Genomic DNA, 288,358 nt, shown 5'->3' with positions numbered 1-288,358 from the left:
ATTTCCATCCACCACATGAATGCTAGTTCTACTTGCACTTACAATTCTTATTCCTAGCTATCAATGCTATGTGGGGCATAGTAACCTTCAATGACTTATGCAAGTATTCATAAAAAAATGGTTTTGTATTGGCCTCCTTGTTCCTAGCACAATAATTGAAATATTGATAGTTGTGATTTAGTGTGAAGATGGAACATGCATGCGTTATCCTTGGTGTATGCATTTGCACCTAGTGACAAAAATGACTTGTATTATGATTATGAGAATGACTTGATGAAGTTTTGGATTGATATTGCATGATAGATGACAAACTTGTTGGCATGATAATAAATGAAGTCAATACTTGATATGAGCTCTACCTGTCACCTGGTTGAAATAATTGATATTGTGATTTTGATGACTTTGATAATAGTTTTGATCTGACTTCTAAACTTTGATGAGCTGACTTTGTTGATACAACATTAATTTATTTAAGGATGATTATTATGGTTTAGTAAAAACATTATGCTTGCAAAGAGCATTGCATGAAGCAAACTCCCCGATCTAGATATGTCCAAGGCATGGCCTTGATTTTGATTATGGTTCTGGTTTTACATACTGATGGTCTATTCTTGAAAGGTGATGAGCCTCTGATGAACTAAGTAAGAGGGAGTTCGTTTTTGAAGCGAAAAATGATGTATCATGACATGATGAATCGATTTCTAAAATTTTGGAAAGAAACTCTATATTGAAAGGCTGGTGAAAAATGTTTTTGAATAATGGAAATGCAAATCCTTGGACACTTCGATTTGAAGTTCAAAATGTTGTTGAAACTTGACATGCATTTTATAGTTTATTGAAGCATTAATGTTCCCTTTTTGAACATCCATATATATATATATATATATATATATATATATATATATATGTATGTATATGTATATAATATATATATATATATATATATATATCTACATACATATATATATATATTATACTATACATACATAATATATATATATATATATATATATATATATATAACATATACATACATATATATATATATAATATATATATATATATATATATCTATATATATATATATATATATATATATATATGTATGTATATTATATATATATATATATATATATAATATATATATATCTATATATAATATATATATATATATTATATATGTATGTATTGATATATATATATATATATATATATATATACATATACATACATATATATATATATATATATATATATATATATATATATATACTTGATGTGCATAGAACCTGAATAAATTAACAATTGAGCCGCTTCATTCACATATAGTGGCCACTAATCATCCTTTGAAGTGTTTGCATGAGATGTTCCCTTTTTGGGGATGAGATATTTCTCCTAGATCTGACTGCATGGATGTATTTTTGTTAATAAATATTATTGTTGATGAGCACATATGAGTTTTGCCTTAATATGAGATATGCCATGATCTTATTGATGACATGTCCATAGCTTTACACTTTATCAAGATCGAATATGATGTTGCTAGCATGGCTAGCTGTGAGGTAGGATGTAAAATCTCCTTAGGGATCCGTTTGATCAGAATCTGAATATGACATGGATACATAGTGATGACAGAGAGTCCCATATATATAGTTGGGACTGAGATACTTACATATGTTGAGATGATATAAATGTTCGAGACAAGCTTAGGCTTGTGATTGGCACCTCTTGACAAGGAGGATGACTATGGTATCCTTTTGTGATTTATATGGTTATTTATGATCTAACATGATTTTATGTCCTATATGAATAGGAAAAAAAATGCTATTGAGATAAGAAGATACCAAATTTGAGTATGATGAGAGCAGCTCTGATTGAGGACACTGAGCTAACTTTTCCTCCTTGTTTGAGCTCCCAGGGTGAGGAATTGAGATAGAGGGCTCCTGGGGTTGAGGGAACTTTGGACAATAGCGTATGACCCCTAATGGTGCTCCCCTGTCTGGTCTTTGCAGAGTATACCCCAATTGTTATCATACCCAAAAGCAAGGTTTGTTGAGAATGTCGCTCCTTGTTTGGCCAACGAGTTGAGAGTGTACTTTGGGTGTAGAACTCAAGTCAATTACGATGCAAGTGTTCTACCACATGACTATTTAGGGTCATCAATGGGAATATCACTAGGAAATAGGATGGGTTGAGATAACCTTATGCAGTTCCAAGTTGAGATTAAGATCCCTGATGAGATCCCAGGTTTGAGACATGCTCCCCTATGTGTTTGGATATCCTATTGTTCATTATGGGGTTGTATATGTATAGCTCCCCCATGAGACTTCGGGTCGAGATGTGCTCCCCAATATGGCTACATGTTGAGATGTGTCCTTGATGATATGTTCTCTGATGATGATATTCTGGGTAGCAGCCCGCTGGCAGAGATTTTGGTTAGTAGCCTGATGGATGGAGGGTAGTAGCTAAAGCTCCCCTCTAGTAACAAATTATTCTTCTTCTAGATTCAAGAATGTTCAACATACAAGCAGAAAAAATCAAGAGATAAGCATGAATAATAAAGGGATAGATCGAGATGTACATTAATGATTTGTGATGATGAGACACTTAAGATGGTCATGGCATGATGACTACATGACATAGATTATTAGTGATGATACGTGAAGATACCAGAATGGCATATTGATCGATGGACAAATATTGGTAGGTAGAATTCTCCTTAGTTGAGAGGGAGTGTTAAAATTATGGAACTACGATCAAATTCCACTTTGGACAACTCATATGATGAAGATAATAATTTCGATATATTTCTCTTTTTGAGAGGACTAAAATCGACCTAAATATCACCTTATTTGGACAAGAAGAATTTGGTTTTTGTATTTATTTATTTACTCATGTATATTGGATTAGGTTGGCCCTAAGCACATGTACAATTAGACGGGTCGAGCTCAACATCAAGTGGACCCTCATGAAAGCCTATAAATAGAAGATACTTGAAGCTCATTTGGACACAATCATCAAGAACTCTCTTCTCTCTTTTGTTATTTGGTTTGCACAGGTCTGACAGAGGAAAGATCATGCAAAGGCTTCAAAACTATAGGGTCGAAGCTCACACATGTCTAGGGTTTCTGAGCCATAGACGCTCACACATCACTTAGGATTTTCATCTCTAGACGTTGTCACAGTATGGTCCTGTGAGCATCTAGAAAGTCTAGGATGCTTACACATGGTGTCTAAGGGAGTGTATGGAAGGCTAGGGCTTCCACAGTCTAGATATGTCTCAGACACACTCATCTAGTACTGTATAGAGCATCCAGATCTGGCTTAGATACTCGCACACAATATCTTTGCATGCGTCTGGGACCAAAATATGAGTTATCATTGTTAAACAATATTCATCACAAAAAAAATCACTAACCAACAATTAACTACAGTCTGTGGCAGTGCATTACAGTCCTCAAAATCAGGATCTTTGAGTATAAGTGTGTTTAAGGTCATGTTATGGATGTTCTAGTTATTTTGTCGCATAGATAAGGATATGGATGATTATACTCTCTTTTGCTAAATAATTTGACGATGATCTAAGAAGAAGAATAATTTCCAAGGGTTTTCCCTTGGTCTCCGACCAATCTTGGTGTCTCTATATATGCATGCTTTTCTTCTATTGTTCCTTTATGTTCCACTGGATTGATGATGATGATGATGCTGTTATTTCTACATGATTTCATATGCCAATGAATACTATTATAGATATGAATACTTTAATAATGATATGGGGTGAACTTAATGTGTTAATCAAGAAATGAAATTATTTAAGCAAAGAACAATGAAGCCCTGTGAAAAATTAACACTTTGTATATGATAAACAAACACAATGGGTCAAGTGGTTACCTCTTGCTAAATGGTGGTATAACACTTCCTTCCATACTGCAACAAAAATGACCCCATTTATGGCACTTTATGGATATCATCCACCATCCATCACATAATATTTAAGAGAAAATTATAAGGTTTAAGCAGTGGAAGATCACATCGAGAATCAACAACAAGTTCTCCAACTCTTAAAGGATAACCTCACTCTGGCGTAGAATCAAATGAAATAATAGGCAGATCAACATCATAGTGAAAGATGTTTTGATGTAGGTGACTGGGTATTTTTACGGCTACAACCATACAAATAAAAGTCTCTCAAGCAAGCTTAGAAGGATAATAAATTATCACCCAAGTACTATGGTCCTTACAAGGTGTTGTAAAAGATTGGTACTATGGCATAGAGATTGGAGTTGCCCACATCTTCTCGAGTACACCGAGTTTTCCATGTTTCATGCTTAAATAAGGTTATCAGTGATAAGATTTTAGTTCAAACATAGTTTCCAAAACTTGATGAAGAAGGAAAAATTATATTTGAGCCTGAAGTAGTCACGGAAACAAGAACCCGAGGGGGATGTTAGGTCTCTATAATACTAGTGTATCCCCCTTATTATTATTGTTGTGCCCATGTAGCCCCCATATTGTTATTGTTGTGCCCCATAGATGCCCACTATTGCTATGGTTGTTCCCTTACATTATTATTATTATGTAGGCTTTGATTATATTGTGACCCCTTAGACTCCTATATATACAAAGGAGGTCTTGTCATTTGTATCTATCAAGAATTGTTCATTTAGGTAATATAAAGGAGGTTTGCCCCTCGAAGAGGATACTTTTTAAGTCATTGATCTATCTATTTGTGAGGTGGTTGTATAATAATGCAGGGAAAAAATACTACGAGAGAAATGCCAAAGAAGTAAATTCCATACTAGGAAGACTTGTAGAATCTGAGTTTGTAAAAGTGATGCAACTAGACACCGTGAAGGCAATGTGAAACAAGCTAGTCAACAACTGCAAAGGTGATACAATGGTAAATAGTTCTAAGTTACAACCTTATAGAATGCAATATGAATCTCTCAAAATGTATGAAGATGAAAGTATTGTAAAATTTTCCTTAGAGTAGAGGAAGTTGTAAATACTATGAAGGGTCTTGGTGATAAGATTGAAGATGATACGATTGTTGAAAAGATATTGAGCTTGCTAACTCCTAAGTTCAATGCAAAATTTTCATCTATTGAAGAAATGCAGGATTTGAAACAACTATATTTAGAAAAGCTCCATGGAATCCTGAAAACATATGAAATGAGAACAAAAGGGGATACATCAGAAATGAGAGAAGCTTCCTTCAAAGCTACATGCAAAGGAAAACAAAAGGATGAGCCTAAAGATGCCAGTTACATATCAAATGAAGAAGAGATGTAGGGAAGGGATCCCCTATTGCAGTCTATTGAACTTAATGCATATTTTGAACAAGGACTACAAAAGTAATGTGAGGTGCATAGCCTCATAGAAAGCATATGATAACAGTAGAGAAACTTGATGAGAATTAGGTCCACAGGATCAGTGGTGCATTCTCAGGGGAAGATATGCATGTGTGATATTTCATTGGTTCAACAAAGATGATTTCATATGTTATTTTGGTGATTATTTTTGCTGCTAATGCCACATTTGCTAAAGTTAGTGTGTTCAGGAGAGATATGACCTGTTCAGGGGGGGCCATGGATATTTAATTATGAGAAAAAGTTTGTGTTTTACATTATATACATGTTTCTTATGAAGGAAAATCCTGTATGTACATAATTATTGAATTATATAGTTGCGTATCATTTTCTATGGTGATGAAGGAGCCGCACAAATTCAGGGGAATCTTCTCATATGCTTCTAACAATTCATGGTTGACATTATCATTCTGACATTGGTTTGTTACAAGAAATTTTTAGTCCATTGAGTGTATTTCTCCATGATCTAGGTGGATGTTGGTGGCCACCCACCCATCCCACTTGGACCCCCACAACTATCTCTTTCAGTTTTTCAGTTTCCTTAATTGTAGCACAATTTACTATTTTTAGTAGTTTTTCGGGTCCTAAACTTTCGGAGCTGTTTTGAGGCCCTAAACGATGTTTTTCGGGAAAACTAGGAGCAACATGCATCCTACACCAATGTTTCTCTTCCCAAAGTTATAGTCCTCGGATAGATCTTTCTAACGAGTTATTGTACGCATCAAACAAAGATTAGATGCCAAAGTTATGACCCAGGAAGTTGATGTACCAATTTACCCAAACGAGGCCCACAGTTTGGTGTTTCATCTTCTAGGGTTAGGTTTTTGGATGTTTAGGGTTTTCCATTGTTTCTCAACAATAAATAGGCCTTCGAGCCTCATTGTAACATAGTTGAGAGGCATGTAGCTGCCACATATCTTCTCAGAGATAAGCTACCATCACCCTAGTTGGTTTATTTCCATTTCTGTTTGTAAGCATATTTCAGTATTTTACAGTAATGAAATGAAGTATTATTTCCACTGAATATCTATATTTATGGTTATGTCTGTAATTTGTTGTGTTCTTGTTTAAATCTAGATCAGTGGTATCAGAGCGGTATGCTTTTTCTCTGTTTTTCTTTGCATTTCCTCAACGAGGTCAAGATATAAGGAGTTAAGGCTTGAATTGGTCGAACCTTTGCAAGACCAGCGTTGCAAATCCTAACGACCTCCCATGGAGGATGAAAAGAAAGACGAGGGGGCTGAAGATCCTATCAAAATCTTGCTCAAAGAAGCCCTCGAGCGACAAAGGAACGTGATGATGGACAAATTTTCCTAGATCCTTCAGCAGCTACCCAGAGGCGATGCATCGGCTTCCAACAGCTATTCTGGAAATGCCACACCCTTTAAGGTACAAGTTAATTTTTAAATCCCCATATTTGAGGGTCAAATAGATGCAGATGTCGTAGGTAAATGGTTAAATATGCTAGAAGGGTATTTTTTTGTTCATGATTTTTCCAGTTGGGAAAAGATTATTTTCACTCTTCTCAAAGCAACCCCCCACGTCAAGGACTGGTGGGAAACCTACTGCGAGCAGAAGGATGAAAGTACAGGCTCACTATTTTTAGACGCAATCACTTGGAATTCATTCCGGGATGCCATCAAGGAGTAGTACTACCATGTCAAGAGCTATGAGGACAAATACATAAAATGGACCACGTTGCGGCAGGGAAGAGACCAAGATGTGTTAGAGTTCATAAACATTTTTCATACCCTTCGCACACAGTTAGGTATCAAGGATTCTGAGCTACATTTGGTACTCAAATACCACGGTTTCCTACACAGATACATCCAGGACGAGATGGAGTTCCTGAACATCTCCTCACTCAGCACAACGTACTGATATGCTTTCAAAATCGAGCAGAAGTTTAAACAAAAGAAGCGAGACTTTGGATTTGCAAGTCCGAAGACCAAAGGACAAAGCCAAGGCAGGGTGACCCAAGACAACCTATTGAAGCTGCAAGAAAAGAACAAAACCACGAAGTCGAATAAGGACACTGAAAAGTGATGTGAGTTCCATAAGAGCCCCACTCACAACACAAGTGAGTGTCGAACCGAGCAGTCGCTAGTGGCCAAGTTGAAGGCTTCTGAATTAGATGCATGTTCCAACCCTGAGTCAGAACCCGACAAGAGGAATGGTAAAGGGAAGTAGATCATTGACGTGGAGCCCAACGCCACTGTTATCATTGCCAAGATCTAAAAGAATGAGCTCGAAGATCCAGAGGAGGGGGAGCGTCTTTTCCACTCACAGATGTGGGTGAAGGGTCCGCCGCTACAATTCATTGTCGACAGTGGAAGCCAAAAGAACCTCATTTCAGTAGAGGTCGTGAAGCGGTTGGGCCTACTGACTACACCACACCTGCAACCCTACAGTATCGGGTGGCTTCATGAAGGACGAGATCTCCAAGTTGGCCAGCAATGCCGCCTTCCCTACATCATCAAGCCCTTCACAGATGAGGTATTGTGTGATGTTTCACGTATTGATGTTTGTGATGTCTTATTAGGGCAACCATACTTATTGAGGTGACATGCTGTGTATGAGTCAAGGCCTCGTGCTATTATTATTTCTTTTGGTAATTCATTATACAGGATATCGGAGGTAGCCCCACCTACCACCACCTCTTTAAGCACTGCTAAGAAAGTGTAGCAAAGTCATCTCCCAGACTAGGAAATTCATTTTCTGTCTGGTTCACTCCCAAAGTAAGGGGAATATCGTCGCCACATCCATGACCCTTGCGAAGGGTTCCTCCATGTAGCAACAACATCAGAGGGATATAGTCATGACAACATAGGAACAACTTCTCCTCACTCACAGGGGCACCACACAAGTTTCAAGTGGGCGACAAATTTTGGTTGCATCTGCAGAAAGAACGCCTTACAAGATCCCATAAGAAGCTCAGACCACTCTAACATGGTCCTTACACCATTACCAAGGCCGTGGGAAACAATTCTTTGGAGCACAACATTTCCCCATTCCTTCGCTTGCACCAAGTGTTCAATGTGGACCACCCTTGACCATGCTTCCCACCATTATTGGACACATCAGAGGTTGCAGAACAACTCACCAGGGACCCAACTCAGTAGAAGTTTCCTCATCTCAGGGAGGAACTCAATGCAATGGGGAACATTACTTCCTAAGGGGGGTGGAATGATCTAGGTGGATTTTGGTGGCCACCCACCTATCCCACTTTGACACCCACAACTGTCTCTTTCAGTTTTTCAGTTTCCTTAATTGTAGCACAATTTACTATTTTTAGCAGTTTTTCGGATCCTGAACTTACGGAGCCATTTTGAGGCCCTAAACAACTTTTTTTGGGAAAACCTAGAGAAACATGGGTCGTAGACCAATGTTTCTCTTCCCAAAGTTATAGTCCTCAGATAAATCTTTCTAACAAGCTATTGTACGCGTCAAGCTATTAGGTCCCTATACTACTAGTGTAACCCCTTATTGTTATTAGTACAACCCCCTTATCATATTTTTGTGCTCATGTAGTCCCCATATTGTTATTATTGTGCTCCATAGAAGCCCACTATTGTTATTATTGTGCCCTTACATTATTATTGTTATGTCGGCTTTGATTATATTATGACCCCTTAGACTCCTATATATAGAAAGGAGCTCTTGTCATTTGTATCATCCAAGAATTATTCATTTGTGTAATGTAGAGGAGGTTGCCCCCTTGAAGAGGCTGAATTATCAGGCATTGATCTATCTTTTCTATTTTTTTGTGAGTTGGTTTCATAACATTTTGTATCAGAGCTTTGGATTCTAGGGTTTTGCTGCTCCAAACAGGTCATCATGGTATTTTTGGTATAAATTGTTTTTTGTGACGTTTCAGAAGCTACACAAAAAATCCATTTGAGAAGAAATCTTGCTGAACCAAGCGCAAAAATTTCAGATCCTGTATCACTATATTTGTGGAGATATGATCTGAGGAAGTTAGGGTTCTTGAAAGCTCTAGAATTTCATCTAAAACAGGTCATCGTGGTATTTTCGCTATAACCTTTTCGCTACAAAGTTTTAGAAGCTAAAGAAAAAAATTCATTTGAGAAGACATCATTCTGAATCTCGGGTCTGAATTTCAGATCTTGTCTCGCTACATTTTTGGATATATGATTTGAGGAAGTTATGGTTTTTGCAAACTCCCAAATTACATCCTAAACAGGTGACCTTGGGAAAATCGTCATAACTTTCTCTCTGAGCAACAAATTGAAATTTCATAAGAAGTTACAGAAAGAGGACGGACTGTAGTTTTCTATGCATAGTTTTTAGATCTGAAGGTTGAAACAGTGACACGTGGCACATCATACAAGTTTGCTCTACTGAAACATTATATAATTAGGTCATCTTAGGAGATTGGGCATAACTTTTTCATGGAGAATCAAATTATGATCAGACTTACGGGGTTAGAAAGAGGACTCAAAGGGCTACTGCAGGAGACAATTTTAGAACTTTGAGATCTGAAAGTACAGAGTTATAGTCATTTCAAGATCGAGCTCCTGAAATCAAGAAAAGGCGATATGAGGAAGTTTGATGGAAAGGATCCAGTAAATTGGATACTATAGATGGAGCAATATTTTGATCTACATGGTGTACCACTGTTAAAAAAGCTATGTATTGCATCTTCATATTTAGAACTGGATCAATTTTTATGGTATAAAGGGCTTTGTTCTCATAAACAACTTGTTACGTGGTCAATTTTCACGGAGGAAATGATAGCACATTATGAGGATACAAAGAGCAACACCTTCTTTAGAGCAACACCACAACAATTGGAAGAAAAAAGAGAAAAAGGGATTTGTTACAAAGTGGAAAGCAAAATTATGGAAACAAGGAAGTCTACCCCTCATAACTATAAGGATGGAAGTGTTGTTTCTCCTAGCCTTCCACAACCTACAAGGGTTACACCACAACAATTGGAAGAAAAAAGAGAAAAAGGGCTTTGTTAAAATTGCGATAACAAATACATTAAAGGTCATAAGTTAGTTGAGAAGAAATTATTTTACATTAATTATGGAGAGGAGGAAGAAAAGGATCAAGAAACGTCAAAAGAAGAGTATATACACCAGGAACCAACCCTAGAGAAAGAAGAAATGAATCCGACCATATCTTGTAAAGCATTGGAAAGAATTACCACTCCTAAATCTTTCAAGATAGAAGGACATATCAAGAAGAAAAAGGTTCAAGAAGTGAAAGATCACATCGAGAAAGAAGAAATGAATATGACCATATCTTGTAATGCATTGGACAATATTACCACTCCTCAAACTATCAATATAGAAGGACATATCAAGAAGAAAAATGTTCAAGAATTGAAAGATCACATCGAGTCTCAAGAAATCAATCCGACCATATCTTGTAATGCATTGGAAGAAATTACCACTCCGCAAACTATCAATATAGAAGGACATATCAAGAAGAAAAAGGTAAGAGTGTTGATTGATTCGAGCAGTACCTATAATTTTATTGATTGTAAGATAGCCAAGGAATTGAATTGCTTCATATATCCAGCACCGGAGTGTCAAGTGATGGTTGCAAGTGGAGGAACCATAAATTGCTCTGGAAAGTGCCATAATATCAAGCTATCCATGGGATAATATGTATTGAATAGCCCAATTCTTTCCATTCCAATGGGTGGTGCTGATGTTTTACTAGGAGTCCAATGGCTACAATCTTTGGGTACGATAACTTATAATTTTCAAGAACTTTTCTTGATTTTTTTTGGGAAGGAAAGGAAGTTGAATTGAGGGGTATTGAAGGAAAGCCTGGAAAGATAATCAACTCTAACAACATGAAAAAGCTTCTAAATAAAGAACAATGAGGTGTAATTTCAAAATTATGTTCACTATGGGATCCCACATCGAAATCATGTATTTCTCCAGATCTCCAAAACGTTTTGGGCAATCATTCTAAGGTATTTGAGACTCCCAAAGGCCTCCCACCTATTCGTGATCATGATCATGCTATTCATTTGATTCCATGAAGTGTTCCTCCAAACATCAGGCCTTACATATATCCATATTACCAAAGGAGTGGGAACTCATTCAAAAGTTGCAGAAGATCCCAATTCAAACAATATTGTGAGAACTTGACAAGGAAGGAAAAATCATATTGGAACCTGAAGCAGTCACAGAATTGAGAAATTGAAAGCTAAGAAATAGATCAATTTCAAATTATCTCATCAAGTGGAAGAACTTACCTGCTGCAGATTCCACATGGGAGGACAAAAATTTATAGAGAAGCATCAATAACTACTTAAGCATTGAGGACAACACTTTTTGAAAGAGAGGGGCATGTTCGGTCCCTATACTACTACTGTAACCCCTTATTGTTATTAGTACAACCCCCTTATTATATTGTTGTGCCCATGTAGTCCCCATATTGTTATTATTGTGCCCCATAGAAGCCCACTATTATTATTATTGTGCCCTTACATTATTATTGTTATGTTAGCTCTGATTATATTATGACGCCTTAGACTTCTATATATAGAAAGGAGGTCTTGTCATTTGTATCATTCAAGAATTGTTCAGTTGTGTAATGTAAAGGAGGTTTCCCCCTCGAAGAGGCTGAATTATAAGGCATTGATCTATCTTTTATATCTTTTTGTGAGCTGGTTTCATAACACAAATGGAGATCGGATGCCAAATTTATGACCCCAGGAAGTTGATGTACCAATTTACCCAAACTTGCTCACAGTTTGGCGTTTCATCTTCTAAGGTTAGGTTTTTGGATGTTTAGGGTTTTCCATTGTTTCTCAACAATAAATAGGCCTTCAAGCCTCATTGTAACATAGTTGAGAGGCATGTAGCCGCCACATCTCTTCTCAGAGATAAGCTACCATCGCCCTAGCTAGTTATTTACATTTTTGTTTGTAAGCATATTTCAATATTTTACAGTAATGAAATGAAGCATTATTTCCACTACATATCTTTATTTATGTTTATGTCTGTAATTTGTTGCGTTCCTGTTTAAATCCAGATCACTCCATGATGAGTTTATGAGTCATTGATCTATTTCCTTGATGTATTGCTTGCTGGCATCTTCATTAATGAGGAAGATATACATATTATACTAATGTTTCATTTGGAAAATCTAATGAGATTAGGATTGATGATGAAGATTTGATACATATTCAGGGGGAACATCTTCTATGCTTCATTGTTGGCATTATGGTTTTTGATGAGTTCATGGTTATTACTATTATGATCAGTCTTCTTACATTTTATGTTGAAAGATGTATATGATGATGTCACTGTGTCATGATGATATTCAATATGCTACTTAATAACTTGTGATGATGAAGGTCTTGAATGTTGTTCATACATAAAGGAGAACACGTGCATAACTATGTATCATCATATTTTTGGTTTAATGGCCATGAAGAGACACATGTTGTAGACATTGCCAAATTCAACCATGTAGGTGATATTGATCAAAGCCATTGCTTTTGATGATTGATGTAAACTGGGGTTGATAGAGTCATTGGTTGATGGTAGTCATGCTTAAAAATAGGTCTATACCAGTGATATGTACTTATGTACAACCATGCATTTGCTTCATAAAGACTTTTTGTTATATTACATATCTAGAAGGTCCATTATATGCTCATGAGGAGCATGGTCAGTATGAGAGGTTATGTGTTGAATAGAGTCTTACAACATAGCCTCTTGTTTCACATCAATAGATCAGATTTATAGTGTTGAGAATTGTAGGGGGAGTACTTCTCTCAACTCGGTTTTCCCTTTTCCCTTGATTTTAAAGCTGGATAGAAGGACTTGGTGCTTTGTAGGAGGTTGACATCAAATCCAAAGGAGGATATTGTTGAAATTATGGCTAATTTGTTGTCCTTGATGTAAATCTGGGTGTCAACTTGTCACAAAATGATGTTTTTAATGGTTGCAGGTAATAAGTAAGTAGATTGGCAGCTTAGTCACATGCTTCATTTGAAGATGATTAAAGAAGGTGAAGTTTGTGAACCATACGCTACTCTCGTGAAAAAAATTCACGTACATACATAAGTTTCATGAAAAAGAGTCACGTACATGACCCTACTCATGGAAAATAAAAACCATGAGAATTTTACATGGTAATCTCCCACGGTTTTGTGTTGCTAATGTCTAATTCACCTTGTCAACAATTACCAACAACAAATCCAAAGGATTTTCCTGTGGTATTGGCAAGGAAAAAGGCTATTAAAGGATAAGGATATTGAGTAGTTAGAGTGTGAATTTGATGGGTTATTAATTTGGGATCTAATCTAAAATGGGTTTCCAACAAAGCGCAATGAGGAGGCTCATATCTGAGAGAGATCTGAAGATGTGTTGAAAGCTAATTAATATGCTTTTTTGATTTTCTTGTTGCAAGTGTATTGGAGGAAAAATGAATTGGCTTATTAATGTTTTATATACATGATTCATTGGTAGTGTTGTAGCTCCTAAAGACAACCTCTGGGTTGAGAAGAAGGTCAGTGCCTAGGATATCTTAGTGTCTCTTGAAGATAGATCAGTGCTGCTCAATAGTTAAATGTAAAACTATTTTAAATTTGGTCCAATTATCTTACTAGAGGCAAATCACATTTTATACATTGACAATATTTCATTCCAAAGACTTAGTGTTCAGTTATGGTGGCCTAGACATAAAGAGTGAAGTTTATTTAACTGTAAAAAGAATACAAGATAGAAATTCAGTACAAAGGGCTAGTGTTAGAATCATGTACACTAAATTCCAGTAGAATTATGAAAAGGAAAAGGGAACGATTTCATAAACCATGGAGCACATTTTAAGGCCTTTAATCTCACATATTATAGGTACCATTTTTCATAACATAACATAGGTAAATCTGACATATAAGGCTGAGTTCCAACAACTACAATTACATGATTTCTAAGAGGAAAGAAACACATATGAAAATGATAAACAAAGATAGAATCACATACTCAACATATCGGTGCTTGGAATATTCAAAACATCTTAATTAATATTTAATGACAACATACATCTCATAAGCTTCAAAACTTGCAAACCTTGCAGAAAATTACAACCTATGGAATGGAAATTCGAGCCCTTACTATTGATTTCCTCTTCCCTTTTATAGGGAGAGTCTAAAAAAAAATAATTACAAAAAATATCTTGAAGTGATACAACGGTCTAAGATACTCAACTGTGTGAGCGTGAAAATGGCCTAGCTATACTAATGATTACATAATAGACTTTATCCCTTCTTGAAAATAAAATATTTACAAAATTGCAAAATGACAGTTGTATGTCATGATTTTGGCTCGCTTGATCTCTTGAGGTGGAGCCATGCTCCATTGTTTAGATTCCTGGTGGGTTAAGAAACTAATCACATTTATGAAAAAGCACTTGATCTAGTGTAGGATCATGAAATAAAGTGTCATGTGCTATCTTCATATTTGTGAGCTCAGTGTAGTTGGGCTTGGTTGTGAACAAAGTCTTCACCAGCCAGAGTAGTTGGAAATCCCTTTGCAGATAATTCACTAAAGTCCTTCCCTTGAGAGTGGAAATATTCTCATGAAAGGAATCCACTTTACTCTTGGCTTCTGCCAACATCTTCTCTTACTGATCCCATGGGAGCAGGTTCCCTTGGCGGTCCCAATAGCTAGAAAACCCTACCCGGGTCCTCTTATCACAATTTGAACTGAATGCATCGACCAATTGTGCTAGATAATGCAAGCACACCTCAACTTTGGCTCTTGATGCTTCTTTCTAGATTACTTAGGTAATTTCCATAACCACCACTCTCCTGTCATTGATGTCCATCGCTCTAAGTTCACTGACTGATTTCTCATTGAGATATTTGATAAAATTCTCTGCAATTTTTGCATTTTTAATATCTTCATTCTTTGGTGACAGGATGAAGAATTAAAAACTACTAACTGTAACCTTTTGCTCAACAACTAGGTTCATGTGCTCCCATATTTTGTTCATTTCAAAAATAATTTTATCCGATATTTTCTTCCTAGATTCCACGAGGGACATGTTGTCCTTCAACCTATTCTTTAGTCCTTTGATCTCATCTTGTGCCACCTGATACTTATTGTTAATTTGTTCCACACTTTCTTGGGTGGACTTGAGTTGTTTCTCCTTATTTTCCAGCATGTACTTGGTGTTGTCCAAGTCAATCTGAATCTTCTTAAGCTCGCTCTCTGATAATTTCATATCTGTGAGAGCCTTGGTTAACTGCTCAGTGGGGTTTTGTGGGTTGTCTAGCACAACCACGACACAAATGTGAGAATCAATATTTTATTGCAGCTCTGACACCTTCAGTTTTATACCACCTAGTTATTTCTCTATATCAATTCCTTAGCTAGGATTTCCTTCTCATTTTCCACTTGAGCCAACTCTTTGGTTTTCACATGTTCTATAACAAACATTTTAAGTTGCTGCCTTAATGACTGTATTTTTGACTGTGAGCCTTTGATGATAGCATCTACGGAAACCTTATCACTTGGATCCACCCCTAGTTTGATAATTAGCTCCTTGTAGCCTTCATTTTGGAGATGGAGGGCTCTTGAGTTGGACTTCTCCTACTTCATTTTAATAGATTCATTTTCCAACAACTTCTCGACCTTACTGATGGTCAAGGAAACTTTGCGTAACTCACTATAAATCATCTCCCCTGCCTACCCGTGTAAATTGATTTTATCCTACAAGGGGACACTAGTCATGTCCAGAGACAAGTCCATGGTTTTGAACTGTGGCCTAGAGGGGAGGGACTGAACTAAAGGGTGATATAATGAAAATTTCATCTGATTTCTTTCCAGGTCCATGTTAACCAAGAGTCTAGTTTGGTATGGAACTGAATGGGAGGCCAACTGTGACAACATATCCATTAGGGGAATTTTGAGGTCTAAAATGGGCCTTCTAAGAAAAATGTACAACCAAAAATTTATAAGAACCAATATGACTCAAGATGATGATGTCAACCATGGGGGATGATTCACCATTTTTTTGGGTAAAAAAATAAAAATAGTAAAAAAATAAAAAATAATAAAACTACTTTTTCAACTTATATTTTCAACTTATCTCCCTAACGTTTTACTCAAATTTCAAGCGGGAGTTCTCGTTGGATGAAAATTTTAATTCATCATCCAAGGAGTACCCATTTTTCATACTTTCAATGGACCCTACTACATGAAAAATGAGAAATACATGAAAAAATATGATCGAAATTATGTTTTTCATGTACTTATCATTTTTCGTGTAGTAGGGTACATCAAAAGTATGCAACATGGGTACTCCTTGGATGAGGAATCAAATTATGTATCCAACAAGTGTTCCCACTCGAAATTTGAGTAAACCCATAAGGAGATAAGTTGAAAATATGAGTTGAAAAAAATAGTTTTTTCTTTTTTCCCTATAAAATTTGATGATGTAATATAATCTTATTTTATTATTTCCACTATTATTTTATAATTTCCTTGGGAGACCCATGTTAGACCTCAAATTCCCCTAATGATCCCTAATTTCTTGTTCCTCTCCTTTGTTAGCTTCCCTTCCTCCCATTTAGGACATGTTGTTGATGTGTTTCCAATTGAACCTAAGATTGCTACCTCAATTGAACTAGAGGTGAAAAATTGTTGGGGATCTTCTAATTGCACCTAGAATATTGGTTGGTCTAGGTTCTTCTTGGTCCATATTTAGGCTCTTTCTGATGAACTCCAAAGCAAAATTTCTCACGGGCATAAATATAGAGGCAATTCAAACCCATATACCTTGATTTTAATGTAGTCTTCAAACAAGTACCATTCACCCACCCTAACATCCTTGTTGAGTTGAAGAATCCATCTCTATTGGGGTAAGATTCTAGGAGGAGAGGATTTGTTGATAATTTTATAAGCAATCTCCAAGAAGTAGAGAAAAGGTGTGAAAAACCCTCATTGTTGGGTTTCTTCTTCAGGAAACTGTCCCAGTAAACCACACAATTTATTTGATTACGGGAGTCTACAATGCTGAGGTGTAGATAATCAAATTCCTCCACATGAGTGTAAAGGAACAGATAAATAAATATGGAGTAATATTTGAAGTAAGAGGCTACGTAATATTGGTTACACTGGAACTTGATAGCCTCATCCAGAAAAGAGGGAATGCCAAGGATGATATCTTATTTCATCACCTTGTGTAAGAGTCCTAAGTGTTGGAAACACTGAGAGGGGGGATGAATCAATATTTATTTTCAATCATTATTTTTATCACTTAAAAACATTTATATTTGGAACACAGAAATAGATAACAAGAATAGATGCTTTTATTAATGTCATCTTTGCCATAAATCATGTACAATATATATATATATATATATATATATATATATATATATATATATATATATATATATATATATATATATATATATATATATATATATATATATGTATATATATATATATGTATGTATATATATATATGTATGTATATATATATATATATATATGTATATATATATATATACATATATATATATATATATATATATATATACATATATATATATATATATATACATACATATATATATACATACGTATACATATATACATATATATATATATATATATATATATATATATACATACATATATATATACATACGTATACATATATACATATATATATATATATATATACATATATATATACATATATACATATATATATACATATATACATATATATATATACGTATATATATATACATATATATATATATACATATATATATATATATATACATATATATATACATATATATATATATATATATATATATATACATATATATATACATACATATATATATATATATATATATATAGATATATATATATATATATATATATAAGCACCAAATTGGACTCTTTGTGAGGCTCCAACCTCCAGAGCACCAACTCTATCTTGTCAAGGCACCAACGTTGAATTTAGGAGCACCAACTCCCAGGACACCAATCCTTTCAGTTATGAGGCACCAACCTCAAGGGCTCCAACCCTTTGCTGTAACTGTCTGGATTTGATTGGTTGTAATTCTCTGCTCCCAACCCTGCTAGACCTATGACTTACTTTTGTCCTCCTGTTCCTTCCACTTCTGCCAGAACTTCAGCTTCCTTTGTTTCTTACAGTTCGCCAGCAACATTAAACTTTCCTTGTTCTTTGTTTTATATGCCTGATACACTTGACCTTTGGCTTGCTCCTTGCTCGCTTGAGCTTCGGCTTTCTCAATTCTCACTTCATTTTTTAGCTTCCTCTGTGCTCACTCTTCAGCTTCCTTTGTCTCTTCGAATTCATCAATACTCATAGGACATGTTAATTAGGAAGAGAGGCCATCTTTATTATTATTCAAACAATAGACTTATTCTTTACGACAATCACAACATTCATGAACAATCAGAGTTATTCCTTTAAACCCACAATCACAATCGCAACATTCTGGAGGTCTTTATAAGTCGTGCCCATAGTACAGCTGATGGTCGATAGCCGATTCCCCTGCTAGATGCGATATGATTATAAACTGTTTTTAATGAATCCATCAGGTCCACAGTAATATCACAATCACAGTTTATAGTGTGCCATCCCTTTATAACTTGCGATACATATCTTCCGACGCGGCGGACATGATATTACAATAGGGCATATTACAATGGAGCAGCGGGTCCGCGGTATTATCACAATCAGAGTTTTAACGTGACAAGGCCTTAAACACTGTGATACATAACTCCTGATACGGCAGACACGATATAACATTAGGGCGCGATATAATAGGAGTCCTCGTTCTGCACCGTCGATTTCTTCTGTATTTGACTCGAAGATCAACACTCGATCTGATCAACACAATCCATCGGAAGCTTGCTGCGTTGTAGATCTCTTCTCTCCAGATCTAACGGTCCCGACTTAACCCAATCAACCCAAAACCGTTTGTTGATCCTTCGTCGTCGATCAATCCTTGCTAGATCCAATGACCTACATGCATTTCAGATGGACTACTTGCACAAGAGTTACCCGCCTGAAATGAGCGGTTTTTCTCTCTCCTCTAGTTGCTATGTGTCAACCATTGAATGGAATCGGGTGCTCTCCTCTAAATACCACTTACCATTTTGCATCTACTCAAAAACCACTGCCACTATTACAAACCCACTTTTTAGAATATAACCACGTGCATTAATCAATCACTTAAATAAAGCACTTAATCGTTTAACCACGAGATTAATTGTTAACTCCTTCGTTATGGCTCTTACTCTTGACATATGTGATACTTTCGATAGTTTTTCCTTTGGCTTCTGATAGCTCTACTCCTCTGGATTCCTTTTCCACTCGAATGAAAACTCATCTCTGCCATTCATCTCTTAACGTCATCCAATATGACTCCACAACCCTCCTCCATACCTCGGCTCCAATATAACGCTCATGGTCTGACAACTTCCAATATTCCTTGCTCTGATATGTTCCTCTTTGCTTCTTTTGATGAATTCTTCCTCTCGGTTCTTCTTGGGCATACATTACACGCGATACTCCCGATATGGCTCCTCCTCAATCTTCCACTCTTACACTTACTTCTCTTCTCTGCTTTGATAGCTTTGCTCTGATAGTTCCTTAGCTTCATATTGCCATTAATGAAAATCTAGATCAACAATCTCCCCCTTTATCATTGATGGTAATATTCTTCTTCTCTCCCCCTTTGACATCAGTGGCAAAGGAGTGCACAAGGACTTCCCCTGTCAAACTACTCCCCCTGTCCTACTACATCTTTATGAATCAACTTAATTGATGCTAAAGAGATAACCCCCATATTTTGATGAAGATGATCAAATGTTTCTCGAGGAAGAGGTTTTGTGAAAATATCAACTATCTGCTCCTTAGTATTGATATATTCCAATATGATGTTTTGTTTAGCTACTTGTTCACGAAGGAAATGATACTTGATTGGTATATGTTTGGTCTTTGAGTGCATCACTGGATTTTTGCTGAGGCTGATCGCACTTGTGTTATCACAATAGATGGTAATTGGTTGATTTGTACCTATGTTGACATCTTTTATAGCTTCCTTCATCCATAATATTTGAGTCCAACAATCCGCGGTAGCTATATACTCGGCTTTAGCTGTAGATAGTGATATGGATGTCTGTTTTTTGTTGAGCCAAGATACTAAACAGTCTCCTAGAAAGAATGGATTTCCACTAGTACTTTTTCGATCATCGACACTTTTGACCCATCAGCATCGGTGTATGTAGTCACAGTAAGAGTTGAGCTCTTAGGGTACCAAAGGCCGAAATCAGGAGTTCCTTTCAAGTATCTGAGAATTCTTTTTACAGCCATCAAATGGGTTTGTTTAGGGGCTGATTGAAATCTTCCCACCATTCCTACTTCCTACATAATGTCTGGTCTCGTAGCAGTTAAGTATAGAAGGGCTCCAATTTTTGATCTGTAATGAGTTGCATCTACCGGAGGGGAGTCATCATTTTTGCTCAATTTGCAACTTGTGGTCATAGGTTTGCTCATGGGTGCAAAGTCTTCCATTCCATATCTTTTAAGCATGTATTTAAGATATTTGGCTTGAGATATAAACATGCCTGCCATGGTTTGAGATACTTATAGTCCAAGGAAGTGAGATAAATCTCCTATCATTGACATCTCAAACTATTTTGACATATTTTGAGAAAACTCATGGCTCTTCTCATCATTATTACTAGCAAAAATCAGATCATCAACATAAACAAGTGTGACTAGTAACTTATCCTCATTCGTCTTTATGTAGAGATTACTTCCTGCCACCCCCTTCTTGAAGCCTTGTTGTTGTATATAGTGATCCAATCTTACGTACCAAGCTCTAGGACCTTGTTTCAAACCATATAATGCATTTTTCAACTTACAAACAAAGTCTTTTCCTTTTGTTAGATTAAACCTTTCTGGTTGCTCCATGTAGAATTCTTCCTTGAGTTCCCCATTCAGAAATGATGATTTTATGTCCATTTGATAGATTTTGAATCCTTTTGAGCAAGTAAATGCCAAGAACATCCTAATAGCTTCCACATGAGCTACTGGTGCAAATGTTTCTTCAAAGTCAATTTGTTCAATTTGTGAATAGCCTTTACAAACAAGCCTTGCATTGTTTTTGATGAATTGTCCATCTTCATTCATTTTGTTTTTAAACACCCACTTGGTTCCTATTATGTTTTTGTCCTTTGGATGAGGTACCAGCTCCCATGTCTCATTCTTCTTGATTTGAGACATTTCTTCTTCCATGGCTTTTACCCAATGAGGATCCTTGCTTGAGTAAATGTTTCTGGTTCTATCATGGATAGAAGAGCAATATCATTTTTCTTTAGTGCATTTGTCATCCTTCTTCGGGTTTGCATCCCTTCATCTATATTGCCAATAATATGCTCTTCCAGGTGATATTTTTGGAGAGGTTTCATCTTTGAAGGAGTTTGAGATGGTTCTTTTTCCTTGGGTATTTCTTGATTTTTTTCTTCTTCTTCAGGTTCTTCTTCTTCCATGAGAGGATCAACTTCATGTTCTTCAATTTATTTCTCTAGAAGTTCTTCATCAATCTTCACATCAATGCTTTCCACTATTTTCCGTAGTCGGTTATTGTAGCACTTGTAAGCTTTGCTCCATGTAGAATATCCAAGGAAGATCCCTTTGTCAACCCGAGATTCAAACTTTCCTGGCGAGCCATCATTGATTTTTATGAAGCACTTGCTTCCAAAAATCTTGAAGTATTTTACTGAAGCAGGTCTTCCTTTCCATAATTCATAAGGAGTATTTTCATTATTTGGTCTTAATTGAGTTTGATTCAAGGTATACACAACTGTCCCGACTGCTTCTCTCCAGAATTTTGGTTGCAAGTCAACTGCTATTAACATTGGTCTTGCCATTTCTTGAACTGTTCTGTTTCTTCTTTCAACTACCCCATTTTGCTTGGGTGCTCTATCAGTAGAGAGTTCTCTTTTAATTCCATGTATTTTACAGAATTCATTAAATTCTTTTGATGTGAATTCTCCCCCTCTATCTGTTCTGAGGCACTTAATCTTTGAGTCCTTTTCATTTTCTACAAGAGCTTTAAGATTCTTAAAACACTCAAATGCTTCGGATTTATATTTTATAAAATATATCCACATCATTCTAGTATAGTCATCAACAAATAAAGCAAAGTACCTTTCTCCTTAGAGTTCCAAAGTTCTAGTTGGTCCACATAAATTAGCATGGATGATATCCAAAGGCTTTGATGTAGAAAACTCCTTGGTCTTGTGGTTGGTTCTAGTTTTCTTTCCATGTTGACATGGACCACATATTCCTTGATTTGGTTTGAATAACTTTGGAATGTCTCGTATTGCTTTAATATTTTTGATATTGATCAAGTTATCAAAGCTTGTGTGTCCAAGTCGCTTGTGCCACAACCAAATTTCATATGTTTGACTTAAGTAGCATTTATCTTCTTGAATCTTGTTCAGAATATAGATGTTGTCTGGTGTTCTAACCCCTTTCGCCACAAGTTCCTCTGAGGAAGAGTTCCTTATTTCATAGTCATTGGTGCTAAAGACAACATTGTGTCCTTGATCATAGATTTGGCTAACAATTAGGAGGTTGTGTTTGAACCCATTTACTAGCAAAGCGTTTTGAGCTTTTCCTTTTCCATTAATAAGAGTAACGGTTCCTTTCCAACAATTTTTGTAGATCCACTTCCAAAGGATACATTTCCTTCCTTTTTGTTCATTGAGACAACTTCCCTTTATCCACTGTCATGTGTCTGGAGCACCACTGTCCACAAACCAATGATTTTCATTATTTTGAGCACACAGAGCTAGGCCACATTTATCCGTGTTGGGATTCTCACTTCTTGCTTTTCCTCTTTTGAGTGGGCAATTTTGTTCATTGTGTCCATTATTATTACATAATGAGCAAATCAGATCAAATTTGGCCAAGGGATCAAAAGAATTGTAGGTCTTGATTTGTCCTTGCCCTTTGGGGCCATATGGTTTGTTTATTTGATCCTTCAATTTTGGTGTGTCATTCTTACAAGCCATGCAATGTCTAGCTTGATGACCACATTTTTTACAATGGAAACAATGCCAAAAAAAAGGTAGTTTTGTACCTGTTGTAATAGCCATGATTTGAATCAACATTATTCCTTGGAGTTACTCTCTCTTCATTCTTTGGATCTGGGATGAGCCTTTGATGAAATAATATTTCTTCTTTTGGGTTGCTGGAAAGTATGTCGACATAGCTTTTCGCATTATTCTTAGTACTTGATGATTCTCCTTTAAAACCTATTCCAGATTTGTCATGTTGAGGTTTTTGATTACTTAGGATAGTGTCAAGTATTTGAGAGCTTTTCCAACCCTCTTTAACTTGCTCCAATTCATTCCTCAGAGATAGTATTTTGGCTTCACGTTCTTCGCAAGCTTCTTCTTTTTCTTTTAGCTTATTTTTCAAGAGATCTTCCCTCTTTTTGTTTCCTCATTTCTACCTTGAGAGAAATGATTTTGTTCCGTAATTTCTCATTTTCTTCAATGGAACTTATTAACAATTCATATACATTTCCATCTAGCCCTGAGCCATCATCATTTGTGAATGCCATGAATAATACTTCTTGGCTTTCGGCATGGTAATTTTCTTCATCTGATTCTTCATTACCTCCTTTGCAGTGAGGGAACTGGTTAGTTGATTTCTTTTTGATGAATACAAATTCATCTTCATCAGACTCATCTTGCTTAGAGAGGAAATTCTTCTTATTATACCCTTTCTTTTTGTATACCATCCTCTTAGAATTTTCTTCATCATCACTATCATGCTTATGAGGACATTTTGCAGCATAATGACCTATTTTTCCACATTTGAAACAAATAAGAGGGTATTTACCTTTATCTTATATCCTTTCTTCAGCCTTCATACAAATTGCGCCAATGTAGATTCAACAACGGAGTCATCACTACTGACATTCATTTCTTTCCCTTTTTTTGATTTTGAGGCCTTGAATGCTGCATCTTTGGAACTTGGGAAACCTTTTCTCATCTCATAGGCAATGCGTATTCCATGGAGTTCATCCATCTTGAGAGTATCTATATCCTTCATTTCTTCTATGGCACTTACTTTGGAGTAAAATTTGTCTGGGAGAGATCTTAAGACCTTTTGAACAATGGTGCTTTCTTCAATGTTTTCTTCCAATCCTTTAAGAGAGTTGACCACTTCAACTACTCGGAGAAATTATGATGCCATATCTTATTCATCATCCATTTTCAGACTTTCAAATTTCCTTCTATGAGTTTGAAGCTTTGCTTTCTTGACTTTGGACCCCTCGTCATATAAGCCAATTAGCTTGTCCCATAATTCTTTGGCAGAGTTACAATTCATGACTTTTGTAAATTCAGAATAAGTGATTCCACTAGTGATGGAGTTTAAGGCTTTTGCATTTGCAATGTAGACTTTCCTCTCATCTTGATCTATTCGAAGAGTGGAAGGAACTATGTACTCATTTAAGGCCGAATGCCAAACATAAGGTCCAAGGGACATTAAATAGTAGGACATTCTCTTTTTCCAGAAACCAAAATTTGTGCCATCGAACAGAGGAGGTCTTCCTGACACTTCTTGATTTCTAATCATGACTAAGAATCCTTCTTCAAGATGTTAGGCTAATACGAAGAAGCCCGCTTTGATACCAATTGTTGGAAATAATGAGAGGCGGGGTGAACCAATATTTATTTTCAATTATTATTTTTATCAGCTAAAAACATTTATATTTGGAACACAAAAATAGATAACAGGAATATATTATTTTATTAATGTGATCTTTGCAATAAATCAAGTACAATATATATATATATATATATATATATATATATATATATATAGTTTCAATCAGTTTCCAAGCACCAACTTGGACTCTTTGTGAGGCTCCAAACTCTAGAGCACCAACTCTATCTTGTCAAGGCACCAACCTTGAATTTAGGAGCACCAACTCCCAGGACACCAATCCTTTCAGTTCTGAGGCACCAACCTCAAGGGCTCCAACCCTCTGCTGTAACTGTCTAGATCTATTTGGTTGTAATTCTCTGCTCCCCACCCTGCTGGACGTATGACTTACTTTTGTCCTCTTGTTCCTTCCACTTCTGCCAGAACTTCGGCTTCCTTTGTTTCTTATAGTTCGCCAACAACATTAAACTTTCCTTGTTCTCTATTTTATATGCCTGATACGCCTAACCTTTGGCTTCCTCCTTGCTCTCTTGATCTTTGGCTTTCTCAACACTCGCTTGATCTTTTAGCTTCCTCTGCGCTCACTCTTCGACTTCCTCTATCTCTTCGAATTCATCAATACTCACAAGACACGTTAATTAGGAAGAGAGGCCATATTTATTATTATTCAAACAATATACTTATTCTTTACGCAATCACAACATTCATGAACAATCAGAGTTATTCCTTTAAACCCACAATCGCAATCACAACATTTTGGAGGTCTTTATAAGTCATGCCCATAGTGTAGCCGATGGCCGATAGCCGATTTCCCTGCTGGATGAGATATGATTATAAACTGTTTTTAATGAATCCATCGGGTCCACAATAATATCGTAATCGTAGTTTATAGTGTGCCATCCCTTTATAACTTGCGATACACATCTTCCGTCGTGGCGGATGTGATATTACAATAGGGCGTATTACAATGGAGCAGTGGGTTTGCGGTATTATTGCAATTGGAGTTTTAACGTGACAAGGCCTTAAACACTCTGATACATAACTCCCGATATGGTGGACGTGATAGACCATTAAGGCATGATATAATAGGAGTCCTCATTCTGCACCATCGGTTTCTTTTGTATTAGATCCAATGATCAACACTCGGTTTGATCAACACAATCCATCGAAAGCTTGCTGCGCCATAAATCTCTTCTCTCCAGATCTAACGATCTTGATTTAACTCGATCAACCCAAAATTATCCATTGATCCTTCGCCGTTGATCAACTTGCGCTAGATCCAAAGGCCTACATGCATTTCGGGTGGACTACTTGCACAAGAGTTACCCGCCTGAAATGAGCGGTTTTTCTCTCTCCTCTAGTTGCTATGTGTCAACCATTGAGTGGAATCTGGCGCTCTCCTCTAAATACCACTTACCATTTTGCATCTGCCTGAAAATCACTGGCACTGTTACAAACCTACTTTTTGGAATATAACCACGTGCATTAATGTTGTGGGGAAAAGTATCCGATGCGGATGACACTAACCCTTTCTAAAGGTGACAGACTTTAGCAACAATTGAATGACAAAGTTTTCATGTTCATCTTTATGAAAGCACAGAGAGAATAGAAAGAGGATCAACCAACCTGGTGTCTTGCGCTTAGTCGATCCTTGTCCTTCTCGCTTTGTATCCCGTTCCCAGCTCTTCACTCTCCAAGCCGATCCAGCTACACACAGAATCTGCACAACAAAAGGGAGCAAACTACGAGATACAAGCAATCATAATTGAAGCATGGATTAGGTTGCATCAAATATACATGTAAACACAAAAGCATCTATGTAAAACAAGTATATAGAAGAACATGCAAACTTTATTGATAGAAAGTAACAGGGTTCCAGAGGAAGTTACAACCAATGATGTTGGCCCCAATCCAGCAGCACCTCCTCGGCAGCAAGAACTCTCTTCTTCACCTCTAGTAAAACAATCACCCAATAATCCTGGCAGTATACCAACAACACCTCCTTGCTTATACAAAATTCCAGCCTCCCTAGACCTCATAGAAGAGCTCTATATATAGGAGGGAAGAGGAAAGGATGAGTCAGCTGGAGGCTGGCATATAGCTGACTAGTGTCCTCTCCATCTTCAGTTAATCTTCAGTTCGTGTGTCCACTTGGAGATCCTTGCTTACACATGGTGATCAAGTACCTCTTACTCATCACAGGGCGAATCTCATGAACCAAGTGTCATTTTGGAAGCTTCCTGGGCAATTGACACCTTGCAGGATGACTGTGCCACTTGGCCAATCTCGCCCAGCGCAGGTAGCCTTCATTGTTTTTGACTTCCAGCGCAGGTACAGAGTGGGACAGTTGCAATACAGCGCAGATGCTCAGTTAAGCAGCTGACATGATCCAAAATAAGCCTGTTTTGAAGTGTTTTCAGGTGGAGAACTGATTGGAAGTGCTGTTGTTTGATGACCTTGTTCTTTTAGGGGTAAGAACAACATATTTAGGGACTGAGGATCCCTGTAATTATTGACATTCCATGCTCCTTGACGCGAGGCACAAAAATGTCTATAACAGTTGCCCCCTAAAGTATGAGGCCGTTTATCGGGTGAAATGCTTTAGCTAGAGGATCCGAAGTTCGTTCCAGTGCTGAGGAGAGTGCCCTGTAATACAATACAATACAATACATTATTTTTCATTCATCATTATTCTCATGATCTAGCTGAGGCGGGCATTCCCATGCTCAGCTTTCTATAAATACATTTTGGTACATATGACAGATGATCGTCTGAAGATAGACTGATAATTTTCTGCTGAAACTATCATCCTTTGAATAGGATGATCATCTGCTGCAATGATGTACATGGCAAATGTTTTTATATTTCCTGAATATATATCGCAGCCCGGATGGATGAAACTAGATCCGGGGTCTTCAAACTCGTTCGATCTTCACTCTAAGTACAAGTCGATCCATGTGAGAATTGCGCTGAAGTCGAACATGGAAAGACATCGCTTGATTACCGGTCAATAATGAAAACCGTTAACAAGCGCGAGAGGGATCACCAATAATGACGATGACCCTCAAGGTACTGCAGTACAATTCACATGGCGTGAAAAAGGACTTGGCGTCGAACGCCACGCAAAATCTTCTGGTCGAAGGTCATTGATGTATACCTGTCGCCGGAAGTGAGAAACTTGCCATTGAGGCATGCAAGCTTCAAAGTACTGATGGGGGTGTTCCTAGATCAACTTCTTGGATAATGAGCTGAAGTCGACAAGAAGCGATCCGTCAAAGGAGGGCCTTAATGAATCCCACATCAATGACACGGAACGGAGCTAATGACTTTAGTGGAGGTGAAAACAAACTGTGAAATATGATTCAGGGTGGCGATCATGAATGGATGAAGGATAATGTATGGTAGTGGATGGGACACGGTTGACACTTCCAGAATGACCCCTCTTGAACATATAACGACACTGATGCAATGGATCAGTAGCATTACCCCAAATGTGGATGGTGTGGCGAGGACCATGGTGATGAGACCGGTGAATGAAACAACCCAACCCGATAAGGTACGGAGGAAAAGTGTCATGTCCAAGAGTGACTTGCTACCTTTAAACTTTGATGTTCTCCCAATTTTTCGCCAGTCATTTCTGACCAGTACCTCTTTATTTTTGTCAAGCTTGAGGAGGATAACATATGCTTGTTCTATAACCTGCCCTTCGGGTAAGCCCATCGCTAAGATTTAACGAGCCTAGCGATAGGGAAACTCGTTCTCGTCTAAAGACAAGTTTGTCGCTATTTAATTATTTTAACGAGTCTAACGACAAGGAAAACTCGGTCCTTTTCATTTTTAGAGAGTCTAAAAAGGTACAGAAAGTCAACTCCATAATTCCTTTTTCGTCAGCTAATCCCTTAAGTCCGAAAAAGTATAAAACAATACAGAAGGGATGGCTGTTCGGTATTTTTAACGAGCTGAACCAGGCAAGCGCTCGATCCTTTTGTGCAATAATCCCTCAAGTCCAAAAAGATTAAAATTTAGAGGAGGGATAGCGTTCCGGTCATTTTAACGAGCTGGAAGGCCAAAACTCGGCAAACTTTTCATATTTTACGAGTCAGTGAAAAGAGCTGAAAGAAGACTCGTCTTTTGAGGAACGAGTGATAAACAGGGATAGCTACAGATTCCAGGTACAGGTTGGAATTTCCAATCACGGCAGTGTCACAAGGATGGCTAGGTGAAATCACTCTTCGCAGTTGTTCCTCAAAATGGGTAAACACACAAATGGAAGTGAATGATCGGCCCAATGAAAAGTGGAGGTGACGGTGCACAAACACGACCAAGGCCTTTATGGCTGATGAATTTACGATCTCAAAAGGTTATTTACCGGTACTGGGTTCATTTTTTAAAGAGCTTGAATGCGCCAAAACACTGCTCAAAAGCTTATGTTTATTTTTTAACGAGCATGAACTATGACGCTAAAACTGCTCGGATCTTTGCATGCCCCCAGCATCATAATGACGCATGTCAAAGGAGGGTGCCCCCCAAGCTTCATTGCAATCAACTCGGTGATTGGAATGAAGGTTTACCTTTGAATTTTGAAAAGGGGATTTGTTTCATTTTTTAATGAGGTTGACATAATAGAAGAACTATCCTCATGACTCCTTGTTTCATTTTTTAACGAGGTTGACACGAGATAAGAACCGTCCTCAGGGCCCACTGTATTTACAGTATTTCCATTAGGGCGACGATCCATGCTGACAAAATATTTAGGAATCTTCTGAATCCGTTGGATATGGAAGATTTTATATTGTAGGTTTCCACTGTGGCTACTTCCGCCAGATTACCTGCCGGCGGTAGGGCAAAAGTACCCATTAAGGTTGGGTCTTTTAGGAGACCTACTCCAATATTTTGGAGCGATTGATTACTCTCATGGATCATTGTGCTGCTTCCCGTAACTTGAGAACTGTTGGGGAGAAATGTTTGTTGGTCGACGATTGTAATTTTTCCTTGAAAAGGAAATACAATCCTCCTGAAGTAGGTCGACACAACTGCGGCCATGGCATATATCCAGGGCCTTCCTAGTAGGATGTTGTAATCGAGGTTTCCATCAATTACTTCAACATCAATTCCTACTGTTTTGCCCCCTAGTTCAACTTGCAAGTTACTTAAAATCCCGTATGGAGTGTATGATCGTCCATCAAATGCTTTTAACGTCGTTGACGATTTCGACAAGGGTGGTGAGCCTAAATCTTTCCAGCAACTCATCGACATAAGACATGTAGATGCCCCCTCATCAATAATTGTTCGATGAACAGTTTTGTTGAGGGCGTTCACTTTAACAAGGAAAGCTTGTTGAGCTGGTAACTTAGGGTCATATCCTTTATGATCAAAGGCCACAAAATTGGAATCCATTGGGCCAATCTCACCTATGGCTGATAATAAAGCTTGCTCTTGGGAGGTGCAATTTTGCACTACCTCAGGTGTCGACATAGCGGACGATGATTGAGCCAGGTCCTCTATTATATTATAATCCTGTGTTACTTTTGCACGAGGATTAAATGTCGATTTGTGTACTACTCCCTTTGGCGAGTTTATTATTGGCTTAGGAACGATGGGCGGCACAACTTCGTTCAAAGTTGTTGTCGAACTACTAGGTTGTTTATCAGCCTTGTTATTCGACCGCTGTGGATTCCGGTAACCTTTATCCCTTGTCAAAGCATTATTCTGCTGCTTTGAGGTGGACAACATAAGCACTTGGGATCGGGAAGCATTTTGATTGGCAACCAGATTTTGACCAGGATTAGGAAACGGATCATTCAACACAGCTGATGTTTTCGGACTCTTAAAGAATCTTTTAAGCTCAGCTTTGCATGGACAATCTGCTGTCCAATGATCCTCATCGCATATATGACACCCCGAAGGGGGTTTCCCTTTCTTTTTCTTCTTGCCCCCTGGTTGCTTCAGTTGTTTGCCCTTGTCGTCCGACACGGCACTTACTTCCGAGGCAAGAAGTTCTTCATTTGCATTTTGATTCGAAGTCTTACGGGTTTTCTTAGACGAATCCCGTGTTGACTTTGCGTTTGCAGTGCCAATCACACCATTGCTGGCATGAGAGTCACTATTTGATCCAGGAGGGGGAGGAATTGAAAATTCCGGTCTAGGGGCGTCAGGTATCTTGTCATAGAGCGTGCCAGACTGAGTATATACTAAGTCCAAATATTGAGCACGAGCAATAACTTGCTCCTCTGTTACGACGCCTCCCTTGGCCACATCTTCTGTTATTTCCGGCAGAAGCGACTTTATAAACCACTCAGCTAATAGCTGATCTGGAACATAGGTTTTTACCATTCTGCGACGACGACGCCACTCATGTATATGATCAGATATATGTGTGGCCGTTGTCTGCTTGAAATTGGTCAAGATCTCAGTTCCAGTTTCGTACCTTATAGGTAACTGAAAGTGTGTTAAGAAAGTCGTGGCTAGGGAACTAAAATTGTCGAACGAGGCTCTAGGTAATTCAATATACCATTTAGCCGCCGGACCGGTCAATGTCCTCTGGAAAAGGCGAAGCCTTATTGAATCATCATTCAAGGTATTCGACGAACACCACAGATGGAATGTCATCACATGATTCGACGGGTCTTCACCCGGATTTCCATTGAATTTAGGAATGTCCGAAGGAAGTTTGTGAGGAATCGCTGGCCACCAATGGGCATAGGCGATTGGATCGTTCGTCAATCGATGTAAATCTGGTAATTCTAAGGTCGCCACGAATGGCAACTGCTGATTCAGGTTTGGCGAGGCGTACCCAGGATACGATGGAATCGCCTGAGCAGTAGGTCTTTGCACACCAGCATAATGCAACTGATGTTGATATGACTGATATGGTTGGTGGGCTTGGCCACTGTAAAGTGGTTGGTTTAACCCGTTCTGAATATAGGGTTGCCCACTATTCGTAAAGATCTGTTGCTCAGATCCCTGGTATACCTGTTGAAACTGAGGTTGTTGGTATTGCACCATCCATGGTTGTGAAGCCATGTTTTGTTGTGCAACACTAACCGACGGCCCAAGATGCGGGGTTATGGTCCCCATTTGTATCTGTGTCGTCCCGGCAGTCGGCGATTGTGGTTGTGTTGCAGGGTCAATTGGCTGTTGCATTACAACTTGGGGTTGACATACAACAGGCATCGATTGAACTTGCGACACGGTTACAATTGCTGGCGTCGTCGGGATATGAGACATAGGTACACTTTGTTGCATAGAATATACAACTCTTGGTTGTTGGGGTAACATAGGTACCCAACCACTCGTCGTTACTTCAGTCAAACCTGAATGTGGTTGAAAACTGCCATATGGGTATCCTCCCGAAAGAGGAAGTGAAAGGGCATATTGCCCCCCATACGGTAACAATCCGGAGCTCAAGGGTATAGATGGCCTTTGAGGACTGGATGGCCCAAAATGATTCCCAAAGGGATCAATTTGTCTAGTTTCAACATAAGAATTACCAGGTATTATACCGGAAGAGCAAACTGGAACAGACCAAGTTGTCCTAATAGTCCCTGGGTGGACTCCTTCTAGTTGATGAGAACTAGTTGGGACAGATGGTATGCCGGCAAACATCGTTGGAATGGCAGCAGGAGCTTCTGCTGTCGCCGTGTCGTTTGGCACAGTTCTAGATGTCGACGGTTGTTCAGACATTTTAAGTCTATCCAATAAACTTCCTAACGATTCTTCAGGAACTTCTTGTGGCGATAGACAAACTTCTGATGCAGAAGGAAAAAGAGTGGAACCTACTCCAAAATGAATTGGAGTATTTGCTTGCTGGTCCTCTACGATTTCTTCTATTGCGATCAGACCAGGAGGAAGAGGCAGACCGTCAGGTCCGTAATAGATTTCTGGTGCCGAAGAAGGGGTTGTTTCGACAGCGACAGTTGTTTGAACAACAAGACTCTGTGGACCGGTTTCAAATGGAACTGGTTCAGTTAAACAAGTACTTGTTTTCAGACTAGGATCAATACAATTGTCCTTCTGTTGCCGTTGAACTTCTTCAATAGAGGCAGGGATTCCAGAAATATTGGGAGTGACCAGAATCTCAGATGTTGTTGGAACTTCCGTTCTAACTTTAAAAGGAGATTTTGACCTGGTCCAGCGAGATCGCTTTGCTCGTACTACTTTCGGTTCCGGAGACAAAGATGGTCGACCTGCAAGCCTCCCTGAACGACGGGGTTTTAATTGACTTTCCTCCACGATTGCGGATTACTTGATCAACTAAAATACAAAAAGGGGAATTATGTTTCCGTATTGAATGAATTTTATTAGACGCTTTTAGACACAACTTTGCTTTTTCATGTTTTAAGAGTCGAGAAAAAGCTAAAGATGACTCTAGTCGCCTTCGATGTATTAACGAGCCCGAAGTGACAAATGCTCGGTTGGACCTTTTCAATTATAGAGTTTGAAAAGAGCCAAAAGAAACTGCTCTGGAGATCTAGGCAGAGGGTGTGCCAAACCTTTCGCGAAACCACAGAATACGTTTTACGGTACGGGTGGTCGATCTTCGTGAATGCTGTGTTCACTGCATCGCGATCAGTAGGGCGGTCGACACGGCTTCCTAAGGATAAAGGATAATTGCCTATAGGGGTCTCCCAATATACGCGACGGTACGCGGGAGCTCAAATCCGTATTAGTGCTATCGTCCCTCAGGAGGAATCACCCACCTTCGTAGAGATCGACAGTCACTACGTTTAACGACGCCGGAACACGTCTCTACCTAGACCTCTATTGTGAGCGTTATGTTACAATGCGTTTTTAGATTCATTCAATATATTTTAAGTTGATCTTGTTTATCAGTTTGTCTTTCAGGATCACCACGAGATGTATTGGTACAAATTCCTAAATGCAGCTAAAATGATAAGCAAGCTTTCACAATCCTTTTAGCTTTGAAAATCCTAACTACTGAGGGGAGAGAAAAACAATATCTTTCCACACAGAGCACAAAGCACAAACTAATGCACTTTCTCCTAGATCAGACACCCAAACTTATCAAAAATGCAAATGCAAGATGCATGTATTTCTTTTCTTTTCCTTTAATGTTGATGCTTAACAAAAGGAAAACTGTTGTATGACTTTCGAATTCAATTTGAAGCGTAAACAAACAAGTATTGTCTAAATGAAAAGACGCTTTACAGGTACTTGTTTTACACCAAAAATATATGAATTCAAACCATAAAGTGAAAACAAACCAACTTAAACAGCTATGAACAGTAATAACACTAACTCATAAGATCGCAATCTAAGAGGCCACAGCTACTAGGTTCGTTTTTCACAATGGGAAATTGTAACTGAAACAAGAAATACTGAAAGAACGTTTACAATTTCATCACACAACTGAGGCGGAATAATGTCAAGGAGAAGTGGTCTACAGCAAATACAATAACCAGCAAGCAATCAGCCAAAAACAAGTGCAAACAGGGCCAAGACACAAAGGAAGAGCTGAGCTAGACTAAGGCCAACTGGACCAGCGCAGGCACTGGTCTGCCAGTTTCACTCTCAGCGCAGTTCCCGAAGGGAGCACCTGCGCTGTAATGCAAACTGCCTGTGGACAGCCTGCACTGACTTACGAGAGTTACGTCTGCTAAGAATTCCGGGTCATAAAAAGCTCAAAAATGTACTGTTTTGACTGAAATAAAATGCTATGGGTTAAGTACAGGCTAAGGGATGATCAAGAGGATAAAGATCTATCACAAAGAGTAAGGATTCATCTGTAGATTAGCTCTTTAAATCTTGAATTTGCTCAGCAAAGGAGCAAGAGTAGCAAAACCCTCTACTTCGCTTTTGATAGAGTCAAAAGCTTTTCGATTCGGTACTCCTTTCTTCAAGAAATGAATAGCAAAATTCTACAACAACAAGATACTAGGATCTCCCCAGCGGAGTCACCAGTTTGTTGTGGGGAAAAGTATCCGATGCGGATGACACTAACCCTTTCTAAAGGTGACAGACTTTAGCAACAACTGAATGACAAAGTTTTCATGTTCATCTTTATGAAAGCACAGAGAGAATAGAAAGAGGATCAACCAACCTGGTGTCTTGCGCTTAGTCGATCCTTGTCCTTCTCGCTTTGTATCCCGTTCCCAGCTCTTCACTCTCCAAGCCGATCCATCTACACACAGAATCTGCACAACAAAAGGGAGCAAACTACGAGATACAAGCAATCATAATTGAAGCATGGATTAGGTTGCATCAAATATACATGTAAACACAAAAGCATCTATGTAAAACAAGTATATAGAAGAACATGCAAACTTTATTGATAGAAAGTAACAGGGTTCCAGAGGAAGTTACAACCAATGATGTTGGCCCCAATCCAGCAGCACCTCCTCGGCAGCAAGAACTCTCTTCTTCACCTCTAGTAAAACAATCACCCAATAATCCTGGCAGTATACCAACAGCACCTCCTTGCTTATACAAAATTCCAGCCTCCCTAGACCTCATAGAAGAGCTCTATATATAGGAGGGAAGAGGAAAGGATGAGTCAGCTGGAGGCTGGCATATAGCTGACTAGTGTCCTCTCCATCTTCAGTTAATCTTCAGTTCGTGTGTCCACTTGGAGATCCTTGCTTACACATGGTGATCAAGTACCTCTTACTCATCACAGGGCGAATCTCATGAACCAAGTGTCATTTTGGAAGCTTCCTGGGCAATTGACACCTTGCAGGATGACTGTGCCACTTGGCCAATCTCGCCCAGCGCAGGTAGCCTTCATTGTTTTTGACTTCCAGCGCAGGTACAGAGTGGGACAGTTGCAATACAGCGCAGATGCTCAGTTAAGCAGCTGACATGATCCAAAATAAGCCTGTTTTGAAGTGTTTTCAGGTGGAGAACTGATTGGAAGTGCTGTTGTTTGATGACCTTGTTCTTTTAGGGGTAAGAACAACATATTTAGGGACTGAGGATCCCTGTAATTATTGACATTCCATGCTCCTTGACGCGAGGCACAAAAATGTCTATAACAATTAATCAATCACTTAAATAAAGTGCTTAATCGTTTAACCACGAGATTAACTATTAACTCCTCCGTTATGGCTCTGACCCTTAGCATATGCGATACTTTTGATAGTTTTTCCTTTGGCTTCCGATAGCTTTTCTCCTCTAGATTCCTTTTCCGCTAGAATAAAAACTCATCTCCACCGTTCATCTCTTAACACCATCCAATATGACTCCACAACCCTCCTCCATACCTCGGCTCCAATATAACGCTCCTGGTCTGACAACTTCCAATATTCTCTACTCTGATATGTTCCTCTTTGCTTCTTTTGATGAATTCTTCCTCTTGGTTCTTCTTGGGCATACATTACATGCGATACTCCCGATATGGCTCCCCCAATGTGGCTCCTCCTCAATCTTCTGCTCTTACACTTGCTTCTCTTCTCTGCTTTGATAGCTCTGCTCTGATAGCTCCTTGGCTTCATATTTCCATTAATGACAATGTGGATCAACACTAAGGATTCCTTTGAGATATTTTCTGTCTCATCCTCACCAAACAACAATAGTATAACAGACAAAATGGGCTGCACAAACTCTGAAAACAAGGATATGGGAAAGGTTTATGAGCTGGCGAGTAATTGTGCATTTGGGTCCAGAATTAGTTGGAGAAAGACCTGATTCTCTTTAGATCAGAGCCCATTATAGTCATAGAAGAGAGTCGTCTCTATAAATTTGTCCAAATTTGGGGATTTAGGATAAATGAAGGAATTATGTATCAATTTTGGGGTGACCTCTAGAATTTTTTCCCCAGTGGAGGAAATACAACATTTTTTTATCTTTGACAAAGGTGGGCATAAGATAAGATATGAAATCTGGGAAGGGGTACACCGTGGGGGTAACTAGGTGGCACAATCCCAACTCAACAACTTGAAAGGGGTCTTCCTTGTTAAGGTAGTGGCCATAGAAGTCAAATCGAAGGTATGACAGGTTCAGGGGGCAGAAAGAGTCATGAATTTCTCCCTCTGTGTCCTGAATGGTTCGGTGTGGCCCAAGGGTTTTGAGCGATTCTTTCTTCAATTTAAGCATAATGAAAATTTGTATAAGGACAAAGGATGTATAGATTACCTGGTAACCAGAGGGGATTAGATGGTATGGGAGCATGAAGGTCCTACTCACGCTGATATTCAAGTGAAATAATTTGTGAATAGGCTAAGCAGTATGAAACAAAATAATTTGAAATATACAAATTTGAATTCTAATAGTTGATTTATGGGGGGTTTATAGGAAGGGAAAGGAAGAGGGGACATGGAGGAGACGCATGGCATAGACATATTGGATGGAGAGAAATGGGATATGGTTGTGTATTCAATGGATTCACACTCGCTTGACGATGGTCTTGACTGTTGATGTGGTCACCACGCTAGCCAAACAGGTGGAGAACCCATCTTCCTCCGACAAGGTGCTTGGGCGAGCTTGGAGACAATGTTTGACATGTCTGGAATCCCTCGTAGCCATTGATCTACAAAACACGCTTTGTTGACTCTAATTTTCTGGGGGAAAGCACTAGCTTAACTGTTGCACTCGTTATCTCGTTGAAGCTTGTCCAAGGTGAGGCCACTCCGGAATGGATGGGGATTCGCCTGGTATGTAACCCTTGTTTAACCCCTTAAACTTTAAAACTAGGGGGGAAGCCCACATTCCATCACCTCTTGTGCTTTGCCTTATTTTTCTTTCTCCTTTGTTTTCTCTTTATCCAATGCTTCAAATACAACAGTCCTTACCTGAACAAAAAATTCTCATTAACCAAAAATTCTCATTCTTGAGCTCATGAACCAAAATCCATTTGCAATACAACAATTTTAGGAAGAATAAAGGGGGTACAACAAGTAGATTGATTGCAAATCAATATGAATGTGTATTAATATTTGTGCTAGTTGAGGGTTTATGCGAAGGTTAATGATCCTTATGAATTATCATATTGTTGAGAAGAGAGTATGTTGTTGGGATATATTTTACAATGTATGCAAAGATCAGAGTGTTGATTTGATAATATATTCAGGAATTTGTGAAATAGAGTAGTATGAAGAATGTGATAATATATGTGGGAATTTGTGAAATAGAGTAGTATGTATAATGTTTTGTTGGGCATGGGTTGTGTTTTCAGAGAGGATTTAATGAAAAACATGTCTTTGAGACATGTACATAGGTTGTATTCTTGAATAACATGTCCATACATGAATTCTCCATAGAACAATTGCACAGACTATTTGATTTAACATGGTTTGATTAATATTTCTACTTGTTTTTGGTTCTGGTTGATTGTTGTTACTATGATGCATGAGACTCTTTAGATGACAATTGCTTTATTGTTGATTAATGAGTATATTGATGATTGTTGAGAATTTGTTGGCTTGACATTTGGCATCTTGATAAAGTTGTTGAAGAGAAGGTTTGAATGACTTTAGAATCTTCATGAAGTTGTTGCAGAGAGTATTATATATATAGGATATGTTAGTTACAGAGATAGCTTGGAAAAGAGTATAATTTGGCTAATAATTCCTTGAGATTTGTACACTAGTGTTATGCATGATAACCACATATATACATAGATCCCCTTAATTACAATTACGTATATTCTAATTATCTGCTTTAGAAGGTGTTGATGCTTTGATAAACATGAGATTTATTTGGTTTGGTCTTGAGCAAAGAGTTTGATCTAGTATTTGATAATTTGGGATATTGATGAGCAAAGAGTTTGACTTGGTTAGTGTTGTTGAGATTTGGCTTGGTATATCAGTGATTTGGTCGTAGATAGGTGATTGGTATCTTGGTATTCAATTATATAATTTGAGAATATTTGTTTGATCAATGTTTGGTTTCAGAGAGGTTATTGGTATTTAGTGATTGAGCTTAATGGTTGGCGTGGGTCTAGTTTGAAAATTGGATGAAAAATGGTCTACAGGTTTTCATGGTTGATTGAGACAGGTGGATCCAATATAAAATTTTTGAAATGTTTCCCACAAAGGTGTTGAGGGTTTTAACCTTCAGTGAGGGAGTAGGAGCTTCCTTTTGTTAGGCACCAATAAACTAGATCAAGTACTAGTAGCTTCCTTCTAGCCGGAGCTAGAGAATTTATGGAGTTTGTAGCCTCCTTCTAGCCTCCTGCAAGTAGGAGCCCACATATGGGTAAGAGTCTACACCAATACAAGATATAAAATATTTTCTTAATAATAAGAAAGAATACAAAGACAACATCACCTATGGTTTTCTCCCACATTGGGTTTCCACCTAAAATTGTGGTATCCCTATATGCTGATGTGTTAATGTGTTTTTCATTCTTATGGTTTACATGCTTCTATACTTAATGCTACTCATGGTTTACTGAATAAGCTATGATTTATAACACAGTGTCCTACTAATGAAATAATGGTTCAAATGAAAGCATAGATTAAGTAAATTTTAATTGAGAATGAAATAGTAATTCACCCCCCCTCAGTATTTCTAACATGCCACACAAATGCAGTATAGAAAAAGCTCTGTAACACAAATCAATGCTAATCAAATTTAATCTATTAATAAAGGTTTAATATTTATGATTAAATAAGGAAAAGCGTATTAACGATTTGATGAAGACATATAATATATAAACAATAATTTCCATAGACCCGTTCCACTAGATCAATTATTTCCATACCTATATTATAGGAACAATGATTTACAAAGCACAAACAAGAAATGTTGTTACATGTGAACAAAGAACTAATAGTTCTTGATACAATTTATATAGTGGTAGAAAAACATATCCAATCAAACAATGAAATTTCCACCATATATTCTAATCAAATATAATAGTTAATAGTGCCGATGCAATATATAAAATATAGCGAAAAAATAGGAAAAATGAAGATGAAATTTGGATAGATTTTACAAATAGTTAACATTAATTTTGTTGAAGAAAGTGTAACTAGGTTCGGTTTTCATAAATGTAATTTTTATCTTTGTCCTTGTAAAAGAAAAGAATTATTATTTTTGCCATTATCAAGAATGCATTTCTTTCCCATTTGATAGGTCAAGCACATGTTTAAGTGCTTCTAGGAAAGTTAAAGAGTCAATGTAATTATTGAAGACCCATGTGGGCATGTTACACTATGTAACCTATGTAATTATATCAAAGATATGTGTCAAAAATTATCCTCCAAAGCACAAGGACAAGTCTCCTCTTCAAGTCAGCTTAAAGAAATAATTTTGGTGCACTTGAAGTCAAGTCGGCCTCACTAGCTCAAGTCAACCCAAACAGGAGGGACAATCTCCTATATATAGGGTAGTTTGACCTCACAAAAGCATCATTACTCATCTCTAAAATCAGCAAGCAAGGAAAGACAAAAAATAGGTGCGAAAAAGGGGCATTGAAGTGATTCTAGGGAAGAAAAGAAGAGGAAAGAGAAATCAAGTTTGGGAGGACTATTTTGGGCCTAATTTTATCACATGTGTGAAGAAAGGAGGGCAGTTCTGCAGTCACATCAGATCCACGAGGGAAAAGATATAATAGATTTTGATTGGGCCAATAAGTGACTCCAAATAAGCCTCCATCTCAAACGAAGGAGGTCCCACATCTAGCAAAGGAAGGGAGCAAGTAAAAAGGGCTATCTCAAGCCGTAGATCTACCACACATGCAAAGAAATCAGATCGGTATTAGGGTTAAGAGGATCAACCTCTAAACTTAGAGATAAACCAGAAGAAGAGGCTCATTATCTATTTGAAATATCAAGAATAAGAAAGATTTCCTAGCGAAGGAAAGGAAGGCACCAAAGAGATCTCAAAGGAGACTTAGGGTTCCTGCAGTTTCCAGAAAAATGGCTATTAGTTGTCAGAAGAAGTCCAAAGGAAGAAATCAATGTGAAAAGCAGAGGAAGGCATTGATTAAAGGACAAAAGGAATACTGTGTCTTGTGCTTGGAGGATCTATTGGTTAGGGGTCTAGGGTTTGGAATTTACCAATTGAAGCTTCAATAAGAGAAGTTTGCAGAAGGGTTTTCCTCTCTAGGAGAGAGAGGTTTTGCCTGGGCTCAGAGCCAACATCTTGTGTTCTTGTCTCTCTTTTTTTATAACTATTTGATGAAGTAAGAGAACACACTCTAATAATAATAAGAGAAGATTGTGCTAATAAGAAAAAGTAAAAAGTGCCTCACAAATAGTTATCATCGTCAGAATAATCTCACAATAATCTAGATTCCCTAAATTCTTCAACATTGTATCAGAGCTAAGGTGACACATCAAGGAAGGGCATCTCAAGAGCACATATAAGATTGAAGCATTAAGATCAAGAAGCAAGGGTACACAAAATTTGAAGCATCAGATCTATAAGCAAGGGTTCCAAATCCATCAAAGACAAGGAGGATTACCATCTCCTCTCCTAGATCCATCAAGAAGGACTACCATCCTAGGAACAAAGAAAGAAGAAATCCTTCCACATAAAGGAATCCACAAGAAGGCTCATCCAAGAAGGGTTTACATCAAAGACTCATCATATTCAAAGGAAGGTACTCAAATATAGGCCCATCATTAAAACATCTCCATATCTACATAGTGATAAGTTATCATCACCAAGCAAGTCTCTCATAAGGCACCTTGAAGGAAGCATCTTGAAGAACTCCAAGATCTAAGAATTCAAGTCATCAAATCTTCAAGGAAGAAGCTATATATCTTAATCACCAACACTCTCAAGTAAGTATTTTTATGTCCTCTTCTGAAAATATCAAAATATCTTTTTGCAAGGAAAGTAAGAAATTGATTGGGACTGCTAATTTCCTTGCATAGAAAAAGAGGTCTGATCTATGTCTCAAAGAAAATGAACTTATGGGCTACATCAAAGGGAGTATCACTGTTCCTACTAAGGAAGAAAATAAATCCCTAACAAAGTTTAATATGGATGAAACAAGGGCTCAAAGGATTCTGATAGAATCCATCAAGGACCCTCTCATTCCTTATGTTTCCAAACTTGAAACATCTAAATAAATCTATGATAAGTTGGTGGAGATATTCTCAGTTAGTACAACTAGAGAAGTGATATCGTTTCATAATGAACTATATAAAATGAAGATATTGAAGGAAGAAGGAATAGCTCCCTAATTCATGAAGGTCTCTGAGATGAGAGACCAACTACAAGAACTAGGAGAAGTTATGTCAGAGAGAGATGAAAAATGTGGTACTTAGTGCATTACCTGAGGAATGGGGCAACTTCATGTCAAGTATATATGCCAAGAAGGAAGCCACCCCGTTAAATGAACTTTGGTCTCTATGCAAAATTGAGGAAACTAGACTCAAAGCCAAAGATGATGTGGTATTGAAGGAGCATACATTTACTGCTATGGCTAAGAGAAAAGGGAAATTTGGCAAGTTTGGTCCACAGAGAAAGGGTAAAAGAGATATTTCCAAAATCTAATGCTTTGGTTGTCAAGAATATGGACACTATAAGAGGGATTGTCCTAAGTTCAAGAAGGACAACAATAAGAGGAAATGAGAATAATCCCACATTAATCAAGAAGTGAAAGAGGAATATAATAAGCAGAAGAAGGAGGACCCTCTGGATCTTTACTATGATTGAGATCAACCTATTAACATTAGTCTTCTTTAAAGTTTTGGGTGACATAGGAACATGTAGTAGTAGGATATAATGCATGATTTATGAGATTGAAATCTTCAGGAATATAGGACCATTATGTAGAGATAGCTCAGATAGCGATATTCATGTAGGAAGGATGTAGCCATTGAATAACCTCATCAATGTATAAAGGAATGATCATGATCAAGAATAATCGTCTTAGAAGGCCACTATCATCAACAAAAAGGAGCATTTGCATAATGAGGACTATATAGATCCTCCGGTGGAATCTTCGATAGAAGGTTCATGAATTTCAAAAAAAGCAGATGTCTTGATAGGAATTCCACTTATGGGGATTCAAGAAAGGATTATATGTAGGCAAGGAATGATGTAGCAAAATAAAGGATATTGAGGTAATCTCAATCTAGGAAGATGTCAAGGGAAGCTGAGATGATCAAGGAAAGAACTAAGATGAAGTATGTATGCATCTATGTTTTCAGTTAAAGACATGTCATCATTTGTATCAATGAGCATGGAAAATTGTTCTAGTAGCATGGTCAAGGACAAGGAAAATCTCTTTCATTGAAGAAAATTCTCGAAGGAATGGTTCACTCACTGATAAAGATTAACATCAGAAGTGTCCTCATATGGAGTATGAGGTGGTTGATAAAGAAAAATCTATAAATATACATATGAGATAAAGAGATCAGGGGTAAAAGGACAACATGGACACTATGAATCAACATTCGATGGATTTGTTGAAATCATCTCCCGAAAGAAGGCACGATAATTATGACAAAGGAAGAAAAAGATCAAAGGACTCTTGACACCTGGAAAGGCCTTGGAGATGTGAAAATGCCTAATAATGATGATTCAAGCCAACAATATGTCATGATGGAAATCCATCTCATAAGGTACTATTTGATTTAATGTTATGCTTTGATTTCTTGAATAACATTTGGATAGGTTCATGCAGGGTTACTGAAACAAGAGTTGTAAGTGCAAGTACAACTAGAATTCATGTGATGAATGGAAATTCTTGAAAGAAACATGATGAGGAAGTAGCCATATGACAGAGGTTCCAGATATGTATCAAGAAACCTACTTTCCATGGATAAAGGAATGACATGATGAACTAAGAAGGAAAGTGATTGATGGCTAATTCCCTACAAAGAAGAAGCTCGACTGAATTTCATGACATCAAAGGAAAGAAATTGATCAAGTAGATGAAGGACCCACAAGAAGAAGTTGTTGATGTATGATGCAACCATAGGGATGCCACAATCAAAATACCTTACCAGGACTCTTAACCCTCATAATACTTTTATTACTTTGGCTATACCCAGACTTAACCCACAATTCCATATTATCGCGCTTTTCTATTATAAAATTGGACTACACAACTTTACTGAAATTACACAGAAACCATAGAAAACCATGCTCTGAATTCTTTATTCGGATGTCAAATATTATACACTCGCATCTATAAACTTCATCAGGTCCGCCCTTATTACTTTTCCATAGTGTGGCACTTCGATCTCCGAAACCTTCGATCATCGATCAAACCTTGACAGTTGATCTAGTTTCTGACCCGACAGCTGTACTTCTTCCCGATCAACAGACTTGCTCGATAGTCCTCCACCGTAGATCTGCACTTAACGGATCTGACGGTCTACAACGATTCCTGGTGGATAAGTAGCATGGAGAATACCCGCCTGATAAGGTGTTTTTCTTTCTCCTTCTGAATGCTACGTGTTGCTCGGTTAGTGGAATCAAGTGCTCACCCCAAATTACCACTTACCACTTCTACCTCGCCCGAAATACCACCTTTGTGTATAAATCCACCTTTCTTTATCAATGTTCGTCGATGCAACGGTTATATTTTGCTCCACGTCGATTCCATCCAGACTATTGATCTTCCAGATCTAACGGTTACTGTGTATTACTCTATTGGTTCTCCCATTGACTTGGTTTCATTTGCCTTTTAATGTATTTCGCGTTAAAACATGTTCCCCTGCCATACTCAGTTAAACACACACACTCCATATACATAACAATCATACATTTACTCAATGGATCACCATCGATCCTACAGTGATTGATGGTCGATCAACATGCCTACAGATGGAATTTTAGTCATCTACGCAAATAAATATAACAGAACTCGAAAATGAACAATACACAGTTCCACACTCAGAATCAACTCTCTGTATATAAACATACAAACACGTAATTACATCTTGAGGCTCTCCATCCCTCTCTGGCCTGATTCTTCTAGTTAGAGCCTCTATTTCTAATCTACCTGTGGGCTTACAATTCCATCATGAATCCCCTAGAATCCTCTCTCTCTCTTTCCACAGAAAAGAAAGTGAAATACATATGTCCTATCTAACAATCTCCTTCACATTTGAAGGGATAAACTACATATTTAGAAATCAAATCCTATCATAATCTAAACAATTCTAACTTCTTGGCTTGATCTCCATGCAGGGAAGATCAACTTGCCACCTATTCTCTCTTTTCCTTAGTATTTGGCAACAATATAACTACTTACATACTTTGCAATTTATAGAAATTAAGTAACCAATTCTTCTTCCAAACTCTCGTTAGCCACAACATATGAGCACACTATCACATTGTTGGCTAGGCCTAGATCCTCCTGCATCAATATATAGGGGAGTCCCTTATTAAGAGGGAGCTCTAACAAGTCCCTAATTGAGAGGGAGCTTGGGCAAGTCCCTGGTCAAAGGGAGCTTGGGTACATTCCTTCACAAGGATGAGAATATCTTCCCAAGTTGAGAGGGAGAGATAAACACAACATTCTTGTCTTCACTTGGGAAGAAATAATGGAGGATTGGGTAATCATCTAGCATCCGATGCTCTTTGAGGATGTGTAGGGCATCCAATATAAGTGTAGGCAAAAGGACCGATATTCATTGAGGGCTGGGAACCCAAGATAAGAATAGTCCTAGAAGGTCATACTCAGTGAACACCTAGGTGGGTATGTACCTTGAGAGACAATGATGTAGGTGTCTATAATCATTGGTATTTCCAACATTGTGCTCTGATCTAATGAGAGATAGAGCTGTCAGTCAAGGCCTTGTTGTGGAAATAATGTTGGTTACTATGATGCTATAATAGATGGATTGCCAATCTGATTTCTCTTATGTGAATTTCTTTAGATTGAAAATATCCAAACACCTTATAATGATTTATGAATACCTCCCTAGTTAAGAGGTAGTGTTGAAGAAAGTGTAACTAGGTTCGGTCTTCATAAATGTAATTTTTATCTTTGTACTTGTAGAAGAAAATAATTATTATTTTTGTCATTATCAAGAATGGGTTTGTTTCCCATTTGATAAGTCAAGCACATGTTTAAGTGCGTCTAGGAAATTCAAAGAGTCAATGTAATTATTGAAGACTCATGTGGGCATGTTACACTATGTAACCTATGTAATTATGTCAAAGATATGTGTCAAAAATGATCCTCCAAAGCAGAAGGACAAGTCTCCTCTTCAAGTTGGTTCAAAGAATGAATTTTGGTGCACTTGAAATCAAATCAGCCTCACTAGCTCAAGTCGGCCCAAATAGGAGGGAATTTCCTATATATAGGGAAGTTCGACCTCACAAAAGCATCAATACTCATCTCTGAAATCAGCGAGCAAGGAAGGATGAAAACAAGGTGCGAAAAAGGAGCATTGAAGTGATTCTAGGGCAACGAAGAAGAGGAAAGAGAAACTGAGTTTGGGAGGACTGTTTTGGGCCTAATTTTGTCACACATGTGAAGAAAGGAGGGAAGATCTACAATCACATCAGATCCACAAGGGAAACAACACAATAGAGTTCCATTGGGCCAAGAATTTACTCCGAATAAACCTCCATCTCAAACAAAGGAGGTCCCACATCTAGCGAAGGAAGGGAGCAAGTAAAAAGGGTTATCTCAAGCCCTATATCTGCCACACATGTGAAGAAATCATATCTGTACTAGGGTTAAGAGGATCAACCTCTAAACTGAAAGATACACCAGAAGAAGAGGCTCATTATCTAGTTGAAATATCAATAAGAATAAAGATTGCCTAGCGAAGGAAAGAAAGGCACCAAAGAGGTCTCTAAGGAGACCTAGGGTTTTTACAGTTGCCGAAAAAAGGGCTATCAGTTGCTGGAAGAAGTGTGAAGGAAAAAATCAAGGTGAAAAGTAGAGGAAGGCATTGATTAAAGGATAAAAGGAAAACTGTGTATTGTGCTTGGAGGACCTACTGGTCAAGAGTCTAGGGTTTGGCATTTTCAATTGAAGCTTTAGTAAGAGAAATTTGCAGAAGGGTTGTCTTCTCTAGGAGAGAGAGGTTTTGCCTTGGTTGAGAGTCACCATCTTGTGTTTTTGTCACTTTTATTTTGGTAACTGTTTGATGAAGTAAGTGAACACACTCTAATAATAATAAGAGAAGATTGTGCTAATAATAAAAAGTAAAAAGTACCTCACAAATAATTATCATCGTCAAAATAATCTCACTATAACCCATATGCCCTAGATTCTTCAACAAATTTTCCATCCATTGCAAATTTGTCACATAATGCAGATTTGTTTCCAGTTAGGCACAATTAGTGCTATAGCTAGTTTAATAACACAAACAAGGATGCAACACATGCTAGAAATCAAAGATGGCAACACTAGTGAGGGCAAAGAAATAGTAAACTCATTTTTATTTGCATGCTTCAATAATAGTAACTTATTCTTCACTTCTTATATGATTCACATATATATTGTTTTACAAATATTGCATTGCTAACAATTTTAGGTGCATAACAAACTTTCCCCATTCATCTTTCAATTTAGAAAGAATTTCAACAAAATGCATTTCCGCTCATATTGCTAAAAAATATAGTTAAAGAATAAGAAAGAATTTTTGTGACTTCACATTTAACATTCATATTTTGACTAAAAGCAAAGAAGAAAACATAAAGTATCATATATGCATGGTAAACTCTAATATATATATATATATATATATATATATATATATATATATATATGATTTTAGAGGCTTGTTTTCGATATAAATTTTGCAACATTTAAAATGACTAATGACACCAATAAGTGCATATACAAACTCCTTTGAACCTACATGTGAAAAATTCAACAATCCAATCACATCTCCCTAAACAATGAATGAAAGTATACTTTATTGTAGCAATTGCATGCAAAATTGTCCACAAAATGTCTAGTTTCTTATCCACATTTTAAGCTTAAGACTTGACTACTATAGGGATGTAAAGTACAATGTATGAGTGCTTTAAGAATTCATATGCATAAGGAAAGAGACAACAATTACCTGATAAAGATACTATGCATTTTATACCTATGTTTGAAATGAGTTTGTCTGCAAATTCCTTATTCTGGCACCTAGCACACAACTAATATAAAATTCTACACTGCTTTGGCTTAGAGAAACACTGCGAATGAACCACATAATACGCCACTGAAAAAATTTGAGAAGAAATTGTTCACGTGATACAACTAGTAGATTGAACACTACAAAACATGGAGAAGAAATCATTAACATAATGCAACTAGCAGAAATATGACCCATGACAACACTATGAACAAAATATTTTTGTAGCAGGCCCCCTGAAATGTAATCGAATATGCGTTGGCAACATGGATGCAAAAATGTGCATGACAAACACCTGATCAATGCACATGTGGACATAATAAACATAAATCGTAGTTACAATTGTCACATTACTTTTAAAATTATGATAGTTTATCTATATGTTAATTATTCTATATATTAGAGACTAATTAACCATGTATAACACCCACAATTACAATTTTGTGCTGGTATTAAAAGTCACACATCTTCTAGATTTCGTCGAGTCCAAAATTAAAAATATATCACTGGAAGGTATATGTATTTCAAACAAAACACACAACAAAATCATACAACATCATGTATCAACATAATTCTAACCCGCAACAGATCATTCAAAAATCATAGGTCAAATTTTCAACCAATGTGGTTCCGATAGAATTAAATCAAGTAATATGTTTGAAAGAAAAATCATTAATCATAATTTCATTTAATAAAATTACATTGTAATCATGAACAAGATCCTACTCAAACATAAACTTCACCTACAAAAAATATGAATTCCTCTAACTTAAATCGAGGTCTTCATAAACAAATTCCCAAAAACTTTCCTTTAATTAAAAAACTACATTACATACTCTCAAAAATATTAATTACTTGTGACATATATTTTTATCCTTTTAATATAGTTTAGAAACTTTGGTTTTTCCTCTCACTAAAGTGTCTGCCGTCAAACCTTTGTTAGCTTGAATGTTTTTTAGGCTTACACCGTTGGAAAACTGCAAACGATTCCTCTTCTTCTACCTCTACAGCGTCCCCAATTATTGACTGCAAAGGTTGGACTGATTCAATACCTTGTATAACTAGAGGAAGACTAACATGCTGAGTAAAATATATTCTCAACTTCATAAATTCGTGCCATTCAATTAGCGTGACCATTGTTGTTTCTTGATTTTTAAATAAGATACACCAAGCTCAAACTAAAGTTGATAAGGAAAATTGGCAATTGTTGAATCATTTTATCTAAAAGAGCCAATACATTGAAATCCATGAAAAGATAATTTACTAGTAATTGCTCAAAAACTTCTTCTTCACTATTCTTCACTACAAATTAAAGTGTAGGCTTGGTCTTCTTGGACCTCTTTGAAATTGTTTATCTAATGTAATCCAACCTAAATCATTCCAAAAGAATGGCATACCAAACCTTTGAATATATCCCCATTTTGCGTTGAATTATGTTAGATTTAAGGATTTGAACATTCATGTTATCCATTTCCCTCTTCCTTTCTTTGATTGATAAAACTAATCGAATACAATAAACTCTGATAGGAAAGTCGAACAATTGAATAACTTATTTGTAAACCAAATTTAAACAATTGGTAATTACCTCAACCTCCTTTAGTCTTTCATCCACTGCATGAATCATGTTCTTCATATCTATCCGAGCATTAGCAATGATAACTATTTCAAAGTCAACCAAAACATTCACATAAGGTCTAATCCTAGTGATTCTTTCATTTCTCATTTCCTAGATTTTATTCCTTACATCAATTAGCGTGGCTCTTCCCAACATAGTATTTTGTATATATGTTTGTAAGGAATACATTTATTTTTTGGTTTACTTTAATACTAATGCACTCCTTCAATGGTCTCATCTTCATGTTTGAATTCATTCATCCAACTTTGCACAAGCTTGTCCTTCTCCCGTTCTTTATTTTTGATTTGTTCTTCCAGTTTAGAAACCTTGATTTCAAATAATTTGATTTTATATGGATCAATAATTACCACTATTCCTTGTTGAAGAACAAGATCAACATTCACTTTATATTCATCTATTTTATTTTGATATAATTTCTCCTTTTCCTCAAATTCTTTAGTTCGATTAGCAATTTGTTTATCATAATATCTAAGTTGTGCTTCTTTTATATTGAGCATTATTTGCAATCCTTGCACTTGATTTTCTTCATATTCTTACATTGATATGTTCCAACTCATTCCGAGAGCTCAAAACCAGAAATATTTAAAGCTGCTTTCAAATCTCTAATTTCTTTATCCTTTGATTCCAATAATTATTTCGTAATAGTTACATCCTCAGGGAACCCTGATAAGCTAACTATATTATTTTCCAATTATTTAATATTATTTTATTTTCTTTTGAAAACTACTTTAGCATTATTCAATTGTACTTCAACCTTGGTTAACAGATTGTGCAACCTTTTGTTACTAGGAGTAGATTCTATTAGCCTTTTAGCAACCACTTTTCTTATTTTCTTATGCCATTCCACCATATCTGTATCTGACACTTAGCCTAAATCTACATTATTTGAAGTAGTTCTAAAACCAATGAATTATGTTCTCGACTTGATCTCTGGATGCATAATAGTTAAATTAAATGTATTATGATCAAAATTAGTGGATGGCAGGAACCTGGAACCTGCACTAGAATTCATTGCTTCACCAACTGATTCTTCTGCAACCTCTATTCTTATCGAAATTTTCATCACTTCCTTATCCTTTTACCTTGTAAAATTTTCAATATTTACATTCGTGGCAATGAGCACAATTGGACCTATACCTGCAAACTTCTTTATTTACCATTGTGTTTAGGTCATGTATCAATATTGGACAACTTTTCAACCTTAGGATCAAACATATGGATATAAGCAGACAAGCCTTGTTTTCTTCACAAGTCAGAAATAATATGCAATGAATCATATTTCCAAGCACAAGCCTTTTCCAAACCATATGAAATTAATTCCTTTTTGATGATTTCTGAATCATACCTATTTCTAATCATTAAATATACAATTTCAAATGGCATTGCAATAATTGAGGTTTTAATTTTGGACACAAAGTGAACATCGTTGACATATAGCTTCCATCTAGCCAATTCTAAAACAAAAAGACGTGGTGTAACCATTTTTTGTAGATAGTAGGGTTGAACTTCAAACCCATAGATTCTTATGATAGTGTAGTTCTAAAAATGATACTAGTCCCCTATATTGGTTTCCTTGTTAAGTATAAAATCTTACTGAAATCCTATGGCATAATTTCGTGGGCTTAATCCAACAAATTTGCTTGAATTTGAAACAAGAAAAATTATACAAATTTAACATAACCTTCTTGTATCCTCTCTGGGTATAATACTTTAGTCCACTTGTCAACTTCCTTCACTCTTTCCTACACATCTTTAATTCTTGAGAATAGTAGTTTATTGATGAAATATTTTGAATAAAAAAAATGACTAGATGCATGAGATATGTAACATGTATGAATAACTCAAAATATTACATATCACTGAGGTGAAAATGTATACTTTAAGCTAGATAACCTATAAAATTAATCCCAATTTCCTTGGGGTTTACCATTATTCTACTTAAGCACATAAGGACAACTTCATTTATAACCAAGTCATTCCGATATCCTAAAATAACACTCAACAAAAAGACCATCACCTTAAACTATGGCTTCAGTTCCTTACTAGTGACTTATAATTCAATTTTCACTACTTCACTAGGGTTTTCAACTAGTCTTTGCAAAACGTTCAATTTTTCATCTTCAACCCAAGTTATAAATTCCTCGTTCAATTATTTATCACCAATATTATTTCCTTGCACAGGTAACCTCAACGTTTTCTCCATAGTTCCTCTGACACTTCTAAGAGACTACATCCATCTGTAGGATGAACAATATGTCATGTTGATAGATCATAATAACTAGCTAAAAGAGAAATTATATCAGGGTCAGAATGAAAACCTGATAATGAAACTTTGAGTAAACCAGTATTTAATAGATTGTTGTTTGAGTTATTTGATTTTTCATTCATCTCTAATTGATCTCTAATGACATGCATGTCAGTGTTATGTATGTCAGTGTCACGGATCTATGGTAGCCTACTAATGAAAAAGACATTCTCATGTTCAATAACCATTCTAAATCTGTAAATTTTTAGAGCTACTATTAGTGTAATACAATAAGGCTTTGGAAATCTTACCTATTTCCTAGAGATTAGAATGGTAGGCTTCTACATTCACTCTGATCTCAAACCAGGGATCGAAAGCTAATTCCACCATGAAATATCAGAAATTTGATTTTCTGAACTATAGATTCCACCGTGAATTGTTTGTAATTTGAATTTCTCAACTGACGCAGATTAGCCAAATGGACCCTCCTGCCCATAATACTCACACTTATTTATTTTTGAAAAATCCACTCTCATTTAAGTTAAGCAAAGTTCCACCTCAACTCTTCGTCTTTTGCAACTAAATCCCTTTGTATGCAGAAATCTGACAAAGTCAGCTCAAATGACTTGGACACATTGAGACACCCAACTTTCCACCCTAGTTTTCCATGACCATACCAAATAAAATTCCTCAATGATTTTTTTATTATTATCTTAATTGCATAGTTCCTTTGACACAGACTTGTTCACTCTTCGTTTTGTATAAATTGTATTTGTTTCAAACTTCAATTTGTGATACTGATATGGACTGAATTAAATCTGGGCGTAGCCTCAATCTTTTATTATTTCAATCTGTGACTTGAATATATATACCATCATTGATGATGACTCTAGGATCTTATTTTAGGTTGTATTTTTGTTTTTTCCCAAAGTAGATGTTAGTTGTTATTCACATTGAACCTCATATTTTTTAAATAGTGTTGATAATTTAATGCTATAGTTACATAGAATAAAATAATTATAAATTATAAAATTTAACAAAAAATAACCGATAAACGTGTTTATGCTTCCAATGATTAAGGTTTTGCTCACAAGGAGGCAACGAAAACTCCGCTCGAGGAAAATTAAAGTGATAATTTATTTATTTATTTATTATTTATTATTATTATTATTTAAATTAAAGTTAATTAATTATATCAGACCCTTCGCAAAGTGATTTTGGTGTAGCTTCTTTGGAACCTGATATCAAATAGGGTGAGCCCACATCAACATAGTGGTGGAGGCAAACCCACCCATTGAGATGCTTCATGCAGTTAATTTCTCCCCTTTTTTCGAAACCGAATAGATTTTCCACTGTTGATTTAGACAATTGACCACATGTGGAGCCTTTCATGCAAGATGTTGAAACCAAGACTGTGGACACCCTTCCCCGGCGCCCCCCCCCAAAAAAATCATGGCTGTGTCCACTGCAAATCAATCGTGAAAATCATGATAGGCAATGCCAAAGCCTCTACAACAACCAATCATGTAGTTCTTTTTTTCCTATTTTAATTTTTTTTCCAATGTCTGACAAATACTAGAATTAAATCACCCTCCACGAAGGGAATTATGTCACAATAATAATTAGTCAACCAATGAAATTTAGAAATAAAATTTTCAAAAACTAGAAATATATTTTTTTATTTTACGAAAAAATAGAAATAATTAACATTTTGCGGAAACTTTGGTTAAAATTATAAAAAAATCCCAAAATAATGCACGACCAAAGGGATTTGACCATGAGGGGAAATCTATAGTCATTGGTGGAGGCAAGGACTAATAAATTGTCTTATATGGATTGATTATTACCTAGTTGGAATATTTGGTGAATTATACCAAGGTGTTATGAGTGGTTTTTATTTATTATGAAATGGGGTTACGTTCTTCAACTATTTGATTTATTGTGACTTAGCGGAAATGTTATCATTGTTGATCCATATGATGTTAAGTTTGTTAACCTATATGTACATATAGACGTGGTGTTGAATTAAATATTTGAGAGGTGATTTATTGTCAAATTTAAGATGCATGGAGTCATTTTTCTCTTAAGAATCAAAATTACAATGGGCCAATTAAGGTAGTGTGTAATCCATGTTATGAACGTGGAGCCATCATTATTTGGGTCGATTTCTATGAAGGACTGTATGAACCTTAAGAAGGAAACGAATGAGTTTTGTAGCCTTCGTCATTTGGCGAGAGGCAACCATGATCGATGAGTTTTATTTATGAGGTGCATGGATCTTGCTTTAATTAGGTTATGTATTAATACCATGGAGTAAAATTGGTTCATATAGTGTTTTATTTCATATATTTGAAGTGGGTCAATAGATTAATGGGAAATATTGAAGAGTTATATATTTCTAACATCTTTTAAAATAAAATAGATATTATTTTTATGTACAATATTACAATACAATATGTATATCTTGCAACATAGATAAACCACCAATTTCTTTAGCATGTATTAAAATATAATTATAGTTCCTTAACTAAAACTACAAAACCATGGGAAAAACAACCATGTGCCACAAAAATTCTAAAGGCGAAAACTATTTGCTAAAAGTCGTCAAAAAGGACATAAAAACCACCCAAATATTTTTCAGGGTTTCTTCCCCTGAACCCTTATGCAAGGGGAATTCTGCCCCCCTCTAAACCCCCTAAGCAAGGGGGGCTTTTCCCCTTGTAAGTCCCACAAGAAGTGTGAGATTTTCCCTCCCTTGTTACCCCCCATTGTTCTTGGTGTGACATACAATGAGACCTAAGATGGATGCATGTTAAAGTTGGTGGGAGACCAAAAATGGACACATATCAAAGTTAGGGGGAGACCCAATTTGGATACATTTCGAAGTTGGGGGAGATCAATATTGAGGAAGAATTGATCTATAGGAAGAATGAATTCAAGTGATTGGGGATATTTGACAAGTTGGATCCTTGATAAAGCACACAATATCTATAAATAATGAAAAAGTTGAGCACAATTGAAGGTGTGTGCATCTAGTGGTGTGATTTGGGGTAAGCAAGAAGAGGAGAAGAAAATAAATATATGTGGTTGTAAGATTAAGAGTAAAGGTGAAGAAGAAGTATGGGTATTGAAGAGGCAATGGTGAGGAAATATGAGGTGGAGAAAAACGAGGTGATTTCTGTAAAGGAATACAATCTATCGAGATTAAACCATACCAATGGAAAGGAGAAGAAAGGTAATCTGTTGAATTTATTGAAAAAAACCAAATTTCATTATAACATGAAACAATTTTCAAATCACATGGTTTTAGTCCACCTCTATCAGTTAACAAAAAGATAAATTGTTGTAAATTGTCAATCTGTTTATCAGAACCCCCAACATATCAAGACCTTTTATAAGGTATGTTCTTTAATTTATCTGGTATTCCAATATAGTATCTCTTGGGCACAAACCTAGTCACAAGGGTGCTAAGGTCTAGCACCTAAGGGATAAGAACCCTCGACATAGTGACCATATTGACGTTTTATCAAAAGGCACAAGTTCATGGATTTTTTTACATCTCGGTGCTCGGTAAGACTCAAGTCAAAACCCATTGTCATGAGTTTGCTAAGGAGTAGCACCTAATGGATTAATCCCCCTCGACATATCACCATATTGATGGTTTATTATAGAGGTAGATTTCAGTATAAGACAATATCCTAATTCATTAGTGCCACTAGTTAATAGGATTTGGGAGATAGAAATATTGCCATCAATTTTTGTTTAGTAAAATGGAGCCTTGGCATACCAAATATCTTTGCAACAACCCTTTTTAGTTCCCTTAATGTTTTAGCACTCTATATTTGTCAGCAGACATGCCTGATGGAAATAAACTATTGCCGACAACTAACAAAAGGATATGCTATATAAGTGACTAAAAGGTCTTGGTTTTACAAGGATTGTTTGTGTTAAATGATTTCTAGAATTTCCCGATATCCCGAGGAAAGTGATATTTGGTGCTCATAACCATAGTGCCCCTGGTCTCGAAATTTGATAGTGAAATTGACAACATGATTAAATCTATCACTTTGGACATATCCATAATGGGAAATTAATAAGTACAACACTCATTAGAAAGCTAGAAAAGTTCTTGTTTTTCAAGCATTTCCCTTGTTAAATATTTTTGGGGTTTTTCATTGATATGCTAATCTAAATTGAAAAGTGGAATTTGAGGTCGCCAATGTTTTGAGGAGTTGTTAAAAACCTAGACACATCGTAAGGGTGTTTGATATAACACCAAGGCTATGTGATCATAGAGTTTGAAATTTTAAGGTGCTACATAGGAAAATCATAATGTTTGTAGTTTAGGTTGAAGGAAGTGCATGTTATGAAGGTGCTGCGATGGAAGAGTGTAGTATTTTTAGTTTGGGTTGAATGAAGCACTTGTTATGAAGGTGATACATTAGTAGAGCATAGTTTTTGTAGTTTGGGCTAAAGGAAGAATGGGAAAATTTGGTAAATTGTAGTTGTGAATGTTTGAGTAGAATGAAGCACATGGTTGAAAGTAAAATAGTATAAAGTAACTGCACAAAGTTAAAAATAAAGAAAAATTCAAAGAAGTAGAGTGGACCATTATACATTACAGATCATAAGATGATTAGTGTCTCTTGAAGGTTGGTGCTTACAAAGCAACAAAAGGGACTAGTGCCTTCTATAGGTTGGTGCTTACAAAGCAATAAAAGGGACTAGTGTCTTCCATAGGTTGGTGCCTACAAAGTAATAGATGGGATTGGTGTCTCCTGTAGGTTGACGCCTTAAAAGAAGATGATGGGAATGTTGTCTCCTATGAGTTGGTTCCTACAAAGTAGTTGAGGGGATTGGTTTATATTATAGGTTGGTGCCTACAATGCAATAGAGGGGATTGGTTTCTCTCATAGGTTGGCGCCTACAAATTTTATATAAGTAGGTTGGTTCCTACAAATAGTTGTATAATTCTTTTTGTAGTTTTCTCTTGAAAGAGTTTATATGCATATCTTGTGTTTGATGTTCTGCTTAGACTTTTTATGGTGCTTGAATGTTTAAATAAGTAAGAAATTGCATTATATTGATTCAACCCCCGCCTCTTGGTATAAGTATGAATTTGATACATATCTATGTAAATTGGAAATTATCTTCCCCACAAAAAGATTTCTTGTAACCTTGGATGTGTGAGCCTCTTTGATTATGTACAATCATTAATGTTTATGAACACAAAGCTTTTATAGCCTATAGAGTAACCCATTCTAGAGATGAGAGTTAATTGTGTTATCATCATATTTTTCATGAATTTAACACTATAGATGTTGAAATGCCTCATTGATGTCCTCAACCTCTGTATATGATTCTTTTTATGCATCATGGGTGAAATGCTACATGTGCATCAAAGTTCCCAAAGATGCAAATTTTGATGTGGGGTGGCCTTGAAAGCATGCCAACTGACTTGTTTATGCTTCCCTTTTTGTACTTGATGACTAAATGAAATTGGTGTAAGAAACCCATTCAATTTTAGTTTCTTGTTTGTTGTAGTTTTCTCTAGGCTTGCAAGTGTTGTAGTGGTTGGTGATCTGTGTGGATGATGGTCTCCTTTCCTATCAAATAGTGTTTACACTTTTTGTTAGCTTGTACTATAACATAGAGATCCTTGTTCTAGGTAGGTTAGTTGAGGGATAACCCATGAAATGCTTTGAAATGTTAGCATGGAACCCTTCCTCCCTACATCAACACTGCTTCCATGGCATACTCACATTTATATACACTTCGAAGGGTTACTGTAAGCTTAGTAACATGAAAACTGGTGCATGGATAATTTTCTTTTTCAACTCTTCAAAGGCCTTCTATTGACCCTTCCCCTATGGAAAATATTTCCACTTTCTATTATGGTGTGGACCAGTGCAACTATTACTAAAAATGAATCTAAGAATTTCCTTAGGTACTATTTGGTGGGCTCCAGTATTGTAGCAATAATGCTACAACTCCTGGAGCTCCCTATCTCTAATTTTATCAACCCGGTAGTTCGTACAAACTTGGAAGCGACGGTGCTGTATGCACAAGTACTAGCTCTTGTCGCAGCTGTCACTTGGTCAGCTGGCACAAGTCCGCTAGGGCTCAAGCCAACTTCTATATGCTCTCAGAAGAAGCTTTATGAGTGATGGATGAAAGCTAACTCAAAGGAAGCTAATCTACTTGCGGAAAGAAACTGAAAGCCAAAAAGAAATGCAAACCCTAGCAAACCCTAGCAAACCCTAATTCTACCAACTAGTCCTACTGATGCAAAAATGAGAATGCAAACTATGAGAAGAGATGCCATTACTTCTAGGAAGGTAAAATGCATGTGTCTAAGTTATCACTATCTGAAGAAAACATCTTTTTGTATTTTTGATTAAGTTGTTGAAATTATCATGCATGTGCTTCTAACTAGTTTTCCACTGTGCAGGGATGGATCAAGGGATGAAATGCTTTGGGAAAGGTTGGGATGGTACAGAGAGAGTCTAAGGGATCCCCAGTATCCTTTCTGAGAGCTTCACAAAGTCTGGATGACATGCAACCGTGTTCATGAACTTCTACAGGAAGTCTGCAGGGGCTTCTACAGGAAGTTTCTACAGGATGTTCTGTAATTTTTCTACAGGATGTTTACGAATTGGATTTTTGAGGATGGATGGTTGAGGGAAGATGCATGGATGGTTATGGAGGTAGGATGGGGGTCTGAAGTGACCCAGGAACTGATGGATGGAGTGGTGAGATGATGTGGAAACCTGACTTGGCTTGAAGGTAGTTGAGACAACAATGGGGAAGAAGGTAAGGTTACTTGGCAAAAGAGAAGATGGGAGATGAGGGAACAGACTTGGTGATGGAGGAACTGATCTGAACGAGGCTCAAATGAACGAGGAGGTGATGAAGATGCCCTGCATAGTGGTTGCTTGATCAAACCAACTACATCTTGCATGCAATCGAAATATCATGTGATCTATCTAACAAGTTAGTGAAATCGGTGGACAACAACCTTATTCATGAAAAGAATCACGTACAACCTGTGAACAAGACATTATCAAAGAGATATAAACGCATGAATAACTCCTACCAATCTATCTTAAACATAAGAAACTACTTTAACCATCGAAAGCAACCTAAGTAACACAACATGAATTAAATCTAAAGAGCAGATTTTTTCTCAAGAACGCAGCAAACACACATAAAGAGAAACAAGGGAGGTACTGGGCGCTTGAGATGGGCCCAACCCCAAGAGCTACAGCCTCCCATGAAAGATTTAGAGCTGGTGCCAAGCTGGATCCATCTTTATTAATCAAGAAATGAAAAGTACATCAAAACTGTCCACAAGGAGAACTTGAACATGAGCTGAAAGCAAAGCCAATCTATTGCATAAAAATCGAACTACAAACTAGCTAACTAATGGCTAAAACAAAATGACTAACTAGCTACAAAATGACTAACCACTAGCTAACCCAAATGAGGCCCTAAGCCTTCTTATTTATACAATTTGAGGACCCAACAGTCCTCCTAAAATTTAGGGACTTGGCTGCCCAAGACTTGCAGTTAACAGCAGTCCAACTTGACTTGCTTGGCTGCCCTTGAGCTGATTGATTCGGTGGCCTTTGAACTCCGAGCTGATGGTGGAGAATTCGAGGTAAGGGTCCATAAATGAGGGGGACACCTTCCTACAAATCCTCTAGCTTGTTCTCCCACGAATTTGGCTGCCAAGTGCTCATTAAGACCTTCAATTTTGTCTCCAAGTTGACCAAAAAGGCTACACAAAGCACCCATTAGACTTGTTGGCATAATGACTAACCAAATTCACTCTATTAACATAAAAATAATCAAAAACATGCAATAAACAAATGAGAATGGTGGACTAAGCCAAATTAGGAGGTTGAATGAGCCCAAATAATTGTACATTTTTGGGGCTCATCATCACCCCCCTACTGAAAGTGTTGCTCATCCTCTGAGCAACCAAATCTCTCCCCTTGTCTTTGATGGCCTTGGTGACTTCCTTGGCTAGCATCTCAGCCGATTTCTCCTTTGGCTTCCCTCTTTTCAAACTTTCCTGTAGAAACTGTTCGCTGGCTTCCTGTAGAAACAGTCCTCTGTCTTCCTGTAGAAACAGTCTCTGTCTTCCTGTAGAAACAGTCTTCACTGTTTGGGTCTGCGCGGCTGAGGGTGCCTTCTTCTTGAACTGTGCTGCTAGGCATGGTGAGAATACCCAGGTGACAGTGTCACATTTTCCATCATCACTCATCACTGCTTCATTGAGATCTTGATCTTGCCATGAATGTAGTTATGCCCATACTTCCAGCGCTGAGACTGAGGTTGTCCTCATTATTGCACCATTATTACATCATCATTGAGATCCTCACTGTTGCTTCTTTATCATATGAAGTCTTCCTGAAGGGTAGATCTCCATGTGTGTCTAAACTGTGATTGCAACCGTGGAATTCAAATACCCATTGAGAGATATCAATTTACCTTTTCAGATCTGCAGCTAGGATATCTGTTGCCTGTTCAAACAACATTATAATACACATCTGATAAGTGGAAACATTAAGTTCACACACAGCCCAGATTTCTGTGGGCGGGTTACAACATGCACCTAGCTGTGTTGGCCATGAATCTGTTGTGAGAACTTGCACGGCCAAAGTAGGTTCTTCACGGATTTCATTGGATCCTTCCGACGGTTATCATCAACAAACAAAGAAATATATTCTGGTGACATTGTATTCAAATTCATAAAGAATTCAAATGATGAATTCAAAGCATTTTGGAAAGTTTTATCATTGCTAAATGCCATGCTAATAATGTTGTCATACTTATCAAGAAGGTGTTGCACAAAGCCAACTGAATCTTTCAGCGTTTTCCTTCTGCAGAGCTGTTCTCTGCCTTTCCTGTAGACGACATCCTGTAGAAACAATTTTCTCTGATTTTGCCTGCGGTATTGTCTCAACTTGTTCTGTTTTAGTGGCTTGCTGAAGGCTTACATTCACAGGTACACTGATAGTTTCACCAGATGGATTGGACTCAGACACTGCATCATTCAAATATGAAACTGCTTTTTCCTCTTCTCTGGAACTTTCACCATCAACTTTTTGTTCAGTTGATAATGTCAAAGATCCATCTACTTGCTCTGCAATGCTTGGTTAAGTTGCATATTCATACCTGCAACATCTTCCTGCACGAAACAATCTTCTTTTTCCCTCTTGTTGGCTTATCCAACAGGCACCCAACTTGAGAGGCATTAACTGATGATGAGAAGAAACATACAACTCTGCCTCTATTGTTTGACCTGGACCAAGACAACGAATCTCTTGCATAAGATCACAGGCCGATCATGTATTCTGTTGTTTGTGCTCCAGATTCAACAGGAGACTCGATTGACTCATCAACTTTGACAACAATGTTAAAAATTGCATCTGCTGAACATTATAGAAAAAAGGAACACAGACCATCATTGGTGAATAACATGACTGTTCATTAGAGAATGCATACATGACATCCATACCGTCCCCATTTGTAATGAGCCTTCACTCAACCTGTGATTGATCAATTTCTTGGTCAGATCCACTTTCAGGGCCCTGCAAACTTCCTTCAGTTGTTAGAAGGACTGATATCTTTGGCCAAAACTCTGATATTGTCATCCCGAGACATGTTTTGGAAATAGCTGGAGATCACTGTTGTAAACTGCTCCCTAACTCGCTGTGTATATCTCCCTTGAAAATCAGTGTTCATCCAACTGTTTGTGCATATTCTTTATGGATGCCAAGTGCATGTGTATAACTAACGTAAATGGGAGACAAACTCCCACCCAAATCTTCAACTAAAACCTGTGATTTGACACGTCTGCAACCAAATGCCAATGCTGCCAATCAAATCTGTGTATAGCAGCCAGCGTAGAGGTTGATCTGCTGTGCGTGTTTCTCTTGAAGATTAACGTGCCATATTTTTACTGCCAGGTGTGAGTATGAGTGGAGATAAGGAGGAGTTTAACTCCCATCAATTTGTTGTCGTAAACTGCCACCAAACCAAAGTTTTGATTGCTATGATAAATCCTCATTTAAATGACCACTGCGTATTGTCTCTTGCTTGTCTGCGTTGACTGCTGTAAGAGTGAGGTGGCAAAGACGTGCTGGCCCATGCAATTGCTGTGTTATCATGTGTTGCTAACTATTCGTTCTCTGCTTGTATTCAATTACATTAGTTGCACTAGAGTTTAGAATATCCCCAACTGACTGTGTTTTGTTTTTGAACTTCACGTGAATGGCTGATCCATGTATGCGTGATTTTTGCCTTGCTGAGTGCAATTGAACGTGGCTCCCTTCTGGGCTGAATCCACTCATCTCATTCATTCATGCATTGCTTTAGATTAGATCTATGCAAACAGATGAACAAGGTTAAGTCACGTACCTGAAATCAAACGGCTACTTGCAAAGCTTCTTGCTGCTGCATGCTTTGATTCTGCTGCTGCATGCTTGGATCCTTTGATTGCATGAGGCTTGGCTAATGATTTTGATTGCTTTTCCTTGTGTAGGTGTCCTCTGGCCAGATCTGAGCTGCATGCAACCGTTTCCACGTTCAACTCTGCCCGTTCAAGCTGCTGCTGCTGCATGGTCACAAAACCAGAACTTCTTTTTGCCATTTCTCCCAAACGGTAGATCGGATTGATCTGAAACTCGGTGAGCATGTTCACACCATCATTATGCATCTCCCATAGCAAATTCGTGATCAATGGATGCACGGATTTCGAGAAAAATGGAAAATGGCTAAAGATTTCAGAGCTCGATTTCTCGGAAACCGTGCATCGGAATTGGCTGAAACTGCTTGGGTAGGCTACTATCACCCATGTGCATCTCCCCATGAAACAGGTTTTGAAACGGATGTATGGTTATGGAGAAAATGCAAAAATGGCTGATGGTGATGGAGACTGATTTCTTGGAAACCGTGCACCGGAATTGCATGAAACTGCTCAGGCATGTTGTCATCAACCTTGTACAATTCCCCATAAAATGGTTTGTCAAATGGATGCATGGTTTTCAAGTTATGGCATAAACAAATTCTGCTCTATGGATTTTTGCCTCAAGGCTTTTTGCATGTGCATGCATGGGATGACAAAATGAATTTTGGCTGTGATGCAGGTATGGAGCTGATGGAGGAGGAGTTGGAAGATTGCATGAGGGCTTCTGGACCCTTGAGGAAGCTACCATGCTTGCCAAACCACTTTTTGAAATGCATGCGTAGTTTCCCACAATTTCTACAGGAAGTTCCTGTAGAAGCACAACGAGAAGCACAAGGAGGTGAAAAAATGATGGAGAAAGGCAAGGGATGGACACACAAGTGCTTGTAGGCCTAATCAACAGATTCCCACCATTAGATTCACTTTTGAAATTGTATTTGGCTCGTCCAAAGGTTCTACAGGATGTTTCCTGTAGAAATACAGAGCTTCCTGTAGAAGACACAGTTTTGAGGAAAGAAGCATAATGACATGAAAAAAATGATGGAAAAGGGGTGAGGAATGGAAACATGGATGTGGGTAGGCCTCATGGACATATTCCAAGCCTTCAGGTCCTCCTCGGAGATCAATTTGGCTTTTTTGTAAGCTTCCTGTAGAAGATACGAAACTTCCTGTAGAAGGCACAAAAACTCCTTTGTCTTTGTTTTGAGTGATCCACCTGATCTACAATGTCCTTCTTGCAACCTGCAATGTCACTGCTGCAACATGAAATTATTCAATGGAGATTAGCTTTTTATTTTTTATTTTTTTCTTTTTTTTTTTGAAAAACAACTAGGGCGCCTCATGGAGGTTTTCACCCTAATTGCCTGCCCTGGGCGCCTCCAAGGGAGGTTTTCACCCAGAGATCTTATTCTCTTTTCTCTATTTTTTTCCCAACCCATTGACCGCCTCATGGAGGTTTTCAATCAATGAGCCAATCTAAGGCGCCTCCGAGGAGGTTTTCACCTTAGATTTTTGTTTTTTCTCTTTTTTTCATTTTTTTCATTTCTTTACTTTTTTTTTTCTTTTTTCATTTTTTTTTCTACCCTACCCTACTTGAAAAACAAAATCATTTTCAAGTATAAGAATACTTCCAATGGAGCCATGTGCACATCGAGATTAGAGACAAGATGATGTAAAGGCTCGGAATGCATGCTTTGACAACTATCCAACTTTCAGAGACAACATGATCTGACTTTGAAAGTACAAAACCTAGCTGAGGAGGAGAGTACTGCTGCAACTTAGTGACCTTCTGAAACCATATCTCAATATAGCTTTGATATCCTTGGTCATCTTGCTGATTTGGATCATTCTTCATGTCACCTTCTATCATGACCTTCTGATCTTCCTCTTTTTGTTGATCTTTCTCTTGAGTACATGGAGGATTTGATGATAACCATGAGGGAACTCTCTCGATCTCTGATTTAGATCTCTTCTCTTCATCAAGTGCAGCCCATGGTTCCTTGATCTCCTCTTTGGAATCTTCTTTTGCTTTTGGTCCTTCAATGTTGTCAATATAATCTCTGCTTTGCAACACTCTTCCTGAGCTTTGGTGAAGATCATTGGGCTCAAGAGGAGTCATTTGCACATGTTGTGCCTCAGCTTTGCAATTGGGTTGAGCTACTCCATTGCATGGCTTTGGAAATGGTACGGGTAGCTCAGTGGAGGGGTGAGATTGAGATGGAGATGGATGGAATTGTGATTGGGTAGGCATTTGAGGTTGCCTTGGTGGAGGAGGAGGCGATGGTTGTGGATGAGCAGGTGGTGGAGGAAAATGAGCGGGATGAGAGTTGTACTGGGGCCTCCACTCCTGATAAGGTGCATTCCACTAAGGCTGTGGCTGAGCATAAGAGTGAAATGAATGAGCAACTGGTTGGGCATAATATGGATCTGTGAAGGAACAAGGAGAATATGACCAAGGAGGAGGTGTAGACCAGGAAGGATGAGCAGGGGGACCCCAAGAAGGCATGAAAGTGGCTTGATAGGGGTCATAATAGGTCTCGGGTGTCCCTTGCAGTTCTTGTTGGTAAGATCTAGGTCCATATGGCCTCCTTTGGTTCATATAGTAGAGTGATTCAGTGGCTCCTTTGGCTCTTTGATATGCAGCTTTGATTCTGGGTAAGGAAGGGCACTGATCTGTAGGATGGTATTCTTCACAGACAAAACACACTTCTATGGAGTACAATGGACATTTGTTCCTAGGATGCCTTCTAGTGCACCTAGGACAAAAAATGACCAAAGCCCTCTTGGCTTCTTCTTGCTTCTTTTGGATCCGCAAGGTATCCAGTTGCATGGCAAGAAACTGCCTCATATCACTCTTGAAATCTTTGATCTGATTTTCAAATTCATCTTTGGACAAGATGTTGCTCCCAACATTTCTGCTTGTAGCCATTCGCTTAGAGGAATGTTTTCTTCTTCTTCTCCCCTAGAGGTTCTTTAGATATGTCTTGATGTCCACCCAGGGGTTCTTTCATCACAACCATCGAAGAAGAACGTTGGCTGTGTGAAGCAGTGGGGGTGTTGTGCAATCATTTTTCTAACTTATCTCTACTCCTACAAAGCATGAAATGAAATCTTTTTGGTTGATTTTTTTTCTACTTCTACATGCAAAACGGAAATAGATTGAACTGCAACTAACTATCTTGCTAAAATGGAAATGCGGAATTGAAACGAAAGCAGGAAAGGACTAATCTATTTTGCTCAAATGAAATTGCAGGAAGGAAATGCTAATCTATGCTTGCGAAATCGAAATGCTAATCTACGCTTGCAGAAATGAAATCGCGGAATTGAAATGCTAATCTACTTTTGCATAAATGAAATTGCATAATGGAAATGAAATAAACTACTTAGCAGAAGGTTGTAGTAGAAAATAGAAGAATAGCAACAATCACCAATACTCTGCCGCTTCCCCGGCAACGGCGCCAAAAAGATGGTGGGCTCCAGTATTGTAGCAATAATGCTACAACTCCTGGAGCTCCCTATCTCTAATTTTATCAACCCGGTAGTTCGTACAAACTTGGAAGCGATGGTGCTGTATGCACAAGTACTAGCTCTTGTCGCAGCTGTCACTTGGTCAGCTGGCACAAGTCCGCTAGGGCTCAAGCCAACTTCTATATGCTCTCAGAAGAAGCTTTATGAGTGATGGACGAAAGCTAACTCAAAGGAAGCTAATCTACTTGCGGAAAGAAACTGAAAGCCAAAAAGAAATGCAAACCCTAGCAAACCCTAGCAAACCCTAATACTACCAACTAGTCCTACTGATGCAAAAATGAGAATGCAAACTATGAGAAGAGATGCCATTACTTCTAGGAAGGTAAAATGCATGTGTCTAAGTTATCACTATCTGAAGAAAACATATTTTTGTATTTTTGATTAAGTTGTTGAAATTATCATGCATGTGCTTCTAACTAGTTTTCCACTGTGCAGGGATGGATCAAGGGATGAAATGCTTTGGGAAAGGTTGGGATGGTACAGAGAGAGTCTAAGGGATCCCCAGTATCCTTTCTGAGAGCTTCACAAAGTCTGGATGACATGCAACCGTGTTCATGAACTTCTACAGGAAGTCTGCAGGGGCTTCTACAGGAAGTTTCTACAGGATGTTCTGTAATTCTTCTACAGGATGTTTACGAATTGGATTTTTGAGGATGGATGGTTGAGGGAAGATGCATGGATGGTTATGGAGGTAGGATGGGGGTCTGAAGTGACCCAGGAACTGATGGATGGAGTGGTGAGATGATGTGGAAAGCTGACTTGGCTTGAAGGTAGTTGAGACAACAATGGGGAAGAAGGTAAGGTTACTTGGCAAAATAGAAGATGGGAGATGAGGGAACAGACTTGGTGATGGAGGAGCTGATCTGAACGAGGCTCAAATGAACGAGGAGGTGATGAAGATGCCCTGCATAGTGGTTGCTTGATCAAACCAACTACATCTTGCATGCAATCGAAATATCATGTGATCTATCTAACAAGTTAGTGAAATCGGTGGACAACAACCTTATTCATGAAAAGAATCACGTACAACCTGTGAACAAGACATTATCAAAGAGATATAAATGCATGAATAACTCCTACCAATCTATCTTAAACATAAGAAACTACTTTAACCATCGAAAGCAACCTAAGTAACACAACATGAATTAAATCTAAAGAGCAGATTTTTTCTCAAGAACGCAGCAAACACACATAAAGAGAAACAAGGGAGGTACTGGGCGCTTGAGATGGGCCCAACCCCAAGAGCTACAGCCTCCCATGAAAGATTTAGAGCTGGTGCCAAGCTGGATCCATCTTTATTAATCAAGAAATGAAAAGTACATCAAAACTGTCCACAAGGAGAACTTGAACATGAGCTGAAAGCAAAGCTAATCTATTGCATAAAAATCGAACTACAAGTAGCTAACTAATGGCTAAAACAAAATGACTAACTAGCTACAAAATGACTAACCACTAGCTAACCCAAATGAGGCCCTAAGCCTTCTTATTTATACAATTTGAGGACCCAACAATCCTCCTAAAATTTAGGGACTTGGCTGCCCAAGACTTGTAGTTAACAGCAGTCCAACTTGACTTGCTTGGCTGCCCTTGAGCTGATTGATTCGGTGGCCTTTGAACTCCGAGCTGATGGTGGAGAATTCGAGGTAAGGGCCCATAAATGAGGGGGACACCTTCCTACAAATCCTCTAGCTTGTTCTCCCACGAATTTGGCTGCCAAGTGCTCATTAAGACCTTCAATTTTGTCTCCAAGTTGACCAAAAAGGCTACACAAAGCACCCATTAGACTTGTTGGCATAATGACTAACCAAATTCACTCTATTAACATAAAAATAATCAAAAACATGCAATAAACAAATGAGAATGGTGGACTAAGCCAAATTAGGAGGTTGAATGAGCCCAAATAATTGTACATTTTTGGGGATCATCACTATTCTACCCCAATGAAACTCCCAATTTTATAGATATTTGTAGGCACCTAACACTTAATTATGGACACCATCTTTGTAGTATACATTTTGTTCTCCCCTCCATCAAACACATAGCCTAAATACATCGAAGACTGTTGTGCAAAATCACATTTCTTGATAATTTCTAATAGTTGGTGCTTCTTCAAAGTATTTAGCACTTGCATCAATTGTGAGATTTATCTTCTATGGTAGCACCGTAAACCAATATGTCATCCAAATAATAATAAAAGATGTGTCTAGATAACAACATATATATCATTGATTAATCTCATGAATGTAGTTGGTGCATTACATGGACCAAATGGGATGACTAATCTCTCATACAAAATATGTTTGTTTTTGAAGGTAGTATTCTAGATGTCTTCTTCCTTTACTCTAACTTAGCGATACCCTAATTTTAAATTTGGCTTATTGAAGTATTTCATTTGTTACAACTAATCCAACAAATTATCAATCTTGGGAATGGGTACCTATTCTTGAGCATAATCTTGTTTCACATTTTGTAATTGATGCACATTTGTAATGTCCCATTCTTCTTTGGCACAATTTTGATGAGTAAGATAAAAGGTAAAGTTATTTGTCTAAATACACTCTAATCTAGCAGCTACTACAATTGCTTCTTCACTTCGCTTGCTTCCAATATTTACTATATGTATATCCCAATATTTGGCAACGAAGAGCCTAGAAATAATTGGGTTTCATATCGCACTTACATATTGGGTGATAGCCCTTTAGGATCTTGGAACAGTCCCATGTATGCCTATAACAACCCTTCTAGTTTCTATTTCTATTCTTTAGTACACCCCTCTAGAGGTGCATTTCCCTTATTAACTTCTCACTAGATTGATTTTTTCTTACAAATAATAAAACATATTTCTTTCTAGAATTGATCCATTTCTTGGCTTGGTTGGCACTTATTAGTGAAATCTTCAACTTACCTTTGTGCATATTGATAATGAATGATTATATTTCCTTGGTGAGGTGGTATTGGTTGTATCTCCACATGAAGATTGAAATTCATATATGCATGTAGGGACTCTCAAACATGACTCCACATACATTAAGTGGTACTACATCCAATTCCACTTCATTAGTAAAATAACATTGATAACAAATTTTATTCTACATTATTTTGTTACCTTGATTTTTTTCATCCTTATTTTCCCATATCAATGGATATGGGCTAGGATGATATCAAACCTCCAATCCAAGTTTGTTGAATAGATACAAAAAAATGAGATTTTCCTATGAACCCGAGTAAAAAATGGCATCAAACTTGAGTTGAACATGATGTCAATATAGTAATGTGGAAGAGATTGGACATTTACTTCTCTTCCTAATGTCAATGAATGCTACTCATATTCACCTAATTTTGCATTGAGTTGGAGATAATTTTTTCATTCACATCAAAAGTAATTTCCACCTAATTGCTTTAATCTATGGTGAGAAGATTATTTTTCTTCTCACCCTTCTTCTATTTATTTGGGTTCAACTTTGGATGCAATTTCCAATACATTTGATCAATGTGACAATCAATTTTATAATGGTTGAAATTATTTATAGGATCAAACATTGATGTGCAGTGGCTATTGTATTTTTATCCTTCACCCCTTTCCACTTTTTCTTCCCTCCTTTGGAAGCTTCCTAGTGCTCCTTCTATTTTGAACCAATTGAATTCCCTTTCTTTTAGCCTATGTTTTATAATTATTGTGCCTATACACAAGCCTCATCCACTATGTTTGGTTTGATATACATCACTTGGTTTTATAGATGGCTATGTAAATCCCCGAAATACTTGAGTACATATAGGCTCTTGGGAGAGATACCCAATATGACAACCATATTTCTGAATTTAGTGGTGTACTCCTATACTCTCTAACCCTATCTCTACGTGAAGTAGTTCCATCATATCTATTGGTACTATACATAGCTAATAGAGTAGGTTTTAAAGTACTCCCACTTAGTTATTGGTGGAGAACACTCCAACATAATTGTATCCATATGGCTTTCCCACTAGGTTAGGGAATGGCCCTCTAACTTCAATCTAGCAAATGATATTTACTACTCCTCATATACATGGTGAAAGCTAAAGTATACTTGCAATTTTTGCAACCATTGATTCGATTTTTAAGACATCAATGTAACCTTAATATGAATTTATGTCAACCTTCATTTCAAGCTAAAACAATGGCTGTGAATGGGTAATGACACTCAAAGTCAACTACTCTTTTTCAAATTCTTTCCTTGAATCCTTTTTTGGGTTTTCATGACCCCCATATTTTCCCTCTTATCTAACCTCTAAGTTGGAACCTCCATCTTCTTTTTTTTGAACTTGTTTTCTAAAGCTTCCATAATGAAATTGATATTGCGATTGATATCCACAAGCTTAGATCCATCTAACAATAGATCTATCATGTGCCGAGAGGGATCAAATCCCTTGAGGCTCAACCTTCTTTTTGGTGTGTATAACTTGAGTAAAGGTTTGTACCTTGAGGGATTTGATCCCTCTCAGTGCATGATAATATGGTGTTAGATGGATCTAAGTTGGTTCCAGTTGAGGGCAACAGTGTCACATTTTTAGATTATCATTATTATGTATATGTTTCAGATAAAATTAAATTCCCATTAGGTTTTCTTTTCTTGGCATGACCATATCATTCTCTTCTTTAATTTAGTCTATGTTTCTTTCCTTGAATGGTTTGTACGTCTATGTTTGGATGCATTGAGTGGTTTGTGTGTTTATGTGTTTGGATTTGGATGGTAATGTTTGTGAACATTATAGTTTTTGTGTTATATTTTTATGTGTTTGTAATTGTTTATTATTAATTAGTTGGTGATGAAAAAGGGATACAATCTTGTCAATAATTTGCACGAGGATTGATACTACACATATATTTCATTTAATTTTAGGTATCACAACTTTTGACAACTAATTAATTCTAAATAGTGTTCCTCCAAGTATTACAAAATATATCTTGAAGAGTATTTTTAATAATTTACTATGTCAATATTACTCTTGAAATAATTTGTTTCTTTGTTAATGTTTGAAATAATTGTCATGCCCCATAATTTTTGTATCTAATGCATCTTTTTGCCCATTTGATGCCTCACTTATTCCATTGTATGAACCTTTATATTTCACTTATATATTCTATTGATGCAATAGTGAATATTTACATTTGGTTTTCATTTTATACATTCATATGCATTTATTACGATTGATGTTCATTAATGTTGTTAATGCAGGTCCTACACTCCACAAAGATCCTACACCAAAAAATGGAAGTATATGGGGACCACTCGATCATTTGAGCTTTCCATGGAGGAAAATGATAGATGAAATCTGTTCAAAACTATTTTGGACCCTTTTTGACAGTCAGAGGTGCACTTATCTCTCATTGATCTATTCCTGCACTAAAGAGAAACATTCGTGCACTAGAGAGCAACCAATTTGGGGATTTCATACATAGGCACATTTTCAGGAAAATACGGGAAACTTTTTTTGTTTAAAATTATGTTTGAAAATCTCCACATGAGTTAGAATTCACTCAGGTCGCACATGTGGGTTTCTAGAAGCAAATCAACAAGTCTAATCAAAATTCACACAATTTTCAATCTACGAACTTTGACCTTGATTTGCGTGCATATGGAGGATAATATAAAATATATAAGAATATGGGGTTTTTTACCAGTATAGAAAATTATCTAAAACCAAAACTGTTTCCAAAAATTCATTATGGTTAAGAAGATATACGAGGTTCTTTGAGACAATTTTCTAAAAAAATATACTATTTTTCCAGAATTCTAGGATCTTGCCCATATTTGTAAAAAAATGGAAATTTCATATTAGATTCATGTCTCCTTTATTATATATTGGTTTTAATAAAAATCCTTTGGATAGGGAAGCTGTTATGATCCCCTCTCATTCAATTTGTGCTTGGTTTGGCTTTTTCAAAGCCTATCATGTACTTGTAAATTATATAAAAGCCAAATCATGGCTCTGTAGAGGAGGACAACAAACCATCCCCTGTACTCTCATGTTGTTGGATTGAATTCTAGGGTGTTATTCCCCATTCCCTCTGATCAACTAGATGCTACAATGATCAAGATGTACTAAGGATTGAGATTTTCTTAATAAAATGACAAATGCAAGATTTTGTTTTTATCATTGTTACATTTTGTTAATAATTTTCTCTACTTTGTAATTTAACTTCTTTTTAAGGAGGGTGCAATCTAGTTACTTTGGGCCCAACCAGTCCATCCTGTCACACATTTTTTAGATTGTAGTGTCTAATTTGCTTTTGAAATAGATCACTGTGGTGTGCATGTTTATTGGTTGAATATTATATTCTTGTGTAACTTGCTCAATATTCTTTCATTTATTTTCAAATACTCTGTTCTCACTTGAAATATATGAATTCCATGATTGATGGATGCTTACAACGTATATATGAGCATTTAAAATATTTTCAAACACCATTACAAAAGCTCAGTTTTTTGAGTTGTATTGATTTAGATTTGGAGTTTATATGTGTGCTTTGCAGACCTTGCAATGAAAGAGTATGCAGTGGATTTTCATTAGCTCAAATCTGAGCAATTACATTTGTATATTGAAGAATTGCAACCCTATTATGTTTAGATCTTCCTTTAAAGGTTAACGATAACATAGATTTGAATATTTTTCGATTCCATATCATTCTATGATGACACTGTTAAGAGTTAAAAGCATATGAAGGTTTAAATTTACTGTCAAGTGGGTTCATTGAGTTAAGGTTATGATTTAAGCTTGTATGTTGCATAGACACTAGAGTGAGTTTCTTTCACGATACTATGTCTTTTGATTAACTTATTTCCATGTATCTATGATGAGCCTTGAGATTTAATTGGTCTTTGGTAAGGATGGCCCTTCAAAACCTCACCATTGTTGGGGATAGATAAAAAAATATTTTTCTGGTCTTATTCGAAATATATTCATGCTTTGAAATAATTTTAACTGTGAAGACCTGAATTTGTGGATTCTCAGTGTAGGAATGTAACAATGGAGTGCAGGAACACAACAATGAAGTGTAGAAACATAGTCTCCTACATACTCCTTTTCTGTTGGATATCCCAAATAGCTTGGTGATTCTTTTTTATTTCAAAACCACAAATATTCAGTATAGAACGTGTTGTGCACTAAGACTTTGTTATGGTTACTCTCTTTTCTCATTATGAATCAAAATAAAAGGATACATAGTGTTTTTACGCTTAAATCATTTGGTTTGTGCCTAAGTTAGGATAAATCATTTCTGATGCCTTGTGTGCAATTGTGAGAAGCCTTGAAGTTTGCAGTAGTTACCTTCATAGCACAAGATTCGATTAATTGTTAAGACTTGCCAATTTCTGTCATAGACTTTCTTTAAGATTAATTTAAAAGGGCTTGAATGATTTATTTGCTTGGTTTTGGATTGAGCAAGGTTATTTTTACTTTCATGTTTCCTGAATGATTTGAAGCGCATTAGAACAATTATATTTTCATCCTATAGAGATTAGAAAGTGAGGTAAAGTAGACCAAAATATAAAGTGTGTTCATAATAGGAACAAGGTTGATTGGGAAGTGAATATTTATCCACTGCAGGAATGATTAGAGATTTGTTTGATTAATTTGAAGCACTCTTTTGAACTGAATGGATTGAGACTCACGTTCCTTTGATACTTTTGATTATTTATCTAGTATGAAGTAGCTAGTGTCTAGATTGATCAAGTTAATTTTCTTTTAATGAAATTATCAAATCTAGTGTAGGCATTGAATTGAGAATTTATGCACTATTTTTTGAAACTTAGATGGTTGTTAATGGTTTTGCAAGATTAGTGTTTAAAGGTTTCACTTTTAATGAATACTTTTGATTGCAGGATTGGAGTGGATAAAGGATAAATTATGGTTTTGTTTTGTAGGTCACTGAAGTCCTTCTCTGGCATTTCCAGTGCTACGACTCGAAGTTCACGAACTCCTAGATTAAAAATTAAATGTTGTTCCACTAATATGCCATATATTGTACCCAACAATAATTTATTTCCTTCAAGAATGTTTTGATGTTTTTTTTAATCTATAGTCTATTTTGCAAAGTCAAGAAATAATGTATTTTTTTTTAATGGGTGGCCAAATTTATAAAATCTTTACATTATTTGTTTCTCCAAACAATTATCACATCTCCTTCAAGGATATTTTGATTTGTTTTCATGTCTATAAATATATATTTTCCTCGTATAAATATTTTGAATACATTGTTGTATGCAATTATTTATTAGTAATTTTGAATATATGTAATTGTTTATTAGTAATTAGTTAGTGATGAAGAAGGGACACAATCTTGTCAAGGATTAATTTTCACTTTGCGGGAGGATTGATTTTGCACATCTTTTTCATTTTAATTCTAGGCATCACAACTTTTGACAACTAATTATTTCTTAATAGTGTCCCTCTACGTATTACTAAATATATCTTGATTTTTTTTTGAATAATCTACAATCTCAAGATTAAAAACATCTAGTGCATCTAATGCAAAGAATCAAATATAATTAGAAAATTCTACACTAAAATCAATGCATCTAATGTGAGAAATAAAATGAGATTATAAATCAACATCTACACTGAAATGAATACATTTAGTGCAAGCCATAAAAAAAGATTAGAAATCCACATCTACACTGAAATCCATGCATCTAGTGCAAGAAATCAAATAGGATTAGAAATCCACATCTACAATTAAATCAATGCATCTAGTGAAAGCAATCAAATATAATTAGAAATAAACATCTACATTGAAATTAATGCATATAGTGCAAACAATCAAATAGGATTAGAACCAATGCATACAATGCGAGAAATATTCTTCCCTCTGTCCCCCTCCATCTAATCTTGAAAAATATTTTTAATAATTTATAGTCTCAAGATTAACAACATCTAATCCCTATAATTCAAGCAATCAAATATGATTAGAAAGCAACATCTACACTGAAATCAATGCACATAATGCAAGCAATCAAATAAGATTAGAAACCAACATCTTCACTGAAATCAACGCATCTAGTGCAAGCAATAAAATATAATTAGAAATCAACATCTACACTAAAATCAATGCATCTAGTGCAAGTAATCAAATAGGATTAGAAATCACCATCTATGTTGAAATCAATGCATTTAGAGCAAGAAATCAAATAGGATTAGAAATGAACATCTAAACTGAAATCAGTGCATCTAGTGCAAGTAATAAAATATAATTAGAAATCAACGTCTACACTGAAATCAATGCATCTAGTGCAAGCAATCAAATAGGATAAATCATCATCTACACTAAATAAATGCATATAGTGTAAGAAATATTCTTCCCTCTTCCCCCTCCATCTATATATCCCCCCATCTCTCCTTTGTCTCTCTATCTCACCCCCCACCAAATACACACGCACTCTCTCTCCATATATATCTATATCTCCCTACCTCTCTCTATCTCTCTCTTCACCTATGATATATATCTCTATCTCCCTTTGAATCTCCTTTGTCTCTCTATATCAACCCCAGAACATACACACTCTTTCTCCATATCTATATATCTCTCTCCCTCCCTCTTTCTTTCCCCCTCTCTCCCCCTTCTATCTCTCTTTCCTCTTTCTCTCCTCCCTCTCTCTAACTCCCTTATCACTCCCTTTATATCTCTCTCTCTCCACCTTTCTCTCTCTATGTCTTTCTTCTTACTTCCTCGTCTCTTTTCATCGAAATCAATCTCTCTCTCCATCCCTCTCTCCTCCCTCTCCCTTCCTCTCTCACCTCCCTTTGTCTCCCCCACCTCTCTCTCTTCACCCTCCAACTCTGTCACTATCTCCCTCCCTCTCTCATTCTCTCTCCTTCTCTTCCCCATTCCTTCCATCTCTCCTTATTTGTCTCTTTATCTCACCCCAAAACATACACACTCTTCCTCCATCTCTACCTTGTCACTCCCTCTCTCTCTCTCCACTTTTCTCTCTCCATGTATTTTTTTTCACTCCCTCTCTTCCCCTCCAACTCCATCTCTCTATCCCTCCCTCTCCGTCTTTACCTCCCCCCACCCCCAAGTACTCTATATGGTCCTTCCCCTCTCTCATTTTCTATCCTACATCTATCTCTCTTCCCCCATCTCTCTCTTGCTCTCTCTCTACCCTCCAATGTTGTCCCTCTCTCCCTCCTCCATATTTGTGTCTCCCTCTCTCTCTCTCTTACCCTTCTCTCTCTCTCTCTCTCCTCCCTCCTTCATTTTATCTCCATATCTCCCTTGTCACTCCCTCTCCCTCTCCACCTCTATCACTTTATGTCTTTGTTATTCCCTCCATATATATGTAGAGTTAATATGTATCATGATATATTAATATATGTTATAATATACAAAATTGAATATCATATTAAATTTAGTATTGTATTAATCCAAATTTATTAGATTTAATAATATTAATATTGTATTTAATGATGTTTTTTACATGGAATGATAACAAAATTTATAATAAAACTACATTAGATTAATATTTTCAAATATTAAAATTTTGATGTGGAAATATTTATGTCTTTAAATATTTTAATATATCCACAGGATATGGTTTTTCCCTTTAAAGATTCATTTTACAAATATTTAATTAAAAGAAATATTGAAAGATTTTGGAGAAGGATTTTTGATTCTTTGTTTTGAATTAACCTTTTTCCTTTGATTTAAGAGATGGTATTGGCTTTAGTGAAGAGTATAGATGTTTAAAATTTTACCTAATTGTTGGCTTAGGGGGTCCTGACCTAGGTTTAGAGTTAGTTTCGCCAAACAAATCCCTACATTACTAGCCCTTTTTGCATTAATCCACATAGCGCATATTGAAGTCTCACCCGAAGCAGTGTGGGGGGATGTTGGAACCAAATTTCTGCATCTAGAGATCAGTGTGATGTCTTTTATACCTAGATCTACGTTTGCGAAGATCTCTAAGACCTTAGGGATTAGCACTGTATCTTCCCTCAATCAGCCTCCAGACTTCCACGAATGTCTACGACTGGTTTTGGCAGACCCTAAATAGGTAATTAGCTACTTACGTGCACCATAGACTACCCTTAAGTCAATATTTACTTAGATCTACCTAAGTGTTCGATAACTTTAATAGAAAGTGTTATGATCTTTGCGTAATCAATCAACATTAATTTCATTCAGATAATAAGATGGATCAAGTACATCAATACATCATTATTTTATAAATACATAATTTCATCATAGAATATATCATAATCATACATAACAGAAGTAAAGAGATAAAACACACGAATTTCTGCAACAATCTTCTTTATTGATCTTCAGTGTAGGTTTATAGACTCAATACTTCCATGTGCACTCAATTTCAGGGGTCTGCACACTTAGCTGCAGACACTACTCTAGGCCTCTCCGCACTCAGTTGCAGAGCCTTTTTCCCGTCTAAGACTTACTTCAATGTGCTAGACTTCTTCATTCGTAGCCATAGACAAAACCCATAAATATGCCTTATACTCTCTAAGATACGCTTATTTATACAATCCCATGGTTTGCAGATCATGTGTATATCTCAAAAACTGACTCAAATTTACATGAACGAGGGTAAAAACCCTTTTTGATTCCTACCTAACTGCACACTCTGCATTCACAATTTGCGGAGACTTTACATATTTTTACTTCAAAATTTGCGCTTTTGCCCAAAAACTGACCCAAGGGACCCCATCCCAACGGGCCCCCAACACAAAGGTCGTGAATCGCCCTTGAGTCACTCCACTGCCCTGTGATCTTTCTGCGAAGATCCCCCATCTCCACCTACACAACTTCTACTTCATCCGCGCTCTGCATGGCTACCTGCTTCACCTGTTCGACTAGCTGCTCTATAGCTGGTCCTTCATCGGCTTGCTTGATCTTCTACTATGTGAGCTACAATTTCATCAAATTTTCCTGGATGTTGGCCAAGACTTGGTAAGCTTCGTCCAAGAAAGGACCCAACTGTGCCTTAAGAATTGCCTCTTTTTTTGTGCCGCTTCCACTTGTGGAAGGAGCTGCTTTGCCTCATGCAACTTGGCAAGGTGCTGCGCTATAGCAATCGAGTGCATTGTCGCACTTACTTCATCTTACTGCTGGTGGAGCTCGCGGATCTCTGTATTCAATATTTGCATGGTGGGATCTTCCTGCACAGCCTTCACCACTTCCATGGCCTGTTCAAATAAAGCTGTGCAATTAACAACCGCGACATCCACAATAGCTATCCCTTTGTTGACAGAAGCGCTGCATTGTTCCCTGACTTCGGGTGGTGTTGAAGGCTATGACTTAAGCTCCAGTTTCGTGATTTTCATGTTGAGTTCAAATTGAACTCTTGCCACCTCTACCTTCACCTCGTGGATGCCTGCAACTACTTCTGGATCTTGGCCTTGAGCGTGCCTCCTCAAGTATGTGCAACTCCGAAACTGTCCTGCATGCCTCTGTGACTGCGGCCACCAGCAAGGCGCTCTGCACCTGGATTATATCCCTCTCCTTCAAGGCCTTCATATTCTTGGTGAAAATTTGTTCAATTTTCACCTTTTACTCGCCGATTAAACTAAGAGCGTGTTTCTCCCGTGCCCACAATTCCGCTATCACACATGTTTGCAGCGTGTGAAGGTATTCATTGGGGAGCGCTGCAATGTTGAGGTCGATGTTCCTTAAGGTGTTGTTCTTTAAGGTAAGGGACCCTTCTGGTAGCGCAACTATCCTGAGATCCATTGCCCTGACCAACTCTGCAGCCTGAGTTGTCCCTGGTGCCAGGCTTGTCTTTGCAGTGCTGACTTGTCCTCCACCCACTTGAATTCTGCTAGTCTAGATCTGTAGTTTGTGTAGATCCTTCTGAATATTGCCTAAGGACTGCAAGTGATGTTGCTCAAATTACTACATCAGTTCGAGTGTAGTGTCACACACTTTGTCCCCGATCTCATCGAGATCACCCTCTGTCAGCATAATGGGATCTAGTAGTGGCTTAGTTTCCTTTGTCTTATTTTGGGACACCTCCTTCTGCTGTTCTCTGTACCTCTTTACTTGGAATGGAGTGCTCTGTCCTTCATCACCTCCACCGCCTTGCATCAAATGTTCTTCCTCTTCGGTTTTGGGTGAAGGGGATTACTGCTTCGCTCAGAGTTGTGCTATACCTATTTAGCATGCTATTTTACAGTGCACTCCTTTTCCATTTGGGCCTTCTCCTCGACCTCCTTTCTTCACTGTGTGACCAACTTCTGGGCCACCTGCTTCGCTGCATCCTTCCTCTTTTTCTCTGTTTAACTCTCCGCACCTTTGCTTGTACGCATGGCCAAGTCAAATGGAGAATGATATTCTACTGGCCAACACTTAATTACTTCCTGAATCTCATCATCCATGGTGAGATATGGCAGATCAAACCACCTCTTCTGCGGATCCTTCCGCACCTGGATATAAACATGATGGAAGTCTGCCTTGAATTTCACATATTTTGATAAATTTTCATACACGGTAGGGGAAAACGATGGGCGCTGTTTGATGGCCATGTGAATGTTCACTTCCATCAAAACCTAGAAAATCTTTGTTTCTATGACCCGCGTGGGGTCCTTCGTGGCCCAAAGGGAGGCAAACTATGCAGCCTTTGGCTAACCTACATCCAATGGAGGAAATTGACTGTCCTCTGGCAGCTCCCAAGCAACCAGTACAATGGAGAGCAACAACCACATGTAGTGGAAGGTCTTGCTCTCATCTTAAGCCTTGCGATAATTCACAAGGAAATCACTACATAAATAGCACGACTAGTTGAACTTCACGTCCTCTGCGCATTGTGCATCTAACGAGATCACGGTCGTCGAAACCTTATCCACGTGACGCTTCCTCATGACCTTGTCGTCTAGTATCTAGGTGGAAATTTTCACCGTGGGATTGTTGATGGATGTTATGGAGTACCCACGTGGCTTCTTGAGAAGCTCAAATTTCTTCTTCATCTTCTCTGCCAAGTCTCGCTCACTTGTCTTTCTGCCAAACTCCTTGGTCGGATTCAAGCCTTCATGTAGTAGGAGCATGATCCTATGGACAAGCATGTCCATGATGGGGATAGGCGTGCCAAGCCATAAGCACCCATCATGCACCAGAGTCAGTAGCTGCTGTATATAGGTGGTATTTATGTTAGATCAGTGGCAATGGGGCACCCAAAATAGGTTCAATAACCCGGACTGCTCTACTCCACAGTTCGATTGAACTGTCTCCAACATAATGACTGTTATAGCTCCAAACCTCACTCTTGATGTTTGTGATGCTACACTCATGGCCTAGGGCAACCCCTCCTTCCAGACCTGGTCCAAATATTCAAAAAACAGTGTTTTACTCCCTATACGCGAAATTTCCCTGAGCTAAACGCGTGTGTACACAGGTCTGTGTATACCCAACCCGCCTATATGTCTTAAAACACTTAAAAAAAAAAATCCTTAATTTCAGGTGGAGATCACGGGTTTTACCTGCTGATTACCTGTTAGTGCCTTTGTCCCAATTATTCCCAACGAATTCCCAACTAAAAAAATACTTTGGGAGAAGTATAAAAAGGCTTCAATGGGAAGGCCTAAGGGAGGAGAGAGTAGAGAGAAAGATCACTTTGCTGAGATTTTCCCTGACCAGGTCTGAAGATCCTTGTGCTTCCAGCACTTCCCCCATTTGCAGGAAACCGTTGTTTCCTTGTGTGATGATGTCTTTCTATTTTAGAGATCGTGGAGTAAGTCATCGAAGGAGTTTGTTAAAGGATTGAGACTGGATGAATCCGGAGGATGATTCCGCTTGGAGCCTGTGAAAGGACGAATCATGTGAAATTATTACTTTCTGTACTTTATTTGTCTATAATAAAAGAAACACTTGTCTTTGTTCCTAATACAAATCTTCTTCATGTTTATGATATCCATGTTATGATTCATATATGAATGGTTGTTTAATTGCATAACTAACTACCTTTTAATATATTATGAAGATGATTTCTTTATGATGTTTAGTCCATATACTGTTGTACTTACTTGAATTGATTGTTTTGCAGGTTGAAGGAGCAAAAGGAACTCCAAGAGGGTTTGGACCCTGGTAGGATCTTCTCAAACGAAGGATCCCTAGGTACACCCCTTATCGTATAGTTTTCTTATATTAGCATTATGGCTGTATGGAATGTGTGTTTCTCTATATAGACAACCTTTGATCTGTTAGGGTATCAACCTAAGACCCTAGGGGAATTTATCCCTTAACAGAATTGGCAACTCCATTGGGGACAACAGTATTGTTGTTCCTAGTTTGGGTTTATTCAATCCAATCAGGGCTCAACTGTCTGTTTGCTTGCTGTTACTGTGTAGTCTGTTCCTGTAGGAACTTGAATCGTAAGTTTGATCAGTTTCTTCAGACTGTTTCTTGTTTTTTCTTGAAATCTTTTATTTACACTATTTTTCCTGTTTACAAAGGCATATATACGCATGTTTCCTTAAGTTAACCTGCGTATATGCAGGTTTCCTTAGGCTTAGTCGTGTATACACGCAACTGTACATCAATACAATCGCGTATATCTTGTAATTTTCAAGATTTTTCAAATATTTTGTTTCTAAAGGTCTATCTGCTGGTCTGGTTCAGTCCTGAACAATTACCTTCTGTGTCAGTGTTTAGTTTTACAGCAAGTATCTAATTTCAAATTCTCTCTGATTGTGAAAAGTGTTGGTCTTATTTGTTTTTCTTGCAAACGTCATCATTTTTGCTTAAGCACACAAGATTTCTTGCTAGGAATCTTGGCTGCTCTGTGTTTTCAGGGTAGAAAGATTGATTTCAATCTTTGTGTCAAGTTTTGTTTTGGTGACTTTTTGGTTTGCATGTCAAAACTGTATCTTTATGACCATCTGCTTTTCTTGCTTTCCGAAAGTTGTTGGTTCACACTTTCTTGAAAGTTGTCTTTTCAATCTTTTGGTCTTTATTGCCAAGCTCTTGTTGCTACTTTTTGATTGTTAAGAGCATTTTGAAACACATTTTTGTTGAGTTCTCACTTGTTTTGTGTTGCAAACTCACAAAGTGTTTCATTGCCTATTCTTCGATCATAAAGTTTCAGTCTTGTTTAGAGCACTTTTGAAAAGTCATTTTTGTTTTGCTTTTGAAGAAAACTTCTTGAAACTTGGTCTTGCTTTCTTGAACTTGGTTTTGATTTAGTTTCCCTCTTATGAGTGAAAGTGCGTTTTTGTTTGTCTTGAAACTTGCTTTTAGTGTTTGGACGAAATGAGCATCAACAACTTATATTCTATCTAAACATTTTAAGTGGCAAATTAAAAATTGATAAACAAGTAACTTTCATTTCTTCATTTAAGAGTAGTTTTGAGTTTTGCATCAGCATTTACTTGTTGAATTAGGATAAATTTGTGCATCTTTTTAGGCATCCATAGTTTTGTTAATTTTTGAGTCTGGAGCGTGAGTAAAAGAAAAGAAAAGAATAATTTGTTGCTTTCTTTGAAGTTCCTCTAAACCTAGTAGAAATTTCTTTCATCGAAAAATGAAAACAAGTGCATTTGCATGTAGTTTGGTTTTTATTAATTTCTTTTGCGTAAAAACACCACTAGTTTCATTTCCGCTTATCCCTTGACTTAAGAACAACCCATTTAAAAACAAGCGCTAATTAAAATATACTAGAACTTTTTATAATTGTCAAGTTAGACACACCAACAAGTTTTAGGATATTTTAGGGCCTTGGATTAGGCGAGTGGAGAGATAACTCTCCAAGGCCATTTAAATTGTCAAACATAGGAGTCTGAATAGTGAGTGAAAATCCAATAGCGTTAGGGAGACCAGGAAAGCTCCGGATCTGGGAGTTAAGCACGAGGGTTTTTGAAGACAAGGAAGAGAGATACCCCCTCTCCTACTTGTCGGATCTTACCTCAAGGCTATTCCGCCTGGCTTCTGACACGAGTCGATAACCTTAGTTGCTACTCCTAGGGATCTACATAGGTGGCTGTGGAGGGAATCTCGTGGCACCTGAGGTTGATGTTGTATCACTCTCAACGATACTACTGGAGGGCACCCTTGCGAAGCTTGGGGGCTTGCACCGGCGCAGGATATTGTTAGGAGGTCAGCGTAACTTCCTCTGTTACATTCACTGGTAGGACTGGGCCGGCATTATCCTAGAATATCTTTGGAAGGCCCCTTACTTCAATTTCTTGTATTTTGGTGTCTAGTCCTAATCACCCAGAGCGGAAATACTTGGAAGTTGTTTCACTGGTTGACTTATTTTAGGGACTTTTTAGTGAGTGCTCTTTGCTCTTTGTATATAGTTGGCTTTAGGTATTTTTTTCTAATCACTTTTTGGACTTTGTATCTTGAGTGTCTGACTTGCCACTCCACCAATATTGAAAGGCTTTTGGTCGTTCTTTCAGAAGTTGTGGAGTTTCCTCCTCAAGGGCAAAGGTTTTGATTGCCTATCCATATTCCTTGAAAAGTTATTTCTACATTCCCATAAGGGAAGGCTTTGCGGATTAGTTTGATATGGCCAATATTCCGGTAGAAACCAACCAAGGTACCCTTCTAAAAGGGGATCCTTGTGCTTTTCCTTTCTTTGGAAACGTTGGTACTCCCTTGATGGCCACTTTGAATATTCATGGGTTGAATGTTGGACTACCCATTTGGTTGTGGTCCACTCCGAATATTCCAAATGCTCTTAAAGCTTCTCAGTTGAATCATTTATTTCAAGGGAATCACATGGGTGCTAATTGTTCATCTTCTTTCAAAGATAAATCTGGGATTCTTTTTTCTTCTCCTTCTTGTAATAAGAAATCTAAAAAGAGGAGAAAGAGGAAGTCAAAGAAGAAGAATAATTCTATCCCATCATCTTCAACCTCTGCCAGTCATGTTGAAGATGAGCCTTCAGCCACTGCAAGTCATGCTGGGGGCATGAGTCTAGTCATTGCAAGTCATACTAGCATTTCATCATCAACCTCTGCGAGTCATGTTGAAGATGAGCCTTCAGCCGCTGCTAGTCATGCTAGGGGCACAAGTCTAGTCACTGCAAGTCATACTAGCACTTCATCTTCAACCTCTGCTAGTCATGTTGGAGATGAGCCTTTAGCCACTGCTAGTCATGCTGGGGGCACAAGTCTAGTCACTGCAAGTCATACTAGCACTTCATCTTCAACCTCTGCTATTCATGTTGGAGATGAGCCTTCAGACGCTGCTAGTCATGTTGGGGGCACAAGTCTAGTCACTACAAGTCATACTAGCAAAGATTCAGGATCATCCGTAAGTCATGTTCAGGACTCTCTGCAAACCACTGCTAGTCATGTTGGCAGAATGGATGTTGATAAGAAACCTGGACGTAGAAGTTTGAAACCTAAGTTCCCTTATAAGATATGCAAGGGAGACCATCTTACTCATTTATGCCCTGGTATTCCAGAGGTTCAAAGGATATGGTCTGAGTCTGAAAATACTTCTACTCCTAGATCTGATATGGTTTCTCATCAATCCCATCAACCATTGGTTGATAATGTGTTTGAGCTAGTGCAATCGCTGGCTGATTACACTCCTCTTTTGGGGGGTGAAGTGCCTAACAAAAGAGTTTGTTTGATCTCTAGTACAGAGTCTTCTGGTATAGGGGGCATTTCAGTCTCTTTGAATGTTCCCCCTCCAAGTTCTAGGAATGTTTCCTTTGATTGGGATAGTCTTGTGGAGCCTTGTCTTCCTTCCGCTGCACCTTTCCAAATAAAGGTCAAAGTTAATTCCAAAAATGTCTATTGATGTATGGTGGATGAAGGATCCTCTGCAAGTATTATATCCTCTTTGACTTGGAAAGCTTTGGGTTCCCCAAAGTTGTTGACAGCTTAGAGTTAGTTTTTGGCCTATGACAGAAGGCGTGGTGAATCTGTGGGTGTTCTTCCTCAATTTCCTATCACTTTAGGTGGGAAGACTGTCTTAATCGATATGATGGTGGTTGATAGCCCTTTAGACTTTAATATGCTACTTGGGCATGATTATGTCTATGCTATGAATGCTATGGTGTCTTCACTCTTTCGAGTAATGTGCTTTCCTCATAATGGGAATATTGTCACTATTGATTAGCTTGCATCTGATAATTACCACCCTAATTTGACTTTACTGCAGAATACCCCTTGGTTTGTTCCAAGTGTTCAAGCAGACTCTACCCCACCATGGGTCAATTATGTGGCATTGAATCCTCAATGTTCAAATGCTTCTAAGAAGGACCCTTTGACTTATTATTCTCCTTCTTGGGACTTGGTCTCGGTAGTTGACCGAGAGATTCTTCCTAAAGGGACATGGGACCCCTTAATTCTCTCTTTTGATCCTTGTAGTTCTCATGATTTCTCAAAACTTTTTTTTCCTTCACAGGAGGAACTCTTTGAAGCCATGAGTTTTGACTACCAAAGGAGTCCTTGGCCTGAGCCCTGCAAGGGGTTTGCTTAGTAGAACTATTATACATAAGCCGCAAGGCTGCGTGGTTCCTTGTACCATATTGTATATATAAGGTACACATTTTCAAGTTTTGTATTATATAACACAAGATTTTATATGAAGTTTATATGTGGGATGTATTAACTTCTTGTCTAGTGTTCCTATTTATGTATACATAACTTGGAAGATTTCTCCTTTGGAAATTTTTATGGTTGGTCCGTTCTGATAGGTATTGGTTCTCAAAACTGGCATATAGTTTAGGTTTTTTCGCCTGCATTGTGCACTTATCAGTTTCCTTTCCCATTTTGCCTTAGGATCGACCCCACCAAGTTATGGTGCGGAACATTCTCATTGCTTAGAAGTATCATGACTTGTGTGGTAGAGCCTACCTTATCATGGGTGCCCTAGTTAGCACCTTGTTTTCACTTGGCACTCATGCTGATTTTTTTTTGTCCCTAGGCTCGGGAGTCCTTTGTAGTCCCACCATGACTTATGCGATGAAGACTCATTCCTTTTTGCTTCTTCGATTCATTCTAGCCTTATACCCTAGAGGCTCCTTTGTGTTGAGTTGTACTACTACATTGCATTTTGACCATTTGCACCTTTTTGCCTTGAGCTGTCTTCACTTGGACTTGTGTTTAAGCCAACTTTTGACCATGACGACTGCAAAATCAAACTTGCATACCTTTAACTTCTACAACTTGACACACCTTGACCCATGGAAGGAACACACCTTTGAGTGTCTTTGACCAATTTTCGTCTCCCTGCATTGAGCATAGGAATGTTCCAATCCCAGGAACTAGATCATCTGCTTCACCGACACTCGTTCTTTCCACTATACTATAACATTCTTTTATTCTTTTTCCAGCTTAACAGAAAAAGACAAAAAAATTATATATTCCAAAAAGAGCGGGAACGAGACAATATTTTCATTTATTGTTGGCAGCTAAAGTCAGTCGTGTCGCCCTTGAACAAAGCACTCAAAAACAAAGTCTCCTCCATTTGGGTGGGATTTAGTTTGACTTAGGTATGCCTTAACCTTGTTATTGAGTCAGTTCTCCCCCAATTGGTTATCTCTTCCAATCATATGGAGGGTTCGTTCATGCCTCCTACATGACGAACTTATACAGAGTCATAATATGCTACCACATAGTCACATTGAGTCGTGCTTTTGTTCAAGGGAAGTTAGCCTGAGTCGGCCTCTCTACGATGTCTCTTGACTCATTTTTCAGTCGGTCATCCCTGGTTGTCAATATTATGTCTATCATCACATCAGCTATATTGGTCCTTTGCTCGTGCCAGTTTGAGAAAGTCTCCATTGAATTCTTGCTGGCGGGTCTTGTCCTTATTGACGATGACATCTTGCTCTGAGGACAGGCCTAGAGCTGCACCCTAGCCCTATTTTCATTATTGATAGGTCACCTTGTGCTCAGCATCGATTAGTATCATGGGTCTTTGACTGAGTGGTTTCCCTTGTGTTCGACATCAGCTTACATTATCACACATTGGGATTCGTGCAGTACCTTGGTTTCCATTTGACCCTATTGGTGGATACCTCACCTCTGTGTCAGCTTTCATTATTGGTTGGTTCAGATGGTTTCTGTCATGCGCTAGCCACATCCTGTGTACACCGGAAACGTACTTCGGTCAGGTTACTACATCTTTTTCGTCCGATTCCTTTCACATTATTGGCCTACTGGTTACACTCGCGCTAGATTGATGAAGGATGCCTTAATGCCTTCCTTCTAGCGGATCTTTCCCTATCGACTTTGACTCATTGCTCTGGGGCAAAGATCTAAAGTCCATTTGGCACTACCTTGGGGTTTTCAGTCATTAGTGGCAGATCCTTCACTATCGACAGTGGGAAACCATCATTGTCTCCTGATTGATAGATTCTTATAGGTGTTTGACTTCAGCTCATCCATTCACACTTGTTAGATTGTACTGGGTACCTTGACGCTCATTATCATTATCGATGAGTAGTCTCGCATTTGTTAATGGTATACATCAATGATCGGTAATCAAACGATTTCTCACATGGTCGAATTTAAATCATTTATTCCCATGTTGTAGAAATGTACCTCGGTGGTCGGTGAAGACCTCAGGTTGTATCAGCATTCATTGATTCACTTGATAGTTGCTCCTGTTGCTGCTAGTTGATACCACTCCACCTTATATGTTGCAGACAGTCATGGCAACATTCTATATGTTGGCACCTGAGCTTGTAGTGTAGTACCATCCTATTCCATCATGTTCATTTGGTACCTTTTTGTGATCAATCTTTGATATCAGTGATCTGGTTCATTCTTCAACATCATTGACATTCTTATATGTGATAGTCAGACATGTACTTGTTTGATTGTGATCAGATGATCCATTATGTATTTTCCAGTCTTTTATACTTGTATACTTAGTGGAATTGTTTGTACTTGATATGTAGACATGTTTTACTTTCTCTGAGCATGGGTATGCCCGCCTCAGACGGTGTTTCTTTCTGATCTCCTTTTGTGGCTTGGCAGGCTGAACTCTGGTGAAGTCCTTCTTAGTTCTTGGCAGTTTTCCTTTCCATGTACTTGCTTAATACATTTTGGCCATCATGTACCCCTTCTGACCTCATATATTGGGGCATCTGTTATAGCTCCAAACCTCACTCTTGATGTTTGTGATGTTGCACTCATGGCCTAGGGCAACCCCTCCTTCTAGACCTGGTCCAAATATTCAAAAAACAGTGTTTTACTTCCTATATGCGACATTTCCCTGAGCTAAATGCGTGTGTACGCGGGTCTGTGTATACCCAACCCATGTATATGTCTTAAAACACTTAAAAAAAAAATCTCCTTAATTTCGAGCGGAGATCGCGGGTTTTACCTGCTGATTACCTACTAGTGCCCATGGCCCAATTGTTCCCAACGAATTCCCAACTAGAAAACTACTTTGGGAGAAGTATAAAAAGGCTTCAATGGGAAGGCCTAAGGGAGGAGAGAGTAGAGAGAAAGATCACTCTGTTGATATTTTCCCTGACTAGGTCTGAAGATCCTTGTGCTTCCAGCACTTCCCCCATTTTCAGGAAACCCTTGTTTCCTTGTGTGATGATGTCTTTCTATTTGAGAGATCATGGAGTAAGTCATGGAAGGAGTTTGTTAAAGGCTTGAGACTGGATGAATCTGGAGTACGGTTCCACTTGGAGCCTACGAAAGGATGAATCAGGTGAAATTGTTCCTTTCTGTACTTTATTTTTCTATAATAAAAGAAACACTTGTCTTTGTTCCTGATACAAATCTTCTTCATGTTTATGATATCCATGTTATGATTCATATATGAATGGTTGTTTAATTGCATAACTAACTACCTTTCAATATATTATGAAGATGATTTATTTATGATGTTTAGTCCATATACTATTGTACTTTCTTGAATTGATTGTTTTGCAGGCTGAAGGAGCAAAAGGAACTCCAAGAGGGTTTGGACCCTGGTAGGATCTTCTCAAACGAAGGACCCCCAGGTACGCCCCTTATCGTATAGTTTGCTTATATTAGCATTATGGCTATATGGAATGTGTGTTTATCTGTATAGACAACCTCTAATCTACTAGGGTATCAACCCAAGACCCTAGGGGAATTTACCCCTTAATAGTGAAACCAAAGTCTTTGTAATATACTCGCTTAATGTAATTCTCCGTCGCGAGATGGGGGAACCTCTCATGGTCAGCCAATTCCCAATCCTCCATCTTTAAAAGGGGAACTCGCACTAGGCACAAACATTTGAAGGTTATCTTTTTTGGTAGCAGGGGCGTATGAATGTCGAATTTCTTTGTGTCGGGGTCCTTGGTGACCTTCACCTTCCCTTTACGTAGAGGGATGTAGTCTGGAAACTTGGAGATGGGCTCCGCACCCTTAGCATCTATATCTTTAGTACCCTCCTTGGGCTCTAAATCTAAAACCTTCTCAGGTTGCTTGTCCTTATTCTATGTATGAGTAGCAGAGTGCTTTCTAGGTGACTCACGCACTGGCACCAACCTTTTCTTATTATCTTTCTTAGGCTTGTGGGTCTCATGCACTGGTGTAGGCATTGGCCTAGGCGACCTTAACACCGTAGGCACAGGAGCTGGAGCCTCCATGCTCACAACTTTTGGAGTTGCTCCTTCGGAGGAAATAGTTCCTCCGGTGCTTGCATTCTCTCCCTGTCCTGACATAGTGATGTAAAGGAATTGCCAGGTTTCGTCGGGTAGATTATCAAACACAGAGCTTGTGACCAAATCTTCGAAAAACTTATGATTCATAAGCAACGTACAACACAACTCAAAAACTCTAAGGGTGCAAAGTGTTCTCTGTTGGATAGGCACGCATATTTTATAGGAGAATTTGAATTCAAATCTTACCGTTCCCCCCAAAATCCATCCATTAATGCTGATTTGGCAGCAGATCTCCAACGATTTTAGCCTTAAATGTCACTCACCTCCTCATCTTAACCGTCTCCTAGCTATCAAATCATGAATAGTGACTCTGATGGTCATTTTTTGGCTGTGATGCATAGTATATTCCTCCATAGCGTAGCTCCCTTTGCGTGGATTTTGGTACTGTGACATCACGCTATTTCACGCAGCCCCCCTGTTGCATAGTCCCCAAAACTGGGCAGTTTAGTTTATAGTCCCGCGCTCCCTTACAACTGCTTGGAGCGCTAAGACTATTTGACCACCATATAGTCATTGAGCTGAATCTCCTGCATATGGTTTCAACTGGCTCCCATTCACCCTTCCCGGGAAAGGTTCTCCATTCAGCTTTGTGAGTTGAACTACGCCCCCATCTATGATTTCTTTGATGACATATGGCCCCAACCAGTGCAAATGAAACTTTCCTGGAAACTTATTGAAGTTACTATCATATAATAATACCAAATATTTTACCTTGAATGTGCATAGCTTAATGTGTTGATCGTGCCATGATTTTTCACGTTCCTTTTGTACTTGCTGATGAAATCCAACCAAGAATTTTTCCTCTTTGAGCTCCATCAACTGCGCGAGCTGTTCTTCCAAGGCTCCACAATCCGCCATCCCTTTGAAAGCCGCTATGCACAAACTAGGCACACTATATTCCATAGGCATCATAGCGTCTACGCCATTGACCAAAAGGGAAGGTGTCTGACCTGTTAGTTTTTTGCAAGTAGTCCTATACGCCCATAATACTGTTGGTATACACACGTCCCACTCATTCCGTTGCACTTTGCAAATCTTTGTCAGCACATTCTCTAATATATTATTGAAGGCTTCCATTGTTCGATTAACCTGAGGATGATATGGTGTACTCTTCTGATGATACACTTGAAACTCTTTTGTCAGCGCGCTGATCGTTTCGTTGAGGAAGTGCGTACCACGATCACTCATCAACACTTTTGGGTAGCCAAATCTGGTTAACACGTACTCAAACAAGAATTTAGCTGTTGTGGCCCCTGTACAATCCTTCACACGCTGTCCCTGTGCCCATCTGGTCAGATACTCTGTCGCGGTGATGATATAGTGCGCACTTGTTTTCTTGCCTGGGGGTTGAATTGGTCCAACAAAGTCAATAGCCCATTTCTCAAATGGTTGTAATGACACCTAACGATTTAGAGGAAGCTCACCCCTTCACAATGGCCTACCCGTTCTTTGACATGCATCACATGCCCTACAATATGCTTTGATATCCTTATGTAATGTAGGCCACCACAAACCCATGAGAAAAATCTTTTGCGTTGTTTATTTTCTTACATAATTCCCTCCCACAGCTCCTCCATGAGTTTCAACAAGGATGCTATTTCGTTCAAAATCGGGCACATACCGTCGGAGTATATCATCCGATCCCATCTTATATAAATGTCTTGTAATTACCGAGAAATCAACTGTGCGTACTACCAACTCTTTATTTTGTTGACTGGTGTAGCCTTTTGGAGCTGTCCCTATGGTCAAAAAGTGGATAATATCTGCAAAGTGGTTTTCCGCTATGTGCACCATGAAGAGCTGTGCGTTGGGTAACCCTTCCTCCAAATTAGTAGGCTCCTCCCCCGTTTTGATGCGCGAAATATGGTTAGGTCCTGCATTCAACCTTCCTGGCTTCAAAATTACCTCAAAGTCATATTCTTGAAACAACAATAACCATCCACATATCTCCCCCCCCAACACAGGCTTACTAACTAGGTACTTCAAGGCAGAGTGTTATGTGTACATCTTGAAATGTCCACCCAATAGATAGTGTTTGAATTTTTGGAGTGCATACACCATAGCCAATCCCTTGCTCTCTATTGTGGAGTAGTTCTTCTTAGCGTTTGATAATTTCCTGCTCGCAAAGGCTATAGGGCGATCCATCTCTCCTTCACCATCTTGTGTCAGCACTGCTCCCAATGCAATACATGAGGCATCCACGTGCACGTGGAATTCCTTCTTCTAACCCGGGAAAACCAAGATCGGCACGGTGACCATATTTTCTTTCAATACATCCAAATTACACTGATATTCTTCATCCCAATAGAATGTAGCATCCTTCTTTAATAGCTTCTCCATAGGTGCGATAATCTAAGCATAAGATTTAATGAACTTTCGATAGTACCCAATATGGCCTAGCGTTGCGCGTAGCTGTTTGACACTCCTTGGGGCCTCCAAATTGACTATTAACATGATCTTGGCAGGATCCACCATTAGTCCTTGCTTTCACACCACATGACCCAACAAAATGCCAAAGGGGATGTAGAATAAGCACTTCTTTAGGTTCAACGTGATCTGATATCTTCGGCACATATCCAACATTAAGCATAGACTGGCTACATGGCACTTTACTAACCCAAACACCATCCAATCATCAAAATATACCTCCAATAATTTGTGAATAAACTCTTTGAACACCGTGATGACTACACGAGAGAATATAGCCGGCACATTCTTGAGTCCGAAAGGCATCACCGTGTACTGAAAACACCCCCATTCTATCGCGAAGGTTGTTTTTCTCCTGTCTTTCGGCGCGATCTTAATATGATGGTACTTAGAGAACCCATCAGTGAATGAGTAGGCCTCCTGCCCCCCAACATTGTCTAGTACCTCATCAGTAAACAGTGTCGGGAAAGGATCATGGACACAGGCATCGTTAAGCCTTCTTAGATCTATGCAAATCCTTATCTCTCCCTTCTTCTTCTTCTTTTCCTGAACTACCATTGGGCTCACCAAATCAGATTCCTCCACTGGTTTGATAATGCTTGCTTCAAGTATCTTGTCCAATTCCAAGTGGACTTTTTCCTTATATTTGGGATAAAGGCGATATGGCCTCTACTTCACGAGCTACGCGTCTAGTTTCAAAGTTATTTTCATCACACCCAAATGGCCTATGGTGCCTTTCAAGTCCGAAAATTTTGTAGGAAAAAGATACTGGTACTCATGGAGTAACTCAACAACTTTATCCACTGTGGCATCATCCCAATAATCTCTGATATTCACAAATTTTGGTTCTGCTTTAGTACCAATGTTCACTTGCCTAGTTTTCACTGGTGCAGTAATATCTGGGTTCTTTATCTGTGGACCTTCAACCTCACAGTGACCTTCCATTTCTGGGATATTGATATTCCTTGGATCCTCATCCTCCCCTTCAATAGTTACATTATAGCATTCCAGCGCATGGCACAGCTGGGTGCTCCAATCCAGCTGAACTAATTCCAAAGGAACCTATGGAATTCTAAATATCGTTGGCTTAACCTCTTGCAACACCTCATCAATGCTTTCGAATCCGTCTTCAAAACTAAAGGTCATCAAAAAGCCTTCCCTTAAGATATCCCACTCCGCAGTACCGTGGCGGATCTCTATTTCTAGGTACCAATTCATAGGGATTATATCCAGAGTGTGACAGAATAAGTGCACCCACTCTGGCTGCAACTTTGTTTCGTAGACTTTAGTCCATTTTGCTAAATGATCATGCGGATCATTTCTCCCATAATATTTCTCAGTTAACACACTTTAGTACGACCAAATCGCATCCTCATCATCCTCCTGTAATCGCTCCATTTATCAAAGCTGTCCTTGTGCGTACCCCACCATCGAGCGAGAGTAGCGCGCAGTGTGTTGGCTTGTTGGGGCCTGACCCAGGTATGGAAGTGTTTTAGCCAAACAAATCCCTCACTACTGGCCCTTTTGGCAACAATCCATGGAGCATGGACTGAAGTCTAACCCGAGGTAGTAGCGGAGGGTGCTAGAACTAGGTTTCCACACCCTAGGGATGTCTTGATGGGGACTGGAGGGGTCACGAACCGATCTACACACATGTGCTACTCTGCACAGTGAGGCAACACTTCTTAGACTTCTTATTATTACTGCGATTATTATAGATCAGATATACCTTTTAACGTCTTTAATCAAACATTTAATAGTAATACCCAGTGCACACAATCATAAATATGCATAAATTCAAAACATAAGCGACAGATAGATTTGTGATAAAGCACACAATGATTCATAAATTATTATCTTTATTTATATCCTTTTCAGTACAACCAGATCCACCCTGCGCACTCAGCTACAGGGGTCTGTGCACACAGCTGCAGACTCTACTAGGCCTCAATGCACACAGCTGCAGAGCTTCTATATATCTACCAACACTCTTGACTCAGACTTATAGACACAAAGATAATATTGCCTTCATAAAACCATAACATTCTAGATTCAAAACCCAAAAACTGCCTTCTAACCTTAGAGCCTTGCTCTATTTATACATTCCTAGGGTTCGCAGACCATGGACAGGCTGACTCACTTTATGTTTTCTTACATTATTTTCATGCAGAAAACCCTTTGACTTGACTCATTGCACTTCACGGAACCTTTACCATACTTTTACCCAAAATTGTGGACTTCAAGCCCCAAAAACCATTACGTGGGGGATCCGCTGCCCAACAGGCCCCCAACACAATCATCGTGACTAGTCCCGAGTCACTCGGCTGGTGCAGCAATCTTCATGTAGAGGTCATTCAACAACTTCTGTGCTTCACTTACACTCGCAACAAATTCTTCCGCTGTTTGCTGTACCCATTGTACACGAGCCACAGATGCATCCGTGTCAGTTTCGATTGCTTGTTCGGATTCATATACTGCCTGCATGTGTGCTAAATTTCCCTCGATGTTGGTGGAGACAGCAAATGCCTCATCAAGCTAAGGATGGATGCATTCTTTAAGCACTTCTTCCTTCTACGGAGTGGCGTCCATTAGTGTTTTGAGAACCTAGGCCTCCCTCATCTTGGTCAGTCGCTGTGTAATAGCAACTGTCTGCGTGGTCCCCCTGGCATTATCATAGGCTTGTTGTAACTCCCGTGCTTCTGTCTCCAACCGCTGTAAGGTTGGGTCTTCCTATAGTGAAGTGACCATGATTAGTGACTAATCCAACAAGCCGACACACTCCTACATGGCATGTGATATTGATTCCCTCCTGAATTGAATGATGCCTTTCTGCTGCTCTGTGACCTCCGGTGGTGTAGAGGGCTACGATTTCAGTTTCAAATCTATTATCTGCAAGTTGAGGGTCAATTGGGTCGTTGTTGCTTCTTCCTTCGCTTCATGGAATCCACTAGCCAACTTGTGGATCCGTATGCCGATAGGTAAATCTGCCACAATCTCGAGCTCAGGGGCATGACAACACGCTTCCTCCACAATTTGCTCCAACTGCCGATTCTGAGCTACCGCTTCATCATGTTGGAGGCTCAACTACTCAATGTTAATTCGTTACTCACTGAGTATCTGTATCACATGTCCTTCCCTAGCACAGAGCTTCGTCGTTGCACCATGCTAGAGTTGGTATAAGCTACCGCATGGGAGGGCAGCCAAATTTAATCCAAGTCTCGTAAGCCGGCCTACGACAGCTCCGTCTGTCGTGTTGTCTGCTATCAATGCTCCTGCCGGGAGTGCGATAGTATTAGCCATTTTAGCTTATAGCAGCTGATCAATTGCTAACATACATGTAGCTCCATGGGTAGCGACTATTCCCAGTTGTGGGGCCCGTGCTCTGAGTTCCTACAGTTGTGCGCTGAGTGCCCCCAACATAGTCTGCTGCTTTGTCATGGCTTTATCGAGCGCCTCCCTGGTGGCTTCGTGAACTATATCCCCGATGTCACATAGTTCGCCCTCAGTCAATTTGATAAGTTCCCCATCCAACTTGGCTGCCTTGGCCTTCTTCCATGACCTAGATCGTTTTGTCGGGCGTGGTCGTTTTAAGGGCGAACAGGTGCTGGTTGGTGCCGCACCTTCCGTCACTGTATCCGACTCTGTGGTCACATTCAGGCCACTTTTGTCCTCTGTTGTAGCAGCTCCTTCTATTGGCACCTTGCCCGTGGAAGCCTGCATTGCCTCCCGAGCCGCCCGTACTTCCGCAACAAGCTTTTCGTTATGCTTCTGCTATGCTAAGGACTTGGCCACAGCCTTCTGTTTTTGGATGGCAGTCTCATAGCGCCCTACCACATCTGGTCCATGCCACTTTGGTGGCTAGGTATCAAGCACTACAAAAACAACATTGTCGATGGAAATGAAGGGAAGCGTGGTCCACGTTTATTTAGGGTCCTTGCACGCCTGGATGTATACATGGTGCATATTTGCCTTAAATTCGGCCACGTTCTTCACAGCGTCATATACATCGTAAGATAGATGGGGCTATTGGTTGATTCACTATCATATGTTCATGCCCATCAGTATCCAGAAAAACTTGACTTCTCGGATTCTTGTGGCATCCTTCGTCGCCCATAGCAACGCATATTTTGCAGCCTCTGGCCAATCCTGGTCCAGGGAAGGAAACTAACTATCTTCGAGTAATTCACTTGTAACCAATAGGATGGATAAGAGCAACCACACGTAGTGGAAGGTCTTACCCTACTCTTGGGCCTCTCTGTAGTTGGTCAGAAATTCGTCATGGAGAAACTGTGCCCAATTGAATTGTTTCCCTTCCACGCATTGCTCAACTAATGCGATGACCATTGCTGGAACTTCATTGCCTCGACATTTTCTCATTACCTTTCCTGCCAGCAACTGGGTAGCAATGCGGAACCCTTTGTCCTGAATACTAGCAATAGCATACCCTCTCTGCTTTTTGTACAACTTATATTTCTTTTTCATGGCTTCCACCAGCGTCAAGTTGCTACTCATGCCAACTATTTCCACAGGGTACTTTCCTTCACAGGGAAGTTGAGAGATCCCATGAATAAGTCCCACTGTGATGGGGATGGGTTTTTCTAGCCATAAGTACTCATCGTGCACTAGGAAAAGTAGTTTCCTGATGACCAATATGGTAATGGGGGCCGGATGAAAATGTGGAATTGACAAGAGGTGGAGTAGCCCGGTCTCCTACACCTTTCGCAACCATTTTTGTAGTTGTAGCATTGTAACGACCCCTTCCGTGCTTTGTTCCACCAGCTCACAGTTTCCAAATGGGGAAACTTCTCAGTATCCGCCAGGTCCCAGTCTTCAAATTTCATAGTGGGGATGTGGCCAGTCGTCGTTCCTTCGAACGGAACCCCTTTGGGGAGGGATGGGGTTATAAGTGTGTCTTTGACAGCATCCAAGTCTTTAGGTACCTTGACCCTTCCTTTCCATGGAGGGACATACTTAGGCTGTTTTGCTAGAGCCTATACTGGAGGGATATCTTCTTCCATCTCTGTTATGAAACCAGCTCACAAAAAGATAGAAAATATAGTTGAACGCCTTAGAATTCAGCCTCTTCGAGTGAGCAACCTCCTTTACATTACACAAAAGAACAATTCTTGGATGATTCAAATGAAAAAACCTCATTTCTATATATAGGAGTCTAAGGGGTCACAATATAACCAAGCCAACCTAACAATAATAATATAAAGGCACAAAAATAACAATAGAGGGATTCTATGGGGCACAGTAATAACAATATGGCGACAACAGGGGCACAACAATATTAGTAAGGGATACAACTACAATATTAATGGGGGCATCACTAGTATTATAGGGACCTAACATGCCCCTCTCCTTCAAAAAAAGTTTTGTCCTCAATGCTTGAGTAGTTTTGGATGCTTCTATATAAAATTCTCATCCTCCCATGTGGAATCTTCAGCGGATAAGTTCTTCCACTTGACGAGATACTTTGAAATGGATCGATTTCGTAGTTGTTGAGTTCTTGTTTCTATGACTGCTTCCAGTTACAATATAATTTTTCCTTCCTCGTCAAGTTCTGGCAATATTGTTTGAACTGGGAGCTTGTTGCATATAACCTTATTTAAACATGAAACATGGAAAACAGGGTGCACTCAAGAAGTTGTAGGAAGCTCCAATTTGTATGCCATAGTACCAATCTTTTGCAACACCTTGTATGAACCATAATACTTTGGTGACAATTTGTTATCATTCTTAGCTTGCTTGAGGGACATTTGTTTATATGGTTGTAGACGTAGGAATACCCAATCACCTACATCAAAACTTCTTTCACTGTGATGTTGTTCTACCTGTTGTTTCATTCTATTCTACCCCAACATGAGGTTATCTTTTAAGAGTTGGAGAAATTTTTGTTGATGCTCGATGTGATGTTCCACCGTTTGAACCTTAGAATTTTCTCTTAAATATGATGTGATGGATGGTGGTTGATATCCATAAAGTTCCATAAATGGGGTCATTTTTGTTGCAGTATGGAAGGAAGTGTTATACCACCATTCAATCAGAGGCAACCATTTGACCCATTGTGTCTATTTATCAGATACAAAGCAACAGAGATATCCTTCCAAACATTTGTTTACCATCTCCATTTTCCCATCAGATTGAGGATGATAAGATGAGCTATGAGGTAACTGAGTACCAAGACAAGAAAATAATTCTGTCCAAAAATTTCCTGTAAAAATGGGATCTCTGTCACTTACAATAATCTTTGGGTTTCCATGTAGCTTTTGAATTGTTTCCATAAATGCCATAGAAACTATATTGGATTTAAATGGATGTGATAATGCACAAAAGTGTGCATACTTGGTAAGTCTGTCAACTACCACCATGATGACACTGTTTCCCTCAGACTTGGGTACACTTGTGATAAAATCCATTGAAACCTCCTCCCAACATTGGCTTGGAATGGATAAATGTTGTAATAGACCTGGTGCCTTAATTGTTTCAGCTTTATTTTGTTGGCATACCAAACATTCTTCCAAAAACTTTTGAATATATGATTTAAAGCCATTCCAAAAAAATTCCTTCTTAACCCTATGGTAAGTTTTTAAAAATCCTGAGTGCCCTCCTAAGGGAGAAGCGTGCAATTCCAGAAGAATCTTTTGTTTGAGTTGGGAATTCTTACAGAGGTATAAGCGATCTTTGTACCATAACGAATCATTTTTCTAGCTAAATGTATCAGATGTACTAGAATATTGTTGTAACTTTCGAATAAGTTCCCACACTTCTTCTTCATTCTTCCATTCCTCCCTTGCTTTGTTTATCCAATCTGGTTGGATAATAAAATGGTGCATAACAATGCTTCCACATCCTCATCCTTTCTTGAGAGTGCATCTTCCACAAGATTTTGCTTCCCTTTTTTGTATATGATTTCAAAGTCATAACCCAACATCTTTGTGACCCATTTTTTTTGTTCTTCAGAGAATAATCTTTGTTCTAAAAAGTATTTAAGGCTATCATGATCCATTTTTACCTTGAAGTGTCTTCCCCTTAGGTAGGGTCACCATTTCTTAAGTGCATGTAGTATTGCCAATATTTCCTTCTCATAAATAGCTTTGTGTAAATACTTTCCCTTGATTGGATGAATTTCGAAAGCAATTGGTCTTTCATCTTGCATTAAAACCACACCAATTCCATTTCTGAAAGCATCACATTCCACAATAAAGGTTTTTGTGAACTCTGGTGTAGCTAAGACCGGTGGTTGGCACATTGCCTCTTTAAGATATTCGAAGGCCTTTGCTGCTTCTGGAGTCCATGAAAATGCATCTTTCTTCAACAATGTTGTCAGAGGTGCTGCTATTTTCCCATAATTCTTAACAAGCTTGCGATAATACCCTATCAACCTGTTGTGGTCACCAACAACCCCCCTCTTTGTTTGGTATTAGCAATAACATCAAGCAAAGGTGGACCCTTATCAAAAATCCCAAAAATAATTTTTATCAAAATTTTTGTATTTAACTCCCTAAAAGCTATATCGCATCGCAAAGAGAGAGTGAAGCGTTTCCTTATGCGCACAAATAAGCTGCAAAGAAGCGATGCGAAATTCATCGCATCGCATATTTTGAAAGCACCCTTAAAAGAAAACAAAAAGGAATCGCCGACGGCCGATATGCGACGTCGCATATCGCAACGTCACAAAAGCAGCACACATTGATCAAATGAAAATTGTGATCTTGCGATCTGCGATCCCACAATCTGCGATCTTGCGATTTGCAATCTGCGACGAATGAGACTATCAAATTTGCTGCGATGCAAATCGCAGAAACCACTCATCGCAAAGTCTCTTCGGCATGATCTGTAAACCCAAGATTGAGCGTGCACCTTAAGGGAAATTAATGATTGCACGCATGAGTATCCAAGGATGATCGTGTCACGCTTTTCGAAGAGTCAAGTCATTATGAGTGTCATGATTATGCATTCATTAGAACTTAAAGCTTTCATGTCAATCTTTTCGTCATTTCTCTTTTTCTTTGCGTAAACTGCAAGGCAACAACTAATATAAATCTATATGCAGGAAACATCCAAGGAAAAGGGGAAAGCGCCAATACTAGAAGAACAGAGAGGAGATGCCTTCGCAGATGGATGCCGCATGCAGCAGGGCCGCGGATTCCAGAGTATCACTCAACAGAAACTGATGAAAATAGACTATCCAAGACTCAGAGTCAAAGGCGCACAAAAGCAGCGTGTTTGCAAAAGATCCTGGAGCTCAGATTGGATAAAGCAAAAAGAAAAACGCTAAAGAGGGAGGACGCTCCAGAAAATCCTGGAACAAAGAACGGAAGATTGTTCAGGCAACGAAGTCCTTGACTCATTGAGTCATTCGCACGGCCGGAAACCGAAATAGCAACAACACAATCAGTTTGAAAGAAATCTGGGTTATACTAAGTATACACACACAAATACACCCAGCCAGAGGAGGATTTTCAAAAATATCTTCTAGTTTGTCAGAAAGAGGTGCCAACTTTTGTTATTTCTACTTTTATCGCTCGAGCAAAAGAAAAAGACAACCATCCGACTCTTTCTAGGCGAACCTTGCATTGCTTACATCACTAAGGAGCAGATACAGAAACAGTTAGAAATTAGATTCAATTTTTAGAAATAAATTTGTTTTAGTAAAAGGGCGGTCATTTGAAGCCGTTCCCTAAATTTGTGTAATTAAGATTAGTTAGTTAGTAGTATTTAACCCTTCTCATGGCATTTGGAGAAGGGTCCGGAAATTTGTCAAAAAACTTATCCTCAGAACATGCACTTTTGCACCCTCGGAGGGGGTTTTTGATGAATGGATGGATCGAGATTTATTTATGTTTGCATTTTAATGTCTGCTACTGATGTTGCACTTCTGTACTCTTAGTAGATGTTAGAAGTAATTAGAGATAAATCGTTATTGCTTGAAGTTTGTGAGTGAAATCAGTCATAAATGGTACTTTTATCTCTTGATTAGTTTCTGCTCATATTCTTAGAGTGATATACAGCTGAGTTGTTTATATGTTAATGTATGAATATGTGGGTTACCATTTGGCACTTTTGTATGGTGGAGTCATTTGTTTGTGCTTGACATATGAATAACTAATTATGCGATATGCTGTTCACAACTGTTTTGCCTAACTTCTTATGCAGAATGGTTTATCTTAATTGATTTATATTCTTATGATAGCTGAATGATCTTTATTACCAGTTATTGTATGAAATCTTTTTAGATCGCATAATGAAAGAATTCTACCCCGGGTTAGTATAGATTAGATGTGCTGTTTTTGTTAGATTACAGTAGCATAGAGTCAGTTTAGAGTCTAGAATTAAATTAACTTAAAAATTACCTTTAGATTAGCATCGTCAAAATCTACACACACACACACATCTTTTAGATTGGGAAGCTGGTCCCATTATCCCCAGTCGGACCCGCTACACCAAACGGGCAAGGAGCCGCCAACCAGGTTCCCGACCGGGTGGGTATCCCCCTTGTTGTTGACCCGATTTCGGGGCCCTCAACATATTTGGCGCTAGAATGAGGGCACGAACTATGAATGGCAACTAAGTCAAAATCTAAATGCCATTCTGAGAGTAAATCACCCTCATCAACTCCCCCGACTTCTCCAATACGGTTAAAACTGGAGTTAGAAGTCGCTCGAGTATCCACCGCTGCTACCTACCCTAATATATCAGACCAACTTATCATTGAACCCCCGGAAATTCAAACTTTGATTCATAGACTCCAGGGATTCTCTATTTTCTCTCAGAAGTCTGATAAATCTCACAGCAGCGTGACTTCGCAGTACAATCCTGCTCATCCCCTGACCAGATTGAAGAGTGAGAAATTTGGTATTCAACCAAGTCAACTCCCTCTCCCTACTAGGAAAAGAGCAAGGAAAAGACCACCAGAGTCTGATTGTGAGACTCTTTCATCTACTTCGTCCATTTCAACACCCTCACCGCGAAGTCAACCACCCACATCCTCATCCCAAATCACTCATCCATCTTCCACAACACTTCCTCTTCAATCATCAAAGATCGTAATACCTTCATCTTCGTAGCATCAGGGACCGTCTTCTGCACTCTCATTAACTAGCGGCTCAACGATGGCCCAGTCTCCATGGAACAATCTTGGGGCGGTTTTAATGCATCCACCACTAAGCCCAATACCGGCCCATCCTGAGAAATGGCTACCTAAGTTCAATCCAGAAATAGGCATGCTAGCTGAAGAGCATATCAATAATTTCATGCTTTCTGTTAATCTCAACGGAGTTACCAACGAGGATGCTGTCGTCCGGCTTTTTCCTTATACAATGCAAGGAACAGCCGGGTCATGGTACTTTTTGTTACCTTCCGGGTCCATCACAAGTTTGGACATTTTTCAAAGTCAATTCCTCACCAAGTTTGGCGATGACAGATCAATAGCAACATTGATCAATGACCTATCTAATCTTAAAGCTGAGGCTAGAGAACCCATTAAAGATTTCAATTTACGGTTCAATAAGATCGTCAACAAAATTCCCGCTGCTTCTCAACCCAGCGAGGAAGTAAGATGTGAATGGTACATAACGGCCTTACTATCAAACTTGGCTATCTTCGTAGATAGGGCAAACAAGACGACCTTAGTTGAAAACTTAACTGAGGCGTTAGCAGTAGAAAAACGCGTAGTTGCCCTAGAAAAGAGATCTGCAATAGAAGAACGCAAATCTAAGAAAATCTCTTTCAAAGAAGACACCAAGAAGAAGCAAACGAAAGATCCTTTCGATATGGAAGGATTACAAAAGGTGTTAAAGGCCATGTCCAATGAGATGATTGACATAAGAAAACAAGTAGCAGAAACTTCTTCAAAAAATCCCTACAGATCTTTTAAAAGAAATCCTCCCATGGAGGTGAAACCACCCAATGCTGTCTCAAAAGTCGAATCTGAAGAAGAAGAAGAAGAAGAGAATACCACTGAAGGGCAGACCGATGATGAAGAAGTTGTGGAAATACAAGGAATGTGGGATTTCATCCTCCCACAAGAAGAGGATCAAGAAGCATTCCCGGTTAGCACACGAAGCAAAAATCAACTTGATCCTCCCCAAACTACCCCTAAACAGAAGGGCGCAAGCCCTGCAATAAAAGATAAGGTCGCATCAAAGAAAACAACTGCTAGAGCGACCCAATTTAGCCCAGTCCAATCATATCAAGCACCTCCATCAAGAACACTGATAGTGTCGGATGAAATGGAGTATAACATTATCGATGACATGAAAAAGACTAGGGCTAATATCACTCTTTACGAATTGAGCAAATTGAAACATCAACAGAAAATAATGATGAAAGAATTACATGTCGTGCCTACTACATCTTTGCCTACAGCTGTAGCTTCCCACAACATGGGAAGACCTCCAACCAACATGATCAATAAGATTGATCCGAATGACATTGCTTTGATTGGAGGAAGGTCAAGATCCCATACTCCTCCTTTTCTTCTCACTTATGAAATTTTCAATAAAAACGTGCACAATTGCTTGGTTGATTCTGGTGCTTCAACAAATATTCTACCCAGATCAATATGTGCTAAATTGAATGTTCAGCCACAAAAATCCGCAGTGTGCATAGTTCAACTTGATCGATCTCAAGTCGAAGTGATTGGTGAACTTAACCAGGTGACCATAAGATTGTCGTCTAACCCGAAAGTATGTCAGGTTATCGACATTCTAGTAGCTGATATCCCTGAATTCTATGGTTTAATTCTTAGCAGGGATTGGTCCGAAAAACTCCACGGATATTTCTCAACCGACTGGTCGCACATGTGGTTACCCTACAACGGTAAACCGAATCAAATAAAGGTTGAACGAGAGTTGCACCAAAAGTACATAGTGACAGAATTGGAAGGAGAGAACGAAGCAATAGCATACAACAGCAGTATCATAGGCAATTACTCGGTAGATTCTTTCCTCGGCAATTTCAATGCTCACATCTCACCTTACTTAGAAAATTCAGTTTTGTCCCAAGTGGAAAATTTTTCCCAAACTGATGATTCAAAGTGTTTTAATTTTTTAGATAACTCTGTAAATACGTCTTTATTTTGGAAATTATATTTTGATGGCTCTAAATCTAATGAGGGAGCAGGAGCAGGATGCGTTCTGATTAGCCCAGACGGAAACAAGATCATGCTCACATGCAGACTCGAGTTTGATTGCACAAACAATACAGCGGAGTACGAAGCCTTGGTGCAAGGCCTATACAAAGCAATTGGGTTGAATGTTAAGTATCTTCAAGTCTTTGGAGATTCTGAAATTGTCGTCAAGCAGGTACGTAACACCATACATTGCCTGTCAAGTCATTTAAAGCACTATCAATATTTAGTTCAAGATCTGACTTCACATTTCATAGCATTCAATATTTCGTCAATCCCAAGACTCCAAAATGCGAGCGCAGACCTGTTAGCTAACGTAGCCTCTAGACTTATTCCCTTCGAAGATTTCAGTCCAGATAGGTTTTCAATAGAATTAATATTTAGACCATCCATCCCTGACAACATCACCAACTGGAGAGTATTCAACGACGATCCAGACATTGTAAATTTCCTCACTTCCGAAGGCTCCTACTCAAATCAAATAATTGACGAAGACCATCATGATCACCGAATTCAGCAAAATAGCACTGATAATGCTATACCTAAATCGGTGGTTAAGTTAGAAGATTTATATGATTTGAAAAGTCGGTTTAAAAGGTCTGCCAATTCTAAACTCTACAGTTAAACTCTGAACTATGAATTAGTGAACCTAGGAACCGATTAGAAGCCGCAAAACGTTAATCTAGGCCATGGCCTAACCCCTGAGGAAAAATCAGCATATATCCGTCTTCTGAGACAATACAAAAACGTTTTTGCATGGAATTACGATGAGCTGAAGACATACAACACTTCTATCATTCAACACACTATCCCTATGATTGACAATGAAAAACCTGTCCAGCAGAAGCTCAGAAAAATCCACCCCAACTTAGAAAATCAGATAAAGACTGAGCTAAATAAATTGTTGAGAGCCAGAATAATTTTCCCCGTCAGACACTCCAAATGGGTATCCAATATGGTGCCCGTTAGAAAGAAAAACGGAGATATCAGGATCTGTATTGACTTCCGGAATCTCAACAAAGCCTGTCAGAAAGATAATTTTCCCCTCCCACCTATGGAGCAAATACTACAGGCAGTAGCGGGCTCAGAATTAATGTCTTTCTTGGATGGATTTTCAGGATACAATCAAGTGCTGGTACATCCCGATGATCAGTTGAAAACCACATTCCGAACCAAATGGGGCACATATGCATATCGGAAGATGCCATTTGGTCTGATCAATGCCGGCGCTACCTTTCAGAGAGCCATGGACATCGCGTTTAAAGGTTTAGTCAATAAATCAGTGGTGATTTACCTAGATGATATAACAGTGTACTCCAAGAAGCGAAGCGACCATCTCAAAGATTTGAAACAAATCTTTCAAAGATGCTTAAGGTATGGGATTTCACTTAACCCAAAGAAATCTTTTTTCGCATTAAGTGAAGGGAAATTGCTTGGATTCATAGTGTCGAAATCTGGTATTCACATTGAACCTGATAGAATCAAAGAAATTTCCGAAATATCCATGCCCCATAACAAAAAGGCCATGCAATCTTTCCTTGGACAACTCAATTTTGTAAAAAGGTTTGTCCCAGATTTTTCACGTATTATTTCTCCTTTACAAAATATGATAAAAAAGAATTTAAATTTTAAATGGGGTCAAGATGAGCACGAAGCATTCAACTTGATCAAACAAGCTATCATCAACGCTCCATCTTTAGCTACCCCAAATTTTTCAGAATCTTTTATCTTATACACTTTTGCCTCAGAGAAATCTTATGTCGCGATTTTAACTCAAACAAATCAAGAGAAGGCGGAAGCTCCAATCGCATTCTTTAGCTCGAACTTACAAGGTGCTGAACTCAATTATTCAGACGTGGAGAAACAAGCATATGCTATTTTCAAAGCGATCAAATATTTTAGACCTTTCTTACTTAAGGCCCATACCAAAGTCATAGTACCGTTTCCAGCGGTAAGAAACCTGTTAGTACAGAAGGATGTGGGCGAAAAGAGAGCAAATTGGATTACCGCTTTACAAGAATACGATCTTGAGATTAAGCCAGCAAACATCGTAAGAGGTCAAGGCTTCTGCAAAATGTTAGCTGGAGCATCGCAAATTCCTGAGAACTCATCTGAAGAGGTACGTACATATGAGGTAAGCCTAAACGACGCAGAATCATTATATGCAGACACCATTTATTATCTTAAGAATGGGTATGCTCCATCACATCTAGATCACACCAAGAAAAGAGCTCTGAGGTTGAAAGCTAAACAATACCAGCTCATAAATGATGTTCTGTTTAAAAGGAATTACGATTCTGTACTTCTTAGGTGTCTTGAGAAAACTGAAGCCGAAAAGGTTTTGCAGGAACTCCACGATGGACCAGCAGGTGGACACTATGTTGGAGAAGCTACTGCGCATAAGATATTACGTGCAGGATATTATTGGCCCACGCTGTTCAAAGACTCATACAATTACGTAAGGAAATGCCAAATCTGCCAGACTGCTGCAGGGAAACAAAGGAAATCGTCCATGGCACTATAGCTGGTTAACATCGAGCAACCATTCAGCCAATGGGGCTTGGACATAATAGGTGAGATCGTTCCTCACTCTTCTAAGCAGCATAGGTATATCCTCACGGCAACAGATTATTTTACTAAATGGGTAGAAGCAGTTCCTCTCAAGACAATTAATTCTGAAAATGTTATTGAATTCATAGATCAATTTATCATCACTAGGTTTGGATTGCCAACGGCCTTAATGTTTGATAATGCATCATACTTTTCTGGAAATGCAATGACTGAGTTTGTGCTGAAAAGAGGATTCAAACTGAAATATTCTGCCAATTACTATCCGCAAGGTAATGGGCTGGCTGAATCGACAAACAAAAACCTAATCAGGATTATTAAAAGAACAGTCGACCAAAACCAAAAGAATTGGCACAAAGCGCTGGTAAATGCTTTATGGGCAGATAGAATTACGAAGAAAGCTTCAATTGGCACTTCTCCCTTTAATTTAGTTTATGGGAAAGAAGTGGTTCTTCCAACTCACTTAGTCATTCCCTCTTTGTCTTTAGTACAACACATCGATGAAGTATCTACTTCCTCCTTACAATTGAGACAAATGGAGATAATCAAACTAGAAGAACGACGAGAACAAGCTAAGAAAACCCATGCTCATCACCAAGCGCTAATAAAATCCTCTTTTGACTCAAACATCATAACCAGAAAGAACTTTCAGATGGGAGATTTAGTTTTGAAATGGGATAAGGCTCATGAAGAAAAGGGCAAACATACGAAATTTCAGAAGCTGTGGCTTGGTCCTTTTCAGATTGTAGAAGTCATAGGCCCATCGACGTTTGTGTTGCAGGATTTGGCAGGTAGAAGAGATTCTTTGCCTGTGAATGGACAGATTCTTAAAATGTATTTTCCATAGAAGATCATTCTTCTATTTTTTTTGTAGGTTAGTTTTAGTTTCCTTTATTTTGTTTTTCTCTTTCTTATAAATAAAACCGGTTGTAAATGATCATTGAAAAGGATTCATGAAAGAGCACACCAACTCTCTATCAGATTTTGATTTCACTTGTACAAATAGCAAAACTTTTCGAAAAATCTGATTTTTATTATTGACAAATAGAGTTAACTTTAACCTGAATATGATATTAGTTTCAACCTCTCAAAAAACTTTGATGAAAGCAACCTTTGGTAAAAAAATTGTTTTATGTCAGCATAATGAAAGGTATCATCAATAATAAAATAAATATTCTCTGTAAAGCTGTTGTTTTCAAACTCTATTATTGTCGTCCAGAGCTTTCTTAAGGAAAAACAATGACTTCCTCCCTGCTAAAGGAAACCGCAGCATTCAGAGAAACAATCCGAGAAAACACTATATCTCAAAGAATAAGAGGTCTCATCACGAGCCGGCTTATCATGATCACAGATATTATAACTTGCTGACTTTGCCAATACTGTCTATCAAAACAGGGCAACGACTCAAAGATTGTTGCAATCAAAAGACAAGGGGTCTCATCACGAGCCAGCTTGTTAAGAAAAAGTGTAAATCAAGTGAATGACTGTGTCATAATTTGGCCACCAAACCAAGACATTGTTCTTTAGAGAATAAAAAAGGAAAAAGTGTCAAAAAGGATTTTTCTCTGAAATGTTGTAAATAACCTCAAGCAGGAAAAAGGATCATTGCTGGATAACATGGTAACCCTGTCGAGGCTATGGACGCCTGCGGGTAGCAGAGGCTCTACCTACGACAAATGAGCATATTTTAAAGCCAGTACGCAGAGAAGACTTTATTTTATCTTTAAATAGGACCGAGTAATGTCTGGTATGAATGCAAGAACTAAGCCTAAGGAAGCAGACAATTGGAATAAGAGAAAGGTTGAGACAAAATATCATTGACAGGATAAGGGGTAATCTACTCTATCTGCCCATAAAAAAATTTAGACATATGAAAATTTTTCTGTTTCGGAAGTGGAAATGTCAATAGAAAAGCAGAGATAACTGGTTCTTCACAGTGAATCGCCATTGTTGTGGTCACCAACAACCCCCCTCTTTGTTTGGTATTAGCAATAACATCAAGCAAAGGGGGACCCTTATCAAAAATCCCAAAAATAATTTTTATCAAATTTTTTGTATTTAACTCCCTAAAAGCTATATCGCATCGCAAAGAGAGAGTGAAGCGTTTCCTTATGCGCATAAATAAGCTGCAAAGAAGCGATGCGAAATTCATCGCATCGCATATTTTGAAAGCACCCTTAAAAGAAAAAAAAAAGGAATCTCCGACGGCCGATATGCGACGTCGCATATCGCAACGTCGCAAAAGCAGCACACATTGATCAAATGAAAATTGCGATCTTGCGATTTGCGATCTGCAATCCCACAATCTGCGATCTTGCGATTTGTGATCTACGACGAATGAGACTATCAAATTTGCTGTGATGCAAATCGCAGAAACCACTCATCGCAAAGTCTCTTCGGCATGATCTGTAAACCCAAGATTGAGCGCGCACCTTAAGGGAAATTAATGATTGCACACCTGAGTATCCAAGGATGATCGTGTCGCGCTTTTCGAAGAGTCAAGTCATTATGAGTGTCATGATTATGCATTCATTAGAACTTAAAGCTTTCATGTCAATCTTTTCGTCATTTCTCTTTTTCTTTGCGTAAACTGCAAGGCAGCAACTAATATAAATCTATATGCAGGAAACATCCAAGGAAAAGGGGAAAGCGCCAATACTAGAAGAACAGAGAGGAGATGCCTTCGCAGATGGATGCCACATGCAGCAGGGCCGCGGATTCCAGAGTATCACTCAACAAAAATTGATGAAAATAGAGTATCCAAGACTCAGAGTCAAAGGCGCACAAAAGCAGCATGTTTGCAAAAGATCCTGGAGCTCAGATTGGATAAAGCAAAAAGAAAAACGCTAAAGAGGGAGGACGCTCCAGAAAAGCCTGGAACAAAGAATGGAAGATTGTTCAGGCAATGAAGTCCCTGACTCATTGAGTCATTCGCACGGCCGGAAACCGAAATAGCAACAACACAATCAGTTTGAAAGAAATCTGGGTTATACTAAGTATACACACAGCAAATACACCCAACCAGAGGAAGATTTTCAAAAATATCTTCTAGTTTGTCAGAAAGAGGTGCTAGCTTTTGTTATTTCTACTTTTATCGCTTGAGCAAAAGAAAAAGACAACCAACCGACTCTTTCTAGGCGAACCTTGCATTGCTTACAGCACTAAGGAGCAGATACAGAAACGGTTAGAAATTAGATTCAATTTTTAGAAATAAATTTGTTTTAGTAAAAGGGCGGTCATTTGAAGCCGTTCCCTAAATTTGTGTAATTAAGATTAGTTAGTTAGTAGTATTTAACCCTTCTCATGGCATTTGGAGAAGGGTCCGGAAATTTGTCAAAAAACTTGTCCTCAGAAAATGCACTTTTGCACCCTCGGAGGGGGTTTTTGATGAATGGATGGATCGAGATTTATTTATGTTTGCATTTTAATGTCTGCTACTGATGTTGCACTTCTGTACTCTTAGTAGATGTTAGAAGTAAGTAGAGATAAATCGTTATTGCTTGAAGTTTGTGAGTGAAATCAGTCATAAATGGTACTTTTATCTCTTGATTAGTTTCTGCTCATATTCTTAGAGTGATATACAACTGAGTTGTTTATATGTTAATGTATGAATATGTGGGTTACCATTTGGCACTTTTGTACGGTGGAGTCATTTGTTTGTGCTTGACATATGAATAACTGATTATGCGATATGCTGTTCACAACTGTTTTGCCTAACTTCTTATGCAGAATGGTTTATCTTAATTGATTTATATTCTTATGATAGCTGAATGATCTTTATTACCAGTTATTGTATGAAATCTTTTTAGATCGCATAATGAAAGAATTCTACCCCGGGTTAGTATAGATTAGATGTGCTGTTTTTGTTAGATTACAGTAGCATAGAGTCAGTTTAGAGTCTAGAATTAAATTAGCTTAAAAATTACCTTTAGATTAGCATCGTCAAAATCTACACACACACACATATCTTTTAGATTGGGAAGCTGGTCCCATTATCCCCAGTCGGACCCGCTACACCAAACGGGCAAGGAGCCGCCAACCAGGTTCCCGACCGGGTGGGTATCCCCCTTGTTGTTGACCCGATTTCGGGGCCCTCAACGCAACCCGAGAAATCCTTGCAAATGCTTTATGCATGTGGGGGTTTGCCATTCCTTAATGGCTTTAATTTTGCTAGGGTCTACCTTAACTCCTTCATGAGATACAATATGACCCAGATATTCCACCTCTTGTACTCCAAAGAAACATTTGGATCTTTTTGCATATAATTGGTTCTCCTTCAATAGTTGTTGCACCCTTTCAATGTGTTCAACATGATCCTTCCAAGACTTGCTGTAGATTAGTATATCATCAAAAAGTACTAACACAAATTTTCTAAGGAAGGGTTTGAAATGCAATTCATCAAACCTTGAAATGTAGAAGGTGCATTGGTAAGGCCAAAAGGCATGACCAAAAAATCATAGTGACCCTCATGAGTTCTAAATGCTGTTTTCGAAATGTCTTGAGTCTTCATTCTGATTTGATGATATCCTGAATGAAGATCTAACTTGGTGAAGTAAATTGATCCATGTAATTGATCCAATAATTTATCAATGATAGGAATGGAAAACTTATTTTTAATAGTGAGCTTGTTGAGCTCCCTAAAATCCAGACACATGCGCCATGATCCATCCTTCTTGTGCACCAATACTACTGTAGCAGAGAAAGAACTTTGGCTAGGTTGAATTATACCAGCCTCAAGCATTTCTGCAACCATATGTTCAATTTCACTCCTTTGGGCATAGGGATATCTATACGGCCTGATGTTTGGAGGAACAATTCCTGGAATCAAATGAATAGCATGATCATGATCACGAATAGGTGGGAGACCTTTGGGAGTCTCAAATATCTTGGAATGATTGTCCAAGACTTTTTGGAGATATGGAGAAATAGATGATTTCGATGTGGAAACATCTAGTGAACATAATTGTGCAATTACACCTCGTTGTTCCTTTTATAGAAGCTTTTTCATACCGTTAGAGCTTATTATCTTTCCCGGTTTCCCTCCAATACCCCTTAATTCAACTTCCTTTCCTTCGGCATAAAATTTCATGAAAAGTTTTTGAAAGTTAAAAGCTATTGTACCCAAGGATTGTAGCCATTAGACTCCTAGTAAAACATCAAGACATGCCATTGGAATGGAAAGCATTGGGATTTTCAATACATATTCTCCCACGGATAGCTTGTTATTATGGCACTTTACAGAGCAATTTATCGTTCCTCCATTTGCAACCATCACTTGACACTTTGGTGCTGGATATAGGAAGCAATTCAATTCTTTTGCTATCTTACAATGAATAAAATTGTGGGTACTTCCTGAATCAATCAACACTATTACCTTTTTCTTCATGATGTGTCCTTCTATCTTGATGGTTTGAGGAGTGGTAATTCCAGGCAATGCATTACAAGATATGGTTGGATTCATTTCTTCTTTATCTAGGCTTTGTTCCTGGAGTATATCCTCTTATTTTGACCTTTCTTGCTCCTTTTCTTCTTCCTCTTCACAATCTATGTAGAATAATTTCTTCTGAAGACACTTATGACCTTTAGTGTATTTTCTATCACAACTGTAACAAAGCCCTTTTGATATTTTTTCTTCCAATTGTTGTGGTTTCAACCTTATAGGTTGTGGAAGGTTAGGGGCAACAACACTTCCATCTTTATAGTTGTGAGTGGTATGCTTCCTGATTTCCATAATTTTGCTTTCCATTTACCTAAATGCCTTCTCTAATGAATCAGGTTCCCAAAGGCGAACATCATGTTGGATATTATCCTTTAAAGTCCCTATGAACACATCAATCATATGCTCCTTTGGAATATTTTTTACCCTTATGTTCAATTTTTGGAACTCCTCAATGTGCTCCATTATTGAACCCTTTTGTTTGAGACTTATCAATTGGCTAAAAAAAGTGTTGCTTTTTGTATCCTCATAATATGTTGTCAATTCTTCCATAAAAATTGCCCAAGTGTTAATTTGTTTATGAGAGAAAAGCCATTGATACCATAAAAACTAATTTGGTTCTAAATATGAAGTTGCAATACGTACATTTTGTGTGTTTTGCACATTATTGAGATCGAAAAATTGCTCCATCTGCAATGTTCATGTTGAGGGATCCTTGCCATCAAACTTCCTCATATCGATTTTTGGAATATGATGGGTTTTCAATCCAACATTAGTGTCTATGGAATCATGATTAACATTTCTTTTATTCTCATCATGAGTTTCCTTTACTACCCTTGCACCATTAGTGACCATTTCTTGTAGCAACTTATTCAAATTTATCTTTAATTCTTCCATATTATCATCCATGCCATCCATTTTAGTGTCCATGCCATTCATCTTAGCGTCCATGCTATTCATCTTAGCTTCCATGCCATCCATCGTAGCTTCTATGCCTTTCTTTAGACAATCCATCTTAGCTTCTACACCTTTCTTTAAACCATCCATCTTAGCTTCGACATCTTTCTTTAAACCATCCATCTTAGATTCTGTTACTTTTTGTGCAAGTGACAATTGTTTCACTTGGTGTCGTAGTTTTGATATATCATGTTGCATTTCTTCCTCTTCTTCATGAGTCATGCTAGAACTTTCAGGTTGCTTACTAGGTGTTTGCATTTTCTTTCTTCGGGGCATCAATTACCGATAATAATGCTTTACTATGCCCTTTGAATTCCTTTAAACTAATTTTTCAAACCAAGCTTATGCAAAAAAAAAAAACTACACATCTTTTTTCACTTTGTAGGAGCTTGATATTGAATCTGATGTATCTCTGTAATTTCAGATCATTCAGTTCTTAAATTTCGATTTGTAGTAGCCCTCTGTGTCCTCTTCCCAATGCCACCAGTCTGATCCAAATTGGATTCTCCAAGGAAGATTTATGCACAATCTCCCAAGATGACTTGATTATAGACTTTCCAGAAGAGTGAACTTGTAAGAAGTGCCACGTGTCACTGTTTCGACCTTTGGCTCTGAAAAATATATACAAGAAACTACAGTCCGTCCTCTTTCTGTACCTTCTTACACAATTTCAATCCAATTCTCAGAGAGAAAGTTATGACAATTTTCCCCAGGTCACCTGTTTGGAATGTAATTTAGGAGTTTGCAAAAAGACCAACTTCCTCAGATCATATCTCCCCAAATATAGCCAAAAAACTTTGAAATTGGGACTTGAGTTTTAGTGAGATATCATTTCAAATGGGTGTTTTTTCTCGCTTCTGAAATGTCACAGAAAAAAAGTTATAGCAAAAATGCCAGGATAACCTATTTGGAGCAGTGAAACCCTAGAATCCAAAGCTCTGATACCAAATGTTATGAAACCAGCTCACACAAAGATAGAAAAGATAGTTGAATGCCTTTGAATGCATCCTCTTCGAGGGGGCAACCTCCTTTACATTACACAAAAGAACAATTCTTGGATGATTCAAATGACAAAACCTTATTTCTATATATAGGAGTCTAAGGGGTCACAATATAACCAAGCCGACCTAACAATAATAATAGAAAGGCACAAAAATAATAATAGAGGGATTTTGTGGGGCACATTAATAACAATATGGGTACAACAGGAGCACAACAATATTAATAAGGGATACAACTACAATATTTATGGGGGCATCACTATTATTATAGGGACCTAACAATCTCTTCTTCTGGTTCTATTTCTTCAACAAAGGTTTGAGGATCCTCTTCCTCGTCATCGCTCTTAATAGTAACAGTTTTGCCTTTTTCCTCCATCGACAATTTGCCGAATCACAGAATTCACAGAGACATCTGGATTGGTCCTGCTACTGGTGGGTTCTTCTTGGTCCACGGTGTCTCGGGTGATTTAGGGATTTCGGCTATCTCGCCCATCTGGGACGCAGGGCTCTGTAATGTCCTTGGTTGTGGATATCGACCGGAGTAGGGATTCCTATATTTCCTTTGGCAATTCTTGAAACCATGGACTTCCTTTTACGACTGCGTCATTCATCCTACGCCTATCTACTTGAGCACAGAACAACTTAATATGCAAGGGGCCAAAGGGTGTGTGGTAACAAGCCACCTGTGCTTTATATACCTTTTCAACTTCAAATTTGGCTGTGCTCCCCGTTCGTGGCTAATTAATGCGATTTTGGCGGCAAATCCATTCAGCCCTGTGTATTAATTGCCCACTATCCACTCCTTGGTGTCTTGAGTGGGACATCTTGTCATGAACAACATCTACAACGATCACCTTCCATCCTTCCCACGTGGCAGCACAGTCCCTAATACGTGGACGTGTTCTATGCTTCATACTGGTCCTGTGTGCCATGTCAAAACCGTGGCACCTTCCTACAAACTTCTTTATAGTCCCGCACCCTCTTTCAATTGCGTGGAGTGATGAGACTGGGCCTCCTACAGATAGTCAGGTGGTTGCACCCCTCGTGCAAGTATTCCTCTTCCCTGCTAGCCTAGGCTGCGGGCACCCTTATCATACTTTTGAACCTAGTAGCATGTCATGTTCTGTGGTCCCTTGTTCAGTAGGGTGCAGTTGCAACCATGATAGCAGGGTCACGACTTGTTCTAGTATCGTAGGAGGGCCGGTCATGTCCAGTCCCCTTATTCTCACATTCGCGCGGCCCATTTGTGTGACTCCAAGTTTTAGTTTGCAGATTTCTTCGTCCAACATCGCACTTTGCCTCCTCAACCATACCCATTCTTCATCGAGCTCATGAAGTCTCAAGTTGCCACGCCGAATGGCTTCCTGCAATTGCCAAATTCCATTACCGAGGTCCTCGCGTTCAGTCTAAATGGCAGGTGTGGTGGAAGGGGACATTCTCTCCACCTTCCTAGTTCCATTGTGCCCGATCGCAGATAGGGCCATCCTTGCACGCCTCATTTTGTTTATGGTCTTATAGGTCGGTTGAACCCTTGGTACACACAGATTTAGTTGGGGCAGTGGTTGCACGACATATGTTTGCCTTCCTCGTTATACATGGGTTCCCAAACTGCGTCGTCCTGGCTACATTCGTTGCAGAAGGCCGTCAACCCATACACGTATCTGCCTTCTACCTTCGCGCCCGTTCCTCCTAATATTTCCAGATGTATGCCATCTTGGTGTAGTTGTCGCACTCATCACTCCTTTCGATGCCCCATGCCACTTCTGCTTTATGATTGAAGTTCCACAGTGTTTGACGAAGTCCTCCCCATTTGTTGCACCATCATCCGCCTGTAGTGTCCTTATCTCAGTTGTCATGTGTGTTGGGTGTGGAGCCTGATTATCTTCTATATTCAAAGGTATCGCCACATAGGACCCCAGTTCGAAATGGGGGCGGCAACGCCGCCCGTAAAATATTCGCTGCAGGGGGGTCCAGGGGGGGTGGCTGCGACCTTTGGGAGCCCCCCCCTGGTGGGGGGTTTCGGGGGCAGCGCCCCCGAAGCTAAAAACAGCTGTAAAATTTCCTTGTAAAAGTATAGTAATTTCTAGTCAATCTGGGCCGTTCATTAGACGGATGATCTGACGGTAGAACTTATGTTTAGTTTAGGGTTTTTTTCCCTAGAAGGTAACCCCTCTCTTTGTATGAGGGTATTGTATTTGAGGCTGTGAGATAGATGTGTATTCTGTGAGCGAGAAACAGAGAGGTGAGACTGTGAGAGAAAACAGAGGATATTACAACGGATTTGCTGTAGGTTGTGTCTCTTCATTTTGCTGGATAATAGAAAGGAAGGACTGGCTGTTCGGGGTGGACGTAGCCCAAACTGGGTGAACCACGTATATCTGTGTCTCTCTTGTTTTGTGCGTTTTCTGTGTTTATATTTCTGCAATATTTTATGTGTTCCATTGCTCCGTAATATATAATTTTCTAACAATGTGTCGCAATGATCTAATCATCATATTATAGTTTAGTGTTGTTACTTCATGCAATCAGTTTTGCCATCATTCTATCTCCTCATCTGAGTCCGACGTGTAGGAACTATCGTGCTCCCATGAGATTCTCCCGTCTGCTGTTGGATTCACCTGATCCTGGTCTTGCGCCGTTATCTAGTAGATACAATCTAGTTCATCGTCATTATCCTCATCGCGCATAGGTTTAGTGTAGCGCATTCCTTTGGCTGGGTCCAGTGGAACCACTACACGTAGAGACTTATTCTTGAATATCATTTTTTGTCTCTTCAGGTTGATGACTCCATTCATATCCATGGCCCAGTCTATCCCTAGCAATGTAGGGTACGAAATACTGTCATCCACAATTTCTATTACTTCAAAGTCCGTCTGTGTACTTACGCCTTCAATGTCCATGGTCACTCCTTGCAACCTTCCCATTGGTAGGATATTTTGTTGGTTGGCCATCTGTAATTGAATAGGAGACCATTGTATCGCGGGCCTGCCCATGCATTCCCACATTTGATTTGGTAATACATTCACATCTGACCCCAAATCTAGGATGACCTGGTCCATCTCATGCTCACCAATTTGAGTCGTCAATCGTATTTCCCACCCGATGTGCAAAGCATTCTTTCCCAGTTTCTGGACCACGCATGGTTCTCCTGACACTGCGTACTTATTGATCAACTCTTGTAGTCCCTTAACTGCCTTATTGTAGCATAGAAGCTTCATACATGTCTCCAAAAAGTAGTAAGCATAGAGGGATCCATTCCCGGCTCCAGTGGATCCCTACTACCTGGAGTAGAGGCTTCCGTGAAGCTCTTCTTAGCTTCCTTATATTTTCCCTTCACATGTTCCATCTCAACATCAGGTTCCTTTCTAGGAGCATCGCGAACCTTCACATCTTCTCCAGACTATTTCTTTGCATCTTCCCCTGTAATTGCACCGGTCCTAAGTACCATGCTTATGCTGGGGTCCTCTTCACGTGGTTCAGACTTCATCATTTGGATATTTTGAGTTGGAGTTGGCTGTAGTACCCCCTTTTCATGCATTTGGGCAATCAACGTCAGATAATCTACCATTTCATGGTCAAACTGCTCACAGTACGGACAAGATATTCTTGCCGGGTTAGTACAATCGTAAGCATAGTGCCCTGGCCCTCTGCAATTATAACAGATTAGTTGTCTGCGTCCTTGTCCAGGTCCCATTCCTCCTCTCCCTTGTCCGCGTCCTTGGAATCCACCGTGTGGCTACACAGCTGGATCAAAACCTCATGTTTCCATCTGCATTTGATAGGCTGGGGTCCTCTCCATCATTAGCTCATAAATTCGACACATTCACTCATCGTGACCCACTAATCTACAAAATTTGCAATATAGTTGTTGTGGAGTCTGGGTATACTTCTGTAACAGGTGACAATTGTCCGTGGTGTGCTTTCCTCCTACTTGGAAAATCACGCACTAGAGTGCAGGCACCACACTTGGCCCTGCTTGTACCTCCAGTCTCAATGGCATCATTCCTCCTCTTGCCAAATAGTTCACGAACACAGGGCAATGTTCCTTTTCATGACATTGGCCCTTGCATTTGATACACCATACTTCTTCACACGCCTCCGGTTGGGGCGCCCTTTCTTGCTTCAGGTTTTGCATCTCCAAGCATAGGTTTTGTTGTTGCACATGGATTTTTTGAACTCCCAACCTAGGATCTTGTATTGGAGTTTCATGGAACCTCATCACTATCTCTAATGCTTTAGCTTGGGTTGAGATCTTCTGTTGTGATAGCGTTGTCCTTAGGTGTGGTGTTAGAGAGGCCACAAACCTAGCATGGTGCTGTGCATTCGTCATCGTCATGTTAGCTTTGCAAATCGTGCTCTTCAAGCGTTGATCTAGATCCCAAGGGGTTTCACCTGGTAGCATAACAATCTCCTTGAACCTGATGATCGACTGCATCTCAGATTTTGGCCAGCTAAATGCTTTGTTCAATGCATCTTGGATCTCCGCTATTCCCACATTTGGATGATGGCTAGAGTGCTTTATATACCATGTCAATGCGCGATCTTGCAGTGCACTTACCAAAGTATCCTTTTTGATGTTATCATCCATAACACCTTGGGCTTCCCATACTGCCTTTACCATGAACCAGAATTGATCTGGTTCCTCACTTCCTACACCTCTAAATACGGGCAACTTGATCGCACTTGCCATTCCAACCCTTGGTGGTGGCGGAGGTGTGGTAGGTGAAGATGGGGTTGATGTAGGCATAGTGGGTGATGGCATAGATGGCAGTGGTAACAGTGGAATGTGCTATTTTATTAACCAGACAGCACTTCTCAGATAGAACCCTGCAAGCTCCTCCTCACTTTCTTGTGATAGTGAAATCAAGGGACTGTTCTCTAACCCTTCGATCCCTTGGTAGCCCCTTCTACTCTAAGTTACCCCAGACATCAATGGATGTGCATAACCCATTTTTCACATAACATCATTTTAATCCAGGTATTCAATGATTTGATATACTTACCCCTCGGTTCCTTGAGAAAGCGCCTTTTCGCTTCGCTGTAGCTCACAGTTGTATCTATTGTGAATCAAACCAGTGATCTACTGCCCATGTGATTTTATCTTTAGATGCCCCTAGCCTGTGTACCAACTCTGGAGTCCACACGATGGGCTGATCAAGTCTGCACCTTCCCTGACTGTAAGCTAGCCTCGCGATCCACTCATATAGTTCTGTTGATTAAGACATGAGGAATATCTCGTGGATTTCCTTATATAAGTAGCGATCCAGCCACCTTTCGTCAGATATCTACAGAGTTTTTTTTCCTGTACTATGAACTTGTGGAGCTTCTGATCCAACCAATCTTCAATCTCTTTCTTCGTAGGGTTCCAGTTTTCAGACATCAGACATCCCTTAGGCAGATCCTAGTCCCAGCAACGAAACCATTTGTTGGCTTGTTGGGGCTTGACCTAGGTTCGGAAGTGTTTTAGCCAAACAAATCCTACACTGTTGACCCTTTCGACAATAATCCATGGAGCGCAGACTGAAATCTCACCCAAGTTAGTAGGGGAGGGTACTGGAACTAGGTTTATACACCCTAGGGATGTCTTGATGGGGGCTGGAGGGGTCACAAAACAATCTGCGCACTCGCGCTACTCTGCACAACGATCTGTCCTTTGCGAAGCTCATCGAGACAACGCTTCTTTGACTTCTTATTATTACTATGATTATTATAGATTAGATCTACCTTTTAAGGTCTTTAATCAAACATTTAACAGTTATACCCATTGCGCAAAATCATAAATATGCATAAATTCAGAACATAAGCAACAGATAGATTCGTGATAAAGCACACAGTGACTTAAAAATTCTTATCTTTATTTATCTCCTTTTCAGTACAACCAGATCCACCCTGTGCACTCAGCTGCATGGGTCCATGCACATAGCTATGGACTTTACAAGGCCTTTGTGCACATAGTTGCAGAGCCTCTATCTATCTACCAACACTCTCGACTCAGACTTACAGACACAAAGAGAATATTTCCTTCATAAACCCATAACATTCCAAATTCAAAACCCCAAAAACTACCTTCTAACCTTAGAGCCTTGCTCTATTTATACATTCCCAGGGTCCACGGATCATGGGCAGGCTGACTCACTTTCTATTTTCTTACATTATTTTCAGGTAGACAACCCTTTGACTTGAATCATTGCACTTCGTGGAACCTTTACCATACTTTTACCCAAAATTGTGGACTTCAAGCCCCAAAAACCATTACGCGGGGGATCCGCTACCCAACACAGTGCCAAATCCAGTGGCTGAAAACGATGATCCTCTGGGACTTCTCTTTCAAAAGCATCCAAAAAATTATCTACATCAGTTAAACCATCATAATAAGGTAAATTTATTACCTCTGATGACATACAACACATCGATTTAGTTGTCATATTGCAGCGTAATGTAGATACTTCATGCAACATATTCTACCAATGCTCCAATTCTTCATCTAAGTCTGAGGTACAGGAGATTTCGCGGTCCCATGCAATCCATCCATTAGTGGTTGGATTAACCCAATCTTGGTCTCACATCATAATTTTGTAGATGATCCAAATCATCATCACTTTCCTCATAGTCAAGGGCTGGTTTAGTATAGTGCGGTCCTTCTGTAGGGTTCAATGGTACTACAACGCGTAGTAATTTCCTTTCAAAGGACATTGTCTGCTTCCTCAAATTGATGACCCCATTCATGTCAGTAGCCCAATAAATACCAAGGAGTGTGGGGTATGGATTGTTGTCATCAACAATCTCTATCACTTCAAAATCAGCCAGCGTGCTCACACCTTCTATATCCACGACCACTCTATGAAATCTTCCAATAGGGATAACCTTTTGTTGGTTCGCCATCCTCAACTAAATCGGACACTGCTATAGTGTAGGTCTCCGCATTTTATCCCATGTCTGTTTAGGCTAAACGTTTGCATCAGATCCCAAATCCAAAATAACTCAGTCCATTCATAGTCTCTTATTTGCACAGTGAGCCTCATCTCTCACCCTATCCCTGTCTTATGTTTTCCAATCTTTCTGACTACGTGGTGTTCTTCAGGAGTATTTTCCTTCCCAACACACTTATTTATCAATTCTTGTAGCCCTTTCACAACCTTGCTATCATGAAGTAGTTTCATATAAGTCTCCAAGAAGGTGGTAAGCAAAGAGGGATCAACCTCTGTAGGCATGCTAATTGCTAGCTGTTTGTCTTGACTTCCTAAGGTAGAGGCCTTAGTGAAGCTTTTCTTCACTTCCATAAACATTTCCTTCACATGATCCAAAGAAAACCCAACCTTCTTTTCTAGGGCCTTGTGGACCCACCCACTTTCTTTAGGTTGTTTTCCTTTATCATCACCAGTCATTATTCCGCTTCGCAGTACGATATTCAAATTTGGATCTTCCTCGCAGGGCTCGACCCTCATCATTTGTAAGTTCTGGGTAGGATTCTAAGGCTACACCTTCTTCTCCTGCATCTTAGCTATTAAAACAGGGCATTATTCTATTGTGTGGTCAAACTGAGTGCAGTATTGACACGACAGGCGTGTCTGAATCGTAAAATCCTATGCATAGTGCCTGGTGTTCCACAATTATAGTAAATGACATGTCCAGGACCTCTACCAGGTCCTTCTCCTCCTTAGCCTCGTCCACACCTCTGATATCCTCTGCGTGCTCCCTCGGGGCCTTGATCTAGAGGCCGATTTTCTACTTGCATTCGATACGTAGGCATCCTCTCCATCATTAGTTCCTAGCTATGACAGTGGCACTCATTGAGACCCACCAATTTGCAGAAATCGCAGAAAAATTGTTGTGGTGTATGCACAAATTTTTGCAGCAAATGACAATTATCCATTACATGTTTTCCAACCACCTGACAGATAGCGCACCATAGTGCGGGCCCCATACTTGGTCCTACTGGAGCTTCCTACCTCAGGGGCATCGCCCCCCTCAAGATATAATTCACAAAGATAGGGAAATGATCCTTATCATGTCCCTGACTCTTACACTTGAGGCACCAGACTTCTTCGTGCACCTCTATCCTGGCCTCCTTTACTTTTTTCAAGCTTTGCAATTCCAAGCAGAGGTTCTGCAATTGTGAGTGAATTTGTTGGAATCCCAAAGACACATCATGAATAGGTGTTTCATGAAATCTCATCCTGATTTCTAGAGCTTTCGATCGAGTTCCTATCTTTTGCTGTGATAAAGAAATCCTTAGGTGGGGCAGGAGTGCGCTATAAACTAGTCGCGGTGTTGACTATTTGTGAGATGCATATTAGCTTCATGGATCCCACACTTCAGTCTTTGATCTAGCTCCTAGGGTGTTTCACCAGGCCTCATCATGATTTCCTTTAATCCAATTACTGATTGCGAGTTAGACTTAGGCTTATCGAATTCCTTGTTCAAAGTGGTATGAGTATCTACTAATGAAGCCAATGGATTATTAGTGCAGTACTTAACGTACCATGTCAATGCGCGATCCAGTAGAGTGGTAACCAACTGCACCTTCTTTATATTATCATCTGTGATTTGTTGTGCTGTCCACACAACCTTCGCAATGAACAAAAACTGATCCGGATCCTCACTTCGTAATCCCTTGAAAACTGACAACTTCATGGTATTCGACATGTTGAACGACAGTGGTGGTGGAGGTGCAGTGGGTGAAGGTGTAGGCTGTGGAGGTGAAGGTGGAGGTCGTGTGGAAGGATGATGTATTCATGGAAAACCCTGTCTTATCAACTTGACAACGCTTCACAGTGAGGCCTGCACTGCTCCATTGTCACTTGAAGGAGGTCCAATCAACAGGCTGTATTCAGGACCTACTTTTTCTTGATTTCTAAAGCTCCGTCCACTCCGCATAGATCTAAACATCAAGGCGACGACATAACTTGTTTTTCACACAAGAGCATCTTAATCTAGGTATTCAAAGATCTCAAATACTTACCTCGCGGTCCTTTGAAGAAGCGTCACTTTGCTTCACTGTAACTGACCGAGGTGTCAACTGTGAACTCTGTAACAAATAATCCTATAACCCGATCAAGCCAATGGTCAACAATGCACGCGATATTATCTTTAGAGGATTCCAACCTCCACACTAGCTTCAGAGTCCAAACTACTGGACCGTCAAGCCTCCACCTTCCTTGGGTGTTTGCCAATTGATCTATCCACTCGTATAGTTCAATCAAGAAGGTGCAGAAGAAAATTTCGTGTATTTTTGTGTACAAATATATGTCCAAATACTGTTCTTTTTTTAGGCGCGAATTCCTATTTTCCTACGCCATTAATTCGTGGATCTTTATATCCAAATACTTCTCAATTTCCTTCTTGGTCAGATTTCAGTGATGCAACCTCACACATATCCTTATGCAGATCTCGGTCCCAACAACAAAACCATTTGTTGGCTTAGGGGGTCCTGACCTAGGTTCAAAGTTAGTTGTGCAAAAAAAATCCCTACACTACTGACCCTTTCGGCATCAATCCGCGTAGTGAAGACTGAAGTCTCACCCGAAGCAATATGAGGAGATGGTGGAACCAAGTTTCCACATCCAGAGATCAGTGTGATGTCTTTTAATGACCTATATCTACTTTCACATAGATCTCTAAGCCCTTATGGATTAGCATTGTATCTTCCCTCAATCGACTTCTAGACCTCGGCGAAGGTCTACGACCGAGTTTGGCGGACCCTGAATAGGTACAATAGCTACTTATGTGCACCATATACTGTTGGAAATAATACTGAGAGGGGGGGGCGTGAATCAGTATTATAAAATCAATAAAACTTTTTCATCTCCATACTTAGATACATATACGCTGATTCATTTAAGTGAACCTGCATGTATACGCTATTGTGTCTAATGCAGCTAGCGTATATCCAGAATACTTATGATTCAGTTAATCCATTAAATGTTGATCTTTAGTTAGTGCATCAGAACTTCATTAACCACATGAACAGTAAGCAGGTGCAATAAAACAGAACAGAACATCACACATAAGGAGCACACATGAGCACCATGATATAAGGTGGGAAGCCAATGTGGGTGAAAACCACCTGCTGCAATTCGTCTCTATCTTCCTTTAATAAGAAACTTCTTTTTACAATAGTACTGGTGCAGTCTTATACCAGTACGCAGGCTTCTACCTGCAGAAGGCTACAACCTTCTTAGCTCTTGTACTAGCCGATCCATTTACTAGTACATAGGCACTAGCCTACTGAAGGCTCCAACCTTCACTCGTTTTCCAGCTACTCCTGGAAGGGAGCTACAACCCCCTGGCTCTTGTACTGGCCAATATGTTTACCAGTACGTAGGTTCCGACCTACTAAACTTTATGATCTTCCAGGGACCACGTTTCATACATTTTCATACTGGATCCATAAATACAAAATAATCACCACTGCAAGACACCCATCAATTACACCTGCATCACTGATCTCTGTATCACCCAATACTGAAACACTGAAACCCTGTCAACAACACAGTCACCAGAACACATAACAGACAATAGAACTCTGCAACAATAACCAGATCCAACTGCAACTTCAAATATACTGCATACGCTACTATGAAGAACCAAACCGGCGTACATACGCGCTTTCACCAAGGCCAACCCACGTACAGATCTGAAAATACTTACTCATAACTTTGCAGCTGTTCCAGACATCAGTCATACCCAGATCATAACATTCATACAATACAACATGTGTCAATAGATCTAGTCTATCCATAATCAAACCATATAATGATAAGCATTCCAAGCCTTAAGATCCTGATCCATCGTTCATCATCATCCACATGAGTGCATCCTTGGTTCAGATCAAGCAAGGCATCATCAACCCATAACCAACATCTAGATCTCACACTTTATTAGATATTCATCACTTGCACTTATCTTGGCCTAATGATCTTCTCTTTATATAGGTTTAGGCTTCTCTCAATACCATGTCCCAAAACCATGTTGAACCAATACCTTGGACCCAATACCTAGGGTCAACACTTCAGACCAAATACCACGGACCAAAACTTAGTTTTCCAACATGTACGGGTCTTTACTTCTGTGAACTTGCGTGTGTATGTATACGCGCCTTTTGATCTGCTCACCTGTGTGTATACGCACTTTAATCAAGTCTAACCTGCATATACCTTTCTTTTGCCCTAATGCACTAGATCTGTCATCTAATTAAGTTGCCATCACTTGTATCATACCTCTGAGTGAGTTTCCATCAAGGAAAACACCTGTATCATAATGCCAACATATACTACCCTTAGGTTAGTGTTTATTTAGATCTACCTAAGTGTTCGATAACTTTAATAGAAAGTGTTATGATCTTTGCATAGTCAGTTATCATTAATTGCATTCAGATAATAAGATGGATCAAGTAAATTCACGCATCAATACATCATTATTTTATAAAGACATCATTTCATCATAGCATATATCACAATCATACATAACAAAAGTAAAGAGATAAAACACATGAATTTCTACAACAATCTTCTTTATTGATCTTTAGTATAGGTTTATAGATTCAATACTTCCCTGCACACTCAGCTGCAGGGGTTTGTGCACTCAACTGCGGACACTACTCTAGGCCTCTGTGCACTTAGCTACATATATTTTTTCCCCTATATGAATTACTTCTCTGCACTAGACTTCTTCATTCGTACCCATAGACAAAACCCATAGATCTGCCTTAGACTCTCTAAGACACACTTATTTATACAATCCCATGGTCCGCAGACCATGGGTAGATCTCAAAAATTGACTCAAATTTACATGAACAAGGGTAAAAACCCTTTTTGACTCCTAACTAACTGCGTGCTCCACATCCATAATTTGCGGAGACTTTATATCTTTTTACATCAAAATTTGGGCTTTTGCCCCAAAACTGACCCAGGGGACCCAATCCCAACACTAATTTGGAATTTTAATGTGGTAATTTTGTTTTGTTAAAGGTAAATCTATGATCCATTCAAATTCACATATATGATAAAGGAACTACTAAACACACGAGATAATTTACTATCCATTCAAATTATATATAATAATACATAGTTGTATTTTAATAATTAATCTTATTCCATTAATAAGATTAAAAATTTATATATAATCTAAATATTCAAGTTATATATAATTTAAGATTCAAGCTAATGTTTTGGCTGACATTAGTAAGAATTATTTTTGTTATTTTTCGAGGACATGACATACTTATACATCGAGGTCATACTGGGCTATAGCATGCGCCTCTCGGTGAAATGACATGTGCTTCTAGCCTTGAGAATATCTCTTCTCCTAGATTAGGTTATTGTGAATAGATTCATTGGTTATGGCTAGAGTTTTGTGTCTATGCTCAAATCACTTCCTAAATCCCCTACAACTTCCAAGAAGATTCCCCAAAGAAACATAATTTGATACCAATATGATTTGTAAGCTCTATGGATGTTCTATTGGATCGTTTATCATGACATATATGATAAAAACAAATTGAAATATATATTATGAAGTTTAAATTCATTTAGGTTCCATATTTACTAATTACTAATTTGTTTTTATGCATGTAATAATTAAACTGTTGAAAATAGAGAATAAAAGAATAAAAACACACACCAACCACAATGAACAAAAATATATGCTCTCGTAACCCATTACAAGAGAAAACCCAACTAGAACATGAGGCTACTATACTCTCTTTTGTTTGGAGTGGAAACCATGCAAATACAAAGGACAAGGAACTCTCTATGGAATCACCTAAGACTTGTGGTCTAATAGATTAATGAATAACACTAAATCCCTCTATTATTATCTCTCACTCCCATTCCTAGTTTCTTTTATCTACTACAGAACAAGATCTAATTAAATAGAATGTAACTTCTCCTCCTAGTGGCATGGTTCTAACAATAGCCTATTATCCAACGAGGGGTTAGGTTTGACTCCTTCAACTATCAACTAGAGTTACAACTTTTACCCTTCTAGAGTTTTCTTCATAGATCACATGTGGCTAGCCCATTTTCCATTAGTAATGGGGCATGACATGAAATCCTCTTGAATCATGGTGGTCAATCATGATTGATCAATTTGTGGGAGGCATAAAGTTTCCATATAGACTCTAATTGATGTGATTATTGCACCATTGGAAATGTCTCGAAGTGTATAATAGTGTCATAGGGCCAAACACTAAAGAAATAAAGTTTTATCCCAAACAAATTCATTTAAGGCCTCAAAAAGGCTCTAGAAGGTTTAAGACCCCAATTCTCCAAATTTGGTCCAATTGATAAAATTTCTCTTCAAATTAATTTGTCCATTTTTTCCTCTAAAAAAATCAAGATATATGACAAATTAAATAATGATCCATGATCATATTCCATCTTCCCTCATAGAATTGGGGGATAATATTACCTGATAATAGAAGATGGATTGATCAATATTTCCAAATGAACTTGAGGTATATTCTATTTATAGGCTTCCATGAGGGTCCACTTGATGATGACGTCGACTTGTTCAATTATACATGTGCTTAGGGCTTAGGTTCTATGCACATCATATATATGGATGGATGCTCAAAAATGGAACGTAAATGATTCAATCAACTGTCAGTTTCCAAGTCAAGTTTAACAATATCTCTTCACTACATCTTGTAATTCAATTGAAGTATCCAAGGGTTTTTATTTCCATTATTCAAAAACATTTTTCAATAGATTTGCAATATATAATTTATTTCCCAAATTATAGAAATTGATTCATCATGCCATGATACATCATTTTGAGCTTAACAAGCCATCTCCCTCTTACTTAGATCATTAGAGGCTCATCACCTATCAAGAGTAGACCATTAGTATATAAAACTAAAACCATAATCAAAATCATACCTTGGAACACTTATGAAGTAGAGGTTTGGATCAACACATCATCCTGGCTTCATGATATAATTGTCAACGTGGAAATAACTAGATTAGGGAGCTTACTTCATGCAATTCTCTTTGCAAACATAACACTTTACCAAACCAAGTTGCCTAGATTTTCATAAATCAATATTGTACCATCAACTCATCAAAGTTTAGAATCCAAATAAAAACTATTATCAAAGTCATCAATATCAAAGTATCAATTCTTTCAACCAGGTGATAGGTAGATATCATATCAAGTTTTGAATTCATTTATTATCATGCCAACAAGTTATTTCCAACCATGCAATATCAATCCAAAACTTCATCAGGTCATTCTTATGATCATAATACAATTCATTTTTGTCACTAGATGAAAATTCATACAACAAGGATAAGTCATGTTGGTTCCATCTTCATACTGAATCACAACTATAAATACTTCAACCATTGTGCTAGGAGAAAGGAGGCCAATACAAAACCATTTTTTTGAATACCCACATAAGTCATTGAAGGTCACTATGCCCACATAGCATTGATATCAGGGAAAATCAACAATCGTCAAATCAAATCATTAGTCATAAGGTCAAATCCAAATTTTATATCATAGAGAGATCTATAGTCCAAAACATATCTCAATCATCAAGTCGAAGTTCTAAGTAATTGTCAAGCATCATGTCCAAACTCCAAACACTGCTCATCTATATCAATCGACCAAATCATGCCAAACTCTTATAACACAAATTATAAACATAATGACATATCTATATCCTGGTCACCGGCAAACACAAGTTCAGTCCACATATTATATTATAGAAAACATTCAAGCTTTTCCTAATTTCAGATCTTTCTTTTATTTGCAACACATCTGTAGTATTAACATTCTCATAGTGAACATTTGATTTCATACACAAGACTTCTTTTTCTATGTTCTGCAGACATAGTTTCAACCATAGGCCTTCCTTAGTGTGATTGGGACCTACAGTCACACTCTTCAAGATGTTATGCGATAAACTATGGTAGAATCAACCCAAAACTTATATCAGGGCCTTGGATGCACCCTTGAACTTGTATCCATGCGAACTGGAGGCTATAATCGCAATTTTAAGCCTACTTCCATGTGACTAAGGCTAGATAAAGCGAAAACTCTCTTTCCACATATCAGAACTTTGCTGCAGATCATTAACGTCAAATATTTGTCCATTCATGCCCATAAACCATATTTCAATAGTAAAAAATCTACATTTAATGAAAATGATAATGGTAGAAGGGATTGAAATTGGAATCCACTTTAGTCATCTTCATTCATACCATCAACCTGTCTAAAATGCATCAGCAGATCTATTAGATCATAATGTCAAACATATACCCATCATGCTCATAACATGCTCACATCAACTACTACACCATCACATCATGACATAAATATTTCATCAAGGGTTAGATTCAAATGATAGAGGCAACTGACAGGTGTGACATCACACTTCAAACATCACGAACACAATATCACTTCTATCAAGTCAATCCATCAAGCTAGGGCATTTAGATTTACCATATGTCGTAGTTACTAATGAAAACATAACCTGTAGGAATTTACACGGTAAGTTCCTCAGACAGAACACCAAAGGACACTGCTCACAAACAGATTACAGATCAATACACCAATATTTTTGACGTGGTTAAAACCCTCAAAGAGGGAAGCAGTCCACGGCCTGAGCAAATGTGGCCACTTTAGGCAATTTATTAATAAAATAATGAAAATTTACATAAGCTTCTCTCATGGATAGTTACCCTACAAAATTACACTCCATGCTCTTTAAATAGAGATCATGGACCAATCGGGTGTTAAGCCACGGAACAAGTGTCGGTAATATCGAGGAGAGAATGAACCGTCAGATCACTACATCGTGACCGTCGGATTTAAGTTACAAAATGTACATAGTAAAGAAACACACTTTACCTAACTCTATACTAGACCAAGTTATACTTAACTATTTCCTATGTGTCAGAATATCCTAACATCCCCCCTTAAGAACAACTTGGGATAGGATTGAAGGATGTACAAATATGACACAATAGGAGAAGGAAGGAGGCACTAGATTCTATCCCCCCTTAGTGACAACTTCCTGAACTCCAACCATAAATCGAAGTTTAGTAAACTTCGCCTCTGTGAGAGCCTTTGTAAAGATGTCTGCAACTTGATCATCTATTGAACAATATTGCACTTCAAGAACATGGTCATGAATGAGCTTTCTGATGAAGTGCATGTGCATTTCAATGTGTTTGTTGCGCTGATGTTGGACTGGATATTTGCATAGTTGAATGGCACTTTGATTATCACACCAAAGTGTAGTCGGATGCTGCTGCTGAAAGCCAAACTCTGACAGGATCTGACGAAGCCACAAGGCTTCCTTACTAGCTTCTACAGCACCACGATACTCTGCTTTTGCTGAAGAAAGAGAAATGGCACCTTGTTTCTTGCAAGCCCATGTAATAGGTCCTAGACCAAGAGTGAACACATAACCTGCAGTAGACTTCCGATCATCAAGGTCACCAACCTAATCGGAATCAGTGAAACCAACCAATAGAGGAGCTGCTTCGACACTGTAATGAATCCAAAACTGAACTGTACCTCAAACATAACGAAGTATTCTTTTAGCTACTTTCCAATGACTTTCATGTGGGTTTTGCATAAACCGAGCAACAAGGCCAACAACAAAGGAAAGGTCAGGACGAGTATGGGTTAGATACAAAAGTTTTCCTACAAGTTGATTGTATAAGGTAGCATCAACTTCAGGAGAAGTACAAGTGACTGAAAGTTTGACTCCAGACTGAAAGGGAGAAGGGGCTGGCTTACAGTCTTCCATGTGAAAATGGCGTAGAATATCACAGGCATACTTGGACTGGGAAAGGGAAATACCTTCCTTGGATTGCAAGACTTGAAGACCAAGAAAATAATGTAAGTGTCCTAAGTTTGTCATTTCAAACTTCCTTTTAAGGCTAGACTTCACATGGTTTATAAGGTTGGGATCACTACCAGTCAGGATAAGATCATCAACATAAAGAACAAGAATGATAAGAGACTTGCCCACTTTCTTGGTGTAGACAGTATTGTCAGAATGACACCTAGAAAAGCCATTTTCTAAAAGAAAGTTATCCATTTTGGCATACCAAGCTTGAGGAGCTTGCTTGAGACCATAAAGGGATTTCTTAAGCCGACATACAAGGCTGGAGTCTATTTGTATAAAGACAATATGTTGTTCCATATAGATTTCTTCATGCAAGTCCCCATGCAAGAAGGCAGATTTAACATCCATTTGATGGACTTCCCATTTGAAAGAGGCAACAAGGGAAAGAACTAGGTGGATAGAGTTCATTTTGGCAACAAGGGAGAAGGTTTCAGTGTAGTCAATGCCTTCAACTTGTGAAAAACCCTTAGCAATAAGACGAGCTTTATGTTTATCAACTTTCCCATCTGGTCCATACTTGGTTCTGTAAACCAATTTGCATCTAACAAGTTTTCATCCCTTTGGTAGAGGAACAAGATCCCATGTATGATTTGCCAATAATGAATGATATTCTTCATTCATAGCTGCTTCCCAATCTGGATGGCCTGAAGCTTCTGCAAAGGTGTCAGGATCATCATTCACTGAAGCTTGAGCCGATAAAGAAGTGGCTCTACTGAACTGAGAACGTGTATGTCGTTGATCTATAGGATCATTGGCAAGATCACCTGTTGCATCCCGAGTAGCACGGACCCATTTTGGAAGCTGAGGAGATGAAGGAGGACCCTGAGAAGGTGGGGGAGGATTTTCATCCTCGCTTTCATCATTTGAAGAAGAAATATTTTCAAAAGTAGAAGAGATAGGGAGAGGTGGCACATCCACCGAACTAGGCTCATAGGCCGATATATTTTCAGCAAACTTTACATCTCTTTTAATGATAACATTCTTGGACTTAAGTGGAATAAGTCTATATCCTTTGACATCTTTAGAATATCCAAAAAAATACATTTTTCACTCTTAGGTTCTAAATCTTTATGTTTCTCAACTGGAATATGGGCCCATGCTTCACTTCCAAAAACACGAAAGTGACTTACATCTGGTTTAATTGAGCTCCATGCTTCTTCTGGAGTGATATTCTTTAAAACCTTAGTAGGAGTGCGATTTATTATGTAATTTGCACAGTTAATTGCTTCTGCCCAAAAATTAAGACCAAGTCCTTTAGATTGAAGCATACAATTAGCCATTTCCTTTAAGGTGCGATTCTTCCTTTCAGCTACACCATTTTGTTGTGGAGTATATGGAATAGTATGTTGAATTTGAATTCCATTCTCAGTGCAAAAGTTGATGAATTTGTTGTTAACATATTCTCCGCCATTATCAGATCTTAGCTTAAGAATTTGATGTCCAGATTGTTTTTCAACAAAGGCCTTAAAGGCCAAGAACATGTTAAATACTTCAATCTTGAGTTTTAAGAAGTATACCCAAGTGCATCTGGAGAAATCATCAATGAACATTAAGAAATACTTGTAGCCAGAGAATAAAACAACTGGAAGTGGACCACATAAATCACTATGCACGAGCTATAAAGGGGTTGAGGCGTGCCAAGAGGCACGTTTTTCAAAACTATCTCGATGATGTTTTCCGAGTACACATCCGTAACAAACACCATCTTTGCAAGATACCATTGGAAGACTTGTCACCATATTTTCTTTACATAGATTCTAAAGGGAGCGATAGTTTAAGTGACCAAATCGCTCATGCCAAAGTTTGCTCACTTCATCGTTATGAGCAACAAATACCGAGGGAAGATTTGATGACCCAAAGTTGTGAAACTTATACAACCTTGTAGAATCATCAACAATGCCAGTAGCTAAAATCTGTCTAGGATCTCTTAGGTCCTTAATTACAACATTGTGAGGTGAAAATTCAACGATTTTACCTTCACATGAATGAGTTATCTAATATACAGATAGAAGGTTGCAGGATAAGGTTGGAACACATAATACCTCATTAAATTGACCATTGTCTATATGAATAGTTCCAGTCCCTACAACACTAAGAGATCTATCATCACCAACATATATATTTTTGGTGTTACAATCATTTAAAGAAGAAAACATGGCTTTGTTTTTGGCCATGTGATAAGAAGCTCCAGAATCAATGAGCCACTCATGAGAATGAGAAGAAGAAGATACATTTAGTGCATAGCCAGACCGAGATGCTTGACAACCACATGCAAAAAGTGCTATTCCTGAAGATGAAGTTGAAGTTGAAGAGTGCTCCAAATGGATGTTATGCTTCTTCATTGTTGCTTCCAAGGCTTCCATCTTCTTAAAGCATTTGGATTCTAAGTGGCCATCTTGATTACAAAAGTTGCAATGTCTATCAGTTTTATTCCCTTTGTTTTTATTTGTCTTATCATTTTGTTGAAATGATTTTTCATTTTGAGGCTAAAATTGCTTAGGACCCTTGTTTGGTTTAGGACCATTCCTTTTAGGATACAACTTCTTAGGATTCTTTGAATTTGGTTGTTGCTGGGGCGCTAACGCTTTCTTAGAAGAGTTTCCAAGATGAAGAAGACCAAGGTGTAAGAGTTTTTCTTGTTCTCTTATTAAAGAATCACAAAACGAATCAAAGGAAGGGAACTTATAGGCTTGTCCTTGAGAAATGAAGGCTTCTCTTGTAGAATGGAAGGTGGAAACAAACACAGAATAGGCTAGTCCCAACTTAGTAAGAATGGAATAGATAAGGTTACTATCTTCTTTCCTAACCTTAACACCTTCTAGGAGAAGTCTAAGGGTCTTGAACTTGGACAAAAATCTTCAATGCAAGAAAAATTATTGGGGTCCAATGTAAGCATCTCATTTTCGAGTTGATGGGCTTTAAGTTCATTTTTAATTCCAAAAAGTTTAGTGATCTGTTTCATTGCTTCCTCAGGAGTATCAAGTTCTACAATATGGAATCTAAGATCTGGAGAAATAGACATCCCTATCAACCCTCGTGCTTGATCTTGCCTATTTTCCAATTTAGCTACCTTATCTTCATCTTTCGGTTTGGTTTCTTGGCCTAAGGCAATTCTGCAAAGACCTTTACTTCTAAGTAAATCCATAATGTAGGACCACCATTGGAAGTAGTTGGTGCTGTCAGGAATAACTTGGAATGGAATTTCCATTTTAACAGAAACTGAAGCTATAGATGCTGAAACTAAGTGTTCCAATGGAAAGATCTCGAAAAATTAGGCTGGTTAAAAAAAAAACGGCTCTGAAAATGACTTCCGGATGAAGAAGTTATGGCTTTTTGAAGAAAATTTGATGAAGATGCCGACGAAGTGCGGGAATGTGCGGAAATGAATGATAATGTTAAAAAAAAAAATCTGCCCCCTTTCCAAACTTAATCTAATTAGCTCAAAAAAAAGAAGACTTGAACTCAATACCTCTACTCTCATAAAGTATCTTTGGACCAAGTGAGCTAAACTAAACGTTTAGTAATTTTTGGAAAAGAGGAAGGGGGGTTGTTTTTTTTTAGTCGCTGAAGCTTTGGACTGCGTGCTTACTTTGAGAAAGCTCTTTTACCCTACAAAACAAAAAACACAAAACCCAACACGAACATACAAAAAAAATGAACCTTACGGCTCGAAGGTAGCTTTAGCCGGAAACTAAATATTTTCCTCAATGTTTCTGATTTTCCGAGATCACACTAAGGCGCAGAGGAAAAGAGCATACGCATGAGAAAAATCCTTCCTTTCTATTTCTGATTTGCTGAGATCGCACAGAGTCACGGGGCAAAGAGCATACACAGAAATGAAAGGTATAGATCTGGTAATAAAAAAAATCTAAATAAACCGAAACCGAAATAAACAGAGAGAAAATAACTGTAAACTGCAAATAAACACTGTATACCTCCAGATCTTAAAAATGACGTAGCTAGGGCTACCGGAAACCTTTTCGCGTGAAACGAAAGGGGTTCCTCACTGAAACAAATGCTCCCAACACAATAGAGCAGTCCTATCGGCCCAAAAGTAGTAAGAAACAGTAGATCTAGGAAACGACAGTTTGATGTAGTTCTACTGGCTTCAGATTTGGATCACCAACGGACGCGGCTCTCAAATAGCTCTGATACCATGTAGGAATTTACAGGGTAAGTTCCTTAGACAGAACACCAAAGGAAACCGCTCACAAACAGATCACAGATCAATACACCAATATTTTTGACGTGGTTAAAATCCTCAAAGAGGGAAACAGTCCACGGCCTGAGCCAACGCGGCCACTTCAGGAAATTTATTAATAAAAGAGTGAAAATTTACATAAGCTTCTCTCATGGACAGTTACCCTACAAAATGACCCTCCATGCTCTTTAAATAGAGATCATGGACCAATCGGGTGTTAAGCCACAGATCAAGTGTCGGTAATACTGAGGAGAGAATGAACCGTCAGATCACTACATATCGTGACCGTCAGATTGTAAGTTACAAAATGTACATAGTAAAGAAACACACTTTACCTAACTCTATACTAGACCAAGTTATACTTAACTATTTCCTATGTGTTGGAATATCCTAACATAACCATGGTTAATGAAGGATCTATAACGTCAATCTCATAGTTATAACTCCATCATCATGGTTACCATGATTATTATTATCAATAGGATCAATTTAGGTCATTCAATAAAACTTTACCGAAACAACAAGAGTGTCCATATCTCTTTCCACATACTTTCATCATGCTTATCACAAAATTTATCAATAGTATGATGTATAAGAAATGAGCTAACCTTCTATGTGAAATCCATCATGACTTATGCATGAAAAGTATCAAGAGTATCATCTACTAGAGTCAAGATGCTATCCTTATTTATGGGATCAAGTTATCCAACAGATAGATGTTAGCCCAATCATCAAGTATACCAATATATCAAGAACCAATATTAAGTGGCTAAGAAGTTCATCATGTCTAAAATGTAAGATACTTGTTCAATATCAAGTGAACCATTTCATCATAAGAACCATGAATCCAAATCACTTTCACATGCATGCATGAGCCATTAAATAAAGATAAATTCTCATCGTACTTTAGGGCTTACCTAGCCATCCAATGTTATAGCTGAAATACAACATACCATGCATACCTTGTGGTATTCAAATACATATGCACCTTTTCATTAGACATAGGCAGCTCGTATATATTTTTCATATTTTCATATAGTGCCTCTTTACCTTTTTCAGTTCTAGCCATCCTTTTTGCATTTCAAATGGTTCCCAAGAAGGATCTAGTCATCACATCTCATCAATGAGGTTAGAAACATCCATATACTAAAATACATATCCAAGAAGTATAATCAATAAACATAATAAATATATTAATAATTCTAAACAAAAGTAAGAGGCATCATAAGTCAAGAAATACTTATCTTTAATGAGAGGTGATATTGTTCCTCTTGAACCAACCATCACCATACATAGTCCACATAACAATGTTACCTTTAATCAACCAACTAGGTATACTAAGGATTATCCCATCTGGGGCTTCATCAAATATTTCACAAGTTCTTGAACATCTTCACATTGACCATGCTAGGTTTCATATCTCATATTTTTCCATAATCCAAGGTTTATCTCAAACCCTATCCTCATTATATCCATCAAACCCCGATACACAGATTGTCTAAGGTTTTCTTTAAATCCTAGAATTATTTTAGGTATATACCATCCTCTTCTTGCTTCCATCAATGGTGTCATAATGGGGGTGATATGGCATTTCTTCAGTCCAACTCTGTTACCATATTAATTTCTTTGAGGGCTACAATATTCTTTGCTTAGATAATTGCATTTCTTCATTAACACATTAAGTTCACCCCATATAATCATTACATTATTAAGATTTGCATCATCATTCATCAGAATTTGCAACTATGTAGAAAGAAAAACATCATTATCATCAACGCGATGGAACATAAAGGAACAATAGAAGAAAAGCATGCACACATAGAGACATCAGGATTGGTCTGAGACCAGGGAAAAACCCATTATGGGGAAAACCATTGCAAATTCTTCCTCTTCTTAGATCATCATCAAATGACACATCAAAAGATAGTACAATGATCCATATCTTTGTCCATGCAACTAACCAATAAAACAACTATGACATCCATGCAATGTACCTAATCATGCTTATACTCAAAACCTCGATTCTGAGGATTGTAATGTACTGTCACTATCTGTAGTCAACTGCTGAACACTATTGATCAGAATCTTTAGAATAATGAAATTTCATATTTTAGTCCTAGATGCATGGAGGAGGAGCTGTGCGAGCGACTATGGCAGTCCCGGATGCTCCTTGTTGAGTTGTATGCTTGCGCCTGGGAACCAAATTTCCTGATATGCTCGAGAAACCCTAGACGCTCCCTTCAGGCTTATGTGCAAGCATTTGAGACTTCCCAAACACACCCTTGAACACTCTGTGCATGCATTTGGGGTTGAAAATACTTAGTTACGTGCATGCATTTGAGAAATAGAAACCCTAGATCCGAGTGAGCTTCAACCCTATAGTTTTAAACCCTTATGTGAACATTCTCCGTCAGACCTATGCAAACCAAGACAATAGAAGAGAAGAGAAGATGACTTGATCAATATGTCCAAATGAACTTGGGGTCTCTTCTATTTATAGGCTTCCATGAGGTTCCACTTGATGTTGAGGCTGACCTGTTCAATTGTACATGTTCTTAGGGCCAACCTATTCTAATATACATGAGTGGATAAAATATATTCGAAAACAAACTTTTGCTTGTCCAAATGAGGTGATATTTAGGTCAATTTTGGTCCTCTCTAAAAGAGGAATCTATTTCAATTATTATATTCATCATATGATATGTCCAAAGTGGAATTTGACTGAAGTTGCATAATTTTAACACTCTGAGCAATACGATTGTTCCTTGAACCATCTTATATGTTTCCTTTTCAAACAATATTTTGACACCCACATTTCTCATCTTGCTTATAGAAATAAAATTTTATGCCAACCCTTGGATGTGTATAACACCATGGAGTGTTCTAATCCTTCCATCCAAGAGATTCAACTTAATTTTACTTCATCCTATGTTTTTGGTTGTTGAGTCATCCCTATGAAAACATCACCACCATCATATATTTCATACTCACAAAACCACTCTCCATGAGAAAGATGCAGATGAGTTGACCAACTATGCCTCATGATTTACTTTTGTGCTTGAAGAATAAAAGTACACATCCCCTCCATTTGAGGAGGTTTTTGCGAGCATCATTAGACCCTTTTTAATAGGAATTTTAGATATATAGTATTTCTTGTAATGCCCTTCTTTTCCACATATATAACATGCATTTATGAGTTTTCTTGGATACTTATATCTTCTTCAAGGCTTAAATATCCCACTTGAAGACTTATTTTTATATCTATCCCAGGAGCATCCGCTTAAAGATAAGTAATGTTCATTTTGAGTTTCCATATTTTTTCATATCACCCCCTTCTATAACAAGGATGAGACTATTTCATCAAAATTTAAAGTAGTTTGATTACTACCTATGGAAACCACCAGACTATCCCATTAATGTGGTAGATCACACAAAAAATTGATATACTTATCTTATATGAAATCATAATATCAATTGATAATAGATAACTTACCATAATATTAAACAAGTTTAGACGCTATGTCATTGAATATCCATACTCCACCCTCAAATTAGACAACTTCTTCCACAAGAAAAATATGGGAACTTAGATTGATACAAATACCATAACTAGTTTCACAATTCCTTCATTGTAGCTTCTCCTTAAACATTTAGTAATACTAAACTTGAGAGACACAACCCTATTGTGCTTTTATTTGCTTCCAATCCAACTTGGTCTAGCCTTTTGTTGACATCCTTGTTAGTGAAATACTTGGATCCACAATGACCTGCTGAAGTTTGTACACTAAAATATATTCCATTTTGAGCTTCCGTAGGTCAAAATTTTTCCCATTGAGTTTCTTGCTCTCTATATTTGAAGTACTTTCCATTTTCATTCACCATAATATTTGATACCATATATTTCCCATTGTAACAAGAATTTCCATAGGCTTGAGACAAAATTCTTATCCAAAAAAGTGTCCCTTTGAAGCCAAACTAATCTCATACCAAATGTTGGTTTTAGAATTGTAAAATTAATCGTTGCAAATATATTCTTAATAAATAAAAAATATGCAATTTCACACACATATTAACACAAATATTTTACATTAGAATCCAAAACTAGGAAATTTACAAATATTTTTCAGTATATTATGTCTTTACAATGTTACACTATAATATGTATGTTATTCAACATCCATAAATCCCCAATCCATTAACCTTTACCATAATACAATCATAATTCCTTAACTAGAATTAAAAAACCATGGTTGAACCACCATGCACTATAAAACCACTAAAAGTGAAAACTATTTTCCAAAAATGGATGCCAAAAACCACCCAAATTTTATTTTCTACTACCCCCCCATTATCCCAACAAGGGGGCTTGTTGCCCCACTTTGACTCCCCAAGTTATGACTGGCACACCATATTACACATGGGGCTAGTCATGCAAAGAATATAATACATTTACAAAAAATCATAAGTCAAATTATGATTTTGAGCTTAGGTCCAAGAAGGGAGCTCAGGCCTTAGTCCTAAGTTGATGTCTTGGATTTGAGATCAGGTGTTGGTCTTGGTCCCTTGTCATAATATTTTCTGAAGTAGGGAAGGTTATAGTGCAAAGCTCAAATACTAAGTTACTAGTGTAAATATTAGGTTCTAAGGTTGAATGATTTATTAAATGGAGGAGGAGGTAGACTCAAATTAGCAACTAGGGTTTCGATTGGGAAGATGAATTGTATTCCATTTGTCATAAGATTATGAATTCTTATGCTAGGTGATTAGATCATTGAGGGTGTTAAGGATATTAAGGAGTTTCCATTGATAAGCTATTTTTGTGTCCCTGAACAACATATTTCTCAACTAGTACACTAGATTTGATCTTGTTCAGATGTTTCTAGTTAAAAATTTAGGATCATGAAGTTTCAAAGGAATTTTCACTCATTCCTTTTTCAAAAAACCTTGCATGGACGTGGTTTTCATCAAATTTCATTGGTTTTCTATTCTTTCATATTGGTATTGATGCACTAGTTTGCATCATTTGATTGAAACCATGTAATATGTGAAGGAGAGGTTTATGTTGTAAGTGTGCCTTCTTAGTTTTCCCATTCATTTTTAAGATCCAAAAATAAAAAGGAAAATAGGTGATAATACCAGATCCTTTTTATGGTTTGGATTAGGAAACCATTTTTCACAAAGGAACTTTGAGAATACTGATACATATCACATCTTCAAGCAGTCTCGTAGAAGAGATAGTTTTTTAATGGGGTGATCAAGTCTAGAGTTAGTTGTTATATTACGATAATGTTCCCTTCACTATTGATTTTTATAGTTTCATGGGATATTTCTTAAATATTTCCGAAATAAATCATGGGCTAAAAGGATTTCGGTTGATCAACTTAATCCAATAAATTATTATTTGCATACAAGTGTAGATGTAAGCTTCATGAAGACATCCTATTGAGAAGGTGATTTAAAATCCAAGTTTACATTTGATATCTCATATTGAGGCAAGAATTCCACTAGAAGTAGTGGGGATAACTATTTGAGGTTTAAGGGTACATGGCACATTCAATATTGATAATGGAAATGAGTAGTTGGTGTTGGGTGGGCTTAGGAGATTATGTGGATAGATATTTTCTCCCATGGATAATGATTCATACTCCTCCCTTTTTTGTAAAGGGATTGAAGCCCCAAAATCCTCATTAATGGTTCTAAAAGTTGAGGATGAGATAGTAATCGAGGATATTTTTACTAAGGACTTAATAAATAGAGTAGGTGGTGGTGTGGGAGTTATTAGTATAAATCCTAGGATGGACATTTCAATTCCCAAAAACTTTCGTCAATTTATGGAGCTCATTAGATAACAAGACAATATCATCAGTATTAAAGTTTGGGATTACCCCAAATATGGATTAGGTGGGGTTTTTTCTCATATATCAATATCTCAATTAGATATTTTGCACCTTGGTTGTGATTATTTGGTTAGTATATCTCTTAGATATATGTTAAAATGACTGAGAATTTCCAACTCTTTTCCACTAGTTTTGAAGAGAGAATACAATTTGATGTTTCTAAATCTACTTGATGTATAGGTGGGGATTCATGACCAAAAGGTTTCATAAATGGTGTTCACTTGGTTTTTTTATTTTTTGTTGTGAAAGTCCCCAAATGTATCTTTAATTTCTTAGGCTTAAAAGTTTTAGGTAAGCAAGCTTTGTTCCCAAGGATGAAATGATTCTTGAATATTTACCAACTATTTCTCTTCCTAATTTACATACTTGAAGTTGTAGTAAGAGCTTGAAGAGCCATCAGAGGGGCAAGAGATAGTTAATATGAGGACATGTAGCCTAGTTTCCTCTTATTTAGTAGAGATAGGCTTACTAATAAGTAAATTGTATTTGGGATGTATTCTTATCAAGGTATATTTAATTCAATGGTGTATTCTTGTGGTCAAATTGCTTTATGGTGGTATGGACCAATAGTTTTTTTTTTTTGATTTGATATTGTCTTGAAGATGATATTTAATAGAGTGACTACTAATTCTCTTTCAATATTAGATACTGGAAAAAATTGCAAAATTGAGAAGTTTTGTAAAATCTATGGTGTATTTATTACATAGTTGCTTCTTCAAGCCTTTTTATTAATGAACAATTATAACATTTTATGTATTCATATATGTACTTTTTGGTTTGCACCCATATGATCTTATCACTATAACATTTGGTGAATCTCCTCTTTAAATCCTTAAATTTTTTCTCCTCCTCACTTGAATTAGGAAATCACACTTCAAAAATTGAATTTGGCATCTTATTCTACCTCTTTGGGGTATATGTGTGTGTGTGTTTATTTTATTATTCTTTGGGTTTTTTTGTTCCTTTCTATGATTACTATTTTTTTTCATTGATTTTGATTTTGAGTTAGTCAAGATTGGGAATTAAATGAAACTCCATTCGTAATAGGCTTATACATCCTCACAATATCCATGCCTTTCAGGTAGCTATATTCTCACCATGGCTTGAATGCTTACCAAATTTTAATCATTAGTCTATTTAGGAGGATTTAATTTTTTATACCCATACTTTCCCATTTGGAGCAAAAATCTATTTTTTTTAGGATTGAATGTTATTCAATCAAGAAATTTAGCATGGAAACAAATTTCCTTGAATATTTTACCCTACAAATAAAAAATATTCAATTATGCATGACAATATGGAAACACTATATAGGAACTGCCAATTTTAAAGCCCTAGTATTAAGGGAAGTGTGAGTGGCTATGTTCTAGTTAGTCTTTCAAACATAAGGGGAACCTACACTTGACAAATGTGGTTGTCGATTTAGAGTGTCACTATGATTTGGTTTTGTTACCAATATCTTTTTTTTGAGTTGGTGATTTCAAATATAAGGGAAACCCTGCTTGAGAAATGTGATTGCTAACATAGAGGGTTATTTTGACACCATGCTTCATAAATATGATTTCCAATCTAGAGAGCTGTTTTGATAGCATGCTTCGTGAATTTGTTTGCTAATATAGAGGGTTATTTTGATTTTGTTTTATTACCAATATTTTTATTTTGAGCTACTTGTTTCTAGCAAAATGGAAATGATGCTTCATAAATGTGACTACTGATTTAAAGGGTTATTTGGATTTTTTTTATTACATATTTTTATTTTTAGTTGGTGTTTTCTATTGGAACCTAAGGTTATGTTGGTTCATCACATATTTGGAGCTTATAGAGATAGTCAATAGAAGGATTGAATAATAATAAAAAATCATTTGAGTGGTCGACTAATGGAGTAGTCGACTGAGTGGTCAATGGGTTGGTTGAGTAACTAACTAGAAAATAGTCAGTTGAATGGTTAACTAGTAGAGCCACCGACGAAGTGGTTGAGCAATCGATTGGATGGTCATTTCAACTTAGGTACTTGAATATATGAAAATAAATCAGTCAATTAGAATAGACAACAAGCCAAAAAAATAATTTTGATTTCACAAAAACAATCGGAACTTTCAATGCTCATTTATGGATCACATGTTACAAAAATCAATGAAGTTTTTATATTTGGAAAATATACATAAAGGACCTTGTTGATGGGCAAAAAATGTATCCCCAATGTTAAGGGATCTCCCTAGTGAAAAATCCAAATTAGACCTTACACTGTTTGGAATAGGAGTCCCATCCGATATGTGGGTCTGATTTTCACCATGTTTGTTCGAGAATGGTTTTGTACGGGATGAACAAGAGTAAATAAACTTGATAAAACTTCTGACAGGAAATAAGTTAGAGTAGTTTATGAAATAGTTTAAGAACAAGATATAAAGAATATACAACAACTAAAGGAAAAGGGCATGAATATTAAATAAATATTGTAAGAAAACTTCAATTAAGATGCTTGAATAGAAGGAAATATATGTTATCAATTGAAAATTATTTCTCAACGCATATATCAAAAAACAATATAAACAATGATGTGAGTCTCAAATCAATGAAAGAGTTCATTAATTCTCAATACATTAACGCCAATCACATACCATTCGATAACCACAAGATAAGTCTTATGATTCTAAACAATACATGAGTGAAATTGCTTGTTGTGGCTCAAAGTTCTTGTCAAAATTAGCTGAAATATTCAATACACCATTGCACTAAGCATTCATGAGATCCAATAGTGGAAATACCAAACTATTACTTGATATCTCAAACTAATGTACTAGCTTTGCTCTACAAAGTGTTCAAAGAGTAAAAAACTAAAGTCCCATCTAATTAGCCATGAGGATATATTTATACAAAATGGGGTGACTCTTCACCTCCCATGACATTTCATCTTCCATCATGACTTTTCATCTCCTATGTGATTTTTCATTTTCTATTTTATTTCTAATTACAAATTACATCATTTACAAATTACATGAAGGCCAGAATAATGACAAAATTTTCTCATGGCACTAATTTTATGATGGTAAAATGAATAACCTCGACCATTAGTTCCTGTGTCATGTATGTGTGCCACACTTTATACTCAAAGGAAAGATATCATACTTTTCTTGATAATATCCTCTCAAATTTTATTTCACACTTGAGACTATGTGGAAACATAGTCTCCTCATTTGTTTGTATTCAACTCAAAATTAAAAGAACATGATATGGATATTTGTAGTCTTCGCAATATGATCTATAATTTCCTCTTTTGTGGGATCCAAATCTTCAAGTTGAGTAGCTAGTTTCATTGCATTTATCCTTTCTATACGTTCTTGAATAATTTCTTGTTTAGGTATCATTTCCCCTATCACACTGATGGAGGCTATTCCAAAAAACATAACCAAGGACTCCTATGAATTATGAAGAGGTTGATGTATTTTCAATATTCTAGCCACATCTCTTCCTAGCTTTTCATGCGATTGTAAAATCATTCTAACCTTAGCATTGTCTTGCTCCAAACCCATCATATATTTTCTTACTAAACCAGTCGGTGCATTAGGGCATTTGGAGATCCATCTGTACATGTGATCTATTATTATTAAGGTTGTTGGCATTATGATAGAAGTGTTGTCCTTGATGGCAACTCACACAGATGATAGATCATAGTGCAGCAGGTCAGTAGCAAAAAGTTGATGATTAGGCTACAAAGAATGTAGAAAATGAAAGGCCCGCAGGTTCCTGTTCACAAAGATGCGGTCTTAGGCTAGGTCCGTAGGTTCGCCGTTCAAAAGGTGCAGACATGTTCGCAGGTGTTCTGAACAAAAGGTGCGAACCTAAAATACACGGACTTTCATGCAGAGAAAAACACGCACGTGGGAAATCGTATGTTTGGTCCATGGTATTTGTCCGACACTTTTGATCCTATGGTTTTGTTATGTGGTTTTAAAGTATTGAACCCAGGTTTTGGGTCCCTAGTATTGGATTCCTATGGTTTTGGACCATGGTTTGAGCAAGGCCTTGTCTATAAAAAGGAAAGGAGATCAATTGGCTAGGAACTGATGGGTTGAATATCTTTAGAAGAGTAAGATCTGAAACACTGGTGATCTATTGGTGAAAAATAGCTAAACCTGAAGCAAGGAGGAACCTGAGCATTTCAAGAGGGTTAAGATCTACTGATGGGCCGAGATCTCTTTGATGCATGATTAGATCTAATAATTTGGGTATGCAGGTTAGTGCAAGATCAGATCTATAACTTTGATAATTTGGGTACGCAGGAGCGACACAGAGAAGTGCAGATACCCGCAGGTCAAAAGACTACAAAGGTGCGGATACCCGCAGGTCAGAAGACTACACAGGTGCGGATACCCACAGATCAGAAGACTTAGCAGTTGCAGATACCCGCAGATCAGCAGTGTGTGTAGGTGCGAATACCCGCATATTAGAAGAAAGAGTAGGCACGGATACCCGCAGATCAGAAGAAAGAGTAGGCATGGATACCCGCAGCTTTCTATTGGTGAAGTTGCGTACCTATTATTGAAATATGTTTTTGCAATGTTTTTGGTTTTGAAGTGATGTCTGGTTACTGGTATTATGTTCTGGTAACAACATTCTGAAGTGATTGATTGAATGATTATGTTTAGCTTCAGTAGTGATGGATCAGGTTCATAATGATTTACCTTTATGTGATCTGATGGACTAGATCTGGTTGCTAACACTCATATTTATCCTTGTATATGTAATGATCTGGTGATTGGGTGATTCAGAAGATTGATTGATTATGTGATTCAATGATATTGATGGGTCTAGTATGAAAATTGGATGAAATGTGACCTTTCAAATTATGATGTTGTGTTCCATGAGTATCCAGTCTGAAAATGTATGAAACATGGTACCCGAAGTAGAGAAGATTGTAGGCTGGCACCTACGTACTAGTATTTTAGCTAGTACAAAAGCTAAGGGGGTGGTAGCTCCCTTCCAGTAGCAGTTGGAAAAATTTGGAGCATGTCAGTAGGTAGCAGCTTGCGTACTAGTAAATGGATCGGCTAGTACAAGAACTATGGGGGTTGTAGCTCCCTTCAAGAGAAGTTGAAGAACGAAAGAAGGTTGTAGGATTCTGCAGGTAGAACCCTGCGTACTGGTATAAGACTGCACCAGTACAGAATCACTGTAAAAGAAGTTTCTTATTAAAAGGAAGATTGAGACGACTTGCAGCAGGTGGTTTTCACCCACATTTGGTTTCCACCTTATATCATGGTGTTCATGTGTGCTTCTTGTGTGTGATGATCTATTCTGTTTTACTGCTCCTATTTACTATTCTTATGGTTAATAATGTTCTGATGCACTCATTAAGGATCAACTAACTGAATCATAAGTTTACTGGATATACGCTTGTTGCCTTAACTGAAGTAGAGTATATGAATCTTAATATGGAAAATGAAAAAGTTATATTGATGTGATAATAATGATTCACCCCCCCCCCCCCAGTATTATTTCCAACAAAGGCTTGTTCTCCAAATTCCCCTTTTATTTTAAGTTCTCTTTAAATTTTTTATAGTACAATTGCCATCTTATGGGGATGATCATTTGTCCATAAAATTGTCTCATGGATATTTTTACTAGTCATATTTCCTTCAAAGTAGTTGTTTGGAGATATCCTTTGTGGGAACTTGTGGATGAAAGGGTTTGGATATCTAAATGTAACCTATCATTATCTTGTTGTGCAGTGGTAAAGCTCTCTTTTAACTCATTTAATTCATTTACTAAACATTCCACATTCTTCTCAGTAGCAACAAACAATGTAGATCCAATGAAAGCTATTGCTTCAAGGTTTACTATGGTGTCCATCACTATGTGCTTATCCATAGTGAGTGATATTGGTTTGCTTGGATATATTTCTAGGCACTTCCACCTCCCTTGAGATATATTACTCTTGAACTAGTCAAATATAAAGCTTGATGGATCCAATACTCGGCCTTCTTATTCAAATGTGACTCCCATTTCTCCAAGTGGGAGATTTATAATAGTGATAGATGTGGTAGGAGTGACATCTAGGTTTTGTAGTATAATATCTACTTCCTCTTGTTCTAGATAAGTTATTATAGCATCTTCTGCCTCCTTTTCTTCTAGCTCTTTGGTGATCCTTTCTTCTTTAGGTTTCCTGACCAATTCTTCTTCTTCATTTTTCTTTATCTGCTTCTCTTGTTTTATGTTTGCTTCTTCTTCCTTTTTCCTTGTTTCCTCCTCTTGTTTTTTCTTTGCTTCTTCTTAAATTTTCCTCTTTGCAACTTGTAGCTTTTTCTTTTCTTCTTCTTCTTTCCTTTTGGATACCTCCTCCTCTTCTTTCCTTTTGGTTTCCTATTCTTCTACTTGCCTTTTTGCTTCTTCCTCCTCAACTTATCTTCTGTATTCCTATTCAACTTCCTATTTCTTTTTCCTTTCCTTTTTTGTAGCTTATTGTCCTCACTTCCTCTTTAATGCAACTCTCTTCTCTTTTGTATCCATTCCTTATGAAGGTTCTTCTTTGACTGTTTCTAGGTTATTAGTAGTCTTAGAGGGGATGATTCCTAGGGTTGCCTCAACTAATTTTGTAGAATTGAATAAGTTTTTCAATTTATCCTCATATACATTAATACTTGGAGTATATTGAAAACCATTATTGATTGAATTGTAGGGTTGGGTGGCAATATTTTATGCAACCAGCTCATATAAAAGATAGATCAATGGCTTAAAAAATTATCCTCTTCAAGGGGGAAACCTCATTTACATTACATAATGAACAATTCTTGGATCATTCAAATGATAAGACTTCCTTTGTATATATAGGAGACTAAGGGGTCACAATATAATCAAAGCCTACATAACAATAATAATGAAAGGGCACAACAATAACAATAGTAGACATCTATGGGGCAAACCAATAACAACATGGTGTTGGAAATGATACTGAGAGGGGGGGTGAATCAGTATTAGCAAATCAATAATTTTTCATTTCCATAATCATATTCATATACGCTACTTCAGTTAAAGGAAATTGCATGTACACACAACTGTGTTTAATGAAAATAACATATATCCAACAATCTTATGATTCAGTTAATTCATCATATGTTGATCTTTAATGAATGCATCAGAACTTCATTAACCATATAAACAGTAACCAGGTGCAGTAAAAACATAACAGATCATCACACATAAGAAACACACATGAACACCAAGATATAAGGTGGAAACTCAATGCGAGACAAAAACCACCTGCTGATGTTTTCTTTAATATAAGAAAAACCTGTTTACAATATTGTACAGACGTAGACTCATACTAGTACGCAGGCACCCACCTGCAGAAGGCTACAACCTTCTCTCGTTCTTCAGCTTCAATTGGAAGGAAGCTACAACCCCCTAGCTCTTGTACTAGCTGATATATCTACTAGTACGTAGGTTGCGACCTACAGAAGGCTACGACCTTCTCTTTTCTTCCAGGGACCACGTTTCATAAATTTTCAGACTGGATCCATCAATAACATCAAAGCACATAATCAATCATCAACTATATCTGCATCATCAATCTTTGAATCACCCAACAACTGAATCGCTGAAACCTTGTTATCAAAACACAGTCACCAGAACACAAAGCAGGAACCAGAACTCTACAACAACCACTTGAACCAAAAACAACCTCAAATATCAGATATCATATTGTATACGCTACTTGGCTACGTCAAACTAGCGTGTATACATGCTTTCACCAAAGGGAACCAACGTACAGATCTGAAAATAATTACTTATAGCTTCGCTACAATATTCTTCTTCAAATATACCCAGATCATTAGATATAAAGGATAAGATATGCTTCAATTTGGATCTGAACTAATCATGATCATACCATATAATGATAATGCATTTTAGTCGTCATGATCCCGGTCCATCAACCTTCATTCGCCACATAGGTGCATCCTTAGAAAAGCATCACATACCCATAACCTGCATACTAGATCTCACACTTCATCAGATATTCATCACTTGCGCACCTGGCCTAATGATCTTCTCCTCCTTTTATAGTCTTAGGCCTTTCTTAATACCAAGGACCAAAACCACTTAGGACCAATACCTTGGACCAAATACCTAGGGTCAATACCTCAGACCAATTCCATGAACCAAAATACCATGGACCAAATACCACAGACCAAAACTTAGTTTTCCAACATGTACGCGCTTTCCCTTTTGTGAAAATGCGTGTGTACGTCATACGTACCTTTTTGTCTATTAACCCACGTGTATATGCTTATTTTCCAAGGTGAACCTGTGTATACCTCTTTTTCTTCATTATTTGTAGTTTGAACATTAATTCTTTGCTATTGACCTGCTGCACTGTGATCTGTCATTTGAGTGAGTTGCCATCAAGGACAACACTTGTATCATAATGCCAACAATCTCCCCCTTTGGACTTGATGGCAATAAAAAAACCAAGTCACTCTCCCCCTTTGACATCAAGGGTAAAGGATGGACCAAGATATTCTCTCCCTTTGATATACATTGTGTTGTCCATACTCCCCCTATGTACATGCTGAAATATCTGATGCTAAGATGTAAAAATCCATCCATGCTCCCCCTGAGCACATGCAGAGTCTGCAAAAATATTTTTCAAAAGAATAACATGACTCTACAACTCAACTAAGTGAGTATGACCTTCCTATCACCAATTACTTATACATACATCAATCTCCCAACCAAGTGGGGATACACCATTTTGACTCATCCACCGAACCAAGTGGGGATATACCAAATGTTTATACATGACTGAGATAGAAATTATTACATCATATGACTCATGGGTCTTTTAAAAGATATATATGACATTTAGACCAAAGACCTAAACAAGACCATGACTATCATACACCATATATGATTTGCACCATAAGCATCTGTTACAGCATCCAAACTTGTAACCTGCAATACCATTCTCTTGACCAACCAACAATAAGTAGCAAGATGTATCATTCAAACATATAACCATCATCACCAAAGAATTCTAACCATAATGCCAACAATGAATTATTCGAGCATATGCTCCCCTTGAACTTGTGCCATACCATCATCAAACAGAGTAGATAAGCGACTGAACCATATCAGACTCCTTTTCCATAGTCTGAACCGCTGTTTTTTCCTTAAAACAACATATACACGACTGTGTAGTGTCTAACTCGTGTATGTACGTGACTTATCTTCATAATAGGTGCGTATGTAAATTGGAATACTGAAGTTTTACACTTTCAGCTTCCCTTGGGTCTGTTATGTCTGCTAACTGAGTTATGCCACATCTTTCTGACAATAATTTTGTCTTCTTCAATACCTAGGATTGGGATGATGTATGTTCCTTTTTCTTTGCTGTCCAAAATTTTCTCCTGCATTCCTTTACTTTATGTCCAAACTTTTTACACGCATAACATCTTACATGTTTCATATTCCTTTTATTGCAATCAATAGCTTTGTGACCAAACATATTGCAAGAAAAACAGTATCCCTTAAAGTACTTGGAATTTGATGATTTTTTTGTGTGCTGGTCTAGAACCATTCTACTTCTACACTTGGCTGCAACATGTCCAAAATTAAGACATATAAAACATTCAACATCATTATTTGAAGAAAATAACCGATTATTACTTCCACAGTTATGAGTAAAATATTTTCTTTCCTTGGTAGTTGATGGGGTTGTCCTCTCATTTCCTTGTTGAGCATTTCATATTTCTCATTAGAGTTCCTTGCCTCACCTTGTGAGCTAGATTCCCCTTCAACAGATTCATGAAAACCAAGACTAGTTTTGATGGTAGGAGACCTTTGACTACTAAGAATATTATCCAAAATCTTAGTACTGTCTTGTAATCGTAACAGTTTATCCTTTTCTTATAACTTATATTTTAAGATATTTACCTCAACCTAATGTTGTTCTTCCTTTTCCATATATTGCTTCTTTATGTTTTCTTCAGCTTTTCTTCCTTTTTCCATTTTTTTCCTTAATTTGAGAACTTCATGTTCTTATTCTTCAAGAGCTTCTTCATTCTTCTTCTTTGATTCTTCAAGATATTCCATTAGAGAGAGGATCTTAGATTCAAGTCTCTGGATTGTTATTCTCTGATCATTTATTTCATTTCTTAATGATATCACTACATCCTGTAGCTGTTGCCTTACTCTGGTTACTATCTCTAGCTGAACTTTTAATCTGGTAACTTCTTCTTTTTCTACGTCATTATTTTCATATGCCATGAGAAGTTTAATTTATTGATTATCTTCATCACTATTGGACAAGCCATCACTATTATCATGAGTATAATAACTTCTATTACCTTCTTCAAACATCTTTCCTTTGTTATAAGGGCATCTAGCAGCGTAGTGACCAACTCTACCACAAGAAAAGCATTTGAAAGGTAGCTTACCTTTGAACCTTCCAGATCCTCGTTGAATCTTCTTGACCAAATTTACGTCATATTATTCTTCTGAAATGTATCCTGATTCACTGAGTTTTTCTTTTTCCTTTGTTGATACTTTAAATGTGACTTCTCTCATATCTGATGGTCCTCCTTTTCTCATTTCAAAATCAGTTAAGATTCCGTGAAGCTGCGTCATAGTGATATTTTGCAGATCCTGCTTTTCTTTTATGGCAAACTCTTTGGGTTCAAATTTAGTAGACAAGGATCTCAAAACTTTCTCAAATAAGGCAACTTCCTTAATTTCTTCACCTAGATTCTTCATGCAATTGGAAACCTCATCTATATGTAAGAAGTAACTAGCTATGCTTTCATCACTATGCATCTTCAGAGTTTCATATTGTATTCTAAGAGTTTGAAGCTTAGCACATTTTACCTGAGAGTCTCTTTCATAGCTCATAATGATTTTGTCCCATATTTCTTTGGCTGATTTGAGCTGCATGACCTTGACAAACTCTGATTTTGACAAACTTCCCAATAAAATAGTAACAGCTTTGGCATTGGTTTCATATTTCTTTCTACCCATTGTATCTGTAGGAATTGCTGATGGAAATGTATATCCTCCTTCCACGATTTCCCAAATATCTGTTCCAAGCGATTGTAGATAGGCTGTGGTTCTTATCTTCCAGTAAACAAAATTGCTCCCATCAAAGATTGGTGGTCTGATGGATCCCTCTCTTTCTTGATTACTCATGATGATGGATCTTCCTTCAAGCGATCAAGCTTCTTATGAAGGACCTGCTCTGATACCAATTGTTGGAAATAATATTGGGGGGGGGGGGGTGAATCAATATTAGCAAATCAATAATTTTTCATTTCCATAACTAGATTCATATACACTACTTCAGTTAAGGGAACTCGTGTGTACACACAACTTTGTTTAATGAACCTAGCATATATCCAAAAATCTTATGATTCAGTTAATTCATCATATGTTGATATTTAATCAGTGCATCAGAACTTCATTAACCATATAAACAGTAACCAGGTGCAGTAAAAACATAACAGATCATCACATGTAAGAAACACACATGAACATCAAGATATAAGGTGGAAACCCAATGCGGGACAAAAACCACCTGTTGTTGTTTATGAAATTTTGGTAGAATATTTGAGATCGAATATTACTACACATCTTGAACCTAATTCCTTGGGGTGTTTGTGAAGGATGCATAATTTCAAGTCACTTAACATTGTAATTTCAATTTTTTTCTTTAAATAAATTTGTGGACAAGTTGGAGTATGATTTTGTTCCATTAGATGCATGTGACATTGTCAATAGAAGGCCTTCATTATATATTTTTGAGAAGATACGAGAATTGGAGGTTGATAAAGTAAGAATGATGATACCTTATCAATAGAAACATAGGAAATAACACAATATATTCAATTTATTCTTATCGAGATACAAGTTGATGAGAGAGAGAGAGAAGATCACATTTGCTCTTAGAAAGTGGAAGTTGATTGGACTACTTATGAGTTGCATTAGGTGGATTGAATGAAAATCTATGTCTAAGAGATATACAAATAAAAATTGTTATGGCTCTTGGTATTTGCAATTTATAATGGTTATCTAGTTTGATATGAATGACTTAGTACAAAGAGTGGCATAATAAAGACATAATAGATATCAAAATAAATGAATAATGGTGTGGGTATCATCCATATAATAACAAAGGGATTTATCGTGTTGGAACCTTAAGTATTGGGGCATCCTAATAATCACATTTATTCTCATTCCAATCATCAATGTGCAACACTTATTCTTCTTAGTGGTGTTGGATTGGTTTGACCTCCATAGAGTGTTATGGTGATGGAATGAGCCTTTATATGAACCTTGTATTATGTGGTTTGGTGTCATTTCTTATGGACTGATGCAAGTTGCAACTGCTTGCAAATTCTAATCCAAAAAATTAAAAAAACCACACAACAATTACACTCAAAAGCTCATATATATTTCATTAAGAACAAAATATTTGAAATATAATATTGGCTTGGTTACCATTGGACATTTACTCTCATACTCACACACAATTTATAATTATACATTTCATGACTAATATATGCGGGGATTACATTCAATGAACCTCGTGGGTTTAGAACCACTAAGTTAAGATCTATTTGTTGGAAATAATACTGAGAAGGGAGGTGAATCAATATTATTAGATCAATAATTTTTCATTTCCCAAACAGATTCTTATATGCTACTTCTCTTAAGTGAACTAGCGTGTACACACTACTATTATTAGACAAACCAACGTATACCCAGAGAACTTGTGATTTATTCAATTTATCATGTGTTGATCTTTAACTAGTGCATCAGTAACTTATTAAACAGTGCAGTAAAAACATAATAAGACATCACACATAAGAAACACACATGAACGCCAATATTTAAGGTGGAAACCCAATGTGGGTGAAAACCACCTGCTGCTATCATCTTTGTCTTCTTTTAATAGCAAGAAAATCTGTTTACAATATTGTACTGGTGCAGACTCATACTAGTACGCAGGCACACACCTATTGAAGGGTACATCCTTCTCTCATTTTCCAACTTCCACTCGAAGGGAGCTACAACTCCCTAACTCTTGTACTAGCTAATGTGTTTACTAGTATGTAGGCGCCAACCTACAGAAGGTTATGACCTTCTCTCTTCTTCCAGGGACCATGTTTCATAAATTTTCAGACTGGATTCTCCTGGTATACAACAATACACATGAAGGCCTCGTTTCATCAAATTTTCATACTGGACCCATCAGAACTTTCAAACTACATCAACCAATAATTAGTTAATTTGAATAGTAAGATCACTGTCACCAGAACACTGTGCTGAATCCAGAATCGTGCATTATCACTTAGAACCAACTGCAACCTCAAAAACCATGCATCAAAACATATACGCTACTTTCCTGAACCCAACCTGCGTGTATATGCTACTTCCTTTAATCAAACAGGTGTATACCTTCAAAATTAATGAAACATAAAACTTTTGAATCAAATCTGTACCAACCAACAATATAGTGAACATCTACGGTCAATTTACAGAGATTTACATAGGTAGTAGTAGAGATCACCATTCTCACATATACAATCAATCAATCAGTTATCAAACTCATGCATTTAATTTTATATTCATATCTAAGAAGACTTCAATGACAGAAAATCGTAAAACAACAGAATTGATCAGATAGATTAGTCAAACTTGAAGAAAGGGATTTTCCTTTGTATACGCTACTTGGAAGAGTATAACTTGTGTGTACATGTGCTTTTACCAAGACGAACCAATGTATAGATCTACAAATATTAACTCATAACTTCACTGCTATTTCAGACTTTAGAAAAACCCAGATCATGACATTTAAAGAATAAAACAGGTGTACACAATCAGATTTGGCCCAACCAATATCAAAACATTCAATGATAAGTCATTTCAGGTCTCATGATCCTAATCCAACATTGAATTCAAGGTACACACAATATTTCATATCAAATCACCAGCATAGCCTCTACAACATAAAATATACTTTAGATAGAAGCATTCCTTAGAAACCCTTTTCACTTGCACACTTTGGCCTTATGATCTTCTCCTCCTTATATAGTTTTAGGCTTTTCTCAATCCCTTGGACCAAAACCACTTAGGACCCGTGGTATTCTTGGATGGGATCAAATAGTTGTTACTCCACTCAATATTGTGGTCTAATACCATGGTATTGACCCTTGGTATTGTCTCCTCTTGAATTTCCTTGATTTTCCAACATGTACACATTTTTCGTCTTGTGAAAGTGCGTGTATACATATACACGATTTTTGTTCTGTGAACCAGTGTGTATATGTTGTTTTGACTAAGTGAACCCGCGTATACATATTAAACCGGTTTTCACCATTCTTTACCTTCAACTCCTTCATTCTAATTAGTAGACTTTAGTTCCATCTTCCTGTTTGTTATGAAACCAGCTCACAAAAAGATAGAAAAGAGAGATCCACGCCTTATAATTCAGCCTCTTCGAGGGGGCAACCTCCTTTACATTACATAAATGAACAATTCTTGGATGATACAAATGAAAATACCTCCTTTCTATATATAGGAGTCTAAGTGGTCCCAATACAATCAGAGCCTACATAACAATAATATTGTAGGGCACAACAATAACAATAGTGGGCTTCTATGTGGCACAATAGTAACAATATGGGCACTACATGGGTACATCAATATAAATAAGGGGTATAACTACAATAGTAATGGGGTAATCACTAGTATTATAGGGACCCAACATGCCCCTCTCCTTCAAAAAGTGTTGTCCTCAACGCTTGAGTAGTTCAGGATACTTCTGCATAAAATTCTCATCCTCCCATGTGGAATCTTCAGCGGATAAGTTCTTCCACTTGATAAGGTACTCTGAAATTGATCGATTTCGTAGCTGTCGAGTTCTTGTTTCTATAACTGCTTCTGGTTCCAATATAATTTTTCCTTCTTCGTCAAGTTCTGGCAATATTGTTTGAACTGGGAGCTTGTCGCCTATAACCTTCTTTAAGCATGAAACATGGAAAACTGGGTGCAATCGAGAAGCTGCAGGAAGCTCCAATTTGTATGCCATAGTACCAATCTTTTGCAACACCTTGTACGGACCATAATACTTTGGTGATAATTTATTATCCTTCTTAGCTTGCTTGAGGGACATTTGCTTATATGGTTGTAGCCGTAGGAATACCCAATCACCTACATCAAAACTTCTTTCACTGCGATGTTGATCTGCCTGTTGTTTCATTCTATTCTGTGCCAACACAAGGTTATCCTTTAAGAGTTGGAGGACTTGTTGTTGATGTTCGATGTGATGTTCCACTGCCTGAACCTTAGAATTTTCTCTTAAATATGATGTGATGGATGGTGGTTGATACCCATAAAGTGCCATAAATGGGGTCATTTTTGTTGCTGTATGAAAGGAAGTGTTATACCACCATTCAGCCAGAGGCAACCATTTGACCCATTGTGTCTGTTTATCAGATACAAAGCAACGAAGATATCCTTCCAAACATTTGTTTACTATCTCAGTTTGCCCATCAGATTGAGGATGATAAGATGAGCTATGAGCTAACTGAGTACCAAGACAAGAAAATAATTCTGTCCAAAAATTTCCAGTGAAAATGGGATCTCTGTCACTTACAATAATCTTTGGGTTTCCATGTAGCTTTTGAACTGTTTCCATAAATGCAGTAGAAACTGTACTGGCTTTAAATGGATGTGATAATGCACAAAAGTGTGCATACTTGGTAAGTCTGTCAACTACCACCATGATGACACTCTTTCCCTCAGACTTGGGTAAACCTGTGATAAAATCCATTGAAACCTCCTCCCAACGTTGGCTTGGAATGGATAAAGGTTGTAATAGACCCGGTGTCTTAATTGTTTCAACTTTATTTTGCTGGCAAACCAAACATTCCGCCACAAACTTTTGAATATCTGATTTAAGGCCATCCCAAAAAAATTCCTTCTTAACCCTGTGGTAAGTTTTTAAAAATCCTGAGTGCCCTCCTAAGGGAGAAGTGTGCAATTCCATAAGAATCTTTTGTTTTAGCTGGGAATTCTTACAGAGGTATAAGCGATCTTTGTACCATAACGAATCATTTTTCCAGCTAAATGTATCAGAAGTACTGGAATCTTGTTGTAGCTTTCGAATAAGTGCCCAATCTGGTTGGATAATAGAAATGGCACACAACAATGCTTCCACATCCTCATCCTTTCTTGAGAGTGCATCTGCCACCACATTTTGCTTCCCTTTTTTGTAGATGATTTCAAAGTCATAACCCAACATCTTTGTGACCCACTTTTGTTGCTCTTCAGAGGATAATCTTTGTTCTAAAAAGTATTTAAGGCTATCATGATCCGTTTTTACCTTGAAGTGTCTTCCCATTAGGTAGGGTCGCCATTTCTTAAGTGCATGGAGTATTGCCAACATTTCCTTCTCATAAATAGCTTTTCTTAAAAACTTTCCCTTGATTGGACGACTTTCAAAAGCAATGGGTCTTTCATCTTGCATTAGAACAGCACCAATTCCATTTCCTGAAGCATCACATTCCACAATAAAGGTTTTTGTGAAGTCCGGTGTAGCTAAGACCGGTGCTTGGCACATTGCCTCTTTAAGATGTTCAAAGGCCTTTGTTGCTTCCGAAGTCCATGAAAATGAATCTTTCTTCAATAATGTTGTTAGAGGTGCTGCTATTCTCCCATAATTCTTAACAAACTTGCGATAATACCCTGTCAACCCAAGAAATCCTCGCAGATGCTTTATGGATGTGGGGATTTTCCATTCCTTAATGGCTTTAATTTTGCTAGGGTCTACCTTAACTCCTTCATGAGATACAATATGACCCAAATATTCCACCTCCTGGACTCCAAAGAAACATTTGGATCTTTTTGCATATAATTGTTTCTCCTCCAATAGTTGTAGCACCCTGTCAACATGTTCAACATGATCCTTCCAAGACTTGCTGTAGATTAGTATATCATCAAAAAATACTAACACAAATTTTCTAAGGAATGGTTTGAAAATTGAATTCATCAAACCTTGAAATGTTGAAGGTGCATTGGTAAGGCCAAAAGGCATGACCAAAAATTCATAATGACCCTCATGAGTTCTAAATGCTGTTTTCGGAATGTCTTCAATCTTCATTCTGATTTGATGATATCCCGAACGAAGATCCAACTTGGTGAAGTAAATTGATCCATGCAATTCATCCAGTAATTCATCAATAACAGGAATGGGGAACTTATCTTTAATAGTGAGCTTGTTGAGCTCCCTATAATCTGGACACATGCGCCATGATCCATCCTTCTTGTGCACCAATACTACTGGAGCTGAGAAAGAACTTTGACTCGGTTGAATTATACCAGCCTCTAGCATTTCTGCAACCATACGTTCAATTTCACTTTTTTGGACATATGGATATCTGTACGGCCTGATGTTTGGAGGAACACTTCCTGGAATCAGATGAATAGCATGATCATGATCACGCATAGGTGGGAGACCTTTGGGAGTCTCAAATACCTTGGAATGATTGTCCAGGACTTTTTGGAGATCTGGAGAAATAGATGATTCCAATGTGGAAACATCTAGCGAACATAATTGTGCAATTACACCTCTTTGCTCCTTTTTTAGAAGCTTTGTCATTCCATTAGAGCTGATTATCTTTCCTGGTTTCCCTGCAATACCCCTTAATTCAACTTCCTTTCCTTCCACAGAAAATTTCATGAAAAGTTCTTGAAAATTAAAAGCTATTGTACCCAAGGATTGTAGCCATTGGACTCCTAGTACAACATCAGCACCTCCCATTGGAATGGAAAGCATTGGGCTAGTCAATACATATTCTCCCATGGATAGCTTGATATTATGGCACTTTCCAGAACAATTTATTGTTCCTCCATTTGCAATCATCACTTGACACTCTGGTGCTGGATATAGGAAGCAATTCAATTCTTTTGCTACCCTACAATGAATAAAATTGTGGGTGCTTCCTGAATCAATCAACACTATTACCTTTTTCTTCTTGATTTGTCCTTCTATCTTGATGGTTTGAGGAGTGGTAATTCCCGCCAATGCATTACAAGATATGGTCGGATTTATTTGTTCTTCATCTAGGCTTTGTTCCTGGAATATATCCTCTTCTTTTGACCTTTCTTGCTCCTTTTCTTCTTCCTCTTCACAATCTATGTAGAATAATTTCTTCTCAGCACACTTATGACCTTTTGTGTATTTGCTATCACAATTGTAACAAAGCCCTTTTGCTCTTTTTTCTTCCAATTGTTGTGGTGTCAACCTTGTAGGTTGTGGAAGACTATGGGCAACAACACTTCCTTCTTTATAGTTGTGAATGGTATGCTTCCTAGTTGCCATAATTTTGCTTTCCATTTTTCTTGCTAACCTGAATGCCTTCTCTAATGAATCAGGTTCCCAAAGGCGCACATCATGTTGGATATTATCCTTTAAAGACCCTATGAACACATCAATCCTATGCTCCTCTGGAATATCTTTTACCCTTATGTTCAATTTTTGGAACTCCTCAATGTGCTCCATTATTGAACCCTTTTGTTTGAGACTTATCAATTGGCTAAAAAAAGTGTTGCTTTTTGTATCCTCATAATGTGCTATCAATTCTTCCGTAAAAATTGCCCAAGTGATAAATTGTTTACGAGAACAAAGCCATTGATACCATACAAACTGATTTGGTTCCAAATATAAAGTTGCCATACGTACCTTTTGTGTGTTTTGCACATTATTGAGATCGAAGAATTGCTCCATCTGTAATATCCATGTGGCGGGATCCTTGCCATCAAACTTCCTCATATCGATTTTTGGAACATGATGAGTCTTCGATCCAACATTAGCATCTATGGTATCATGATTAACATTTCTTTTGTTCTCATCATGAGTTTCCTTTACTACCTTTTCACCATTAGTGACCCTTTCTTGTAGCAACTTCTTCAATTCATCCATCTTATCATCCATGCCATCAAATTTAGCATCAATCTTAGCTTCCATGCCATCCATCTTAGCTTCCATGCCATTTACCTTAGATTCCACGCCACTTATCTTAGCTTCTGTTAGCTTTTGTGAGCGTGACATTTGTTGCACTTGTTCTTGTAATTTTGATATATCATGTAGCATTTCTTCCTCTTCTTCATGAGTCATGCTAGAGCTTTCAGGTTCCTTACTAGGTGTTTTCATTTTTTTTCCTCGGGGCATCAGTTACCGATAATAAAGTTTTACTATGCCCTTTGAATTCCGTTAAACCAAGCTTACACAAAAATTTAAAAAAAACTACACACCTTTTTTCACTTTATAGAAGCCTGATATTGAATCTGATGTATCTCTGTAATTTCAGATCCTCCAATTCTGAAATTGCTACCTGTAGTAGCCTTCTGCGTCCTCTTTCCAATGCCACAAGTCTGAGCCAAATTGGATTCTCCAAGGAAGAGTTATGTGAAATCTCCCACAGTTACTTGCTTTTAGACTGGTTCAGTAGAGCGAACTTGTACGACGTGCCACGAGTCACTGTTTCCACCTTTGAATCTAAAACACACGCACAAGAAACTACAGTCCGTCCTCTTTCTGTACCTTTTTACGAAATTTCAATCCGATCCTCAGAGAGAGAGTTATGACGATTTTCCCCAGGTCACCTGTTTTGAATGTAATTCAGGAGTCTTCCAAAAGACCAACTTCCTCAGATCATATCTCCGAAACTGTCGCGAGAAAAGCTCTGAAATTTGGAACCAAGGTTCAGCGCCAATTCTTCTCAAATGGGTTTTTTTTGCGACTTCTGAAACGTCCCAGAAAAAAAGTTATAGCGAAAATGCCACGATGACCTGTTTGGAGCAGCGAAACCCTAGAATCCAAAGCTCTGATACCAAATGTTATGAAACCAGCTCACAAAAAGATAGAAAAGAGAGATCCACGCCTTATAATTCAGCCTCTTCGAGGGGGCAACCTCCTTTACATTACATAAATGAACAATTCTTGGATGATACAAATGAAAATACCTCCTTTCTATATATAGGAGTCTAAGTGGTCCCAATACAATCAGAGCCTACATAACAATAATATTGTAGGGCACAACAATAACAATAGTGGGCTTCTATGTGGCACAATAGTAACAATATGGGCACTACATGGGTACATCAATATAAATAAGGGGTATAACTACAATAGTAATGGGGTAATCACTAGTATTATAGGGACCCAACACTGTTCTTCTGTACCAATGCCCTGTTACATTTGAATGGACTAGTTACACTGTGGGTTTCTTTTCATCAAAACTGAACTAACCTGTGAGTGATTTTCCATGAAGGAAAACACTTGTATCATAATGCCAACAATCTTCCCCATTGGACTTGATGGAAACCATGCTAGTGTTGATTACTGCAAGCTGTAGAAAGTGTTAGAGATAACAAGAAACACCAAAATACTCTCCCCCTTTGACATCAAGGTCAAAGGGTGGAGCAAGCTATTCTCCCCCTTTGATATAAATTATGTTGTCCATGACCCCCCTGAGTACATGTCGAGTCTACAGAGATATGATTCAAAATAATAACATGACTCTATAACTCAACTAAGTGAGTATGACCTCCCTATGACCAATGACTCATACATACGTCAATCACCCAACCAAGTGGGGATACACCATATTTGACTCATCCACCCAACAAAGTGGGGATATACCAATTGTTTATACATGATAGAAATATAGAAATTATTACATCATCAATCCCATGAAAAGTGGGGATACAAATTACATCATATGTCCAATAAGACTCATTCAAATATAGACCATGATAGAAAAGTCATATCACACCCTATATCTTTACATGACTTATACAAAAAATGATATAAGTATCTGAAGCCATAGCTGAACTCAGCAAAAAATATGCCAACAATGAAGAATGTGTGTGAAGGCTAATGCTCCCCCTAAACTTGTGCATTGTCAACAAGTCATTCATCAAGGAATCTTTGCCAGTCAGATAAAAATCAATGAACAAAGCATATCGTCGGACTGTAATAATCAATATCAGATAGAGCACCCATATCAGAGTTTGACCCACTGTTTTTATATTAGAAAACATATACACTCCTTCAGCCATAGAAACCTAAATGTATATTCGACTATACTTCATGAAACCCTCTTATAATAATCTTCCTCTGAAAACTAGATTTAACAGCAGGATGATGCAGCAACTACTCCCAGCTTTTGTTTGAGATATTCAAATGTTTCTTTGGGAAGCAGTTTAGTGAATATATTAGAAACATTTTCTTTGGAGGGAACATACTCCAATTTAACCTTTTGTTCAAGCACTTGTTCTCATAGAAAATGGTACTTAATGGGTATGTGCTTGGTCTTGGAGTGCATGACTGGATTTTTCGAAATACTGATGGCACTTGTATTATCACATAGAATGGAGATGGGTGGAGTACATGTGATTTGAATGTCTTGCAATTTTTGCATCATCCAAAATAGTTGTGTGGAGAAATATGTAGCAACCACATATTCTGCTTTAGCTGTAGATAAGGAAATTGAACTTTGTTTCTTGCTGAACCAAGACACCAACAGTGAACCCATATAGAATGCTCCTCCACTAATACTCTTTTGATCATCCACATTTCCTACCCAATCAACATTTGTATAAGCATGAAGAGTAAGATATGTATCTTTAGGATACCATAGATAAAAGTCCTGAGTTCCTTGAACATATTTGAAAATTCTTTTTACCGCCTGAAGATGTGATTCCTTTGGATTTGCTTGGAACCTTCCAACAATTCCTACTGCATTGATGATATCAGGTCTGGTACCTATTAGTTAAAGAAAACTTCCAATCATAGATCTGCAAGTTGGTTGGTTCACTGTTGGTGATTCATTGTTAGAACTGAGACTGCATCCTATAGGCTTGATGGGGCCTGACCCAGGTTCAGAGTTATCTAGTCAAACAAATCCCTGTACTACTGGCCTTTTCGGTAAGAGCCCGCGGAGCGCAGACTGAGGTCTCACCCAAAGCAGTATGGGGGATCCAAGTTTCAACACCCTTAAGATGTATGAGGTGTCACTTTAGTCCAACTGTGAACTAGCTTCATGCAGGTCACTTCGCACACTCTGCTGACTTGCAATGCTTCATGATTTGTTAGGACTGTGGTGCTTTTACGCTACTAAGGCAACAATCTATGCTAATTACCCAAGTTACACTGCAGATCTTACTTGTCTTCCTTATAAGAGTTAGTTAACTTCGCATAAACAGATACTTATCTTATGTTCATTTATTCAACACATTCATATATGTTCGTGCAACATATAAACAGTAAACTTGCAATTCATACCCAATATACCAAGAAGGAAAAAGATATACAAAATGATAAGAAACTTCTCTTTATTAATTCCCCAATGGTCACAGACTCGACTCGCCTTGCGCACTCAACTGCAGAGCCTTCTCCTACACTACAACCCAACAAATCACCGTATACTTAGATTAGACTGAATTCATTACTATTCATTCTATTTCATTGATTGATGTCTCTTTACAACTTAGAGCCTCACTCTATTTATACAATCTTATAGTTCGCAGACCATGGGTTGATCTCTCAAGCCGACATTACATTACAAAAATGAGGGCGGACAACCCTCTGACTCATTTACAATCTTCGCACTCTACACCCACACATTGCAGAGTCTTTATATTATACTTAGTCAAAATTTGGGCTTTAAGCCCCAAAACTTGCCTTGGGGGATCCCGTGCCCAATAGACCCCCAACACAAACATCATGACTTGCCCTCAAGTCACTTTGTTGGTGCGGAGATCTTCGCGTAGAGACCTCCCAACTTTGCTCAGATCGCTCCGAGGTCGGCAATGCATTGTGCCACTTCCTGTTGCATCCAGGAGAGGTCGGCAATGCACTGTGCCGCTGCTTGTTGTATCTCCTAGATGTGCTGTTTGGAAATTGTAGAATTTCTTTCCTACGTTTGCACCCGCATCCCCTACATCTGCACAAGCTTTCCTTCAATTGTTGCTGTGATGATGAAGGCCTCATGAATCCATGGTTGGACGTGTGCCTTCAAACCCTCTTCTTTGTGCTACGCCATGTCTACCTGCTCCTTAAGTGCCTTGGCTTGTTACATCCTTGCGAGCGTCTATGTAAGTGCCATCATCTGCATAGTACCTTTTATTTTGTCATACTGTTGCTGCATCTCATGCGTCTCTGTCTCCAAGCACTTTATGTTCGGGTCCTCTTGCAGAGCATTGAGAACCTCAAATGATTCTTCCAACATTTTGGTGCAGTCATTCACTGCATTGCTGATCTCTTCGATGCCTGTTGTGATGGTGTTGGCATGTTGTTCCCTTACCTTTGGAGGCATTGAAGGTTGCACCTTTAATCGTAGCTCTGCTATTTGGAGGTTCAAACCCAGCTGAACCTTGGCCATTTCTTCTTGTACCTCGTGCACCCCTGCAGCTAACCTCTGGATGCGCGCCTCTGCTGGTGCTTTTGCTAGGATGGCTAGCTCAGGGACCATCTGGTAGGCTTTTTCAATTACCTATACCATCTACCTGTTATGAGACACGACGTCGTCGCAGTGCAAGCCCAACCACTCCATGTTGATCCTCTATTCACTCAAAACCTGTAGTGTGCGGCTCTCTCTAGCCCGAAATTCTATAGTAATCCCATCCTGCAGAGCATAGAGAATTTGCCGAGGGAGGGAAACCATGTTGATCCCTATTACTTTCAACACACTGAAAATAGGCCTGTCGGCCTCATTTGCTATAACTAGTACCCCCTCTGGCAGCACTATTGTGTTAGTCATGCAGGCACGCAACATTTCCTCAGCCGTGGTCATTCCTACTACGAGGCTGATTGAGAGAGTACCAGCCTAGGGAGTTTCCACCTATAACTCCTGAATCTGTGCCTCGAGGGCCCCCAACACAATCTGATTATTCTCCACAAATTGTTGAAGGGCCTTCGTGGTGACTTCGCGTATTGTCTCCCCTATATCATGCAAATCTCCCTTAGTGAGGGTGATCGGGTCGTAAGAAGTCTTAGACTCTTTCGACTTCTTTCACGGCCCCACCTGCTCTCTTGGGCGTTGGCTCTTTAACTAGGTAGATTCTCTTTCTAGGTCTGCGCCACCCTCTCTGTCTCCATTTCTTGTTCCTACTTAGGCAAAGGCGACTTCTAACCCTCACGCTCCTTTTCTACTGCCTTCTGCTATTCTGTTGTTATCTGCACAGTGTCCTGCGCCTCCTGTGCCTTTGCTGTTGCTGCCTCTTTGTTTCTCTTTTCCTCCAACTATGCCACGCACAGTTTTGCCTCCTCTTTCTTTTTCTGTGCAGCAGACTTCTTTGCTTCCACCACAGAGATGTCTGGAGCGCGCCATTCCGGTGGCCACATTTCAAGTACATAAAAAATCACATCATCTATGGCCATATATGGTAGTTCATTCCACTTCTTTGTAGGGTCCTTGCATGCCCTGAGGTAGATGTGATGAAAGTCTGCTTTAAACTCTACGAAACTTTATAGGGTTTTTTAGACGGTGGGTGATAACTGTGGCTTGCGGTTAATCCCCATTTTGATGTTCATCTCCATGAACACCTAGAATATTTTACTGGCTCGGGTCTGGTACACGTATTTAGTGGCCCATAGTGAAGCGTACTTCAGGGCTTCCAGAAGATCCCTCGCAATTGTGGGGAATTGGTTGTCCTTAGGCAATTCACCAGCGACCAATGCTATGGACAGCAGGAGCCATGCATAGTGGAAGGTTTTCCCCTATTCTCGTGCCTCGCGGTAATTCTCCAGGAACTCCTTGCATAAGAATTCAGACCAGTTAAACTGGACCCCGTTTGTGCACTGTTCGGCAAGTGCAACGATAGGCATGGGCACCTCATCCGCGCAACAATTCTGCATGACCTTACCTGCCAGTATCTGAGTCGTAACTCTGATTGCCTTATTGTTGATACTGGATATTTCATAACCCCTCTTTTTCTTCTCTAGCTTATATTTTTTTTTCATGGCCTCCGCGATGGTCAAATCGCTGCTTTTACCCTCTGAAATGTTTGCAAGGTCTTCTCCTTTACATGGGAGTCAGGTAATTCAATAGATCAGGTTGTTGTTGATGGGGATGGGCTCCTCCATCCACAAACACCCATCATGCACTAGGCAGAGTAGCTACCTGATGACAAAGATAGTCACTAGGGCATAATGGTAGTGCAACACCCAGAGCAGGTTCAACAACCCTACCTTTTCGACCCCATGCAACCATTTGTGCAAATCCAACTCTATGAATCCCGCCATGGTGTGTTTCTTTGGCTTCATGAGGTGCGCGATTGCTAAGTGAGGGAATTTCTCATGGTTAGCGAAATCCAGTCTTCGAATTTTAAGCTCGACACCCTTCCCAAGCGCTCTCCTTCGAAAATAATATCATCAGGTAACAGTAGAGTCTGCAGAGGGCTTTTACTGTTGTCCAGGTCCTTGGGCACCTTTGCCTTCCCCTTCCGCGGAGGGAGTTATGCAGGAAACTTGGTTAGAGGGACCGCGCTCTTGTCCTCGTCCTCTTCTATTATGATATCCTCAAGGGCTTCTTCCTCCTCATCAATTTCCAGGTTAACCTCTTTCCATTTTTCCTCCATTGTTAATTTAGTTCGCGGCGGGTTTCAAGGGGACACATGCACTAAAATCATGGGTTGTTTATCTTTCTTTGGTCTCGGCGTTCATGGTGATTTAGGGATTTCTACAACAATATTAACACTCTAAGGGGCATCTTTTATGGTCATGGCGTGTGTGACTTCTTTGGCGGTCATTTCTGCGATTTCCTTGGCTTCTTCAAATGCTGCCATCTTGTTCATCCAGAAATCTCTCAACTATTCAATCGGGTTATCAAGCAACGCTCTCCATAGGGAAAACTGGTCTTGGTTCAGAATACTCAAGGCACACAATAGCTCAGTTCTCAAATGACCAAGTGTTGTGTGTTGGGTAGTCCTTTGTAATTTATAGCACCTTTTGAATTTGAATTCAATCTTTCCCCACAAATCTGGTCCATTAATGCTCCCTTGGCGGCATATTTTCCCAATTCTTGCCCATAAAATTCACTTTAAATTCCTGCCGCCCACTCCATTTGGTCTCAAACCAAGCATCACATCATGAATAGTGACTATAATGGTCACTTTCCAGCCGACCCACGCGGCAACGCATCTACCCTTGCGCTGTCACGAACCTTGTGACACTTCGCTCTCACGCGTAGCCTTGACAGCGCGCAGCTCTTAGGTAGAGTAGTTTATAGTCCTGCGCCTCCTTTCAATTTCCTGGAGCACTGAGACTGTGCTTCCTATGGCTAGTCAGGTGGTTGCGACACCTGTATATGGTTTTGCACGATCATCAACTACTTTTTCTGGGAAAAGTTTGCCTTTTGACTCTACTACCTGCATTGCGCACTTTACCATTTTCATCATGTCACCATCTATGATCTTCGTAGTAACATACAACTGAATCCATGGTACCAAACTGATCAGTTCGCGGTGGTAGTCTCCAAATTTTTCACCGTATTCATGCATATCCCGTTTTATCCCCACCGTCCTTTTATCAAGAAAATCCCTTTTCATTCCTTCCTCCAACTTCTTGACTTCTGCTTCCGCCCTGGCACTTTTCTCTCTCAGCTAGACTCTTTCATTCATGAGATCTCAGAGCCTAAGATCACTTTGTTGAATCTCTTCATCAGGTCCCAAATGCTCTTCAACGATCTCTTCTAACTGTGCGATCCCTTCTTCCAAGGCTCTGCAATCATTTATGTCCGTAGGTGTAGCTAGGTGCAGACTAGGCCTTTGATACTCCATCGAAAGTACATCATTTATTCTAGAAACCAGTGTAGAAGGTGTTTGTTCCATCATTTTCTTCCACATCGTCCTATAGGCCCATAGGACTACGGGTATGCACATGTCCCAATCATTTCATGACATACCACATACCTTATTCAGTGCCATGCATACTTCATTATAGGCTTTCACGTGGATACCCTTCTGCATGATCTCTGTCTTAATGGAGATGTGTGTGAGGTGAGGAGACCATTGAAAGACTTGATAAGGTTTGGTGAGGAAATCCATGAAATGGGAGGAGGAGGTCCTATACTTGGATATGGACCAAGAATGAGGAGGTAAGTATAGCAATAGTGAGGAGGTAAGTAAACTTGGGACATCATATGAGGAGAGAGGAGATAACTTGGCTCACTTAGGGCCAGGAGCTGGAGCGAAGGCCAGGGCCACCATAGAGATAATAGTGATAGTTCTGATATGCAATCTAACCTCCCAAAAATTCTGTCCATATCTATTAGTAACAACCATTTGCACCAAATTCATCCTGAAAAGGAACATAGGTGCTGTCAACTTTGGTTTGGTAGAAATTTTCACTCATCATCACACATATTTCATGACGCCAACCCAAGTCCATTTCAATTATTTTATTATTGACCAAAATTTCCATTCATCTCAAACCAAGTTATCGACCAACATTTCTATTCACCTGATTGTATCATTACCAGAATAGCTTCATAATAAAAACCTATAAGATATTTGTAGTTATAAGATAGACACCCATTTTCTCTAACCTTTTTTTATTGCTATGTATTTCAAAATGGATTTTTTGTTATTCTCAAAATCCAGCATTCACATTCACAAGCAACATTTTTATGGTTTTAGATGAATTTTAACTTATTTCATGTAACCTTTTTCATTATACTCATGTGCACGCCCTACACTCTTGAATGGAAATGATTGATATAAATATTTTAGGCTCCACTAATTTAGTTGTAATGATGTAAGATGGGATGAGATACAATTGGACTTGGAATGAACATGCAAGATACTTCCATGTTATTCAATATAGATGGAAAGTTTGTTGTTAGGCATAGTCGAGTTATCGTGCTTACATAGATTAAATTGATGCAAATTTCCTTTAAATCTACAAGGAATATAAACATAGATTAATATAGGGCAGTAGCGATTTCATCTCTAAATCTAGGGAAAATACCAATTTGTGAAAAGTTTTTGGAAAAATGGATGAACACTTGCAGATCCAAACTTTTAACTCCATAAGAACATTCATCTCACTGATAAATCAATTGAGACTCCAAACATCATAGTTTTGGGTGGTTATTGTCTTTTAAAATGGAAATAATCAATAAAATGATCTTATAATTTTAGTATGACATAATTTTTTTATAAATGACAAGTTGATTTAAGGGAGAAATGTATTGAGAGAGAAAACTTCAACAAATACTAATAGCTAAGGTTTGATATTGTTTCTAGGTCTTGGACTTAGTGAAAAGTTACCAAGGGAAATTAACTAAGAGAAAACAACTAAAAATTCACATTAACCTAAAAAAAATCCATTCCGATGAGAAAACTAGCTAACAAAATTCTATTAGTGCCATGGCTAAATTTCAGCCAAGTGAGCCTTCATCACTCACCTCCCTAATGCATTCCAATGAATTCGTCCAAGCCTTCTAAAGGTTTCATTACATGCAATCCACGTACGCAAAACCATGGGCAATCAAAACCACCTAGTTGACCAAGTAACTTTGACTCTTTCATTGAGTCATGTTTACTTAACAAACTCTACTATCCTACTTTTTATGCCCAATAATAAGGGAAGCAAGGGTTTTCACAATAATCATGAAAATAATATGCTAATAATATGATGTGATTCCATACTTCCCTATAAGAAAAATAAATTAGAATAAATTATTATATTCCCCATTCTTAAATGAAGCCATTGTAAAAAGGGAAATATTGTACTAATTAATAATTGATATATTTTAAAAATAATAATAATTATAACATTAGTTTCAAAATATTACACATTTTACAAAGTTTGATTAAAAACATATAGAAAGATAACTGTAGAGCTATAAAAAGGGTCTCTTTCACCTCTAATTACCTCACATTAATATGTCAATCCGGGAGCATTTTGTTATTTCAAAGAGTGTCTTAGTCTGAGGCTATCATTTACTAGAGTAATGCTAGTAGTACAGTGTTCACAAATACAAGAGTAAACGGATGCTTGTCTACGGCTTAACTACTTCAAAAGAGTAAATCACACAATCAAAAGACTAAGCAACTTATCAGTCAAGGGTTCAGTAGCGATAACCCATTCCTTTGGAAACTGAAGGAAAAGGAAATCAGAGAACAGATCGCGGATCTGGGAGCTAGACAGTAAATGCCAAGGCTCACTACAGCCTTAGATCGTCTCCCACACCAAAATAACAAATGCCAGTAAACGGAATGGCAGATAAGAAAATGGAACAACAAATAAGAAATCGAACAGCAAGTCTGTAATGGAACAACAATTCTTAAATGGAACAACAACTAAGAAATAGAACAGCAACTAAGTCTCACAAGCAGTAACAAACTTAATCTATCAAATCAAATGCATTAATCGTAATCAAATGGCAATCTTTCACTCTTGAGGCAGATCGAACAACACACACCAATGGAACAGCACTAATTACTGATAAGTTATGGAACAACGCTTGAAAGCCATATACACACACAACACACTTAAATAGTAATATGATCTAAGCATCAATCTCAGTTAGAAGGAATACGACTACATTTCAAAATAGAACAACATTGTTCATCAATTCAACAATCGTAAAGAAAATAACTCCCAAGATGAATTCCGTAACGTGAATGTACAGCACAAAAGCTCTGTAATGGAATAGTAACAGTATTTTGTTGAGATTATTAATATCAGATCAAATCTGAAAAGAACAGTAATATGATGCAGAGTCAATACAATAGTTCTGTCCGTGGAAACCTTAATGAATTAAACATAACAGATCATGTGATGTAAACGTATAAAACACATCAGATTACCAAATAACGACGATAAGCAAACCACACATAAACCAACGTAATAATACAGGACCAAGTGTCCTCCAGGGCCGGGCCCTTAGCCTCCAGGGGTACACCGCTTGAGGTTAATCCAGACTCAGAGATGAAGTAATCACCATGTTTGTATTAATGCATAAAGCAAAACTACAATAAACCAGTTCTTATCGAGACTCGATGATCAAAGTTTTGATCTTAAAAGAAATTACATAAAAACATAATCATGTCTAACTCTCTCTCGAGCTAACAGTGTTGTCCCTTTTATAAGGGTGACGGCGGAGATGTCTAAGTGCAAAAATAGATAAAACAACGATCCCTCAGGATCAAGGATCCTGAGGGATTCACCGAACCGTTAATCCTCAATCATTTCTTTTCTCTCTTGTGCCGAGATGGTATCTCCACCTCCTTTTCTGGGCCGATTCACTTTGATTTGCTTTGCCTTGTTTGCATTCGGTTTCCCGTCAAAGGGACAACGATTATCTCGTCCTTGTCCTTCCCTCTGGAACGGAAACTTCTCGTTTTCACTCCTCCCTGCATAAGGAAATGACAATTGTCAGCGTTTTAGTTTTGCATATTAATCTCACATGTTTCTTTATAATCCTTTATCATTTTCCAAGTTCAAGATGCAAAAAGGTGTGCAAGTTCTACTGAAAAGATATTGAAATAATCATCAAAAACATACCTTTTTTAGTACTCCACACACCCCCCTGCTTACCCTGTTTCATGCCCCCATGAAAACATTGTAGTTGACATGCAAGGCAGTGAGAGAATAGGCTGGAGATGGAATCTCATGTGGAGGCCTACAACCATGATGAGTAACTAGGTAGTCAAAGAAATGGCCTGTCTGACCCTCCGGCATCTCATACAGGGCTTGGTATCCGGGTGCAGGGTGCTAAATAATTGGACTCTGGAACCTATATCCTAACCAGGATGGCCCTGTCCTCAAAATGATTTCTCCATAAAGGTGCAAATGGTTGGCAGCTAATTTGAAATTTTCATACTTAAATGGTTCCCTGAGCTGGATATTCGGATTAGAGATTTGATACCAAAATTTAGCTGCATCAATGGCAAGGTCTTTGATAGAAAGAAGGTATTCTAATCCCTGTCGAATGAGTGCCTCATGCATGGGTCCTAATGTTTCAATTACACCCGGAGTCTTCATGAGGTTTCTATGTGCTTTCCACAACTGAACTGGGTTCCTAGGCTCAGCCCTTACCCACAAATCTAAGCCATTTTCTTGCCTTTGGAAAGTATTATAGGCTTTAAGCCATTTAATCTGATTAACCCCAAATGAGATGAATGCCTGCAATTGGATATCTCCAACAAAAGGGCTAGGGTTCAGCTCGGTCTCCTGGTCTAGTACAAGGTTATGTAAATAGAACTCACACAACAATCTTTGGACTTTTACCCCGTAGTGCTTACAGCAGTCTATAAAATCATTGACATTGTTAATTTGTATGGGAGCATCTGCTTTAATAGCTTTTATTTTTAATTGCAAATACCGTTCCAGTAGAAATAGGGCATAATTATTGGCAAGGGCTCTACATGCTAAGACGTCATTGTATAAAGAACACAAGGTATCCATCTGCTTGATAACAATATCTAGCCTATGAGTTACCTTTGCAACTTTCTCTTGTTCCTTCCGCCAACCTTCAAAAGCCTGGCTTTCGGATTGATTGACGTTCCTAAGCTGCTACTGTAGCTGGACTATTATGTTCAATAATCTTTGTTGTTCCTTTCGCAGTTCTTTGATTTCCAAAATTTCCTTAGAAGGAACAGCAGGTTGTTCACTATGGCCTGGACTGTGACTAGTCCCCGGATCTTCCTTCTGGGGTGTTTCTTCATTGTTTTGCTCTGGTTGTTCTGGGGCAGGAACTCTAACTGGTTCTGTCATTTCTTGGGCGACTTCTCTTTCTGCCCCCGCTTCCTTTGGAATTTCTTCTGGTTAGGAACAGATTGTTGATGTTTAGTATCTCCTATCGTTTCTTTATCATGAACAGGCAGATTCTCTTCTTCTGCCTCCTTTGCATGTGGTTCTTCAGGTGCATTTTCCTCCTGGGGTTTCGTTTCGTCATGGAGGTCTGATGGGTTGGAAGGTTGGCCATATTTTCCCATATTGGCCAAGACTTCGACCAATTCATCTTCTCCCACTGGGTCCTACAATGGGCTACCTTCCTGCTGTTCCATTTCCTCCTCCTGCTCAGATTTCTCGGCTTCTATTTCAGAATGCTCGACTCCTTCTTCATTTTCTTCTTCGGATTGCTCGGCCTCCTCTTCAGATTCCTTGGCCTCTTCTTTCTCTTCTTCTTCAGATTGCTCGACCTCTTCCTCTGGCCGTGAGGGTTGCTCATCTTCAATTTATACTGGCCGGCTGGTGTTTTCCTGGATCTTCTCCAGCCTCCCTCGTATTCGTGATAATCAGACTGATTTCCTACATTTTTCTAGCTGTTCGGGTGTACCAGTGGCATGCTTACGCTTTGCCAATTCCTTGCGTTTTTCTAGACGCTCGGATGTATTGGTGGCATGTTTTTGTTTTGCTAATTCTCTGTGTTTTTCTGGACGCTCTGGTGTATTGGTGGCATGCTTACATTTTGGCGATGGTGCTGTCAACCCCCCATCTATCATGGCAATTAGCTCTTCCCAGCTACTCTGCTGCTGGGTGAGGCTATGACTGATAATTAACCGAATAAACCCATGATGACTAACAACTGACTCTACATGCTGTGCCTTTTTTATGCTCTGTGCAACGTCATGAAGTAACGAATTCAAAAATGCAGGTAAATTTACAGAGCATTTCTGCTTTAGAACAACTAAGAGTTTAAGATGTTGTGGTCTTACCACGTCTTTTCTGCCTTCACAGGTGATGTAGCTTTGAACGGTCCTTGCCAATTCTGCCCAGGGCTCTCCTAGCGTTGATGGCAGAACTCCCTTTCCTTTAATTTCCAGGATCTGGCCTTCGTCCTGGAAAATTTCTATAATCTTCTGCAATCTCTCCTTTTTTAAAGTCCATACAGGTCTGGTGGCTGGTAGTCCCGAGACTTCTGCGATTATGTCATCGGTGACTGTTATATGTCTCCCCCTCACTGTGGAGTAATCCTCTTGCAAATTATACAAGAATTCAATTGCCACCGTCTCGTTAGACTCCTGCAAGCGGTTGAGATAAGTTAGCCACCCTACTCTTGCTAGGATTTCCTGGGCAGCAGCGGAGACTGTCAACACTTGCGGTTCCCTCCGGATCGATCTTCCTCCCATGGTTTCACTGTAAATTCTCAATGGAACGGCAGTTGTTCATGCTGTTTGAAACACAGAGAGGCTAATAGACGCAAGACTTGTTCAAAAAAACAGAGTATACCATAGAAATGGCTTATGAATAGTAATTCGTGCAAAAAAGATAAAAATAGTATGTCGTTGAGCCATGCCATACCCTAGTACACAACTTTCCCGAATAGTGAGCTGACACATAATCCAGGGAATAATGAGGTTAACCTCCCCCCGCAATGTGATAGGCTGTCCCAGCTGTCAAATAAAGGAGCAGCGCCCGTTCTGAAACAGAGTCATAAAGGAACAGCGTATAGAAATATGCCATGTTTACAAAAATAGCAAATTACCGAAATTGAGGCATAGAGTTAGATTGCTTATTACGTAAGAGGCTACTGTGATATGATGCGAGGCTGGGAGGATAAGACATTTGTCGTATTTTCTAAATCTCCTGCGGTCATTGTCAATTACTCTGCCATGATTGGTGATAATAAATTTACATGCGTTATATAATTTGGGGAATGATATATGATTAATTACTAAGGTATAAGAAATAGAAGGGTGTTAATAATTCACCTATTGGTGTAAATAATGTGACTTCGATACCATTAACAGTGCTTTGCTGCCGACAGGTGTCCATAACATTGGCAGAGTTGTTTATTTCACCCATGGAACCATGATCCTTTGTGTATACTTAGGGAATGTAATGTCAAAATGTAGGCCATTATGCTGGCTTGGTGACCAGTTAACCATAATTCCATTCATGAGGAAGGAGCGAAAAGTGGGCAGGCCGGCTCGTGATGAGACCTCCTGTTCCAAGGGTTGTTTATTTGATATACCTTTTGGACCATATCCCTGGTGTGGTGGCCATAGTGGGAATGCCACTTTGCTTTCGTCCTCATGATCATGGTAGGCTGGCTCTTGATGAGAACTCCTATCCTGCATTTTGACAACTTATAAATCATGTTTACTTTTTTCTTTTTCATAAAGTACTTCCCTTATTTGTACACAAGGGGTGGTTCAACACCTTAAGAGTAGGAATGGTAGAAGAAGTCTTAACATCTCAATAGGAAGATATAAACCCTTTGCTCTTATTCCTAAATAATAATCAAAGAGGATTAAAAAAAATGGGTCGTCATGATAAAGATGAACAATCATAGCAGAATTAGTAGAACGATGACAACAAAAGATGATAAATAAGTGTGTCCTTCCTTTTGTCCTCTTACCAATACAAAGTCTTATAAAGATAACAATTTATGATTAGCTGATTTCAGTATGTTATGATTTTGTATCCATTGCATAAGTGCATAATTGTATTCTAAAAGACTTGAAAGAACAGGAGAAATAAGCATCCTTAATTTAGATCAGCAAAAGGAACAAGTTGTTTCATAGAGAGAAAAAGCATGCAAGTGGTGTTCCTTTTGGAAAAAGGGCCAACAAGAGACCTCAAATAGCAAAAAATGAAAATGCCGTTCCTTTGAAAAAGGAACAGCAGAACACATAGATGCTATTCCTTTGGAAAAGGAACAGCAGAACATTCCAATGTCGTTTCTTTGCGAAGGTAACATCAAACACACGGAAATGTTGTTCCTTTTGAAAAAGGAATAGCAGCAACTAAAAATGTTGTTCTTTTGAAAAAGGAACAGCAAAAGACGCAAGAAATGCCTTTCCTTTGGAAAAGGAACAACAGAAATCAAAAATGTTGTTCCTTTGGAAAATGAACAACGAAACATGCAAAAATGTCGTTCCTTTGGAAAAGGAACAACGAAAATCGAACATGTTGTTCCTTTGGAAAAGGAACAACAAAACACGTAGATATGTTGTTCCTTTGAAAAAAGAACAACAGAAATCAACATGTTGTTCCTTTAGAGGAACAACAAAATAAGCAAATGTCGTTCCTTTGGAAAAGGAACAACGAAAATCAAGAATGTTGTTCCTTTGGAAAAGGAACAACAGAAACACACAAATGCCATTCCTCTGGAAAAGGAATGACAAAAATCGAAAATGTTGTTCCTTTGGAAAAGGAACAGCAGGACACGAAAAAAATAAAGAAAAAGATCCAAATTACAATGAGATGACGGCTGATCCAAAGGGATTTTCTTTTTTGAAAAGGAACAGCCGGAAGAAAATGTTGTTCTTTTTGAAAAAGGAACAACAAAACATGACAACAAAACATTAATTCAAAAATATTTACAAAAAAAATGATTCAAAAAAAGAACTTATGTACACACTGTAAAAAGAAATGAATTCCTTAATGAATTACAGGTGAGGAAGACTTCTCTTCCTCCCCCAAAATCTCCATATCAGGGTCTTAGCGTAGCTGCTGGTAGAAGGACTCCCGAGTGAGTGGTTTTCGATAGAGATGAACTCAGTGGCCATTTGCCTTGAAGGCATATCTAGAACCGTCAATAGTGATTAGAGTAAGGGTTCCATTATCATGTACCTTTTGGATTTCGTATGGTCCCAACCAATGAGTCTGGAGTTTCCCAGGAAAGTCTTGAAACCCGGAGTCATACAAAAGAGCCCAGTCTCCCTCGTGGAAGACTTTATTTTTAATGAGAGCATCATGCCATTTAGCTCACTGCTGTTGGATCAGGGCAATGTTTTGAAGTGCAGAGAGCCTAATTTCGTCTAACTCATTGATCTGCTGCAATCGATTAATCTGTGCCTCGGTTAGATCTAAGCCAACTTCCTGTGCTGTCCGTAATGTTTGGATTTCAAATTCTATGGGAAAAATGGGTTGTTTTCCAAACACTAATTGATAAGGTGAGTAACCAGTGGTGCTTCTCCATGTTTTTCTGTAAGCCCACAGTGCTTCAGGTAGTCTGGCAGCCCAATCATGTCTATGTGACACAATGGTTTTCGTTAGAATTGCTTCTATTATTTTATTGCTGCTTTCTACTTGTCCATTCACCTGTGGGTGGTATGGAGTAGTTATTTTATGCTGGACATGATAATTGTTGAGTGTTGTAGCTATTCTGTTCCCAGCAAACTGTGGTCCACCGTCTGTAATTATTTCTCTTGGAAGGCCATAACGTACAAATAGATGGAACAAGAACTGTATGACAGAGTCGTCTGTAGCTCTAGGCAATGCTTCTGCTTCAACCCACTTGGTGACATATTCTGTTGCCACCAAAATATATGTTTTTTGGTTTGATTATGGGTTGATAGGTCCAATGAAATCAAGAGCCCATCGCTCGAATGGTTCAATGACTAACTGTGGTTTCTGAGGCATCTCATTAGACTGACCAGGGCATCCTGCTAGCTGGCAGCTGTCACAGGCTTGGACAAATTTCTTTGCGTCTTTGAAAATCGTGGGCCAATAATACCCTGTCTGCAGCACTTTATGTCCAGTTCTGCGCTCAGCGAAATGTCCACCACATGGTCCATCATGACAAGCTTTTAAAATGTCAAATATTTCATCTTCTCGAACGCATCTCCTGATATGCATGTCTTCTACTGTGTGAAACAAATAGCCCCCGATCCACGAGAATTGAGCACTCTTCTGAACAATCTGTTTCCGCTCATTAGGGGTTAGATGTTTTGGTAGTTTACCTACTGCTAGGTAATTGGCAACATCAGCATACCAGGGTGTTTGAACAACAACAGCAAACAGATGCTCGTCCGAGAATTGACCTTCAACTGCTTCTGCATCGATTGGCTTTGGCATTCTTGAGAGAAAATCTGCTATAGGATTTTCTTTGCCCGGTCGATCCTTGATTGTAATATCAAATTCCTGCAATAAAATCAGCCATCTAGTTATTCTGCCGTTTGTGATAGGCTTATTTGCTAGATATTTTATGGCAGAATGATCTGTATACAAGATGACAGGATATCCAGTAATGTAATTTCTAAACTTGTTGACAGCGTGTATTACAGCTAGGAATTCTTTTTCAATAACAGTGTAATTTAATTCAGCAGGGGATAAATTTTTGCTGATGTAATAAATTACATATGGTTTTTTATCCTCTTCCTGCCCAAGGACTGCTCCAATGGCTGTATCTGAGGCCTCAGATGATATTTGGAATGGAAAATCCCAATTTGGTCCTCGAAGGACTGGGGTTGTGGATACAAGCTTCTTCAGATCCTTGAAGGCACGTTCACATTTTTCTGTCCAAAGAAAATCAATGTTACCAGTTAGTGCATATAGAGGTGCAGCAATGTGCGAATAATGTTCTATAAATCACCTATAATAACCAGAAAATCCAAGAAAACTGCGTACCTCTATTTGAGTGGTAGGAGTGGGAATAAGCAAAAGTATTTGGATTTTGGTCGGGTCTACCTGAATGCCAGCTACTGAAATATAGTGTCCTAGGATAAGTCCTTCAGTCATCATCATATAACATTTTTCGTGGCTTAAATAAAGCCTAGTAGCAATGCAGCGTTGTAGGACTTTCTCTAGGGTGTCCAATGCTGGATCGAAATCATCTCCATATGGTGTAAAGTCATCCATGTATACTTCAAGTCTGTCATTTATTAAATCTACAAAAATACTAATGATAGCCCTTTGGAATGTGGCAGGAGCATTGCATATGCCAAAAAGTAGAACTCAGTAGGCAAATGTTCCCCAAGGGCAAGTAAAAGTTGTTTTGTCGTGGTCTTCAGGGGCAATCTGAATCTGATTGTATCCACTGAAGCCATCCAGGAAAGAAAAGAATTTCTTTCCTGCTAAAGTGTCTAATACTTGGTCGATGAATGGGAGAGGAAAGTGTTCTTTTTGTGTTGCTTTATTTAGCTCCCTGTAGTCCACACAGATTCTCCATTTCCCATTCTTTTTTGGTACCACCACAAGCGGAGAGAACCATTTACTATCAGACATAGGATAGATAAAATTGACATCTAAAAGTTTTTGAAGTTTAGCTTTTACCACATCTTTTAGATGAGGATTAAGTCTCCTTTGAGGTTGACGAACAGGTCTGGCATCCTTTTCTATATAAATGTGGTGTGTACATAATTGGGGGTTAATCCCTTTCATATCAGGGTAATCCCATGCAAATGATTCTTTATATTTCCTTAAAAAATGGATGAGATTCATTTCTTTTTCAGGTGTGAGGTTGGCATTAATATTTAAGGTTTTGCCCGGTTCAATTTCCACAATTTTACTATTTGCAACAGAAGTAACAGGTATTGTTTGATCATGTGTGTCTTTCAGAGGATCTTCTTCTAATTCATTATCAAATGCTGCTTCTATCATGTGACACTGTGTGTGGGATCTAGATTTAGTTTGAGTAATGAAATTATTAATGGCATCATCTTTTGTTTGGTCTTTAAAATCAAGTGCCTCTTGTATAGTTAATGGAGATCTAATGTTATCAGTAAGGTATGATACAAGGTGCTTATTAGTTTTGATTATTGTGACACTTGGCTGCACTGGAGGATATAGAACTAAATTCTTGATATTTGGTCCGTTGGTTATGGTCATATTTCCTTGCCGGCAGCCAATGTAAGCATCGGCAGTGGCAAGCCAAGGTCTACCTAAAATCAGCGGGTGTCCATCAAGTCGTGTTTTGGGATTTATTACCAGGAAATCGGTTGGATATTCCTAGGAATCAACAGAGACCATGACATCATGTAGAGTACCCTCCGGCCTAACCACAGATCGGTCAGCCAATTCTAGCAAGGTAGAGGTGGGTTCTACAGATGTAATGCCTAGCTTTTGGCAAGTAGTGGTTGTCAAGATATTAATTGCATCTCCTAGATCAACTAAGGCATTAGACAGGGTCTGCCCATAAATTTGGACAGTTACAATTGGATTTCCTGGGTCTTCATATTTAATGGGTGTTTCTTTCCCTGATAATAAGTTAGATAAAGTGTCGAATACTTGGAATCTTGGATTATTTGTTGCATTCCTCCTTGGTTTCTTTATGCACAATTCTTTGATAGTTTTTGTGTATATGGGGATGTCTTGAATGGCTTGGAGGAATGGAATTTTTATGTACAGATTTTGTAATTCTCCCAGAATGTCAAAATCAGGGTATTGGATAGGTCGAGGTATGACTAATCGTTCTGGGAACGGGGGAGAGGATGTGGTCAGTTGATTATGAGTTTGTTGTTTATTCACATTCTCTTGTTGTGACATATGTTCTCTTGGTAACTAATCTTCAATATGAACTATCTTATCTCCCTCGGCTTCAATAATACCCCCAGATCTTAACTGAAGATCATTGCACTCCCTTAGATCAGCTCCTATTTCAGGTGTTTCTATAATTTGGAGAGATTGGACTGGTCTGTTATTTGGATTGAGGTTGGGTTGGGCTGGGAGTTGCGGTCTCAGATTAGACTGGGGATTTTGTTGTAAGGCTGGCAGTGTAGGTTGAGGGAGCGGAATAGTTCCTACTGGCTGATGCATCGTTCTCTGCCAGTTTGTCTGCCAGGCTGAACTTTGTGAAGTAGGGGGAGTCCATTGTGGTGGATATGAGTTACCTTGCCAATATGGTGGAGTATAAGGATAATTCGGCCAACCAGATTGGCTTGCTTGATTCAGCCATGGATTTGAAGAAGGAAATGATTGTGGTGACCAGTTTTGAAACGGGGGTTGGGATTGAATTTGCCACATACTATATTGTTGAGCATTATACTGAGGAGGCTGAAAAGAAGAAGTTGGGTCTGAGAACATACCAGATTGTCTCGGCTACCACTGACGGCGCTGGTTGAGTAAGTACACCGATTCTGGTTCTTCTTCCGCTTCCTTATATATCGCTTTCAATCTGGGAAGTGAGGGGCAGCTCTCCGTAAGGTGATCTTTTGTACAGATGGTGCATGTTTGGATTGTATCCAATGGACACTCCTTGTGACTATGCTTTTTCCTGCATCGGGGACAGAAGATCGCCAAATTCTGTTCTGCCTCCATTTGCTTCTGTTTGGCCTGCATAATATCAAGTTGTGTAGTTAGTGTCCCTAGAATATTAGTTTTAAAATTTTCCAATAAATTTCCAATTTCTACACGTGTTACTCCTTCTGTTGAAATTTTATTATCTCTTACAAACCGATCATGTTCTACCGGTTTTACTCTTGTGCTACCTCTCGAGCTCCTGATACATAAATCAATAATGTTAGCAAAATTTTCTTGATAAATATCCCCTTTTCCCATAATGTTTAATGTTTCAATCCATTGTTCCTTCATGCCCCTTATCAATGTTGTTTTTAACACATTATCAGGTAAAGGTAGTTATGCATAAGGAGATCTTTGTAGATTATACTGGAAACGTTCCACATACTCCTCTAATGTTTCATTCGGTCTAGCTGTCATCTGGAATATTTCGTCCTTTAGTTCTCTATACCTGCAATAATCCTACTATTTTTTTAGGAAAGATTCTTTCATTTGATCCCAGTTATTTATAACCCCACCACCTAATCCCATAAACCATCTTAAAGCAGCCCCTTTTAATGTAGAGGGAATTAATTTCAGTTTCTGGGGGTCAGTGGTGTAATCATATCCCCTACACAACACATCAAATTCAAATAAAAATGCATCCGGATCTTCTGATGCAAGACCGTGAAATGTAGGGATATGTTGAAGAGGGATTGCTTTCATAGGTGCATTCGCTGCAGAATCCACTATAGGGTATTGTAATGTAGAGGTTTGAGTGTTTGGCTGATTTTGAGCCATAGGGTCGAATATATGCCAATAGCCTTCTGGGATATCTAGGAGGGTATTCGTAGGTTGAGAGGGAATGGCTTTGACAGGAACATATTTAATAGCACTTCCTCTATCTGGGATAATGAGAATGCCTAATGTCTGAGGAGATTGGGTTTCTTCAACAATGATTTTTGCAGCACTTCCCTTGTCTGGGCTGTTTAATGGCTGTGTTGTTCCAATAGGAGATCTTAGTTCCTCAGTTTCCCCTGTTTCTCCTTCTCCTTCACAAAGATTTCTGAAATTCCCTTCCTGCAATAGTTTTGGAGTGGAATTTTCAATTTCTTGAAAGTCCTGCTCTTCAGTTTGACTATGCACCTTAGCGAAGGCTACAGATGATGATCTTGTGGCCTAAAGGGAACTAGTAGGCTGTTTAGAAATGATTTTCCTGGGTCCTACTGATGGCTGAGATTCTGCTTTCTTGTAGATTTCGTCTATAAAGGTCGTTCGGCCAAGGGTCACCGGCCCCTTAGCTTTTTCTGGCTTTGGTAGAGGTTTGGTATTTTTTTCAGGTTTTTTCTACTTAGTCATGCACTCAAATTAACTACTGAATTCTATTCAAACAAAGCAACAACAAATCTGTTAGGAAAGTGGATAGGGGAGCAGGGCTTTTACATGCTCCGTACGTAGGTTCTTACCTTCCGTTTTTAAAATCCAACTCTTCCCTAGCAGGTTCGTACACTACTCTGAAAAAAAAAAAAAGACAAATGGCTACACTCTTTCCCCGGCAACGACGCCAAAATGTAGAGCTATAAAAAGGGTCTCTTTCACCTCTAATTACCTCACATTAATATGTCAATCCAGGAGCGTTTTGTTATTTCAAAGAGTGTCTCAGTCTGAGGCTATCATTTGCCAGAGTAATGCTAGTAGTATAGTGTTCAAAAATACAAGAGTAAATGATGCTTGTCTACGGCTTAACTACTTCAAAAGAGTAAATCACACAATCAAAAGACTAAGCGACTTATCAGTCAAGGGTTTAGTAGCGATAACCCATCCCTTTGGAAACTAATGGAAAAGGAAATCAGAGAAGAAATCGTGGATCTGGAAGCCAGACAGTAAATGCCAAGGCTCACTACAGCCTTAGATTGCCTCCCACACCAAAATAACAAATGCCAGTAAATGGAACGGTAGATAAGAAAATGGAACATCAAATAAGAAATCGAACAACAAGTTTGTAATGGAACATCAATTCTTAAATGGAACAGCAGCTAAGAAATAGAACAACAACTAAGTCTCACAAGCAGTAACAAACTTAATCTATCAAATCAAATGCATTAATCGTAATCAAATGGCAATCTTTCACTCTTAAGGCAGATCTAACAACACACACCAATGGAACAACACTGATAACTCATAAGTTATGGAATAGCGCTTGAAAGCCATATACGCACACAACACACTTAAATAGTAATATGATCTAAGCATCAATCTCAGTTAGAAGGAATACGACTGCGTTTCAAAATAGAACAGCATTGTTCATCAATTCAACAATCGTAAAGAACATAACTCCCAAGATGAATTCTGTAACGTGAATGTACAACACAAAAGCTCTGTAATGGAATAGTAACAGTATTCTATTGAGACTAATAATATCATATCAACTCTGAAAAGAACAGTAATATGATGCAAAGTCAATACAATAGTTCTGTCCGTGGAAACCTTAATGAATTAAACATAACAAATCATGTGATGTAAACTTATAAAACATATCAGATTACCAAATAACGACGATAAGCAAACCACACATAAACCAACGTAATAATACAGGAGCAAGTTTCCTCCAGGGCCGGGCCCTTAGCCTCCAGGGGTACACCGCTTGAGGTTAATCCAAACTCAGAGATGAAGTAATCACCATGTTTGTATTAATGCATAAAGAAAAATTACAATAAACCAGTTCTTATCGAGACTCGATGATCAAAGTTTTGATCTTAAAAGAAATTACATAAAAACATAATCATGTCTAACTCTCTCTCGAGCTAACAGTGTTGTCCCTTTTATAAGGGTGACGGCGGAGATGTCTAAGTGCAAAAATACAGGAGCAAGTTTCCTCTAGGGTCGGGCCCTTAGCCTCCAGGGGTACACCGCTTGAGGTTAATCCAAACTCAGAGATGAAGTAATCACCAAGTTTGTATTAATGCATAAAGCAAAATTACAATAAACCAGTTCTTATCGAGACTCGATGATCAAAGTTTTGATCTTAAAAGAAATTACATAAAAACATAATCATGTCTAACTCTCTCTCGAGCTAATAGTGTTGTCCCTTTTATAAGGGTGACGACGGAGATGTCTAAGTGCAAAAATAGATAAAATAGCGATCCCTCAGGATCAAGGATCCTGAGGAATTCTCCGAACCGTTAATCCCCAATCATTTCTTTTCTCTCCTGCACCGAGCTGGTATCTCCACCTCCTTTTCTGGGCCGATTCTCTTTGATTTGCTTTGCCTTGTTTGCATTCGGTCTCCCGTCAAAGGGACAGTGGTTATCTCGTCCTTGTCCTTCCCTCTGGAACAGAAAGTTCTTGTTTTCACTCCTCCTTGCATAAGGAAATGACAGTTGTCAGCGTTTTAGTTTTGCATATTAATCTCACATGTTTCGTTATAATCCTTTATCGTTTTCCAAGTTCAAGATGCAAAAAGGTGTGCACGTTCTGCTGAAAAGATACTGAAATAATCATCAAAAACATACCTTTTTTAGTACTCGACAATAACTTTGATTTGAGGTATTTATTTTTCAAAATCATTTACTTGAAATATGAAAACCAAGAGGAATGTTACAAATATACACAACACATTTTATTTTATTTAGAAAGACACATTTTCATATAACAAGAAATTAAATATTTTAAAATTATGAAATTTAAAATGTTATAAAATGAAAGAATTAGAAATTTACATGTAAACTGAAATAAATACATTAAAAATTGACATATTCATTAAAATCAAAGCAACTAAAAATTGACACATACATTGAAATCGACATGTTAGAAATTGACATTGAATAGGAATTGAAATGGATATGTATAATGATGAAAATTGACATGTGCATTGAAATGAACAATTAGGTACATGTGTACTTAATAGAAATAGAAAGTGGCATGTACATTGAAATCAAAGCAATAGATATTGAAACTGAAATATAAACACATGTACAGTGAAATCAATGTGCTAAAAAATGTTATGTACAATGAAATTAATGCATTGATGCTTTCGAATTAGGGGAATGTTGAAGTCTAAAATCATTCTCCTAACTAAAATAATAACATAATTGTACAATCCTATTAAAAAACCAACTAACAAAATTCTATTAGTCCCTTGGCCAAATTTCAGCCAAGTTGACTAAACGATACTTCACCATTCACCTCCATGACACATTACAATGAAGTCTTCTCAAGCCTTTTAAATGATTCATTACATGCCATCCAAAGGAACAAAACCATAGAAAACCAAATCCATGTGCCCAAAACTACCACTATTGACCATGTAACTTTCATCCTTTCACCAAGCGAGGTTTACTTGAGAGACTCTACTCGCATACTTTTTACTCCCAATGGTGTAAGCATGGGTTTCTCATGAAAATAATACACTGATAATATGATGTGATTCCATGTTTACCTATAGGAAAAAATAAACTATAATATTTTTATATTCACCATTCTTAAATTAAGCCATTGTAAAAAGGGGTATTTTGTGCTAATTAATAATTGATATATTTTAAAAATAATAATAATTATAACCTTGGTTTCATAATACTACACATTTTACAAAGGTGGGTTAAAAACATATAGAAATATAAATTTAATGTGAGATATTCATTTTTCAAAATCATTTACTTGAAATATTAAAACCAAGAGTGATGATACAAACACGCACGACTCATTTTGTTATTATTTAGAAAGGAAATATAGAAATATAAATTTAATGTGAGATATTCATTTTTCAAAATCATTTGCTTGAAATATTAAAACCAAGAATGATGATACAAACATGCATGACCCATTTTGTTATTATTTAGAAAGGAAATTTTTCATATAACAAGAAATTAAATATTTTAAAATTATGAATTTAAGAATGTTATAAAATAATAAAATTAGAAATTGACATGTACATAGAAATCGATATGTTAGAAATTAACTATAAATTGAAAATGAAATAGAAACTGACATTGAATAGGAATTGAAATTGAAATTGATGTGTACAATGATATCCATGTGCTAGAATTGGCATGTAAATTGAAATGAGCAATTAAGTACATGTATACTTAATAAACATGGAAAGTCCTATGTACATTGAAATGAAGGCACTAAAAATTGAACAATGATTGAAATTGAAATATAGACTCACGTGTACATTGAAATCAATATGTTGAAAATGGATATATACAATGAAATCAATGCATCAATGCTTTCAAATTAGTGGAATGTTGAGGTATAAAATGGGCCTCCTAAGGAAAATAATAGAATAATTATAAGAATAATAAAATAAGAGTTAAGAGGAATAAAACAAAACTATTTTTCTAAATGTATTTCACTTAGTTCCCACACTTGAAATTTGAGTAAACATATAAGGAGATAAGTTGAAAATACAAATAATAGAAGAAGTTTCTTCTTTTCCCTAAAAAAATATTTTCCTCTGGGGATGACATCATCATCTTTACTCCTATTGGTTCTTTTAAATTTTACCTTTTTAGTACATTTTGTTGGCATTATGATTCTGGTTTGGCGCTATGGCACAGGTGTTGTACTTGATGGCAACTCACTCAAGTGGCAAAACTCTGTTCATGCTCTCAAAATGATGGAAAATAAGGGGTTCGCAGGTGCCCTGTTCAAAAGGTGCGGACCCGCAGGTACACCGACCAAGAAGTGCATTCATACCCGCAGGTGCTCCGTTCAGAAGGTGCAGTCCCCCAGTTCACTCACTCCAATGCAGAGAAGCACACACACATGGGCTTTCTTATGTTTGGCCCTTGGTATTTAGCCCGTCGATCATGATCCTATGGTTTTGCTTCGTGGTATAGGATCTAAAGTATTGAACCCCTGTTTGGATCCCTTGTATTGGTTTTCGATGGTTTTTTCCCATGGTGTGAATAAGGGCTTGCCTATAAAAAGGAAAGCAGATCACTTGGCTAGACACTTGTGAAAATTGAATATCTTAAGATCTGAAATTTTGGGTAATCGGTTTTAAATGCTAGATCTAAATCAAGGTGAAATTGAAGGTGAATCTATTGATAGGTCGTGATCTCTCGGGCACATGATCAAATCTGTGGATATGACTGTCTGTGGCACATTAGAGGACTGTTAATTTGGCCCTAATCAGAGGTTCGCAGGCGATCCACGGCATGAGTGCGGGGGTCCGCAGCGCAGGAGAAGGCGCAGGTGCGGGGATCCGCAGTGCAGCAGAAGGCGCAGGTGCAAGGTACACAGCTCAAAAGAAGGCACAGTGCAAAGGTACGTAGGGGAACAAAAGAACCAGTCGCGGAGGTATGTTGTCAGGCAGACAGTGCAGGTGCGGATCTGAGTAGAGGTACGCAGGGCAGCAGAAGGGGTACGTGCGGAGATACGCAGAGCAGAAGACCAACTAGATGCGGATATGCGCAATTTAGACACAGAAGAGCTGCGGATATTCGCAGGCCTCTATTGGTGAAGTTGCGGACCTATCTTGAAACATTTGTTGGCTGTCGTTTATCTATTGCTGAAGAGTTCTGGGTTTAGAGTATTGGTATTGCTGATCTGGTTATTGCATTCTAAGAAGTTATTGGTTGATTCATTTGTTGATTGAAAAAGTTGATTGGGTGATTCACATGTACTTGATGATTATTTGATCTTCTTGGATCCAGTCTGAAAATTAATGAAACATGGTCCTTAAAGAAGTAAAAGAGCTAAGGGGGTTGTAGCTCCCTTCCAGGAGAGACTAGAAAACAAGAGAGGGTTGTAGCTCTCTGCAGGTTGCAGCCTGTGTACTGGTAAAGGACTGCACCAGTACAAAATCATTGTAAAAGAAGTTTCTAATTGAAAGAAGATAGGGACATATTGCAGCAGGTGGTTTTCACCCACATTGGGTTTCCACCTTATATCTGGTGTTCTTTGGTGTGACTATCTATTTTTCATTGTTCTTGTTCATTATTATATGGTACTAACATACAAGTTAATCATCAATATCTGAAGAATAATTTAAAGTATAAATCTGGATGGTATATTGAAAAGAATTTGATAATACTGATTCGCCCCCCCCCCCCTCTCAGTATTATTTCCAACAATTGGTATCAGAGCAGGTCCTTCTGAAGAAGCTTGATCGCTTGAAGGAAGATCTATCATCATGAGTAACTACGAGAGGGAAGCATCAATCAAGCCACCAATTTTTGATGGGACAAACGTCGTATATTGGAAGGTAAGAGTTACTGCCTATCTTCAATCTCTAGGTACAGAAGTCTGGGACATCATAGATACAGGGTGTTAGACTCCGTCTCATGTCAGAGATTGATTCTTCTTCAAAACAGGGTTTTGAAGAAGAAATCATTTAAGTGTGTTGTTTCAGATTATGTAATTTGTTATTCAGCTCTTCAACTGGCAGCGACTTCTTCATATGGTTTCAACTATCATGGCACAAAGGTTCTCTACCGTGGCTTACTTGTGAAATACTCAGCTAGAGGATGGATTTAAGTGAGAAGATCACAGTGTGTTTGCCTTTCATAGGACTTTCTATTATAGACTCTGTTCCACAGGAACTAGCCTTTGCATGTGCAAGAGGGATCAAGATCCAGATATTGCAAGGCTTACATCAACATAAGCTTATTCTTCAAGTAGCATCAGTTCAATTTGACAACCAGCTACCCCATCCCATATATCCAGTCATGGTCTGTAATGAAAATGCTTCTAGTGGGCCATTATCATTCCAAGGGAAAGCTAAAGATAATAATCTTGAAAGGGCGGAGATGAAAGTTTGCAATAAGTCTCTTCTGAAAGCCTTTTTGGCTAAAAATACTGGAGATATGCCTCTGGCAGTGAACACAATTGAGGTAGCTGGTAAGACTTGTGGTTCAGATGGTTTCAGGGTACACACATGTGATAGATTCTCTCTAGTTCCAGGAGAGTCCATTGAGCTGTTGGTTTCCTATCAAAGTGATTTTTCGGCATCAGTGGTCTACCGCGATCTTGAGCTGGCCATGTCTTCCAGCATTCTTGTGATCCCAATGCAAGCAAGTCTTCCTGATTTGATGGTTATACTATGTCAAAAGTCATTCATTTGGTTAGTACTGTGGAAAACCATCTTGGTAATATGTCTTGTTGTAGTTCTTTTTGCTTTGGTGTTTCGTCGATTGCTTGCCCAAGAAACAGCCTCAGTGGATCCAAATCAATGGCGCCAAGGCCAGAAATTTACAATTACTGAATATGTGAAAGGGGTGACACAGGGTGATCATTTGAAACAAAGCTTGGCGGCAGTTTCCAATACAAAACTGAATTTTCCAGCTGTCAAGAATAAGAGTCCTGGGGAACAACAAATGAGTTTTACTGTCAAAAAGGTAGGGGAACCCATCTGGGAAGGAAATGGATCATCTAATATTCATGATGGCGTGGAAAGAAATAAGAATCCCATCGCCCAAAGCTGAATATGGGCATACAAAATCTTTGTGTGATGCTGAAACAAAGGCTTTAATAAATGCTGATGTGGGCAGAGGTCAATCCAGAGATGATTCTCTATGTTCTTAAAATTCAGATGCAGGAAACTTTTTCTTCCCATCTGCTGTGGCACGATCTGTCGACTTTACAGCAGAATCAAATGCTTCAAACAGGAAGTGTGGTATATATCATTCTCAGTGCAAGCAAACGAAATGGATTCATGACAATAGTAAATAAAATATTATCAGATTCAGGTTTGGGTGGAAATAAATCTTTAGATATTACAGGATCTTCTGAAGCGTTGGATGCAGGGGTATCTTTTTCCAAAAATAAAGTTCCAGAGCCTTTGAGCCCTATGGGGGAATCAAATCCACCAGCGGTTTCCTCAAACAGTTCATCACATGTGATTCCATATTCTAGAAATTCGTTGACTGTTGCTTCATCAAGACCTGTTAGTCCCCTCGTAAAGATGCAATCACAATCAAATTTAATGCTGTCAACTTTTGTTGGAGCCAGCGACTTCCAGCACATAGAATCAGCTGGGTGCGGGTATACGAACAATGAATTTCCTAGAACACAGGAAAAAGTTGATGATACCTCCCAAACTGGTTTTGGTGCAGATGTTTGTAAAATACATTCATGTGAAGTTGGTGTTGGTGTCATGCAAACAAAAAGATGGGATGATACAGGCACTTTTTCAAAAGCCATTTTTAAGCAAAAGAATGAAGGGGAGTCGACAGATACAAATGGAGATTGGGTTACTGTTGCCAAATCCCTCTAGGGAAGGATTGAAATTTTATCAGATATCAAAATCAACAACAATACAACATGTTCTATTTCCATCCTCGAAATTGTTTTGAAGCCTCTAAATCATATGGCCAATGATGGTACATTTGTACAGGCGGCATGTTTGGAGAAACTTTTCAAGATATTCAAGAGATGTTGATATTATATTTTTTATGGTGAAGAATGGTTTGCATAGATGACAGTTGTCTTGTAAAAAATCATGTTCCCTGGAGTGTAAATGGCTTTAAAAATCGAAGTAGGTCGAGTGGTTCTCTGCTGCCTGCGATTTAATGATTTACAGATGGTAGCTTTCGTCGTTATCATGACACGGTGCAGGTAAAAGATATTTTGACAGTCTATTGTGATTCCTTCAAGGAACGGGTTCTGGCTCGTAAATACTTCTACCAGTCCAGCAAACTTGTTGCTGTAAGTTGAGAACGAGTACATATTCTCATGGAGGTGGTGACTTGATGGATCAGCACATGGAATTAGATCGTCGCATGCTGGATTGGATTGTGGGTCTTGACACGGAAATGCATGAGCTTGTTGAAGGAAGCCATCTGTACAAGCCAAAGGTGTCAATGGAGCTGGTAGTGCTCCCAGATGAGCAAAAAGAAATGCTATTGTGGATTGCAGATAATTTTGGCAAATTTAAACAATACAGAAAGAATGCTGGTCTTGAAGATGTGATAACTTATGGAGCCGGACTTATTATACTTCTCTGCGGGCCATCAGGAACTGGAAAGACAATGACAGTCAATGCCGTTGCTCATCATCTACTTCACGTGAAACGTGTTCTTGGTCCTCATCATGCAACCGTAACAAAAAATTAGGAACGAATTTCCTATTTCAAGACCACCTAAATCAAAAATATATGCGCTCCAGTTTTGCCTCATAATTAGCCAAATCATCAACGGAATGTTAGTTTAAAGTTTGTTTTATTAAAATAGCCAATGCATTTCCAGAAATTCGGGAGCAGTTGTAATTTCCAGCATATGCAAAGTGGCAGAGAATGAGGAGCGATTGCCTATGTTTGTCTTCAGCCGGGATTGACACCTGTAAATGCTACTTCATCAGTTATCAAGTAGAAAGAGCGCCACTCTCTCTTCAGGAAGCGCTGATTTTTTTGTTTTAGTTTATTTTGTTAATAAGGATAAAAACAAATTCCTGGTCTTGGGGTCGACTTGTTTTCCCCCAGTGGTTTTTTGTTTCATATATTAAAAAGAAAACGTTCTTTCCAATTTTTGTGTAGTTAGTTAAAACAACGCCCCTATTTTGGGCAGCGTTTCATGTAATATAATAAAAAATTTATTTGTAAAGAGAGGAGAGAGAGCAGTAGGGAGTTTTTCTGAGCACTGGGAGCTGCTGGAGAAGCAGAGAGCTTTGTAATGTACAGTTTCTGGCAGAGAATTTAATGGAATTTCACAGCTCTGTTTGCTGAGATTCATGTGGTATGTTGATTTAGCATAAGTTTTTCCCTTTGTCTCATATGTAAACTGTTATGTTTCATTCACCTCATGATCATATCTATTTGAGCAAATGAAGTGATTAGGTAGGAATTCATAGTATTGTATGCTCCTCCTATAAATTTGCTCATGTTCAATGTTTTCCTCTGTTTGACAAGGATTCAAAGTTATTGTTTGCCCTTGTCAGCTCCTCACCAGTCTTGCCATCTCATTTAAAATCTAGATTTGGTGTTAAATTGCTTGCCTACCTTGCCTCATCTTGATAATCTGTGTAGTCATTATATTTCTCTGTTTGAAACTGTGATTTTGCCCATGCAGCCCAGAAAAGCCCCGTCATTTAATTAAAAACCCCAAATCAAACTTCCTTATCAGTTTACTAGCCTAATATCTTTATTCCTAATTGGTCAGCTTATCATATTGAAAGATCTACCGAATCTGACCCGAGAGAGCCTTCTCATACCTCGTAGGGCTAGCTACGAGGTGAAATGGTTTGATGTAGCCTTGAGAGTTTGTCTATCTCAGCCTAGGTGAATTCCAAGCGCTAACATAGTGGCGACCATACTGGGGAGAACATCTAATCCTTTGTTCATTGATGTGTTTGTTTCATAAGTCTTAGACGGAGCCTGAAGTTACGCCAGAAGCCTTCGAAAACACTCTTGTTTTACATCAGCGTTAATAGATAAACGCTGCTTCAGTCAATCTCCATGAGCTTGTGAATACGACCACTTCGATTGCATTTTACCCCAGTACATGTATCAAATTCAGATCTGATGCTGATGGTGGACAGCAGTCAGACACTTATGCAGGCTGAATCATTCACCTGGCGACTCCAACTTGATCCAGACATTCCAGTGCCTGTTGATATGTTCATGCAATGGTAGGGTACGTGGCAAACCCTGCACTGTGTGAAGCTCTAAATGAATTTAGAGAAAGCTTAGTGGATGTTGAAATTAATGAAGAAGTTTTAAGTTTTTTCCTTCAATGTTTGAAATCTCCAAATTATCATCCTAGCGTCTGTGAGTTACTTGTTGAAAGAATCGAGAAGGAGATTCAATGGTTAGATGAGCAGATTCAGTCTTATGATTTCCAAGACCCTAAAAAGTTTTTGGAAATCCTTCTTCCTTCACAACAAGCAATAACAGACTTGCCTATAGAGGTATACATTGACAATGTGCAGCTGGAAGTATGCATTGCAGAGTTGGGGCAGCCAACAGAGTTCGGTGTCCGTGATCCTATTGCGGCATACATGGACACATTTTTCAGGTTGATTGACAGATCAGGCTGTATTTTCCGTGACCAGGGTCATTATGAGCATGAAGGGCTGCCAGCAATTGCATCTGTGACTTCGTGGCAGCATTCTCAAGCGGCTTCATTATCAGGTTTACTTGAATGGTTAATATGGCATTTTAGCATTACCTGATCTATTATTTGTACAGCAGATTAGAGTAGGATTTGTAAATAAATAAGCAGCCATAAGGGCAGCATCTTGTTTTAGTTTGCTTCAAGATTGTTAAGTTATTTTCAGTTTGAAAATAAGTCAAGAGTTGTGTTGATGATGACTCCATTGCCCAATGGGTGGAGGCACTGTCTGCTCTCCCAAAGTTCTACGGTTCTTGGCACCTCCAGGAAGTTGCAGCTGCCATCCCAAATGGAGCCAATGTTAGACTCCGTCTCATGTCAGAGATTGATTCTTCTTCAAAACAGGGTTTTGAAGAAGAAATCATTTAAGTGTGTTGTTTCAGATTATGTAATTTGTTATTCAACTCTTCAACTGGCAGCGACTTCTTCATATGGTTTCAACTATCATGGCACAGAGGTTCTCTACCGTGGCTTACTTGTGAAATACTCAGCTAGAGGATGGATTTAAGTGAGAAGATCACAGTGTGTTTGCCTTTCATAGGACTTTCTATTATAGACTCTGTTCCACAGGAACTAGCCTTTGCATGTGCAAGAGGGATCAAGATCCAGATATTGCAAGGCTTACATCAACAGAAGCTTATTCTTCAAGTAGCATCAGTTCAATTTGACAACCAGCTACCCCATCCCATATATCCAGTCATGGTCTGTAATGAAAATGCTTCTAGTGGGCCATTATCATTCCAAGGGAAAGCTAAAGATAATAATCTTGAAAGGGCGGAGATGAAAGTTTGCAATAAGTCTCTTCTGAAAGCCTTTTTGGCTAAAAATACTGGAGATATGCCTCTGGCAGTGAACACAATTGAGGTAGCTGGTAAGACTTGTGGTTCAGATGGTTTCAGGGTACACACATGTGATAGATTCTCTCTAGTTCCAAGAGAGTCCATTGAGCTGTTGGTTTCCTATCAAAGTGATTTTTCGGCATCAGTGGTCTACCGCGATCTTGAGCTGGCCATGTCTTCCAGCATTCTTGTGATCCCAATGCAAGCAAGTCTTCCTTATTTGATGGTTATACTATGTCAAAAGTCATTCATTTGGTTAGTACTGTGGAAAACCATCTTGGTAATATGTCTTGTTGTAGTTCTTTTTGCTTTGGTGTTTCGTCGATTGCTTGCCCAAGAAACGGCCTCAGTGGATCCAAATCAATGGCGCCAAGGCCAGAAATTTACAATTACTGAATATGTGAAAGGGGTGACACAGGGTGATCATTTGAAACAAAGCTTGGCAGCAGTTTCCAATACAAAACTGAATTTTCCAGCTGTCAAGAATAAGAGTCCTGGGGAACAACAAATGAGTTTTACTGTCAAAAAGGTAGGGGAACCCATCTGGGAAGGAAATGGATCATCTAATATTCATGATGGCGTGGAAAGAAATAAGAATCCCATCGCCCAAAGCTGAATATGGGCATACAAAATCTTTGTGTGATGCTGAAACAAAGGCTTTAATAAATGCTGATGTGGGCAGAGGTCAATCCAGAGATGATTCTCTATGTTCTTAAAATTCAGATGCAGGAAATTTTTTCTTCCCATCTGCTGTGGCATGGTCTGTCGACTTTACAGCAGAATCAAATGCTTCAAACAGGAAGTGTGGTATATATCATTCTCAGTGCAAGCAAACGAAATGGATTCATGACAATAGTAAATAAAATATTATCAGATTCAGGTTTGGGTGGAAATAAATCTTTAGATATTACAGGATCTTCTGAAGCGTTGGATGCAGGGGTATCTTTTTCCAAAAATAAAGTTCCAGAGCCTTTGAGCCCTATGGGGGAATCAAATCCACCAGCGGTTTCCTCAAACAGTTCATCACATGTGATTCCATATTCTGGAAATTCGTTGACTGTTGCTTCATCAAGACCTGTTAGTCCCCTCGTAAAGATGCAATCACAATCAAATTTAATGCTGCCAACTTTTGTTGGAGCCAGCGACTTCTAGCACATAGAATCAGCTGGGTGCGGGTATACGAACAATGAATTTCCTAGAACACAGGAAAAAGTTGATGATACCTCCCAAACTGGTTTTGGTGCAGATGTTTGTAAAAAACATTCATGTGAAGTTGGTGTTGGTGTCATGCAAACAAAAAGATGGGATGATACAGGCACTTTTTCAAAAGCCATTTTTAAGCAAAAGAATGAAGGGGAGTCGACAGATACAAATGGAGATTGGGTTACTGTTGCCAAATCCCTCTAGGGAAGGATTGAAATTTTATCAGATATCAAAATCAACAACAATACAACATGTTCTATTTCCATCCTCGAAATTGTTTTGAAGCCTCCAAATCATATGGCCAATGATGGTACATTTGTACAGGCGGCATGTTTGGAGAAACTTTTCAAGATATTCAAGAGATGTTGATATTATATTTTTTATGGTGAAGAATGGTTTGCACAGATGACAGTTGTCTTGTAAAAAATCATGTTCCCTGGAGTGTAAATGGCTTTAAAAATCGAAGTAGGTCGAGTGGTTCTCTGCTGCCTGCGATTTAATGATTTACAGATGGTAGCTTTCGTCGTTATCATCACACGGTGCAGGTAAAAGATATTTTGACAGTCTATTGTGATTCCTTCAAGGAACGGGTTCTGGCTCGTAAATACTTCTACCAGTCCAGCAAACTTGTTGATGTAAGTTGAGAACGAGTACATATTCTCATGGAGGTGGTGACTTGATGGATCAACACATGGAATTAGATCGTCGCATGCTGGATTGGATTGTGGGTCTTGATACTGAAATGAATGAGCTTGTTGAAGGAAGCCATCTGTACAAGTCAAAGGTGTCGATGGAGCAGGTAGTGCTCCCAGATGAGTAAAAAGAAATGCTATGTGGACTGCAGATAATTTTGGCAAATTTAAACAATACAGAAAGAATGCTGGTCTTGAAGATGTGATAACTTATGGAGCCGGACTTATTATACTTCTCTGCGGGCCATCAGGAACTGGAAAGACAATGACAGTCAATGCCGTTGCTCATCATCTACTTCACGTGAAACGTGTTCTTGGTCCTCATCACGCAACCGTAAACAAAAACTTAGGAACGAATTTCCTATTTCAAGACCACCTAAATCAAAAAGATATGCGCTCCAGTTTTGCCTCATAATTAGCCAAATCATCAACAGAATGTTAGTTTAAAGTTTGTTTTATTAAAATAGCCAATGCATTTCCAGAAATTCGGGAGCAGTTGTAATTTCCAGCATATGCAAAGTGGCAGAGAACGAGGAGCGATTGCCTATGTTTGTCTTCAGCCGGGATTGACACCTGTAAATGCTACTTCATCAGTTATCAAGTAGAAAGAGCGCCACTCTCTCTTCAGGAAGCGCTGATTGTTTTGTTTTAGTTTATTTTGTTAATAAGGATAAAAACAAATTTCCTGGTCTTGGGGTCGACTTGTTTTCCCCCAGTGGTTTTTTGTTTCATATATTAAAAAGAAAACGTTCTTTCCAATTTTTGTGTAGTTAGTTAAAACAGCGCCCCTGTTTTGGGCAGCGTTTCTTGTAATATAATAAAAAAATTATTTGTAAAGAGAGGAGAGAGAGCAGTAGGGAGTTTTTCTGAGCGCTGGGAGCTGCTGGAGAAGCAGAGAGCTTTGTAATGTACAGTTTCTGGCAGAGAATTTAATGGAATTTCACAGGTCTGTTTGCTGAGATTCACGTGGTATGTTGATTTAGCATAAGTTTTTCCCTTTGTCTCATATGTAAACTGTTATGTTTCATTCACCTCATGATCATATCTATTTGAGCAAATGAAGTGATTAGGTAGGAATTCATAGTATTGTATGCTCCTCCTATAAATTTGCTCATGTTCAATGTTTTCCTCTGTTTGACAAGGATTCAAAGTTATTGTTTGCCCTTGTCAGCTCCTCACCAGTCTTGCCATCTCATTTAAAATCTAGATTTGGTGTTAAATTGCTTGCCTACCTTGCCTCATCTTGATAATCTGTGTAGTCATTATATTTCTCTGTTTGAAACTGTGATTTTGCCCATGCAGCCCAGAAAAGCCCCGTCATTTAATTAAAAACCCCAAATCAAACTTCCTTATCAGTTTACTAGCCTAATATCTTTATTCCTAATTGGTCAGCTTATCATATTGAAAGATCTACCGAATCTGACCCGAGAGAGCCTTCTCATACCTCGTAGGGCTAGCTACGAGGTGAAATGGTTTGATGTAGCCTTGAGAGTTTGTCTATCTCAGCCTAGGTGAATTCCAAGCGCTAACACAGGGTATACGTTTCCATCAGCAACTCCTACAGATCCGGCTGAGAAGAAGAAATATGAAACAAATGCAAAGGCAGTCAATACTCTATTAGGATGTCTATCTCAATCAGAATTTGTCAAGGTTATGCAGTATAAATCTTCAAAAGAAATATGGGACAAGATTGTTCTGAGCTATGAAGGAGATGATCAGGTAAAACGAGAAAAAATTCAAACCCTCAGAATTCAGTATGAAAATCTCAGAATGTACAATGATGAAAGTGTGGCTAACTATTTTCTTCGTGTAGATGAGATTGTTAATTGTATGAAAATTTTAGGTGAAGAAATAAAAGAGGCTGATGTGGTTGAAGAAGTTCTAAGATCTTTGTCCCCTAGGTTTGAATCTAAAGTTTTTGCAATAGAAGAAAAAGAGAATCTACAAAACCTTAAAATGTCACAGCTCCACGGAATTCTAACTGCTTATGAAATGAGGAAAGGAGGTCCATCAGACAGGAGAGAATTTGCCTTCAAGGCTTCAGGCAAAGGAGAGTACTATGAGTCAGGAGAAGAAGAAGAATCAAATTTTGTCAGAAATCTTCAACGGGGTACTGGAAGATTCAGAGGTAAGTTACCTTTCAAATGTTTTGCTTGTGGAAGAGTAGGTCACTATGCTGCCAAATGTCCTCATAAGGATAAGATTGACAAGGGGAAGGAACCTGTTAGATGGAACAAGAAACAAAATGCAAATAAGAAAAGCTATTACACTCATGAAGACAGTGATGGACTTTCAAATAGTGATGAAGATGAACGAGGTAATGACTATAAACTTTTAATGGCTTTTGAAGATGATGATTACATGGATGCTATAGATGTGGATGACTTTTATGAAGAGATTTCTAGACTCAAAACATGATTAGAAGAAAAGAATGTGATCATTGATACTCTGCAATTCCAACTTGATGAAAAAGAAAAATATCTTGAGAAGTTAGAATGTGAAATTGTTGGACTTAGAAAAGAAATTGAGAAAAGAAAGGCTCTTAATCTTAAATTTGTTAAAGGATATAAAACCCTGGATGAGATTATCAATGTACAGCGCTCTCCACTAATCAAGACAGGTCTGGGGTATAATGGAGAAACATCTCAAGAATCCACCTCAAAGAGTTATCTTTATGCAGCAAGAAGGAATGAGCAAAAGCCCAATGGAGATCACTAGGTAAAACAAGGATGAATCACATCAAGAATAAACAAATACTACCAGGTAAATCAAGGGAATCCACCTTAAGGATGAACAAAAGCTACAACTAGCCACAGGTAAAATCTTCTCAATTTTCCTCAAGAATGGATGACAATAGAAACTACAATCATTTGGCAGGTAGATTTGATAATCACAGAAGTTTCTTCAATGACCAATGTTTCTCTTGCCATAACTTTGGCCACAAAACAGCTCAATGTGTTGCCTATAAAACAATCATGACTAGAGAAGCTCAAAAATAATGAAATATGTCTGGGATCAGGAAAAGGACTTATAATAACTTTTCGGCCCTTGAAAATGAAATTGAATGTTCTATATGTAATAACTTTGGTCATGAAGATTCTAAATGCAGGAGCAGGTTTTGGCAAACAAAGGAACAACCATCAAGTACCAGAACATGGAGAATAAAGGAACCACAACCAGAAAGATGTGGGATAGCTTTTTATGCAGAAGGACAGGAAAATAAATGGTACATCGACAGCGGATGTTAGAAGCATATGACAGGTGATAAAGAAAAACTTGAATAATATATTGCTTTAGAAAAGGGAAAGAAAGTTTCTTTTGGAAATGATACCCCTGCAGCCATAAAAGGAAACTGCACTGCTCAGTTGAAAGAAAAGGTCAAAGCTGGAAATGTTTTGTATGCTGATGGCTTGAAGCATAATCTACTGAGTGTCAGTCAGATGTGAGATCAAGGAACTGAGGTAATATTTCGATCAAATGGATGTAGTGTTCGTGATCTTGATACAGGAAAAACAGTGATCAAAGGCTGAAGAACTCCCAATAATCTATACATATTTTAAGAAGGACAACAACAATGATATTTGAGCAAGGATGATGAACACTGGTTATGGCACCAGAGGTTGGGGAATCTAAGCTTTTCACAAATAAGGAAAGCATGCAAATACCAGGCAGTTCATGGTCTTCCAGATATCAAAATTCCAGACAACACCATATGCAAATCATGTCAATTTGCTAAGCAAACCAGAACTAGCTTCCTTGAGAAGGAAGGATCAGCCAGCAGGCCTCTTGAACTAGTCCATACAGATGTATGTGGTCCATTTAGGACAAGGTCACCTCGAGGAGAAGAATACTTCTTGAGGATGGTTTGGTTGGGACTTATGAAACACAAGGACGAAGCATTCGAAAAATTCAAATCTTTCAAAGCCTTAGTTGAAAACGAATCAGATCACAAAATTAAGTGCCTCAGGTCTGAAAGAGGTGGGGAGTTTACCTCAAATGAATTTTTCGATTTCTGTGAAGAACATGGAATAAGAAGGGAATTCTCTACAGCTAGGACTCCTCATAAAAATGGAGTGGTGGAAAGGATGAACAGAACGGTTCAACAAATGGCTCGTGCTATGCTTGATGAGTCTGGAACTCCCACAACCTTTTGGGGTGAAGCTGAATTTGATGCGGTTGTTATTCTCAACAAAACAAATGTTCGAGTGAACATCACTCAAACTCCTCATGAGCTCTGGTATTGTGAAATTCCTTCGTAAAGAATTTCAAAATTTATGGAAGCAAATGCTATATTAAGAATAATGATGAACAGCTTGGCAAACTTGAACCTAGAGCACATGAAGGCATTCTCCTTGGTTATTCTCCCCACAGCAAAGCATATAAGTGTTACAATAAAAGACTTGGAAGAATTGTTGACAACATTGATGTAGTGGTTGATGAAAAAGGATACATTCCTAGGCAAATAAATTATGAAAATATTGAAGAGGATGAAGACTACTATCCAAATCAGACTAATGATGAAGAAGAACCTCAAGAAGCAGCAGAGGAACATATAAGGATAGAAGAGAAGACTCTATCCAGGTACGTTCAGAAGAATAATCCAGAATCTCAGATTTTGGGGTAGAAAGAGGCAGGTGTACAAACAAGAAGAACAATTGCAGAAGCCTCAAGCTATTTTGCATTGCTCTCCTCCACTGAACCTCAAAATGTAAAAGAGGCATTCAAAGATGAATGCTGGGTCAAGGCAATGGATGAAGAACTTGAGCAGATCGAAAATAATAACACTTGGGAGTTGGTTCCTAGACCAAAGATAAGAATGTCATAGGGACAAAATGGATCTTCAAAAATAAGTTGAATGAAAATGGGGAAGTAATTAGAAACAAGGCCAGACTTGTTTGTAAAGGGTATGCTCAACAAGAAGGAATAGACTTTGAAGAAAATTTTGCTCCTGTTGCAAGACTTGAGACCATCCGAATGTTCCTTGCTCTCTCAAGCTTTCAGAAGTTAAAAGTATTTCAAATGGACGTGAAATCAACCTTTCTGAATGGAGACTTGGAAGAAGAAGTGTACATTGAGTAGCCAGATGGTTTCATTCTTGGGAATGATCCAAATCTTGTATGCAGACTGAAAAAGGCTCTCTATGGTCTTAAATAGGCTCCAAGAGCTTGGTACTACCGTTTGGACAAATATCTTCATCAACAAGGTTTTTCAAGGGGGTCAGCAGATATCAATCTTTATATAAAAATTGAAAATGACAAATTGCTAATACTTGTTGTGTATGTAGATGATATTATCTTTGGTAGTAATGAAGAAGCTATGAGTCAAAGCTTTGCCATGGTGATGCATAAAGAATTCGAAATGTCCTTGCTTGGAGAACTAACATATTTTCTTGGTTTGCAAATCCAATAAAATGAAGACGGTATCTTTTTGTCTCAAACCAAGTATCTCAAGCAGATCTTGAAGAAATATGGCATGGAAGATGCAAAACCAGTATGTACCCCCATGGTTATAGGATGCAGCCTCAGTGCAAATGATGAATCAGCCGCAGTACATCAGCCAAACTATAGATCTATGATTGGAAGTTTACTTTATTTGACAGGTACTCGACCAGACATCATGCATGCAGTGGGAATAGTTGGAATATTTCAGGCAAATCCAAAGGAAACTCATCTTGAGGCAGTGAAGATAATTTTCAAGTATCTTCAAGGAACTCAAAACTATGGCTTATGGTATCCAGGAGATACAGATCTCACACTTCATGCTTATACAAATGCAGATTGGGCTGGAAGCGTGGATGACAGGAAGAGCAGAAGTGGTGGTGCATTCTTTATGGGTTCCAGATTAGTATCTTGGTTCAGCAATAAACAGAGTTCGATTGCTTTATCTACAGCTGAAGCAGAATATGTGGCTGCTGCATCTTGCTGCACTCAACTTCTTTGGATGATGCAGACCCTACAAGATTTTCAAATCACTTGTACACCACCTATCTCCATCTTATGTGATAATACAAGTGCAATCAGCATTTCAAAGAACACAGTCATGCATTCAAAGACCAGGCACATATCGATCAAGTATCAATTTCTCAGGGAACAAGTGCTTGAACAAAAGGTCAAGTTGGAGTATGTTCCTTATAAGGAACAAGTTGCTGATATACTCACCAAACCATTGCCCAGGGAGACCTTTGAATACCTCAGGCAAAAGATGGGGGTAGTTGATGCATCATCTTGTTGTTGAATCTCATATGTTTCAGAGATTGTTGGTTGTACGCGAGTTTGTTATGGGGTATACGTGTACATTTGCTGGTTTATGGATTGGTCGAAGATCGAATGGCATAGGTTCAGGGGGAGCATATATAATGCATTGTTGTCATTATGGTAGCACAGAAGGAGAACATGGATGCTGATCTGAATATGGCTGCAATATGTCTCTATCTCTTTCACGGTCTTTTATGGTGTATGGTGGATTATGGTTCTTCTTGAAATTTTTCATTTGCAGATCTGGTCTATATTCAGGGGGAGCATGATCAACAGAGCAAAGACTTAAACATGTTCTGAGGGGGAGCATAACCCTTTGCCCTTGATGTAAAAGGGGGAGAATGACGTTGAGGATCTTGAGGTTGCCATCAAGTCCAAAGGGGGAGATCGTTGGCATTATGATTCTGGTCTGGCGCTATGGCACAGGTGTTGTACTTGATGGAAACTCACTCAAGTGGCAAAACTCTGTTCATGCTCTCAAAATGATGGAAAATAAGGGGTTCGAAGGTGCTCCCTTGTATTGGTTTTCGATGGTTTTTTTCCCATGGTGTGAATAAGGGCTTGCCTATAAAAAGGAAAGGAGATCACTTGGCTAGACACTTGTGAAAATTGAATATCTTAAGATCTGAAATTTTGGTTAATCGGTTTTAAATGCTAGATCTAAATCAAGGTGAAATTGAAGGCAAATCTATTGATAGGTCGTGATCTCTCAGGCGCATGATCAGATCTGTGGATCTGACTGTCTGTGGCACATTGGAGGACTGTTAATTTGGCCCTAATTAGAGGTTCATAGGCGATCCACGGCGTGAGTGTGGGGGTCCGCAGCGCAGGAGAAGGCGCAGGTGCGGGGATCCGCAGCGCAGAAGAAGGCGTAGGTGCGAGGTACGCAGCTCAGAAGAAGGCATAGTGCAGAGGTATGCAGGGGAACAGAAGAACCAGTTGCGGAGGTACGCTGTCAGGCAGATAGTGCAGGTGTGGATCTGAGCAGAGGTACGCAAGGCAGCAGAAGGGGTAGGTGCGGAGATACGCAAAGCAGAAGACCAACCAGATGCGGATTTGTGTAGTTTAGACACAGAAGAGCTGCGGATATTCGCAGGCCTCTATTGGTGAAGTTGTGGACCTATCTTGAAACATTTGTTGGTTGTCTTTTGTCTATTGCTGAAGAGTTCTGGGTTTAGAGTACTGGTATTGTTGATCTGGTTATTACATTATGAGAAGTTATTGGTTGATTCATTGGTTGATTGAAAAAGGTGATTGGGTGATTCACATGTACTTGATGATTATTTGATCTTCTTGGATCTAGACTGAAAATTAATGAAACGTGGTCCTTAAAGAAGTAAAAGAGCTAAGGGGGTTGTAGCTCCCTTCCAGGAGAGACTGGAAAACAAGAGAGGGTTGTAGCTCTCTGCAGGTTGTAGCCTGCGTATTGGTAAAGGACTGCACCAGTACAAAATCATTGTAAAAGAAGTTTCTAATTGAAAGAAGATAGAGACATATTGCAGCAGGTGGTTTTCACCCACATTGGGTTTCCACCTTATATCTAGTGTTCTTTGGTGTGACTATCTATTTTTCATTGTTCTTATTCATTATTATATGGTACTGACATACAAGTTAATCATCAATATCTGAAGAATAATTTAAAGTATAAATATGGATGGTATATTGAAAAGAATTTGATAATACTGATTCACCCCCCCCCAGTATTATTTCCAACACATTTTTCATCTCGAGGCCCACTTTGATCTTAAAATTCTTTTAATGCAGAGTGGAAAATTTTGGACGAATCATCTTGTAGGTTCATTTTAATTGTAGACCCAATTTTGAGAATTCTAGTTTGAAAACTTCTGGATCTATTTTGAGGCATCAAACAACATTTACTAGGTCAAAATTTTCTTTATTTAGTTTAGGACCCCAAGATGCCAATATGAACTAGGAGATATTTCTAATAATGCAAGAATTTTATTGATCAAAGTTTATAAGCAAAAGTTATGCCTCCTTCAAGTTAATCTATTGTCTTGAGCAACATAGTATGAGAGGATGCCATGTAAATCCTCCATTACTCATACAAATGGTGTTATCCATGTCTGTACTTTCAAGGAAATCTAGATGGTACAAAATTGTATCTCTAGTTGAGGGTTGGAGAGTTAAGCCTTGCCACTTGTTGGCTATCAAGCTATGCTAAAGATTGGGTTTCTAAGAGGAGTAGGGATTCTATACTATGTTATTATATTGTGTTCCATGGTTGAGTAAATCAAATTAGAGTGGGAAGTTATAGAGAAGAAAAGAGAGGGTTAGGGTTCTATATTATTTTTACAGGTCATAGGTCTTAGGTAACTCCATAGAGAGTACCTCTTCCTTTGTACTTTCATATCTCCATTAAAAAAAAAAGAGTAGATACTTGAAATAAGAATCAATACTTTCCATGGGAATATGGAGAATATTGATAAGAGGGGGCACTTGGATCTTACCAAGGGAAAGAATAATGAACACAATACTTGACCCAATTGATATACATGATTTAAAAAGAACATAACAAATAATTAATTCCATGAATACATTTAAATTCATCAATAGAACCTACATAAAAAATATGGAAATCATCAACAAATAAAAGGTACATTAAAACTTTAGAAGGTGTTATTTGTAACCCCTTACACTCACCCTTATGACAAGATTTTCTTAATACTTGAGATATTAATAGGAATAGAAAAATAGATAGTGGTAATCCTTACCTCAACCCCCTAGAGGACCGAAAAACATTGAGGGAAATCCATTTACTAGGTTTTCACAAAAAGTGGATTGGATGCAACAAAAAATCCAACTGACAATATCCAAATTTAGGCCTATTTCAACCAATATAAAATGCATGAAACTCTGATTGAATTTGTGATATGCGTTAGAAAAGTCAAGCTTAAGTAAGAAAGAAGGTATTTATCAGGAAATCCTAATTTCATAGAGATGACCATTAAAGTAAATCTAGTTGTAGAGAGATGAACATTAAAGTAAATGAGGCAATCCTAATTATGGCTTTTGTGTAGGTGTATTAACTCCAAGACAAACTTTTGCTGTAAGAAGGGTTTGGTCTTGGTGTTTATGGATGGTCGGCTCTGTCTTAATGAAGATAGGTGAGAGGTGAGGAGAAGATCGAAAGACTTCATAATGTTTGGTGATGACATCCATCACATGGTAGGAGATTGTATGGCTGGTTATGGACCAGAAATGAGGTAAGTAGATTGGAAGAGAGTACGTAATTAAACTTGGGACATCATACAGGGAGTGAGGAGGTAAGTCTAATTTGGTTCTCTCAGGACCAAGACTCGGACTAGGGGCACCATTGAGATCATAGGGATGAGTTCGGTCCATAATCCAACATCCCAAAATTTTGTTCCATATCTATTATTAACTTCCATTTTCCATGGTATTAGTAGTTTTTTGAAATTGCATTGATTTAATCTCAAAAAACATCGGTAAACATGTGGGTGATCTCAACTTTGGTTTGGTAGAACTTTTCTCTCAAAACACATATTTCACCATGCCAACCCAAGTCCATTTCAATTAATTCTTTTACTATTAAATAATATTTCCATTAAGCTCAACCCAAGTCCATTTCAATTCTTCTATTATTGACCAAATTTTTCATTCACCTCGCTAGAACATTACTAGAAGTAGCATAAGGGACTCCTCTTTGTAACATAAAACTAAACTTTCATAAGTCTAAGAATATCTCTTCACAATCAAACTGAATTTTAGGAATTTAAAACTAATCTAGGAGATTAAAATTTAGGAATGTAAAACTAGTCTGGGATTTTAAGAGATATATTTTTACATAGTCTAAGAAAACATTTTCACAATCAAACTATAATTTATAAAATTCAAGAATGAAAAATTAATCTAGAAGTTTAAAATATATTTCTTCACAATCCAACTAAAATTTATAAAATTGAGATATTTATTCTTCATATAAATTAATTGAATGAATATTTTTAAGTTTATTACGAATTATTTCTTGGTATAGTTCTTGTTTGCATCGAGTCTCCTTTTTAATTTTTTTCTCTTGTATCAATTTTTCTTGAGATTATAGCCATTGCAGCCTTATCCATTCACATATGCACCATTGTGATTTCGAGCAACACCTTGTGGGTTAGTGAAGGAGATATTGCATCAAGAAAAGGTGTGCATTATAGAGAGTGTCAAAGGATTTGAGCCCATATGAATTGAGATATGTATTTCTACATCTAAAATTAAAGGTGTCCATAATAGCCCTATTCTTATCAAGAATTTTATCTAGAGCTAATCCTAACCAAAAATTAATCTAATAGGACAAATGATAATGGGTTAGAGGCATCTCAATGCAAAATTATATGGAAGAACACCTTATCCCTCCTAAACAACTCTATATAGATAATTACAAACAACCCTAAAATGTAACTAGCAACTTTGGAAGGCTTGAATGAAAAAAACTATAGTAATAAAGGCCATAGATTCATCTCAAGAAAGTGGAATGACTCCTCAAAACACTAAAACATTCTAAAGATCTCCATATGAGGCTATCATTGTGACTCCTTCAAGTTTACAATCTAGGTTCTAAGTTACTTAAATACAAGTTGATCTGATGAATTACATTTATGGAACACAATGTAGGTAGATTTTAGTTGAATAATTATCCTATGTTTTTCAATTGCAATTTTTTAACATACAAGGAATAATTTGTGGTGCTACAATTTCAGTTAGATATTTGTAGTTGTAAGATAGGAACCTACTTTTTCTTAACCATTTTTTATTGTCACGTGCTCCAAAATAGCTTTTGTATTATTCTCAAGACTAAGTAGTGATTTTCATAAGCAAATTTTATGGTTTCAAATGAAAGTCTATATATATATATAAAATGCCATGTAATTTTTTTTTGTCATGCTCACATGTGTGCCTCGTGCTTTTGAATATGAAGGACTGATATAAAGATTACAAGCTTTACTAATATAGATGTAATGATGTAATACAAGACGAGATAACAAATAGACATAGTGAATAATTTCTAGAAAAATGGATGTTAGGTCCCTATAAAACACTAGTATTATAAGGTCTCTGTAATACTAGTGTATTATAGGGACCTAACAATGGATCAACACTTGTATATTCAAAATTTAAACATAAAAAGGGCATCCAATCTAGCTGATAAATTAATTGAGTCTCCAAACATCACAATCTTGGGCTGCTATTTTCTTATAAAATGGAAATAATTTATAAAATGATTCAATGTTATGAGATTAGTAATACATAATTTTTTTATAAATAACAAGTTGATGAATGAGAAACATATTAACATAGAAAAATGCAATGAATCCTAATAGCTAGGGTTTGATATTGTTTCTAGGGTTTGGACTCTACTATCATATATTTTATTCCCAATAGTGTAAGCGAGGGTTCCCACAACAATCATGAAAGGAACACACTAATAATATGTTGTGAATCCACACTTCCCTATAGGAGAAAGAAACTAGAAGAATTTTTTATATTCTCAAATAAAAAAGGATACCCATGGTATATAGTTTATATTAAAATAGTATTCATTAATATGGTATCACATTATTATGTAAAAAAATGTAATTAATAAATCTAGATTTAAATTAAATCATTGTAGAAAAGGGAATAATGTACTAAATAATAATTAAATACTTTAATTTTAATAATAATAGTCTAACATCATCTTATTACACATTTTACAAAGGTTGATTGAAAACATTTAGAAATATAACTTTGATTTGAGTATTCATTTTTCAAAATTATCTACTTGAAATATTAAAACAAGGAATTTTAATTCTTTATTATTATTATTTTTATTACTATAACAAGAAATTAAATATTTTAAAGTTATGAAAGTAATAGAAAAAGGAATTAACATGTACATTGAAATCAATGCATTATAAATAAGAATTTGTATTTACACTTAAATCAATATATTAAAAACTAACACATTGGCTAAAATCAATGCATCCAAAGATTGATATCATCAATCCCTTAGAAATCAAATAGAATTTGAAAGAGAAATAGAAAGTCACATAAGAATTTAAATCAATGTCTTAGAAGACAAATAGAAATTGAAACTAAAATAAAATATAGACATTCAATGGAAATTTAATTGACATGTACATTGATATTAATGCATTATAAATCGACATGTACACTAATGAACAATTATGTATATGTATACTTAATAGGAATAGAAATTGACATGATGTACACTAAATTCAATGAATTGATGTTTTCAAAGTGGAAAAGTTAGAGGAATCATCTTGCAGTGCCATTTTAATGGTATGTCCCAATTTGGAGATTTGTGATTTCAAAATTTCTAGAGCCTTTTAGATGCACAAAATAACATTTTTGCAGTAAAAAAAATTCTTACTTTAGTGTAAGACCCCTAGATGCTCATTTACACTTAGAGATATTTCTAATAGTGAAATAATCACATAAACTAGAGTCAATATGCAAAAATTATTCCTCTCGCAAGTTGACCTATTGTGTTGACCACCATGATATGATAAAATGATATCTCAATCCCCCATTAATCATGCAAATGGGGCTATAATTCATGGCTAGACTTTCAAGAAGACTCTAGAAGGTCCAAAAATGTAACTCTAGTTGTAGGCTGAGGGAGTGAAACCTTATCCCTAGTTTGTTATTTGAGGTTCCATTCTATGCTATTGTATAGTGTTCCATGGTTTAGTAGAGAAAATTGTAATGGGAAATTAATGAGTAGGAGAGGAGGTTAGGGTTCTATAGTAGCCTTACAAAAAATAGATATTAGGTAACTCCATAGATGTAGCTTTGTACTTGCATATTTCCATATCAAAGTAAAGAGAACAAAGAAGCCTCACCCTCTAGCTGGGTTTTCTCCTGTAAGGGTTTCTTATGGTAAAACATGTGTTTATTGTGGATGGTGTATGGGTGCATTTGTTTGTATTCCATATTACTCATATTTCAAACATTTAATTCATTTAATTAGAAAATTAAGGGATTTGATATATAAAGGAAAATTAATGTACCTTGTATATATTTCAATTGTTTTATCGTATCTATTGTGATGAATTATTCTAGTGGAATATCTATGGTAGTTTATAGATCAAATAATCTTTATGTTCTCAACAAACTAATGAAATTAGGTGAATTTAAAATGATCATATTCATATCACATATATAGATACATAATTGTTTATCATCTACATATTGTTTAACTATAATATAATTGAAGAAGATAGATTGGCACTGATCGTTCTCAATAATACTCTTTGTATATTAAACTAATAGAGGAAACTAAGTAAAGTCTAGTGATCAAATTAATCTTAGGCATATACATAGATGTAATGTTGATAATCTACAAGTTATGTCACTATAATAAAATGATCCGTAAACTTCTGTGGATATTCCATTGGATAGTTTGTCACAACAAATATGATAATATTATATTAAAAATATAAGATTCTACACTATTAAAATTTTATTAAACTTCAAGATCTATAGATTTAACTATAATTAGTGCATGCATGCGAATGGAAATTATTTAGAAAAATAGAGAATGATAAAATAAGCTCACACACACACATAAGACACAAGATATTCTCGCTGGGAAATCCTTTTGGGAGAAAAACCTAACTAGAAGGTGGGGTCGCTTCACTCTCTTTCTCTGTCTGGAAATATGGCTACAAGTACAAAGAAGGAAATGCCAGTGGCTTGTGGGATGCTATAGTGCACATATCATCTTTATGTGCTCGACCTCTTATGTCTCCTGACTATATTTTCTCAGCTATGGAACAAAATTCTCTCGAAAGAATAAAATGCCTCTTCCTCCTAGTGGCCTGGTTATAACACAAACCGATAGCCTACTAGTGGTTAATTTTGACTACATCAACTCTTAACTAGAGTTACAATATATACTCTTCTAGAGTCTTTTACATCATAATAACATGGATATCCCCTTTTCCATGAATTATGGGGGATGACGCGGCATCCTCTCGAATGATAAGTGTGAAAACAGGAAGTTCAACTTCTAAGTGGCATAAATTTTGCATAAAGACTCCGATTGACATGCTTCATGCACCATTGGAAATATATTTATGTGAAGAATAGTATTTTAACCCCAATAAAATGTCGTTTGATGCCTCAAAAAACTCCCAGAAGGTTTCAAACCTTGTTCTTCTAAACTGGGTCTCGCCAGTAAAAATGGTCCTGTGCGCTGATTCCTTCACTTTTTCAACTTTAAATGCATCAATACGGATGAAAAAAATACAATTATCCAATACAATTATGAAAAAAGAAGATGGATTGAAATTTATTCTTCTAGATAATACTCTCTATACTTTCAAATAACTAAGGAAAGTGAATAAATTAGAAATTATAAAATTAATCTTAGACATATACATATACATCATGTTGATCATCTACAAATTTTGTGTGACCACCCATGACAAAAACCAACCTAGATCCATCTTAACCCCATATTTATCAAGCATCAAGGGGGATCAAATATCTTAAGGTGTAAGCCTTTCCTCAAGCTTTGCACTCTAAAAGAAGTTTTCACCTTGAGATATTTGATCCCTCTCAATGCTTGATATATACATATTTAAGATGAATTTAGGATAGTTTATGAAATTTTCATAGAATATTTGAGATTGAATAGTACTACACATCTTGAACCTAATTACTTAGGGTGTTTGTGAAGGATGCATAATTTCAAGTCACTTAACATTGTAATTTCAATTTTTTTCTTTAAATAAATTTGTGGACAAGTTGGAGTGTGATGTTGTTCCATTAGATGCATGTGACATTGTCATTAGAAGACCTTCATTATATATTTTTGAGAAGATATGAGAATTGGAGGTTGATAAAGTAAGAATGATGATACCTAATCAATAGAAACATGGGAAATAACACAATATATTCAATTTATGATTATTGAGATACAAGTTGATGAGAGAGAGAGAGAGAGAGAGAGAGAGAGAGAGAGAGAGAGAGAGAGAGAGAGAGAGAGATCACATTTTCTCTTAGAAAGTGGAAGATGATTGGACTACTTATGTGTTGCATTAGGTGGATTGAAAGAAAAGCTATGTCTAAGAGATACACAAATAAAAATTGTTATGGATTTTGGTATTTGCAATTTATAATGGTTATCTAGTTTGGTATGAATGACTTAGTACTTAGTACAAAGAGTGTCATAATAAAGACATAATAGATATCAAAATAAATATAATAATGGTGTGGGTATCATCCATATAATAACAAAGGGATTTATATTTTTGGAACCTTAAGCATTGGGGAATCCTAATAATCACGTTTATTCGCATTCCAATCATCAATGTGCAACACTTGTTCTTCTTAGTGGTGTTGGATTGGTTTTACCTCCATAAAGTGTTATGGTGATGGAATGAGCCTTTATATCAACCTTGTATTATGTGGTTTGGTGTCCTTTCTTGGGGATTGATGTAAGTTGCAACTAGTTGCAAATTCTAATCCACAAAATTAAAAACCCACACAAGAATTACACTCAAAAACTCATATATATTTCATTAAGAAAAAAATATCTAAAATATAATATTGGCTTGATTATCATTGGACATTTACTCTCATACTCACACACAATTTATAATTATACATTTCATGACTAATATATATGGGGATTACATTCAATGAACTTCGTGGGTTTAGATCCACTATGTTAAGATCTATTTGTTGGAAATAATACTAAGAGGGGAGGTGAATCAGTATTATCAGATCAATAATTTTTCATTTCCTAAACAGATTCATATACACTACTTCTCTGAAGTGAACTAGCTTGTACACGCTACTGTTATTAGACAAACCAGCATATACCCAGAGAACTTGTGATTTAGTCAATTTATCATGTGTTGATCTTTAACTAGTGCATCAGTAACTTATTAAACAGTGCAGTAAAAACATAATAAGACATCACACATAAGAAACACACATGAACACCAAGATTTAAGGTGGAAACCCAATGTGGGTGAAAACCACCTGTTGCTATCATCTCTGTCTTCTTTTAATAACAAGAAAATATGTTTACAATATTATACTAGTGCAGACTCATACTAGTATGCAGGCACCCACCTATCAAAGGATACATCCTTCTCTTGTTTTCCAGCTTCCACTTGAAGGGAGCTACAACCCCCTAGCTCTTGTACTAGCTAATGTGTTTACTAGTACGTAGGCGCCAACCTACAGAAGGCTATGAACTTCTCTCTTCTTCCAGGGACCATGTTTCATAAATTTCCAGACTGGATTCTCCTGGTACACAACAGTACACATGAAGGCCTCGTTTCATCAAATTTTCATACTGGACCCATAAGAACTTTCAAACTACTTCAACCAATAATCAGTTAATCTGAATAGTCAGATCACTATCACTAGAAGACTGTGCTAAACTCAAAATCGTGCATTATCATTTAGAACCAGTTGCAACCTTAAAAACCATGCATCAAAACATATACGCTACTTTCCTGAACCCAACCTGCATGTATACACTACTTCCTTTAATCAAACATGTGTATACCTTCAAAACTATTGAAACATAAAACTTCTGGACCAAGTCTGTACCAACCAACAATATAGTGAACATCTACTGTCAATTTATAGAGCTTTACACAACTAGTAGTAGAGATCACCCTTCTCACTTCTACAATCAATCAATTAGATATAAAACTCCTTATGCATTTAGTTTTACATTCAGATCTAAGAATACTTCATTGACAGACAACAATAAAACAACAGAACTGATCAGATAGATCAGTCAAACCTGAAGAAAGCGATTTTCCTTTGTATACGCTACTTGGAAGAGTATAACCTATGTGTACATGTGATTTTACCAAGATGAACCAATGTATATATCTACAAATATTAACTCATAACTTCACTGCTATTTCAGACTTCAGAAAAACCCAGATCACGACATGTAAAGAATAAAACAGGTGTACACAATCAAATCTGGCCGAACCGATATCAGATCATTTAATGATAAGTCATTTCAGGTCTCATGATCATGATCCAACATTGAATTCAAGGTACACAAAATATTTCAGATCAAATCACCAACATAGCCCTTGCAACATAAAATATACTTCAGATAGAAGCATTCCTTAGAAACCCTTTTCACTTGCACACTTTGGCCTTATGATCTTCTCCTCCTTATATAGTTTTAGGCTTTTCTCAATACCTTAGACCAAAACCACTTAGGACCCGTGGTATTCTTTGACAGGATCAAATAGTCGTTACTCCACTCAACATTATGGTCTAATACCATGGTATTGACACCTGGTATTGTCTCTTCTTTAATTTCCTTGATTTTCCAACATGTACACACTTTTTGTCTTGTGAAAGTGCGTGTATACGTATACACTTTTTTGTTCTGTGAACTAGCATGTATATGCTGTTTTGACTAAGTGGACCTGTGTATACATCTTAAACTGATTTTCACCATTCTTTACCTTCAACTCCTTCATTCTAATTAGTAGACTTTAGTTCCATCTTCCTATTCTTCTGTACCAATGCCCTGTTATATTTGAATGGACTAGTTACACTGTGGGTTTCTTTTCATCAAAATTGAATTGACTTGTGAGTGATTTTCCATCAAGGACAACACTTGTATCATAATGCCAACAATCTTCCCCATTGGACTTGATGGCAACCATGCTGGTGTTGATTACTGCAAGTTGTAGAAAGTGTTAGAGATAACATTGAACAAGCAACACCAAAATAGTCTCCCCCTTTGACATCAAGGGCAAAGGGTGGACCAATCTATTCTCCCCTTTTGATATACATTATGTTGTCCATGACCCCCTTGAGTACATGCCGAGTCTATAGAGATATGATTCAAAATAATAACATGACTCTATAACTCAACTAAGTGAGTATGACCTCCCTATGACCAATGACTCATACATACATCAATCATCCAACCAAGTGGGGATACACCATATTTGACTCATCCACCCAACCAAGTGGGGATATACCAATTGTTTATACATGATAGAAATATAGAAATTATTACATCATCAATCCCATGAAAAGTGGGGATACAAATTACATCATATGTCCAATAGGACTCATTCAAATATAGACCATGACAAAAAAGTCATATCACACCCTGGATAGTTACATGAATTATGCAACAAATGATATAAGTATCTAAATCCATAGCTGAACTCAGTAACAAAGATGCCAACAATGCAGAATGTGTGTGAAGGCTAATGCTCCCCCTGAACTTGTGCTACTTGTGCATTATCAACAAGTCATTCATCAAGGCATCTTTACCAGTGAAATAAAAATCAATGAACAAAGCATATCGTCAGACTGTAATCATCAATATCAGATAGAGCACCTATATCATAGTTTGACCCACTATTTTTCTGTCAAAATAATATATACGCTCCTTCAGCCATAGAAACCCAGATTTATATGCGACTATACTTCATGAAACCCTCATATAATAATCTTACTCTGAAAACTGGATTTAAAAGTACGATGATACATCAACTACTCCTAGCTTTTGTCCGAGATATTCAAATGTTTCTTTGGGAAGCGGTTTAGTGAATATATCAGCAACCTGTTCTTTGGAGGGAACATACTCCAATTTAACCTTTTGTTCAAGCACTTGTTCTCATAGAAAATGGTACTTAATGGGTATGTGCTTGGTCTTGGAGTGCATGACTGGATTTTTCGAAATGATGATGGCACTTGTATTATCACATAGAATGGAGATGGGTGGAGTACATGTGATTTGAATGTCTTGCAATGTTTGCATCATCCAAAGTAGTTGTGTTGAGAAATGTGTAGCAGCCACATATTCTACTTTAGCTATAGATAAGGTAATCAAACTTTTTTTCTTGCTGAACCAAGACACCAACCGTGAACCCATATAGAATGCTCCTCCACTAATAATCTTTCGATCATCCAAATTTCCTACCCAATCAACATCTTTATAAGCATGAAGAGTAAGTTTTGTATCTTCAAGATACCATAGAAAAAAGTCTTGAGTTCCTTGAACATATTTGAAAATTATTTTTACCGTCCGAAGATGTGATTCCTTTGGATTTGCTTGGAACCTTCCAACAATTCCTACTGCATGGATGATATCAGGTCTGGTACTTGTTAGATAAAGAAAACTTCCAATCATAGATCTGTAAGTTGGTTGGTTCACTGCTGGTGATTCATTGTTAGAATTGAGACTGCATCCTGTTGGCTTGATGGGGCCTAACCCAAGTTCAGAGTTATTTAGCCAAACAAATCCCTATACTATTGGCCCTTTCGGCAAGAGCTCGTGGAACGGAGACTGAGGTCTCACCCAAAGTAGTATGGGGGATGCTGGAACCAAGTTTCCGAACACCTGAGATGTCTGAGGTGTCTCTTTAGTCCAACTCTGAACTAGCTTCACGCATGTCACTTCGCGCACTCTTCTGACCTGAGATGCTTCACAATTTGTTATAACTATCTTTGCGCAACCCTACCTAGGGACTGCGATGCTTTCACGCTGCTAAGGAAACAATCTGTGCTAGTTCCCCAAGTTACACCATAGATCATAGTTCTCTTCCTTATAAAAGTTAGTTAACTTCACATAAAAAGATACTTATCTTATGTTCATTTATTCAATGCATTCATATAAGTTCGCGTAGCATATAAACAGTAAACTTGCAGTTCATACCCAATATACCAAACAAGAAAAAGATACACAAAATGATAAGAAACTTCTCTTTATTAATTCCCCAATGGTTACAGACTCAACTCACCCTGCGCACTCAGCTGTAGGGGTCTGTGCACTCAGCTGTAGACTACTAGGCCTCTGCGCACTCAGCTACAGAGCCTTCTCCTACTCTACAACCCAACGACTCACCTTATACTTAGATCAGACTCAATTAATTATTATTCATTCTATTTCATTGATTGATGTCTCTTTACAACTTAGAGCCTTGCTCTATTTATAAAATCCCATGGTTAACTCATAACTCCGCTGCTATTTCAGACTTTAGAAAAAATCAAATCATGAAATTTAAAGAATAAAACAGGTGTACACAATCAGATCTGGCCCTACCAATATCATATCATTTAATGATAAGTCATTTCAGGTCTCATGATCTTGATCCAACATTGAATTCAAGGTACACAAAATATTTCAGATAAAATCACCAGCATAGCCCTTGCGGCATAAAGTATACTTTAGATAGAAGCATTCCTTAGAAACCCTTTTCACTTGCACACTTTGGCCTTATGATCTTCTCCTCCTTATATAGTTTTAGGCTTTTCTCAATACCTTGGACCAAAACCACTTAGGACCCGTGGTATTCTTTGACGGATCAAATAGTCATTACTCCACTCAATATTGTGGTCTAATACTGTGGTATTGACCCCTGGTATTGTCTCCTCTTGAATTTCCTTGATTTTCCAACATGTGCACACTTTTTGACTTGTGAAAGTGTGTGCATACGTATACACGCTTTTTGTTCTGTGAACCAGTATGTATACGCTGTTTTGACTAAGTGGACTTACGTATATATCTTAAACTGCTTTTCACCATTCTTTACCTTCAACTCCTTCATTCTGATTAGTAGACTTTAGTTCCATCTTCCTGTTCTTTTGTACCAATGCCCTGTTATATTTGAATGGAATAGTTACACTGTGGGTTTCTTTTCATCAAAATTGAACTGACTTGTGAGTGATTTTCCATCAAGGACAAAACTTGTACCATAATGCCAACAATATTCCCCATTGGACTTGATGGCAACCATGCTAGTGTTGATTACTACAAGTTGTAGAAAGTATTAGAGATAACAAGCAACACCAAAATACTCTCCCCCTTTGACATCAAGGGCAAAGGGTGGACCAATCTATTCTCACCCTTTGATATACATTGTGTTGTCCATGACCCCCCTGAGTACATGCCAAGTCTATAGAGATATGATTCAAAATAATAACATGACTTTATAACTCAAGTAAGTGAGTATGACCTCCCTATGACCAATGACTCATACATACATCAATCATCCAACCAAGTGGGGATATACCAATTATTTATAAATGATAGAAATATAGCAATTATTACATCATCCATCCCATGAAAAGTGGGGATACAAATTACATCATATGTCCAATAGGACTCATTCAAATATAGACCATGACAAAAAAGACATATCACACCCTAGATCGTTACATGACTTATGCAACAAATGATATAAGTATCTGAATCCATAGTTGAACTCAGTAACAAAGATGCCAACAATGCAGAATGTGTGTGAAGGCTAATGCTCCCCCTGAACTTGTGCTACTTGTGCATTGTCAACAAGTCATTCATCAAGGCATCTTTGCTAGTCAGATAAAAATCAATGAACAAAGCATATCGTCAAACTGTAATCATCAATATCAGATAGAGCACCCATATCAGAGTTTGACCCACTATTTTTCTGTCAGAAAAACATAGACGCTCCTTCAGCCATAGAAACCCGGATTTATATGCAACTATACTTCATGTAACCATCATATAATAATTTTACTCTGAAAATTGCATTTAACAATAGGATGATGCAGCAACTACTCCCAACTTTTGTTTGAGATATTCAATTGTTTCTTTGGGAAGCGGTTTAGTGAATATATCAGCAACCTATTCTTTGGAGGGAACATATTCCAGTTTAACCTTTTGTTCAAGCACTTGTTCTCATAGAAAATGGTACTTAATGGGTATGTGCTTGGTCTTGGTGTGCATGACTGCATTTTTCGAAATACTGATGGCACTTGTATTATCACATAGAATGGAGATGGGTGGAGTACATGTGATTTGAATGTCTTGCAATGTTTGCATCATCCAAAGTAGTTGTGTGGAGAAATGTGTAGCAGCCACATATTCTGCTTTAGCTATAGATAAGGCAATCGAACTTTGTTTCTTGCTGAACCAAGACACCAACTGTGAACCCATATAGAATGCTCCTCCACTAATATTCTTTCGATCATCCACATTTCCTACCCAATCAACCTCTGTATAAGCATGAAGAGTAAGATCTGTATCTTTAGGATACCATAGAAAAAAGTCCTGAATTCCTTGAACATATTTGAAAATTCTTTTTATCGTCTAAAGATGTGATTCCTTTGGATTTGCTTGTAACCATCCAACAATTCCTACTGCATGGATGATATCAGGTCTGGTACCTCTTAGATAAAGAAAACTTCCAATGATAGATCTGTAACTTGGTTGGTTCACTGCTAGTCATTCATTGTTAGAACTGAGATTGCATCGTATTGGCTTGATGGGGCCTGACCTAGGTTAAGAGTTATTTAGCCAAAAAAATCCCTATACTACTTGCCCTTTCAGCAAGAGCCCGTGGAGTGCAGACTGAGGTCTCACCCAAAGCAGTATGGGGGGATGCTGGAACCAAGTTTCCGCACACCTGAGATGTCTGAGGTGTCACATTAGTCCAACTGTGAACCAGCTTCGCGCACTCTTCTAACCTGCGATGCTTCACAATTTGTTATAATTATCTATGCGCAACCCTACCCAGGGACTGCGGTGCTTTCGCACTGCGAAGGCAACAACCTATGCTAATTCCCCAAGTTACACCACAGATCTTACTTGTCTTCCTTATAAAAGTTAGTTAACTTCACATAAACAGATACTTATCTTATGTTCATTTATTCAACACATTCATATAAGTTCGTGCAGCATATAAACAGTAAACTTGCAGTTCATACCCAATATACTAAACAAGAAAAAGATACACAGAATGATAAGAAACTTCTCTTTATTAATTCCCCAATGGTTACAGACTCAACTCACCTTGCGCACTCAGCTACAGGGGTCTGTGCACTCAGCTGCGGACTACTAGGCCTCTGTGCGCTCAGCCATAGAGCCTTCTCCTACTCTACAACCCAACGACTCACTGTTATCGGGAAAAGTGTCTATTTAGAACTGCTCTATCCCACTAAGGTGTGACAACTACCTTAGAAACAAATAGAGAAAACTACTTTTGTATTCTTCTTTATGAACTATAAACAAAGAGGAATAGGATGAACCAACCTGTGTCTTGCGCTAGTCCTTTGATCCAATCTCTCTCCTATTTGACAGCTTCCAGCTACCTGCTCCCTTACTTGCCCAGCTTCACCAAGTACCTGTAAGATCATAGAAGAAGGAAACTATACAAAGACATGGGTTTATATTCATAAATAACTTAGGATCAGATTTAAGTTAACCATACAAATGTAACAAGCATCAATGAAACACAAGCATGGAGAAGAAACTCAAATAGTTTTATTGATATACAAGAAGATCCAGGAGGAGTTACAACCGATGATTCCTGACCTAGCATCAACCTCCCAGCAAAGAAGTCCCTTCTTCAACCCCAACAAAGCATAGATCACCCAATTCTCTGATATGTATCTCAAACCAACATCAATTCCTTACAATGTGCAAAATTCTAGCCTCTGGATCTCTGGGATGAGGGATCCATATATAGATGTATGCAAGGAGGATGAGTCAGCTCATGATTTGATTAGTGGCTTCTCTCTGCCAGTTCTTGCTTCCACTTGGAGACTGAGAGCCTCTTACTCATCCTTGGTCGAATTCAGTGAGGCAAGTGTAATTGGGAAAGATTCTGGAAGCTTCCATTGTCTCTCCACCTCGCGGAATGACACTGCCATTTGTCATTTCCCGCTCAACGCACCCTGGTAGTGCATTTAGGTGCGTTGCAACGCACCTAGCTAGTGGACTTAGGTGCTATGCAATGCACTTGGCTAGTGGAGCAGCTGAAATGATCCTGTTTTGACTAATTCTGAGCAGTTTCTGGTGGAGAACTTCTGGGAGAAGCTGTAATTTTTTGACCTTGTTCCTTTAGGGGTTAGAACAACACTTTTAGGGACTTAGGAGCCCTTGGTTTATGGACATTTCATGCTTAGAGCTGTAAGGCACAAAAATGTCTATAACAGTTGCCCCCTAAAGTATGAGGTCGTTTATCGGGTGAAATGCTTTATTAGGAGGATCCGAAGTTCTTTCAATGCTGGGAGGAGACCTGTAATAAGATACAATACAATACATTATCTTCATACTGTTTTCATGATCTAGCTGAGGCGGGCATTCCCATGCTCAGCTTTATAAATTCATTTTCATGTACATAGGACAAACAATCATCTGATGGTAGACTGATGATTCTGATAGAGCCATCATCCTTTTGGTAGGATGATTATCTGTGTTGTAATGCTGTACATTTCAATGTCTTTATTTTCCTAAATATATATCGCAGCCCGGATGGATGAAACTAGATCCGGGGTCTTCAATCTCGTCTGATCTTCACTCGAGGTACAAGTCGATCCATGTGAGAAATGTTTTGAAGTCGAACATGGAAAGTCATCGCTTGATTACCAGTCAATGATGTAAACTGTTAACAAGTGCGAGAGGAATCACCGATAATGATAATGACCCTCAAGGTACTTTAGTACAATTCATGTGGTGTAAATAAAGGACTTGGCGTCGAACACCACACAAAATATTTCGGTCGAAGGTCATTGATGTAAACCTGTCGCCGGAAGTGAGAAACTTGCCATTGAGGCATGCAAGCTTCAAAGTACTGAATGGGGTGTTCCTAGATCAACTTCTTGGATAATGAGCTGATGTCGACAAGAAGTGATCCGTCATAGGAGGGCCTTAATGAATCCCACATCAATGACACAAAACGGAGCAAATGATTTTGATGGAGGTGAAAACGATCTGATGATATATGGTTCAGGGTGGCGGTCATGAAAGAATGGAGTATAATGTATGGTAGTGGGCGGGACACAGGTGGCCTTTCTGGATGACTTCTCTTGAACATGTCGGCGACACTTATGTGATGGATTGGTAGCATTAACCCCAAATGTGGATGGTATGGCGAGACCATGGTGATGTGACCAGTGAATGAAACAACCCAACCCGACTCGGGCATGGAGTGGAAGTGTCATGTTCAAGGGCGACTTGCTACCAATAAAGATTCTTTGAGTTTTCTTCCCAATTTTTCCCCAGTCATTGCTGACCAGTACCTCTTTATTTTTGTCAAGCTTGAGGAGGATAACATATGCTTGTTCTATAATTTTCCCTTCGGGCAAACCCATCGCTATGTTTTAACGAGCCTAGCGATAGTGAAACTCGTTCTTGTCTAAAGACAAGTTTGTCGCTATTAATCTCTTTAACGAGTCTAACGACAAAGATAACTCGGTCCTTTTCATTTTTAGAGAGTCTGAAAAGGTACGTAAAGGTAACTCCAAAATTCCTTTTTCGTCATCTAATCCCTTAAGTCCGAAAAAGTATAAAACAATACAGAAGGGATGAATTTTCGATCGCTTTAACGAGCCGAACAAAACAAGCGCTCGATCTTTTTGTGCAATAATCCCTCAGGTCCAAAAAGATTAAAATTTAGAGGAGGGATAGCACTTCCTGTCGCTTTAACGAGCTGCAAGGCCAGAACTCGGCAATCTTTTCATATTTTACGAGTCAGAAAAGAGCTTAAAGAAGACTCGTCTTTTGAGGAATGAGTGATAAAATGGGTAGCAGCTGATTCTAGGTAAGGTTTGGAATTTTCCAATCATGGCAGTGTCACAAGGATGGCTAGTGAAATCACTCTTCGCAGCTGTTCCTCAAAATGGGTAAACAATCAAATGTAGGTGAATGATCGGCCAATGAAAAAGTGGAGGTGACGGTGCAAACACGACCAAGGCTTTAATGGCTGTAGTACTACATTCACGGTGGTTATTTACCAGAGGATAGTTCATTTTTTAAAAAGCTTAAATGCGGGTGGAAACATTTTCTCGGTGCGGGTTTATTTTTTAACGAGCTTGAACCTTGCGGTAACACTGCTCGATTAATCCAGTCATATGATAAGAATGTCTCATATAAAAACGACAAATTTTAGATTTTTGCCCCACGTCCTTTTTTTATGCAAGTTAGGTGACGACCAATCCTACGAGTTTAAAGGGTTAGAGGTCCTAAAAATTTTAAAAAATAAATAGTCGCCCTTCGCTTGCACTCCAAAAGGTTTGCATGCCCCCAGGCATAAAACAGAGTTTCAAGGTTACCTCTACTTCTTTCCGTTAAAACATTTGTTTTACCGAGAGAGGCCTACCTCTTACAGGTTACCCAAAGAGTGTTCTATTTACGGCGTAAACAAAACACTTCTTCGGTGATGTCTACCGAGATAAACAAAAGGTGAGCGACGATGCCCACCAACTCACATAACTTTGACAAGAGAATCTTGTTCTAGAATAACCCCTCTTCCAATCCCGGACGGGGTACAGACTAGTCATATTCTCCCGTGGAAACCTACCCTATACCCGAAGTTTTCCTGCTGAAGCAGACCAAGACGCATGCCCCCTGGGTTTCAGTCATATCCCTCCGAATTACTTGCGCTCATCGGGAGGACGGACTGGAAATTGAGACATTTCTTGCATGAAAAGACCATTTAGGGATGGTATATGACTATTTGCTATGCGCGATCTGGGAAATGAAAGCTGGTCCACGAGCTTGACCACTCTTCCTTCGTGCGAAAAACACATCACTCTAAAGAGTGAGGAGACAATTTCTTCCATGCAATAAATATAGTCTCGTCCAAGGAGTAGATTGTAATCTAAGGGTCCTTGAACTACCATTACGTTCATGTGAACTGTCTTCCTTCTCAATGTTATGGGCACATCGGGAAGGATCCCTAAAGGTCGACTGGTTCCTTTATCAAAGCCTGTCAGATTTCTCATCTCAGGCAAAAGCGATGGCGAACCAAGCGCTTTCCAAGCAGTCGAGGAAAGGATACTCACAGAAGCCCCCTCATCTATGATGGTACCAGCCATGACCATTCTATATATTTGAACGATAATTCGGAATGGTATACTCACTGGTAAACGGGGTCTGCCTAGTTGATTCCAGTCGCAGGAGACAACTAGGTTGCTTGGAGGTGGGACCGAATAGACGGCCGGATATGGCTCTGACGAACTTCCTTCCTGCGGTAAAGGAACGGGTAAATTGCCCCCATGTTCATCGGAGTCTGTGTTTATGAAGAGAATTTGGACGGTGTCATCCTTGTTCTCTTCAGTGACTATATCATCTGAAGATGAAACCTCTGAAGGCAAGACCGGGTCAACTGCCGCCTCGACCTTTTGACTTTCGTCTGGTATGGATCTAGATGGTTTATCTTCAATGGTAGGCGCTTCAGCCGACCACTTGAGCGGGCTAGCTGGATTCTCAACTAGTGACGGACTCGGCAAGAGTTTTTTATATTCAGGAAGAAGTCGTAACGGTGAAACCGGACGATCATCCAAAACTCTTTTAGCTTCGTCTAAGAAGGGACAACGGTGGAGGGCATGATTTCCTTTTCACAGTTTACAAGGAAATCTAGCTTTCCCTTTTTGTCCTGGGGCTTCACTTTCACTAGTTGACGGTGTGCTTTCAACATGATCATCAGAGGTTGACGACACCGGGTTGTGCAAACGAGGAGACCAGTCGCTTAGTATCCGGGGGATGCAAGGACAATCTCTGTGAAGGTGGTCTCCTTTGCAAATGACACATGGCGATTTAGGCCTGGTCGGTGTAGTGTGTGGATTTTCATTAGATGACACTTGTTTTCCCCCATTCGCCTTTGGCTCCTTCTTCTTCTTCTCTTTCTTCTTCTTTTCCTTCTTTTCCTTAGGAACTTGACTTTTGGCTTTACCAGCCTCATTAAGCGAAGAGGAAGGAGGAGAGGAAGAATTAGAGGAGGTAGAAGGCTGATGGGCAACTCTGGACTCGTCTAATTGCTGATTTGAATGTTCAGGAATAGTGGTGTTCTGAACGACAGAGGTTGAGAAGAGCCATACGGGCAAACCAATTGTCAGTCCTGGAAGCGACAATGTGGCCATATGGGGTGCACCAACATCTCCCCAAGAGGATAAGGGACTAGGATTTCCACCAAGGGGAACTCCTTGGTTGGTAGGCTCCATTTTCTCAACCCAAGATCAATGTAGGAAAAGGGTATGAATATTCCGTTTAAAATAAATTTTAACACACTTTGACACAACTTGTTTTTTCAGTTTTTAAGAGTCGAGAAAAAACAAAAGATGACTCTAGTCTCCTTCGATTTTTAATGAGCCTGAAGTGACAAGTGCTCAGATGGACCTTTTCCGTTAAAGAGTCTAAAAAGGAACGAAAGGGACTGCTCTGGAGGTCTAGGTAGAGGGAGTACCAAACCAATCGCAAAACTGCAGAATACTTTTTACGGTACGGCAGTCAATCTTCTCGAATGTTGTGTTCAGTGCATTGCGATCAGTAGGGCGGCCGACACGGCTTCCTATGGATAAAAGGTTTTAAGCCTATAGGGGTCTCCCAATATATACTCGACGGTACATGGGAGGACAAGTCTGTACTGGCACTTATCATCTCAAAGTGGAGGAATCACCCAACCATCAGTGAGGACAACAGTTACCAGGCTTTACGACGCCGGAATACGTCTCTAGCCTAGACCTCTAAATGTTGTGCGTTAAGTTCCAAAGCGTTGTTAGGTTCATTAAATTTATTTTAAGTTGATCTTTCTTATGAAGTTTTCCTTTTGGGTTCACCACGAGATGTAGATGTAATTCCTAAAATGCAATCTAAAGATGATAAACAAACTTTTATCTCTTTTTAGCAATGAAAATCCTAGCTACTAGGGGAAAAGAAAGACACAATCTTTTCGCAAAGAGCAAAGAGCACACTGTAAATGCACTTTCCTAAATCAAGCCAAATGGACTGTCAATATGCAAATGCACATGCATGTATTTGTTTTTCACTTTCTTAATATTGATGCCTAAAAAGAAAGTTGATGTACAAATCTGAATTTGCTTTCAAGCGACAAACACAAACAAGCTTCTTTTCGAAATCAAAAGGTAGAGATTACGACACTTTATGATTTTGAAATAAATACTCGTTTCGACACTAGAAAGTCACAAATTCAAACCAAAGGCAAAAGTAAAAGCATAATCGACCATCAACAACAAATAAACTTTATCCTATGATCAAAATCGACACTTGCGACAGATCTAAATCAAAGGACGACAGTACGACTATTCTACTTTTGCAATGGAAAATTGTAAACGACTCAACAAACACATAAAAACATCTACAGTCCTTTTGTACAACTGAGGTGGAATATCAGTAAGGAAAAGGGGTCTGAAACAGTCATATACTGATCACAGGCTGCAAAAATCAGAGACAAAACTGGAAAGAATGAAGCAAAGAACCTCAGCTGCACAGGGCTAGGCTGATCAACGCACCTGTTACACAGAGAAACTGCATTGCAGCATAGGTAGCCCTCTCAGGAAGTGCGTTGAAATGCAGAACCTCTTCACAGTGCCTGTGCTGGGGCAGAAACGAGAATTCTATCTGGGTTCTGGGTCACGGTTTGCAGTTTAATCTTTGGTTTTTGGCCGAGTAAAAGAAATCAGTAATGCACAATAAGAGATAGATCTAAAGGGGGGGTCTAAGAGCTATCACAAGGGCAATCAGTTAGTCTATGAATCAGCTGTTCAAATCATAAACAGATCCAGTGAATGGATTGAAGCAGCAAATGTCTACTTTGCATTTGTTAATGGCAAATGCAGTTCGATTGCTACTTATAAGTTTATGAAACAAACAACAAGAGAAACACAAACAAACTAATTAGACACGATCCCCAGCGGAGTCGCCATTTTGTTATCGGGAAAAGTGTCTATTTAGAACTGCTCTATCCCACTAAGGTGTGACAGCTACCTTAGAAACAAACAGAGAAAACTACTTTTGTATTCTTCTTTATGAACTATAAACAAAGAGGAATAGGATGAACCAACCTGTGTCTTGCGCTAGTCCTTTGATCCAATCTCTCTCCTCTTTGACAGATTCCAGCTACCTGCTCCCTTACTTACCTAGCTTCACCAAGTACCTGTAAGATCACAGAAGAAGGAAACTATACAAAGACATGGGTTTATATTCATAAATAACTTAGGATCATATTTAAGTTAACCATACAAATGTAACAAGCATCAATGAAACACAAGCATGGAGAAGAAACTCAAATAGTTTTATTCATATACAAGAAGATCCAGGAGGAGTTACAACCGATGATTCCTGAACCAGCATCAACCTCCTAGCAAAGAAGTCCCTTCTTCAACCCCAACAAAGCATAGATCGCCCAATTCTCTGATATGTATCTCAAACCAACAACAATTCCTTACAATGTGCAAAATTCCAGCCTCTGGATCTCTGGGATGAGGGATCCATATATAGATGTATGCAAGGAGGATGAGTCAGCTCATGATTTGATTAGTGGCTTCTCTCTGTCAGTTCTTGCTTCCACTTGGAGACTGAGAGCCTCTTACTCATCCTTGGTCGAATTCAGTGAGGCAAGTGTCATTGGGAAAGATTCTGGAAGCTTCCATTGTCTCTCCACCTCGCGGAATGACACTGCCATTTGTCATTTCCCGCTCAACGCACCCTGGTAGTGCATTTAGGTGCGTTGCAACGCACCTAGCTAGTGGACTTAGGTGCTATGCAATGCACTTGGCTAGTGGAGCAGCTGAAATGATCCTGTTTTGACTGATTCTGAGCAGTTTCTGGTGGAGAACTTCTGGGAGAAGCTGTAATTTGTTGACCTTGTTCCTTTAGGGGTTGGAACAACACTTTTAGGGACTTAGGGGCCCTTGGTTTATCGACATTTCATGCTTAGAGCTGTAAGGCACAAAAATGTCTATAACACTCACCCTATACTTAGATCAGACTCAATTAATTATTATTCATTCTATTTCATTGATTGATGTCTCTTTACAACTTAGAGCCTTTATCTATTTATAAAATCCCATGGTCCGCAGACCATGGGTAGATCTCTCAAGCTGACATTACATTACAAAAATGAGGGCGGACAACCCTCTGACTCATTTACAATTTTTGCACTCCGCGCCCCCACATCGCGGAGGCTTTACTTTATACTTAGTCAAAACTTGGGATTTAAGCCCCAAAACTTGCCTTGGGGGATCTTGTGCCCAACAAGCTTCCAACACAAACATCGTGACTTGCCCTCGAGTCACTCTGTCAGTGCGGAGATCTTCACATGGAGACCTCCCAACTTTGCTCCGATTGCTGCGAGGTTGGCAGCGCAATGAGCTGCTACCTGTTGTATCTCCTGGATGCATTGTTTGGAAATTGCAGAATTGATCTCCTGCATTTGCTCCCGCGTCCCTTGCATCTGCATGAGCTTGCCTTCAATTGTTGCTGTGATGATGAAGGTCTCATCAATCCATGGTTGGACGTGTGCCTTCAAAACCACTTCTTTGTGCCGCGTCGCGTCTACCTGCTCCTTAAGTGCCTTCTCTTGTTACATCCATGCCAGCCTCTATGTAAGGGCCATTGTCTACACGGTCCCTCTTATGTTGTCATACTGTTGCTACATCTCGTGCCTATGTCTGCAAGCATTGTATGTTCGGGTTCTCTTGCAGAGCAGTGAGAACCTCGAATGATTCTTGCAAGATTTTGGTGCAGTCCTTCACTGCACTGTTGATCTCTTCGATGCCCGTTGTGATGGCACTAGCGTGCTGTTCCCTTACCTTTGGAGGCGTTGAAGGTTGCACCTTCAACTGCAGCTTTGCTATCTGGAGGTTCAGATCCAGCTGAACCTTGGCCATTTCTTCTCACGCCTCGTGCACCCCTACAGCTAACTTATGTATGCTTCTGTTGGTGCTTTTATTGGATGGCCAGCTCAGGGACCATCTAGCAGGCTTCTTCAATTACTTGTACCATCTGTCTGTTATGAGACACTACCTCGTCGTGTTGCAAGCTCAACTGCTCCATGTTGATCCTTTGTTCACTCAACTCCTGTAGCGTGCGGCTCTCCCTAGCCCATAGTCCTGTAGTACTCCCATCCTGCAGAGCATAGAGTGTCTCTTGAGGGAGCACAAGCATGTTGATCCATATTCCTTTCAATGCACTAAACATAGGCCTGTCGGCTTCATTTTTTGTAACCAGTTCCCCCTTTGGCATCACTATTGTGTTATTTGTGTAGGCACGTAGCATTTCCTCAATCGTGGTCATTCCTACTACGAGGTTGATTGAGAGAGTACCAACCTGGGGATTGCGCATTTGTAACTCTTGAATCTATGCCTGGAGGGCCTGCAACACAATCTGATTTTCCTTCGCAAATTATTGGAGGGCCTCTGCGGTGACTTCGCAAATTGTCTCCTCTATATCGTGCAAATCTAACTCAGTGAGGGTGATCAGGTCGAAAGAAGTCTTAGATGCTTTCGACTTCTTTTGCGGCCCCACCTTCTCTCTCGGGCGTTGGCTCTTTAACTGAGAAGATGCTCTTTCTGGGTCCGCGCCACCCTCCTTTGTCTCTATCTCCATTTCTTATTCCTGCTCAGGCAAAGGCGACTTCTGACCCTCACGCTCCTTTTCTGTTGCTTTTTTCTATGCTGTTGTTGTTTGTGCAGCATCCCACGCCTCCTGCGCCTTTGCTATTACTGCCTCTTTTCTTCTCTTTTCTGCCAAATGTGCCACGGGTAGTTTTTCCTCCTCTTTATTTTTCTGCACAGCAGACTTCTTTGCTTCCACCATGGAGATTTATGGAGCACGCCATTGCAGCGGCCACGTCTCAAGTACGTCGAAAATCACATCATCTGTGGCCATATATGGTAGTTCAATCCACTTCTTTGCAGGGTCCTTGCGTGCCCTAAGGTAGATGTGATGAAAGTCCGCTTTAAACTCTACGAAACTTTGTAGGCTGTTGTAGACAATGGGTGATAATTGTGGCTTGCAGTTAATCCACATTTTTATGTTCATCTCCATGAACACCCAAAATATTTTACTATCTTGGATCTGGTGCGTGTCTTTAGTGGCCCATAGTGAAGTGTACTTCGCGGCTTCAGGAAGATCCCTCGTAATTGTGGGGAATTGGATGTCCTTAGTCAATTCACCAGCGACCAACACTATGGACAGCAGGAGCCATGCATAGTGGAAGGTTTTCCCCTATTCCTGTGCCTCGCAGCAATTCTCCAGGAACTCCTTGCACAAGAATTCAGACCAGTTAAACTAGACCCCTTCCATGCACTGTTCGATAAGTGCAACCACTGGCGTGGGCACCTCATCCGCGCGACACTTCGCATGACCTTACCCACCAGTATCTGAGTCGTAACTCTAAATGCCTTGTTGTTGATACTAGATATTTTGTAACCCCTCTTTTTCTTCTCCAGATTATATTTCATTTTCATGGCCTCCGCGATGGTCAACTCACTATTTTTACCCTTCGAAATGTCTGTGGGGTCTTCTCCTTTACAAGAGAGTCAGGTAATTTGATGGATCAGGTGGTTCGTGATGGGGACGGGCTCCTCCAGCCACAAACACCCATCGTGCACTAGGCATAATAGCTGCTTGATGACAAAGATAGTCACTGGGGTGCGATGGTAGTGTGGCACCCAGAGCAGGTTCAACAACCCAGCCTTTTCAACCCCACGCAACCATTTGCATAGCTCCAACTCTATGAATCCCACCGTGGTGTGTTTCTTTGGCTTCATGAGGTGCGTGATTGCTAAGTGAGGGAATTTCTCGTGGTTAGTGAGATTCCAGTCTTTGACTTTTAGGCTCAATTCCCTTCCCAAGTGCCCCTTCAAAAATGATATCATCAGGTAACAACGGAGTCTGCACATGGCTTTTACTATCGTCTAGGTCCTTGGGCACCTTTGCCTTCCCCTTCCGTGGAGGGAAATATCTGGGAAACTTGGTTAGAGGGACTGCGCCCTCATCCTTGTCCTCTTTTATTATGATATCCTCAAGGTCTTGTTCCTCCTCATTGGTTTCCAGGTTAACCACTTTCCCTTTTTCCTCCATTGTTAATTTAGTTCGCAGTGGGTTTCGTGGGGACACAAGCACTGAAATCATGGGTTTTTATCTTTCTTCAATCTCGACGTGCACGATGATTTAGGGATTTTCGCAACAATATCAGCACTCTTAGGGGCATCTTTTATGGTCATGGCCTGTGTGACCTCTTCGACGGTCATTTCTACGATTTCCTTGGCTTCTTTAGACGCTGCCATCTTGATCGTGCAAAAATATCTCAACTGTTCAATTAGGTTTTCAACCAATGCTCTTGACAGGGCAAACAGGTCTCGGTTTAGAATACTCAGGGTGCACAATAGCTTAATTCTCAAATGACCAAGTGTTGTGTGCTGGGTAGTCCTTTGTAATTTATAACACCTTTTGAATTCGAATTCGACCGTTCCCCCAAATCCGGTCCATTAATGCTCCCTTGGCGGCATATTTTCCTAATTCTTGCCCATAAAATTTGCCTTAAATTCTTGCTGCCCGCTCCATTTCGTCTCAAACCAAGCATCACATCATGAATAGTGACTATAATGGTCACTTTCTAGTTGACCCGTGTGGTAGCGCATCTACCCTTGCGTAGTCGTGGGCTCTGTGACACTTTGCTCATGTGCGCAGCTCTTGGGTAGAGTAGTTTATAGTCCTATGCTTCCTTTCAACTTCCTGGAGCACTGAGACTGTGCTTCCTATGGCTATTCAGGTGGTCGCGCCACCTGTATAAGGTTTTGCATGATCATCAACTACTTTTTCTGTGAAAAGTTCACCTTTTGGCTCTACTACTTGCATTGCACACTTTACCGTTTGCATCATGTCACCATCTGTGATCTTCTTAGTAACATACAGCTGAATCCATGGTACCAAACTGATCAATTTACAGCGGTAGTCTCCAAATTTGTCACCATAGTCATGTGTATCCCATTTTATCCTCACCATCCTTTTATCAAGAAAATACCTTTTCATTCCTTCCTCTAACTTCTTGACATCTGATTCTGCCCTGGCGCTTTTCTCTCTCAACCAGACTCTTTCATTCATGAGATCTCAGAGCCTAAGATCACCTTGCTGAATCTCTTCATCAAGTCCCAAACACTCTTTTGCAATCTCTTCTAACTGTGTGATCCCTTTTTCTAAGGCTCCGCAATCCTTTATGTTCGTAGGTGCAGCTAGGTGCAGACTAGGCCTACGATACTCCATCGAAAGTACATCGTTTATTCTAGAAACCAGTGTAGAAGGTGTCTGTTCCATCGGTTTCTTGCACATCATCCTATAGGCCCATAGGAATATGGGTACACATAGGTCCCAATCATTTTGCGACATACCACATACCTTATTCAATGCCATGCATACTTCATTATAGGCTTTCGCGCGGATACCATTCTGCACGATCATTCTTTTCATACCTTGTTGTTCCATATGGAGGAGCCTTTTTGCAATCCCCCCCCCCCAAACACATGCTTATAGACCGTATCTCCCATTGGGAACCTCATGTGTATCCGCGTAGGTTTTTTACCATACGCCTATACCCATATGCACAGGTGTGTACGCGGAACATCCCGTACGTTGTAATTATCTGTTAGTCATGTCTGAGGCTTCCCAAAACGCATGCACATCATTCTCCTGTATTCGTGCCAGTCCTCAAAGCTTCCTTGTGCATAACCCACCACCTCACGGGCATAGCGCGTAGTACCCACTTCAAAGCCTCGAAACGTTGTTGTTCCGACACCTCCCTTTCAAATATATTCAAGAAAAAAGCTACCTCACTTAACCCATCATAAGTAGGCAGATCCTTTACTTCCGTCAATACGCAGTGCAACGATCTTGTCATCATGTTATCGTTCAGCGTGGTTACCTCGTGTAACGGTTCTGCCATCACTATATTTCTTTATCCGAATCCGATGTATAGGAGCTTTCACACTCCCATGAGATTCGTCCATCCGCGGTGGGATTTACCCAATCTTACTCTCGCGTGGTTATCTTGTAGATGCAGTCCAAATCGTCGTCACTTTCGTAGTCGTGCACCGGCCCTGTGTGGCGCGATCCTTCTGCAGGGTCCGAAGGTATGACTACGCACAGAGACTTTTTTCAAAAATCATCTTACGCAACTTCGGGTTAATCACCCCATTCATGTTAGTGGCCCAATTGATTCCTAAGAGCGCGGGGTAGGGGTTGCTATCATCGACAATCTCTATCACCTCAAAGTTGGCTAGCGTGCTCTCTCCTTCAGTATCCACTGTGATTCCCTACAATTTCCCCAGGGGTATTATTTTTTTTTGGTTCACCATGCACAATTGAATAGGAGACCATTGTAGCATAGGCCTCCCCATGCACTCCCATGTCTGCTTCGGTAGAACGTTCACGTCTAATCCTAGGTCCAAAATTACTTGGTCCATCTCATATTCTCCAATCTGCGTGGTCAACCTCATTTCTCTTCCCATCCTCGTCATATGCTTTCCAATCTTCCGGACTACATTCTCCTGGCGCGGTCCCAATGCATCTGTTAATGAGTTCCTATAGTCCCTTTACCACCTTACTATCATGCAGTAACTTCATACATGTTTCCAGAATGTCATGAGCATCGACGGGTCCATTTCTGGCTCCAGTCTGTCTTTGCTTCCAAAAGTGGAGGAATCAACGAAGCTCTTCTCAGCTTCCATAAAGGTTTCTCGGACATGCTCCAAATCAAATTCTGCTTCCTTCGCTGGAGCTTTGCGAACCCAAGTGCTTCCTTCGGGCTGTTTTCCTTTATCATCTCCTGTCGTAATTCCACTTCAGAGCACAATGTTTACATTTGGATCTTCCTCGTATGGCTCAGACCTCATCATCTGCAGGTTCTGAGTTGGGGGAGGTTGGAGCGCTCCCTTCTCACATAGCCTAGCTATCAGCATGGGACAATCCTACATCTCATGATCAAACAAGGTACAATACAGACGTGACGGATGCGTTGGATTTGTACAATCATAGGCATAATGTCCTGGCCCTCTGCAATTGTAACATATTAGCTGTCTGTGACCTCTTCCAGGTCCTCCTCCACCTCAGCCTCATCTGCACACCTGAAATCATGTTCACGCCACTCCTGCATTCTAGTCAAAGGGCCGTGTTTCAGCCTGAAATCTATAGTTGGGAGTCCTATCCATCATCAGCTCATAGATTCTACAGGTACGCTCATCGTGTCGAACTGATCTACAAAAAATACAGAACAACTGTTGTGAATTTTGTGTGTACTTCTACAATAGATGACAGTTGTCTGTAACATGCTTTCCTCCTATTTGACAAATTGTACACCATAAAGTAGGTGCCACACTAGGTCTTGCTTGTGCCTTTAGTCTTAACGGCATCGGTCCTCCTCCCACAAGGTAATTCATGAACACCAGGCAGTGGTCCTTGTCATGACCCTGACCCTTACATTTAATGCACCATACCTCTTCGCACACTTCTGGTCAGGCTGTCCTGTCCTGTTTCAGACTCCGCATCTCAAGGCATAAGTTTTTCAACTGCACATGGATCTACTAAACTCCCAAGTTACGATCCTGTATCCGGGTCTCATCACAATCTCCAAGGCCTCTACTTGAGTCATTAACCTCTGTTGTGATAGCGCATTCCTCAAATGCGGCGTTAGCAATGCTACAAATCATTCATGGCATTTTCCACCTGTCAAAGTCATATTAGCTTCACGAATCATGCACTTCAGTCTCTGATCTAATTCCCAAGGGGTCTCCCTTGGTAGCATTGTGATCTCCTTGAACCCAATGATCGAATGCACCTTTGACTTCAACCTACTAAATTCTCTGTTAAGCGCAATTTGGATATCTGCAATCCTCACATTCATATTGTCATTAGAATGCTTAATATACCAGGTCAGTGCGCGATCCTGTAGAGCTGACCAGTGTCGCTTTCCTCATATTGTCATCTGTGACTCCCTGCACTTCCCATATGGCTTTTATCATGAACCAAAACTGGTCTTGATCTTCATTTCCTACTCCCTTGAACACAAGAAAATTTATTGCGCATGCCATATTGACTCACGATGGTGCAGAGGTGGTATGGTCAAAGATGGGGGTGAAGGCAATGAAGCTGGTGGTGGTGTGTGTGAGGGTGGTATGCTCCTCTGTCTTATCAAATTGATCACACTCCTTGGTGATACCTTCACGAGCTCTTGCTCATCCCATCACGGAGGTGAAATCAAAGGGCTATTCTCTGGTCCCTTACTCCCTTCGTTTTTGTAGGTTTTTCCACTTCGTGTGGCTCTGGACATCAAGGTAATTGCACAACCCTTTTTTCACACAATAAAATTTTAATCCAAGTATTTAGAGGCTTAATGTACTTACCTCGCAGTCCTTTGATAAAGCATCGCTCTGCCTCGCTACAGCTGACTGAAGTATCTACTACGAACTCAGTAATGAATCCTCCTATAATCCGATCGAGCCAGTGGTAAACAATGCACATGATCTTATCCCCTGATGCTTTCAATCTGCACACCAACTCTGGGGTCCACACAATAGGATTTTCGAGTTTCCACCTTCCTTGGCTATCTGCTAGCTTCACGATCCACTCATATAGCATAGTAGGGAAAGATCTGAAAAATTTTTGTGGATATCTGTGTACAGGTTATAGTCTAACGACTCTTCTTTTGATAGTTGCGGATTCCTGTTCTCTTGCATTGTGAACTCGTGGATTCTCCTATCTGTTGTGGGGAAAAATGACTATGTAGGACGATCCTATCCACCTAAGGTGTGACAGCGCCTTAGCAACAAACAAATATAGCTATCATGATTTCTTCCTTTATGAAATGTGAAAGAGGAGAGATTGATAGACTTACCGTTGTCTTCCGGTTGTCCCTCGATCTAGATCCTCTTCTCTTTGTGTGTCCACAACTACTTGTCTCCTCGCTTGCTCAAGAGAATAGCTACTTGAATCCCACGAGATCACAAGAGAACAGCTACCTGTGACAAGAGAACAGCTACTTGCAACAAGAGAAGAACACAATACAAAGGCAAATATACATATTCATAAATGATTCAGGATTAGAAGCAAATCAAATACACTAATGCAATCATACAAAATACACCAGCATATAGGAAAGAATCAAGATAGCTTTATTAAAAAGTAACAGGGTTCAGGAAGAGATACAACCCATAGGGCTCCAATCCAGCATCTCCTTCCCAGCAGAATGGAATTCCTTCTTCAGCTCCCTTCAAATCATTAAGCACCCAATGTTTCCAGCCACAAACCAACAGCAATTCTTTGCAATCACCAAATTCCAGCCTCTAGATCCCATGGAGGAGAGATCCATATATAGATGTTTGGAGAGAGGATGAGTCAGCTTGAGATCTGACTAGTGTCCTCTCCCTCTCTCAGTTCTTGAGTCTACTTGGAGGTTCTTGCTTCCACTTGGAGATTTGGAACCTCTTACTCATCACCAGTCGAATTCCTTGATGCAAGTGTCATTTTGGAAGCTTCCTGGGCATTGACACCTTGAGGAATGACTCTGCCACATGTCCAAACTCGCTCAGCGTAGGTAGCCTTTGTTGGAGTTGACATTCAATGCAGGTAGACAGTAGAGCAGTTGACATTCAGCGCAGATGCTCAGTGGAGCAGTTGACATGATCCGGAATTGGCTTGTTTTTGAGTGTTTTCAGGTGGAGAACTTCTGTGAATTGCTGTGGTTAGTTTGCCTTGTTCCTCTAGGGGTAGGAACAACATGTTTAGGGACTTTGGATCCCTTAGTTTATGGACATTTCATGCTCAATGCTGTAAGGCACAAAAATGTCTATAACAGTTGCCCCCTAAAGTATGAGGCCGTTTATCAGGTGAAATGCTTTGTCCAGGAGGGTCCGAAGTTCATCCATCTGCTGGGAGGAGACCTGTAATAAAATACAATACAATACATTATGATTCATACTGCTTTCATGATCTAGCTGAGGTGGGCATTCCCATGCTCAGCTTTATAAATTCATTTTTGTACATAGAACAGACGATCGTCTGATGGTAGACTGATAATTTAGGTGAAATTATCATCCTTTGAGTAGGATGATCATCTGCTGCAATAATGTACATGTCAAATGTTTTTATTTTTCCTGAATATATATCGCAGCCCGGATGGATGAAACTAGATCCGGGGTCTTCAAACTCGTTCGATCTTCACTCTAAGTACAAGTCGATCCATGTGAGAATTGCGCTGAAGTCGAACATGGAAAGACATCGCTTGATTACCGGTCAATGATGTAAACCGTTAACAAGAGCGAGAGGAATCACCGATAATGATAATGACCCTCAAGGTACTGCAGTACAATTCACGTGGTGTGAATAAAGGACTTGGCGTCGAACACCACGCAAAATCTTCTGGTCGAAGGTCATTGATGTATACCTGTCGCCGGAAGTGAGAAACTTGCCATTGAGGCATGCAAGCTTCAAAGTACTGAAGGGGTTGTTCCTAGATCAACTTCTTGGATAATGAGCTGATGTCGACAAGAAGTGATCCGTCATAGGAGGGCCTTAATGAATCCCACATCAGTGACACGGAACGGAGCTAATGATTTTAATGGAGGTGAAAACGATCTGTGACATATGATTCAGGGTGGCGGTCATGAATGGATGAAGGATAATGTATGGCAGTGGATGGGACCCGGTTGACTCTTTCTGAACGACTTCTCTTGAACATATGGAGACACTGATGCGATGGATTGGTAGCATTACCCCAAATATGGATGGTATGGCGAGACCATGGTGATGTGAGTGAATGAAACAACCCAACCCGAATGTGGTACAGAGGAAAAGTGTCATGTTCAAGAGCGACCTGCTACCATCAAAGTTTTCTTGATTTTTCCCAATTTTTCCCTAGTCATTGCTGACTAGTACCTCTTTATTTTTGTCAAGCTTGAGGAGGATAACATATGCTTGTTCTATAACCTGCCCTTCGGGCAAGCCCATCGCTATGTTTTAACGAGCCTAGCGATAGTGAAACTCGTTCTCGTATAAAGACAAGTTTGTCGCTATTTAATAATTTTAACGAGTCTAACGACAAGGATAACTCGGTCCTTTTCATTTTTAGAGAGTCTGAAAAGGTACATAAAGTTAACTCCAAAATTCCTTTTTCGTCATCTAATCCCTTAAGTCCGAAAAAGTATAAAACAGTACATAAGGGATGAGTTTTCGATAATTTTAACGAGCCGAATAAAACAAGCGCTCGACCTTTTTGTGCAATAATCCCTCAGGTCCAAAAAGATTAAAATCTAGAGGAGGGATAGCTCTTCCTATCCTTTAACGAGCTGGAAGGCCAAAACTCGGCAATCTTTTCATATTTTACGAGTCAATTGAAAAGAGCTTAAAGAAGACTCGTCTTTTGAGGAACGAGTGATAAACAGGGATAGCAACTGATTCCAGGTACAGGTTGGAATTTTCCAATCACGGCAGTGTCACAAGGATGGCTAGGTGAAATCACTCTTCGCAGCTGTTCCTCAAAATGGGTAAACAATCATATGGAGGTGAACGATCGGCCAAATGAAAAGTGGAGGTGGCAGGTGCAAACACGACCAAGGCTTTAACGGCTGATAAAATTACATTCACAGTGGTTATTTACCGGGATAGGTTCATTTTTTAATGAGCTTGAACTCTGGAGGAAACTCTTGCTCACAATCGCTTTTCTATTTTTTAACGAGCATAAATTCCGCGTTAAAACTGCTCGATCTTGCGTTTATTTTTTAACGAGCATGAACTTTATGCTAAAACTGCTCGATCTTGCATTTATTTTTTAACGAGCATGAACTTTATGCTAAAACTACTCGATTACCCAGTCATAAGATAAGAGTGTCTCATCAAGATTCTATTTTTTATGGAGCTTCATCTCACTAAGCTTTGCTCCTGATCCTTTCTTTATGCAAGTTTGGAAACGACTAATCCTACGAGTTTAAAGGGTTAGAGGTCCTAAAAATTTAAAAAATAAATAGCCGCCCCTTGCTTGCACTCCAAAAGGTTTGCATGCCCCCAGGTATAAAACAGAGTTTAAAGGTTACCTCTACTTACCCTCCGCCAAAACATTTGTTTTAATCGAGAGAGGCTTACCTCTTTCAGGTTACCCAAAGATTGTCTTGTTACTCTTTCAAACAAAACACTTCCTCGGCAATGTCTACCGAAATAGACAAGGGTGAATGACTCTGGCGCCAAACACGTAACTTTGACAAAAGAATCCTATTCTAGAACAACCCCTCTTCCATCCACGAACGGGGTACGGACTAGTCATATTCTCCCGCGGAAAACTACCCTATACCCAAAGTTTTCCTGCCGAAGCAGGCCAGGACGCATGCCCCTGGGTTCCAGTCATATTCTCTCGGATTACTCGCGCTCATCAGGAGGACGGACCGTGGGTTGAGACACTTCTTGCGTGAATAGACCATTTAGGGATGGTACATGACTATTTGCGATGTGTGATCCGGGAAACGAAAGTTGGTCCACGAGCTTGACCATTCTTCCTTCATGCGGAAGACACATTACTCTAAAGAGTGAGGAGACTATAGCTCCCATGCAATATATATAGTCTCGTCCAAGGAGTAGGTTATAATCCAAGGGTCCTTGAACGACCATCACGTTCATTTGAACGGTCTTCCCTTTCAATGTTATAGGCACATTGGGGAGGATCCCTAAAGGTCGACTGGTTCCTTTATCAAAGCCCGATAGACTTCTCATCTCAGGCAAAAGCGCTGGCGAACCAAGTGCTTTCCAAGCAATAGAGGAAAGGATACTCACAGATGACCCCTCATCAATGATAGTGCCAGCCATTACCATTCTGTATATTTGACAAATAATTCTGAATGGTATACTGGCTGGCAACCGGGGTCTGCCTAGTTGGTTCCAATCAAAGGACACAACCAGGTTGCTTGGTGGTGGGACCGAATATACGGCTGGATATCGCTCCGATGAACTTCCTTCCTGCGATAAAGGAATGGTGGCATTGCCCCCTTGATCATCAGAGTCAGTGTTGATGAAGAGAATCTGGATGGTGTCGTCTTTATTCTCCTCTGTTATGGTGTCATTCGAAGATGGAGCCTCTGAAGGCAAAACCGGGTCAACTGCCGTATCAACCTTTTGACTTTCGTCAGGCATGGATCCAGACGGTTCTTCTTCAATGACAGATGCTTTGGCTGACCACCTAAGTGGCTCAGCCGGATTCTCAACTAGTGAGGGACTTGGCAAGAGTCTTTGATATCCAGGAGGGAGATGCGCTCGTAAAATCGGGCGATCTTCCAGAACTCTTTTTGCCTCGTCTAAGAAGGGACAACGGTGGATGGCGTGATCGCCTTCACACAGTCTGCAGGGAAACTTAACTCTCCCGTTCTGTCCTGGAGCTTCACTCCCACTAGTTGACGGTGAGCAGTCGACATGGCTATCAGAGGTCGATGCTACCGAATTGTGCAAACGGGGGGACCAGTCTCTTAGTATCCGCGGGATACAGGGACAATCTCTATGGAAGTGGTCTCCCCTGCATATGACGCATGGCGATTTAGGCCTTACGAGTGCGGTGTGTGGATTTTTGTTAGATGACATTTGTTTGCCCCCAGTCGCCTTAGGCTCCTTCTTCTTCTTCTCTTTCTTCTTCTTCTCCTTCTTCTCCTTAGGAACCTGGTTTTTAATTCGACCAGTCCCTTCAAGCGAAGAGGAAGGAGGGGAGGAAGATGAAGTTGAAGGCTAGGAGGCAATTCTTGTCTAATCTAACTGTTGACTCGACTGTTCAGGAATGGTGGTATTCTGAACGACATTGGTTGAAAAGAGCCAAACTGGTAGGCCAATTGTCAGTCCTGGAAGCGACAATGTGGCCATGTGGGGTGCACCAACCTCTCCCCAAGAGGAGAAGGGACTAGGATTTCCACCCAAGGGAACTCCTTGGTTGGTGTGCTCCATCTTTTCAACCTAAAGATCAACGCAGGATTAAAGGGTGATTGTTCCGTTTAAAATAAATTGTTAACGACGCTTTTAGACACAACTTGCTTTTTCAGTTTTAAAGAGTCGAGAAAAAGCTAAAGATGACTCTAGTCTCCTTCGATGTTTTAACGAGCCCGAAGTGACAAATGCTCGGATGGACTTTTTTTGTTATAGAGTCTGAAAAAGGCCAAAAGAAACTGCTCTGGAGATCTAGGCAGAGGGTGTGCCAAACTTTTCGCAAAACCACAGAATACTTTTTACGGTACGGGTGGTCGATCTTCGTCAATGCTGTGTTCACTGCATTGCGATCAGTAGGGCGGCCGACACGGTTTCCTAAGGATAAAAGATATATGCCTATAGGGGTCTCCCAATATATACGCGACGGTACGTGGGAGCACAATCCATACTAGCGCTACCGTCTCTCAGGAGGAATCACCCACCTTCTTCGAGATCGACAGTCACTAGGCTTAACGACGCCGGAACACGTCTCTAGCCTAGACCTCTATGTTGTGCGTTATGTTACAAAGCGTTGTTAGGTTCATTCAATTTATTTTAGGTTGATCTTTTTAAAGTTTGCCTTTCAAGGTTCACCACGAGATGTATGATACAAATTCCTAAATGCAGTCTAAGATGATAAGCAAGCTTTATTATCTTTTCAACTTTGAAAATCCTAGCTACTAAGGGAAAAGAATAACACTATCTTTTCTCAAAGAGCAATCAGCACACTCTAATGCACTTTCCCTAAATCCAACATGCAAACTATCAAATGCAAAATGCACAATGCAGGTGTTTGTTTTCCACTTTCTTAGTATAAATGCCTACAAAGAAAGCTTTTTGCACAATTTTGAATTTGCTTTTAAGATGATCAATACAAACAAGTTCACTTTCTTCGAAATCAATAAGGGTAGAAGAGATTACAATCACTTTGCGATTTTCGAAATAAAGACTTGTTTTGACACTCTGAAAGAGACAAATTCAAACCAATAAGCAAAAGTAAAAGTATAATCAATCTGAAGAACAGCCAATGAACTCTCTTCTAAGATCACTATCAATCAGATCTGAATCAAAGGCTACAGAATGACTACTTTACTCATGCAAAGGAAGACTGTAAATGACGCCACAAACACATAAAAACATTCACAATCTTTTTGTACAAAAATGAGGCGGAATTCAAGCAAAGAAAAGGGTTTATCAGACTGGTACCTATGTTGGTTAAAGGATGCAAAAAACAGAGATCAAAACAGGGCAACAGAGGAAAAAGAACCCCAGCTGCACAAGGCCACACTGGTTCAGCGCAGGTCTAACACTATCAGTTTGACATTCAACGCAGGTAGCCCCTTCGGGACCTGCGTTGAAATGCAGACTGCCTTCACAATGCCTGCGCTGAAAGAGAAACTCTCGTTTCCCTTGGTTTCTAGGTCACAAAATGCTCAAAAATCAACTGTTTCAGGCCAAATCAGAAACAAAAGCAAGGTATAAACAGAGGGATACTTTGATAGGGTACTAAAGACTATCACAAGGATCATCAAATCATCTGTGGATCTAGTTTAGATCATAGACAAGTCCAGCAAACTGGATCAAAGCAGCAACTTTTTACTTTGCATCCGGGAAAGATGCAGTTCAATAGTTGCTGTCAAGTCTATGAAGTAAACAAATGACAGAAACAAGAATGAAATGAATAAACAAGTTCTTCCCCAGTGGAGTCGCCAATTTGTTGTGGGGAAAAATGCCTATGCAGGACGATCCTATCCACCTAAGGTGTGACAGCGCCTTAGCAACCAACGAATATAGCTATCATGATTTCTTCCTTTATGAAATGTGAAAGAGGAGAGATTGGTAGACTTACCGTTGTCTTCCGGTTGTCCCTCGATCTAGATCCTCTTCTCTTTGTGTGTCCACAGCTACTTGTCTCCTCGCTTGCTCAAGAGAACAGCTACTTGAATCCCACGAGATCACAAGAGAACAGCTACCTGTGACAAGAGAACAGCTACTTGCGACAAGAGAAGAACACAATACAAAGGCAAATATACATATTCATAAATGATTCAGGATTAGAAGCAAATCAAATACACTAATGCAATCATACAAAATACACTAGCATATAGGAAAGAATCAAGATAGCTTTATTAATAAGTAACAGGGTTCAGGAAGAGATATAACCCATAGGGCTCCAATCCAGCATCTCCTTCCCAGCAGAATGGAATTCCTTCTTCAGCTCCCTTCAAAGCATTAAGCACCCAATGTTTCCAGCCACAAACCAACAACAATTCTTTGCAATCACCAAATTCCAGCCTCTAGATCCCATGGAGGAGAGATCCATATATAGATGTTTGGAGAGAGGATGAGTCAGCTTGAGATCTGACTAGTGTCCTCTCCCTCTCTCAGTTCTTGAGTCCACTTGGAGGTTCTTGCTTCCACTTGGAGATTTGGAACCTCTTACTCATCACCAGTCGAATTCCTTGATGCAAGTGTCATTTTGGAAGCTTCCTGGGCATTGACACCTTGAGGAATGACTCTGCCACATGTCCAAACTCGCTCAGCGCAGGTAGCCTTTGTTGGAGTTGACATTCAACGCAGGTAGACAGTAGTGCAGTTGACATTCAGCGCAGATGCTCAGTGGAGCAGTTGACATGATCCAGAATTGGCTTGTTTTTTAGTGTTTTCAGGTGGAGAACTTCTGTGAATTGCTGTGGTTAGTTTGCCTTGTTCCTCTAGGGGTAGGAACAACATGTTTAGGGACTTTGGATCCCTTAGTTTATGGACATTTCATGCTCAATGCTGTAAGGCACAAAAATGTCTATAACACTATCCAACCAACCTTCAATTTCCTTCTTAGTTGGATTCCAATGATACGACATCAGACATCTCTATGTAGATTCTGGTCTCGGCAACGGAACCATTTGTTGGCTTGATGGGATCTAACCTAGGTTTAGAGTTATTTATCCAAACAAATCCCTATACTACTGGCCCTTTCGGCAATAGCCCGTGGAGCACGGACAGAGGTCTCACCCAAAGCAGTATGGGGGGATGATGGAACCAAGTTTCCACACCCTTGAGATGTCTGAGGTGTCGCTTTAGTCCAACTGTGAACCAACTTCACGCAGGTCACTTCGCACACTCTTCTGACCTGTGATGCTTTGCGATTTGTTATAATTATCTTCACGCATCCCTACCTAGGGACTGTGATGCTTTTGCACTACTAAGGCAAAAATCTATGCTAATTCCCCAAGTTACACCACAGATATTACTTGTATTCCTTATAAGAGTTAGTTAACTTCGCATAAACAGATACTTATCTTATGTTCATTTATTCAAAACATTCATATAAGTTCGCACAACATATAAAAAATAAACTTGCAGTTCATACCCAATATAACAAACATGAAAAAGATACACAGAATGATAAGAAACTTCTCTTTATTAATTCCCCAATGGTTTCAGACTCGACTCACCCTGTACACTTAGCTGCAGGGGTCCGCACACTCAGATGCGGACTACTAGGCCTCTGTGCACTCAACTGCAGAGCCTTCTCCTACTCTACGACCCAATGACTCACCCTATACTTAGATCAGACTCAATTCATTGTTATTCATTCTATTTCATTGATTGATGTCTCTTTATAACTTAGAGCCTCGCTCTATTGATACAATCCCATGGTCTGTGGACCATGGGTAGATCTATCAAGTCAACATTACATTACAAAAATGATGGCGAACAACCCTCTGACTCATTTACAATTTTCGCGCTCCGCACCGACACATCGTAGAGTCTTTACATTAGGCTTAGTCAAAACTTGGGCTTTAAGCCCCAAAACTTGCCTTGGGGGATCCAGTGCCCAACACATCTTGTTACCATTAGAGTACATACTGGTTTAGAATCTTCCATTCCGTATTTCTTCAAGATCTATTTGAGATATTTGGTTTGTGAAAGAAAGATACCATATTTTGTTTGTTGTACTTGTACACCAAGAAAATAAGTAAGTTCACCAAGTAAGAACATTTCAAATTCTTGTTGCATTACTGAAGAAAAATTATGACTCATGGATTATTCATTGCTACCAAAGATGATATCATCAACATAAACAACAATAATTAGTAGTTTATCATTTTCAATCTTTGTGTATAAATTTGTATCTGCAGAAACTTTTGTGGAACCTTGTTGTCATAGATATTTGTCAAGGCAGTAATACCAAGCTCTTGGAGCCTATTTTAGACCATAGAGAGCCTTTTTGAGCTTGCATACGAGTTTTTCATCATTTCCAAGAATGAATCCTTCTGGATTTTCATTATAAACTTCTTCTTGTAAATCTCCATTAAGAAAGGTTGATTTTACATCCATTTGATATACTTTGAATTTTCAAAAACTAGAGAGAGCAAGAAACATCCTTATGGCTTCAAGTCTGGCAACAGGTGCAAAAGTTTCTTCAAAATCGATACCTTCTTGTTGAGCATACTCTTTACAAACAAGTCTTTCCTTGTTTCTAATAACTTCTCCATTTCATTCAACTTATTCTTAAATATCCATTTTGTTCCTATAACATTTTTATCATGAGGTCTAGGAACTAATTCCCAAGTATCATTCTTTTCAATTTGTCCAGTTCTTCATCCATGGCCTTGACCCAAATTCATCTTTGCAGGCTTCATTTACATTCTGAGGTCCAGTGGAGGATAGTAACGCCAGATAACTTGACGTCCCTGTAAGAGTTCTTCTTGTCTGTACACCAGCCCCTTTTTCTCCTAGAATTTGAGATTCTGGATGATTCTTTTGAACATGCTTGGATGGAGTCTTTTCCCTGTCTCTTGTATCTTCTTCTGGTGCTTCATTGGTTTCTTCTTCTATATCATTTTGATTTGATGTGGGAAAGCATTCCCCATCTTCCTCATTGTCATATTCCTCTATTGATTTCATTTGTTCCAGATTTTTGCATGCTTCATCAGTTACAACATCAATGCTTTCAACAATTTTCTGAAGTCTTTTGTTATAGTATTTGTATCCTTTACTTCTGGATGAATAACCAATAAGAATTCCTTTGTCTGCTATGGGTTCAAACTTACCAAGTTTTTCATCAGTCCTTTTGATGAAATATTTGCTTCCAAAAACTATAAAGTGTTTTACAGTAGAAGCCTTACCATACCAAAGTTCATATGGAGTTTGGTTGCTATTTACTCGAACATTTTCTTTGTTGAGAATAGTCACGACAGAAAATGTAGCTTCATCCCATAAGGTTACAAGAGTTCTAGATTCATCAAGGATTGCTCGAGCCATTTGTTGAATTGTTCTATTCATTCTTTCCACCGTGCCATTTTGCTGAGGAGTTCTTGCAACAGAGAATTTCCTTTTTATTACATGTTGTTCACAAAAGGCAAAGAATTCATCTGATATGAATTCTCCCCATCGATCAGATCTAAGACATTTGATTTTTTGATCTAATTCATTTTCTACTAAAGTTTTGAAGGATTTAAATTTTTCGAATGCTTCATCTTTATGCTTTAGTAGTCCTATCCAACACATCTTGGAAAAATCATCAATAAATTAAATAAAATATTCTTCTCCACGAGGTGACTTTTTCCTTGGTGGGCCACATAAATTAGTATGGATGAGTTCAAGAGGATTACTTGTTGATCCTTATTTTTCATTGAAGTGAACTCTAGTTTTCTTACTGACTTGACATGGTTTGCATATGGTATTTTCTAGGATGTTGATATCTGGAAGATCAAAAACTGCCTTGAGCCTGCATGCTTTTCTTATTTGAGAAAAGCTTAGATGTCCCAATCTTCTATGCCATAGCCAGTTTTCATCTGTTTTGCTTAGATAGCATTGTTGTTGTCCTCCTTTGAGTATGTGTAAGTTGTTTGGAGTTCTTGTTCCTTTGATCACGATCTTTCCTGTATCAAGCCCACGAACCACACATCCATTTGATCGAAACACAAATTCATTTCCTTGATCACACATTTAAATGACACTCAACAGGTTGTGCTTTAAACCATCTACATACATGACATTTCCAGCTTTAACCTTTTCTTTCAAGAAGACAAAACCTTTACCTTTAATGACAGCTAGAATTTCATTTCCAAATGAGACATTCTTTTCCTTTTCTAAAGCATTATATGAATGAAGTTTCTCTTTATCACCTGTCATGTATTTGGAGCATCCGTTGTCGATGTACCACTAATTTTCTTGTCCTTCTGCACATAGATCTATGCTACATCTTTCCGATTGAGATTCCTTCTTTCTCCATATCTTGGGATTTAAAGGTGTTTGCTCCTTTTGAAGTGATGGCCTAAATTTGCTCCTGCATTCAGATTCTTCATGACCAAAGTTATTACAAATTGAACATTCTACTTCCTTTTCAAGAGGAGAAAAGTTATTATAGGAACTTTTCTTGATTCATGTTACACCCCTTTGATTTCGTGCTTTTTTAGTCATGATGGTTTTGTAAGCAACACATTGAGCAACCTTATGGCCAAAGTTATGACATGAAAAACATTTCCCATTAAAGAATTTTTTGCGATCATAGCATATTTTGGTATTGTTTACCTATTGGTTGAAGCTTCTACTGATATTCATCCTTGGAGTAAATTGGGTATGATTTACCTGACGAGTAATTTTAGGCCTTTATTGGCAATTAACATAATGTTCACTATTCTTTGCTGCATCAAGATAGCTTTTGGTGGAGGCTAATGGATTCTGTGATTGAGATGATTCTTTAATATATCCAAGACCTATATTTATCAGAGGAGAACACTAAACTTTGATGATTTCATTTAAAGTTTCAGATCCTTTAGCAAATTGAAGATTAAGAGATTTTTTTCTTCTCAAGTTCTTTTCTTAGACCCACAATTTCACATTCTAGATTTTCATTGTGTTTTTCTCTTTCAGTGAGTTGGTGTGTCAACATATCTGTGATCATATTCTTTTCTTCTAAACAGATTTTGAGTTTAGTGATTTCTTCAAGGAAGTCTTCCTCTTCTAAGGAATCCACAAAATCATCATTTTCATAAGCCATGAGTAGTCTATAATCTTGTTCAGTTTCATCTTCATCACTATTGGATAAGCCATCACTATCTTCATGCGTATAGTAACTCCTTCTATTCACAACCTGTTTTCTATTTCCTTTTTCATATTTATCTTTATGAGGACATTTGATAGCATAATGGTTGACTCTACCACAAGCAAAGCATTTCAAAGGTAGCTTACCTTTGAATCTTCGAAAACCCCGTTGAAGCTTCTTGACAAAATTTACCTCATCTTCTTCTTATGAAATGTGTTCTGATTCATTGTTCTCTTCCTTTTCTTTTCCCTTTGCTAACACTTTAAAATTGGATTCTCTCATATCTGATGGACCTCCTTTTCTCATTTCAAAGGTAGTTAGGATTCCATGAAGTTGAGTCATAGTAATAGTTTGAAGATCTTGTTTTTCTTCTATGGCAGACACTTTTGACTCAAATTTAGAAGGCAAAGATATCAAAATTTTCTCAACTAAAGTAGCTTCCTTTATCTCTTCACCCCAATTCTTCATACAATTAACAATCTCATCTATACGTAAAAAGTAACTAGCAACACTCTCATCACTATGCATCTTAAGCGTTTCATACTAAATTCTGAGAGTTTGAAGCTTAACATGTTTTACCTGAGAGTCTCCTTCATGGCTCTAAATAATTTTGTCCCATATCTCTTTGGCTATTTTGAGCTGCATGACTTTGAAAAATTATGATTTTGACAGAATTCCCAATAATGTACTGACAACTTTGGCATTGGTTTCGTATAACTTCTTACCTACAGAGTCTGTAGGAATTTTTGTTGCAAATTGATATCCTCCTTCCACAATTTCCCAAACATCAGCTCCATGCAATTGTAGATAGGCTCTAGTTCTTATTTTCCAATATACTAAGTTGTTCCCATTGAAGATTGGTGGTTTGATCGATCCCATGCCTTCATGATTATTCATCTTGAAAGATATTCCTTCAAGCAATCAAGATTCTTCTGAAGGACCTGCTCTATACCAATTTTTGGAAATGATACTTGTGGGGGGGGGGGTGAATCACTATTATCAAATCAATAATTTTTCATTTCCCAAATAGATTCATATACGCTACTTCTGTGAAGTGAACTAGCATGTACATGCTACTGTTATTAGAGAAACCAGCGTATACCCATAGAACTTGTGATTTAGTCAATTTATCATGTGTTGATCTTTAACTAGTGCATCAGTAACTTATTAAATAGTGTAGTACAAATAGAATAAGCCATCACATATAAGCAACACACATGAACACCAAGATTTAAGGTGGAAACCAAATGTGGGTGAAAACCACCTGCTACTGTAATATTTGTCTTCTTTTAATAATAAGAAAATCTGTTTACAATCTTATACTGGTGGAGACTCATACCAGTATGCAGGCACCCACCTGCCAAAGGCTACAACCTTCTATCATTTTCCAACTTCCACTAGAAGGGAGCTACAACCCCCTAGCTATTATATTAGTTAATGTGTTTACTAGTACATAGGCATTGACCTACAGAAGGCTACGACCTTCTTTCTTCTTCCAGGGACCACGTTTCATAAATTTTAGATTGGATGCTCCTAGTACACAACAATACACATGAAGGCCTTGTTTCATAAAATTTTCATACTGGACCCATAATAACTTTCAAACTTCGTCAACCACTAATAATTTAATCTGAATAGTCAGATCACTGTCACCAGAACACTATGTTGAACCTAGAATCTTGCATTATCATTCAGAACCAGCTACAACCTCAAAAATCATGCATCAGAACATATATGCTACTTTCTTGTACCCAACCTGCGTGTATACGCTACTTCCTTTATTCAAACCTGTGTATACCTTCAAAACTATTGAAACATAAAACTTCTGAATCAATTTTGTACCAACCAGCAATATGTTGAACATATACTGTCAATTTACAGAACTTTACACAGGCAGTAGCAGAGATCACCCTTCTCACTTATACAATCAATCAATCATATATCAGACTCCTTATGCATTTAGTTTTACATTTAGATCTAAGAAGACTTCATTGACAGACAACAATAAAACAACATAATTGATGAGATAGATCAACCAAACATGAAGAAAGGGCTTTTCCTTTGTATACTCTACTTAGAAGAGTAGAACTTGCATGTACACGCAATTTTACCGAGACGAACCAACGTATAGATCTGCAAATATTAATTCATAACTTCACTACTATTCCAGAATTTAGACAAACCTAGATCATGACATTTAAAGAATAAAACATGTTTACATAATCAGATCTAGCCCAATCAATATCAAATCATTCAATGATAAGTCATTTCAGGTCTCATGATCCTGATCCAACATTGAATTCAATGTACACAAAATATTTCGAATCAAATCACCAACATAGCCCCTGCAACATAAAATATACTTCAGATAGAAGTATTCCTTAGAAACTGTTTTCACTTGCACACTCTAGCCTTATGATCTTCTCATCCTTATATAGTTTTAGGATTTTCTCAATACCTTGGAACAAGACCACTTAGGAATCGTGGTATTCTTGGACGATATCAAATAGTCATTACTCTGCTCAATATTGTGGGCTAACACCATCATATTGACCCCTAGTATTGTCTCCTCTTGAATTGCTTTGATTTTCCAACATGTACACACTTTTCTTATTCTGAAAGTGCATGTATACGTATACATGCTTTTTGTTCTGAGAACTAGTGTGTATACGCTGTTTTGACTAAGTGGACCTACATATACATCTTAAACTGCTTTTCACCATTCATTACCTTCAACTCCTTCATTATGATTAGTAGATTTTAGTTCCATCTTCCTGTTCTTTTGTACCAATGCCCTGTTACATTTGAATGGACCAATTACACTATGGGTTTCTTTAATCAAAATTGAACTGACTTGTGAGTGAGTTGCCATCAAGGACAACACTTGTATCATAATTCCAACACTATTGGACCTGTATAAGGGAAAAATCGACAAAGCTAGATTTTTATGACACCTTCCATATTTATGAAACTAATCCTATCCTAACTACCACGTTTTTCTAGAGATTTTAAATAATTTAGAAATCCTATAGATTTTTCTAGATTTTATAAGTTCTATACTTTTCTGCAGGAATTTCAAAAATTTTCTTTTTGAAAATACTCCTAGATGCTCTCACATCAGACACCCAAGGTAGAAAATTATTCATATACTCATGTCTATGAGGTTTGTCACCTTTATCTAACAATGTAACAACTCCTCCAGGATCCCAAACTTTAAATTGTAACTAATCATTTATGAGGAAAAAAATTCCTTTAGTCACTCTTCCTTTGTCCTGTACTTTATTCAATTGTTGTCCATTTAATTTGCTAACACAATTTCTCTCAGATAACTGCATTCTCTGGCTGAATTTTTTATTATCCTTTTCATGCATTCTCTTGGAATTTTGCTTCATAAGTTTCCACAACTCATCAATCTCTTTGTCGAATTTTTTCCTTGAATGAATCTTGTTGTCAACTTCTATTGGTTTCATCTTCTTTTAAGGCATGAAAATGTTCTATGAAACACTAATATTTTTCTACAAACCAACTGACTTTGCCACCTCTATGCAACCTTCATCTCTTGCCAACCATCTTTCCAAAAATGTAAATGTCTTCCTCAAAATCTCTAAAAAAATGGTTTGGATGTTGTACATGAGGTTGGATTTCATCTTCAAGAAATAACATAGGTTCTATCTCCATAATCACATCTTCATGTTCAACGTTCCTCTTTGTAACTCCTTTCATAAGCGTTGCATTTACATGTTTCTCTTCATCCTGGTTTAGAACAAAGTAAAAGCTTTGTCCTCCTTCACCTTCATCACTTGTAACAAAATTTGCATTCCACTCTTCCTCTAATTTTGTGACAGTTGTAGGTAACTGTCCACCATCTTCCATACCCACATCTAGAAAAAATTTGTTAGTTTTAAAAATATGAGAATTTTGGTTCTCATCCACTGCTTCATCATCATTCTATCCAAGAAATGGTGCTTTCTTTGGGTCACAATAGTGCAATTTTTATGCCTTGTACTCAACTTCCTTAAGCCCCCCTTCTTTCAAATAGGTTCTTACCACATGTCTCATCTTCTTCCATAACTTTCTTGCAAAAAAATATTTAACTGGTCATTTAACTTTCTTCTTAAAAATCCTTCTACATTTCTGGTCTTCCTCATGTTCCCGTAGCCACTCCATAAGTAAATTCACTTGTAATTTAATCTTAGCGAGTTCCCTATCAAACTTCTCATCACTCAGTTTCTTCTTTATGTCACTTTCCTTGACATATTATTTCCTTCTCATATGGCTTTCACCTAAACCTTTGTAATGACCCTCTGTGGTCATCCTTTTCTCTAACTTTGTGAGCTTCTCCATGCTCAACAATGAACTGCAACCAAGCCTCTCCTCTGTAGCAAGTCTCCTCTTCTTTCTACTCAATACCTCATCAATCTTTCTTCACTAGCTTGACCTTTTGGTATTTTCTTTGGTTCTCTCCTTAGAACCTTCTTAAGCACTCCTTTGATCCTTTGGTTGTTTCACTTAGTTTACTTCTTTTGAGAACTTCCTCTACTACAAGGTTCTTCTACCATAATTTTTTCACTTGTTCTCTCTGTCACAACTTCCAAGCTATGATCCACTATCACTCTCCTTTAGTTGCTACCTGCAAACATCAATTCCTTTGCACAAATCAATTCAAAAATATAAATACTAGTTTACATATTGCACTACTGCAATTCTCCAATCTTATTATGTTGTGCAACTCTAATGTTTTTATAATCAATTATCCTTTCTTTTAAACTCAAAGAGAATATTCATTTTTGACTCTCTTCTCTTAAGAGATAACTAGCTCTGATACCAAAAAATGATGCAAGTTGCAACTTCCTAAAAATTATAATCCACACAACAATTACACTCAAAAACTCAAATATATTTCATTAAGACCAAAATATTTACAATATCATATTGGTCTGGTTATCATTGGCCATTTAATTTAATACTCCACACTTCTCCCACACATACACTTTATCATTATACATTTCATGAATAATATATATGGAGATTACATTCAATGAACCTCATGGGTTTAGATCCACTAAGTTAAGATCTATTGGACTTGTATAAGGGAAAAATCAACAAATATTCATTTTTTTACACCTTCCATATTTTTGAAATTAATTCTATCCTAACTACCATGCTTTTCTATAGCTTTTACATAATTTATAAATCCTAGAGATGTTTCCATCTTTTATAAGTTCTATACGTTTCTGCAGGACTTTCGAAAATTTCCTTTTTGAAGATACTCGTATATGGTCTTGCATCAGGGACATACTTGACCCTTTCCCTAAATTGCTTAAATGGTGCTAACTCAGTTTAAGAGAACTTTCCTTAGAATATGCCCTACCATATATTAACATACAAGATTGAGAGACTTTTTATATTGTATCTAGGAATACATGAAGGTTGAGAAAATAAATATATTATTTTTTATATTTTCTTAACCTTCATGTATTCCTAGAGGCAATATAAAAATTCTCTCAATGCAATCTTGTATGTTAATATATGGTAGGGAATCTTCTACGGAAAGTTCACTTAAACTAAGTTAGCACCATTTAAATAATTTGGGGAAAGGGGCTAGTAGGTCCCTGATGCAGGAGTATATAGGGGTATCTTCACAAAGGAAATTTCCAAAACTCCTGCAGAAAAGTATAGAACTTATAAAATATGGAAAAATCTCTAGGATTTCTAAATTATGTAAAAGCTCTAGAAAGGTGTAGTAGTTATGATAGGATTAGTTTCGGAAATATGGAAGGTGTCACAAAAATCCAGCTTTGTTGATTTTTCCCTTCTACAAGTACAATCTATATATATATATATATATATATATATATATATATATATATATATATATATATATATATATATATATATATATATATATATATATATATATATATATATATATATATATATATATACCTCGATTTGATACTATTTGGAAATTCATTATGTCGAATATCATGTCAAACCATACAATATATCTTCTCAACCTACCCTATATGTGGTAGTGAATTATGGAATGCATTGTGAATATTTTTTATCATTAAGTCTCTATAAGAAATAGAGAAAATGCAAAATGTGGAAAAATATAAATATTAGGAACCTTCTTATACACTTTTTTATATTTTTAGAAGCACTTAACAATATAAATAATAATTACTTCACACTTAAAAGTTATTAAATATTGAAGGAAATCACTCTAGAGACTATTGGTTATGAAAATGTGGCAAGTGGTAGATTGCATATCAAATAACTCAAAACACTTTTATTAGAAATGGATTAAGAACTCATGTGCTCTAAAATTTAATGAAACCTTTTGGTTTTCATTGGGTTCCATTTTTGAATTCCTTACGAGTACATCATTTCCATGTATGTAAACATCTAGATAGTGATATTCCTTCATTGGTTGAAGAGGGGAATTTTTTTTGCTAATTCATCTCCATACGGTTGGAAATATATTTGATGTCTCAATTACTAGAAAAAAATTGACACAAGAAAAAATGAAACATACAAGAGACTAAAAATGAAAGCAAGAAATAAAATTAAAGTGGTGGTGGAGCGACAACCACAAAGGAAGGAAGGAGATCATCATGGGGGAAGGTCAGAGGGGGAGGTGGGAGAGATTGAATGCCATGTTTTCTTTCCTTGACAACCCATGGAAATTTTGGTCCCCATGATGTTTGAATTTCCAAATGACGATGCATTTCTTTATGAATTTTTTACTGACATTATTGAACTGGAAGGATATGAAGAAGAAATGATGGGAGAATCCAAGAAGAAGTGGGAACAAGCCATGAAAGAAGAGATGGAATCCCTGGTACATAAACAAAATTATAACTTAGTCAGGTTTCGTGTAAATAAAACAACATTGTAAAATAAATGGGTTTACAAGTTGAAGAAAGAAGATGGAGGAGAAAAGAGGCATAAGGCTAGACTTGTTGTGAAGGGGTTTTCTCAAAAGAAAGGTATAGACTTTGATGAAATTCTTTCTCCTATTGTTGAAATGACTTCAATTAGAAATATTTTAAGTCTAGTAGCAACATAAGATTTTCATCTTGAACAATTAGATGTAAATACAACCTTTTTGATGAGGATTTGGAGGAAGAGATCTACATGAAAAAACCACAAGGATATGAGGTCAAAGGGAAGGATAAATTAGTGTGCAAGTTGAAGAAGAGCATGTATAGATTAAAACAAGCTCCAAGGTAGTGGTATCTAAAATTTAACAAGTTTATGTTTGAACAAGATTATACTAGATGCCATTATGAACAATATGTTTATCTTAAAAACAAAATGATGGCAATTATATTATATTTCTATGATGTAGATGGCATTCTTGTTGCGGGGTCTAACATGCAGTAAATAATTTTTCTCGAAAGAAAATTGGATAATTCATTTGTAATGAAGGATTTGAGTGTTGCAAAGCAAATCCTTGGTATGAGAATAACCAGAGACAGGAAAAATTGTAAATTAACATTGTCTTAGGGTGAGTACATAAAAAATGTATTGGAAAGATTTAATATACAAAATGCAAAACCAATTAGTACTCCTTTGTCTATCCATTTCAAACTAAGTAAGGAGATGTGTCCCAATACTCAGGAAGGTATGAATTATATGTCTAAATTTGCATATGCATTAGTAGTTGGAAGATTAATGTATGAAATGGTGTGCACAAAGCCTTATATTGCACATGCAGTGGGAGTTATGAGAAGATATATGAACAATCTAGGAAAAGAGCATTGGATGGTAGTGAAGTGGATTCTCAAGTATTAGGTTCAAACACTATTGTATAGGGATATGACATTTTAGATATGGTAGGTGATAGAGATAATAAGAGGAGCACCATAGGGTATGTCTTTACTATGGGTAAAACAACAGTCAATTGGGTCTCTAAAATGAAAAAAATTGGTGCATTTTCAATAATGGAAGAAGAGTATGTTGCTACTACAGAGGCTAGTAAATAAATGATTTGGTTACAAATGTTTATAGATGAATTGGGCAAGTGTAACAACCTTGGTTAAAAGTTCATGTAATAAAATTTAATAAAGGCAAAATAAGACCACGGTTAAGGGACACTTATTCCAAGTTGAATGTTGGGCAAAGATATCCTTGTGGGTGTCACTAGATGTGCTTTTGGCTAAGTAAATTGGCAAAAGCTAAGGCAAAGGCATTAAAAGGTAGAAAGGAATTTTTGGCACATTTGTTTATGAAAATAAAGGAAATTAGGAGAAAAGTAAGGTGAAAGGTCATAGGTTTAATGTGAGGAGGAAAATGAAGGAAAATAATGGAAAATGAAGAAAATAAAGGCCTCATTAATAAGAAGGCTTCTGAGGATCCGTTGGTAACCTTTTTTCATTTCAAGTTTTCGAGCTCTCTCAATATTCTCTCTCTCTCTCACTCTTGGTCACTTAGAGTTTTCTTGGAGCACTCTAGCTTTGGGTCAAGGAAAGAAAATCAAGCAAAGGGAAAGGAAGGAAAACAAGGATCAAGGAAGGAAGAACAGGATTAGGAAGCTTCAACAAGAATACTTTTAGGTAACATATTGCATGTATGATTTCCTCACTAGTTTTGACATGCATGGCTTTTCATGTTGGTGTATGGTTCTCTTGTTGTCGGTGGCATGATTTTATCGAGTTATGACAATGGTTTTCAGCCTAGCCTTTCCTTTCATGTATGCCATGGGATGTTGGGATTTTTATCTCAGTTTTGAGATTTGGTTTGCAGGATGGATTTCAAAATCCAAGCGAAGGTGGTCTCAAGGTTCATTCCCAAAGGCCTAGAAATCCATTCACTAGTTTTGGTGGGATACATGGTAAAGCCCAAGGGAGAAGTCTCAGTTTAGGGCCTAGTGATCCGAGTTTGGACTGTGGTAAAGCTTGAGAGAATGGTCTTAGTTTAGGGCCTAGTGATTCAGGTTTGGATTGCAGTAAACCCTGAGAGATAAGGAGACATAAAATTTCTCAATAATAGTGATGGATTCCAGATGGAATTCCAAGTTCGATTCGGTTGTGATTGAAGCACCAGTTTTAGTGTGATCATGGTTTGCTGAGGGTAGAGCTGGTTTATCCTCTAGATTCCCTTGGTTGCTTTTGGATTGGTTTACGCATGAATTCCCACATTCATGCTTGGAATATGGCACAGGGGTGACTAGATGAAAGAAATATTTGGTCTAGGCATGTCAATGGTCAGGTGGTACGTGGAAGTCCCGAACCTGGTCAGATTTTCCTATGATTAATGAAATCTAAGTTATATTTCTTTTTCACTTATTTATATGTGGATTTAATGGTTGTTATATCTCTATTATTTACATGGTTTTTTGCTGGTTGTAATCTTCGTTAATTGAATAGTTCATGTCATGGTTATCTCATGTATTTACTTGTAATTTTTAAATTGATGGATGCAATACCTAATTGATGTTATAAAAATTCAATGACGAAGTGGTGATCCTTCTTGTCATGTTTCAAAAGAGCTTTCAATCATTCTTGCTCTTTCTTGTATCCTAGACCTGTAGGTTGCATTGATGTCAAGTGTTTGACAGAATGTCAATCTCGGTTGGGGATGGTCAGGCTTAGTCTTGAGGTTTATTTTTGGTTTAGTAGTCTTTTCATCATGTCTTTGATGGATTTTGAAAGTTATAACAAGTTTTGGGCAGTGGCAGGAATTATAGCCTAGAAAAGTGCCTTGAATTCCGCATACATTGGCACAAGTTTGCTAGGAAAAGTCCCTGTACACTGGCTTGTAGGCCTGTGAGAGTGTCAAGAGGTCCCTAGATGCTGGCATGAGAGTTTCTAGAGGTCAAGAGGTCTAAAAGATCAATGGAACCCAGGGGCAGGATGTTTGAATGGCTGAGATGTTTCCTAGGGGTGTTTTGCTGATGTGGAAGGTATGGTTGATGTGTTTCATCAATTCAATTTCCTTAAGGTCACCAAGGATATTTCATCCCTACATAGTGGCCTCTCTCATCGTATGTTTACCGTGGTTGGTTGGTTACTTGGGTAGATGTGGGAGGAGGGTGGTTACATATTGGTATCACAACGTGGTTGTGCTCTCCTTGGGTGAATGTGTTTGTCATGCATTCATGTCATTTGTACATGTGTCATTCATCCTTGAATGCTTGTTGCTGCATGGTGTTGGTCACAGTTGTAGTGATGTCACCATGAGGATAAGGATGTCTTTGGGTGAATCATTTTGTCATGAGTGTATGATTGATATTGTTAGCTCTACTACATGTTTGAGCATTTTTTAGGGCCAGGGAGAGCTTGGTTGTGGTTTTTTTCTGAAAAGGAGTGGCTAGCAGCAGTTCATTCAATCTTTCCCCTTCCATTTGCTTTACCTTATAACGCCCACCACCTTCATTTCCTCCTTCCCTTCCTTTCTCTTTACTCTCCCTATCATTATTATTTTTGTTTGCTTTTACAAACCCATTATTTGTTTATCCCTGGGCATTTAAAGTCTTAACATTTTAAATCCTCATTTACCCCCTATTCCCTTTAGTCCCTTCGCATTTTTATGTTTAACGTTATTAAGCCTGATAACCCTCCATAAACCATATTAACCTATGTTTTTGCTTTACCCTGGAGCTGAAGTTTTAACTTATAACCGCGCACATAATAAAATTGTTACCCGCTGAGACCGTACCTATCACATCAACCCTGGAGCGCATGTATTGCCTCGACCATCCGATCATGCCCACCTTATCATCTAACGATAGTCACTTTCCCCGCTTCACAAACCTGCACACCCATTAGTTCCTGGGGAAAGTGGTTTCCCCACCATCGCATCTGCCACACGTCGTCATATAACTAGATCATGCTCATATGTATGATTACCACTTGCAACCCAAAGGCAGTGCGGGGAAACCGCCCGCCTGTCATACCATCGTCCTCCCCGCGCATTAACTATCCCGCGTCTTCCGCCCCTGATCACCATTGGATCTACCTTACGGTGATCCAACGACTTTCTTTAAACCCCGATACTACATTTGTGTTATATCCCGATAGCCCCTCAAATCAGATCTCGGTCGTTTATTTACACCATCTGACAGGTATCATTTGTTCTTAGCCTCTCATTGGTTTTCCATGCAATTTCCATGTTTTGGCCTGCCCCGCGCTTCCAAAGGATGAAGGTGATTATCCTCCAGCTCTCTACGATTAATACTTCACCCACTATATTAAAGAGACAGCACGGCCAAGGACAAGAATGACGGTTTCAAGCAGATCAATATATAAATCAGTCATGGAGCATTACATCCCATATGCTCAGAAAGAACATCAAAGTACCAGTAAAAGTCATTCTGTCCATTAAAACATTCAGATTGTAGCAGAAGACCCATATCTAACTGTAAATATAGTTGGTGGTCCATTAAGACACCTCCACGCATAGCTTAGCAGAGCCATTTTTGTAATAGATTCTATATATACCTAGAAAAACGATGTAATTAGATTGATGAGGGTTGGATGAGTGTTATTCTGTTGTAAGCTTCAACTTCTGGAGACTGTAACTACTATGTAACCTGCGGCTTTTGGTCTGCATTTCCAGCTAATACAAGCCTCTTTTGCTATTGATTTCTCACTTTCCACTTCTTCTTCTTGTTCCAGGCTATGCCTGTTTGCATTTATTCATGCGCTGTTAATGTTTAGCACTAGAGGGGCTATCATCCCACCTTTGTGTTAGGATTTAGCATGTATCATTGAATTTGTATGTAGGTTTCTGTTGTTTTAATGCTAGAGAGCTGTCATCATGTCTGTGTATTAGAAAATAGATTTACAGACCTTTTAACTGGTTGCAGCTTTGCATCATAGGGTCCTGTGCATCTGGTGGTGTGATTAGTGTTCTCCATCATCACATTTTCTTTAAAAAAATTGTTAGCAATTGGTGGTTAAAATCCTTGTAGTCTGGGGGTGTTCACCCATGTCTGGGGTTAAGCATAGTAGGAGTGGTTATCTGGTTTGAATATGCAACATTTGTTTCATTCATCCACCAATTTATCCAAATTCTTGTTGACTTTGTAATGTTCCCGAGCATCACTGATATACAACCTAGGTGAGTTTCTTGGGGTGATAACATTAATTGGCGTCGTTGCTGGGGAGAGGAGAATTGAAGCTCAGCTTCCCTGGGAGAACGACACAGCTTCAAGATTTGATGACAGACAAGGTTTGAACATAGTTTCTGGTTGTAATCATCTATCTAGTGACTCCATTGGAGGAAGACCAACCTTTGGCGACTCCACACTGTAGTTCTGGCTTAGTTTGTGAGACACACTCAAAGAAATCTTCATAAATCTCCTGTTGAATCGGTCCTTGAACCTGAGAGGACTGTAAAATTGAAGAAAGCTTCACAGAAAGGGGCATCAGGATTAGGTAAGCCTCAGAAATCTTATTCATCTTTTAAAGATAAGGTTGTTGCTGAAGATTCACAGTTTGAAGACTTAGAGCCCAGCACTGTTAGTAAGGAAAAACCTTCAGAGAATAGTTCCACCCCTTGTACAGTTAGTTCCCCTCTGAATCTCAGTCCAAAGAAAGCATCCCATTCAGTCCAAAACATCCTTTATCTCTGCCATCCGTTACATTACTCCCTACCATTCAATCTGCTAGTGTTCCTCCACATATTCCAATCATGGCAGGACAACAAGCTCCTACGAGGATTGAGAGAATTATTGCTGCCAGGTATGCACCATTGGTATTGCATGTGCCTTTAAATCCTATGCATGTGGGAGAATATCAAAAGTATATGCCTAAATTCACTGGAATAGAGGGAGTAACACCATAAGAACACCTTGAAGCTTTTTACAATTATGCTGATAATTTAGATATAAGTGAAAATGATGTGTGGATGAGAGTTTTTGTCCAGAGCCTTGATGGAGAGGCTAGGAAGTGGTTTAGAGAATTGCCCTAGAGATCTATAACAGATATTGAAGCATTAGATGATGCATTTTTGAAGAAATGGGGAGATAAAAAAGATTTTTTGTATTACCAAACTGAGTTTGGTAATCTGAAGAGGGAAAATGGTGAATCAATACCTGATTTTAATAAAAGATTCAATCGAATGTATAGTAAGATACTAGCTGAGGTAAAACCTACCCCCACTTCTTCCAAACTCACTTATGCCAATGCTTTTGACTCTTATTTCTGCCTGTTATTGAGAGAAAGGAGGTGTTCTACTTTAGCATACATGCAGGATGCATCACTAGAAGTAGAGTCCAATATTATGGCTGCAGAGAAATTAAAGAGTCAAGCTGATAGAAGAAGACAGAGAAATCAAGCATCTACTTCTTCTTCATCATCTTCAAAGCCTAAATTAGGCAAGATGACTAAGATGATAGAGTCATTGGCTACTGAAATTTCCAAGCTGAAAGTTGAACAGAATTCAGGAAAGACAATGCAGCAGAACACATTTGCTCCAAGAAACCCCAATCCATTCAGAAGAGAAAATGAACAGTTACAAATAATGCAAAGGGGTGAAGAATCAAAAGAAGATCGGAGAGTTAAAGCTCCTTTCCAAAATGTAGTCATGGAGGAGGAACAATTTGATGAAGATGAGGATGAAATTCACTGCATGGAAGATAAAGGCAGTGCTGCATTTTTTACATTGGCTGAATATGAACAATCATTGCCGCAAGAACAAAACAGTCAGGAGTGGGACAGAGGAGTTGTTCTACAATCTGGTGAACAACAGTAGAGATATAATCTAATATCCAATGCAAATAATGTCAAAGAAAATTCTACACAAAGAGTTGCTGCCCAAACAGAACCATAGAATATTAAGCAGAAAAGACCAGCAGCTGATCTAGTCATCCTCAAAGCTCCAGTTCAAGAGGTAAAAAGTTCTGATAAATCATTTTCCTCTTTCGGTTTTGAGTCAAAAGTTTAGAAATTGAAGATATCTGTGCCTCTGGTTGAGTTGGTGAAGAGTGAAGTATTTAGGAAGCCTATCCTTGAAGCCCTTGAGCTAGAAACCAAACAAACTTCCACTGACTCTGTTAATTTGCAAGATGAAAAACCTGCCATTGTGCTCAACTCCATGATTGAACCTGATGATAATAATTCTCGATATTTTTATGTCTCATTGACCATTCATGATAAAATCCTCCACAATTTCCTGCTAGACACAGGGGCCAGCCACAATTTGATGCCTAAAGCTGTCATGGAAGAGTTAGGCCTTGATATCATTAGACCCTATCATGATTTATTTTCTTTTGATTCAAGGAAGGTGAAATGTCTTGGATTGATTAAAGACCTGGCCATTACCTTAACTCAGTTGCCCATGAAGAGTATGATGATGGATATTGTGGTAGCATATGTCCCTCCCAAGTTTGGCATGCTGCTGCCTAGAGGGTGGATTAAGAGACTAGGTGGGACATTACAGAATGATTTATCTTATGCCACTGTCCCAGTGTTTGGAGGAGAAAGCAGGAGGTTATATAGCGAATCTCAGTTGGCATACATCATTAGTGATGAGAGGAATCCTACAAATCATCCCATTTATGTAGTGGACACTGATTTTGGAGCATGCATTTTCCAAATAGAAGAATCTCTGAAGGCCGAAATGCAGCTCAGGGAACCAACACTTTAGGTCGAGCAAGAGCAAGGAAGCTAGATTTGGGAGATGTTCTTTGATGGAGCATGTACCAGGGAGACTGTAGGAGCAGGGATGGTGCTAGTATCCCCACAACAAGAAAGAATTCAACTATCTTTTAAGCCAGTTTTTCAAGTCACAAATAAAATAGCAGAGGATGAAGCTTTGTTGTTAGGCCTTAATGCAGCAAAAGACAGAGGAATCAAGAATCTGAAGGTGTTTGGAGATGCTGATCTGATAATTCAGCAAATAAATAAAACTTTTCAAGCAAAGCACCCAAGGTTAAAGGCATATAGAGATAAGGTATGGAGAATAAGGGATTCCTTTGATTTTTTCTATATTTCATATATTCCTAGAGCCCAAAATTAGCTTGCTGATTCACTTGCTATTTTGCTAGTCTATTTATACCTCCCATGCCTCCCAGATTAGTTTATGAAGTCCAAGTGAAATATAGACCTTCCTTGCCTGATAATGTCCACCATTGGAAAGTTTTTGAAGATGATGATGAGATAAATAGGTTCCTTCAAGTCATTGATGAATTTTCAGAGATGAAAATTGACCAAGAGAATGAAGCCTTGTTAGAAAAACCCCAGTCCCAGCTTAGAAATAAGATTGGTAAAGACAACATTGTCCAGCTTCCTAGTAACCATATTCCTAAAGGCCTAATTCCTCTTGAAAGGTTGTTTGACCAAAATGATGTGCCTTACAAAGCTGCCAAAAAAGAAAACCAATCTGCAGTATGTAGGCATGATATAGGAAGTCCAGGTCAGCCTAGGTATGTGAATTTGTCCACTCATTTGTCTGCTAATCAAAGTGCTGAGTACTGCAAATTAATGAGGCAATTTGTTGATATGCTTGCCTGGGAATATAGTGATCTAAAAACATATGACAAGAACATAATTCAGCATAAAATCCCTCTGGAGAAAGACATTGTTCCTTTCAAATAGAAGCTGAGACCAATAAACCCTATGCTCTTTCCACTGATTGAAAAAAAAATTAAAAATTTGTTGGCTGCCAAGATCATTGTTCCTCCCAAATATTCAAAGTGGGTGGCCAATTTAGTGGTGGTGAGGAAGAAGAGTGGAGAAATCAGACTATGTGTTGATTTCAGAAATTTGAACAAATGCTCCAAGAAAGACAACTATCCCCTGCCAAAGATGGAGCACTTGTTGCAAAAGGTCTCAAGAGCTAAAGTGATGTCTTTCTTGGATGGATTTTCAGGCTTTAATTAGATTGTTGTGCACCCAAATGATCAAGAAAAGACTGCATTTACCACTCCTTGGGGAACTTTTATGTATGCCAAAATGCCATTTGGATTGATGAATGCTGGAGCCACCTTTCAGAGAGCTATGGATATAGAATTTGTGGGAGAGAAGGACAAATTTGTGCTTGTCTACCTTGATGATATACAGTTTACTCCAACGGCCATCAAAATCATATGAAGCATTTAAGAAAGGTGTTTTTGAAGTGCAGGAGGTTTGGAATATCAGTCAATCCAAAAAAATCTCAATTTTCTTTGAATGAAGGCAAGCGGTTAGGACATATTGTGTCTACTACAGGTGTTCAAATTGACCTAGAAAGAGTCAAAGCCATACAGACTTTGTTTGTCCCAAGATCAAAGAAGGATATTCAGTCTTTCTTGGGCAAAATAAACTTTGTCAGGAGGTTTATTCCAAATTTTGCAGAATTGGTTAAGCATGTGACCTCCATGTTGAAGAAAGGGTCAGAGGTAAGATGGACTGATGCAGCAAGAAAATCATTTGAGTCTATTAAAAAGGCTATAGTGGAAGCTCCCTCACTAATAAGTCCAGACTACAGCAAGGAGTTTCATATATTTTCATTTGCCTCTGAAGACACCATTGCAACTATTTTATTGCAGCAAGATGAAGAAGGTTCAGAACATCTAGTAGCATTTTTTAGCAAGAATTTGAGGGATGTTGAACTGAGGTATAATATTATAGAAAAACAGGCATATGCTCTTCTTAAATCCTTAAAGGCTTTTAAAGTTTATATCTTGCATTCAAAAATAATTGCATATGTACCCTTTGTTGCAATAAAAGATGTCTTGACTCAACCTGATGCTGATGGAGGAAGGGTAAAATGGATTGCAAAATTGATTGAATTCAATATAGAACTGAAGCCCACAAAACTAGTCAGAGGTCAGGGTCTTGCAAAGCTATTGGCTGAAGAAAATTGCAGTTTTTTAGATGTTGATTTCCTATGCACGATTGCAGAAAATGGACAGGCAGATATAGAAGAGCAAGCAGCTGAAACAGAGAGAGAACAGTCAGTGGTCTAGAATCTAGCTTCATGTAACTAGTATGCTGAAATAATTAATTTCTTTCTGAAGCCAGAGATCCCTTTAGGATTTACTCAAAGTCAGGCTAGAACTTTAAAAATTAGAGCAGAAAAATTTTGCATTATGGAAAATCTGCTCTACTGGAGGGATCCATCTGGAATATTTCTAAGGTGTCTGGATAAAGAACAGTCAAAAGAAGTCATGTAACAGTTTCATAACAACATGTGTGGAGGGCGCCATTATTGGAAAACTACAGCTCATAAAATTCTCAGAGATGGGTACTATTGGCCCACTTTATTTTCTGATGTATTTGCTTTTATTAAATCTTGTGACAGGTGCTAGAGATTTGAAGGTAAACAAGAGTTGAAATCCCTGCCCCTAAAACCAATGCTTGTAAGAGGACCTTTTCAGCAGTGCGGTTTGGATTTTATTGGTGAAATCAATCCACATTCCAGTTGCCAGCACAGGTGGATATTAGTAGCCACTGATTATTTCACTAAGTGGATTGAAGCAGTCCCTACTAGGAAGGCTGATCATAATGTGGTCATGAAGTTTTTGACAGAGAATATCTTTAGTAGATTTGGTTGTCCACAAAAACTAGTCACAGATAATGCAGCAGCCTTTAGAGGACAATAAAAAGAATTGGGATTCAAAGCTCAAGTATGCACTGTGGGCTGACAGGGTCACCATTAAAAAATCCACAGGCAATTCTCCATTCAAGCTGGTATATGGCACTGAAGTTGTATTTCCAATTCAGCTAACTCTCCCTATGGCAAAATTCCTTCAAGAAGAGCAGGATGAGGAAGAAGACATGGCAAAGAGGATCAGAGATTTAGCAGAAATACAACAGATTAGAGAACAGCTGGTTGAAAAGGCTGCAACACATCAGAAGAGAATCAAGGAAGCCTTTTACAGAAAGGCAAAAGCAAACAATTTTTAGGTTGGTGATTTGGTTTTGAAGTGGGATGCATTAAAGGAGAAGAAAGGTAATCATGGGAAATTTGATGCTTTCTCGATAGGGCCTTTCATCATTTCACAGGTTCAAGGGAACAACACCTTCATACTGAAAAGTATGGGAGGAGAGACAGTTTTTGATGGCCCAGTTAATGGGCGGTTTTTGAAAGTTTATGTTGTTTAAGGTCTTTGGCCTTAAGGGCTATAAATATTTTGTTTTTATCAAGTTTTGTGTAGGCAAAGTAGACTCCATGCCCAATGGAACTCTAGGAATTATGATTAGTTTGTTGTCAGCTGGAAAGGCAATGGTCTACATGTTCTTGAGACCTCACAGGGAGGATCTCATCCCCAGAAGGAGCCAATGTTATCTCTGCTACATGTTTGAGCATTTTTGAGGGCCAGGGACAACTTGGTTGTGGTGTTTTCTAAAAAGGAGGGGCTAGCAATAGTTCATTCAATCTTTCCCCTTCCATTTGCTTTACCCTTATAACTCCCGCCACCTTCATTTCCTCCTTCCCTTCCTTTCTCTTTACTCTCCCTATCATTATTATTTTTGTTTGCTTTTATAAACCCATTATTTGTTTATCCCTGGGCGCTTAAAGTCTTAACATTTTAAATCCCCATTTACCCCCTATTCCCTTTAGTCCTCGGGCATTTTTATGTTTAACGTTATTAAGCCTGATAACCCTCCATAAACCATATTAACCTATGTTTTTGCTTTACCCTGGAGCTAAAGTTTTAACTTATAACCATGCACATAATAAAATTGTTACCCGCTGAGACCATACCTGTCACATCAACCCCGGAGTGCATGTATTGCCTCGACCATCCAATCGCGCCCACCTTATCATCTAACAATAGTCACCTTCCCCGCTTCACAGACCTGCACACCCATTAGTTCCCCGGGAAAGTGGTTTCCCCACCATCGCATCTTCCATGCGTTGTCATATAACTGGATCGCGCTCATATATACGTTTACTGCTTGCAACCCAAAGGCAGTGCAAAGAAACTGCCCGCCCGTAATACCATCGTCCACCCCGCACATTAACTATCCCGCATCTTCCGCCCCCAATCACCGTTGGATCTGCCTGACGGTGATCCAACGACTTTCATTAAACCCCGATCCTCCATTTGTGTTAGCTCCCGATAGCCCCTCAAATCAGATCTCGGCCGTTTATTTACACCATCCGACGACTATCATTTGTTCTTAGCCCCTCATTGGTTTTCCATGCAATTTCCATGTTTTGGCCTACCCCGTGCTTCCAAAGGATGAAGGTGATCATCCTCCAGCTCTCTGCAATTAATACTTCACCCACTACATTAAAGAGATAGCATGGCCGAGGACAAGAAGGATGGTTTCAGGCAGATCAAGATATAAATCATTTATGGAGCATTACATCCCATATGCTCAGAAAGGACATCAAAGTACCAGTAAAAGTCATTTTGTCCATTAAAACATTCAGATTGTAGCAGAAGACCCATATCTAACTGTAAATGCGGTTGGTGGTCCATTGAGACACCTCCATGCATAGCCTAGCAGAGCCATTTTTGTAACAGATTCTATATATACCCAGAAAAATGATGTAATTAGATTGATGAGGGTTGGATGAGTGTTATTTTGTTGTAAGCTTCAACTTCTGGAGACTGTAACTACTGTGTAACCTGCAGCTTCTGGTCTGCATTTCCAGCTAATACAAGCTTCTTTTGCTATTGATTTCTCACTTTCCACTTCTGCTTCTTGTTCCAGGCTGTGCCTGTTTGCATTTATTCATGTGCTGTTAATGTTTAGCACTAGAGGGGCTGTCATCCCACCTCTGTGTTAGGATGTATCATGTATCATTGAATTTGTATGCAGGTTTCTGTTGTTTTAATGCCAGAGAGCTGTCATCCTATTTGTGTATTAGAAAACAGATTTACAGACCTTTTAACTGGTTGCAGCTGGCCATCACAGGGTCCTGTGCATCTTCTAGTGTGATTAGTGTTCTCCATCATCACATTTTCTTTAAAACACTATGAGTAATTGGTGGTTAAAAGCCTTGTAGTCTGGGGGTGTTCACACATGTCTGGGGTTAAGCATAGTAGTAGTGGTTATCTGGCTTGAATATGCAACATTTGTTTCATTCATCCACCAATTTATCCAACTTTTTGTTGAGTTTGTAATGTTCCCGGGCATCACTGATATACAACCTAGGTGAGTTTCTTGGGGTGATAACAGGTACATGTTGTTATATGTCACTTACATGTGCCATTTTGTATGCTTGGTTACATTCTTGTATGTTTGGTTACATTCTTGCATTCTTGGTTACATGTATCATTCTTGTAGGCTTGGTTACAAGTATTGTCGTCCATGCTTGATTATATGTGTTCATGCATGTGTGTGTTCGATTATGCATTTCTTATGCATGTGGTTAAGTATACATTGGTGTTATGGTTGTTGTTGTCAGGCATGTAGTCATGGTATGTGTGTAGTTGATATGGTCATGCATTAATGACTGGACTCTAGCTAGAATGATGGTTACATGGTTATGGGCTTATGTATCATATGTCTATATGATTTCATGATTATGTTATACACGTATCACACTAATTTTTTGATCTTGCAGATGAGATATCCTCCCCAAACTATGCTAAGGTATGTTTGGTTTATTTTTATTTGGTTTAGCTGACATAGTATGCCTTGCAGGAAAGAGATCAAATGGCTAGCAAGACGATAGACTATAAGGACTCTCCCTATGAATAAAATGAGCACCGTGGTGTTGGGCTCTCTTATGATTTGGCAGATACATTGAGAAGGTTGAAGGAATAAATAAGGAGTTGTAAGGCATACAATGAAAAAATCATGTAGGCACAAGAGAAACAAGAAGAGCTTAATGCGATACTACTTCAAAGTTTGTTAGAATTGCAGTGGCAGAGACCACTCCAAATCAGCCATGAGTAGGAGGAAAAAACTAATGGGGAATATGGTAGTAGTTCTTATGGTGGTCACAGGTCTGACATAGATGACAAGATAAGATATGGCAGGTTTTTGGACACTCTGGATAGGAGAGGTGATGGACACATATATTATTCTAGTTCTGGTTCAGACAGGCATCATGATCGTCATCATTATCATCCTTACAGGAGGAGTGATAGGGGATACTTTCCAGATGAGTTTAGGAAAGAAAAGCCACCTACTTTGATGGATAGATGAATAAATCATAGGATGTAGAGGCACGATTACTTGGTATGAGGAAATTCTTCAAATTGCATGATTATTCAGAAAACATGAAACAAAAGATAGCCACTTTCAGTCTCAAAGGTAAAGCAAATATTTGGTGTGAAGATGTGAAGAATGTTAAGGTATACATGAGGAAGGTTTGACTTGGCATTATTTTGAGAGGCTCTTCAAGAAGAAGTATTTGTCAGAAATATACTTTGATGATAAAGATAAGGAGTTTTATGAGTTGTGGATGGGTTCCATGATAGATGATGAGTATACTAGCAGGTTCTTGGAGCTATTGAGATATGTGCCTTACCTCAAGGAGGAGAAGGCCAAGGTTCAAATATTCATCAATAGACTATCAGTAGCATATAGAGACCAGATTGAGTTTGATGAGCCTAAATCGTTGGAGGAGGCCATCCAAAAGTTCAAACATTGTTATGAGCAGTCGAAGTGCAAAGTTGAGACTAAGCATGACTTGAAAAGAAATGAAAAAGCTAAAGGAAAATGGCCATCAAAGTGAGGAAGACCTCAAGATGCAAGTCAGAAATGAAATGTAGTTCCTTACAAGAGGTTCAATATAACTGAGGAAGGACATGGAGAGAAATAGGCTAGAGATGGTGTTTGGGAACCATTGCAGTGTTGGATATGTGGTAAGGATAATAGTAAGAGGGATTGTCTGCAATATCAAAGTGGTGGTAGACCCAAGATCTATAGTGCTCAGGAGGCGCATACAGTTGGTGATGTTGGTCATAACATTCCTCCAATCTATGTAGTTGTGGAAAATAAGCAGGTGGATCATTAGGAATCTAATATTGATATGGATGGTAAGATTTGTGATCAAGTTGTTTCTATTTTGATTGATATTGAATCTAACTATAGTTATATTAATCCTGAGCTGGTGGATAAGTGTGGTTTGAGAAAAGAAGTGCATGTAGAATCTTTGTTGGTGCAGTTGGATATAGGTACAAAGAAGATATTTCACCATTCGGTGAGATCTTGTGCATTTGAGTTAAATCGTATGCCTACACAACACATTTGAATGTACTACCATTAGGTTTGTCTAGTATGCTTTTGGGTATGGATTGGTTGTACCTTCATAGGATCAAAGTGGATTTCTTCGACAAGGCCATTGAGTGTGTGGATGATAGTGGGGAAAATAGAACGTTGCAGGAAAAGAAAAAGCCTACATCAGTAAGGCTGGTTACCACTATGCAGGCTAAGCATAGTTGCAGAAAAGGTTGTGTGATATTTGTAGTGCACATTTCTAGTGAAAAAGGTAAGGAAGTTGGGGATGCAAATGTTTTGAGAAGATACCCAGTTCTATAATAGTTTTAGGATGTATTTCATGAGGACATTACAAAGTTTCCACCTCACAGGGAGGTATACGTTTCAATTTAGTTGGTGCCAGGAACAGCTCCGACATCAAAGGCACCTTACCAAATGAGAACACCTGAGTTGGTAGATTTGAAGTTGCAGTTAAAGGAGATTCTTGACAAAGGATACATTAGGCCAAGTGTATCACCTTGGGGTGCACTAGTCTTGTTCATAAAGAAGAAATATGGTACTCTCATATTGTGCATTGACTATAGGTAGCTGGACAAGGTAACAATCAAGAACAGGTACCCATTGCTGAGGATCGATGATTTGTTTGAACAATTGAAGGGAGCAACAATGTTCTCTAAGATTTACTTGAGATTGGGATACCATCAGGTACGCATCAAGGAAGAGGATATCTTCAAGACTGCATTTAGGACTAGGTATGGGAATTATGAGTTTGTTGTAGTTCCATTCAGTTTGAATAATGCTCCAACTACATTTATGTGTTTGATGAATAGTGTGTTGTGTCCTTATCTTGACAAGTTTGTTATTATATTCATTGATGACATACTAGTATATTCTAAAAATGAGGAAGAACATGTTGAGAATTTAGCAGTAATATTGAGATTGTTAAGAGAGCATCAGTTGTATGCTAAGATTAGCAAGTGCCACTTCTTTTAGACAGAGGTATATTACTTGGGACATGTCATTTCCAAGGAAGGAATAGTAGTAGATCTAGAAAAGTTAAGGGCCATTATGGAATGGGAAGCTCCTAAGAATGTGGATGAGGTGATATCATTTATGGGTTGGTAGGTTACTACAACACATTGCATATCCTATCACATCATTGCAGAAGAAAGGTAAGAAGTTCAAATGGAAAGAAGAATCTGAAGCTAGTTTTGAGCAGCTCAAGCAGTTGTTGACACATGCACCCGTGCTAAAGATTGTAGATCTGGACAAGGAGTTTCTAGTGTGTATAAATGTTTACAAGAGAGGACTTGGTGGATTTCTCAAGCAAGAAGGACAGGTAGTGTGCTATGAGTCACAAAAAGTACATGCATTGAAGATGTGGAGGCACTATCTTCTTGGCATATCTATCATACCTGCATTGAAGATGTGGAAACACTATCTTCTTGGTAGGAGGTTTGTATTGATGAGCAACCACAGTGGGTTGAGGTATTTGTTTGACCAGACGAATCAAAATGCCAGGAAAGATATATGGTTGGCCACCCTCAGTTAGTTTGACTTCACGATTAGATACATCAAAGGGAAGGAGAATTGGTTTGTAGATGCTCCTAGCAGGAATGTACATGTAAATCATATGGCAGCTATGATCTCTTATGCGATAGAGTTATAGGATAGGATCATCCAGGCTGGACAATGGGATGACAAGTACATAGATATCATGCATAGGTTACAACAGAGTATAGGTATAGCTGCAGGTATAGGTACATGCACAGGTGTGGATGTAGGTACATGTACAACCGTAGGTGTATGTATAGGTACAAGTGATTAGGATGTAGACTATCATCTCACGATAGATGGTTTGGTGAAATTCAGGGACAAGATCTATGTACAAAATCGCAGCGGGCTACAAAAGCTTATCTTGAGGGAGTTTCATGCCAAACCATATTTGGGTCACCCAGGATATCAGAAGACATTGACACTGGTGAAGAAGTTCTACTATTCGCTGAATCTGAAGAAGGAAGTGGTAAAGTTAAATTTTTATTATCAGTAGGTAAAGGAAAAATGTAAGCATCGAGGTGGTCTACTACAACCTATTGCGATTCTACAATGTAAATGGGAGAACATTTCCATGGATTTCATTACAAGTCTTTTGAGGACAGTGAGACATCATGATTTTATTATGGTTGTGGTTGATAGGTTGAGAAAGGTGGTCGACAGGTTGAGCAAGGTAGCTCACTTCATTCTAGTGAAGACTACATATCCAGCAAGTGAGGTAGGACATGTTTTCATCAGAGAGATAGTGAGATTACATGGTGTTTCGAAGAAGATATGTCAGACAAGGATGCAAAGTTCACTTCCAAGTTGTAGAAGGAGCTATTTGCAGGTTTGGGTACAAATTTGGCCTTTAGTATAACTTATCATTAACAGACAGATGGACAGATAGAGAGGGTCAACAAGATCTTGGTGGACATGATGAGGATGTGTGTGATGCACCAATAGAGGATATGGGAGGAGTATCTTCCATTGGTTGAGTTTGAATACAACAATGGTTATCAGGAGTCATTGAGGATGAGTCCTTTCAAGGCATTATATGGACGGAGTTGTAATACTCCCATTAGCTAGAGTGATCTAGTGAACAGGGTACTTATTGGACTGGATATAACATGGAAAAAGAAATGCAGGTTATAAAGAATAATCTAATCGAAACATAGGATAGACAGAAGAATTATGTGGACCAGCACAGGGTATTTAAGGCGTTTCAGGTTGGGGAGCATGTGTATTTGTGCATAAAGCCCAAGAAGAGCTCTCTAAGGATTGGTTCATGTGCCAAATTCACACCATGGTATTGTGGGACTTTTGAGATCCTTGAGAGGATTGGACTAGTGTCCTATCGACTTGCACTGCCTCCAACAATGAAGTTCATGATGTTTTTCATATTTCATTACTTAAGAGGTACATAAAGGATATTGATCATGTTATTGATTGGTTTGTATTGTAGGTGGAGCAAGAAGGAGAGTTCCAGTTGGAGCCTCATTGCATATTGTAGTGGAAGCATATCATTCTCAAGAATAGAGCTATAGAGCAAGTTAAAGTGTAGTGGAAGTTCTTTGGGCCTGAAGAAGCTACATGGGAGATGGAAGATCAGTTACAGGCCCCATATCCTTCATTGTTTGTTGGTTGAGGCAAAGCAATTTTATTTTGATGTTGGTATATGTTTGGAATATATTTTCTGATGTTTTGGTATATGTATACATGTATATGGATGTAAATACTACCATGAGCTAAGTTATAAATCTCTAATAAGTGGTATGGTTGTATCTTGTCATGTTGTCATGATGTTCTGCTTGTTTCAATGTAAATATTGCAATGAACTAAGTTATAAAGCTACATGGGAAATATGTTTTATTTTCAATAGTTTTATTGAGGTCTTGGTGTGGTTTAACACCAAGGATGGTGTTCCCCAAGGGGGAGGATTCCATAACATCCCTAGTGAAAAGCTCATGTAATAAAGTTTAATAAAGGAAAAATAAGATCACGGTTAAGGGACACTTATTCCAAGATGAATGTTGGGCAATATATCCTAGTGGGCATCATTGGATGTGGTTTTGGCTAAGGAAATTGACAAAGGCTAAGGCAAAGGCATTAAAAGGAAAAAAGGTATTTTTGGCACATTTATTTATAAAATTAAAGGAAAAAAGGAATTTTTGGCACATTTATTGATAAAAATAAAGGAGATTAGAAGAAAAATAATATGAAAGGTCACAAGTTGCATGTGAGGAGGAAAATGAAGGAAAATAATGGAAAATGAAGAAAATAGAGGCATCATTAATAAAAAGGCTTTTGAGGATTAGTTGGAAACCTTTTGTCAGTTCAAGTTTTGGAGCTCTCTCATTATTCTCTCTCTCTCTCACTCTTGGTCACTTAGAGTTTTATTGGAGCACTCTAGCTTTGGGTCAAGGAAGGAAAGAAAGGATCAAGGAAGGAAGAGTAGGATCATTCAGCTTTAGCAAGAATACTTGCAGTAGCATATTATATGTGTGATTTCCTCACCAGTTTTGACATGCACGACTTTGCATGTTGGTGTATGGTTCTCTTGTTGTCGGTTGCATGTTTTTTCCAGGTTATGACAGTTATTTTTAGCCTAGCCTTGCCCTTTTCCAGATGTCATGGTATGTTGGGATGTTTATCTCAGTTTTGAGCTTTGGTTTACTAGATGGATTTCAGAATATGGGGTAGAGGTGGTCTCAAGGTTTATTCACAAACACTTAGGAATCCCTGAGGGATAAGTTTCGGTTTAGGGCCTCGTCATCCGAGTTTGGATTGCGGTAAATCCTGAGAGACTGGTCTCGGTTTAGGGTCTAGTGATCTAGAATTAGATTGTGGTAAAGCCTGAGAGACAGGGAGACGAAAAAATCCTCAAGGATAGTGATGGATTCTGGATGGAATTCCAAATTTTGTTCGGTTATGATCAGAGCATTGATTTTGGTGAGGGTGGAGATAGTTTAGCCTTTGGATTCCCTTAGTTTTTTTTGGATTAATTTACCGATGAGATCCCACATTGATGCTTGGAATATGGCATGGGGGTGACTAGCTAAAAGAAATATTTAGTTCAACCATGCTTATGGTTGGGTGGTACATCAAAGTACCAAACCTGGTCGCATTTGCCTATGATTAATGAAATCTAAGATCTCTTTCTTTTGCACTTTATATGTGGATTCTCATTATATCTCTGTTATTTACATGGTTTATGCTGGTTATAAGCTTGGGTAATTGAATGGTTCATGTCATGGTAATCTCATGTATTTACTTGTAATTTTTAAATTCATGGATGCAATAACTAATTGATGTTATAAAAGTTCAATGGAGAAGGCAGTGATCCTTCTGGTCATGTTTCATAAGTGTTTTCATTCATTCTTGCTCTGTCTTGTATCCTAGACCTGTAGGTTGCATTGATGCCAAGTGTTTGACAAAATGTTAGTCTCGGTTGGGGATGGTCAGGCTTAGTCTTGAGGTTGATTTTTTGGTTTAGTAGTCTCATCATTGTGTCTTTGATGGATTCTGAAAGTTATAACAAGTTCTGGGCAGTGGCCAGAATTCTGGGCTAGAAAAGTGCCTTGAATTCCGCAGACGTTGGCACAGGTCTGCTGGGAAAAGTCCTTGGACGTTGGCTTGCAGGCTTGTGAGAGAATCCATAGGTCCTTGGAAGTTGGCATGCCTATAACATGAGAGCGTCCAAAGGTTAAGAGGTCTAAAAGATTAGTGGGACCCAGGGGCAGGATGTCTGAGATGTCTCCTAGGGGGTTTTGTTGTTGATGTGGAAGGTATGGTTGATGTGTTTTGTTGATTCCATTTCCTTAAGGTCACCAAGGAGTTTGAATCCCTACATAGTGGCCGCTCTCGTCGCATGTTTACCCCGATTGGTTGGTTACCTGGGTAGATGTGGGAGTAGGGTGGTTACAACAAGAAGCACTCATCTTGCAAAGTAACTAACATTTCATCTAAACATATACAAATTAGGTACCATTTCATATAGTCAATTTTGGAAGATGGATAATTGAAGATGGAAATGATACACACTAGCCAGAATCTGACAGATATGCTAACAAAGGTAGTAACCAAGGAGAAATTGAGTTTATACTCAGTTTCAATTAGCCTTCAAGCATGATGGTAAATATGAGAAACAACCAAGTTCAATTGGAAGCATTGTCCAATAAGTGAAGAAATGATGGAGTTAAAGGGGTATGGGGGAAGTGCTCTTGAAAGCAAAATTTAGAGAAAATTTGCCTTGTAAAATTGTTGGCTTAGGGGGTCCTAACCTAGGTTTAGAGTTAGTTACACTAACCAACAAAACCCCACACTACTGGCCCTTTCGGCTGCAACCCACATAGCGCAGCTTGCAGCCTCACCCGAAGCAGTATGGGGGGATGAAAGAAAAAAACAACCTAATCAACAAGAAATGGAAAATGAATAGCAATCAAAACTAGAGAAGATGTATGCAACATTCAGTATAACTAAAGAATTGGAGAGGCTTAAGGTACCTATTCCACTCAAGAAACATGCAAAAAACACCATTAATTGAAAACAAATGGGAAGTTTTAATCAATTTCCACGAATGGATCTACATCAAGATATGTTGAATCTACAAGATGAAAAGCCTCTGGTAATGTTTGGGCTAGACGTAGTAAAAAAAGAGTGAATTTGTGCCTCCATTTTATGTTACCCTAAAAATTCATAACTTTAAGTCGCACAATTGTACTTTAGATTCCAGATCATCTCACACCCTAATGCCTAAGATTGTAATGGAAGAATTGGGTCTTCAAACTACAAAACCCTATCATGATTTGTACTCCTTTGATTCTAGAAGAGTCAAATGCATTAGTTTGATTAAGGATTTACTAGTTTCTCATTCACAAACCCCTACCAAAATTTTGGTAACTGGCATAGTAGTGGTTGACATCCTTGTAAAATTTAGCATGCTATTGTCCAAATCATGGGGTATGAAGCTAGGAGGTACCCTTTAGTTGGATATGTCTTATCCTATAGTGCTTGTATTTTTTGGGGAGCTAAGAAAGTTATATAGAGAATTGAAATATTCTTGAGTTCTTAGAGAGAATAAAGCTCCTAATAATTCACATTTGTGCAATATAGATATTGAATTTTGTTGTTTTTTGTTATGTGTAAACAACAATACTAAAGAAAATAAGTCAACTCGCCTAGTGGTTGCACAAAATCTTGCTTGGATGATGTTTTTTTTATGGAGCTTCTTTAAAGGAGGATTTCAGAGTAGGTGTAGTACTTATATCTCCTAAAAATGAGAAGATTCATTTATCTTTTAAATAAGAATTTGACACAACCAATAATGTAGTAGAATATGAGGCACTAATCTTGGGCTTAGAAGTGGCAAAGAAAATGCGAATTCTAAATTTGTTTGTATTTGTAGATTTGGAATTGGTCGTAAAACAGATAAAATGTCTGTGTCAAATAAAGAATTATGGACTAAGAGTATATCGTAATAAATTATGGGATATTGTTGAAAAATTCTTCCAAGAATTCAATATTAATATAGTGTCTCACAATAAAATTAGTTAGCAAATTCATTGGCTAATACAATAAGTACGTTTAGACCCCTTATTAGTCCCTAAATGAAATATGAGGTTGAATTTCATTATATTCCATCAATTCCTGACAATGTAAGACATTGGAAGGTATTCAAAGATGATAAATAGATAAAAAAAAAAAAAATCTAGAGTTGATTAATGAATTCTCAACTCAACAATTGATTAATTTTCAGAAGAAGGGGAGCTAGAAATGGTTGATCTTGAACTAGAGTGGAGGGATTCTATTGTGAATCACAATATTTTACAGCATTAAAATAAAAAAATCCCTAAAGAATTGATTCCTTTAGAATATATTATTGAATAAAATGATGTGCTAGTGATATCAGGTGTGCAAGTAAAGCCTTAAGAGATGGAGGATTGCAACTTGGGAACTAAAAAGGAACCCAATTTAGTTAAGAGGTCAAAAGAAATCCCTGAACAATACATACAAGCTATGTGGAATTGTTTAAAATATATGTAGATGTTTTTGCATAGAGATATGAAGATTTAAAAACATATGATACTTCTATCATAAAGCACATGATTCATTTGAAACCAGAAGAAAAACTATTTAGGAAAAGGTTAAGATAACTTAACCCATTATTGTTACTTATGATTGAAAAAGAGGTAAAGAAGTTGTTAGATGCAAAGAAAATTGTTCCTTTAGGATACTTAGAATGGGTTCCAAATATGGTACCTTCCAGAAAGAAAAATTTAATTATTAGCATTTTGTTTTATCACAAAAGTTGGTGTTGCATAGTGACCAATGAATTTCAAATTACATGATTTGAAGCAATCTAATTCTTGATACTTGAGAATGCAAAATGACAGAGCTAAATAGGTGAAGTTGATATAAATATTGATGCTTCGAGTGGCAAAGGAGGAATTTTTTCTCTTGTTCCAATAAAAAATTAACAGCATGAGAGAACGAGAGATATAGTTGACATGAGATGATGGTGGAGAAGTTGTAAAATGCCAAAATTCTAAAGCATACAAAGAAAAAAAGGACAAAATTGGAAGTTATAGATGGATATTGGGTGAACGTTGAAGTTATTGTGAATAAAAGTATAGAGGATTAGAAACACACAGAGAGATACATAAACAAGATTATAAAAACTTGTTAGAACAAATACTTACCTAATTTATAAGGGGATTGGTATCTCCTTTAGGCAAGTGCTTGAACCATATCAATAGGTTGGTGCTCACTGCTTGTAAAAAATCGGAGTTGGTGCTTCTAGCAAGTGGGTTCTTGCTAAAAAAAGAGAGGTTGGAGTGTCTTGTAGGTTGGTTCTATCAGGCTAGGCAGTAACTCCATTTAGCAGAAAAGATGATTCGATTTATTTCATTAGGTATGCTATTGATATATACAAAGGGTGTGACTGCTCAGTTCATCTCCTGATGACTGTTCACATTCCTAATTTAACTATTTACAGAAATTCACCCAATCGCAGAGGATTAGGTGTCAACATTCCCCCACTTAATCTGAAGGGATGTTGGTGAGTCCAAGCATCGTTCTGAATCATTCAAGCTTTTCTCTTCCAAGCGCTTTGGTGAAGATGTCTGCAATTTGCTCATTTGTGGAACAATGACGGAGATGGATTGTTTTGGCCTCAACATGATGCCAGATCAGATGATATTTAGTATTAATGTGCTTTGTTCGATCATGGAACTTTGGGTTCTTGGCCAACTTTATTGCAGAGGTGTTGTCAATCATGAGTGGAGTTGATTGTACTTGTTTTACCTGCAAATCTTCAAGAATTTTCCTGAGCCACACAATTTCTTTTGTTGCTTCAGTTGCTGCCACGTGTTCTACTTCTGTTGTGGAATCTGCTAGAACTGATTGTTTGCATGATCTCCAGGAGACAACTCCTGATCCAAGACTCATAGCATATCCTAAAGTAGATACCCTAGTTTCTTTGTCTCCATCAAAGTCTGAATCAGAGTATCCAATAAAGCTGAATTCGTCCGCCTCTGTATACTTGATCCCAAGGTCTTGAGTTCCCTTCAAGTACCTTAGAACTCTTTTTGCAGCAGACCAATGTCCCTCACAAGGCTTTTGCATAAACCTGGAGAGGATTCCAACAGCAAATGAAATGTCTGGTCTGGTAGTAGTGAGGTAGATGAGACTTCCTACAAGCTGTCTATACTTTGTTGCATCCTCAAATTCCTTTCCTTCAATAGATGTGAGCTTTAAGTTTTGTTCCATTGGAGTAGTAAGAAGATTGCACTCTGTCATGCCAAATCTATTTAACAAATCTCCAATGTATTTCTTTTGAGAAAGAAATATGGACTTTGGATGTTGGGTTACTTCAATGCCAAGATAGTAATGAACATAGCCCAAATCAGTCATTTCAAAACTTTTCCCAATTCCTTCTTTATGGATTCAATGTAGCTTTCATTGTTCCCTGTCATTAAAAGATCATCTAAATATACCACAAGATATACAACTGTTTTTCCAACTTTCTTGACAAATAAAGTTGCATCATCAAGATCAAAATGATTGAAGTTTAGTTTCAGAAGATGCTCAGTTAGCTTTTCATACCAGGCTCGCGGTGCTTGTTTGAGGCCATACAAGGACTTCACAAGTTTGCATACTTTACGTTCATGTCCTTTCACAGCAAATCCTTTAGGCTGGGACATAAAAACATTCTCTTCTATATCTCCATTCAAGAAGGCAGTTTTTACATCCATTTGATGGACTTTCCAACCGTTCTAAGCTGCTAGTGCAAAGAGTGTCCGGATGGTGGCCCATTTTGCTGTGGGGGCAAAAGTTTCCTCATAATCGACCCCTTCCTTCTGTGCAAAACCTTTTGCCACAAGCCTAGCTTTGTGCTTGTCAAGTGAGCCATCAGCTTTGTACTTGTTCTTGTAGACCCACTTGCAGCTAATTGGTTTGGTTCCAAATGGAGGATCAACCAGCTTCCAAGTGTCGTTCTTTGTGAGGGCATCATACTCCTTTTGAATCGCTTCTTTCCATTCATCATGAGAAGCAGCTTCTTTAAAGGAAGTTGGTTCAAAATCTGTAGACAAGTTCAATTCACAATCATAAGAAACATCCATATCAACAGGTGAATTAGAGTCATCTACATCACCTCCATTTTGTCGGTTTGAATTTATGGTTCCTGTTTTTCCAATTTCATCAGGATGAACACTTTCAAGTGTCTTTGTCAGCCACTTTGGGGGACCTTTTTGAGATGGTCCAGGCTACTCCGTTGATTGATTTGGGACTGAATCAAGATTGAGTCTCCCAATTCTATCAATTACATCACTTAAAGCATCATCCGTTGTTGGAGTTTCATTCGAGGGAGAGTGTTCTTTAGAAGAAGATTCCACATGTTGATCTAGAATAGGAATCCCCCCTTCAAGATGTGGAATCTGATTATCAAATTCTTGAAATGATTTTTTTTTAGCAAATCTATCCAAGCGATCAAGTTTCCGCTCAACAACATTGTCGGATTTGGATGATTCAAGAAAAATTACATCTCTCGATACAACAAACTTTTTATTTAATTCATCATAGGGGTGGTATGCTTTGGAGGTGTTTGAATACCCCAGGAAGATACACTTACGAATTCTAGCACCAAGTTTGTTTGTATGTACCCTTGGTATCAAAGCATAATAGGTGGAACCAAAGACCCTGAGATGTTTTACCGAAGGAACATGTCCATACCACAATTCATAAGGAGTCTTGTTTCTTATAGCATTAGATGGACATCTATTCTTTATATATGCAGCATATAGAACAGCATCAGCCCAAAACATTATCTTTACATTTTTGAAGAAAAGCATGGATCGTACCATATTCAAGATTGTTCTATTCATTCTTTTAGCTACACCATTCTGTTGGGGATTATAAGGCATAGTTGTTTGATTTTTGATCCCATGTTGGCGAAGATAGTTTTCAAATTCATTTGATGTATATTCTTTTCCATTATCAGTGTGAATAGACCCAATATGAGATTGTGCATCATTTTCAATCCATTTATGAAAATTCTTGAATGTTTGAAAAGCATCATATTTGTTCTTCAATAAATAAACCCAACACATTCTGGTGTAATCATTAATAAATGTCATGATATATTTATTTCCATTTGCAGAAGGAACAAGAATTGGACCACATAAATCTGAATGAATGAGTTCAAGCTTCCTATGTGCTCTTGAATGTGAACCATCAAAACACTGTTTGCTATGCTTTCCTAGAATGCAAGCATCACATTGCTTATGTTTCCTAGGAATTATAGGCAAACCAGCAACACCATTTTTCTTCAATAAGCAGAGACTGTCATAGTTTAAATGTCCATATCTAGCATGCCATAATAAACTTGATGGAAGTGTACCTTCTTCATGATGAGAAATATATGAGAAATGTTGTGCATGAGCAGAGGTTCCTTGCAGTTTGAAAATCCTTTCTTCTTCTATTCCCCTCATGACAAGTGAGTTGTGAGATGCTTTTCCTACCTCAAGCTTGCCATCAAGCATATGAATGGAGTGACCTTGCTGGCGGATGTGGACCAAGGACAACTAGTTTCTCTTGAGCTGTGGGAGATATAGAACATGATCCAGAAGAAAGTCTGGAAGACCAAGCAGTTTAAGCCTGATTGTGCCAAGCCCTGATGGCTTGATTTTTGACTGATCTACAAAGTATACTGCTCCAACAACATTTTCAGTGAAATCTTCAAAAAAATATTTTCTATGAGTCATGTGACAGGTTGCTCCTGAATCAAGCAACCAATCATTTTTCGAAGAAGCAAGTGAAGAATTAAAGAAATCTTCATTTAATCCAATGTTACATTGTGACTCAATATAGTGAGCAGATTCAGGTGCTTTACCTTTGTCTGTATCATCAATTTTACCTTTTTGTTGGTTTCTTTTCTGCTCAATTTTGTCCCATGGTAGCTTGCATGTAGAGGCATCATGTGATCCATTTCTTTTGCAGCGAATGCGGTGCAGATCTGCCTTTTCTCCTTGAGAATGTCTGCCCCCCCTGCCTCTGAGATATCTTCCTCTTCCTCTTCGTCCACCTCTTCCTCTCGTAGAATCTTGAGCATGATGCTTTTCTTTATGAGCAAGGCACACAGTCTCTTCAGAAGATTCAGGGGCTGTCTTCTTTCCAAAAGCTTTCTCTCTTTCAGCAAACTTTTTCATAAGAGAGTCAAAGGTTATATCTTTGAGATTTCCATTTGCTTACAAAGACTCAAGATAATTGGAGTAAGTAGGATAGAGTGCCTTGAGAAAAGCAATAAGAGGGATATCCAGCTCAACCTTAGTGGAATTGATATCATGCATTATAGACTTTACTTCAGATGCAAGAGCAAGAGGATCATTATTTTTTAGTTCAAGAGTGAAGAGTTTAATCATGAGCTGAACAACTTCAAGTGCAGAATGTGAGTCATAGAGTTCCTTCAGCTTTTGCAAGGCTTCAAAGGTAGTTGAATATGATGAAATATGGCGACTCACCTCTTCATTTACAAATGCTACGATTAATGCATAGGCTTTGTTGTTCTTGTTTTCCCAAATGACGAGCTCTTTGTCTGAGGTAGGCTATACTGGGTCATTGTCTCCTTCTCCGACACACACTCCTTTCCACAACTCATTGAAGATGAGGGTGTGTTTTATCATCTGGGACCATTCAGGATAGTTCTCCTTGCCAGTGAGAACTATTCCCACCATAGATATGATTGAATGCATTGTAAAATCCAAGAGCTGTAAAAATAATTCTGCTGCCAATATATAAAATATTTTCACTTTTGGTGTTAAAGAAAAACTGCACTATAATGGAAATATTATGAAAAAATGCAATTTTTTTTTTTGGCAATAAGACAAAGGTGTTGCTTCTACAAAATTATTAGTTGTAGACAAAGAACTGATTCATCACACTCAGAGTGGCGTGCAAGTAGAATCAACTGCATTAAATCATATAAAACAACAAGTAATCTTAGCCATTATTTATTCTCTGTATTCTTCTTTAACTAGACTATCATCAGCTCATTTTTATGGAAGGGCGTATTGGAGCAGCGCACTGGAGCATCTGTTGGAGAAGCGTACTGGAGTAGCGTGTACTTTGTGAAGAACTTATGGCCAATGAACTTATCGCCAACGCCCTTCATAGGGTGATTATTTGCAAGGTGATTATGCGCAGGGTGAATTGAACAGTAATTTAAAAAATGCGTTGATAACCAGACAAAATCAGGCAGCATTCAAAACTTATTCCGCTGCGACCTGGGCGCACACACCATTCCGCTGATTTGGAGACCATGTCAGGAGATTCCACTATGGACTTTAAAAGATCACAAAACTCGGTCGTTTCAGAATCCATATAACTTCAGATTCAGCCTTGGCTTCGACTTCAGAGTCGTGCTCATTCAGAGTGGCACAGGCTCAATGCACAAAGATGCACTCACAACATTTAATCAACACATATATTTCACGCTCTAAGCCAATGCTTCAACACACAAAAAAATAATCGCTCTAAAACTCAACGATGTCTTTCATAGCACGATGTTTTGGTATACAATGCACTGCAAAATTAAATTGTTCATCAAAGTTCTACATTTTCTCAAAACATGCACAAACTCGCTCCTCCAAATGCAGCCCATAACTTCCACATTAAAACGCACACACAATGCTATTCAATGCATCAATGCATCATCCTTCAACACACCAACAAAGGGCAGAGGAATATGGCAGAGAATGTATGAGTTACTGGGTTAAAAATGTTAAACGCATACCAATTCACTGAAAAACGCAGAGGACAGAGGGACAGCGCTCAGTGGATTAGTTGAGAAAGACAGAGGACATCACTCAGTGGACAGTGCTCAGACCAGTGTGCAGCCCACAATAGCAAAAATGAAGGGAGTTACAACTTATTTTGAGAGCTGGCTCTGATACCATGTCAGGCCAGGCAGTAACTCCATTTGGCAGAAGAGATGATTCGATTTATTTCATTAGGTATGCTATTGATATATACAAAGGGTGTGACTGCTCAATTCATCTCTTGATGATTGTTCACATTCCTAATTTAACTATTTACATAAATTCACCCAATCGCAGAGGATTAGGTGTCAACAGGTTCCTACATAATATGATGGAAAAAGAAGTTGGTGCTTACATTTACATCAAAACTAAAAGTTTTTTGGTTTTCTCCCTTTATGGTTTTCCACGTATACACAAAGTCTCTATGTGCTACTTATGTGTGTGATGTTGATAGTATTGTTGTGTTTTGATTTCATGGTTGATTGTTGAAAATTTAATAACTCTATTTATTGTTAAAGAAATCAACTAAAAATTGTTAAAATTTATAAATTAATGTTTCACCTCCCCTCTAAGCATTCTCCTAGTTTCCAACAATTGTTATCAGAGAAGGTTCCTTCAATATCAATCTAACAACTAGAAGGAAGATCTAAATCTGAGACATGGCCAACTAGGAATGATGTTCTACCAAGAAAGCTCCTATTTTTAACGGAATGAAATATACCCTATGGAAAGTGAGAATGATGAAATATCTAATGACCCTTGGTGTAGATATCTGGGATGCAGTGGTGATTAAGTTGAATCAAATTATCAGAGTCATTAGCCCACTAACCTACAACTCGATGTTTTAAGTGGGAATAACGACATTGAATATTAAAGTATCAAAACATATCTTTTAAGGGTAGAGACATATCTTAGCCATTAGGAGGAAATGCTTGATGGGTATTGACCTAAGAAACGTCCATAGAATCCATATGCAAATAATAAGATGTAGCAAGTTGGTACCAAAGGTTAATAGAGGCCCATGGAAATGCATTGGAACATCTTCTTCCCAAAAAAGGGCACGAAGAAAACGTAGAAAGAAATGCCAGTGCAAGGAACACTGCTATAGCCACCACCTGCAGAGGATGATAAGGAATCTCCCAGCCATGCTTCCTCATTATGGAGGATTTCATAGTAGCATAGATTTCCTAGTCTTATGACTTGAATTAAAACAATGAAAGAGATCAGCTCGATCTTTTACAAAGCCTAAAAGATACCGAGGCATACAAGGCCTCGTTGAAAAATATCAGTGGTGTGGGGGAATATAGGTCTTATTACTATTCATATCAAGATCAAATATTACATCCACCTCACACATGAAAAAATTGACGTAGTTCCCAATGAAATCATGTATCTTTATTATCAAAGTTGTAGAAAAAAAAAAACAAACTTCTAACAAGTTCGCACATCAATACTCCAAGCCACAAATCAACTCTACTAAATGGGGTAATCCTAGTCACAACCCAGCAAAACTAAGGAGGGCTAGGGAAAGTAGTAATTGTAAATTTCTCAGTTGGGTCGTCATCCCAGTGTTGTGGGGAAAAGTATCCGATGCGGATGACCCTATCCCTACTCTAAAGGTGACAGTCTTTAGCAACAACTGAAAGTAAAGCTTTGATGATTTCCTTTATGAAAGTACAGAGAGAATGAAAAGAAGGCCAACCAACCTGGTGTCTTTCGCTTAGTCGATCCTTGTCCTCTCTCCTTGTCTCTTGTTCCCAGCTCCTTGCTCTCTTTGCCGGTCCAGCTACACACAGATCCTGCACAAAACAAGAGAGCAAACTACAAGATACATGTACTCATAACTGAAGCATGGATTAGGATGAATCAAATATACATGTAAATACAATACATCAATGCAATACAAGTATATAGGAGAACATGCAAAACTTTATTGATAGAAGTAACAGGGTTCTGAGAAGGTTACAACCAATGATGGCTCCAATCCAGCAGCACCTCCCCAGCAGCAGGAACTCTCCTCTTCACCTCTAGTAAAACAATCACCCAATAGCTCTGACTGTAAACCAACAGCACCTCCTTGCTTTACACAAAATTCCAGCCTCCTTAGACCTCATAGAAGAGCTCTATATATAGGAGAGAAGAAGAGAGGATGAGTCAGCTTGAGGCTGGCATAGAGCTGACTAGTGTCCTCTCCCTCTTCAGTTAATCTTCAGTTCTTGAGTCCACTTGGAGATCCTTGCTTACACATGGTGATCAAGTACCTCTTACTCATCACAGGGCGAATCTCATGAACCAAGTGTCAGTTTGGAAGCTTCCTGGGCAATTGACACCTTGCAGAATGACTGTGCCACTTGGCCAATCTCGCCCAGCGCAGGTAGCCTTCATTAATCTTGACTTACAGCGCAGGTACAAAGAGGGACAGTTGCATTCCAGCGCAGAAGCTCAGTGGAGCAGCTGACATGATCCAAAATAAGCCTGTTTTGAAGTGTTTTCAGGTGGAGAACTGATTGGAAATGCTGTTGTTTGATGACCTTGTTCTTTTAGGGGTAAGAACAACATGTTTAGGGACTGAGGATCCCTGTAATTATTGACATTTCATGCTCCATGTCGCGAGGCACAAAAATGTCTATAACACCCAGGACAGGAGCCCAAGTAGTTTTAGATTAATATTTAATGAAGAACTAATTTGATTGGGGATAATTTGTATGTGTCACATATGATTGAGATTGGTTGTAGTTTTTCTCTAATTGAATAATTGTGGTAAGAACATAGTTGTGCTTTTATTCAGTAGATCTGTAATCTTCTAGTTTAATAAATCATTGGGTGATAGGTTCAAAAATTAACAATGTAAGATTGATGGTCCATTGAGTGTCTTTGAAACTTGGCAGATGGTTGTGTGTCTTTATTATTTAGGGATACATGCATGGATAGATTTTATAGTATATACAGGTTATTTCGTTATGAAACCAGCTCACAGAAAGATAGAAAAGATAAATCAATGCCATAGAATTCAGCCTCTTCGAGGGGGCAACCTCCTTTACATTACACAAATGAATGATTCTTTTATGATTCAAATGACAAAACCTCATTTCTATATATAGGAGTCTAAGGAGTCACAATATAACCAAGCCAACCTAACGATAATAATATAAAGCTACAAAAATAACAACAAAGGGATTCTATGGGGCACAGTAATAACAATATGGGGACAAATAGGGGCACAACAATATTAATAAGGGATACAACTACAATAGTAATGGGGTAATCACTAGTATTATAGGGACCTAACATGCCCCTCTCCTTCAAAAAAGTGTTATCCTCAACGCTTGAGCAGTTCTAGATGCTTCTGTATAAAATTCTCATCCTCCCATGTGGAATCTTCAACAGATAAGTTCTTCCACTTGATGAGATACTCCAAAATTGATCGATTTCGTAGCTATCGAGTTCTTGTTTCTGTGACTGCTTCTGGTTCCAATATAATTTTTCCTTCCTCGTCAAGTTCTGGCAATATTGTTTGAACTGGGAGCTTGTCACCTATAACCTTCTTTAAACATGAAATATGGAAAACTAGGTGCACTCAAAAAGCTGCAGGAAGCTCCAATTTGTATGTCATAGTACCAATCTTTTGCAACACCTTGTATAGACCATAATACTTTGGTGATAATTTAATATCCTTCTTAGCTTGCTTAAGGGACATTTGTTTATATGTTTGTAGTCGTAGGAATACCCAATCACCTACATCAAAAGTTCTTTCGCTGTGATGTTGATATGCCTGTTGTTTCATTCTATTCTGTGCCAACACAAGGTTATGCTTTAAGAGTTGGAGGACTTGTTGTTGATGTCCGATGTGATGTTCCACTGCTTGAACCTTAGAATTTTCTCATAAATATGATGTGATGGATGGTGGCTAATATCCATAAAGTGCCATAAATGGGGTCATTTTTGTTGTTGTATGGAAGGAAGTGTTATACCACCATTTGACTAGAGGCAACCATTTGACCCATTGTGTCTGTTTATCAGATACAAAGCAACGAACATATCCTTCCAAACATTTGTTTACTATCTCAGTTTGCCCATTAGATTGAGGATGATAAGATGAGCTATGAGCTAATTGAGTACCAAGACAAGGAAGTAATTTTGTCCAAAAATTTCCAGTGAAAATGGGATCTCTGTCACTTACAATAATCTTTGGGTTTCAATGTAGCTTTTGAATTGTTTCCATAAATGCAGTAGAAATTGTACTGGCTTTAAATGGATGTGATAATGCACAAAAGTGTGCATACTTGGTAAGTCTATCAACTACCACCATGATGACACTCTTTCCCTCAGACTTGGGTAAACCTATGATAAAATCCATTGAAACCTCCTCCCAACGTTGGCTTGGAATGGATAAAGGTTGTAATAGACCTGGGGTCTTAATTGTTTCAACTTTATTTTGTTGGCAAACCAAACATTCCACCACAAACTTTTGAATATCCGATTTAAGGCCATCCCAAAAAAATTCCTTCTTAACCTTGTGGTAAGTTTTTAAAAATCCCGAGTGCCCTCCTAAGGGAGAAGTGTGAAATTCCATAAGAATTTTTTGTTTGAGTTGGGAATTATTACAGAGGTATAAGCGATCTTTGTACCATAATGAATCATTTTTCCAGCTAAATGTATCAGATGTACTGGAATCTTGTTGTAACTTTCGAATAAGTGCCCACACTTCTTCATCATTCTTCCATTCCTCCCTTGCTTCATTTATCTAGTCTAGTTGGATAATAGAAATGACACACAAAAATGCTTCTACATCCTCATCCTTTCTTGAGAGTGCATCTACCACCACATTTTGCTTCCCTTTTTTGTAGATGATTTCAAAGTCATAACCCAACATCTTTGTGACCCACTTTTGTTGCTCTTCAGAGGATAATCTTTGTTCTAGAAAGTATTTAAAGCTATCATGATCCATTTTTACCTTGAAGTGTCTTCCCATTAGGTAGGGTCGCCATTTCTTAAGTGCATGTATTATTGCCAACATTTCCTTCTCATAAATTGATTTGTGTAAAAACTTTCCCTTGATTGGATTACTTTCAAAAGATATGGGTCTTTCATCTTGCATTAAGATAGCACCAATTCCATTTCCTGAGGCATCACATTCCACAATAAAGGTTTTGTGAAGTCCGGTGTAGCTAAGACCGGTTCTTGGCACATTGCCTCTTTCAGATGTTCGAAGGTCTTTGTTGCTTCTGGAGTCCATGAAAATGCATCTTTCTTCAATAATGTTGTTAGAGGTGCTACTATTCTCCCATAATTCTTAACAAACTTCCAATAATACCCTGTCAACCTGAGAAATCCTCGCAGATGCTTTATGGATGTGGGGATTTTCCATTCCTTCATGGCTTTAATTTTGCTGGGGTCTACTTTAACTCTTTCATCAGATCCAATATGACCCAGATATTCCACCTCTTGTACTCCAAAGAAACATTTGGATCTTTTTGCATATAATTGTTTCTCCTCCAATAGTTGTAGCACCCTGTCAACATGTTCAACATGATCCTTCCAAGACTTGTTGTAGATTAGTATATCATCAAAAAATACTAACACAAATTTTCTAAGGAAGGGTTTGAAAATGG

Source organism: Pinus tabuliformis, chromosome 8 (assembly GCF_031772625.1).
Source record: "Pinus tabuliformis cultivar Carrire ecotype Pingquan chromosome 8, CPIR1, whole genome shotgun sequence".
NCBI classification, from domain to species: domain Eukaryota; kingdom Viridiplantae; phylum Streptophyta; class Pinopsida; order Pinales; family Pinaceae; genus Pinus; species Pinus tabuliformis.
The sequence above is the reverse complement of the archived record's forward strand: the minus strand, read 5'-3'. Positions refer to the sequence as shown.